Source organism: Lemur catta, chromosome 9 (assembly GCF_020740605.2).
Source record: "Lemur catta isolate mLemCat1 chromosome 9, mLemCat1.pri, whole genome shotgun sequence".
NCBI classification, from domain to species: Eukaryota; Metazoa; Chordata; class Mammalia; order Primates; family Lemuridae; genus Lemur; species Lemur catta.
This window is the reverse complement of record NC_059136.1, coordinates 46,092,750-46,381,107: the sequence shown is the minus strand read 5'-3', so window position 1 is coordinate 46,381,107 and position 288,358 is coordinate 46,092,750.

Sequence of the window (288,358 nt, the reverse complement as noted above, 5' to 3'; positions counted from 1 at the left end):
GGATGGCAGTTTGAGGGAAACTTTCTGTAGGGAAATAGATCCAGAATTTGACTCTTTTTCACATACACTACCCTACTATAATTCTGGTTCAAACTATCCTCATCTCTCACCTGGAACTTGATAATCATCTCCTAAATAACCTCTCTGCTTTTTCTTCATATAACACAGACTATCTTCAACTCAGAAGGCAAAGTTAGCTTTCAAAAAGTAAATCACATCATGCTATTGCCCTACTCAAAACTCAACATTCCCTCCCTATTTCACTTTTCCTGAAATCTGAAAACTGTTAAAATGATTGCAATACCCTGTGGAACCTGCTCCACTCCCCATAAACTCTCGGATCTTTCCTTTTCACTCACTCCACTCCAGTTGTATCAGCCCTATTACTGGTTCTCAAATACCAGAAATTTGTCTGCCTTAGGGTCTTTGGATCAGCTACTATCTCTGCCTTGAACACTCCTCCAGATATCAGCATTTTTAACTCCCTCATTTCTTTAAGATATTGGTTCAACTCTAATATTCTCAATGAGCCCTAATCTCCCTATTTAAGATTGCAGTATGTTCATCACATACTCATCTGTGGCATCCAAAATCCCTTTTCTTGTCCCTGTATTTTTCCTTTCTCTTCTCCTTTTTCTTTTCCTGCCCTTCTCTTTTCCATTTCTGTTCCTTTCCATTTTCTTTGCCTTTCCTTTCAATACCACTTCTCTTAACATACTAAGTACATGAAAATTGCAACTGTTTACCCTTTTTCTTCATTATCCTCAAGTTATAGGGTTTCTCAAAACATCTGCTTCAGGCATGTCAACTAGAATTCTTTTGGCTACAAGTGAAAAAAATATATATAGCTTAAGAAAAATGTCAACAGCTATTTTTAAAATCTTTGTTTCACATATCTGGACAATGCAGATTTAAGTAATTTTTTTTGCAAGTCAAATTGATTTAGTATGAATTGCTTTTTCTCAGTCTCTTTACTGGACTTTCTATTTTGGCATCTTTCTCAGGCTGCATGTGGAAAAATTTAGCTACAACACCTCTTATCTCATATACGTTTAGGTTCAAATAGAGAGGAGAAATGAAGCATGTTTTTCAGTACCTCTTGAAAATGTTCTGAGATTAATTATAATTAAACTACCTTAGGTCATATGGTCACCTCAAAGTCAATCATTGAGGCCAGGACAATAAAGTAGACAAACTGGCTTAAAGTATTCTTTTTGTCCCCTAATATGTCCTGGAACCCCATTCAGAGCACACTGGCTATGAGTAAGGTGCACATAATTTCAAAGAAAAACTGGAGAGTATGTGGTTGGTTCTCAGGCCCATTCCTGCTTGTCTGTGTTCTGTTCTGTATTGCAAGGGCTGGGCCATGCGAACAAGACTCAGTTGCCAGCTGGCTTCCAGTTAAGTCTGATTAATGGATGTCATCAGTGGGGGATTAGTAGGCAGGGAATGAGAGCCAAACATTGCTTTTCCTCTCTTTGCCTCTTAAAGACTCTCTGACAAAAAACAGGTGGCAAAGTCTCCAGAAGCCGTCAGTGATTCTTTCCAAAAAAAAATCAAGTGGAAATTGATAATGGCTGATGAGGGATATAGGCTCCAAAAATATCAGCAGTACAAGAATGGATTAAACAATAGCAGCAGTCATCATTAGTATAAGCAACAAGTACAATTATTAAATATGTGCTAGAATAACATCACCTCTTTGTTTTCCATCTAGTCTTAAAGTTCATAATAACTTCCTGTAGTTAGTAATATTTGCATTACATTTCCTTCCTATTTGTTCTCTCTCAGTCTTCAAACACTCATGTAACAAGCTCCTTTTTTTTTTTGAAATGCATAGCATATTTTCTCTTTTTATACCAGAACGGTGCAGAGGATATTCCTAGTTTTCAGCATAATGAATGTCTGGAGATTAACAATAAAACTTCTGCACTTTGTTTGCTTGAGAGAAAAATTGATATTGGAAGCATTTCTTCCTATTTCTCAGATTTTACAAATAAAACCATTGAAGGTTGAATTTCAAAGAACTTTTGGTATCTGTTTTTACCATCTGTCTTTTTCCAAGACTTGATGGAATAGATCTAATACTATAATATTGCATGACATGTTTAATTACAGGTTTTTAATATTATATTAGTGATAATGCCTGCATATAATTTTATATATCAAACTATTACTTTTTCGGTTGATAGAATATCAGAAAAACTGTTTGAGCATCTTTTATTTATATACTTTCCTATTCATGAGGCTTGCAAATAAAAGTAAACTTCTAGAGAGTCCGTTTGAACTGGGTATAGATAATAAAAGTAGAGAGATGGATTTATCAAGCTGTTGCAGGAGATTTCATATTATCCTTTAGCTATGATCAAGGTTTAATACTAACAGTATTTAGTCTATATGATTTTAAATTTCATGATATCCAAAATCTTTCATAATTAGCTTAAATATTTTGAGTGATTTATGAAACCATTGATCCTGTTTTATAATTATAAGAATAGAAACATAATGTTTTGCCTAAAAGATATAAAATTTAAAATATTCTATAGAATATTTTGTATATATAGATCACCTATTATTTCTAATACATATAGTAAATATTATTAGTAGTAACATTAAATCATTAGTAAGCAACAACAAAGTTGGCCGATTTGACCAGTAATGAAACAATGTTCTCTAACTAGATTGAGTTTATTGCTTGCATACACAGCAAAAGCAAGATAAGTACTTATAATTCCTGGCCATATCACTTGTCTCATGGGATGACACAGAAACAAAACAGGCCAGATGACATGGCAATGAAACACAAGCAGTTGAACTTGTGTTGTTAAGGAATTAATTCTTTGTTACAGCTAAGCTGTTTTATAGCCTGCAGCTGCATCCTAAAGTGGGCAAGGCAGTAAGTCTCCTACCTCATCAGAACTGGGGAGGTGATAAGAAACTGTGTTATGACAGCTGCCTGGGAAGAGAGGGAGGTGAGTGAGAAATGGCCTTGCAACAGCTCCTCACTAACCACCCATCTTCTCACATTTGGGGAGGATTACTGAGTGTTCTGCCAAGACTCATGTCAGCTGTGATTAAGTCTCTCTTAGATGGCGTACGTGGAGACATGCAACATCAACAGCACAACGCAGCAGAGCCATTCCCTTGCAAAAAATCACAAATGATGCTGAATACAGTAATATGTTCTATGATTATAACTAATCACACATAGGAAGATATAATGATACGCCTATGCATATCTCAGATTTCTCAGATGTTTGGTAAAGAAGTTATCCCATTCTAGTTTTTATTCATCCTTATTTACTTGGTTATGGGAGCACTAGCATCAGTTATGAGTTGCTGAGGTAAATTCTTCACCTTCCCTGTGAAGGAGTATTATTAGGTTCTACAAAGAGGTTTTTGGCCTTGAAATGCCCTTGATGCTAGCCTCAAAGAAGGGCTATGTCGATCTGTGCTGACCTGGGTTTTTAAAACTCAAGGACACTCCTGGGCCAATGTAAAACCTGTCTATATATTTATAGGTTTCAAAGAGATTGACCAGTAAGTGCTGGTGAATGTGATATCTTTATTTGATTTCTCTGTAGTTAAGTGTAACAGGCAACCTGTAAGACTCTGAGAAACTTTGTCCTTTGTTTTATACACACACACACACACACACACACACACACACACACACACACACACGGAAGTTCATACGTGAATCTATTTATACAGGATTTGGACCAAATTTTATCTCCTTTTAGATCTCTTCTCCTTCAAGAAAGCAGAGGGGGACTCTCCTCTCACTGAATTGCTATAAGTCATGTGCTTGTTTAGGGGTCAAAGTAGACAGAGCGCAGCTTTGTGCATATGTATGCTTTGATTTCAGCCCGTTATATCCGCTTAATTTTGCAAAACCATTTAAGGTAACCCCCCTGAGTGAGTTGAAGTTCAAGATCCAGTTAACATTTTTATGTTATTTTACTCTTTAAATATATATATTCCTACATGTTCTCAAGGAAAAACTGATCAAAAGTAGAAGTTAAGTATATCATTGATCAGAAAAAAATCATCATTTCTTTAATTTCACTGCTTTGACACAACATACAGTGGACCATTCTTAAAATATAGCACTATATGGGCCACCTCAATGAGTATATAGCAAACAGCCTAACGATTTGGGAATAAAGTTCACTATACAGCTTTCAAATATTCTGTCCTGAGAAAGCTATTTAGTCTGTAGATATCAATACGCCTTGTACCTTATGCCAGAGTTTGCCTTATACTGGGGTTTGCAAGAATAAAAATTTATGTTGCAAGGCCAGAGAAAAGTGTTCTGAAACCTAAAAATTCTACAGTTAAACTTCTTGAAGACAAAGGCTTTCAAATCTGTTAATGCACATAGATGATGGAAAGATTTAGCAGATGGAATACATTCTTTTTCAGAATAGGAGCTTTATTCTGAAAATGGGTAGAGGACTTCGGAGAACTCTCAAAATCTGTTTTCAGCCGCACTTTACATGGACAGAATATTCTGCATAAAGATGGCATTTCTCATTCATCTTTATTACTGCTATTGTCTCATGAGTTGTTTATGGCTAGAATTTATTTCCAGAATTTAATTAGGTATGTAAGAACTTAAGAACATTCGTCCTGTCTTTTTTATTTGCATGTTCAACACTAAGAGGTGGCACATTAGCTAATCACTGTGCCTTTTGAGCTTATAGTAAAAACAGTTAACATTTAGATGTAAGATTTCTCCCAAATGGGTTTTAATTTCCCAAGATGTGAAATCCAAAGTATGGGCATTAACTAACTAACACCCAGAAAAAAATAAAAACAAAAGCATTTCTTAATTTCTTCCTGCCATTTTTTCTTATCTATCTAATTTTCCCAAATAACACTAACATTCTATTATGGCTTTTAACTAGTAATACTTTTATGTCTCTCTAATTATTTATTCAAAATTATTGATTGCTTAATTAATTAATAAACAATTAATAAAAATATGCTATATTTCAAGCACTGTATGCTATGCTAGATACAAAATGATAGAAAAAGTCTTGCTCTTTTGTTTTGGAGTTATGAGTTAGTAGGGAGAAAGACAATACAAAGTTATATAAGTATAAAATTATAAATTGTGAAACAATAAAAAAAGTATTTTTTGTGAGAGAGTATGTTAGATTGAGGATTCATGGATTCAAAACTTCAATCTTTAGCTGTTAGATAGAGAAACAGCAACCAGCAAGGAGATATAGAAGAGGCAGACTGAAATGTTGTTGTCATGGATACCAAAATAAAAGAGGGTATCATGAAGGACACTATGCATACATCTTCCAAATAATGCATAAATTGCTTTTAAGATGAAGAATAAACATTAACTATCAAATTTAGCAACACGAACATCATCTTTTACTTTGAAATAAATATACTCATTTTGAATAACAAAATTCAGATTGGAGAGGACTAAAGAAAGAATGAATGACAACAAAATAAAAAAGTAATTTGTAGACAACTTTGTCAAGAATCTTCTTTTCTATAAAGGGAGGTAGAAATACAAAGCAATAGTTGCAGAAAGAGTCAGAGATCAAAAATATTTTTTAAAGATGGACTATATTGTCACATGTTTAAATATTAATTAAAATGGTTTAGCAAAGCTGGAAATGCAGTGCAATTATAATGTAAATCAAAATTAAGTATCACCTCATAGCTGTTAGAATGGCAATTATCAAAAAGATTATAGATAAGTGTTGGTGAGCTTATGGAGAAAAGGGAATATTTGTACACTGTTGGTGGGAATATAAATTAGTATAGCTATTATAGAAAACAGTATGAAAGTTTCTCAAAAAACATATATATATATATATATATACATATATAAACATATATATATATATATATATATGTTTAGAGAGAGAGAGAGAGAGAGAGATCATGGTAGAATTGGAAGAGCAAGAAAAGGGGGGACCAAGAGTACACTGGAATGAGTGTCCTTAAATATGAGGAAGGAAATTTGTAATAAGAGGAGGAAAAAGATACAGATAGGTTGTATAGATGTGGAATTGCTAAGATAAAAGAGTATTTTTAATGGATTCCACTTTCTCAATAAATTATGGAACACATAGTCAAATTCACCTAGGTCAGTATTTATTAGATGAATACACTGGAGAAAAGAAAGGAAGCTGAGGCTTTTTAGAGGCATTGATTATAATACTAGATTACTAAATCTAAACATGACAAAGAAGAAATGGTTGTGATTGATGGTGAAAAATTAAAGGTACCTAACCAGAGGTCTTAATGAAGTCAAAATATTTTGTTCAAGTGAATATTAACATAGGTAATTGTGGTGAGAATGTTTAATGCTTGATATTATGATTTCTAATTGGTTCCATTTTTGTGACGACATGTGTTAGTAGACTGGTGCTGAAAAGAGGAAGCGATTGCTGAATATGAGGAATTTCAGGAAATAAATGGATTATTCATATTAAATAGGGTAAAGACAAATTGGAATGTTGCCTGCTGATTTTCTGTAGCGAGTAAAATGTGGTAAAACCTATATGCTAGTACAGCGGGCCCACATACAATGTGTGGTGTTTAAAATTAGTTTGCCACTGCAACCCAAATACATTGAAGTTTGAGAATTGGTAGAAGTTATTAATGGAAAGTTAGAATCTTAGAAGAACAGAGTTTCTAGAGATTTTTATAATATGTTCAGTAATTTAACAGCATTAATCAACGAAATAGGTAATTAATAGTGCATATTTTCAAAAATCTGTTTTTGATCACGTAATATTTAATAGAGTATTTGGATGTCATTTTCATCAAAAGAATGTTTAAAAATGAAGAATTCATGTTCCAAAATAAATTTCCTTCATAAAAATAATTTAAATATATCTAACAAATATATATTGGCTCCAACTATGGGTGATTTTTCCTGTCATATGACATTTGGCAAAGTCTGGAGACATTTTTGTTTGTCATAACTTGAGGGACTGTTACTGGTATCTAGTAGGTAGAAGTCAGGAAAGCTGCTAAACATTCTACAATGAACAGAGCAGCTCCTGCAATAAAGAATTAGCTGGTAGAATACTATTCAGCTTTAAACAACAACAAAAAAGAAATCCAGTCATTTGTGACAACATGGATGAACTTCTTAACTTATGTTAAACGAAATAAATCAGGCACAGATAGACAAATACTGCATGATCCCACCTATATGTGGAATCTGAAAATGTTGAATTCATAGAAACAGAGGAAAATGTTGACTAATGGAGGAGACTGAGGAGACATTGGTCAAAGAATACAAAATCACAGTTAAACAGAAGGAATGTAAGTTTAAGAGATCTATTGTTCACGATGGTGACTATACTTAATAATATACTATATACTTGAAAATTTCTATGAGAATAGATTTAAAGAATTCTCACCACAAAAAAATAGGTATGTGAGGTAAATGCTTACATTAAGTAGCTTTATTTAGCCATTTCACAATGTATACACATACCAAAACATCACGTACACCATAAATACATATAATTTTACTTGCCAATTATAAAAATAAATAAAAGAAAAATAATTATATATCATTTTATTAATTTTTCTGGTAATTTATTTTATTTTATTTTATTTTAAAATGTTATTGTTTTGCAATAAATTGGAAATTAAAAAGGAAGGAAGAAAGAAAGAAAAGACATTCAAACCTAGTATTCCACCACAGACTTCGAGAAAATAGAGACACTAGTCTAGAAGATTCTGGGTCCAGAATGGAAGGCCATACATAGAGATGCATGAATAAATTTGCACCATAGGAGAAAGATTATGAGCTCCTGAAGAACAGCATCTAAGTGTTATATCTCTTCTAATCTTTAGAATTCATAAAATTGGAAATCATAGATGCTTGATTATATTAAACTGTATTTCCAGTTTTTTTTTCCTGCACTTTTAGGTCCCTTTGGAGCCATCAAATTGCCATTAGTAAGCATCACTATAATCCTTCATTAATCAATAAACTACTTATTTTATATTATACACAGAAGAACTCAATCAAATTAATGGTTAATTCAGACCCTGTAGATCATAAAACTTAGCTACATACAGTCCTTCTTGTAATGAAACTATTAATATACCAACATCAAGCTGACATTTTATAGTTTATGTTTCCTTGGAGTGAGGATATTCATTGATGTTTCATGCAACTTTATTTCCCTATCTGGAGGAAAAGAAAAACTCTTGTTTGACATCTGAGAGTTACTCATACACTAGGAATGGCCAGGCTTCCTCTTACTACCCAAGTGATGGAAAGTCAATGCCTGCTGGTATACTTATGCAAACACCTTAGGCATTAGACTAGCATACCAGCTGTTACACCTAACACTTATAGATTTCAGAGAAAATAAAGAACAAATTGTGAAGCAATTACAGTAAGCATGTATTTATTATAAATTATGAATACATAACTTTGCTTTTTGTTTTATTCTCTGCTGAACCTTAGCACCTTCTATCTCTTTATGCCACCAAGAAATTATGGGCAAATTTGAAAAGATGTTCTGTGTTTTTCTGCAGTTTGCTAAACAATATGTGCACATTGTGTTCAAATTTGCCAATTCATTTTCCTGTTTTATTTATGTTAATATATTGTAGATACATGTTAATTACTTTACTAGCAAGATCACAAAGCATTCTAACTTTGACAGGCAGGCAACAGAGCATAATGGGTAAACATTACAACTACTTAACAGAGAGGCAAGATGATAACATAAGTACATATATTTTACTTTTTTATCATGATAAACAAATATTGAGTGTCTACTGTTGCAAGCAATTGATAGAAACAAAAAATATATAGAAAGAGTTCCCATATTTCTGGAAATTAGTAAGGAGATGAAACATAAATTACTACAACAATAGAATGTACTTAGTTCATCTCTTATGAATAAGGCATACTTTGCTTTATTGATACCAATTTCAAAGAGACAGTGGTTATTTGACAAGATGTGGTCAGAGAAAATGATTAGGGTTTATTCAGAATATTGGCTTATAAGCAGAATTTTGATACATGAACAAAGGGTGTAGAGAGATTTACATTTCCTTCAATATATTTGGCACTTAGAGAATTGTTAAGTCTCCTGGCCACCCTTCTCTTTCACAGATGTAACCACACCATATTCTCTTCGCTTCCTTCCCAAGAAGGAGACATACTGTTCTACACTAATAAAATTCCAGTACCTAAAGATATATGGGCAATACATGAAAATATGGTGAAATATTTTTGACATGCTGCTGATCTCTCCTGTGGGAACAGTGACACATCCTTGATGGCTATATTAAATTTATGATACATATACACATACACAGTGGATAACAGACTTAAACCTAAGGTGTGAAACTGTAAGAATTCTAGAAGAAAATGTTGGAAAAACTCTTACAGACATTGGCCTAGGCAAAAAATTTAAGAATAATACCCCAAAGACAATCACAGCAACAACAGAAATAAATAAATGGAACCTGATCAAATTAAAAAGCTTCTGCACAGCCAAGGAAACTATCACAAGAGCAAACAACCTGCAGAATTGGACAAAATGTTCACATATTACACATCTGATAAAGAGCTGATAACCAGAATCTATATAGAACTCAGGAAAATCAGCAAGAAAAAAATCAACCCTGTCAGAAAGTGAGCAAAGGACATGAACAGAAACTGTCCAAAAGAAGATAGATTACTGGCCAACAAACATGAAAAAGTACTCAACATCTCTAATCATCAGGGAAATGCAAATCAAAACCACAATGAGATATCACTTATCTCAAGTGAGAATGGCCTTTATCAAAAAGTCCCCAAACAATAATGTTGGTGTGGATGCAGAGAGATAGGAACACTCATACACTGCTGGTGGGACTGCAAACTAGTACAACCTCTGTGGAAAGCAATATGGAGATACCTCAAAGAGCTACAAGTAGAACTACCATTTGATCAGCAATCCCATTACTGGGCATCTACTCAAAAGAACAAAAGACATTCTATAAAAAAGACAAATGTTTATAGTAGCACAATTCACAATTGCAAAGATGTGGAAACAACCCAAGTGCCCCTCAATACATGAATGGATTAATAAAATGTGGTATATGTATACCATGGAGTTCTACTCAGCCACAAAAAACAATGGTGATCTAGCACCTCTTGTATTATCATGGATAGAGCTGGAACCCATTCTACTAAGTGAAGTATCACAAGAATGAAAAGCACCACATGTACTCCCCGTCACATTGGTATTAACTGATCAACACTTAAGTGCACATTTGTAATAACATTCATCGGGTGTCGGGCAGATGGGAGGGGGAGGAAGGGATAGTTATATACACACCTAATGGGTGCAGTGTGCACCATTTGGGGGATGGACACACTTGAAGCTCTGACTCGGATGGGACAAAGGCAATATACATAACCTAAACATTTGTACCCGTATAATATGCTGAAATAAAAAAAAAAGAAAAGAAAAATAAGAAAAAAAAAGTCAGTGGAAAAAAGATGATGCTGAGGCAGACTTTCTTAAAAGAATTTGTAAAAAAACGAAAAGCCATTGCTTACAAGTATGCAGCAATGAAGAATTTGCAATTATAAAGAGTTAGCTTAATTTGACCCTTACTTGGGGAGTTTATAATATGCTTTTCTTTTAAGAGCCTCACTCTGTCACCTAGGCTGAAGTTCAGTGGTGCAATCTTAGCTCAGTGCAGCCTCCAATGCCTGTGTTTAAGTGATCCTTCCAACTCACCCTCTCGTGAGTAGCTGGGACTACAGGTGCTAACCAACTTGTCTGGCTAAACTAAAAAAAAAAAAAAAAAAAAAATGTAGAGATGAGGTCTTGCAATGCTGCCCAGGCTGGTCTCAAATATAACATACTTTGTATTCTTCTCCACCCTCATCCCTTCACATGAAGCCATTTGTTCTTAGGTTATTTTGTCTCTAGGTTTTATTCTTTTTCAAACTACTGACACAATATACAAGTTTTGATGCTAGAAGATTTGAAATTTTTTTATATACAGACATTAACACTGCATGAAAACTGCTGCCTAGATGACAGTGATACTAAGTTGACTTCAGGCAAGTTAAGTGTGAAAATAAATGTGTGTCTTGTGAAATGAAGTTTTACAATTAGCTTATATATCTGATAAAGTATGAATAGTCTTTTTTAAAACAATTCATAGCCTTTTACTCTTTTACATAAATTCTAATTTCCAGAATAACACCAAAGAGGTGCTAAGTAGAAAGAAACGCACTGAATCTATAGGGATTCATTTTCTAAGTGTTGCTGTTGAGTAAGATTGAATTTGTTTTCCCATATTGATGTGACAACCAGTGAATCTGAAGAGCTCTCTTGTTAACTCCAATAACAAGATTCTATGTAGATTCTTTGAGAATGTCTACATGGAGGATCATATAATTTGTAAATAATGACAACATGATTTCTTCCTTTCTCATCTTTGTACTTTTCTTTTCTCCCTCAATACACTAGTTAGAACATCTCATACAAGGTTAAATAGAAGTTGTGCTAACGTCATGCCTTCTTTCTAACTAAAAAGTATTGACTTCAGAATTTCTCTACTATTGCCTATTATATTTTTTGGGTGATTGTGATAGATGACTATCACAATAGAGAGAGAGTTCCAATTTGCTTTTTGTTTTACCAAGAGTGTATTTATGGAATATTTTTGCTGCATCTATTGAAATTATATGAAATTATATTACCTCCTTTAATACCTTATTTTTGAAAATTCTATTAACTGATTCTCAAATAGTATATCAACAATGCATTTCTGAGAAAAAACTAAGCTTTGTTATGGTGTATTATCATTTTATTTGGGGTGAATTTGATTTATTAATAATTTGTTTTGGGTTTAGTAATCAACTTAATGAGAGAGATTGTTCTGCAAAGTTTCTCTCACAGAGTCCTTACATGGATTAAGTATTAAAGTTGTGTGTCCTTATAAAAGTAATTTGAAAGTGGTCTTTTATTTTCCTGTTCCTGGAAAATATTAATGTAAGTTCAGAATTACATAAACATAAATGTTTTGTAGAACTAATGTATACATCCATTTGGGCTGGGTGCTTTCTTTATGGGAAGTTTTTAAAATAGTAATTTATTTCCTTTAATAGTTGTAAAATATTTCGTGTTTCCTTTTTCTTCTCAACTTAGTTTTAATAATTTCATGTCATGTGAATTTTTCCACTTCATCTTAAATTCTTGTTTATTAACAAAAAATGCCATAATATTTCCTTATTATCTGAATAACACTATAGCATTTATTCTTATATATTTTTTCTATTCCTAATATTGTTTGTTGTTTTCTCTAGGTTTTTATTTATTTTGTAAGATTGTTTTCTAATTACTCTTTTTAAGTTTTAAAAGAATATTATTTATACCTTGATTGTGTGTTTTTGATTCTTTATTGTATTATTCTTGTATCTTTTCATGTATTTTGCATGTATTATGCCTGTGTAATCTTACAATTTCTATTGATTAATTATAATTTCCTTAATTGTTACGCTTTAGTGTTTGAATAATGACAAGGTAGGCAATAAATTTCCCTTTAGGTATCTCTTTAGCTATGTCTCATAGATTGTTGCATATCATTGTCATTTGTGAGTTATATATATTTCTAATTTCTATCAAAATTTATTATTGACCTAAAATATGCTTTTAAATTTCCACACATATAGTATTACTCTAATTACCTTTTAATTATTGATTTTTAGTGTAATTTCATTATGATCAGAAAATGTGCCCACTTTGATACCAGTCTTTTAAACTTTGCTCAGGTATAATTTATGGCATAGATCAACCTTAATAAAAGTCTATGTATATTGAAATAAGTTATTTTCTCCATGTTAGTGTAAAAGGCCTCTAAACCTCACCTTGATAAAGTCTACCAGTTTTTATATTTTAATCTTCTTTGTCTTATGATAGCTTGTCAGATTGAACTATCAATTACTGAGAATCATATGTTTCAATTTCTTACTACAATGTTGTATGTGCTAATTTCTTTTTACACTTCTGCCAGTTTTTACCTTTGGAAAATCCTTATTTTGTATCTCTTTTAATATTGATCTCATTTTTATTTCTATTAAATTCTTCTGAAAATCCACTAAGATATATGCTAAATCTTCATATTCTATCATCCCTTGATCCTATCTTAATCCCTCTTTTGGATTGCTCATCTTTTTCACTATCTGGACTGCATTTTAGATATATCTTTTGAATCTATCTTCCAATTCATAATTTCTCTAACTTTTAGTTATCTGTATTTTTTAAACTGTGAAGTTTTCATTTTGTTTTTTTTCCGTGTACAATCTTGGCATCCTTTATTATTACTTCACTATATTTGGATTTTATTTATTTCTGTAAGTATAGTTATTTTATATTTAATCTCAAAGATTACAATATAGGATATCTTGGTGCATGTGATTCTGTTGTATGTTGGTTTTTCCTGTCTCTTACACTTAAAATTTTTATTTTTTTTTTATTTACTGAAATTCTCACTTTTTTAAGGATCTGTGTCTTTGTGGAAATTCATCGAAGTTTTCATTTGAAGGGATTTCTCTAGATGATTTGCCTATGTTTCTGTTGGTTGCCTAGTAACATCAGCACCCCATCCCATGACTACATTAATTAAGTTATTTTCTTGAGCTGTTTTGAACCACACAGGTAGCATAAATCCATGTGAGAATGACAGGCAGCTTACTTCAGTTCTCTAAAAAGACCACCTACTAACAGCCCATCATGCTATAGATTCCATAACATTCCTATTGATCCCTCTGTGCATTAGATTTATTTTTCATTTACCCTTTCTCTCAAGGTATAGCCTCCTGGGCCACTACCTTTATGCATGAATCCTTAATTTTGAAGATTTATTTCTCATCTCCTGTACTCTATACGGCAGTAAAAATGAAAGCTGTGAGTTACTATGATTTGACTCATACTCTCATGATAAAAGCTAATTTGGAGCCAGCTTACTTCCATGTCTCCTGTTTCACTAAATTTTGCCCCCTTCTAATGTCTTAATTTCATGACAGCCTAGTTATTCATTTAAATGTATCATGTGTGTACATGATCCAGCTTTTTAACTGATTTCTTCAAGTAAGTGATTTAGGTTATATAGCCCCCAGTACTACCAGGAACAAAGTCTTTGAGTGTGCATGTGTTAAATATCAACAGAGATTACATTTGCATACATATACTTGCCAAAAAACACTGGGCGCTATCAATATTTATACATTTGGATTAATAAAATATACCTTATTTTTTAAAAATATTAATCTGCATTGCATCATGAATATGAGGTTTGGAGCATCTTTTCAATTCGTTATTTAACATTCTTTTCCTTATATTCATTGCTTTCTGAGAGACTATCCCGTTTTCCTATCGGTTTCTCTTTTTATATTCAGTTTTGTGTTCAATTCATACATATTAGCAAGCTATTTAATAAAGGGTTAATAATGCTGAAATACAAAGTGCATAGGGTTTAAAAGATAAAGAGACGGGGTTGATGTATCTCTACTTCATTTGGCAACTATTATGGTTTCTGTAGAGATGCAATTTCACAAGATGGTGAGGCTTTCTCTTGGTGATATCATCATCCCTCCAAATGGCTAATTATCAACCACACTATCACTTAGAAAACTACACAAGGCTTTCCCCTACTGTCTGGGGGTAAAAATATATCCTGGCAATATATCCTGAATTTGCAGACAAATTTTTCATATGTAATTTGTCAGAGAGTAGACTAAGTAGCAACTCCGTGGAGCAAAGTACATCAGTCTAAACTGAACAATTGACAGATAATGGATTGACTTACAGTATAGAAAACATTCTTGCTCTAAGTCCCAGCTGGAATTTTCTCTGACTCTTCTTACACTCTTTTCTTCCCACTTGAATTCTCACCTTCCTTGCTTGCTTTTCTTCAGCACATGTCATTATTTATGTAATTCTGAGGTATAAGGAAAGCACTTGGTGAACACACATAAGGAGAGAAACACAGAGACATATGTTATCTGTGTATATTACATAATGATTTTTCCTTAAAAAATTAAATTATTTTTATACTGGATATGATGTGACTTAAAGAACTGATATCTATATGTGTAGCAGATCTATTTTGTTTTAACTACTAAGGTTTTATATTTTATTTTGAAATAAATACTATACATTTAAAAATTTCCTATATATTCAAAACAGAATTTATTTTCCTCCAAAGAAATATTTTCCCATATATTCTCCTGAAATATACTTTTTCTTCCATTAGATTATGCAGTGCAGTTAGATACTTTTTTTATTCTTCAAATCTCTACATAATTAAGCAAGAATAAAATAATTAAGCATATAAAATTTATTGAAACTAGTGTAAATTGATATACATAATTTATCAATTTGGGTTCAGTGAGACAAGTACAACTACTGTGAATGACAGAAAATAGAGAACTTTTTATAGGCATTAGCCATTATATAATCAAGAGAGCTGGTTAAATAGTTTATGTATTAATATAACAATTTTGGCTCTGTCTCTAAGAGTGAGCTTGAAGTTAAGAGGTACAAAGTTGAGACAGGAAGCTGGATATAAAATGCGGGTAACCAAGAATAAACTGTAACTCCGTCTCTCTTCTCTCATCACCTCCAGTCTTGATGATGCAGCAGACTTTCAGAATAAGTGGTCATTCTTCACCAAAGAGCTGCAGGGGCACCTGGCCCAGAATTTGGAGAAGCTGAAGGAGATCTGGGGACCCAGATCACTGCTGCTCCAGACACAAGGTGAGGGAGCAGATCAGATCAGCATCAACGTGTCTGCTGCAACAGTACCTGGCCTTACACTGACTTTCATAAGAAAAAAAAAAGGAGTCATTTACTCCAGTCTTCCAAATCCCTTGCAAATTTCTATTGTGACCAATTCTAATTCTACCACTAACCTCATTATCAGTCTAGAAGGAAAGACATCTCAGATCCTAGTGTGCCATATTATAGATATGCATATGCAGATAGGCATAAACTGTGGCCAAAAAGCACAAGCAACAAAAGCAAAAAAATACAAATGAATTTACATTAAACTAAAAAGCTTCTGCATAGCAGAAGAAACAATCAACTGAGTGAAAAGAAAACCTGCAGAATGGGAGAAAATATTTTGCCTCCGACAAGAGGTTAATATCCAGATTATATAAAGAGCTCAAACAACTCAATAGTAAATAATGATAACAATAATAATTCGATTAAAATGGGAAAATATCTAAATAGATGTTTCTCAAAGGAAGATAGACAAATGACCCACAGATACATGAAAAAATGCTCAATCTTAGTAATCATCAGGAAAATGCAACTCAAACCTGCAATGAGATATCATCTCACCCCAGTTAGAATGGCTGTTATCAAAAAGACAAAAAAAAAATAGTATTTCTGTAATTTAGAATGAAATCTTAGTTTTTATTCTTCGTGATGTTTCAAAAATACCCACCTTGAAATATTCCGATGTATGTAATAGAAGACTCTAGAGGTGGGATTAGGCTAGAAAACAAGGCAGATTCAGGTGATTAAAATTTATCTCAACCAGTAAATGAGCTCAGAAATTTTTAGAGATTAAGTCCAGGCTGCTATCCCCTGTATAACAGATGAGGGCTGACTGGATTGATTCTTATACCTTGACTATGTGAGAATTTGGAGTTTCTAGAAACTATTTTAAACAAATGAAATAGCTTGAAAACTACTAGTTTTACCAACAGGGATCCACTTCTAACATCCATTATGCTAATTATCAAATCTCCTGTTGTTGAGTCAAGATACAAATTGTGGAAGTGCTTGGAGTAACCACCTCTGGAGTGTCAACTTTCTGATTAAACTCTAGCTGACCACCCTGGGAGAATGAATTCCTAATTAGGTCAACTGGATTTCCTTAGGGTACAAACCGATGCACATACATTTATTTCAGATGGTGAACTGTAAAATATATTAATAAATTAAAGATATCATAAAATTATGTCCTTTAAAATAATAGATTTAGATAATCAGAACAGCCTTAGGAAATCCAGATTGGATTTCCATTCGATATGTTCACTGTGTATCCACCGGCTATATACACTTTACAAGTGGAGAATTGATTGATCTTAATTGTGCCTCCTAAATTAAATGCCAACTAGTATAAACCTAGAATAGTATAAACTTGGGATCTAATTTTCTGCCTTCTCTGATCTTCCCTTGTGTCAGTAGTTCTCAAAAACACAACAAAAAAGTTTAATGCCAAATATAAGACACTGTTTTTTATTTGACTTACCAAATTATGTCTTTACCAGGAGTTGACTTACCAATCGTGTTTTTCAAAAATAATTGCTTTATGTAAAAATAATGTAGCCAAAATTTTGAAGGCTTACTTATGATACGCACCATTCTATGAGCTTTTACATGATTAATTTATTCATTCCTCAAAATAACCCCATAAATCAGACAATGTTATCATTTTCTTTGTGCAAATAAGATTATCATTGTTCTGTGAAGTTAAGGCAGAGAGCTATTATGTAACTTGCCAAAAGTCAGACAGCTAGAACATTGATAAAATAGAATTAATGCTTAGGCATGTGGCTCTAGAGTCCATCCTCTCAGCTAGTACAATGAGTTGACTCTGTCCCAGTTTGTGCCAAGGTTGACTTCATGAACATACGACCTGTGCGATCACACAGGGTCCCATGCTTAGAGAGGAACTGCATTTGTTTTAATGCTCACAGGGCTTAGTTTATACCTAGTTAATTACCTCCATATCTGCCACCATGGTCACACTGTTCCTGAGTCTACTGTGAAGGACATGGAGGACGGTGGAAGGAGACTGGCTGACATCAACAGAAAAGTTACCTTGTCTATCTGCTTCATATGATCCTCCTCTGAACCAAAGTTATTTCTAGTTATTAATGCTGGATATCAAACTACCCCAAAACTCAATGGCATAGAACATCTATTTTATTATTTTAACTAATTACTTGTCTTTTCTCATTTCCTGATGTCTGGGGGCCAATCTTGGAAAAGTCAATGCATGGAGATGACTTTATAGCTAGGAGCTGATATAATCTGGAGGTATCTTTATTCATGTATCTGGTAGTTGATGCTAGATGTCCACTGGAACTTCACCTGAGGTTGTTTAAAAGAGCACTTATAAACGGCCTCTCCCTGTGCCCTGGCTTTCTCACAGTATAATACTCTCTGGCTTCAGAGTATTCAAACTTCTTACAAACTTCTGTCATAAGCAAGTGCTCCACGAATCCAGGCAAAAACTGCTGAACTTTCTTGTACCTAGTGACAGAAATCACTTGATATTACTTCTGCTGCACTCTATAGACTAGGCAGTGACTAGGCTGCCCAAATTCAAGGGAAGAAGACAAAGGTCCTCCTGCTTTTTAATAGAAGCATGGAAAAATTACACCACAGTGAGTATCTTAAATAACTTCTTATAAATTTAGGTAAAACAGGACTAATTATCCATGACATGTGTTGAAACCCTCCCATATAGTTATTATGGATCTTTTGCTATAAATGTATCTGTACAAAAATTGTGATGTAAAACATTGACTTTTACACAGGCTCACAGCTGACATTCAAAACTTAGCACAGTACTTAACACATAATGGGTTCTGAATAAATACTAACTTGTTGAAATATTGTCTGCATTATCATTATTGTATTGAACATCCATAAAAGATAATATGAGAAGAGTTATACTTTGCATACAGATAACAAAGGTAATTAGAAGATCAGAAAATATGAGATTGATTAGCAGAGATTTTTCTAGTAATAATACATTTTAATAAAATCACAGTAAATACAGAGTAATAGAGGAAATTGGTCCCTGAAAATATTACTGTGGAAATTGGAGTCAGGTGATGAGAAATTATGGATTTATTAAACAATTATTTGACTTCTTTACAAAAGGCAAAGGGAATTGACTTTTATTGGATGCAATTTAATTCTATTTTTAAGTGCAGGCAGATACAAACTATTTATAAAATTTTAAAGCATCATAATAAAAATGTTCATTATGGAAGTTGGAAAATTTGTATTTTCTATCTACTGCTTTAAATATAATAAATTAAATTAAAAAATTCACAAAACTGAATTTAAAACCCAGTTTCCTCAGGAATTCCTATGTATCCTTTTTAAAACATTTTAAATTATTCTTACTTATGTCAGGTTGGCAAATTCAGCAAACTCACCATCCATGTTTATGAAAGCAAAGGAAGGAATTGAGACAAGTCTCTCAATTACACATGCAACCTCATTGACCCCAATGTGATGCTCATTCCAGAAGCTACTATTGAGATATAGTGTTACAGTAATACTTCTAGACATCTTTATAGCATATCAGATACATAACAAATAGTCCCTAGATTACTCAACTCTCAATTTTACTTTTTATAAGGTGCTATATGTACTCTGAGAAATGAAGGGCAACTCAATTTTGTTTCCAAATATATATAAAATTCAAAGAAAAATACAAAGGTATTCTTCAGGCATCATTTTTTAAAATCAGAAGTTAGATGGAGAAACACATTAGTATGTAGTAATCAAATTAGAGAATTCAGAAAGCATTCACTTCATTCATTTGTTACATTCTTATGGATGGGTTATAATTTATAACATACACAGATCTAGGTGTTGTGGACACCAATAAGACCCAGCTCTGACTTTACAATATTCTGGGAAAACAAAGAAAAAAATCAATGCTTAGAATATACTAAGTGGTGGATGATGCAGTTTGGTAAAAATTCTAGACCACATAGGAAGGGCATCTTAACCAGACAGAGGGGTTCACAGAAAGCTTCCCAGAGGGGGACAACATTGAGCTGAGACACGATTAATGTACAAACGGACTTTCTTACTATAATAAATGATTCTATGTTTTATGGTTGAGAATTTTCTTTTGGGAAAAAAATTTTCAGAAAGATTTATAAATGACTGCAGAACATTTACTTATAGAACTACTGTAGATAATATATGTAACCACTGACATAGAAATTTTGAACAAAAATAAGATGCAAAATTTAACATATCACATTTTTTTCTTCTATTTAAATCAGGACTCTTTGACGAAGGCTTTCAACTGAGTAGTACATTTGATCCCCAACTCTATGCTTTTCTTGGTTCTATATGTCAAAAAGCTCATAGGGTATTGGATCAAAAGAGATTTGCATGGGAAGTTTTTAAAAATATAGATTTTCTTTTCTGCTTTTAATAGTGATGAATGGTAATTATACAAAATTTGTAACATGCCAATACAGTAGAAACAGAATAGAGGAAAATGCTGCTTAGTCTTTTCCCATCCGTGGTAATACTGGCTATCAGGTTGTATTTAGTTAAACATATATGCTGTATAATTAAAAAATTGTTTTAAAGTTTAAATGCCTGCACTCCCAACATTTTAGCAGGTATGTTTTATCTCACCAACTACTGGAGGAAAAAAATTACATTTCTCTTCATGCCTTAAGGCTGCATCAGCCTGTGAGTGCAGATAATGCCTCCTTCATCATAATATCCACATTCTCTTGGCAGGTTAGTCCTTCTATGCTGACACGGGTTATCAGGCCAATCTCAGAGGGTCTCCCAGTTTTTCTGGTCCTGGCTGCTCAGAGTGCCTCACACATTCATCTGTTCCAGCTTCCTTATGTGACACGCTCTATACAGTCTCTGCAGTAAATGCCACCAGAGATGCTGACTTTCTTCCATGGCAACAGCCATTGCTTTGTTTCTAGTTTGCACCTTTAGCATGGGCTGCCAATGAGTTCTACAGAGAAATGAAGTTATTACTTCTTTTCCCAGTCAGTGGCGAATCTTGTCATCTTAACCTCCATACAGCATTGTATATATGAGGTTCTTCATTAAACAAGGACATTTAGCTTCAGGGTGTATATATTCTTTCCATACATACGGAAAAAGGAAATACATTTTTCTATTTTTCCTTTCATCTAAGCTAGAAGTTCCTCTGAGTAAATGTTTTCCCCTCTTTCAGCCCCAGATGAAGCCAAGGAAAACTCCTTTGTAAATGTAGTTAAAAATGATGTGCATGCACATGAGAAAAAGAGAGAATGTTCCTCTCTCAAGCTAATCCCTGTTTAGGCTTAGCCTTAACAACATTCTAAGCACATAAAGAAACATTTTTAAAATAATGCAGGTATGTTATAATAGATATAAATGTGTAGAAAAGGATAGGAAACAAAGAAAAACCTTCCTAATGTTTTAAAATTTTAAACTCTCAGGAGCACTTTTATTAAACATCAAAAAGAAGAGATGACAAAGTATGTTGATTTTTAAAAAACAAGATATTACACCAAGATTTTTATACCATATGTGAAAAGTAAACATTGCTCTAGGTCTGAAAATTCAGGAAGTTCATTGTAAGTTCAGGTACACATAAAGAGATTAATAATAAGTACAATTTCCAAATTATTGCTAGTTGCTACATATTCATGTTTTATGAATTTCCATAATTATTTAAGGCATATCTCCACAATCCATCCACATTTGAAGGCTTATAATAAAGTTGGGTAAAAACAATCCCAGGAGTAAAAAATAGTTTCACAGAAAAAAATTAGTTCTTATTTTTGTAGATTAAATGGAAAGAAATCATAACAGAGAAACCTTTCAGTTATGGTGGAGATCAAAGCATAATAAAATTATGATTTTGCTTGAGACCTAATTAATTAAACCAAGGTTCTTTATTTAAACAAGTAGGTCATAAATTCAGCTTTGTCATGATTAAAAATAAGGTATTTTACATGCAGCATCTTGATGACTCAAGTAGTTTATTACATAACGTTTGTTTATTTAACTTTGTCCTATTTATCAGGGTGCTCTAAACCTGTGACTATGATGCTGATTCTCCATGCTCAGGCAAATAAGGATTGGAATTGGGAAAAGCCCCTCTCACCAAACATGGGATTGAAATGAGGTTGGCTTCTCTTACTATTATATCTAATGAACCACCAGTAGACATTGTCCTTCTGTCTTCACAGCTCTAAGCTCTGCTGAGTTAGAGCTCTCAATACGCAAAGGAATCTATCCAGCAAGGGACCCAAGATTGTTACCATTGTATTAGAAATTTACTACTTTAAGCTTATTAGGCCATTCATTGAGCAGCAAGAAAAAAAAAATTAAAAATAGAAAAGCTAGAATGTTGGCAGGCATATGACTCTAAATTTCAGCAAGAATAAGTAGGCAAAGATTTTAGTGGAGCTAAAATCCCACAGAGGTAGAATCTCCAAAGTCTTGGATCCCTTGCAAAAGGTTGGATCAATCTACAATGTAAAAAGCGCCAAAGTAGTTGAAATGGAACCAAAGGTAAAGGGGATATGGAAAAGTGTGGAAAAAATGAGTAATAAATAGATATAAGACCTGAAAATCAATTGCAGTAGTGAGGAAAGTAATACTGACTCATTTAATTCTATGTTGCACTATACATGTATTTGTATATATATGTATTATTTTTTACTTCTAATCTCTTGCTATCTTTTTGGTATGCTTGAATGGTGGTTAATTTTGCAACATGGTCTATAGATTACAGAATACTGAGGCAGAATTAAGAGACAATTTTAGGAAGAAGTGATGTCACACAGAGATTACAGTCTTTGAGTTCAATAAGAGATTTCCTAAGACTGGTTTCTCCACATTTTGGGGTAAAGTTTTCAATTACAGAAGAGATTGTCATGTTATGCAGAAACACTACTGCTGCTATTGTGATTATTGTGATATAAAAATTTGAGTATGGAATAAAGGCATATGCTGATGTTAGGTAGCCAATATGGTAGAATAATACATTTTCCATACTTTTTGGGTATATAAATCTTGAAAAACTCTGCAATTTTCAGAAATCTCTAGATTTTATTACCTTTTGCCTCCCTATGCTCGAGTCAGAAATGTACTTTCCCTTCCTTTCTTGCAGCCTCTTGCTCTAACCACCATTAGAGCAAGAGCCTCCATTCATTTATATGAACCATTTATACCAAGCTCAAAAGAAATGCAAGAAGTCAAAGAAGTAGGCGTGTAGTTGAATCTCCTGTGATGACTATGATGTCAATTCCAGTTGTCCGAAGTAGGCATGTCAGAGGTTTTAGGAAAAGTATCTGGTAGGCAGACTTGATTAAGTTAACAATGGTATCTGTGCCCAGTGATGACTGTACAGGTGTCTTCTTGGGCCATGTGCTCTAGACTGGACAATTCTCCTGACTGTGTAACTTCTTACTTTAGTCATCGGGATTTTGGGAAATTCTAAGAGTTACTAAATATCATTTCTTATATGTCTTTTCAGCAAAAATTAGTTATATTAATAGTTAGTCTCTCTTTTTCACAATCATGAACTCTGGTCAATGTAGGGTATATTTAGAAAACCTTTGATTTGAGCTATACAAATGTCCTCAAAGTGGCAGAGCACAGTGCTGTATCTCACACCTTGGATGAGGAAACGATAAACACTAAAATCAAAACAAAGGATTCCATTATCCCTAGCTCTTCTATAGTAGTGAGCACAAAATATACATTAATGTCTAACAAAATATCTTTCCTATGAATGTATTTATGAAATTAAAAAGGAGGTCTAATTTAAACCTAATCCCAAATTCCTCCATTTATTTTTATATAAAATGTGTAAATGCTAACATTTTGAGGGAAAAATGTTGGAAACAAATAAATGAAAAATAGTGTCTAAGAGCCCTATAAAGCCTGAATGGCAGTTTTTTCAAGACATGAAGTAATTTTAGATTTGAATGTCTGCTGTTGCAAAGCAAAAGCAGCTAAAAAAACAACTTAAAAGCAAAAAATTCCCTTCTTGTCAACAATAAGGAGGAGGAGGAGAAAGGGAAGGAGAAGGAGGTAGAGAAGGAGGAGGAGGAGAAGGAAGGGGAGGAGGTGGAGGAGGATGAAGGTACCTGTAACAATTCAACATAATTAGGTCTAGGGAGTATGATGGAAAAAGTTCTTCAAATTTGACAAAAAGAACCAAAATGAACAAGGAAAAAAATAGTGTGGACTTCAGGGGTTCCAGGGTCAGGACAGAAGTGCCAATTTGTGGGGTTTTCTCTGTGGGAAATGATGTGTGAAACGTTAGGTGTAGCTATAGAGAGGCATTCAGATAAAAATGCACCACTTTCCTGCTCTCCTGGGGACACAGTATAAACATTTTTCCAGTTGCTGGGTAACTGGCAGAGAGAAACAGTTTCCAGAAATTAAGATGTAGGTACTGGGCAAATTTTCACATACAGAGATTTCCTACAAGATTCAGAGCTGGGATATTCTCAGATCCTGAAATTGAGAGGTAAGGGGAAGAATCAACAAATAAGGGTGTGGCACTGCATTCTGGATTTGGAACAGATTGTAGGGTTGTGCTAGGATGTAAGGTTTTTCTGAGAAGACTTTTCTCCAGTTTCCTGCACCAAAGACAGCTCTTTCTAGCATGAATCCACCTCATGTCATTCAGTTATCTTAAGGAACACTAGACTTTAAAAATACATATCTAGAAATTTATACCTAAATATATGTTTTTTTAAAACTCATCACACCAGCTCCAAATGTCCAGGAAGATTGAATAGAAGATGAAGTGTTTGATTTTTAAAGAGTAAGTTGCCTCCCTCATCCATAAAATTAAAAAGTAGCATATTTTTTAAAAAGAAAGTTCTATTCTTCATGATTTTATATGATATTACAGAGAGATTTTAATTTGCTTTTAAAAATTTAAGTGTTTGATTCTTTAAAACTTCTCTAAAGACATGGAATTATATAGTAATGTAGAGAAATCTTTAAAGCAGTTTCATTTGAGATTTATATTCGTGTATGCAAGCATGTCTTAAAGTAAATCTTTCAGCAGGATTTTTAGCTTAGAATAGCAGTGAAGAAAAATGACTTTCTGAGTTAGTGAAGTTTCTTGTTACTCAGAAAGTAGCAAATTATTTTGGTATTGTGTATTAGGAAAAAAAGCCTAAACCCCTTCTCAAAATTATTCACTCAAGTAAAATCCAGAATTGGGTAGTTTCAAAATAGAGCTAGCAATCTTACAGAGGCTACCATTGAACATCATTTTAAATTTCTCTTTCAATTATTTATATCCTCACCGAGAACATATTTACTAAACTCTTGATCTCTGTGAGGCTCTGTCTTAAATATCAGAAGAAATCAGAAGTTAGTTCAATATTTCCCCTCCCCACCCAGGAGCAATAAAATGCAATAAAATGTGTGCATAAATAATATGCAATAAAATGTGTGCATAAATAATAATACACATTTGGGTGTGCAGAAGAGTTAAATATGTAGTGCTCCAGGGACTCAGAGAAGAGAGACAGAAAGTTTTACCTGATGTAGCAGAAGCATCATGAAAAAATCAATATTTGATCTGTACTGGAAAGTGATATATAGATACATGATAGATAAGAGAAAGACAAATAGCTGGGGAGGGCGTGGCTCACACCTGTATTCCTAGCACTTTGGGAGGCTAAGGTGGGAGGATCACTTAAGGCCAGGAGTTTGAGACCAGCCTGGGCAACAGAGTGAGACCTTCTCTTTACAAAAACAAAACAAAACAAAACAAAACAAAACAAAACAGAAAACATTAGCCAGGGATTGCAGCACACACCTGTAGTCCCAGCTACTCAGGAGGCTGAGACAGGAGGATCACTTAAGCCCAGGAGTTCAAGGTTGCAGTGAGCTATGTTTGTGGCACTGCTCTCCAACCAGGGTGACAGAGTGAGACCCTGTCTCAAAAAATAAATAAATAAATAAATAAATAAATAAATAAAAGTGTGTGTTCATCCATGAGGCAGAGAGAGAGAGAGAGAAAAACAGAAACAGACAGAGAAACTATTGAACAATTTAAAAATGATGAAAGATTAGGAAATACCCCCCAAATAACTGATATAATCTAGATCTTCCCTTACATTCCATCAGAATTGAAAGAGATTTTGGTTCAAGAAATCTGTGGGTTGAACTTGGAGTGGGAGAAAGACAGAGAAACAGAAAAAGACAATTTTATTATGAATTTACATAAAGAATACTTGAATATATGAATTTACAATAAGGAATATTTCTTTTTTTCTTCAGACAGGTACCCTACAGGATGATAAAGCTCTTCTCTTCTCTATAGTTGGAGAACTATATCATATCTATATACACAAACTTAAATAGCCTCTGTATTCAATTGTTTTGAGTGAAATAGTTTCTCCTCTTTCACTTCTTTTGTTCAAAATAGAAAGAATATCAAATATAGCTCATAAAAATATATTGCAGAGAAACAGACAAAAAGACTAGTATTAGAAAAATTTCAGACAATAATGAATCACATATGTAAGTGGAACCCTTCCTGTTGTATTAGTACCTCTCAATTGCATCCATGGATGCCAAGCAAGTATGTATTAACACATGTATCCACAAATATACCAAAAAATATACTATCAATGGAAGGATCATCTGAATACAAAACTTAATATAGTTTAAAATATTTTCACTGAATTTTAACATTTAAAAAGATAACTTATTTTCAATTTTAATCTTTCTATTGACATTTTATATTTTAAAGTCATTATAGTAAACTGATGTTTTCTAATGGTTATTGTGAAAGATAACACTGAAACATTTAGTTCATAATTAGTTCTTATACTGCCTTTTAAAAATGTATTTCCATCCAGGCAAATGACAATGATAAATAGTTAGATAAATTAGCAAAGAAATCTTGGCTTACTGTTTAAGAAAATAAACCTACTGTTTAAATATGAATTTAATCTACACACAGAACAAAAGCATTGTTACTTTACTGTATTTAGCTTGGATTCTATATATAGCAAACAAGCAAAATTGAAAGAAAAAGGAAACTAAATTACACAGGAGAATTAAGCATTATCATCATTGTGAATGGTTGTTTTAATATATTTAACAATAGATTTGAAAGAAAATATACGCTGTTTAATTGTAAAATTGAGTCAACTAAAACTTGGATAGAGGCTGTATTTCTCACTTAATTTTACTCTCCTGCATATGTTCTGCAGTGCATTTTTTAAATATTTTCAGTTGATCTAAGCTGCTCTTGACAGAAAGTTTTCCATTATTTGATTTATAATGTTTATTATACTCTCAAAAAGAAATGGAAAACTCCCTCCATAACACTCTCCATTCCATCAAATTTGATAGAAAGACAGAGATATGGTAGATATAGACAGATATTTTAATTTAAATTTATATATTATAAACATAAAGAACAATAAAATCATGATGAAATACTTTAAATCTCTTTAAATCTGCTTTATTTTCTTTATAGTTACTGTGGTTCTTAGTAGTTTAATTAGGAGCTGTTTTATAAAAGACACTCTACAACATAAAGAATCTAATATCCACCTATATTACAAACAAATCATATTTCTCAAAAAAGAATCTGCAAAAGTAAAATTGAGAACCTTTCTTTCATATAAAGGCTACATTCTTTGGATGGAAATTTGTTAATACATATAAAACTGTATAAGCACACGCATACAAACATTTGTTTCAATGTCTCAATCCCATTCCCCTCCTTTCCTTGCAGAAGTTGTTATCCCTAGGTAATCATTTATATTTTCATTTTGTTTGTGGATAAGGAAGGAGCACTAAATGCCAGGGTGAACAGTCTAAAGCATTTACTTAGGGGAACTTACTAACACAGTGCTACGGCTCATCTTCCCAGGGGACAGCGAGAGAAGGGGATATTCTGTCTAGGAATGTCTACAGTGAGGAGGATGTCAGGGTATGGAGTTTATTTGAGGGTTTAAGGAATTTGGCTCAAAACTGGGGCTAGTTTCTTTCAGAGGTTTGGGCAACAACCTAAACACCTTTATCAGTGCCTAGGAATGTTCAAGGGCCCAGCTTGCTTTCAAGTTTGCAGAGACAGCTGGCCCAGCCACAGAGCAGTCAAAACACTCTGTGTTTCTTATTCGGGACAAGAGAAAAAGTGGGGGTATCTAGAGACCCTATGCTTCATTATGTCTTTCAGGGATAGACTGTGCATTATAAATTCTGTTATACTTTCTCTGAAGTTTCTGTATTTTTTCTCTTTTGTACTAATTTAGCTAAGTACATTTTTAGCTAATTATTGAATATGTCATTCTATTACCTTCTAACATTTATTGTTATTGAAAAGAAGCAATTGTGAGTCTAATTACCATTCCTTTGATATATGCCATCTTTATCTATGTCTTTAATATTTTTGTCTTTCATATATGAAACTTTACTATAATATATCTAGAAAGAGGTTTTTTAAATATGTTTATTTAATCTTAAAACATGTCTTCTATTTGAGACATTGATGATCACCTTCCCTACTTTTTTTTTATTCTCTCCTTGTAGAATGTGTATTTGGTGTATGTCAGTTCCTTTTATTCCATATCCCAAGCCTCTTAACTACTTTGTAAAATATGAAGTATATGTTTATCTGTCTATGATGCATTTTGGTGATCTTTCTACTCACCAATTCTCTTTTTATCTGCATTTAATTACTTGTTTAATCATCAAACATCTTTTTATTTTATTAACAACCTTTTGATTATTTGTTTCAATTTCAAATTCATGCAATATTTTTGATGATTTCCTTTCATTGTTCTCACTACACATTTAATCTTTTAAAATATTATTTCAAGATTCTGTTTCAAAATTTTTTTATTCTTTCTAGTTCTTGTCATATTAGTTTCATTGTGTCTCATATGTTTCGTTCAGATCTCATACTCAGTTGTGATACAATGAGTGACCTCTGGAGCATAGGAACCTTGATTGCCAAGGCCAGAGTAGGTTATACTTCTGGATGTAGGAATTGAATCATCTCTTTTTCCTCTACCCAGGTGCATGGGCTATGATAAGTAATAAAATTTCTCCTGTTGAAACTGTGAGTTCTGTTAAGAAAAAATTTAAAAAAGAGGGGAATGAAATTCAGGCAGACAATAATAAAAATGTTTACTTAAAGGGAATTTTGTTTGATTTATAGAATCAGTTCTGTCTTCTTTTGATAACAACACTAATTTTCATTTGGGGATATTTTGTTCTCCACTACTAGTCCAGGCACAGATGGAGAACGCATGACCCATACTAAGCCAACCACTCTTCTGTCCACATAGGCTGGTTCAAGTGTGGCTCGTTGTCTAAGCCATTTTACACATAATAAATATCCGGACATCCTGGGAAATTTACTCTTTTCTGATGGATCCAAATTTAGAAGAATATAGGTAAAAGCAGAATCAATTATAAAATAAGAGAAGCTGATATACATGGAGAGGATGTGGTTCTGGGTCTAGAGATTGAACCCTGCACCAAGCCACATGGGAAACTAAACCTGTCTCTGTTCAGCTCCATGAGCCAGTAAAGTCTCCTTTGGCTTTAGCCAATTTGACTTGAGATTTTATTAATTGTAACAAAGGTAAGGAAGGGGATTATAAAATGCTCTCATCTACTATATTTTAATATATAAAGCCATTTTTATGGCCTAGACCAGCAGTCCCCAATCTTTTTGGGACCATGAACAGGTTTCATGGAAGACAATTTTTCCATGGACCAGGGCATGGGATGGTTTTGGAATGATTAAAATGCATTACATTTATTTTGCAGTCACAGATCCCTGCTAATGATAATCTGTATTTGCAGCTGTTCCACAGCTCATAAGGAGCACACAACTAGATCCCTCGCATGTACAGTTTACAGTAGGGTTCGTGCTCCTATGAGAATCTAATGCCACTGCTGATATGACAGGAGGCAGGGCTTATGCGATGACACAGGTAATGAGAAGTGGCTGTAAATACAGATGAAGCTTCCCTTGCTAGCTCACTGCTCACCTCCTATTGTGCAGCCTGGTTCCTAACAGGCCGTGGACCAGTACCAGCTTGTGGTCCTGGGGTTGGGGACTGCAGGCCTAGACTATCTTGGAGTCAGGGAATAATATTTTCTGACATTGTGATTTGGGACACATTATTTATTCCTGTTAACCTGAGATTCTTTACTTTAAATTGAAATAAAATAAAATTGCTTTAAGTACAGAAGGAGATGGTATATATTTAATGTCTGTTATATACTAACAAGATTTTAAAAACTGTCAACATTATTTTAAAGTTACAGATTACCTTCCGGCCGGGGAGCCGCTGTGGGCCCTGGCGCCTGCCGAGCTCTGAACGCTCTTCCCCGGTGCCTGCCACTGGCGGACGCGCGGTCGCCATCTCGGTTTCCACAGCTAAGCAGAAAGGAGCTTGGACTCGGGCGGGTCTCCGCGTGCCCTATCTCTTAAAGGGACAGACGCGGACCTGCACCGAGGCGAGGGGCCGCGAGCGTGAAATATTAAAGCGGGACTTTTTTGCTCTTTTCTTCCCCTACGGCATCTTTCCGGCCGGGGAGCCGCTGTGGGCCCTGGCGCCTACCGAGCTCTGAACACCCTCCCCCAGAGCCCGCAACCGGTCGCGCAGTCGCCATCTCAGTTCCCACAGCTAAGCGGAAGGAGCTTGGACTCGGGCGGGTCTCCGCGTGCCCGATCTCTTAAAGGGACAGACGCGGACCTGCACCGAGGCGAGGGGCCGCGAGCGTGAAATATTAAAGCGGGATTTTTTTTTATTTTTATCTCTCTCTTTCTTTCTTTCTTTCTCTCTTCTTTCTTCTTTTCTCTTTCTTCTTCTTGTTATTCGTATTGTTTCTCTTTTTTTTTTTTTCCTTTCTTTTTCTTTTCTCCTTTCCGGTGGCCCTCCAGCCCAGGAGCTACTGTATACTCCTGAGTGCTCCAGACCCCAGCTCTGATTCCTATCGGACCCTGAAAATTGCCCCCCAGTGCCAGGGATCTGTGGGTGGGCAGCAGCAATTGTGCGGGCCAAGGTCTAACTGCTGCAGAGCCATAGGGTGCCAGGAGGCTCCTCAGGAGGCTCCATCCCCTGATCCATAGACCCTCTCCAGGCCCCCTTCCCAGGTGTGAACACTGAGTGCTTCCCCAGACGCAAGAGTGTGGAGCCCGGACCTTGGGAACACTGGGACAGGGTAGACCTTTGCCCGTGGGAGCTGCAGCAGCTGGGGCACTGAGGGAGTGAGGGTACTGCCTCCTCCGCCGAGCCAGTGTTTTTCCTGTGGAAAGAGACAGAAACCACACATCCAGAGGAAGAACCAAAAGACAGGGGAAAAAGGAAAAAAAAAAAAAAAAAAGAGCGAGGGAGAAGAGGCTTTCTGCTTGCAAATAGTGTGAATCCTGCCTACTAACTGAAAGTCCACAACACAGTGATTTAACTTGCCAAACTGGTCTTAGGTCAAGCCAACCCTCTGGGGGTGGACCCTTCAGAAGCAGTCCCCCAACTGAGATAGAAAAAAACTCTAAACAACACACAACAGTCTCCCCCTCTAGACAAAGGAAGCAACATACCTAGACTGTTTCACAGCCTAAGAACAGAGTATAAGACGTGCTGTTAACTAGACTAAAGCTGTGAGAAAAGATCTAATGATAGAGCCAGATGGAAGGGCTCAGCGGAAAAATATGGGGAGCGCAAAAAACCAAATGGAAACCTCGCCCCCAAAGAGAAATACCAACTCTCCTCCAATTGGCACAAGCCAGTTTCAGAATACCAACATGTTACCAGAAGAATTTCAGTCTTGGGTTATAAATAAGCTGAATGTTATACAAGAAAAAATAGATATCCAACACAGAGAAACCATAAAAAAATTCCAGGATTTGGAAGAAAAATTCACTAAAGAAATAGAAATATTGAAGAAAAACCAAACTGAACTCCTAGAAATGAGGGATTTATTCAGGGAGCTACAAAACACAGTGGAAAGTCTCAAGAACAGGGTAGATCAAATAGAAAACAGAATCTCAGAGATCGAAGATAACTCTTTCCAATTAAATAAGACAGTCACAGAGATAGAGCAAAGAAATAAGAAAAAAGATCAGAGTCTTCAAGAAATGTGGGATTATGTGAAGAAACCTAACGTGAGAGTTATAGGCATCCCTGAAGGTGAAGAAGATAATAAGCAAGGGCTGGATAAACTATTTGAAGACATAATAGAAGAAAATTTCCCAGGCCTTGCTAAAACTCTAGATATACAGGTTCAAGAAGCTCAAAGAACCCCTGGTAGATTCATAGCAAATAGGAAAACACCACGCCATGTAGTCGTCAGACTGATCCACTAAAGAGACCCTTCTTTGAGCTGTAAGGAGAAAGAAACCAGTAACATACAAAGGGAGACCCATTAGAATTATGCCAGATTTCTCAACTGAAACTTTACAAGCAAGAAGAAGTTGGGGCCCCATTCTCACTCTTCTGAAACAGAATAATGCCCAGCCTAGAATCTTGCACCCAGCTAAGCTAAGCTTTCTATATGAAGGAGAAATTAAGACATTCTCAGATAAACAAGGACTGAGGGAATTCACCAAGACAAGACCACCCCTCCAAGAAACACTCAAAAGAGAGTTACACACGGATCATCACAACAAAGACCCACGAATGTAAAACCACCCAAGAGCTAAAGATCAAATTCTAGCCACCACAATGGCTCAAGAGAGAAAACATAACAATGAAGTTCTACCCAATAAGATAAACAGAAATCTGTCCCAATTATCAGTTCTCTCACTAAATGTCAATGGCCTGAATTCTCCACTCAAGAGACATAGACTGGGCCAATGGACAAAAAAACACAAACCAAGTATCTGCTGCCTTCAGGAAACTCACTTAACTGGCAAAGATGCATTTAGACTGAAAATAAAAAGATGGAAATTGATATTTCAAGCAAATGGTAGCCAAAAGAAAGCTGGTGTGGCAGTTTTAATTTCCAATAACTTAGTCTTTAAACCAACAAAAGTAATAAAAGACAAAGACAGTTACTACCTACTGGTGAAAGGCACAATTCAACAAGAAGACATAACCATACTTAATATATATGCACCCAATCTAGGTGCACCCAGATTCATAAAGCAAATCCTACTCGATCTAAACCAACTGATAGACAAAAACACTTTAATAGTTGGAGACTTTAACACCCCACTGACAGCACAGGACAGATCCTCCAAGCAGAAAATAAGCAAAGACATAGTAGACTTAAACAGAATGCTAGAACAAATGGGCCTGACTGACATCTACAGGACATTCTACCCGAAATCCACTGAATATACATTCTTCTCATCAGCTCACGGGACATTCTCTAAGATTGACCATATCCTAGGACATAAAGCAAGTCTTAAGAAAATTAAAAGAATAGAAATCATACCCTGCATCTTCTCAGATCACAATGGAATAAAAGTAATAATGAACCCTAACAGGAACTCTCATTCCTACTCAAAGTCATGGAAGCTAAACAACCTTCTCCTGAATAACAATTTTGTAAAGGAAGAAATCAAGTCAGAAATCAAAACATTCTTTGAATTAAATGACAAAGGTGACACAACTTATCAAAATCTATGGGATGCAGCTAATGCAGTCCTGAGAGGAAAATTCATTTCCATAAATGCCTATTTCAAAAAGACAGACAACTTACAAATAGACAACTTAATGAATAGACTCAAAGAGCTGGAGAAAGAAGAACAGACTGACCCCAAACCCAGCAGAAGGCGAGAAATTATTAAGATCAAATCAGAATTAAAAGAAAAGGACAACAAAAATACTATAAGGGAAATTAATAAAACAAAAAGTTGATATTTGAAAAGATAAATAAAATAGACACACCACTGGCTAGACTAACCAAGAGCAGAAAAGAAAAATCTTTAATAACTTGCATCAGGAACATGAAAGGAGAAATTACAACCGAAGCCACAGAGATACATGACATTATCTATGAATATTACAAAAATCTTTATGCACACAAATTGGAAAATGAGGAGGAAATGGACAAATTTTTAGAAACACACAGTCTTCCCAAGCTCAATCAGGAAGAAATAGAATTCCTGAATAGACCAATATCAAGAACTGAAATTGAAACAGCAATAAAAAACCTTCCCACAAAGAAAAGCCCTGGTCCAGATGGGTTCACACCTGAATTTTACCATACATACAAAGATGAACTGGTGCCCATCCTACATAAACTATTCTTCAATATTGAGAAGGATGGAATTCTCCCCAACACAGTCTACCAAGCCAATATAACATTGATACCAAAACCAGGAAAGGATGCAACAAAAAAAGAAAACTACAGATCAATTTCTCTCATGAACGTAGATGCAAAAATTCTCAATAAAATCCTAGCAAATTGTATCCAAGTGCTGATTAAAAAAATAACTCATCACGACCAAGTAGGCTTCATCCCAGAGATGCAGGGGTGGTTCCACATACGAAAATCTATAAATCTAATTAACCACATAAATAGAAGCAAAAATAAAGACCATATGATCCTCTCAATAGATGCAGAAAAAGCATTTGACAAAATTCAACACCCTTTTATGATAAAAACACTTAACAACATAGGCATAAATGGGACCTACCTAAAAATGATACAAGCCATATATGACAAACCCACAGCCAACATCATACTGAATGGGGAAAAACTGAAAGCATTCCCACTCAGAACTGGAACCAGACAAAGCTGCCCACTGTCCCCATTACTTTTCAACATAGTATTGGAAGTCCTTGCGAGAGTTATCAGACAAGAGAGCAGAATCAAAGATGTCCAAATGGGGACAGAAGAGATCAAACTCTCACTCTTCGCTGATGACATGATGTTGTATCTGGAAAACCCCAAGGACTCAACCAAGAGACTCCTGGAATTAATTAATGAATTCAGTAATGTCTCAGGTTACAAAGTCAATACACACAAATCAGAGGCATTCATATATGCCAGTACCATTCAATTGGAGAACCAAATTAAGGACTCAATACCTTTCAAAATAGCAACAAAGAAAATAAAATATCTAGGAATATATTTAACTAAAGAGGTAAAGGACCTCTATAAAGAGAACTATGAAACGCTAAGGAAGGAAATTGCAGAACACGTAAATAAGTGGAAATCCATACCATGCTCATGGATTGGAAGAATTAACATTGTTAAAATGTCTATACTACCCAAAGTAATCTATAGATTCAATGCAATTCCTATTAAATTACCAACATCATTTTTCACAGATTCAGAAAAAATAATTATACACTTTGTATGGAATCAGAGAAGACCCCGTATAGCAAAAGAAATCTTAAGCAATAAAAACAAAATGGGAGGTATTGATTTGCCAGACTTCAAACTATACTACAAAGCTGTGATTCTTAAAACTGCTTGGTATTGGCACAAGTGCAGGGACACAGACCAGTGGAACAGAACAGAAAACCCAAATATAAAACCATCCTCATATAACCATCTAATCTTTGACAAAATAGACAAAAACATACTCTGGGGACAAGAGTCCCTATTCAATAAATGGTGCTGGGAAAACTGGATAGCCACATGTAGAAGACTGAAACAGGACCCACAGATTTCACCTCTCACAAAAATCAAATCACGGTGGATAACAGATTTAAACCTTAAATGGGAAACGATTAGAATTCTAGAAGAAAATGTAGGAAAGACTCTCACAGACATTGGTCTAGGCAAAGAATTTATGAAGAAAACCCCTAAGGCAATCGCAGCAACAACAAAAATAAACGAATGGGACCTGATTAAATTAAAAAGCTTCTGCACAGCCAAAGAAACAGTCACCAAAATAAACAGACAGCCTACAGAATGGGAAAAAATTTTCGCATACTACACATCAGATAAAAGACTGATAACAAGAATCTATTTAGAACTCAGGAAAATCAGCAAGAAAAAATCAAACAATCCTATCAAAAAATGGGCAAAGGACATGAATAGAAATTTTTCAAAAGAAGACATAAGAATGGCCAAAAAACGTATCAAAAAATGCTCAGCATCCCTAATCATCAGGGAAATGCAAATCAAAACCACAATGAGATACCACTTAACTCCGGTGAGAATGGCCTTTATCAAAAAATCCCAAAACAACACATGTTGGCGTGGATGCGGAGAGACAGGAACACTTATACACTGCTGGTGGGAATGCAAACTAGTGCAACCCCTATGGAAAGCAATATGGAGATACCTTAAACAGATTCAAGTAGACCTACCATTTGATCCAGCAATCCCATTATTGGGCATATACCCAGAAGAACAAAAGTCATTCTTTAACAAAGACACCTGTACCCGAATGTTTATAGCAGCACAATTCACAATCACAAAGATGTGGAAACAACCCAAGTGCCCATCAATCCACGAATGGATTAGTAAACTGTGGTATATGTATACCATGGAGTACTACTCAGCTATAAGAAATAACGATGATACGACATCTCTTTGGTTCTCCTGGAGAGAGCTGGAACCCATTATACTAAGTGAAGTATCCAAAGAATGGAAAAACAAGCATCACATGTACTCACCAGAAAACTGGTTTCCCTGATCATCACCTAAATGTACATCAGGGAAGGATACCAATTGGATATCAGACTGGGATGAGGGGTGGGGGGAGGGGATGGGTGTATGCCTACATGACGAGTGCGTTGCACACCCTCTGGGGAATGATCATGCTTGAAGGTGCAGACCCGGGGAGGTGGGGGGGGAGGGGATGGATGTATGACTATATGATGAATGCCAGGCGCACTGTCTGGAGAATGAGAATGGACGCGCCTGGGACTCTGACTCGGGGGGATGAGCGGGACATGGACAATGTATATGACCTGAACTTATGTACCCCCCTGATGAGCTGAAATAAAAAAAAATAAATAAAGTTATAGATTACCAAATTGGAAGGTAAAATTTTACCTAAGCCATGTCTCACATTTTGCAGGAAAGTTATACAGGTCAAATAATTTATATGACATGATTTTTCCATGAGGAATTTTGTAGTTATAGTCTAGGTGAAATTTGAATCCAAGTCTCTTGAGTGAAAATTCAGTAACATTTCACCATTCTATTTGAATTTTTCTTTATTTACTTGTTTATATAATATGTACAGTTTTCTATTTTTGATTATCTATATGATATATTATCTGGCTTTGTAATTTCTAAATAAAGACGACCTGGAATACCTCAAGTTGATATTTATTATCATTCAGATACGTTTCCTTAACATAAAAAAATACTTCCTTTTTTTTTGTCCCAACATTCTCTGAAAATAATGAAAGAGAAGAGGAAAAAGTGTCAGGGAGAGAAATACAAGGAAATGAAAATTATTTTCATAAAGTATCATGTATATGCAATCGATGTTGGAATAAATAGTTCAAATAAAACTAATTTTGAAAAAATTATGGACATTATTTTTGTAATTGAGAAGGGAATTCTGCTGTGTGCGTCATTTGTGGAAATTCACAAAGCAAAGGCGGAAAAAACAAGTGTTCCGTCTTAATGGAGACAGAGGAGGAGAGTGACAGTGTTATGGCCTGCAGCCCTTTGTTTATGCATGCTTCCTTTGGTGATTTATGTTTTTCATAGCAAATGTCGGGTGTCACTGCTATCATATGAATATATAACAGGTGTCAGAACAAGGGAAATATTCTCTAACTGAAGAATAAAACAGAAAGCAATTAATAAGGAAGGGTAACTACTGTTCAAAGCAGGCTGTTCATGTCTCACTCTTAAAACCATCTCAAAGAGAATATAATGACTTCTAAACTCTTTTTTAAATATCTGCTGGATATTTTGCAGTCACAATTTAGTAGGTTCAGAACCCATTGGTATTCATCCCCCCTGCCAAGATTTAAACAAAAGGAAACTTGATATATAATAAATATATACATTTAGTTATATACATCTCTCTCCAAAATTATACATACATGCGTACACACACACAAAGGTACATGTCAGAGGAATGAAATAAAATTAAAGTTTTCTAACCTGAAATATAAAATGGATGATAGAAAATCCAACAAAGACCTTCAATAGATAGTAGAAATTACAGAAGTAGAGACAAAGATGGGATGGTAAAAGTTGTCAGTTTTATGCAATATTTAAAATTCAAAGTGTAAATGAGACCAACTTGGTACAATATATCTTCCTAAAAGAAAAGAGAACAAATTTCTTGGGAAGCCATATGCTAACAATTCTGCATTTTTTTTTATTTTGATATGTCTGCAACCATAATGCTTCACACAAATTAAGGATCCATATATCTGTTAATGTTCAGAGAACAAATGATTATCAAATTTAGAAAATAGGCAGAAATAAAGAAGATAATTTAATACTAAGAGAGAATAGTATGCAAGATAGAAACAATAGGAGTGCAATTTCTTGTCATCAGCTGATTTTGATAGTTTCAATAAAATGAACTTTACAACTTTGGAAAATTTACAAGGAAAGTATAATAAAATGAGAAATAAAAATATGTCATTTAGGAGAAAATACTTACAAAAGGCATGTCTGATAAAGGACTGTTAGCCAAAATATACCAAAAAAGCAAACAACCCAATTAAAAAACAAGAAAAAGGCCTGAACATACACCTCACAAAGAAAGATATACAGATGGCAAGTAAGCATATGAAAAGCTATTTAACATCATATGACATTAGGTAATTGCAAATTAAAACAACAATGGGCTATCATTACACACCTATTAGAAAGGCCAAAATTCAAAATACTGAAAACATCAAATCCTGGTAAGGATGTGGAGCAACAGACGCACAAAATGGTACAGTCACTTTGAAAGACAATTTGACAGTCTCTTACAAAACTGGGAATACTCTTACCACAAAACCCATCAATGGCCCTCCTTAGCATTTACCCAAAAGAGCTAAAAATTATGTCCCCACAAGTATCTGCATAGCGATGATTATAGCAGCTTATTCATAATTGCCAAACTTAGAAGCAACCAAGATGTCCCTCAGTAGGTGAGTGGATAAATATATGGTGGTACATTCACACAATAGCATACTTTTCAGTGCTAGAAGGAAGTGACCTGTTAATCCATGAAGAGACATGGAGGAAACTTCAGTGCATCGTGACAAATGAAAGAAGATAGTCTTAAAAGTCTACATACTGTATGATTCCAATGATATATCATTCTGGAAATGGCAAAACAATGGAGGCAGTGAAAAGATCAGTGGTTACCAGGGGTAGGGGGTAGGGGAAAGAAGGCTAGGCATACACAGAGGATTTCTAAGGCAGTGAAAGTATTTTGTATGATCCTGTGATGGTGGATGTATGGTCATAGTATATTTGTCAAAGCCCATAGAATGTATAACACCAAGAGCGAACTCTAATGTAAACTATGCACTTTGGGTGATGATGTGTCAATGTAGATTCATCCATTGTAACAAAAGTTCCACTGTGATGAGAGATGTCTATACAGTTGTGGTTGTGTGGAAACAGGAAGTAAATAATAACTTTGTATTCTTACTTCCCAAATTTTCTGGAAACTTAAAACTTCTAAAAAATAAAATTTATTAATTTAAAAAGTAATAAATAATAAAAAATTAATAAATAAGCCACTTATTTTGACAATTAGGACCTCCTCAAAGAACTCTGTAAAATATAGAAAGGCTGTGGGGAATAGAATACAATGGATTGAAAATTAAATTTACAATAGTGGTGATTCTTTTTCTGTGACTGTCCTCAACTCATCATTCACATTTTTGACGGTCCCTCAGATTTTTTGTTGCTAATGATGGTTTTTCTTAAAGTTCTATTTTGCACACAAAAAGCTAGCAACGATGGGAAGAAAGTAAATCACTCACAAATTGTTGGTAGAAAAGTAAAATGATACAGTCACCCAGGAAAGAGTATGGAAGTTTCTTGAAAAAACTAAACATGTACTTACCACAGAACCAAGAAAGTTCTTGGGCATTTAACCCATAGAAATAACAACTTGTTCTTTACACAAAAATCTGTACAAAAATGTTTATAGCAACTTTATTAATTATGGCCCCAAACCAAAGCAACACAAATGCCTTTCAATGAGTAAATGATGAAACAACCTATGGTATAGCCATATAATGAAATAGTATTCAGCAATGAAAAAGAATAAAATCTTGATATAGGCAACAATTTGGATGGATCCCAAGGGAATTATGCTGAGAGGAAAAAAGCCAATCTCAAAAGTTTGCATACTACTAATATATGATTCCTTTATACAGCATTTTTACAATAATAAAGTTATAGACATGATTAACAAACTAATAGTTGTCAGACATTGCAGGATTGTAGGAGAAAAGTATAGATATAAAAGGCAGCAGAAGGAATTCTTATAATGAAACAGTTCTGTATCTTGATCGGTGGTGGTCACACAAATCTAGAAATGCAATAAAACTGCATGGATCTAAAAACACACAAGGCCAGGCGTGGTGGCTCATGCCTGTAATTGTAGCACTCTGGGAGGCCGCAGAGGGAGAGTAGCTTGAGGTCAGGAGGTCGAAACCAGCCTGAGCAAGAGCGAGACCCCATCTCTACTAAAAATAGAAAGAAATTGGCTGGACAACTAAAAATATGTAGAAAAAATTAGCCAGGCATGGTGGCGTATACCTGTAGTCCCAGCTACCTGGGAGGCTGAGACAAAAGGATTGCTTGAGCCCAAGAGTTTGAGGTTACTGTGAACTAGGCTGATGCCACGGCACTCTAGCCCGGGTAACAGAGTGAGACTCTGTCTCTAAATAAATAAATAAATAAATAAACACACACACACACACACACACACACACACACACACACACGCATGCACGCACACACACACACACATGCACAAATGAATGCATGAAAAAGAAGTGAATTCTGAACAAGAGTAATGGAGTATATCAACCTCAATTAACTTGTTGTAATATTGCATTGTAGATATATGCAAGATATTACCATTGGGGAAAATTGGATAAAGGGAATATGGGATCTCCTTGTATTAATTCTTACAACTGCTTATGAATCTAAAAATATGTTAAAGTAAAAATTTATTTTTCATATTTATATTTATAACCTCTTAACAAATCTCTATATATATATGTCATTAGAGAATTTGTGTGCTGTGCTGTTTTTCTTCAGTTATGTTGTTGCATTTGTTTATTTTCCACTTTTCCCACATCCCTGTTGATTTTTCATCTTTCCAAAAGCTCTGAGATCAAAAAATATTTTCTCAGCACACAAATCAATCACTAATTTTAGATGCGAGAAGTGTTTCAATTTTCATTGTTCTGCATCCCTTCCTGTATCACTTACCTTCCATCTGGCAATATTTTTCTATGCCAGAAGAGTAATTTCTAAAATTTAATTTTGTATGAGGCTATTGGTGGTAAATTATCTCAGTTTTGACTTCATTCTTGAGTGATAATTTTAATGGTATGAAGTCTACAATGGAAAATATTTTTCAAATGTCTAAGACATCGTTTCAATTTCTCTACCTTCCAGTATTTCTATTACTTCAGCTACTTCAGCTGTCAATCTCAGTCCACTTTTTGTTCCTTCATGGACAACCTTTTTGGTGTCCTCTGTGCTCACTTTGTAGTTTTGCTCTTCTTTTTTTTTTTTAATCAGATTCAATATGATGCGCCTAGGTGTGTTTTTTTTTTTAATTTACACTCCTTTGACTTTAGTATAATGGAATTAATATATTCACACCTTTTACCAATTTTGAAAAATTCTGAACTTTTTGTCTTAAAATATTGTTTTTGCTGTATTGTCTTTTTTGTTATTTAGCCACTTCAATTCAACCTTGCAGACTTTATTTTTGTTAGGCTATAGAGTGGTTACAAATGACCCAAAATCTCAATGGTTTACAAGAACTGTTTTATCTTTCTTGTTAATATCAACCATTGGCTAGCTATGGCACTGCTCCACGTATCCTCTTCATTTTGGTATTCAGACTAAAGGAGCAGCCCCTATCTCGAGAGAATACTTTACTTATGTCAGAGGAAAGGAAAAATTGCAGGGCCATGTCTTGTCTCTTAAGACTTCTGGTTAGAAATGAGAAATGTTAATTCTGATCACATTAATTTTCTTAATGAATGATGTCTTCTGATGAGTAAACATGGATAAAAGCCAGCAAAAAATTGCATATTTATAGTTAAAATTTTAGTTTTGTAATATGTTACATATTTTTCCCTTGCTAGCTTACTAAAACCAAATAAATTCACTTATATTTTTGGGTAATAGAGGAATTAATATAGCAAAACAAACAACACACATGGGGTTACACCATTCATTGATACCCACTATTAAGTAGATACATAATATTCCATCTCTGAAGAAACTGGTAAAGCACCAGCTCTAGACCAGATCAAACTTGGACTTAACTACCAGTTTTGTATTACTAGAGTTATGATTGGGCAAGATTACTTCTTGGTTTTCATTTTCCTTAGTTGTGAATGGTAATAAAATTGCTCACCTTTCAGATATATTCTACTATAAACTACAAATGTATAGTGGACATTGACATCAGACTTTAAACCTGTAGGAGCAAAAATAGTGCTATCTTTTTTTTCATTCCTAACTTAATCTCTGAGTCTGAGCCTACTTTAAGCTGAACTGACAGAAACCAAAAAACAAAATACACAAATATAAAAACTAAACAAATATACGACAAAAAAAAAAGGAAAAAAAAGCTTAACTTCAATTCTTCACTTTGTAACCTCTACAGTTTACCAATATACTGACCCAGTACTAGAATTTTATACATGTCAAGCATCAAAAAGTGTTTGGATCTTATCCCTCCTGCCCACCCCTTACCATACTTTCAATGAAATAATCAATATCTTTAATATCTGAGTGTAAATGGTCTCAATGCATAAAACAAAAATCCCTGAATTTTCCTGTGTTTTATTCTGCCTAGATGTGCCATAGGTCTTTTTAAGATCTTATAACTTTATTGTTAGTAAAATTTCTAACTTTATAGTTAGAAATTGGATCTGTATTCTATTTATATTGAATGCCCAAATGCTTCTCTCTCTCTGTCAGTCTGTTTTTGTCTCTCTCTCTCTCTCTGTCTTTTTTTTTTTAAGTGTTTTTAGTATTCCAAGTCTAGAAAGTGGGAGAGGGATCTCTTTCTATTTGTTAGACACTCCCTGATTAATTCCTTTATTGAATTTTTTAAAAAGTCATTTTATTGGTGGAATTGTTAGGTATACAGGTATGGGGGAGAATGTAAAACTTATGCATATTGCCAAATTGTTTTCCAAAAAAGTTCTGTCAATTTTCACTTCCACTCACAATATGTGCTATAATGCATTTACAATTAAACTGTGCTGAATCCACTTAAGTACTATTCCTTTCATTTTTTATAATTACTTAAGTAATGATGCAATCTCATTTGTGAATTTTGAGAGATACAAAATTATATCAAATAAAATATAAAGCACTTGTGATTGTACCATTTTGATTGGTATTTTCTTTTAAATCTTGCATTATGTGTGAATGTATTTATCAGTGTGTGCATGTATAAAATATAAATATAAATTTTTTACATGTGATTTTCCTAGTATATGTTTTTTAGAAATTAATACCCTATGTACATATCTCTATTGTGCTTTTAAAAATAAAGGACCCTTTAATAAGCATGAATTTAGCAAGAACATTTTGTCGATCTGAGACTTTTACTTTCTACTCCAATGAAAAAATCAATTTGGCTAAACAGCTACTTAAATTCTTTTTTTATTATTTTTAAGTAAGTAATTTTAATTAGAAATACCACTAATGTAAGCCATCATAGGCACATTGATCTATTAAAAATGCATATGTCTATAAGCAAGAATAAATTTCTGAATGCATCAAAGAAGTATCTATGTGATTAATTTCAGATTTCAGATCTTTCCAGAGTTCACCAATAAAGATGGTTTACATTTCCACATTATTTTTAGTAAGTCAAAATGCCTAAACTATAACAAAAAAGAGAAACCAATAGGGAAGGCAAACTTGTCCAGATTGAATACTTTCCACCTTTGAATCTTTGAAGGAAACTCAAATCAAATATTTTTATAATTAATAAAATTTTGATTTTAAATTAAAAATAATGTTTTTGGTAAAAGCATAAAGCTAGATGTCAGGAGCTCTGGGATCTTTGCTCAGATCTGCTACTTGTTTTTCCCAAGATTAGAGGAGCTGTTTTTTATTTCAAGAAGTTTCATGGCTGCATCTCAGTTTCTACTATTTTCAAAACTCTGAAACAAACATTATGGGAAAATATTAATAATACCCCAAATTGTCTGCAACTTCAAAGAGAATTTGTATTTCATGCAAGGCCAATAGAAGTAAAGAAAAATGTGCAATGCTTTACTTAAGAAAAAAATATTTATTCTGACTTTAATACAGAGATAGTATGTTTTAGTTTTGAAAACCTTAATGTATCCCCTGGTGTAGATGCTATGAGTGTTTCAGCCTTATTCTCTCAGCACTCATCTCTGCCAACCAAAGACTGTGTACCAGAAACACCTGTGACTCTCTGCCTGCCAACTTTCTGCTACATGTGGCCTGAGCAAGTTAAAGCCTCCCGAGTAAACTTTAACTTGTGATGAACTTAGAGTTGATGAAAAAATATCCAACCTTACTTTAGACATAACAGAAAAATCAGAGACATTTCCCAGAGGTTCACAAAGGTCACTTGCTTGATAGTACACCCTCTGCTGGATGCTTTTACTTCCCAGTCTCACTCCTCCACTCCCTTCCCAGTGTTTCTGGGATGGCTGCCCCCAAAAATTATTTCTGCTTGAATCCTTGTTCCAAAGCTGGCTTCTGAGGAAACCCAACATAATTGATCTCCAATGTATTTTCAAAAACATATAGATATCTTGTTTACCATGCAGACTTTGAACACCCACATTTCAGCTCAATAAAATAATGGATATGAAATGAGGGAGATATGAAAGCTTTAATCAACCTTAGAATTTCATCAAATGAAAGTAACTCTACATCTCAAAATTTTATCACGTTAATAGTTGTAACATGACACAAATAAATAATTTCTAAAGTAATAAAAATATATATATATTTTATTTCCAAGTGCAAAACTGTATCTTTGGGTTAAGGTTCAAAACAACAGCAGTCTGGATGATGACACCTTCTGAAAGGTCTATTGTCAGGCAATATAGGTATTAATCTGGCCAAAAGATTTCCTCAAATATTGTCATGCTGTAATTTTCCTGACTAGGCCAATAAACAGAGAATTTATTTGAAATTGTGGGATACCTCTAATGTGTAGTTGTTATCTTTGCCCAATATGCTTCTAGGGATTCAACAGAAGTCATTGTGGGTTTTTTTTGTTGTTATTGTTGTTGCTGTTGTTAATCAGTTCTTTTGATGGAAATATTTTATACAGCAGATAATCCAAACAATTTTGCTCTGAGTCCCACTCACATGTGATTTGATCATTATATTTCTTGAGCAAGTTTGAAGGTATTAGTCAAAAGACATATTTAGAAGCTTTCTTAATAGTGCTTTTCTGGGCTTCTGTTTTATTTTATTTGGTAATATCTTGATAGCAGACAAATTCCTCAGTAACATATTTTCTTCTGTGTTTATATTGGTTGTAAGTTAAATAATTTCAAGGGTTTTATTAGTTTGCTGATAAGCAAACCTCAGAAAGATCTAACTTTGACCTCATCAATTCAATAGAGTTCCACTCTTGTTTTAGTTGAAAAGGTCAATGGAGGATTCTAGGAAACCTGTAGATACTGTCAACTCAATAAACATGATGATATCCTAACTGAGGAGGTGAGTTTTTTGATTCTTTGGTGATTGTTAAAATAAAGTCCCATTAAAGCAGAAAACCTTGTTTGTATCACTCAATACTGCCTCCCTATTAACTGAATGAGTGGATAAATGAATGGTTTTCTTATATAGAGGAGATGACCAATAAATAGTTCTGATATTTTTTTGTTTTCATTTTGTTTGTTTATTTGGTTGTATAAGCCCATAGTTTCATTTTAGACTGATTTGTTACATGTGGCTTATGTATACTTCAGCCTCATTTCCACTTTTGTATTTTACCAGTTTACAAGGTTTTAACTTTAAACTTTCTTCATGCTGTGATCTGAACTTTCTCTAAGTCAGACACATGCTGTGAACAAGTGAGTTCTTTATTTGCAAAAATCATGTTAAGATCTTTCTTCTTTGTATTACTTATCTATATTGCACGTTAATAGAATACACAATGTAAAAGTATGGTAGTTTGAGATTATCCCACAGATAATTTTTGGACAAAAATTTCTAAATCACTTATGAATTATGCCATGAAGAATAATGGTAGAACTTAAGAAAATATAGAAAACTTAGCCTTGAGGAAAGCTGTTACTCTATCTCATTATAAGCTTAAAATATTTTACTACCTTCTTCCAATCTTCCAGAACTTTTTAAAATAGGGTGTTTTTTTTTTTGTAGAAAAGGTGTTTTTTTAAAGAATTTACAGTGTAACATATTTTAATCATTTAATCATTTATTTCATTTACAGAGCCATTCATTGACTTTCAGATACAGTAAACTTCATCAAACTATATGCGTTGTATTTACAGTTTTAAAATAATATCTTTTCCTCTTACTAAACACTTGCTTTGTGAGTTTCATTTTGATTGTCTTTAAATGCAATGTGGCACTTCAGTTGGAAGTTCAAATAAATTGTTAAATGTCAAATTTCTGAGACTTAACCTGTGTTTTCTTGATAACATAAAAAAGTCACAAATGAATAATCTCGTGTACCTGTGAGCAGTGGCAATAGTGGATCTTTGCTCTGCTAACACTCTTAAGGATCTCAGTTGCTGCAGTGTGGGCCAGTGTGGCAGGTCTCTTGTCAGAGTAGGCTGATATAAACAGACTGAATCAAATAGGTTTTAGCTCCTGCTTCGGATTAATTGTAGGCTTAGGTAAGCATCATCTGACTGACAGCTCTCAAGCATAATGGATCATAAGGAAATCATTCCCTAGCATCTGTCTGTTTCTCTGAAAAACTGTTCATATACCAACTTGGAAAACTTATTAATCAAAATCTTATCTCCAAAAGCTTTAAGAGAGGAGACTTTGGCTGACATTTTAGATAGAAGAAAGAAAGGTGAGGAACTTTTGGGGTAGAGTTAGGTAAACTTATTTTGACAATAGTAAAAATTTGAATCAAATTCCTTTAATCTAAATTTTCTTAATTCATTTGATTTTGCATTTAATGGAGTCTGTTGAAGATGGGAAGAAAACAATTTTAGAAAGCTATATCATATGACATAGAAAATATATTTTAAGGAAAGCTACAGACCAGTCTTTGCATAAATTATGTATATTGTTAAAGATAAATCAGCATTTATTTTCTTCTATACTTTAGATAACAACAACAAAAAATAAGAGCTCAGGTAAAACAGTTTGACAATTTAGTTTACTTAATTTGCTCCAGTAAAAATGTTATCAACCATTCAGGTCTTAAAAAAAAATAATACTTTATGTAAAGAATATGAAATAGCCATTGACAGATGCAATAGGTTCTGCTTTCAGTACTGCAGATTAGGAAATAGATGTTATCAATGAGTTACTGAAACAATGGTCCTTCAATCATAGTCATTATAGGTGGCCAATTTTAATAAGTATGTTCCAAAATAAGCATTTTGGCCTCAGGCATATTTTTTAAGATAAGAATTATGCATAATTAGATTTAGTTTTAAATTTTGTTTATTTGGATTTGTCAAGATATATACCTTAAAGTAAGCTGAGGTCTTAAATTTTTAATCAACTATATTTGTTAAAACGAATAATTTCATGTAAATGAGCATGTCTTATGTGACATAATTCTTATATCAATAATCACTGCCACAGATTAGTTTCTTAAAAACATTAGTATTTTTCTCTCAAAATGTCTCAATATTAGAGGTGTACTCATATGAAAAATATTTTAAGGAGCTTGTGAAACTATAAAAACTGTAATAATTGGTATCTATAATGTCATCCATGTGTGTACTACCACTATTCTGTAATAATAAATGTGTATAAATTGGATTATTTATAAAAATATTGAAATTGAGAATATTTTTGTCATTTGAATTTCTTTCAATCATCAGAAACTAAAAATGGAGCTAATATCACTTGCTGACAGAATAAAGGGTCTTCGATTTGTTTTTTTTTAATTAAAAAGCAATCCTTATCATATAAAAGGCCAAAGATTTAAACTCCTAATTATAACTGTATGATATCTAAAAAGAGTTTTACAAACAAAATTTTTAGGGTGTCTGGAGTGAGGATTATTAAAAGAATTTAAATAGAAAGCAGAGATTAAAAGATCTTTTAATTTTCACAATTTACATAAAATATTACTATATATTAATATATCAATAGCAAACAAGGACATTTTTATAAAACATCTCCCTTAATCTTTCTCACCATAGCCCTCCCTGGCAAAAGATAAAACTACTCTCATTATCAGCTGTCCATTTCAATGGGCTTCTTTAGGAGGGAGGTAGTATGGTTGATATCCTTATATATAAGGTATTTATAAGACTATGTCATAGATACAGATTAAAATAATAGCATTGTATGTTTGATGACCTTTTATTGATCAACACATGCACACGAAACATGCATAAACACAGTCAGACAGATGGATATACTAGAGAGAGAGAATTGCTAATCTTGTAGAAACATGCAAATTGATATAATCATCCCAATCTCATATGTTAGGACACTGAGGCTCAAAGTTTAAGTAGTTTATCCTCAGACCTAGAAAAATAAAGAGCCACGTCTGTAAATGAAAAACTGACTTCAAAGCTTGCTTCATTTCACCAAATCTCACTTACGTAGCAGAGAGGTAGAAGACACATGCTCTTCAAACCTGCTTGCACTTTATGCATGTCTGTGTGTATGAATATGTGTGAATAACCAGGCCAACATTATCCGAGTACACAAGAAGTTCCATATTTTAATGCACTAATAGGAGGACACCAGCTTTTAGAAAGTTGAATGACTTATCTTTGATTTGTACAAACTCAAAAGGTATCTGTGGTGGACAGAATTGTCACCATGCCTTAATCCCCATAGATAACATATCATGCCAATGAACACATTAATTTATGTAGCAAAAGAGACTGTCATTGCAGATATAATTAAGTTTCCTAATCAGTTGACCTTAAAATAAATTATTCTTGATTATCTAGGTGGGCCTAATGTAATCATATGAGCCTTTGAAAAAAGAAGAGAAAATCAGAAGGTGGAATGGAAAAGAGTTGGCAGAAAAGGAAGTCAGACAGATTCAAAACATGACAATGACTCCTTGCTACTCTGTTGCAAACCTGAAGAGGAAGGGGGTCAAATGGAAAGCACAAGAAGAACTGAAGGTAACCTCTAATACCAAAGATTGTTCCCCACTGGCAGGCAGCAAAAAAAGCAAAGACCTCAGTCCTATACTGCATGGTAATACATTGTGTCAACAACTGGAGGAGCTTGGAAGCAGAAACTTTCCAGAGCTCCAGCAAGAAACTCAGTTGTGCTGAAACCTTGATTTTAGGTTTTATGATATCCTAATGAAAGGACCCGGTTGAGCCATTTTGTGCCCAAATTTCTGACTTGTGAAAACTATGAGATAATAAATGTGTGTTGTTTTAAGCCACTAAATTGTGTAGTAATTTTTCAAAGCATCAAGGGAAAGCTAATAAAATATCTTCTGGAAAAAAATGCCTTTTCAAATTTTGAAATCTCTTACTACAGAGCTAATATAGCTGTAGTGTAATAGTTATAATTAATACCTATGTAAATTATAGCATCATAAGTTCTTCTTGTTTTTTATTTGCAGTTCTTTGTTTTGCTTTTTCCTGTTGCATGACTATGAAAATTTGGTCTATGCTAGGTGAAAATGGTTTTCTGAAGGTCTTTTACATAAAAACATCATATTTTTTGCGAAAGTGTTTTACTTATAATTTCAACAGAATCATTCACATTAAGATTTATCACACTTTATCAAAGAAATAAAAGACAGTTATACTTTTAATTAATATTATTGAGATTGATTTTATTAAAGCTCTATTTCACAATTACCAGTTTCCTTTGGTTATTATTGATTAAAATACCCAATTGAAAATTTCCACAAACATTAAAATGTTTTGTGGTTGATAGAAACTGATCTGTTTAGAAACAGAAGTTGATTTTTAGGAAATGTCCTAATTAATTATTTCATGGATAATTGAAAAAGGAGCAGGAAAATAAAAGACAAAACTTGTATTTCCCAGTATAGCTTGGCACCCAATGTCTACCGAAACATTAACCTCTTAATCCTACTTTTCCTGTGCGTAAAATACATGTAACAATAGCCATCTTACAGAGTTGTTTTGAGAAATAGGAACACTATAAGTAACAGTATGAAAGATTCTCTTTAAATACCAAGAAATTCTATAGAATCAACCCCATATATGATGATGGTTTTATTTTTACTGCTCATTCTCAAGAAAGTAAATACAAAGAGCTCTTACTCTGTGCAAAAATCATTAGTTTCTTTAGGGGATGACTACTGTGAATCACTGGTATCCACTTCTCATTAAGTAATTTTTCAAAAATTCATGGGTGGAAATTATCCAGTGGAACTAATTCTATTCTTGATAATGAGAAATAAAATGTCTCAATATTTTGTTATATTTAGACATTCACTTTATATCCTTTTAAATACTCTAGATAAAAATTTTTTAATTAAAAAACGGGATTGGATTAAGGAGGTCTACCAGATACCTCTTTAATTGGTAATGATAAACCTCTTATTTTGTGGTGATAAGTTTCATTGAATTATTAATGTGAATTCTGCTCATATGGAATTCAGCAGTTAAAAAAAAACAGGAAATAATTTTTTTTAAGTTGGGGCAGTATAATCTACCTCCATCTCAGTACCCCCATATGCACAATAATTATAAAAATATGGCTAAATATTTAACCTGTCTATAATACAAAATAAGAAAAAATGAAAAACGTATTATATTTACTGCTGCCAAAGTAGATGGATTTTAGCTGCCAAGAGTTTTGAATGCTCTTCATTTTGCCAGTACAAAAAAAGTAGATTGGTTTGTTTTCTAATTTTAATTTTAGACTTTCTGACCCAAATCAACTGTGCTGAATTGGGATCAATTCATAGATCTATTTTGTTTTTACTCTGTTAATTGAATTGTGTCCAACAAAGTTTCAGACATATATTCTAACACTAGCTTTTAGGCTTCCTGTTATGTCCACAAATATAATAGTGAGATAATCATCTTGCAATTCTAAAAACAGGAAATACAATGATCAGACTCTTGTAACATCAAAGTGGTATCCTGTCTAACCCACATTAGAAATAATATATAGCTTTATTCAGCTCCTACTATGTCTCAAACACTGTAACATATAGTAGGGATTAGATAGCAAATAAAAAAATAGATATTGCCTTCAAGGAGCTCAGGTATATTAAAAACTAATTAGTAATAAAATGTCTTAAGCTCTTAAAGAGTACAGATGTGAGTAATAAATTCTCCCTGAAAAAAACTTTTGATTAGAAGTTTGTTCTTGAATGAAATATATTCAATGGACTTTACAGGATAAAAAAAAAAAAAAGCATTTGCCAAAGTACGAAGACCCCAAAGTGAATTTTATATGTGTGGAGCTCTATATCATTAAAATGTAAGTTTATCCTAAGAGAATGGGTAGAGATAGGTTTGTAAAAACTAACCTAGGTCAGATGCAAATATGACTTTTATTCACAACTTTGTAGTTGTGCACATAGAATATGAGTATCGTGGCATGATACTGGCTTTAGAAAAACATCAAACTACCAACAAGATGGAATGTAAATCCTAGAAGGCAGAGAGAGGCTTGAATAAGATAGATAATGTGATAAATGTTTTGTGGGCCCCTAAGTAAAAGATGATAAAAATATGAAAGAAGTCATCCTTGTAGCGGTGATTAGATTTGATGAAATTTACAACTCTTTGGGAGATGAAATGGATAACAGTAAAATATGGGAGATGAAAACAAGATGTGTGAAAGAAGGAGTTGTGAGTGTATCCCATTATTCTAAGCAGTTGAGTAGCAAAACAGAACTATGAGTGAAGTAAAAACTGCAAGAGGAGTAGGTTTGAAGAAAAATGATGAGCTCTGTTGTGAATATGAGGATTTAGAGAAAACTTTATGGTATATAGACAGATGGTGTATAGTAACCATTAAAAAAGTTACAAAGATAGCAGCAATAGTTTTAAGATAAAAGTTAACATGTATTTTTTCTTAGTAATGGAGTGAGAAATTGTTGTTGACAGGAGAGTCAGGTGAGAATAAATCTACCCCAGCTTAACTGGGCACGGTGGCTTACGCCTGAACCCTAGCACTCTGGGAGGCCGAGATGGGAGGATAGCTCAAGGTCAGGAGTTTGAGACCAGCTCTGAGCAAGAGCGAGACCCCATCTCTACTAAAAAATAGAAAGAAATTAGAGGACAACTAAAAATATGTAGAAAAAAAAAATTTAGCCTAGCCGGGCATGGTGGCACATGCCTGTAGTCCCAGCTACTGGGGAGGCTGAGGCAGAAGGACTGCTTGAGCCCAGGAGTTTGAGGTTGCTGCGAGCTAGGCTGATGCCACGGCACTCTAGCCTGGGCAACAGAGTGAGACTCTGTTTCAAAAAAATATATAAATAAAAATAAATCTACCCTAGCTCTTTTCATGGTGATAATGGATTTGATTATTATTATAGTGATAAGGATTGTCATAGAAGAAAAAATAAACTAAACTACAGTTCAACCAAGCTTTCTCAGTCTGCCTATTCAAATTCAATATATCTCAAACTGAATTTCTGATTCTGCCCCAAACCTCTTCTGCATGCTTATTTCCTCATTTCAGTTGATGGCAGCTGCTTCTTTCTTATTTCTCAGGCCAGCATTTTAGAGTAACTTTTTTACTCCCATTTTCCCCCTCATTCAATATCTAACCCATTAGTAAATCAAGTTGGCTCCACATTCAGTATATCTGCAATCAGACTACTTCTCACCACTCTCACTATTACCACCTTATTCAGAGCCACCGTTTTCCTCTCTGGACTATTGGAATGCCGTCTGTTTTATTACCTTTTGGCATAACAGACAAAGTGATGCTTTAATGGCAGGGTCAGTTCATCTCACTGATATGCTCTAAGATTTCCACTGAATTATCACTAGGGTGAAGACCAAGTCTTTACAGTGGTCTACAGAGCTCTATCTCTGATACCTGCCCCAACCCCCTCATCTCTCATTACATCTCTTTTCTCTCTTTTAGTCACACTTGGCTTCTTGCTGTCCTTTGTCACTCAAGGCATGTCTATTCCTGCTGCCATAACAAAATACCTTAGACTGGGTAATTTATAAATAATATAAATTTATTTCTCACAGTTCTGGCCGAGAAATCCAAGATCAAGGCATCAGCAGTTGCAGTGTCTGGTGAAGGCTTGCTCACTGCTCCATAGATGGCTTCTGGTTGCTGCATCCTCACATGGAGGAAGGGCAGAAGGGACAAAAGGAACTAACAGACTCCCTCAAGTCCTTTCATATGCGCACTAATCACCTCCTAATGGCCCCATCTCTTTTTTTTTTTCCATTTGTGTAAATATAAGGGGTATAAGTGTAAATTTGTTACATGGATAGATTACATATAAGCCCCATTTCTTAATACTGTTGCATTGAGGATTAAGTTTCAACATAAAATTTGAAGGGACAGAAACATTAAAAACATGGCACCATGCTTGCACTGTAGGGTATTTGCACTGGCTTCTTTGCCTGGAAAACTTTTTCACCAAATATCCACATGATTAACTCTTTCACCTCCTTACCCTTTGCTCACATGTCACTTTTCCAATGGACCCTATCTTAACCACCATTTAGTACTGCAAATTGACATTACCCTGGTATAGCCACTTTCAGTTTTGCTTAGTGTGGTTTATTTTTTCCACAACATCACTAACTATATAATTTATTTATGTTGTTTATAATTTATTGCCTATCACTCTCACCAGAAAACAAGTAGCTTCTCAATAAATACTTGTTAATGAATGCATACTGCTAGCTTCTCCAATCATTATCTTTGGTAATAATTATAATGCTCCAAGTTTCATCTTGTTAGTATGCATAGCATCAATATAACAACGGGTAAGTTTGGTATTATAAAGTAATTAAAGTATTTTTCTACTTGTTATTTCATTTTTATTCCACCTAAATAATTTATTCTTATTGTCACATAATGGACCAAAATTTTTCATTCCTTAAGCCTTGAACTCTGAAATTATTTTGTCTCACACAAACTTTATCTGTCATGGAATCATTTCCTATATGTCACCAAATATTTCCCTAATTTCTTCTCCTTCTTGACACATATTCAAATTTTAGATACCTTCCCTGTTGGCCATGTGACTTGCTTTGGTCATAAAGTGTGAGGGAAGTGGTGTATGTCACTTATGAATGGAAAACTTTATAATCCAGTGTTTAATTTGCCACATTATTTCATTTTGTTTGCCACAGGAGCAAGGAATAGCCAACAGTGGCTGCTCTATCAGCCTGGGTCCCAAGAGAAAATAATGTGAAAGAGAATCATAGCCAATGATATATAGTTTGATATATAATCAATATATATCATAATCCATATAGAGCTTAAATGAGAGAAAATATTAATGTTGAACTGCTAAGATTTCGTGTTTAATTATTACTTTAACCTAGGCTAGATAATAGTGATTGATATATGCTTTCATCTTGCCAATTACCTCCTTTCCACTTAATTGTCTCTTCAGTTTTTGGCTATATGTCTCTCTCTACTGAGTCTAAAACTTGCATTGGATGATTTAAACTGCATTTTTTAAGTGATAATTCATTTATTGGTTCATTCATGGTTTTATTCATTTACCCAACAGTTATTAACTTGTTACAGATAAAGTGGGAAAAATATCTCATATTACAGACAGTCATGTGGGGATACAAATATAAACCTAAAATTTAACTCTCTTAAATGTTACAAAGAATAAATGTGAAACATATAAAAACTATTAAACCATGAGTTGGCTTTGTCAAGGAGATCAGAGAATATTTTGTTGTGGAATTAAAGTAGAATTTGAGGAATGAATGAAGGATAAGCATTAACTAGAGAAGAGGGAAGGAAAACCATTAGGAAAGAAACAACGGTAAGCATAAGAAACTCAAAGTAGTCCAGTAAAAACAGGAAATGAAAAACAGATGAGCTGGGTTCAAAACGAGGTTGGAGATATAGGGAAAATCCAATGTTTGGAGACTTCTTGTAGTCTCTAGTGAGTATTAGCTTAATTTTAGAACAAAGAAAAACTATTGAAGGATTATCAACGGGGAAGAAACACAGGTTTGTAATTTTAAAATATCACTATGGCTGCATCAAGGAGAAGAGATGGTAATTTAGCAAGAGTGAATGAAGGTAGTCTAGTAAGTGGCTATGGCATTAATCCAGGTGGCTTAGACCAGGCTTGTGTTACAGACTTAAAGACAAACAAACAGATTTGATGAGTATCAGTGAGACACAATTTACTAGACTTAATGAGAAGTTGCCCAATGGAGTGAAGGAGATGGAATAGTTTCGGTTAATTCCCAGATTTCTAAGTTGTATAAATGAAGGAATTGTGCTGTACTTCATTGAGACAAGGAAAACTGGGGAAAGGATCACATTAGGAGGGAAAGATAATGAGCTCACAAGAATCTCACACACTTCTGAATTATTATTATTGTTCTTTTAAAAATATATACAGTTTTTAAAAATCAGTCTGAAAAGTCTTTATGATCAGGGCTATATGATTTATTTATTTACCCTAAAATATCTAGTGGGTCAATAAATTCTTTGGTAGTTTGCTATAATGTGAAAGGAAGAAACAAGCACACCAAAGAATAAATACTGCAAAATTTCTAAAAGAAATAAGTAGTAAATGTTTTAAAACTTGCTGAAATCCAGATTCAAACTAAGGAAAAGACAAAAAATAAAATAAAAAAAAAATAAAACTTGTGCAGGTAGTCGAACTAGACAGTGACATTTTTTTACCAGGATGAGATCACTATTAGCATTTGGTAAAGATAAAAGAATATATGTTATAATTGGAGGAGGAGCTAAACTTTCTACTTTCATTCTTGCATGCTCTTTTCTGCTAAACTGAGCAGTCACCATTCATAAGAATAATGTTTGTAATTTTTATAACAATATATTAATATATTTTCTCCTATTTGTTATGGGAGGAACACTATTTACTTTTAAAACAACCTGAGAACGACATTATTCCCTGGCTCTGGGGCTGAAGGCTGAGACTTAACCAATAATCATTTTTGTTGTTGTTTGTTTTGTTTTGTTTTGTTTTAAAATCACTACTCATCATGTGATGTTTGCCTTAAAACACTTATTTTGATAGTTTTTTTTCTTCCTATTTGATAAAATACCATGTATTTTGTTGAAACATATGGTAATAGATTATTTGAGTCTAAACATGGGCATCTGACAGATCTTCTTCCTTGCTGAGAAACAATTATTTCAGTATAGCTTGACAATATGGCTTTTTCCCAGAAATTCTACGCTTCATTTTTCCCCTGAAGTAAGCATGCTGTTAAGAAAATTTATTCACACATGATCCTTTATTCAACCTACAGTCATAACAATAAACTTTCTTTCTCCTAAATCCCTCTCAGATTTCCCCCTAGTGACAATAACAATATACTGCATCTACCAATTCAATATTGCTTAAAATTTTAAATATTTCAATTCATTTTTTGTGTAATCCCTACCTCCCAGTAGTTGAATGAATCTAGAGCTTATATTTTAGCTTACTACATAGATATCTTTCCATAATAAAAATATTTGCAGTTGGTCTCATCCAATTTTTGGTGCCAATGTTTGTATTTGTAGAGTGATTTTGATATATGTTTCTTCCAGCTTTCCTTGAGTTTTCTAACAAGTGATATGTTATTCCTCAAAATTTATTTAATAATATTTTCATTTAACACTCTATTCAATTAAAGAAAATTATATTTAAAAAGTTGATTTGGATTTATTTTTCAAATAAATTAAAAAGGATTTATTAAAATATTTTATGTACTATAAATAAAACATAAAAATCAAAGTTTCCATCATTCTTTCATATACTTTCTCATGCAACTTTAAGTCTCTCATATGTCATCCTGATACATTTTGTGTTGCTTACATTATGCTTCAATTAATAAATCTTTTTCCTCAATATATAATGCTTTACACATTTTAAATAAGTTTCTCTATATTCCTAAATTTATTCCCAAATATCAATTTAACACTTACAACAACATTTCCTTCTGTGACATTTAGTCCATGTACCAATTTGGTAGAAAACATCTACTTGCTCTAATGTGTTAAGAAACTATCCCATCCTATCACATTTGTCTGGCTTCTTCAGTGGAATGTTTCATCCACAAGTACAAAGGTTTTAACTATATTGATAAATATAGTAGGTTTCAGTGAATGCCTGTGAAACTAAACTGACTTATACACAGGATCTTGGAAGGTTGTGAAGATTAAAATATGCCAAAAATAAATTTAATCTAGAAATTTATGAATTGTAATTGTGAGTGGAATACAGGTTCTGGGAGTAAAGAAACAATGGTGGATCATGTTATTCACCACTCCATATAATTTAGAGTCTCCATGTTGATTGCTATAAATACATAATATTATAAAGCAATGTAGAAATATTCCTTATATTTTGCAGGATTTTCCTCCATGGCATTCATAGATTTATTATTATTAAATTAATAATAATAATTCTGGCAATGATTAATAAAATGGATCCTGGCTGGGCCAGAGGAGGAAGCCCTGATAGATAAATCTTCATTGCCATCTTTAATACCTGGAAGAGGTAGCAATAATCTTTTTTGTTTAATTTTTAATTATTATGGGTACATAATAGTCGTATGTATTTATGGGGTACATGTGATGTTTTGACACAGGCATACAACGTGATTTAATCAAATCAGGGTAATTGGGGTATCCATCACCTCAGGCATTTATCATTTCTTTGTGTATTATTTTAAAAATGCTATTTCAACTCATGTTGAGACATGATTTTAATAAAAGACACTAGAATTACAGTATTACTCATTTTTCCAAAATAAGTGGATTAGATGACAAAATTTTCCTTGTCTAGGCTGGGCTTAGCTAGGTAGATTTGTTTAAGTTGAAGTAGCTGCTGTGGCTTTATTTCTCACTGCATATTTCTGCATTTAGTATGGCCAAATATGTTCCTGCCAAACCCAAGCCCCTCCTGAGGACAGCAACTATAAAGCATGGGGTAGGGGGAGAAAGATATGAAGACATCGGAGAGTGAACAGAAATAGTCAGATTCTAGAGGGGAGTTTACAGCTTGGAAAAAGGAAATGGCACATGGTTAGTTTCTTAATTTACAGGTTTTAGCCAGAGGGCAAACTCTGTGAACTGAATACCACATAAGGCAACTAAAATTCTGATAGAAAATATTAAGTCATTCTGGAATGAAGAATTATAGAACAGAGATTGAGGTAACCACAGATGTTAGAAAATGAGATGGTATTCCACAAATGAGAGAAAACAGAGGGCGCAAAAGATTCTGCCTCCTCTGACTGACATCTGAACAAGTCAAGTATAGATGAACTTAAAATATGTCAGCTATGGACTAAAGCACAAAAGAGAGATTGGAATGCCACCCAAAAGGTAGAAAATGCAGCAAGAGTTCAACCAAGTTAATCTTCTGCCAATACAAAAACATTAACACACTTTGGAAAATTATAAGCAGAGTCTTTATACTTTAATATTTTATAGTATATAGGATAGAGTCCAAAAGTACTTGACATAAAACAAAGCCAGCAAGACTTTGCTCATATTCCAACTCTAAGAAGTTCCCAATGTTGGGGTGGAAAGGCTAGTAGGTGCTCATGGTGTGAGTGGAGAAAGATTTCTCATTCAGATTCTCAGATTCAGAGATTTATATAAAAGTAAAATTTATTAGAACAAGATATAGGTTCACAGAGTGTGATACATCACAGATGATGACCGGACCCATTGTCACAGCAGAAAGAGCAAAAGGAAGGATGCAAAAGGGTCCTGGTTATGATCTGCATCTTATTTTATAGTGCCCAGATTGGGACCTCCCTAGTGGCTCAGATGTCACCATGGAACCACTTTGGACAGTTGGGAGTTGCATTACTAAGCACGCGGGTTGTTCTAGGTCAATTTCTGGAACCCATGGCATGTGTGCAGCTTGGCCCCTGGGCTAGAGAGTACTCTGCATTCTTTTGCAGCTGGTGGGCTAAATAATGATTGGCAGATTTGTGGGGTATTCCCTTCTCCCGCAGGTATGGCAGTCACTTGAGAGAGATTAGGGTGGGGTAGTACCAATATCGGGGCTGGGGCCCACTCTTCTCCTTCTACCCAGGTTGGGCAATTGCACCAAGGCAACAGCACCCACTTTTGTCCCTAGGAGCCCCAGAATCCTTTGCCAACTACCTAACATTCTGACAGTGGTACCTCATAGCTACTCAGTTCCTCATTAACATCATCTGCTGGGGGGGGGCAATGGTTCATTTACTGTTTAATAAATGTTTATCCCTTATTTTCCTCTTCTTATCAGAGTAATCTTATTATTGGGGATTAATGGGAGCCTTCTTTTCAGGAGACCAATGGTCTCAGATTTGTCTTCACCTAAAAGATCCCAAGAGAGGCAAAATCTCCCACTAACACCAGGAAATGAGGACAGTACTGAGATTTTGTCTGCAAAGGTTAAGAGAACTAATCATAAGATAATTAACTCCCAATATTAACAGCAACTCATTTGGGAGTCTCTTCAAGTGAAAAATGCTCTCTTGGTTATTGCCTAGAATAAACCACTTAGCTATACTTTTATTTATTTATTTATTTATTTGGAGAGAAACTAGGAAAGGTTGAAGCAAATAATTTACAGTTGATTTAATCCGTAAGTTCATGAGCCTTTTTCTAATTTGAAGAAGAATGCAAAAAATCTGGTAGTATGGGTCTCTTCTGGCGCCTCGCGCTGCCTGCAGTCTCCAGTGTCACGCTCGACTTCCGTGACTGCTTCCCAGTTCCCCGTAAGCCGAGGCCCAGAGGCCCAAGGGACGCGGCCAATCACCGCTCTGCCGGCCGGACTTCCGCTCTGCACTCGCCTGGGAGGGCGCGCAGAGCTCTGTCTTCAAGCAGCGTCGCGGGGAGCAGAGGCTGATTACCCGTGTGAGCTTCGTTTTCTTCTGTGAGAAGTCTACATTCTCAAGGACCCAGGGTGTTTGGTTGGTCCTTTTTCTGCCACCCACTCTTACCTCACCGAACTGAGGGCTCTGTCACCAGCACTGCAGCCTGGCACACGTTCCTGCTCCACCCTGAGTCTTACATGACCACCACCTTGGCCCCTGCCCCTGCCTGGCGGGCCCCTCCTGCCTCCCCTCTTGTGATTGCTGAGCCACTCGCGTTGGGAGCACCACGTCGAGGAACGAGCACAGGCTTTTGAGCGAGACACTGCAGGTATGAGATTCCCGGTTCCATCGTGCCGAAGCAATGTAACCCGGGGCCGGTTACTAAACTTCCCAGACTGTCAGGGATACCAGGAAAGGATAGTCACGATCCCCTTGGTTTTCTTCAGACTTGTGAACATTTCCCATAACCTGATTAGACCGTTTGGGACATTTTTTCTTTGGACAACTAGGATATCTTAAGCCACTAGATGTAAAATATTTCAAAATTGGTATGTAATTTTCTTACTCTTCTCTTCTCTTCCTCTCCTCTCCTGTTCTTTTTGTCTTGCTCTGTTGCCTGGTCTAGAGTGCAGTGGCATCATCACAGCTCCTCGGGCCACCACGCCCAGCTAATTTTTCTATTTTTTGTAGAGATGGGTCTTGCTCTTGCTCTGGCTCATCTCAAACTCCTGGCCTTATCCTTCCGCCTTGGCCTCCTAAAGTGCTGTGATTACAACGTTAGCCACCACTACCAGCCTTGGTTTTTCTTTGTTTGTTTGTTTGTTTCTTTCTTTTTTTCTTTCTGGCCCTGTTTTTTCTTTTGATTTTAATTTTCTCACTGTATTAAATACTTTAAAGACTTAATTTGTGTAGATCACTTGGATATTACTTCTGATTTTTGATCTTCCATGATTGTCATACAAAATATTAAATCCAGGTTACAAGTTTAAGCATAAAAGTTCAGTAAAGGTATTACAGAAGAATTTAAATATATATTTATTTTTGAGTGAGGAAGACCATGTTTATGTATTTCTTTTAACTCTGAAGTCATAAAATACTGCCAGAAATTTGAGCATAAATTCAAGCACCAAAAATATTTGCAACAGTATAGAATAAATATTTCCTTTACGGGTTATGATTCATAACTATAGTTTCTGCAAGAAAAGAAGAGACAAATAAGCCAATAATACATGACCCAAGAGGATTAAAGTACACAAACACAAGACAGAAACATTGGCCAATCAATATTTGGGATCATATCCAAACATGCTAATAAAACATCAGGTTGGAGATGTGAAATTGTCATAAACAGATTTGTAAAACTTGAAAATACCCCTTGCTGGGGAATGGGAAGTGTGGCAGAAGGGCATTCTTGTTGGTAGAAGGGTGATCTGGTATAGCATTCTGGAAGAAATCAAGCTATACTTTTCCAAAGTTAAATTGGGTTTTGACAGTGTACCAGTAACATTTATGGGAAATTATTGTGTGTCTATATGAGTACTACCATCCTAGAAATCACAAGAATGTGTATCCAAACACCAGAAACTGGCTAAGAGTGGTACACACATTAAAAAAAAAAAAAGAAAAAGAAAAGAAAGATCTGGTAGTATGGAGAACCTCTGTCTTTAATCATTGGTTGCATGTTATCCTCTGACAAATTTGCATTTTTATGGTTTGGGGAATGGATAAGATTGATAGAAACAGCTCTGTAAGTAATAGAGAGATCTATATACTATTTAATTGTTTTTTCCCCAAAAGGAATAAGCTAGATCAGTATTTCCAAAAGATTATCTGTTTGATTCCAAAGCTTGGGTTTGAGGTACATAAATTTGTATTTTTAAAACAACAACCCAGGTGCTATGTACAGTCAAAGTTTAGGAAAAATTGGAATAAATCAACAAGTTTCTGTTTTTCAAGAATCAGAATAAACTTGAGAAACTTCTTTTTAAAGAATTCCCATAGGTGATATCCCAAAGATTTTGATTTAGTAGGTCTGAGGTAAAGCTTAGACATGCTTTTTAAAGTCTTGTATTCTGATGTGCATTTGGGGCTGAAAACTACTGAATTAGATCTTCTGGGAAAGACAATTGCAGCTGAATTCTGAACTTAGAAATGTACTGTTCAAAAGAAGCTGCCTCCAACCCTATAGTAACACAGAAGAATACATTTTAGGAAGGAATAATATGGTCATCACAGTTTCTGGCATCCAGGATGCTACCATAGGAACTGATAACATATATGGAATAAGAAAGTTTAGAATATTATCTGTAAATTTCGTCAGAGATTTTTTTTTTTCCTTTCAATTCCCAAGAAATCCCTAACCCTGCATCCTGAATCAAGAGCCTCAGAAAATCAAGTAAACTGTCATTGTGTCCCTTTTGGCCTCTGAATCTCTCTACTCTCATACCCTGTCCCTAAGAAAAGCATTTCTGAAGGAACTCAAAATTAATCTGAGAGTTAAAAAGATACACCTGTCTTAATCCTATCAATATACTGGTCAGAAAAGTTAATGGACTAAATAGAAGAAATATATTTATCCTTTAAATATGTTTACATTTAAATCTGGAAATATAACAATAAATAGCATGAAAAAGCACATATTTAGAAAATACTCAAAAATACTGAACCTGAAAAGACATTCTTTCTTTAAAATATGGTTTTCTAAAAGTTAAAAGTAGAACTAGCATAAATATATAAAACGAACTTACATCAACAATTTTAATAGATTGAGGGATGCAGTAAAATGGTAGTGGTTCAAAGAACATTTGAAAAAGAGAGAGTTATATATTCCAACAAGAAAGATATTTTTTAAATCATTAGAATAGCATTACTAGTATTGCATATAAAAATTAGTTAAAGTAACAAATAGTGATAAATTACAGCCCATGGCATTATCTATTCTACTGAACGGAAATAATTTTTATTGTCATATGACAAGATTTTTATTGCCTTTTATTTTCTATAAGTTAACCTCTACCTTTACAGAGTTGCAAAATAGTTTAATCAATAGTAAATAGAATGTCGAACACATACATATATACACCCCTAGAGCATCAGATAATTCTTGCTAGACAATGCCCACCATTATAATGGAAAGACACTCTGTGATCTATTTTGCCAATTTCCAATTTTTCAATTTTTTCCTTAAGTTTTCACCCTTTTAATTATAAATAATCCTAAAAACTTATTATATCCCCAAAAAGGATGTCCTTTATATAGGTGTACCAAAGTTTAATTAACATGTCAAATCTCCTTATACTGGTCAGCAAATGTAGAGACATTTGGTGGTAAGGAACTGCAACAAAAATTCATGTCTATCTGGAGATTTTATAAGGAATCTAGGATTGTGGATTACTGGCCTACAAGGAAATTACCTTTCTTACCACCTACGAGTCTTACTCCATAATTCATAGAATAGGTAACATGCCAATTTCCTGTGAGGGCTTTGGAGACATTGCCTCCATATAAAAAATATAGCACTTGATCCTTAATGGTGGGCTTATCATACTTGATTACATAAGTAGCATTCTCATATATAATATCTCTCATGACCATGGTTACATAATTTATTGTCCAGTTACATCCTGTAAAAGGAAGGACATACTTTAATTGAACTAATTTGAATAATATTTCCATGAAAATAAAGAAGTCTCAGTAGAAATGTTAATTTTTAAAATTTGAGTGGTCAATGAGAGTTATATAATGTTTAAAATGTTTTATTTCAGTTTGCAAAAGCAATAGTATAATTTGTGGGTTAAAGATAGAAAAGAAAGATAAATCACTTCATTTATGCATCAAAAATATATAATTAAAATAATGTCAACAAATTTACCAGAAAATAACTGTAATTATAGATCTCTAATCAGTTTATACAGTGCTTTGTAATTAATTTTGTCTGATATTGTTTTTCTAGTATTGATATAGCAAATACAGCTTTTGTTTGATTAGAGTTAGTAGGGTGTATTAATATTTTTTTCACTATTTTAAAGGTTATTTTTATGGAAACATAGTTGGGACATTTTTAAAATCTATTCAGACAGTTGGTGACTTTTGATTAATGTATTTAGCCTTTATTATATTTAGTATAATAAGCAGTATGTTTGGTTTTAATCTACCATCATGTCATTTGTTTTATAAATATCCCATCAGTTCTTTGTTCCCCCTTTTTGCATTTCTTTATACATAAAAGTATAAAACTTTTAGAAGAATACATAGAAAGGATAGTAAAAAAAAAATTGCCATCTAGGGCTTGGTGAAGAGTTCTAAGACATGACGATAAAAGTATGATCCATAAGAAAAAAATTTGCTAAACTGAACTTTGTTAAAATTAAAAGTTTTTCTGTATAAAAGATTTTGGTGAGAGTATGAAAACACAAAGCTACAGCATGGAAAAATATTTTAAACCATATATCTTACAAAAGACTTTTATCTATATATTTAAAGAACTCTCAAAATTCAATAGTAAAAAAAGAGACAATCCAGTTAGAAAATGGGTTAGAGACATGAAATAGGCTCCCAAGGGTATACACAGATGGAAAGTAAACACATTAAAAATATTTAACATCATTAGCCATCAAGGAAATTCAAATTAAGACCATGATCAGATATCACTGTACACGTATTAGAACCTGTGTATATGTATACATGTAATATACATAAATATATATATAGTATAAATATGAACCTGGAAAATATTATGTTAAGTGAAATAAACCAGGCACAAAAAACAAATACCACATAATCTCACTTATATGTGGAATTCAAAAAAGTGGAATTCATAGAGTCAGAGATTGCTGGTTACCAGGGACTACATGGGGGGGTGTTGGATTGGGAAGATGCCGGCTGGTCAAATAATACAAAATTTCAGTTAGATAAGAGAAATAAATTCAAGAGATTATACAACATGGTGACTATAGTTAATAACAATTATTGTCTTAATATAATTGACAACTGCTAAGAGAGTAGATTTTAAGTGTTTTTATCACAAAAAAGACAAGTATGTAAAGTAATGCATATGTTAATAGGCTTGATTTAGCCATTTTTCAATGTATACATATTCCCAGACATATTGTGCACTGTAAATATGTATAATTTTTATTTGTCAATTTTAAAAATAATGACAATAGCAAGTGCTGGTGAGGATGCAAAGAAACTAGATCATACATCCACATTGACAGAGGAATGCAAAATGATATAGCTGATCTGGAAAACTCTTTGTCAGTTTCTTAACAAACTATAAGAAAACGACACAAATAATTAAACATACATTTGCCTGTAGACTTAATAACCTTTTCCCTCATGAACTAGAACTTTTTGTTCAAATCCTAGCTGATTCTTATTTCTAAACTCTTCTATCTCAGGCATCATGTCCCATTATCCAGCAAACCTCCTATGTGCTTGCAAAGCGTCCTCTATCATCACATTCACAAAAAGGGCTATAGACTTTCAATTAATTTTTTTGTGTTTCCATAGCTTCTTAGGGGTAGGGACTGTGTATTTTTTCTTTCTCTAAGGACATTCAGAGTACCTTTAGGTATTTAATTTGCTCATTGAGCACCTGCTTGTATTCAATTTACAAATAAAATGCAAAATAAAATTTTATTACTTCTGGCATCTTCTCACCTATTCTAATAATAAACTGTAGAAAAATAGATATAAGCAATAACTAGGCCAATCTTAAAAGAGAGAGGTAATCTTTCCTCTGGGTCACTTCAATTTCCGCCTCCTGTGGTTCCTATTGTACTTTTGGTGCAAGAAGCAACGCAATTGCTCAGCATGAACTGGATGGAGTAAACAAATCTGCTGTACCTGTCTACACTGATCACTGTCATTGTGTCCTTTGAAAACACAGCATTAGACTAAAGGTTTTGTTTCATATAGTCACTGGATTATTTCACTCTCTCCTGCATTTCTTGTGTATATGTGTGTGTGTGTGTGTGTGTGTGTTTCTTTCTTTCTTTCTTTTTTTTGACAGTTGCTATGTATATAACTTCTCAAAAGCTCCAAGGATCTTCCATTGATGATTATGTTAGTGGCCCCAAATATTTAATAGTGATTAAAGGAAATTGATTCCTACTTTTATTTTTCTCTTTTTTCCTGAAAATAAAGTTAAATTTCAAGATTCCTTTTGATCATTCATCATTACATTTTATGGCTTAATCTTTTTCTTATGTGGACTTTTTTTTTATAGACAACACATTTTCTCTTCAGTAGCCTTTATTTTTCCAAATCAATGTTCTGCAAAAAAAGTACATATATATATATACATATATATATATGTTTTTAATCAGATACACTATGAAAGACAGTACCAACATTAATTTTTAAAAGATTTTCCAAGGTATAGAAAAAGATGTTTCATGTGGGTAAAAATTAAAAATTTTATTTTAAATAAAATGAACTCCAGAAATAGTGAATCATTTGGTACACTTGGAAGTTAAAATTTGGGTCTATGCTAATGAAATGCAGGTTGAGGCAACCATGAGCACATAGACAAGTGCACAATAAAAAGCTTTTTTATTCCCCCAGGCTATTGCAACATGAAAGCAAATGAAATATTTGAAAGAATAAGGCATATTATTATAGGAGTTCTATGTTTGTATTATAAGAATTAATTCTGTTTAATAAGATTAGTATTAAAGTATATGCTATATGCAACTGAGCTAGCTGGTTTAAAAGAAATGTTTTCTTGAATTCTAGGTTTACCTCTCAATCTTTTGAGCATTGTATAAAAAATAATACATTAAAATGGAAAAATAGCTTCTAAAGAGGGTTTGGTATGAAATAATGCAGTCTATTTTAGTAAAGATTTAGTGGCATATCAACTTACTAAATTTTTGTTAAATTTCATTTGAATGTATTGAAGAATGCTGAAAATGTCTTTGATTTTTTAATTTATTATTCTAAAAAACATGCTATGTGAGTTTTCACGTTAAAATCACAATCCCATTTTCATTTACTCTCTAGGGCCCTATTTGAGATCTTCCCTATAGTATGAACTGGAGACCGCTTCATAGTTTCCAAGTTTGTTTTTCATGCTGCTTTGCTTTCATTCTTACTTTACATGGGTTTTACTTTTCATACTTTCCTAAGATTCTATTTCTCTTATTTTCAAATATTTTTCTAAATTTCTAAAAATTTTTCTAAAATTTTAAAATAAATAATATAAGTAAATTTTATGCATATCAAAAATTCCTGCTGGTTTCCTAATAAGTGTAAATTGCTGATAACTGCACTATCATATAATGTTTATTTACTTAAATAAGAGTGTGTTGTCAAGGCAAACATTTAAAATACATTACACATTCTAGTTACTTCTTTTCAAAGTCAATTTTACCTCTATGCAGCCTAGTATAGATACTGAGAATGTGACGGCCAGAGTCAGGTAGAAAGGATCAAATTTATTTCTTTAATAAATGCTTAATGACTATTATGTCCCAGGAACTAGAGATCTAGCTATATACCAGAGTCCTTGCCCTTAGGGAGCTTGTATTCTAGTGTATACTAAATGCAAAATTTAGAGTTCACACACTGTTTAAAATTTTTCACTCCTCTAATTCTCAAGACATGTGATACCTTGGGTAATTAAGTTAGTTAATCAACTTCTCTGAACATCAAGTGCCATCACCTAAAAACTATGATAAAATTACTAGCTAACTCATAGTGTTATTATGCAAATACATGAACAATACAGGTAAAATGGTTATCAGAATAGCCAAAAAAATATTGTAATAGGCAAAAAGATCATCTAATATGATGGTGATCATTAATAAAATGTTAGCTATTTTCCCTGCTATGGCTCATGTATTGCTTAATGGTTTTACATAAAACATATCAGCATGAGAAAAGAAAAACATTTTTCTTTCTTTTTTCGTTTTTGTATAGTTTATAATGTGCAATGACTGGAAGTGTTTTCAGCAGTGAAAATGAAGTCCTTGGGAAACCCTACTGTGTATTAAAAAATATATTAAAAGTGAAATAATCTGCTTAACTTTCTAGAGCTAATTTTCCTAGACACGATAGTAAATTAATGATTACTGCATCTTTTCTTCAGAAGCATGGCATGTTCTGGGCATCATCAATTATCATGGGGTTGAAAGTTATTTAATAATACCTGACTAAACCCGTTATCAGCTCTACTGCATGACCCAAAAAACAACACGTTGTATTCTTGTATCAGTTAAATATGGTAGCCATATTATTCAAATATGTACTATAAGAGTTAGTGGCTTTGCATTTGGCTTTGAAATCAGTAAGTAAGGTATTAGAAAAAGTTTAATGTTGGAAATCAATTTCTGTTGATATGAATGATAAACTACATGTAACCTATGCATATGCTTTCTGAATTAACATAGCTTTTGCTCCATAAAAATTAACATTTGGATTATTGTAGTATGACAGATTACTTTAAAAAAATAACATGACCATTTATGTTTAAATAACCTTGTTTAATGAGCTAGTTTTAATTTTCAATGTCTTACATGCCACTTACAATAATAGGATTATATTAATTTTACAATAATTTTTAAAGACAGTAATCCAACACAATGAGACATCAGGATGAAAAATACTGAAAGTCTATAGCATAGTAATATCTAATAAATAGCTAATGAATGGGGATTAATTTATGAACCCCACTAGTAATACTGGAAGCAAAAATATGCTGATTTTATTTCATGTATTGCTAATTCTCTATTTGCCACTACATCCAGATCCTTTCTCCTCCCTTCTCAGAGGTGCTATGGGCTGAGCTTTTGGGATTTCACTTGTGTTTGGAGTAGGGAACAACTTGGCAGGAGACTAGTGAACAGAAAAAGAGAGAGGTCTGCATATATCCCTACTCCCTTTCTGTCCTGTTACCATATTTTCTGGAGGTACTGAGTCCCTCAAGATAGAAGGCTCTGGCTCTGACTCCAGTTTCCTTGTTACAGTTTTCTTAGATACAGGAGAGTCAATAGCTTCCTACTTTTCGTTAGCTTCTAGTTGCCTCAACATCTCTTTGTAGTTTCTTTAACCCTGTCTACACTACTGTAACCACCTTCTTCATTAAATTCTCTTTATTTTGCTTTTTTGAGTAGAAGTCCATTTTCTGCTAGGCTTGTTATTTCTAAACATTGCAAGGTGGTGTTGTTATTGTTATTTTGGAAAATAGTGGGGCCTTGTAGGTAAGTGCAGGAAGTCTGGAGCCATAATGTGTGCATTTGAATCCCAGCCCTGCCATGGGCAAATTACTTAACTACACTGTACCCTAGTTTCCTTACCTGTAAAATGAGCATCATAACTCTGTACCAGAGAGACAGAACCAATAGGATGGATGGATAGATAGATAGATTGATAGATGGATGAAATGGATGAAGGGTTATTTTTTAGGGGAATTAGCTCCGCAATTAAGGAAGCTAAGTCCTGTGATAGGCCATGTGCAAGCTGGAGATCCAGAAATGCTGATAGCTTGGCTCAGTCCAAGTCTGGAACACTCAGAACCAAGGAAGCCAAAGGTGCAACTCTCAGTCTAAGGCCAAAGACCTGAGAGCCTAGGAAGCCTCTGGTATAAGTCCCTTAATCCAAAGGTCAGAGAACCTGGAGTTCTGGTGTCCAAGGTCAGGAGAAAAAGGATAACCCAGCTCTAGGAGAGAGAGAGAAAATTCACTCTTCCACTGCCTTTTTTGTTCTGTTGGGCCCCTACCCCACTGGATATTACCTGCCCATATTGAGGACCTGTCTTCTTCACTAAGCCCACAGACTCACATGCCAATCTCCACTGGAAACACCCTCACAGACACACCAGAAATAATGTTTTACCAGCTACCTGTATCCCTTAATCCAATCAGGTTGATGCCATCACACTCTCTCACGGTATTGCTATGTAAAGATTCAATACGTCATCTTATGTAAATCACTTCAGTGCATACAGAATATATATGTGATAAAAATATTGTTAAATGAAGTAAAAGAAAAATTAATGATTTTTGACATGCTATAACTTTTTTTTCCTGAAAAGAAGTTATAGTACTGAAGTGTTAGTGCAAATAATTGATTTTTCTACAAGGTGGTTTATATACTCAATTTAAATCAGGTTATAGATTATTAAATGATAGCTTTTCCAGTACTTATATACCTTCTAAAGCATGTTTTCTATCTCTGATGATTTTGTATTCACATAGAATGATTGTATAATGTTTCCTGAATCCTCTACAAAGTCTTTTCAAAAATTATAACTTCTCAAATATGTCAGTTTTTGCAGTAGTCAGGGAGATAATATTTAGCATTTAAACAACCATATTCTCTGGTTTGATTTCCCCATAGCTGATGAATTTATGTTTCTTCTTACTTGTACTTAACGCTTCCATATTCCACTACCTAAGCAGGAAGATTTGTTTTTATCAGAAGCCTCATTTGCCGTATTATTTTTAAATTTCAAGATTCAGACATCAGACAGGACTGCATTTAGTCCTACCTGTGATGGAAGCAGAGGCAACAGGACTTATGGAAGACAAAATTACCACAAGAATCATATTACAATTGTACTGTTTTCTAAACACTATAGTGCAGTATCACTGCCAAGAATTAGTGTTATCATTATTAAAGGTAAAGAGACAAAGTGCGCCTTTCACATTATCAATAAACAGTACACATTCACCTTAAAAGGAAAGTGTATATGCAAATACACTGCAAATACACTGCATCATTCATGTGTTTTTTAAGGATATTGGCTTTAATTCATGCAACTTTAATCAACTATTGATGTTTCTGGGAATGGTTGACAGAAAATTTTTATATATATATTTATGTATAATATATGTAAATGTATTTTTTATATATATATGAACTGATTGGATTCATAAATCTTTACCATGTCATCTTGGGCCAATTACATTCCTCACTGAGGCCTATTTTCCTTGCTTATGCAATGAAGATAAGGATCCATCTTGTAATTACTAGAATTTGTGCTACAAAGAGTCAATTATATTCATTACTGCAACTGATGAGGGAAGAGAGTGAAGGAAGAGATAGTTGAAGAACATTTAGTTATTAAAACACACTATGTTTTCCTTTTCAACATCAAGGAACCTGCCTCTGGCCATGTCAAATTTCCTCCAAATGGTCAGCACTATTTTACAAATGCTGCTTAGTTTTCAAAAATAAGGTAAAATCACTCGGTCTCTGACTGAGGGTATTCCAGACATGTTTGTCATATAGACAATTGTCAGAAAAAACAGATGTTTGTCCAATGAGAAAATTTTCCTAAAAACAATTAATTTAGCCATTTCATTGTAGCAATAATTTAGTATTCACTTGAACTGGTTCCAATGGACTAAGTTTGATTCTCAACTCTACCATAACATTCTCTAACAAAAAATAATCTTTGCCAATATAAACCTCTCAATAAAATGTAAAATATTTTATTTTCATATGTAATAACCAATATTAATCATTCATAAAAATCACAAATCATATGTCAGATAAAAGTTGGCAGAACTTTCTACATGAAGTAAATTAGCTGACATTGTCTAATGATAGCTTCTCTTAAAAAAGCAATGACGATTATGTAGATATAATTCTTTTTATAAAAATTTAAGACCACCCTTGGGCAATAGGAAGACAGAAATGTAGTTCTAAACCATTAAGAATTATCAAAAAATATAATGCTTTTTCATAGCTAAGGCTCCAATATTGTAATATGACCCAATAGAACTTAAGAAACAGAACAGTGTTCTTCCTTCATGAGTCAACCAAAATATTCCTGCCCGATCCTGCCAAATTATAGTAAATGTATGGTTATAAGGAAGCTTATTATTGGATGTGGTAATAAAATGCATTCCAATTCACCTATAACATTCATTGAAACCCTTGGCTTGGCTGCAACTGCAAGTTTAAGAAAGTGATACAGATGGTTTAAAATGTTTAGCCCTGTCTAGGTTAAATCACAGCCTTTGTTTGTACATTTGCATTCTTTCTGAGATTCAGTACACCTTCTAGAAAGATGGAACTCTATTTCTGATGTTAAGTAAGTACCAATCTCAGTTATGGAATGAGAAAAAAATAATTCATGCTATTTGAGATAGCATGCTTTCAAATAGCATGAATTATTTTTACTTTATTTTACTTTATCAAAAGAAGTAATTTCACATGGGGTAAATTGCAGCTCACAAACAAGAACATTATTCATCAATCTGAAAATTTTTAGTTTACTGTTTTACTTAGTGCTATTCTTTTGTTCCATGAATTTTCTAACTTTCTTCCTATAACAAGTTCCTTGTACATATGGCTTCCCTTGCATGAAGTACTCTTTCTCTATCTTGATGTTAGGTAATCCCTAGCCATCCTACAACTTTTTGGGTGCATATGGATGTGTGTCTTTGAGAGCATAAATACATATTTAAAAATGAGTTTTTACTTCTTGTCAGAAAAAGGCAAAACCAAAAGCTTTCTAAAAAATTTCCAGTATTGGAAGGAATAAAAATAGTAACACATATCTGTAGAAGACATAAAAGATATTATAAAATAAACTTGTTAGCATTAATTAAACCATTAGGTTATTGAGAGAACATGAAGAAAAAAATTATCTAAAATGTAAGGTGCATTTATTGATTAGAAAGGGATAGACAATACTCTTGTCATTTACTCTATCTGACATTTTAATTAATAATTAAATACATTTTATTGATCAATACATTATAAGAAAGGAGGCAAATATTGAGTCCATCTCATATAAAAATATTTCTTTAAATATTTTCAGCAATGAGCAGATGTAATTTTTACTTTTTTACCCACATTTTCTTTTCTCTTCATTGAGTCATCTTTAATAAAATCCCAAGACCCATTTAGGATAAAATTCTAGTCAGGTAATTTAGTCAACATAAGCAGGAATCAAATAAGTTACAAGAATATGTTCCAGGAATACAAACATTGTTTTCTGCTCTCCACTGTCAAAATTTCTCCTGAAATATGTGGAATCAAATATATTGGGAAATAATATTTTAATTGAATGTGGAAGCTGTATTACAAATGTTGCACGTGAGTGTAAGAAATCAAGTAAAATATATGAAAAGTATAATTTGGAAATTAACATTTTTGAAAGGACTTTTCAACTTAATAAACATTAACAGAAATATGATATTTAAATATATTCTAGACACGCAGCACAAACACTGACACAGACGCACACCCACATGCACACAAAAAGTTGTAGGATGGCTAGAGGTTACCCAACATCGAGTTAGAGAAAGAGTACTTAATGCAAAGGAAGCCATGTGTACAAAGAACTTGTTATAGGAAGAAACTAGGAAAACTCATGGAACAAAAGATAGCACTAAGTAAAATAGTAAACTTAAAATTTTCAAATTGATGAATAATATAGAAAAATAGTACACCATAAATAGGTAGAGTTCTAGAACTATCTATTACTATGAAATATGTTAGACAGATTTATGGAATATATCCATTGCCTATGCAAACCATATGTGGACTGCCCAAGAGACACTATAGAAGAAGGAAGGACCAAATGACTTATTAAATTGTAAGTTTTATGTGGAAGCTCAGATAAAACAGAGGTAAGCATGTATCTAGAAAGAAAGTTCCTAAACTGAGAAAAAAAAAATTTTACGATGAAAATGTTATTTCCAGCGGGGAAAAAATAATTATTATCACCAGATTAGCCTAAGACTAGAGAATCTGAATAACTTTATGAATCATTGTGCTGAAAAAATTAAAACTCCTTGATTATGCATATAATCTACATTTAAAATATTTATGAGTGGTAGAAATATGAGAAACTATCAGACATAAAATGGGTGAAGGTATGGATCTACAGATGTAAGGAGAACACTACGACCAGCTTTGCCCACTGAATTCATTTGCTAATATGGTGAACAGAAGCACAGTGTTTCATATACACACTGGGAATAGGAAAGAGAAGAGTAGTATAGTTCTTTGAAATTTTCTGTTCATCTTTGTCTTTCATGACTTTACAATGATGTGTTTAGCTAAGATTATGTTTATCCTACTTGGAGTTTGTTGAGCGTCTTAGACTTGTAGATTAATGCTTTTTTATCAAATGTGGGAAGATTTTGGAAATTACTTCTTTTAAGTATATTTTATGTTCATTTCTTTCCTCTTTTCTGAGTATTCTCATTGTATGTATGTTGGTATGCTTAAGAGTTTCCCGCAGATCTCTTGGGGCTTTGTTAATATTTCTTCTTTTTTTTTTTTTTCCTGTTTTTCAAATTGGATAATCTCTTGGTCTAACTTCAAGTTTACTGATTCTTTCTTCTGCCAATTCAAATCTGCTTTTGAGTCACTGTAATAAATTTTTTATTTCATTCATTTTACTTTTAAATTCCAGAATTTCCATTTGGATGTTCCAAGTCTGTTTAGATTTCCTTTCAGCCAATTTAAATGATCTATTTTTCTATTATTGTTAATTAAAAATGTCTTCTCCCCTAGTACCTAGTATTGTTTTTTAATTTCAGTAATTGACATTGTGTATGAAAACCTGTAGACATTATTTGTACATCTGAATCATATTATTTTCTGTCAGAGTTCACATAATTTTGCTTCAGACAAGTAGTTAAGCTTGAGTCAGCTCACCATAATCCAATCCATAATTAAATTGATTTGTAGTTCAACATAGTATATATGAATATACTTCTATTTCTGGTTCAGTTTTATGCCTAATTTGTAGCACTTAGTAGTTTTCAACTGCAATGTTGGGGTATCCTGTGTACTGTTAGGCCACAGATTCCACAAGTCCTGATGTCAAACAAATTTAAGTTTGGTTATTGGCTCCTTACTTATAACCTATGAGATCTTATTTAAATATGCTGTTTATTTAAAAGTCAAATTATTATAACAATATCACCTTTTGAAGTTGTTGAATAGATTATATATCTTATATATATATGTGGAATTATGAGTAGGTTATATGCAAATAATACATTATTTTCTATGAGGGACTGGAGCATTTGTGGATTTTGGTATCTGTGAAATTTCTGAAACCAATGCCCCCATGAATACTGAGGGACAACTACTGTATATATATACATAAATCCACATATTTACTCACTGCATTTAATTATTGCAGAAACTCTGTGATGCTCACATCACAGTCTCATCTTACAAACAAGGAAGTTAAGTACCAGAGAGTCTGAATGACTTTCTCAAAGCGTAAACATGGTAGTTACACAGCCAGGCCTTCAGACCAAGAATTTCTTTCTCTTCTCACTATTTCTAAATATTTTCAATATAAACATATTGTCTCCATAATTTAATATATATGATATTAGGAAATCTCTTTTTGGTGTTTATGAAGTAGTAGAGAGCAAGCAAGCAGGCCCCTTTTTAAGTAGTAATGCATTTCTGCTGACCAAGAGCTAAGGTGAATTATCATGGGATGAAATATTGATTATGCATAAGCAAAATATTGAGCATGTATGTTTCTCCTATATAGAGAATATGAAATACATAGCTAAATTCTATCAGGTTGTATTCTTCTTTTGAAAGGAAACTATATTTTAGAAAAAAATAAGAGAACAAGCTTTTGAGTAACATGTTAATATTTTCAGATAAGTGGAAGATATGTCTTTGTCACTTAACATCAGGGAAATTGATTTAGTTAAGACTCTGTATTACAAAGGAAAACTTGAGATAAATTAGTTCAGGCAAAAGGAAAAATGTATTGGTAGGACTAGGGAATTCACATGACTGCTATACTGTTTAGTTGCGTGTCATGGCTAACTGGAGCTTCTAAAACTTTGCTCTATCTTTAATCTCTTCTTTCTGCTTGATTCTCTCACATCACCTTCTTCTGCATAATTGGAAATATGACAACCTGCAGTTTATATCTCATAGCCTTACCATAGAGAGTAAAAGACACTCTGCTTAGTGGAGCTTGAAAATTGTCAGCCTAATATTCTTATTTCCCAAGAGATAACCACCTTTATATCAAGCAGACATGGAGAAGAACTTGGGTCACCAAGCACAAATATGAGCACTTAGGTCCTAGGCCTGTCTATCAGAAAACTGACATTAATTATAGAACAGAAGCTCAGGTATACATAACAATTATAATTTCCTCTTAAAGAAGAGATAAAATGTTGGAGGTGGAGGGAGATTTTTGCAAACATAATACTGAAAAGTGGCCATGAAGACTGTGGAGACAATAGTGACTCCATCTTAGATGCTAATCCACCACATTGATTTCAGATTAACCCTAGTTTCATGAATGCTTCCCATTTCCTACTTTATTTACTATCCTTAGTGCGAGAACATATACTCACTATAAATTCTGTCTTTAGACAAAAGCAACCTTGATGTTATTGCATAAATTATAGGTTATAATGCACATAGTATCCTTGCCTTTTCTGGAGGGACACTTTTAATTATCTGTATAGACACCTTTCCTTACAGTATATAAGCCCTGGGTCTGGGGAGTAACAATGTGGAGACATGCCTGTCTTATGGCCACCCCCAACCACACTTCTATACATAAATTCCCCAATAAATCACCCTGTACTGACAAAGTGGATTTGTCCATCTTACAATTATATAGATTTATTCAAGACATGTTGGTTTTGAGGTTGGTTAGGGAGTGGATATTTGTGAGGAGACTGGAATAAGAAATGCATTATCTCCTAAGTCATGAGATAAGCTGATCACTCTTTAGAATTTCCTCACACACTTTTGGTCAGATCCCTAATACATACATACCACATAGCTCAATCAAATCAACATCACTCTCAACAGAAAAGTTATCATGATAGCAATTGAATTAAAGTTGTGTGATTAATTCTCCAAAAATATTAAAAATGAGAATTCAACCTGAATCATATTTGAAACACAAACACTAGAAGGCAATACATGCAGAAGGTGCAAATGCTCAACAAAGATGGAATTAAGTGTCTTGGTCTTACATGCAACAAAGCTAATACAAACAACTCAGGCTCTCAAATGAGTACTGAACTGAAGAGTCACTAGCTTTCCTATGTGTGTTGTCATTATGCCAAAACCTAAGAGTATGTCTGCCTCCTTATTCTTCTGTCTCTGTCGCCTTTTCTCACTCTTCTGTTTGCCTGCCAACATGTTCAAATAATGCTTATAACTGTCTTATTTCCCCATAAACTGAAACTGTAATAAGATACTGAAAAATACAGTTCTTTCTTTAGTAACGTGTTGGGTGGAGCAGGGTTTGATATTCTCATTCAGCCGTTTATAGCCAGAATTATGGAAGTCATTTTTGGCACTAAATTGAAGGCATGATGAATGGGGGAAATGGGCAAGCAAAACAGAAAGGCAATTTCTCCCATATGAAGACTTTGCTATTTTAGTCATAAATAGCCTAACTAAAATTATACCACATATTAAGGAAATGAAGAGTGAATTAGTGAAAAAGTTTGGTTTCAGTATTTCATTTTTTTCACCATTATTATCTTTTATTTGTTTCTGGAGTGATGACAGGTACTTGGCTTTATTTAAGCTATTAGAGAAGACAGAGTTCCTGCCCCAACAGTTTCCTATTGAAAGTGCACAAATTCAGGAAGTAAGACATGATTTGGTTTATATAGAGATGAGAACTTTTTTTTCCCCCTGAAGTGTGACATTTTACTACTAACTTTTGACTACTTAAGGGAGGGGATGATTGATGTCATCAAAAAAGTCTTCCAAGGATAAGTGAGTCATCCTTAGCAGAAATCCAATGTTATAAAGGAAAGAAGCTTACTTTTCTTATTATAATATAAAGTTATAGAGAGCATTATAATATTGGATGTACCTAATTGGCAAATATTAATTTTATGTTACTAGACAACAACATCAACAAAAAGTCTTCCAAAAGGGCATATCAAATCACTTTGGACAAAAGCCATATAATGGAAAAAGAAGAAAAGAAAAGGGAAATTTTTAAAATAACTTTTTATCAAATAAATAAAAACACAAAAGCTGCAAATGTTGGTCTAATAATCTTTTCATGAATTATGTTCTTTTAAAGACCAAAAGAAACTACTGTATTACCAATAATTTTTTCATTACATCATTTATAAAGGGAAAAAGAGAGAAAGATTTTCTTTGGCCTTTCTCCCACTGATGTCAAAGACTAAAAACCTAAGACAATGTTGTTATCATTCTTCTGGAGAATGGAATGAACACTCTAAAACTGGGCTTGCAAATTTGCCTGCAGTTAGTGGTCATCAATTGTATACATATTTGATAAATCATTTTTGGCATAGAGACAAAATAAACATTGATGTTTCCAAACCAATGCACAGACGAGAAATAAGGCCAGAAAAGACAGCTTCCAAACCTTTGCTATGGCACTTGAATTATGTTTTGAAGGATTTTTATCATCCTGCTTTAAAACTTTTGTGGGGGAAGACACATTTTCCTTTTCATAGATTACACATGAGGTTACCTGTCCTTTCAGTTACAGAGTCTAAGAAAATCCCAGAAAAGCCTTGTGAAAAGATGTTCCACTTTGGTCTAGTGCATTTTTCTTTGGCAAACTTTTGCAACTTGTCAGCATTACTAAGTATGACAGTCTCCAAAGCACTCACTGCCAGCAGGACAACAGGAAATACCCACAGTAATAAAAGAGCTTATAGTGTTCAAAAACTTATTTTCCAGGAGCAGAAAAGCTGATCTCCTTGACAGGCAAATGTAAAACACTTTATGGTTAAAAGAAACTATGCTTCACTTTTTGTCATAATTATTTCAAATAGCTGTAGTTTAAAGATATGCCACACATTCAAGGAAAATCAGCAAGCAGTTATAGTAAACCACATGTCTTTGTTTCTTTTGAGGATGAAAGCAAACCAAAGTGAAAAGACTGGGAAAGCTGATGACTAAAAATAAGTTTACATACATATTTGCTTGATAAAATAGAGTTTTTGTAGTTATAAATTACTGCTGTGTGCAGCCTCACTGTTAAAATATCATTATTGTTTTTTGTTCTTATTCCCTCCAGGGCATATTTAAGATAACCCATTTGCAGGTGTACATTTAAAAACTCTTTTTTTATTTCCTCTAATTTTCAAATTTATGGACATCTACAAGATGAATTTGAACAGCCAGAATAAATAAGAGTGCTCTTTTAAGTAAATTCAATAGTTACATCCAATAGAAAGAAGGCTCTGCCAGGAAAAGAAGCCCTTAATCTGTTTCCCAGCCAAAGGAAAACATCACCAGTAAAAACTATTCCCAGACCAACAAGAACAAAGTTCTTCATTCACAAAGTGAAGGAAGCCAAGGACAACCAGAATGTTTATTGAATCCAAGGAACAGCTTTGATTGCGAAATGTTTAATTTTTTTAAGTGTAACTAAAATTTACTTTGTACATAGTTGCAATTTATTGAAATGGGAAGAGATGCATATACTTACTATCTTTTCATGAAATTTCTTTTTGTGTACCCCCATATATACTGTTTTACTCTGTTTGGCATTACTATAATAGAATATCACAGACTGGGTAATTTATAAAGAAAAGAAATTTATTTCTCCCAGTTCTGGAGGCTCGGAGGTCTAACATCAAGGTGCCACCATCTTATGAGGGCCTTTGTGTTGCATAGTACCATGGTGTAAGGTGGAAGGGCAATAGATGGTAAGAGCAAGAGAAATGGAGCTGAGCACATTCTTTTATCAGGAACTGACTCCATGGTAACTAACCCACTCCTACGATAGCAACATTGATCTGTTCATGAGGGCAGAGCCCTCATGACCTAATCACCACTTAAAGGTCCCATCTCTCAACACTGTTGCATTGGAGATTAGGTTTCCAACACACGAACTTTGAGGGACCCATTTAAATCATAGTATTCTGCCCCTGGCTCCCAAAATTCATGTCCATTTCACAATGCAAAATACATTTATTCCATCCCCACAGTCCCAAAGTCTTAACTTGTTCTAGAACCACCAACTCATAAGTCCAAAGTTCAGATCTCATGTAAATCACGTATAGGTGAGATTCAAGGCACAATTCATCCTCAGGCAAATTCCCTCCATTTGTAAGCCTATGCAGTTAAACAAGTTACTGCTTCCAAAATACGATGATGGAACAGGCATCAGGTGGACATTCCCATTCCAAAAGGGAGAAACAGACAAGCAGAAAGGGGCATCTAATCCCAAATAAGACCAGAACCCAATAGGAATGAACAACATTAGTTCTTAAGACTCCAAAATCATCTTTTACTCCATGTGCCATTGCGTGGACGCACTGCAGTGAGGGTTGGGTACCCATGACCTAAGGGAGCTCTTATCCCATGGCTTTGCTGAGCTCAGTTTACACTTCAGCTCTCCTGTATTGGGTTCTTATGCCTGCAGCTTTCTCAGCCTGGCATTGCACACTGCTAGCTCTATAGTTCTGGTGTCTCAGTGGCAGTCCTACTTCCATGGCTCAACTAGGCATTGCCCTAGTAGGGTCTCTCTGCGGTGGCCTCCTTCTTGTGGCTCCACTAGGCATTTCCAAGGTAGATACTCTCTGCAGCAGCTCCAACTCTGTAGCAAGTTTCCTCCTGGGCCTCCAGGTTGTCCATGACATCCTTTGAAATCTAGGTGGAAGCTGCCATGCATGGCCCCACAGGTCTTGTATTCTGCATGCCTGCAGAATTAGAACCACATACCTTCTGGAGCAGCAGATGATCAGCACCTGGGTGACCTTGAGCCAAAGCTAGGCTAGCTGAGTAGCATTGTGCCAGAATGTGAAGAATGGAGACCTGAGGCAGCACCTGGCAACAAATGCTGAGGTCCCACTGGTGCCTCTTTGGAAATCTTGCCCTCAAAATTCTAGCATGGCTCAAAGATCTCAGAAATGCCTTTGGGATCAGTCTTCCATTGTCCAGATGAATAGCATCTGGTTTCCTTCTATTCATATTAATCTCCCTAGCAACTGATCATATGACCACACCCTTGGTTTATTCTTCTGAGGATACCTTTTCATTCCTTATGTAACCAGGATGGGAATTTCCAACATTTTTACATTGTGTTTCTCTTTTAATTATAAATTCTATCTCTAAACTATTTCTCTCTTTTTGCATCTTACCATATGCGATTAAAAGTTGCCACACAGTTCATTCAATATTTTGCTTAAAATTTTTTTCTGCCAGATATCCTAGTTTATCACTCTTAAATTCTGCCTTCTATAAAGCCTCTGTATATGGACACAGTTCAGCCAAGTTTCTTGCTGAAGGATGGTATTTACTCTAGTTTCTGATACTTGGTTCCTCATTTCCTTCTGAGACTTCATCAGAATAGCCCTACTGTCCATATTTCTATCAACATTCTGATCATGATGACTTAAGTATAAAAGTTTCAGACTTCCCCTACATTTCTTGTCTCCTGAGCACTCACCACAATTGCCCTTAATTCTCTATTTATGGCATCTAGGTGTTTTCTAGCCTGCTTCCTCATTTCTTTTTTGTTTTTAGATTTATAGTTTTATTATAATAAAAAATGGTTGTCACAGTAAGATCTATATACAAATACAGATTACATTTAAATTCATATAGAATATTTAAATTTTTAAGTTATATTTTTGAAATTAGAAGATGAAGTACAGCTTAAGTTTTACAATATAGATATATAAGACAAAAACAGAATTAACAGTAAAAATACAACTATCTGTTCTTGATATAATGTTAGAAAGCTACATCTTCTAAATCTGATTGTCCAAATCATTAAAATATGAATGATTCAGTGCCATTTTGCCAGAAATTCATTTAGTGGGATCATAGACTAACATTTTTGAGAGCAACTCTAAGGCATTTTTATCCATGTTTTTGGCATGGGATGCCAGGCTTCCTGGTTTCCATTTGGGAAACGTATTCTTATAGTCCTGTAAGGTTTCCACTTCTGGGCACACTTCATTCTTGGGAGTGCCCAAAGCTCTGAAAATCCTAAAGAGTTGATGAATTTCTGAATCCCAATTATTCCAATTTCTTCCTGCCTCTATCCCATGCCACTTCCATATTTATCAGGTGTTCATGATAGCAACAGCCCCACTTCTCAGTACCAATTTTCTGTCTTAATTCATTTTATGTTGCAGAAACTGAATACCACAGACCTGATAAATAATAAACAATAAAAGTGTATTTGGCTCAAGGTTCTGGGGTTGGGAAGTCCAGGATCAAGAGGCTGCATCTGGTGAGGCCTTCTTGCTGGGTCATAACATAGCAGAAGCTGTCACATGGCTAGAAATAAACAGCAAAATAAGGCCAAATTTACTTTTATAAATAACACACTCTTATGATAATGACATTAATTTATTATTGAGGGCAGGGCCCTCATGACCTCATCATCTCTTGAAGGTCCCACCTCCCAGTACTGTTGCATTGGGGATTAAGTTTTCAACACGTTGACATTTGGGGAACACATTCAAACCATAGCATTTACTTTATTGTTAAGATGGTTCTGAACTATTTATCAAATTCTTGCTTTTATGTTATTGTTTTTATCCATAAATTATGCCAAATTTTATGTGAATAACTTTAGAAACATATGACATTAAAATTCTTTGTTCTAAACCAAGATTTTTTTCCCCCACTTTTTTCCTAAAATTACCTCATGGCTATTAAAGGATATTCTCTCTCTCTTTCTTTCTCTCTTGTTAAATTTATTTATTTTTTTTAATTTTTTTTATTTCAGCATATTACAGGGGTACAAATATTTAGGTTATGTACATTGCCCTGGCCAAACCCAAGTCAGAGCTTCAAGCGTGTCCATCACCCAGACAGTGCACACTGTACCCATTAGGTGTGTATATACCAACCCCTTCCTCCCCCCTCCCATCTGCCCAACACCTGATGAATGTTATTACTATATGTACACTTAAGTGATGATCAGTTAATACCAATTTTATGGTGAGTACATGTGGGGCTTGCTTTTCCATTCTTGGGATACTTCACTTAGTAGAATGAGTTCCAGCTCTATCCAGGATAATACAAGAGGTGCTAGATCACCATTGTTTCTTATGGCTGAGTAGTACTCCATGGCATACATATACCACATTTTATTAATCCACTCATGTACCGATGGGCACTTGGGTTGTTTCCATATCTTTGCAGCTGTGAATTGTGCTGCTATAAACATGCCAGTGGAGATGTCTTTTTTATATAATGTCTTTTGTTCTTTTGGGTAGATAGATGCTCAGTAATGGAATTGCTGGATCAAATGGTAGTTCTACTTGTAGCTCTTTGAGGTATCTCCATATTGCTTTCCACAGAGGTTGTACTAGTTTGCAGTCCCACCAGCAGTGTATGAGTATTTCCATCTCTCTGCATCCACACCAACGTTTATTGTTTGGGGACTTTTTGATAAAGCGCATTCTCACTTGAGATAAGTGTTATCTCATTGTGGTTTTGATTTGCATTTCCCTGATGATTAGAGATGTTGAGCACTTTTTCATGTTTGTTAGCCATTATTCTATCTTCTTTTGGAAAGTTTCTGTTAATGTCCTTTGCCCACTTTCTGACAGGGTTATTTGATTTTTTTCTTGCTGATTTTCCTGAGTTCTATATAGATTCTAGTTATCAGTCCTTTATTGGATGTGTAATATGTTAATATTTTGTCCAATTCTGTAGGTTGTCTGTTCACTCTCGTGATAGTTTCCTTGGCTGTGCAGAAGCTTTTTAATTTGATCAGGTCCCATTTATTTATTTCAGATGTTGCTGTGATTGTCTTTGGTGTATTCATAAATTCTTTGCATAGGCCAATGTCTGTAAGAGTTTTTCCAACATTTTCTTCTAGAATTCTTACAGTTTCACACCTTAGGTTTAAGTCTGTTATACACCATGAGTTGATTTTTGTGAGAGGTGAAAGGTACGGATCCTGTTTCAGTCTTCTACATGTGGATATCCAGATTTCTCAGCACTGTTTATTGAATAAGGATTCTTTTCCCCGGTGTATGGTTTTGTTTGCTTTGCCAAAGATTAGATGGCTAAATGAGGATAGTTTTATATTTGGATTCTCAGGTCTCTCTCTTTGTCTCTCTCACTCACCCACTCTCTCCACACCCCTCTTCTCTCACACACACATACACACACACATACACATACACACACAAACACAAATGCCAGAGCACAACTGGAATTGTGTGTTCAGGGAAGAGTCATTAACCAATTAAAGTTTAACTATATTGGTTATGTGTTAGATGTTATGTGGGAGATAAGACTGAAAAAGACAATAAGAATCTGATTAAGAGCTTGAAATGCTATTCAAGAAATTTGGATTTGTCTCATAGGCAATGTAATGGCATTGCTGTGTTTGATTTATGTTTTCTTTTGGTTTTGGTTTTTGGTACGTAGATAGCATGATCAGATGTAAATTTTAACAAGATTGTATGGTAATAAATAAGCAGGAATGCAAAAAGTCTGAAGTTTTGGATAATAGTTAATAAATTATTTTACTGCAATAGACGAGTTAAAAATAATGAAATTCTGAGTTCAAGAAGTTAGAGAGAGGAAAGAGAATTGAGAGACATTTCAGAAATGGAATTGATGAGTTATTGGGATTTCCTAGAGGTAGAGGTTAAAGCAAAGAATATGACAATGTTTTTAACATGAGGGTTTGTTAGAGATATTACTCTATAATAATTGACATAGGAATTATGGAAACACAAAGTGGTGTAGAGAAAAATTAAAAATTCTGAGAATCCTAACTTGCTATACTGGGCATATTAAGAAAATGTCAAAGAATTGAAATCTCAGAGGTTTTGAATCACAAAGACTTGAGAATAGAATTAAATAGAAAGCCTAATGCACCCTTGTGAATCTACCCAGTTTGGGAATAACTTTATAGGATTAACCCCAATATATGTCATACTTCTCTTCACAGGAATATGATATAAACCATATATTTTAATTTAGCATAAAGAAAATGAAAATTTCACACCAGAATACCAGGAAGCAAAGAGCATTCAAAATGGGACAGAGAGCTCCAGGGTTAAAACAATAAATAGTCACTACTAATAGATAACAGTTAATAGACCATAGTATGTTATTTGTGTTTTGTTGCATAGAATGGTTGACTAAATTAATGCTTTATATTTTTATTTCATTGTGTTGCAGAGTGGCTTCTTTAGTCTTAAAAATGTTCAGACATCTGTTTCAATTATCTTTGGCTAAACACATGAGGAAAAAACTAATCAATGACTCTGCATGTGGATCATTATAAGGGTAAGTCAGAGTCAGCCTTTGTATATATGTGGTAGTGGTTGGTACGTTGTTACCTAATGGTTATAGCATTTGTTAATTATGGCAGGAATAACCAAAATCTAAAACTCTAACACCATTATTGCCAATATTCCCTATTCTAAAAACTCAAGAAAGATACATGCAAAATGGACAAGGCCAAAAACTGCATTAGAGCTTCTAGATTAAATTTTTCTGACCACCCAAGATAGTACCTATATGACTGTAGTGGCTCATTTTGAATAAACTGTGAGCCTATGCCTCTGGCATCTTTTTTCCCTGGGTTCACCTCTTGCTTATCCTCTGAAGTTTGAAGTTTATCTGCTTAAAGAAAAAAATATGATTTAGAACAAGTCTAAAAAACTGACTAACAGAAATAAATTGCCCTCTTTAGAAATCCCAAGACTCTGGCAAATGCATACAAAAATCTTTAACTTCCCTTACATGATTGAAAACTAGCTCTCAACCAACTCCCTGCCTTGCTAGGTTGCTCCTTCTCCCATTCCGGCATCATGATATGATAATATCCACAGCTTTGATTTTGAATATTTGTACTTCCTTTCTTTCTCTTTTATACAAATTGGGAGAGGGCTTGAGAAGAGTTTCAAGCTTCCTATTGTAATTGTAGTATGCCACCATTACCATATATTAATTTTAAAAGATTGAAAATTTAAAAAAAAATTGATGGACAAGCTAATAGAGTAACTTACCTGTGAATTTTAACATCATTCCTAGAACTCAGAAGATTGTTTTGAACATATGTAAACATTGGAAAGGGCCCTGATGTAAGATTCAGGAGCTCTAGCAAAATGTTTGAAACTGGGTTATGTTATGTGTTTGTAACCCAGATTTCTTTGGATTTTATATCTTTGCTATTACTGGACCCCAACCACCAGCAAAGTTCCCATTTTGAGGACTCTTCCAAGGAATTCTCACATGACTTCATAAAAATGTCTGAGTAGGAATAGTTAATTTCTCCACTTCTGGGTTCCCTATTGTTCTGTCACTAATACACCCTCATCATACCACTGAGAAATATGCTGTCTTGAGAACACTGTCACTGTATTTCTGCAAGGTACCTCTGTCTTTTGCCTTTACCTGTCACTTCTCATGATTTTCTACCAGAAAACATCTTGATTCAGTTATCCTTGCTTCCCAGTTTATCTCATTTTGGGCACCACCGATAATCCTACTATGATCTTGCAGCACCCATTTGTTCTGAAGATTCTCTTTCAAAGTGGTTCTAAGGCAGTGTATCTCGTTCTGTAATAACTATAGCAGTATCAGTGAAACCATCATTTTAATCCTGCACAAAATGTTTATGATTCTTTTCCTTCCTTTTGTTCACCATTCTCTTAAGGATGTGAGCTTGTGGGATATTGGACCAAGAAACAAATCTGAGCAAAACCCATCTGGCTCAGAATTATCCATGCATTACAATGATTAATGCATTCCTGCTACATCAAGTTTATCTACCTAACATTGTAGGTTTCTTAGCCTCTCAAGCCAAAAGACTTCTGATGAGATCTGTGTTTTACTTGAATTAGACATGGTTCAGGTTCAAGGTTCATTACATGTAAAGCAAGGGAACTAGACATCATAAGCCCTGGGGGTTTTATGTAAACATGGCTCTCTGTGGTCATCTGTTCCTATACTCTCTTCTGTATTTAATAATGTCTTTTTATCACTTATTTTTATCTTAGTTTCAAAAAAATTTAAAAATTTACAACTGTGTTTGAATTTCCCTAAACTATTTGTCATATTTTATGGTAAATTTAGTCAGGGTCATTTCATATTTTGAAGGTCTCAGAAGTGCTTTCCAGTAGGATTATATTCTGCATCTATTGTACATATATGTGTTGGAGGAATTATACTTTTCATGTACTAGGGTAACATTAATTACCATTTTCGTATAGTAAACTGACCTAAAAATAGAATCATCTTTAAAAATATATCATCTATCATAATAAAATATTATTAATCCATAGAAGCTTTCTCTAATTAGTATACTTCTATTTTAGAAATATATTTTTTAAATGTTTCATTAATGATATATGAAGTCAATCATTATTTCATCAAAACCAAATTTTGTAGGTTCTTTCAATTGATGCAAATTAAAATGGGCAAAAATATAAGCTTATTCTTAGCTATTATGGCAAAACTCTTAATCAGGTACATGCAATAAAATTAATTCTTCAAACTTTTGTTCTGCTAGCTCTTAATAATATAACCTCAAAAAAGGAGCAATTCATGTGGAAGAGTATAACATTATTAAATATGCTGTGACAGGCATGTAATTGATTATTTAATTTGTGTTCTGCAATTTTTGTTGATGTTAAAGGTTGCCTTTCACATTTTCTGATAGTGTTTGATTTTTATTAATATGCATGTACACACTAACATATCTCCGTGTAGATGTGGTTATGATTTTGCTAAAATTAATGAGATGTGGCTAAGTCAGGGATGTGGAAAGGTAGGGCAGGAATCAGGTATGGGACCTATTTACCGCAGTGAGACAAGTTTGCTAGAGCAATGGTCCTAGAAGTTTCTGATTCATGATGAACCAACTAAAGCTATGGATCTTCTCCACAGAAACATACACAAACCTGAACACACAACACAAGTAAAATATGTATTTTAAAATAGTCACAGATTTTCTATCCATAAAACAACAAAATTAGTTTAAAAATAAAAAATATTGACCTGAAATTAAACTTGAAATAAATGAAAATTTAATTTGCCATTATTTTATCATCTAGCTTCTTAAGGAATACTGCTTATGTATAGATAATGTTAAATTGGTAAATGAATTTGATTATATATAGCAGGGGAACAGGAAGATGAGAAGACTGAAAACAGATTCTTTCATGTGAGGGTGAAGAAACCCTCTCAAGGGAAGAACAATTACCAGGATATACATATTAATTATTCCTTTGATGGCTCTTATAAATTTAGCAGAGATATTATGAACAACTGACACCTCAGCACAAATTAATTTATGAGTCTAACATGCCTCATACATATGAAGACCATAAGGGGATTTACAGTATGGATTAATTTTGATCTGTAGAAAGAGCTCAAGGAACGTAATCAAGAATGGAAGGGATGAATAGAAAGAAAGTAGAAGAGTTGAGAATATCATGCATCCATTAGTTACTTGGTATAGAATCATGAGATAAAATGAATGAAAAAATGTAGAAAATAAATGGTGAGACTCTGAGTTAATAATTGTATTATATACTTCACATTTGCTAAGAGAGTAAATGTTAAGTATTTTCACCACACACACACACACACACACACACACACACACACACACACAGGTAACTGTGTGAGGTGATGGATGTATTAATTAACTTGATTGTGGTAATCATTTCACAGTGCATATATGTATCAAATCATCACATTGAACACCTTAAATATATATAATTTTTTAATCAATTATAGTTTAATAAAGTTGGAAAAAAAAGAAAATGAACAAAATTATGTTCTTTTCAATTGTGGTCAGCTTTTACTCTGAAATAGGCAGTATGTGTTCTAAACATCTGCCCAGCAATCATTAATGACTACAGAAAATAAAGAGAAATAAAGAGTAAATTTTTTATTGTAATGAATATAAAAGGACATTTCACGTACTTTTGGTCATGATCCTATACCAATCTATCTTTGTTGAACTAAACAAAACAAATTCACTGTTGTGATTTTTGTTTTATTACAACAGGCAATTTCTCAACATCACAATCAGATACCATAACTTTCAGATAAAACCAAGGCACTACTCACCGTGTTCTGATAGTTTATAAATTTTTGTGTCTGCTATGTTGATTAATTAGTCTACAGATTTCCAAAGTAAGCTACCCCATCCCTAGCCTGATATAATTAAATATAGTGATTATATCTATTTTGTGTAGTTAAAACGTGTCAGACATACCAATAAACTTTTAAATTGTCTAAAAAGAAAATAACAACAAAACATCTGCCACTTTAAAAGCTCTGCAGTCTGCCTAAGTTAATAGGTAATTAATTAACAAAAATTAATTAAGCAACTTATAAGCATTGAAAGTGCTTAGATAAACTTTAAGAAATATTCATTTCTGTATTTTTCTGTTCATTTGAACTGGACATAGAATATAATGTCCACTGCTTGAAAAGTTAGAAGATATAACATCTTACACAACAACAACAAAAAATTGCAAACTAATTAGGAAAACATAAGTAAATTTCCTATCTACAGTAAACAGAAAGTATAAAGAAAAATTACTGATTAGAAAATTAAATGTTTATTAATAAATGCAATAGAATATGTACAAATAAATTACAAAGAAATCTCCATCATATTAATGAACAACATAAAGCAAAATGGAAGTAAAATAGGCAATGATCAACTTAGCTAGGCTGTAGTCTCTTTATTTAATCAAATACTAATCTAGGTGTCACTGTGAGATATTTTGTACAGATGATTAAGGTCCACAATCAGTTGACTTAGTTGACTTAACTAAGGAAGATCATCCTAGATAAATAGGTGAGCCTAATTCAATCAGTTTAATGTCCTTAATTGTAAACTGAAGCTTTTCTGATGAAGATAAAGGTTCCACCTGTGCTTAGCAGCTTTGGCTCATACCTGAGTTCCAATTTTCCCTTCCTGATGACCTATTCTACAGATTTTGATCTTATCTTTCTAGTGTTCACTATCACATAAGCCAATTCCTTGAAATAAACATTGCTATATATATTTGTTACTGATTCTCTTTCTATGGCTGAGCACTGACTAATATAAAAGAAAAAATATGTTATAAAATTGGAATTTTAAAATGTTACTTTATCTCAATTCAATTCAATCCATAATTTATTAAAATAATAACAATTATAATTAGATTTTTAGAAACAATGTAGCAATTTATAGTTTTATATTGGAGATATAGGAAGCTGGAAACAACATCACTGCTACTATTAAAATTTTAAAAAATTTGGAAATATTTCAAATTATTTTTTTCCTGAAAAAAACTGGGAACTCCATTGATAGGGCACAGAATGAATTTAAAATCTTGATAGAGAGAGGTAACGGGAAGAAATTCTAGAAATAAGATTGCAGCATTTGCTAATTTGGGTCAGACTTGAGCCTAGTACTATGTAAGTTGATAAGAATTTTGAAGTGAAAATATTTGCCAAATGGCTAATACATGAACATGGGCTAGCATGAGATTGAAAGCCCTGGGCATAGGAGGAGAGATTCATACCTCCTATAGGCCTTTCAAACAAGAACTCTGTTAAGTACTCAAGGGAAAAATTGAGGCAAATCCTGAGAAAGTTCCTATCTGGGGAAGGGAAACTCAAGCCACTGCAAAAGTGTACCCAGAAACGTCTCCATTCTGGGAGGCCTTAATCTGTAGGGAGAATGCAACAAAACTGAAGGCACAAAGCTTGGTGAAGAGAACAAGACAAAAAAGCTCAAAACCTGAGAAAGGACCAAGACTGTATGCTAGGCCCAACATAATTAAAGAAGGAGGGACAGAAACATCTGTGAAAGTCACAGTGCCCGCCTCAGAGGTTTAATCAGAACATCATACCCCTCCTTCCTCCACTACCAATCTAAAAAGAGCTGACTAAAAGCAAAATTGGTACACAGTGTTGATGCTATAAGAGATATGTTCACTCTTGTGAGTAGTGGAAAGAAAAGCCAAGTATGGAAAAACAAAGCTCAGCAGAGATTAAAATTCAAATTCAATCTGATTCTTGACTAGTTTAAAATGAGGCCTCATACTGATGGCCTAGCTGAAGGAAAGTTCTTCTCACCCTCAAGCACAATAAATAAGTAAATAAATATCTCAGTGTCTACTATTCTATAAAACATGTTAGGTTTCTAATAAGAAATTACAAGAAATAAAAAAAAAATCAGTAAAAATCAGACTAAAGAACAAAGAAATTATTTGAACCAAACTCAGATATGACACGTTTCAATATCAGTAGAACATTTTAAATAACCTTAATTAATATCTTATAGGTTCCCATGGAAAAGATAGATAACATGAAAGATCAGATATAGGATATCAGCAAAGAGAGGGCAGCTATACAAATGAATCAATAAAAATGCTAGATATGAAAAGACACAATCACTGAGATTAAGAATTCTTTTGATGGGATTGTCAATAGGTGCTACACTACTGGAAAAGGAGCAGAGAATGTAAAGATAGGTCAATCAAAATTACTGAAAGTATTAATTACATGCAAAGAAAAGAAAACAAGGGGAGGGGGACCAAAATGCAAAATCTCTGGGACAATAGAAAATGGTATGACATATTCACACTTAGAAACCCAGAAGGAGAAGAGAGAAAAGTACAGAAGAAATAATGGTCAAGAATTTCCAAAATTAGTGAGAGAAATGAAAGAATAGATTCAAAAAAGTACAGAGAATCCAAGCAGGAAAAATATCAAACACATAGGCATGGCATATTCAAACAACTGAAAAGAAAAGACCAAGACAGAGAGCCTGGAAGGCAATAGAGAAAAAAGATATATTGCAGAGATGCTAGGATAAGAATTACAACAGATTTTTCATCAGAATTCATGAAATAAGATGACAATGGAATGGCATCTTTAACTTGCTCAAAGAAATAATTCTATATCCAGTAAACAGAATCTTAAAAATGAAGAGAAAACAAAGACACTTTCAGAAAACAAAAATAGAAGGATTCATTATCAGGAAACTTACTCTACAATACATGTTAATGTTGCTCAGGTGGAAGGAATATCAGATAATCACAAATTGAATATACATAAAAATATGAAGTTTCTTGGGAATGAAAGAAATAAAGGTAAATATATTTTTAATTTTTAATTTTTAATTGTTCTAAAAGATAAATTACTCTTAACTAAAAATTGTAAAAATGTATTGTGTGTTTATAACACATGTAAAAGGGAAATATATACCCATCAATGACACAAAGTGAAAGGGAGGAATTGGGAATATATTATTATACAATTCTTACATTACATATGGAGTCATATAATATTTAAAAATTATCTCAGATTATTTTAAAATGTATATTATAAACACAAATGTAATCATTCACATTTTAAAAGAGTTATAATAAACTAGTTAGTAGGAGATAAAATTGCATTAAAATTTTAATTAATCTCAGAGAACACAGGAAAATAACAAAAAAGAAACAGAATAAATGGAAGAAATAAAAAACAATAAGATGTTAAAGTTTTGTCTAGCCACATCAATAATTCCTCAATATTCAATATTAACACTCAGAATTAATATTTAAAACATGATTTAAAAGACTGAGTTTTTTTTCTTATTTCGGCATATTGTGGGGGTACAAAAGTTTAGGTTACGTTTATTGCCCTTGCCCCCCCTCCCCTGAGTCAGAGCTTCAAACGTGTCCATCCCCTAGACAGTGTGCATCGCACTCATTATGTATGTATACACCCATCCCCTCCCCCACCCACATCTGCCTGACACCCAATCAATGTTATTCCTAAATGTGCTCTTAGGTGATGATCAGTGAAACCAATTTGATGGTGAGTACATGTGAAGACTGAGATTTTTAAATCAGATAAAATTGCAAGATACAACCATATGTAGTCTATAAGTAACTCACTTTAAAGATAAAGATTCAGAGAAATTAAAAGTAAAATAATGGACAAAGATACAACAAGAAAACACTAATCAAATAAAGTTGAGGTGATTTATTTAATTCCAGATAAACCAGATTTCAAATGTAAGAATTTTATCAGAAATAGAGTGAAATTATATTATTATAGAGAGGTCAGGTCTCCAAGTATAAATAACAATCCTCATTCTGTTTGTATATAACACCTGAGTTTACAAATATATAGGAAAAAAAAAAAACCTTAGAAAGTAGATCTAAAAAAAAAATAGACAAATCTACAACACTCATCAACACTCATCACACTAATAGAAAAAGTAGTCAGAAAATCAGTAAGGATATAAGTAGCCTAACAACATTGTTATCCAACTTGACCTAATATAATTTTATAAAATATTCCACCCAACAACAGAGAACACATTGTTCTCAAGTGCCACTGTAATCAAGACAGTATGGTACTGGTGAAAGGACTGACACATAAATCAATAAAACAATCAGAAAAACAGAATAGAGAGCCACCAAATAACCAACCCAAATATAGCTAACTGATATTTTTTACAAAGATGTAAAGATGATTAAATGTAGAAAAATTATCTTTACCAAAAATGGTGCTAGAAATTCATTTGAAAGAGCAGTACTTTGACATATAACTCTGATATTTAAAAAACTCATAAGGGATCATAAATCTAAATATAAAATGTAAAACTCTATGACTTTTAGAATAAAACATGGGAAAATAATCTCCCTAAACTTGTATTTGGCAATGAGTTTTTGGATCAGATGTCAAAAATGTGAACCCAAAGAAACCAAAAAATGATAAAAATAGACCTCAAAAAATTAAAAACATTTGCTCTTCAAAAAAGTGCTGTTAAGACAATGAAAAGACAATGTATATACTGAGAGAACACTTTTGCAACTCTTGTATTCTATAAAAGAGTTTTATCCAGAATATAAAAATAACACATAAAACTCAACAATAAGAAAATAAAAAGGACAATTTTTTTTTTTTTTGAGACAGAGTCTCACTGTTTCTCAGGCTGGAATGCCATGGTGTCAGCCTAGTTCACAGCAACCTCAAACTTCTAGGCTCAAGCAATCCTACTGCCTCAGGCTCCCAAGTAGCTGGGACTACAGACACATGCCACTACAGCCTGGCTAATTTTTTCTATTATTAGTAGAGATGGTGTCTCACTCTTGCTCAGGCTGGTCTCCAACTCCTGAGCTCAAGCAATCCTCCTGCCTTGGCCTCCCAGACTGCTAGGATTGCAGGCGCAAGCCTTCAAGCCCAGCCTACATTTTAAAATTAAATTCCAAAAACCTGAAAGAACCTTTAATAGAAAGTATGTATATATGGCAAATAAAATAATATGAAAAGATGGTTAACATTAAGTAACTGTCCTTAGGTAGGTAGATGTCATTATGTAAATCTTAATTAAGACCATAAACTGATAAGTAAACACCTATTAAAATCATCAAAATTCTAATATAATGACAATATATTAATATGCTGATGAGGCTGCAGAACAATAAGAATACTTATTCTTTGATGGAAGAAATGCAAAACAGTAAAACCATTTTGGAACATCACAAGATTAAAATTATTCATACAGTTGCCATATTACCCAGCCATTTCATTCCTTATATTTACTCAAATGAATTGAAATTTTATGTTCACACAAAAGCCTGTATGCAAGTAGTCATAGCTGCTATTCATAATATACAAAAACTGCAAACAACTGTTAGGTGGATTGTGAGGGATTCCGGGTCTTCCAGGGATGAAAGTGGGTGCTGCTGTGATTCACCCCCCATATGCACTTTCAGAGAGGCTCGTGAGAGATCCACATGCACAGTAAGACTCACATCATATAATTACTGACCATCCAATCAAAGTGGTTCCATGATGATGTCTGAACAAAGGGGAGGTCCCAAACCAGAAACTATAAAACAAGACCCAGACCATAACCAACGTGTCTCTCTCTCTCTCTTTTTGCTATGGGTCTGGTCATCATCTGTGACATATGTATCTTGATCTGTAAACCTATATCTTGCTCTTGCTCTATAATTCTATCTTTCTTTCCTCAATAAACCTCATTTTCATGCTTGCCTTACTTTGGTGTGTCAAGTCATTCTTTGGCCACAAGCACACCAAGAACCGACATTTCAGACTGCCACCCAAAACAACCAAGCTAATCTCAAATAGGGGAATGGATAAACAACTTCGTACACCCATACAATGGCATATTACCTAGTAATAAAAAATATATATATGTTTATACAAATATATATATTTTTTTATTCATGCAACAGCTTGAATGAATTTTGAATGCATTTTGCTAAAAGAAAGATGATAGAGCCTTAGCTAATTACCAGTACAGGAAAATGAAAGCCAGGCTCCCATTTGATAATCTGGGGCAAACGTTGAAGTATATTTCACTCCTGAGCTCCCGCATAGGATTAGTCTCAGGCTAGGAATTTGCCTGAAATTGCATCCTTGTTCAGCTTTCCCCTCTCCTGTATCTGTCTCCGTTCATTCATTTATAGTGAAAGTACTTCTTTAATAAATCACACACATACAAATTGTTATCTCAGTATTTACTTCTGGGAAACTCAAACTAAGTCAATAAGATATAACTGAATTTAAACTCCCTTTAAAAGCTCGTACTATTATACTTAATGAATTTTTAAGCCTATAGAATATTGTTATTTTGATCTCATAACTTTAGTGTAACAAATAAGATGTTTTATGCAATGCACTTAGCATATTCTTTGGACAAAAACTATATATAAAAAATTTAGTAAATATGGACAAAAAAGTGATTTTTAAAATTTTAAAACAACTAAATCTGCTCCTAAATTAAATAATGCTAAGCATGGAATTGAAGACTCTTCAACCTTGTAAAAGGAAAATAAATTATAAATTTTGTGATTCTTTAGATATAGATTTATAGATTCCAAAGCAAGACATATCCTTTTTGACTCATGTGCTTCAATAGAAAGCTATGATCAAGACTAAAAAAAAATACATGAAGTTTAGTCAAGAACCTGTGAAAGGGTATTCACAAACTACTCATTTTTACTTAGTTTTATTTTTCTTAAATATTGCATTAAATAATCAAATTTATGTATATACTAATTTGAGGAATATTTAGATTGTATGATAGGGAGTATAATGCAATAATATATAAAATATATGGAATAATATGAAGAAAACTGTCATTCAGTTGTACAGCCTAACCCTCTGGCTACCTGATCAGACAAGCAGTAAACATCATTTGGTGCCACAGATTAAATGACACTTAACAAACTTTAGGAGATAATTATGGGTCTCAAAACTAGGCACAGTGTTTTTTCAGTGTGTATGCATGGGTAAAAATACAAATTCATGTGTTCAGACAGAGATTCTGATTTACTAGGTCTTGTGTGAAGCTGTGGTGCATACATTTTCTTTTAAGTGCCACAGCTGATTTTTATGCATTTTATTGATGTAAACCTAACTGCATTGCCAGTTTAATTCTTCAGTTGAGACTGTTTTTGTAGACTTTGAGAGAAGCCTTAAAGTCATCTGTGAGTTGAGAAAACTTTGTTTGGAAGTTTGAAGGGATAAAATCATGACATTGTTTTCAACCTAAAAATTCAAAACCCAAGTTATTGCAAACTTTGAGTGATTAACATGTTCTCACTTTTTTTTTTTTTTTTTTTACATTGGCTGGACTGCTATTTGTTTAAATTATTGTACCGTACATAGGGCCGTGAAGCACAGTTACTGCTTTTGGAAAAACATAATTTATCAACATTACATTAAAGTCCAGTACATTTACATGTACAATCAATTTTGTATACATGACTTTGTGGGGGAGAAGGAAAACTTCCCCTTCACCCCCAGAAGGTTTGCTTAAAGATCAACTCACAATAAGGCAGATTAATAAGAGAAAGATATTACAAATTTATTTGTCATGCATACAAGGAGAATTAGAATGATTACCCAATATTCCAGTGGGGTCCCGAAGTTTATATACCCTCATTTTAGAGGTGAAGGAGAGATGAGCAATATAGGTAATTCTGTTTAGGAGCAATAAATCATTACTAGGGAGAATGAATGGATACTTGAGAGAATGAATGGATGAGGAGAAACATTGATTTTTAAATGATTCTCTTTGGAAATTAAATTAATCTGAGAGTCAGGCATTATGTTTAAAATGGATTTGGCCAGGTCTGGTTACACTTTTGATCTTCTTTCCTGCAATATAATGAGATAACAGGGAGAGAAAGGAAAGGAAATTGTTCCGTTTGATGAATCTTTCTGGTTTTATGCAAATAAATGGAAAGCCTCTTCCAAATTGTATTGATCTCCAAGGGCCTTTAATTTAAAATATTCTTTATTTCAAGAAGTCGTATTTTGGGATGAAATTCCCTCAGCTCCTTCAACTTAATAATTTATACAATTAGAAAAAATAATTTCATTTATTTTTTATACATTCACTCATTCTTCTCTGTAATATATTATGTTCAAAGTACTAATTTGTGCCTTCTGAGTGGTTTATCCAACTAATATGAAATTTGTGGTGGGCTATTAATGCCGTTTTTTTCTGTTATGTTGATAACCAAAACAATATTTTAATATTACAAATTATAAATCGTTCACTTTCTAATAATGGAAACAATACCCTTAAAGCCTTTGTAGCTCCAAATGTAGTGGCTATAATCTTTGTAAGTTTGAAGCACTGGTGAAGAGGGTTTGGTGAAAAATTCAAAGCCAAGGCTAGGAAGGAAAACAAGCATGAGAGTTCCAGGCAGATTCTTTAAGAGGCTTTGTTTCCCAGAGAAAGAAAAATGTGTCAGGCAGAAATAGGACAGTTTCTGGGATTAAGAATAAAAGAAAATTAGGCAGAGAACTTCTGCATGGGAAAAAAGGGGGAATAAATGGACAATTATTAACAGACAACATAAATTTCTTTGCTGTTCTATTTTACTTGGCTCCTCACTGTCTCCATCAAATAATCTTTCTACTTTGCTGTATTTGCTAAAAGAAAACATTTCTTTGATGAAATTATTCTGACTTTCTGAGAGATTCATTATAACATGATCTGAACAGGACAGAGATTTTGAGGACAGAAATTTAGGACTTAATCTTTAGAATGGTCTCCATAGTCTAATGTGAGATAGAGGTTTTCAAGGTTTGTTTTGCTGAGTATTATTTTTTTCATTTCTCTCCTCTTTAACTTTTAATCTAAACTCATTGACTTTGTGGAAAGCTATAGAATTCTGTTCCCAATTGTTGATGATAACATAAATTGTTTTCAATGTAAGTATTTTTTAAGGTTTATTTTATTTTTAATGGGCATACCATAATTGTACATATTCATGGGGTATAGTGTGATGTTTGAATACATATATAGATTGTGTAATGATCAAGGCAGGATATTTAGCTTATCCATAACTTCAAACTTTTATCATTTATTTGTGGTGAAAACATTCAAAATACTCTCATCTATTTAATAATTATTTTGAAATTTATGATAAAAATATGGTTAACTATAGTCACCCTACTGTGCAATAGAACACTGTAATTATTCTTTCTACCTATTTGTAATTTTGTACCCCTTAACCAATCTCTTCCCTACCCTCCTACCCTGCTAGCCTCTGGTAATTGATATTCTACTCTGTACTTTTATGAGATCAGCTTTTAAAAATTCTACAAATTAATGAGATCATGCAATATTTGACTTTCTGTGCCTGGCTTATTTCACTCAACATAATGTCCTCCAGGTTCATCCATATTGCTGCAAATGACAGAATTTTGTTCTTTTTATGGCCAAATAGTATTCCAAACAAAGTCAAACAATCCATGACCCCAACTTTGCCCTATTGTATCCCACTGAGGTGCAATTATCTCAAAGTCTGCTTATACTCCTTGTGTTAGTTAGATATCAAGGGACCTCCAAGACTGTCCTAGGGACAAAAGTGGGTGCCTTGCCTTGGTGTTGCCTCAAGCAGTTGCCCACCTGGGAAAAAGAACAAGGGCAGGCCCCGATCTTGGTGCTGCCCCACCTTAATCCTGCCCCGAGTAACTATCACAGCTGGGTGAAGGGGAAACCCCTGATAATCTGTAAAGGAATGCAAGGAATCCCCAGCCCACAGGCCAGGCAGATAAGGTGTAATAGGATTTGGAAAGTGACCTAGAGTAATCTAAGGCTGATTATCATGTCATTAACTGTCCATCAAAGTGGTTCAGTGGTGACATCTGAACCATAAAGAGGGCCCAATCTTGACACTATAAAAGGAGACCCCAGACCACAATCAGAGCTCCTTTTGTTTTAACAGAGGGGTATGTTCATTCTGTGGCAAACTTATCTTCCTCTTACTCTGTAAACCCATCTTGTCCTTCCTCAATAAACATTGGTGTGTATGGTCATTCTTTGGCCAAGAGCAAGAACAAGAACCAAGAACAGACAAGATTACTGACCCTGAACCCCAACACTTGTTCTTGATTAAAAAGTGAAATTGGAAAGTATAGATAACAATCAGATATATCACTGAAGAGACAATCCTGTCTAGCATGTGCACTACTCATGAAGTGATATGATAGTTTTATGTATCAACTTGACTAGGCTCTAGTACTTAGTTATTTAATTAAACATTAATCTAGGTGCTGTCATGAAAGTATTTTGTAGATGTGGTTAACATCCGCAATCAATTGAAGGAGGTTACCATCAATAATGTAGATAGGACTCATCCAATCAATTAAAGGCCTTAAGAGCAAAAATTGAGATTTCCCGGAAAAGAAATTCTGCCTCTGTAGCATCAAATACTGCCTGAATTTTCCCACTGCTGGCCAGCCCTACAAATTTCCAACTTTTCAGCCCCTACAATCACATTAGCAAATTCTTTAAAATCTCTCTCTCCCCCTCTCTCTCTGTATATGTATGTGTGTGTGTATACAGTTGAACCTTGACTAACACGTATTTTTTTCTATAAATATATTGAAAAATGTGTCAGACATTTGTGACAATTTGAGAAAACTCACACAGATGAATGGCATAGCCCAGAAATATCAAAAAATTAAGAAAAAGTTAGGTATCTTATAAATGCATAACATATATGCAGATACTAGTCAATCATTTATTACATAAAAATATAAGTTACACTGAGTATGTCTGCCTCTCCTGCCTATCTTGCCTCTCCTACCTCTCTTGCCTCTTCTGCTCCCCTTCTCCCCTTCCATCACCTCCATCTCTCTCATATCTGCTGTCCCTGAGACATATAGGTAAGACTTCCAGTCAATAGTAAGTAGGTTGTTAGTAGTTAAGTTTTTGTGGAGTCAAAAGTTTTATGCAGATTTTTGACTCAGCAGGTAGTTGATGCTCAAGGGTCAACTGTATGTATGCATCCTATTGGTTTTATTTCTCTGGAATACCTTGGCTAATATAGATGACTACTTAAATATCAAATTATTATATATCTTGGCCATAAAGAAGTAGATGTATGAAAAAATCATGACGATATCTTGTTTCTTTCTCCTTTTTCTTAATGATGGCAAAATACAAATAATGTGAACAGAAAACCTTTTGTACTAGTCGCAATATACAATCACACGTGTGTGCTGGACATGCACATATACACATCCAAGTTTCTTTTCATAGTTTGACTCTATGTAATGTTATTGGTCATTGTGAACTCTCTGAACACAATTCAGTGCACTTTAATGTTTTGATCAATATAAGGAATAGAGCTGAGAATAGATCAACAGCTGACATTTTATTAGAAGGGCTCGAGGGAAGGTGATACCTAAGAGATGAAGAGATAGCTGGGGCTAAGATGTCCAAATAGCTTCTCTATGTATCTTTGGCAGTGAAGCATGGTACAAAATACTAGTTTTAGATGAAGGAATTCTCAGCACATTCAAAAGGACAGAAAAGTCAGAGTAGCATGGAAACATTTAGCAATACTAAATGTCATAATAGTGAGATGACAGAATAAGGAACAGAGTATAATAACATTGCCATTGTTATTTCATTTTAAAATTGGTATTAGCTTATATTTTTACTTTTAGACAGCAATCTTAGGCTTGAAAAGTAGCTAACAAAGTTAGGTTTTCTATTAATGTGCTTGACGTGAGTGTTCACCTAGATTTATCCTCTTTATTTGATTCTGTGCATAAAGAGCAAAAAACATGTGTTTCTTTTATTCTTTCTATCTGGGTTTAATATTCTCATCTTGTCTATAATATATTTTACTAGTTGTCATAGTGTGGTCAATGCATCCTTGTGAAATGTTTTTGAGTTTCCCAAGGTCAAAACTATTTTCATCACGATACTAAGATGTTATGTACTTTTTTCCACTGGGTTTACTGAAGGTATAAAAATATCTGATGATGGAAAGGGTAAAAATTGAGAGTGTTAGCAAACTATAGTAGTAGTCATTTTATTTTTCATTTCCACATGCTCACATGAAAAAAAAAATCCAGTGTACCTAAGAATGTCCTAATCAAGCAGTAAACTTAGTAATTATACTAAATCTCTATTCCTGTGATTGTGTCTTTTAAAATTCTGGGCAATGAAACATACATAAGAACACATAAAGTACTTCCACCTTGTATTGAAGTATGAGAGTCATCTTAAGGAGAATCATGTGTGCAATAGAGTTGCAAGCTGAAATAGCTGCTTCATTTGTAATGGGAAATCATTTTTACTCAAAAGGATGACTAACAAGCAATGGTTATTCAGACTTGAGTATTTGGCAGATATTGTCTCACAAAAGAATAAAGTAAGCCTGTCAATTTAAGGAAAACCATTGACAAAATTTATTTCCAATGATAAAATTTGATCTTTTAAGTGAAAGTTAGTTTGAGAGACTTGTACCTACCTCTTTGAGCTTGTCAATATTTAAATAATTTTCTGATGAAATTGGTGGTGAAATAAATAAAAGAAAATTTTCTATATTGTATATTAAAATGTGACATTTGGAAGTATTGCATAGATGTGAACGCTTATTTTTGAAATAATCTGAAATAATCAGCAATGACATTACAAAATGATACAGCTAAATAATCCATTGCAAGTGAAAGATGGACCAATGTATTTTAATATAACAGTTCCTTAATATAGTTGAGATTCCACTACCACTTGTTGGCATGGTATCAAATTTAAAATATTCACAATTATCTGAAAAGCCTATTAAAATACCTCTCATTTTTTCAGCCACATGGACATACACCCTCAATCTCTTTTCAACAAATTAAAACCTTTGTCAACTGCATATTTCTTCATATACTTTAACAAACACAATATATCAGGATATATTGAATGCAGAAGAAGACAAGAGAACCCAGTTGTCTTCTAATAAGGCAGATATAAAAAGTTTTGAAAAAAAAAACGCAAAGGAATTTCAGAGTTCTCACTATTTATTTTTACAATAGATGCTGGTGTGGATGCAGAGAGAAAGGAACACTTATACACTATTGGTGTGACTGAAAATTAGTACAACCTCTATTGAAAACAGTAAGGAGATTCCTCAAGGAACTAAAAGTAGACCTATCATTTGATCCAGTAATCCCACTACTGGGTATTTACCCAAAGGAAAAATAGTCATTTTATCAAAAAGACAATTGCACTAGAATGAATGCTTATTACAGCACAATTCACAATCGCAGAGATATGGAATCAACCTGAAAGCCCATCAATTTATAAGTGGATTAATAAAATGGGGGTATATGTACACCAAGGAGTACTACCCAGCCATAAAAAAGAAGGTAGAGCCCTCAACACTCCATCATCTCCTAAAGGCTATGCCTATTAATACTGTTGCATTGGGATCAAGTTTCAACATGAATTTTGAAAGCAACGAAAACACTGAAACCATAGCAAACCTGTATGGCCATTTGAATGGTTTGGCTTTTAGCATCCCATGCTATATAATTTTATAGCCAGCTTGGAACTTACTGAATTCCTAGTCTGCTTGCTTAGTTTACTTTAAAAAAAAGAAAAATCTTGACAAAAGATTTTTTAGGCATGACTAGAAGATTCCAAAGTGTTTAATGATAAAAACAGCATATTTTTCTTATTGATATTATCTGTCTTTAAGTTCTACTGATAAAATATCAAAACATTTTCTTCAAGGTAAACCTTTAGAATCATAAATCTAGAAAACTTTTAATATTTTTGAAGAAATATTAATGGAAATGATTCTAAGGCATTTTAAAAAGAATTTGCAGCCTTCTCACCTCAATGTCACTGTCTACTTATCTATAAATTGATTGCTTTCCATGAAGAAGATAAAATATTTCAGAACACTGAATACATTTGCTATTCACATTTAAATTTTGAACTGATTCTAATTAGTGCAACTGACCATGATCAGTCTGATATCTTGCCTTGTTATTCTTTTTGTCTCTGTTATGTAAACCACCTCAGCAACCGTAGTAGATCAACTAAGTAGGAAAACAGTCCAGAGTTTCATGACTTAGCATTATTTCAACCTTGTTATTGAAGGTATTCCCATTATAAATCATGAAAACAAGCTCTTTCTTTTCTTCATGTATCTTTTAGTTTTGAGGATATTAAAATATCTTGTTCAGGCATCTACTATCCATTTTGCATAATAAGAAAAACCATAGAGATGATGCTACACAAAATCACGTTGTATATTTGTTAGTCTTGAACCCCATCTCTAATGCAGAAATCTTAGATCTGTTGAACTTATTTATGTCACATATCAGCTGGAAAATATTCTTTCACTCAGATGGCATAAAGCCTATATAAAAATAGGCCCTCTTTCCCTTGATCAAGTTCATATGTCATTTTTGGTGACCAAAAGAGGTAAAGAAAAATCCATTCAAATAGTTACTTTCTAAAGCCTAGGTGGATAGACTAATATTTTATGTACTATGCTTTTTCCTAACCATGCCATGTATATTTAAAATATTTCCTACGTGGGTAAATTTAATTTCATTTACTTACAGGACATTTTCTACCAACCTAGAATTTCCCAACATTGATCATTATTAATCCAGAAATGACCAAGTAGAAGCATCACTAAAATGAAATCTTAAGCTTTTCAGTAATGTAATGTATACACTTTTTATAATTCCTTTTCTATAGTCTGTAGGAAAAAGAAATTTGTCTTATTCTAACCTCTAACCTGGGGACTATCGAGTTGGGCTAATAGCCATGTATGTCATTTCACCCACTCCTTTCCTAAAATAGCCCTTAATAAAATAATAACATTCAAATGAAAATAATTTCAACATATGGTTTACCATGACTGCAAAGCAGAACAATTCTAGAAGCTGTACAGAGAAACTTGGGTTGTTCAGATGAGAGCAGTGTGTGTTCACTAATTTGTATATTTAAGTCATGGATCCAAGATAGAATGTAAAAGACTTAGTTTGGACCCTCAAATATCTCCTTCTAATACTTCTACCATTAGTAAAGCCATTTTTATCATTTTATGAAACTGCCGTATTTGAAACATCCTGTAGTATCTAACTCTACATTTGTATATATTAATCAACCTCTCTTCCCTCTGCACCCTTCCCAGCTTCTGCCAAAATCTGTGAATACACATATCACTGTTTGCAACACAACATTAATAAAATGGCCCAAAGTTTTGTTGTTGTGTGCAGAATGATGGTGGTGAAAAGAAAGAAAGAGATGATGAACTAGAAAACATTTACAGTCAGTATTGCTCAAGTATTGCTCAGTGAGAGTTTCTAAGTCTCATTGACTGTGTTTTCTATTCCAATTCTAGCTGTTCACCCCACTCAAGAAAACAACCCAGGTCAGCCATATAAGGACAATGAAAGAGAAACAAGTTGGCCAATCCTTTGGGTTCTCAAGATTAAGAATTAAAAAAAAAAAAAAAAAAAAGGATATTCAGAAAGTGAACCATGGATGGAGATTTGTCCTGGACAATGTTCTGTAATCAGAGATTTTAGTAACTAATAACAATTTTTCCCTACTTAAAATTAGTTTTTATATTTTGCTGGAAATTTTGCCATGATTTTAAATGCTATATTTTATCTTAAACTAGCAATTTAGAGAAGAACTTTTAAAGGAAAACTTCATAACTAAATAATTGGCTGCATTTTTCTTAATTTTTGAAATTCAAGCATTTTAATCTCTATCTGACATGAAGGTAGAAAATACAATTTTCCTAGGATTATTGTCAAGAAAAAAGCTATTCCACTGATTGCAGTTTCTTACCCTCCCATTCTCTATCCCTCCACATTCACACTAATCTATAAGATGTTATTTGCCATTACCTGATTGAAGAAAATTTTTCTTCTCTGGCAAACTCAAGCTCATGAAACCCCCAAAGAAATAAACAGAACAGACAAAACCTCTCATAAAGACTGAATTGTCAGTTGTTCTTATAAATTCAAAGTTGACGGGGAAAAAATGATGTGATCATCTAACAATTATGTTTCAGGGAAGAAATTGGTGAAAGTCACATACCATTCAATCCTCCCAAGATATTATTCTGCATCTTGAAATATTTTCAAAGAGATTAAAATACAGTATGACCTTTACCAGAACACCCACATTTTAAGATGATCTCTCCATTTCTGATTCCTTCCCTGCAGATTAGTCTTTTCTTGCAGCTGCTAGACTGCAGCAGGCCTTTGGTTTGACACCATTTTTCCAAGTGGTAATTTATTATCTCAAAAACTTTGTACTTACATTTGACTAAATCTTAAACTTATCAGATGCTGAACAATTTCTGGGGAATATTATGCATGTCACCTTTAACCATTTTTTTAAGTACAGTGATTAAGCAGTACCACCAAAAAATAGGCACACTGACAAACTATCATTTTAAAAAAAACAAAGGTGCTGAATTGTGTGGCAGTAGACACAGTGAATGTCAGAAGGATGTGTATAAGAAACACTAGACAATTGATACAAATAATGGAGAGAGCTGGAACCCATTATATTAAGTGAAGTATCCAAAGAATGGAAAAACAAGCATCACATGTACTCACCAGAAAATTGGTTTCCCTGATCATCACCTAAATGCACATCGGGGAAGGATACCAATCGGATATCAGACTGAGACGGTGGGGGGGGGAAGGGAGGGGATGGGTGTATGCCTACATGATGAGTGCGTTGCGCACCGTCTGGGGAATGGTCATGCTTGAAGGTGCTGACTGGGGAGGTGGTGGGGGGGAGGAGATGGAGGCATGACTACAAGGTGAATGCCAGGTGCACTGTCTGGAGAATGGACACGCTTGAGGCTCTGACTCAGGGGGATGGGCGGGACATGGACAATGTATATAACCTGAGCTTTTGTACCCCCATGAAGAGCTGAAATAAAAAAAAAAAAAAAAAAAAAAAAACAAGAACCATTGTGATTAAAGCAATTCTTTCCCTAAAGAAAATCTCAGAGAAATTAGGTTCCTGCTTTACACATAAATAGAATGTATTATCTTATTTAGACTATATATTGGAATCTCCTGAGTATGAAAATGTAGAAAGGCTATTTTCTCATCTTCTCTCACTCAGGTGATGGCCCCAACCCACCTAGTTCCATTACTTTTCTATTATACTCTGAGAGTGGAATACTCAAACCATAGCCTACATAATCTCTAGAATGCTATAGCAAAGCAGGTAATTGTAAAATTACTGATTTCCAAGAACAATGAGTCAAAAGATATCTTTGCCTTGTTAAAACATAGAAAGCTGCTTGAGCTGTGTAGTAGTGGAAATAATGTCAGTAAAAATGTACCTGAGTATGTAAAGGAGATAATCAAAGTATGTTTCAAGCAAAGCATGCTTTACTACTTCAGTCTGGATTAAATCTCTTTTGTAAAATAACAGAGATTTTTAAATACACCTGTCCTCTTATGATTTACACTTCAACAAATGAAATTGTCAAACATCCTGAATTATTTGAGTTAGAATGACCAGATAATTTTGCGCTTAATTTTCCTCCATAGGAAAATTATTTACTTTTTATTTTTATTTTACCCTAGAGTTTTTCCCTTGTCCCTGTCTCAATGTGACTTGGTACTAGAAAAAAGGTTTATGGGAACAAAAAGAACACAAAAGCCTTTCTTCACATATTTTTCCATCACGGCAAGCTAAAGTTGTTTTTTTTAAAAGAGAAGACTCCTGTTTTTTATCCTTTTCAAAAAGTAGAAAAAAGCAAGATCAAAATTTATTTCTATGCCAGACTGTATTTGAGTTTCATATTATCAGTGGTAATGTAAAATGAAATCTCTAAATTGTTCTAGTTTTTCTTATTTGCTTCCTATTTACAGTCCACAATATCAATTGTTGGAACTTCTCAGCAAGTGTGTATGTTGTAAAGGTTTTACTATTTTCCAAGCCTCTGCATTGTAAGAGTTAGGTTTTAATTATTCATTGCCTGAGATGCCAAAGTGTGTTGCTGGGAGAGGTTATATAATCTTTTTTGATAGAGATATTTAGGAACAGGATGGAGACCTCCTTTCTTGTGTTAGTTTAAATGTAGCTGTGCCTAGAAGCAAGGAAAGACATACTGACCTCTGGAGATACATTTAAGCTCTATAATTTATGAAGTGGGTATACAGGATTTCAGAGTAATGTTTAGACATACCATCTGGTGGACCTTCACATACTTAGAAATTTATGAAATTTGCCGTATACAGCACACTTAAGGAATGTATTTCAGTGAATTGTAAACATCTTAGTTTCAATTTGTTAACTTGATTTAGCAATCAGGTAATATTCATTGAATGCCATAATTATGTATGCTATGCTAAAAAATGTCCCCACAAAAGAGAGATTAAGCTGTCAGCAGGGTTGATTACTTCTGAGGCCTGTGAAAGAGAACCTGTTCCATGACTGTCTCTTAGCTTCTGGTTGTTTGCAGACAAGTTTTGGCATCTTTCGGAAAAGTTTGCATCACCCTGATCTGCCTTCATTTTCATGTTGTGTTCTCTGTGTGTCTGTGTGTGTGTGTGTGTGTGTGTCCAACCTTTCACTTTTTACAAGGACACATTCATACTGGAGTAGGGCCCACCATAATGACTTCATCCTTTTTTTATTTTTTTTAAGATGGTAATTTTTTTCCCCAAAATATTGAGGGGGTTACAAATCTTTTAGGTTACATGGATCATATTTGTAATGCTTGAGTCCTGGCTATAGGTGTGCCCGTCACCCAAGTAGTGTTCACAGTACCCATTAGGTTGGTTTAATCCCTTTCCCCCCTCTCCCCTGCTTGATTTCCACTGGGTTTTACTTCTCTCTGTACACTTGTGTGCTCACTGGTTAGTTCCAATTTAATAGTGAGTTCATGCGGTGTTTGTTTTTCCATTCTTCCAATACTTCACTTAGGAGAATGGTCTCCAGTTGCATCCAGATTGCTGCAAAAGGTATTAATTCATCTTTTTTATTGCTGGGTAGTACTCCATGGCATACATACACCACATTTTATAAATCCACTCATGAATTGATGGGTACTTGGGTTGATTCCACATCTTTGCAATTGTGAATTGTGCTACAATAAATATTCGAGCGCAGGTGGCTTTTTGATAAAATGACTTATTTTCCTTTGGGTAAATACCCACTAGTGGGATTGCAGGAGCGAATCATAGGTCTACTTTTATTTCTTTTTGGAATCTCCATACTGTTTTCCACAGAGATTATACTAATTTGCAGTCCAACCAATAGTGTACAAGTGTTCCTTTCTGTCTGCATCCATGTCAGCATCTACTGTTTTTGGAGTTTTTAATAAAAGACATTCTAATAGGGGTGAGGTGATATCTCATTATGGTTTTAATTTGCATTTCCCAGATGATTAGTGACATTGAGCATTTTTTCATATGTTTCTTGGCCATTTGTCTTTCTTCTTTTGAGAAGTAACTGTTCATGTCTTTTGCCTAGTTTTTAATAGGGTTGTTTGTTCTTTTCTTGCTGATTTGCTTGAGTTGTTTGTAAATGCTGGTTATTATCCCTTTATTGAATGTGTAGCTTGTGAATATTTTCTTTCATTCCATAGGTTGTCTATTTGCTCTGTTGATGGTTTCCTGAGGTGTGCAGAAGCTTTTCAGTTTAATCAAACCGTATTTATTAATTTTTGTTGTTGCTGTGATTGCTGTTTTGCTCTTTTTCAGAAATTCTTTGCCTAGGCCACTACCAAGAAGATTTTTTCCAACATTTTCTTCTAGAATGCTTATGGTTTCATGCCTTAGGTATACGTCCTTTATCCCTCTTGAATGAATTTTTGTGAGTGGTGCAAGGTGGGCATCCTGTTCCATTCTTCTGCATATGGCTATCCAACTTTCCCAGCACCATTTATTGAATAGGTCTTCTTTTCTCCAGTGTACATTGTTGTCTTGTCAAACATCAGTTGGTTGTAGGTAGATCGTTTAATGTCTGGGTTCTCTGTTCTTCTCCATTGCTCAATGTCTCTATTTTTGTACCAATACCATGTTGTTTTGGTTACTATAGCTTTGTAGTATAGTTTGAAGTCTGGTAATATGATGCCTCCAGATTTGTTCTTTTGCTTAAGATTGCTTTGGCTATTTGGATTCTTTTCTGGTTCCAAATGAAGAATTGAATTATTGTTTTCTATATCTGTGAAGTGTGACTTTGGTAACTTGATTTGGATTGCATTGAATTTGTAAATCACTTTGAGTAGTGTGGACATTTTAACAATGTTGATTCTACCTATCCATATCATGATATATTTTTCCATTTGTTCGTATCCTCTGCAATTTCTTTTCACAGAGTTGTGTAGTTCTCCTAATTACTTCATCTTAACTTGATTGTCTGCAAAGGTCCTATTTCCATATAAGGTCACATTCCCAGGTACTGAGGGTTAAGACTTCACTATCTTTTTTAGGTACACAATTCAATCCATAACAGTGAGGAAGTTAGAAAGAAATATATCACCTTTCTCTGCTTCTAGGTTAGATGTATAAAGCCCTTCTAATCAGAACTCTGAGTAGCTACCACCACCATTGCATTCCAATTGCATGAGAGCAGTTTTTTGGCTAAATTTGCTTTGTTCATCCACTCTCCTCACACTCATCACCATCTTTCTCAGTATAGTGGTTAAGGAACTAGAGTTTTAATTAGGTGACATGTGCAGAGGGAAAGAGGAGTAGATAGGAGAACATTGCTTTGTGAAATATGTAATCCCCTTAAGTAGGAATTCCATTTGAGAAGGTTAGGAAGAATTCTCAGTGAAGGGGCAGGAAGAATTGACACCAAATTTCATTAGGTAAAACAAAAAAATGGCGAATGAGGGAACGGTGAATATAATGTGCATAGGCTTTTATGTCAAAAATCTTGCCTATGAAAAATAGGTAATATAGAGGGAGTCGTTATGGAAGGCCAAGGTTGATTAGTTAGTGTGTTTGTTTTAAATAGGAGAGAACTGAGTTAAAGGTAAGGATCTAATATAATGAGAGAAGTAGGAAAATATGTTAAAAAGACAGGATGTCGATACATGATAGAATGATTAGGTGGGATGAGATTTACAATGATGGAACTATTAATTGTAGACCTAAGTTCAAAGTTTTTTGCCCTGTATTATAGTTGGGGCTCTAAGGATTGCAAGTGACAGAAACTAAACAGAGTTTTTCATTACAAAATTATATTATTGTATTACAAAATTTATATTATTGTATTTTACACTCTTTTTGAATCAGACACTATTTCTCTCAGGTCTTTGAAATGTACCAGGATAATGTTTGAGAATCTGATCCTAGATGGTAAGTCAGGGGCTAAAAGAACAGAGTTTTTAGGACTCTAGATTTAGTTGTGATGATGACTTCCAGTTCTAGAAATTTTGTAACATAACAGAAAGGACTATAGAGCTCTTATTCAGAAATAAAGAGAGACTAAACTATCACTGTTAACTGTATTTTGTGTTTCTGGAATTCTATATCCTAAGTGTTTTCAATTTTTAAAACTACCTGAGTATCTGCTGTGTCTATCATAAAAAGTACAAAACTGGGCTAACATTTTTTACATTTATCAAGTTTTATCTCCTTTAAATTGTATTTTAATTTTACAAAACTCCTGCATCTCCATTATATGTTCCCATATGAAGTAGAATATGGAAATCAGTGTGCCCATACAGTCTTTGAAAGATATTTCACACAGAACTTACAACTGTGCTATAGTCTGCTCTGTGATCCCAGGATGCAATTCAAACAGTATCTTTTGGTTAATCTTAAGAGTCGGTTCTATTCCCATTGATGACTGACAGTGCAGTGTTGCTTATTAAATACGATGTTTTGAATTTCACTTCAGCTTTTGAATAACTATTTTTTTAACAGTTGACCAATCAGAACCCGAAAGAAAATTTCATAAAAACAAACATATTACTCTCCCTAGCTTGTTCTTCTAAAGTACCTCTGTGTTAGCTATCTTGACATTCATTTTAAAATTGCTATTATTATTATAGGTAGTATTAACTATGAGCCAGAAAATGTGAATTCACTCAGTAGAAGTGAATTCACTCAGCACTTTTATCTGGCAGCTAGGTATTTTTTGTATTAGAATGTAAGTATATGATTTCTTCAAAATGTGTTAATCATATTAATGTTTATCTTAGCATTCTTTTTTGATAAGATAGCCAATATACTCATTTTTTTAATATTTTCTCTCACTATTGCCTTTTATAATGATTAAATTTTAACCTATTTCTCTTTCTTAAATTTTCATGTTTATATGCAACATGGAGTCCTACAGATACTTATTTAGGAATTAATTAGTTATCATTAATTTGTTGTTATTTAGGGTATCACTAGAGCTTCATAACTTGGAAATGTTTGGGGAAATATATAAAGAAATTGATATTTTAAAATACTTTAATTTGGTTATCAAAAATATCTGAAAAAAATGAAAGTAATCTTTTCAGAGAAACACAAATAACTACAATAAATATATCAAAGATGAAATCATCTGTAGGCAACCAAAATTGAATTGCATTTTAACTAGCCACCATTCTTGAAATCGGCACTGCTTTTCACTTGCCCTACAAATTCTAGGTATGGTATTTTTGATTAAAAGTGGAATTTGGAATAACAAATTTTCAAGAACACTCTTTTGTAGTGTTTGAAGTTATCTATACTCTGACCATCATTAACACAACCAAAAAAATAATTTAAAAGAAATAAAACTAAATTTAAAAAATGTATGGTTTACTAAATATTTAACATAAGCATATATTTCTATGTTCTCAAATCTGTGTATTTATATGCATATTTATCTATGTATCTCTCTATGGTCTATTGTGGTGGTCAGCTTCTAAGATGGCTTCCAACAACACCCACATTCTAGAATTCTAGTATTATTTATAATCCATGCTCCTTAATGTGCACTGGACCTAATGCCTTACTTCTAATGAATTGAATATGGTAAAAGTAATGATCTGTCACCTCAAAGATTAGGCAACAAAAAGACTTTGGCTTCTCTGTCACTCACCTTGTTTACACTCTCACTTAAGTGCTCACTTGGATGGAAGCCAGACTCCATACTGTGACCTGCCCTATAAAAAGGCCCATGCAGCAAGGAACTGAGGAAGCCTTTGACTAATGCCCAATGTGAAACAGTTCAATAACCCCTGAGGATATTAATCCTGCCAACAACCACATGGGTGAGCTTGGAAGCAATTTTTTCCCTACTTCCAAACCTTCCAAGCTTGCTGAACCTTCAAAGAAAAATGCAGCCTTGGCCACTACTTTGATTACAGTTTTGTAAGAGACCCTAAACCAGAGGACCTGGCCAAGATGTGGCCAGCTTCCTGAGCAACAGAAACCATGAGTTAACAGATTGTTATTTTTAGCCACTACATTTTGAGATAATTTGTTAAGCAGCAAAAGCTAACAAATGCATCTAGGTATTTATCTACATCAGCACATAAAACAATATAAATTAGATTTGTTTGGGTATTTACTAGGGATCCCCCAGCTTAAAAATGTAGTGGTAAAAATCTTAGGTAAATGCCTTAAAAAGAACTCCAGTTATTTCTTTTTCTATTAATTATTTCATAAATAAGTTTAAATTCCAGAAATTAGAAAATGTATTTTTTTCAAACATGAACTGTGGAAAATACTGTAACCGAAGCCTGCAAACACTTTGTGATGACTCTTTCTTTCTTTCTGCTGGATCATCAATATCATAATTGTTTTTAAAACTCTGATATCGTAGGCTGAGTAGGCTACAATGTAAGCTATTTAACACATCTTTACATTTTCTTCATTTTTTTCAGTTGCTTCCTCCTGCTTCCCATTATGCAATGATATTCCCACTTCTTTTTTCATATTCTGCTTCTGATGTAGCAGCATGATGCTTTCCTTTTCAGTTATATCATATGTACTTATTTGTGTCTATGCTGACTTTGGAAAATTAATTCCTGAAGTTCAAAGCTGTATGGTTCAAAGATAGACTTTACAGAACGAAATAGAAAAGAAAATGCTGACATTCATTTCCCAATTCACACAGTGATTCAATGTTTCAAGAAAACTCATTTTATGGAATGCTTTTAAAGTAATAATATTTTATTTTAATTTTACTTGCTATTGATAATACTAATGGTAAAAATAATATTTAATGGCTTATAATAAAGCTTTCAAACATATTACCTTATTTTCTCCTAATTAAAAAACTTATATTAGCTGGTAGCATCCTCATTTGTCACATGAAGAAAATGATGCTGAGAGATGGTAATTAACTTCTATATTGTCTCAACGATAGTAAGCAATTATGTTGAAAGTGGAATTGATATAGTTTGAATTCAAAAGTCTGCTTTTTGTTGAGACTAAGAATATCGAGCCTAAACACCAATATCCAGAACTAAGTTATTGGCAATTCAAACTTACATAACTATGCTTTTCTTTTCTGCACTTTGATTTTTCTCATCAATAGAATAATCTATTAGACTAGGTAATTTCTAATGCTCTAAAAACTTTACTGTTTAAAAAGCATGATTCTACTCAGTTCATCATTCACACTTCATGACAAGCCTCATAACACTATGTAGAAATAATAGCCTGAAAATATTTATTTTATACAATAGCTTCTATTGGAAGGTAACTTAATATTTTCCAACCTAAGGTACTGAAGTTTGAATATACAGATGGTCCCTGACTTAGGATGGTTCCACTTAACAATTTTCGACTTTACAATGGTGTAAAATTGATAAGCATTCAGTAGAAACTATACTTTAAATTCTGAATTTTGATCTTCTCCTGGGCAAGACACTCTTTTGTGATGTTGGGCAGTGGCAATAAACTACAGACATGATCACAAGGGTAAACAACCAGTACCACACTCTACAGTGGACTATGTTACCAGATGATTTTGCCCAACTGTAGGCTAGTGTAAGTGTCCAGAACATGTTTAAGGTAGGCTGGACTCAGCTATGTGTTCAGCTGATTAGATGTATTAAATGAATTTTCCACGTAGTATTTTCACCTTGCAATGGGTTTATTGGGATGTATCCCCATTGTAAGCCGAGGAGCATCTGTAGTATGTTACATGGCTTACATCTCATATTTGGTAAGAAATCCACTCAGTTCTTATTTGTTGCTGTTCTTATAGGGTACTATCAAATAAATGGGACAAATAATCTATGTGTAATAGAAGATTCAATTTTAGGAAAAAAATTATTGAAGAAATTCTAGAATAAAGTCACATACTGAAAACAAAATAGAAAGCATTAAAGGAGACTTGAAGTTGATTTGCTGGTTATTTTTCTGTGCCTCTTATTCCCTCTTCTCTACTTTCATTCTCTCTTCCAGATAACTCATTCTCTTTTTAGCTGCAAAATCTAACTTTATCACATCATTGATTTTTTTTCTTTTAATTTATATGGTCTTCATTCAAACATTCAAATTACCTCTATTATTCCTTGAAATGTAATAATCATTGTTACTTTATTTTCTTTCTTTGATGACTCCAATGTATGAAGCTTTTGAGGATCTGATTTTGTTGTCATTCTTTGGCTTTCAACCATGGCAATTTGTTTTCTTGTGGATTGAATGAATTTGGGTCTTCAGTTGCCAATTTTACATGGAATTTTTGTCTTGTAGAAAATTGAAACTTGGAATAAAAATGAATCCTTTAGGGAGAATTTTGGTTTTGCTTTGGTGAAGTGTCTGGCTTTACTGAAGTGTCTGGCTTTGCTACTAGACAGGGGATTCCATAAACAAAAATTTTAGTCTGGATTTTTTAAAGCCATGCAAGTGTTATGGATTTTGTCTGCAAATCTGTTTAAGACTTTTATTAATTCTCAGGGGAGACATCTGTTTTTTCCCTTTGTGCTCAGCAGTAGTGAAGGGGAAATGGAGTAGGGATACATATGGGATGGTAATGGGTGTATAGGTTTATTTCTAGCTAGCCTTTAATTATTTCAGTATGATACTATCAAGCTCAGCCTTATACAGATTCACCCATTAAATTCCCTTCCATGAGTCTGTTCTTGTTTTCTTTGGGTTCCCCAAACTCCACATGGCCATGAACAGTGGTACTTAAATTCATGGAATTTGGTAAATGCACCCTCAGGATAAAAGCTGACTTCATTGCTTCATTGTTCAGCTCAATTTTCCAGTTGCCTCTCATGCTTCATTCAGATTTTGGCCTAAAAATTTCTTACTTCCACATCAGTTCAAAGAATAATATAAAACAATTATTAATAATATTTTATATATATTTTTTGCAATAGGAGTGTAAGTCCAGGTTCTTAGTTCATTGTGCCTTCAGAAGAGAAAGTTCATTATCGAATCTGTGGAACTGGTATTTATGTATGCTTAACCTGCCATCTTATAATTGGAAGTCCAAGTTATTCCTTTAAACAGTGTTATGTTACATGGACAATTTACTGTCAGTACTACTCCAAATTTATGATAATAAAAATATTTTTGTGGTTTTTAATAGTCATCTTTATTAATTTTATCCTGAATAAACACTTAAGGTATCCTAGATCAGAAATAGATTAGTTATTATTTACATAATAATTTATCTATATTTAGATGTAACTTAGCTATACTTACATATAGATATTTGGATAATAATAACCACGTCTGCCTCCCTTTTCTCCATTTCTTACCATTTGAGCAACATGATGAAAGTCAGATGGGAAAAATATCATGTATGAATGTCTAGACACTTCATACTAGAAGGTCAGGAGAAAAATGGATTCTCTCTCTCTTTCTGTGTGTGTGTGTGTGTGTGTGTGTGTGTGTGTGTGTGTGTGTGTGTACATATATATATATATATGAAAGAGGTAGCTACATCTGTTCCTCTCCTGAAAGAACAGGGAAAATCTCTTCAGCCTGGAGAGAAAATGGAAGGATCCTGGGTTCTCATACTAATAACTTATTGGAAAGTAAGTACATGTTGTCTAAGGCCAGAGAAGCCCAAGTGTCTGTCTCTGATCTCTAGAGCCTAGAGATGTGTCCAATATCCTAGGCCTCATTTCTCTTTGAAATGTAAACATATACCTTTAGATTAGGTAAATCTCTTTGAAGTTCAATCACTATCTGTGCAGTTATAAATTAACTTTTCAAGTCATGCTCTTAGATCAAGACTCCACATTTTTGGCGAAATTTATTCATAAAGCCTCAAATCTGCATTATACTAAAATTATTTTCTCTATACCCAATGACATTTTATCAGTTTATTGAAGAAATTATGTTTCTAAGATTTGAGGAAGGTAGTATAAATGTATTAATAAGCTTATTCTAATTAATCTGTACATTAAAAAGAATGGATATGACATTTTCCCTACCTCATAGAATTATCTGATTTGCTAAGTTTTTTATTATTATCATCATTTAAGGATTATTCTTTTGAAACTTCTATATAAGCATTACTAACTAGATGGACAACTGTTAATCTAATAAAATTTAGACGGTTACTCTAGTTTGAAGTAAGTATCAGGAAAAGCTCAAGTAAATTGAAAAGATGTATACCTTAAAGTTTAACATGGGCAAGACAATTACCTAGACTAAATCTTAGTCTTTTTATCTTTAAAAAAATAAGATAATAGGGCTACCATGAATAATATATACATTATATATTCTTTTGTAGAAAACCATCTCAAAGTACGTATTCAAAAAAGGAGCTATTTTTCTTAAACTTAAGAATTTATATAGTTGTGAAAAGAAAAAAATTGTTACACATTTATTATATCCAAGCAACAGCTTTAAAATTCTGACAGGGGGCAGAAGTTTGCCTAATAGTGCAGTAATTATACAAGCTAATCAGATATGACCATAGCAGAAACTTAAAACGTATAAAGAAAATTCCATTGATTAGAGGTAGTATGGAATGTTGGAAAGAATACAAAATTTAGTGTCAAACAACCTGAATTTGATTACCAGCTCTGCTACTTTGTGTACCTGAACAAGGTTTTCTCTTCTATGAAGGGTACTTTGTGACTGTTGTAGATACTATCATAGTCTGTTTGGGCTGCTGTAACAAAATAACAGACTGAGAAATTTGTAAGCTCTAGAATTTTGCCACTTACAGATCTGGAAGTTAAGAAGTCCAAGGCCAAGGTACCAGCAGATTTGGTGTTGGTAATGTCTCCCTCTCTGCCTCCTCGATGGCAAATTGTTGTATACTCACATGGTGGAAGGGGTGAATAATCTCCCTTTGGCCTCTTTTATGAGGGCACTAATCTTCTTCATGAGGGTGGAGCCTCCTAAGGGCCCCACCTCTTAATAATAATGCATTAGCAATTAGATTTCAATATATTTAATATGAATTTTGAGGGAGCACAAACATTCAGACCATAGCAGATACTTTATATGTATTCATTAACACATTAATACCATTAATGCATGGTTTTTAGTGAACTTACAATCAATGTTAGATTGTGATAGCTATAGGTACTTTATTTTAAAGGGTGCTTGAAGTATTTGAAGACAGAGATATATACTGTATACTGTAGGCCTTCTTTAGTTTGCATTTGGATTAACTGTGCTGGGTGATGGTTATTTTTTTCTAGGATCTGATCAGAATTGAGCCTTTTCTGAGGAAGCAGAAATGTACATTTGTATATTCAAACTGTTCACTCTTATTATAATTGAACATTTATGTTTTAGACATTAAAAGGCCCATGTATAAAATAGAAAATATACCTATATCTACTTGTCTATCTACATATACTTTAATAGTTGGTAAGTTGAAAACATGCAAAACCAATTTTAATTGTCTTTTATTTTCTTAAGGGTAACTCTGACTTGGTTTACATTAAATCAGGACAAATTTTTATAAATTATTTGTGAAATGAATAGAAGAAGTAGTGATGGATAACCAGACTAAGGATAAATCTTATCCAGAAGATATTAGTTCAATAACTGTGCACCATTTACTTTGTATATCTGGATTTGTATATTTCTACTGGGCAAATAAAACTTGAATTCATGTATTTTAAAAGATTATTTGATTTAGTTTCATTTTTAAGCTGTTTGATTTGTTAAATATGCCATTTAGAATATTTCACCACAATCTCAAAATAGTGAATTTTATCATTCCCCAGTGTTCATTCTCACACTGTATTACTATGCACACATATTTTAAATAGTTTTAATTAGAGTAAAGGTAACATTTTCTTACAACATTATTTTATTGTGTTATTATCTGTGAATATTATTCTGTAACATTGTTTCATGAAGTAAAAAGATTGTATGCATATGACAATATTGCCACAGTCTTATTAAAAGACATCTTCATACCTTAATACCTTTAAAGCATTCCATTCTGTTATCCCTTGTTTCATGATGATTCATCATTATGTTTCCATGTCATTCACATAATCCTACCATAAGACTATACTTCCTCTTGTGTCATTAATTGTTTCATAAAATAGTTTTTCTCCATATTGACAGTCACAGGTCAATTTTATTGATCCTACCTGAATTATTTAGTTTCTGTTCCTCTGAAAGAAAGGGCATAAGTGTTAAATATCTCATTAGGATTTTTCAGGTATTCACTCTGCATTTTAAATGACACAAAACAGCTACTAGGTCTTTTGGCAGATGCCATCCTATGAATACCCAGTTTTAAATTTCCACATCTGTTCTCGGTTGTTTCTAGTAGATCTGAAATATCTTTGAAAGGGATGGCATGTGAAAAGTACTTGGTGTGTTCTAGATGTTTCCCATTTAGTAATGCAGGGATGAGGTTCATCCTAACAAGGAAAAGGTGATATGACTTGGAATTTGAAAGGGGAGATGCTATATTCTTTATCTATTATACATTTGGAGTTAAATGAAAATATTGATTCAAATATACAAACAAGTATCTTCAAAGAATATAAGCGTATGAAACTCTTTGATATCAATACAAAATAAGTTTATTATGACTTAAAAATATATGAAAAATACAAGTGCTTTAGAATTACAATACCCTAGTGTTGTTTTCTTAATGCTAACAACTAATTAGAGAATGAGTTGGTATAATGAAAAATTATTATTTTCTGAACAATTATTATTTTTCTGGGAGCAGTTTTTTCACATTTTTTTTTTACTTTGTCAATGTTCTCTAGCCAAAGACAAGCATGAATGCACTTATAATTTAGCAAGATAGGCCTATTGCTTGTTGCAAAACTTGCCACACACCATGGTGAGCTATGGACATCTCAGTTAGAGGTTATTAGAAAGGACTTACAGATTTGGTCCTGTGAGAGACGATTTGGGCAGAAGGTTCAGAAAATGGGTTTTGCCCTTGACTGGATGCTGTCAGGAGGCAGGGGTGAACCTGTGATTGGGTGTCCTAATAAATATTATCTAGAATAGAGAAAGGCCAAAGGTGAAATGGATAAAGAAGTAACATTTACAGCCTGAGTCACTTTTACAGGCCAGGATAGAGGAATAGTTAGTGTTTTTGTGGTTTGTTTTCTTTGTGCTTAGATAAGTTTGTGGAGTGGTTTCATTTTTTATTTCACTTCTTCATGGTCTCAGAGTGGCCTTTTAAATATTGGTATTTTTTCAGATTATGTTTAATAGGGTAAAACCAAGCTTACCTAGATCCAGTCCAGCTCGTAACAATGCTGAGGTTTATTTGCATTGGGACAGTTTCTCTATCATCACGAGCTGCTTTTTTTCTTTTTCTACTTCCTCTCCTGTTGAAGCAGACTGAATAACTTGATAATGACCTCCAGGGACCAAGGGGAACCTATGCACTGGCACAAAGATCATCCCTCCCATAAAAGGGGCCAAGATTGAGGGGACTGGAAGTAAGAACATGTCACTCCAAGTCCTTTTAACTTCCATTGGCATGGATTAAAGAGCATTCCATACTGGAAGTAATATACAGCTTCCCTAAACATTTGCGACACTGTTCATGGTAGTGGACAAGGGAAAGGGAAGCCCTTGTACACTTGAAGTAATATTTTCCTATCCAATAGGAACAAAGAGTATCATTACTCACTGGGACTAAATAGAGCTATCCCCAGACCTTACTTATTGTCTCCATCAGGAGAGGGTCACAAGAGAACCCCAGAGCCTACTCCATTCTTCCCCCAAGACTCACGGTGTGGTCACCACTATGATCCTCATCCACCAAGATAATTTTCTTTCAGTTGTTAAGCTTTACATTAGTCACCACGAGAAGCCATAGGCCTTCGGATCACTTCTCATTTCCTGAGCTCTAATTCTAACAAGGTTCTATGTATGTGTATTCTCTCCATTTCTCTAACTCCTCTCTAACTCTTGAAACCATCCCACAGTATTGTCTATAATGCAGAGTCCACTACTAGCAAGATCCTTTATGCCTGCACTCTCTTTTAGGAATGCCTGCTTTATATGTCCCCTGTGCAGAAACCCATCTCTTCTGTGAAAGCACATCTCCTAATGCCCTATCTAGTGTTGGCTGGTTTTTGTCTGACACTTCTCAGAAAACCTGGCCTCAGGGTTGATTCTAATCCATTTGTATTCGTCTCCCTAAAAATCTCCAGCATTGAATCATGTGATCAGATATGTTACTTACTGATACCTCACTTCCATATTTACTCACTGGCTTTCCAACTATTCTTTTTGATTTCCAAAGTATAGTTTAGTCCCTAGCTCTTTGTCATTTTCTCCAACATTATTCCTGTCTCATTGTGAGTTATTTCAATATAGACAGAAATGATTCTGCTATAACCCTAGCTTCTCAGTTCCTTAAATTCTCTCATGGTTCTCTCTCAGCCATTAACTCCAATGTTATACCCTCCTAGACCTTGTCATTACCAATAATAACAAGTCCTCAATTTCTCTTTCTCATTCTCTAGAAATGAACTCATTTTCTGGCTCACTCCCTCTGATTATTAGCACAACCCCAGCAATCCGTAGGACCCTTCAGGATCTTACTCCATTATATGCTTTTATTCTTCAATGCTCCTCACACCTTTGATGTCTTTTTTAGCTCCTTATCAAAACTAAAAGGCAATCCTTATAATATTTCCTTGAATACACCTTTAACTCTTTGCCCCTTCTCTGCTCACATGAAAAAAGCAGGATCTCACTCAACTGCCTATTCATTGCCTTCATCTATATCAAGATAACCTGCACTTACACCTTTAAAAAATATTTAGAATCCAATTACTTTTCAGCACTTCCACTGCCATTACCCCAATCAAAGCCACCACCTTTTCTCACCTACATTATGACAGTGGACTTCTAATGTGTTTCCCTGTCCCCACACTTGCTTCTCTATCATGTGGGTTCATCACAGTAACAATGGCCATCCCTTTAAAAATAATTCTGATCATATCACTCATCTTCTTTTAAAAATATTAATATCTCTTTAATTCACTCAAAGTAATATGAAATATATTAAAATTATATACAACTAAAATGAACATTTTTGTTAGTTTGCCCTGGACAATTTCAGGTTGCCTATTTTCCTTATATAATTATTATTATTGCCCACTTTCATTCTCAAAAGGATCCTAGTTTATAAAATTAACTAAGGAGTTACCCTTCACTTAAAGCCCTATAAAATCTACCTTTCCTTCTTTTATTATGCCTCTGACTTCACCTCCTACTATCCTTCCATTTGCACACTTGCCTTTGATTCCCCTGGATCATTGTTAGTGACACACTTGCCCCCTTGAACAATGTAGCATGTTCTCACCTGAGATTTCTGGGGTGACTCTCCCCTCTTCCTAAAAATCTCTTAACCTAGATAATGAAATAACTTTTTCCCTCATTTTTTTCATTTTTTTTCAAATTTCCCTTTCCCAAGGAAGCACATCCTAACCACCCTATTGAAAACTGCAATATGCCTCTCCAACCCCCAGTGTTCCAATATCCCTTACCGTGTTTTATCTTTTTTCCCTGTATCATTCATTACCTTCTAACAATCTTTGAAATGTACTTAAAATAATCTGTCTGCTTCCATTAGAATATAAACTATAGGAAGGCAGAGATTTTGTCCATTTTATTTTCTTATGTATTTCAAGTATCTAAAACACACTAACAACAAAATAGTTGCTTAAAATACTTAATGAAATAAATAATACAAATTGTGATTTTTCCAGACTCAGAAGATGAAACCCAATAAATACTCAGTCTAACACATAAAAATAAAACCCGTCATACTTAGATACAAAGTATTTCAAAACATTATGGATAAAGAAACAAAGCTTAGAGAGAAGGAGAGACAATTACAATCAAATTTCATAAATAAGAATGATAGAATTTTCTACAGTCACATCTAAAGTATAAGAAAATTAAGAAAAGACTTAAAAATTTTATATGGACATCTCCAATATAATATTTTATTCCTAGACAACTACTCCAAGTTTAGAGATTGAATAAGGACATTGCTTGATGTACGAGGTGTTAAAAACACATTTTTTTATTCCTCTTTTCTTCCTTTCTTAAGAAGCTAGTTCAGAATGTATTTTGTTAAAGTAAGAGTAAACCAAGACAGAAGGCCAGGCAACAGAGGATCCATGAGAAATAACTGAAAAAATTAAAACTGAAGATCCAAAGACAGCAAATTTGAAACAGAGTGACAGAGCAACCAGCACAGGCTGGAGCTTGGAGGCTGGGGTTCTGATAGTCAATCAAGGCAAGGTGAAGTAGCAGTCTGCATTTGTGTAGAGAGCTGGAGCTGGTCTTCCTAAGAGGATTCTTGAGAGATTGTGTCATCTTTGGAAAGAGAACCAGCAAATTCTCTCCACCAGCCTGAGTAACAGAGGGAAAGCTTGACAACCTTACAAGACAATGACTTGAAAGCAAATGATCTGCTCATGAGAAATGGAAACCACAGGTCTTAGCCACATGTAGCAGTGGGTGCTGCCTATGACTGACATTGTATGTGAATATTCAGGATGATGAGTTACAACCAAACTGTTCTACAACCAGTTTGCTTTTGTCTCTAGAAACCTTGGAAGGAATATCCCCTGTAATATTTTGAAATAAAAAAATTTCATCTGCAAAGTCCTCTTTTTCCAAATATGCTCACATTCACAGGCTCAATGGATTGGGATGTGAACAGATATTATTGGTGGCCACCACTCAACAGACCACAGTCAGAGATTGGTGTGTGGGTTTCCTGGGAAAAGAAATAATGTGAATTCATTTACAGGTAAAACAAAGTAACTAGCGTGCTTTAAAATGAATTGACCAATTTAGAAAAATAGAGTAATATATGACTGTGTAAAAGGTCAGCTAGAAAGAGATGACAAAAGACTTTGAATATAAGACCATGAGTGCTGGAAGTTCCCTAGTAGGTAATGGGGAAGTATGGAGAGGTACTTAGGAGGGACACATCACATGAGTAGATTTTAGTTTTTAAGAAAATTATTAGATGTGAGGAGGGAAAGTAAATGAAAGGAATGAATGAAAGAAGACTAAATTTTCTAGCCAGGGGTTACAGACATGTGTGACTCAATTATAAAAATAAATAATTCAAGAGAATAAACTAGAAAAATAATATTAAAAGAGAAACAGATATAGGCTTAGAACAATATAAAAACAAATATTATAGATACAAAAGATTGTTATACATGGGGCTGTGACTATCATATTTGACAGGGCAGCCTGAAGATATTTTAATGTTTTTTTTTCCAAATAAAGAAAGAATAAATATGAATTAGGGGGTTGATGTTAATTTGATTAAATTATTTTTTAATGCTTTTCGATAAAAAAATTGGAGGTTACTAATGCAGAAGTTTTCAAAAATCCATGTTCCTTAGCTATCTGTCTCGGTTTATTTTTAGATGTTCCTAAAACAGCATTATGTAAGAGGTGAGGAAGACATAAAGAGGAATTGTTCTTCCTGAAATGGGATGTAAGAAATTAATAGCAGGTGCTCTGGCACATGAACAAACAGCCCCTGGAGGCCCAGTATGTATCAGCCTTTTTCCAAAAAGACTCACTTGCCTATTATAGAAGTCCTCCTAGGGAGTTAACAAATTTTCACTCCACGGGTTTTCTCTTATTCATGTCACTGGCATTTCTTTTTTTTAAATCTATTTTTAATTTATTTTCTTATGATAAAATGGAGAGGATTGACGGTCCCTGTGCTCAGTAGTAGCTCTTGTAGTGAAGTGAAAAGCTTTCTGTACTCCTAAATATCAAACGCTCTCCCACTACGGCATTGTTTATTACTAGATAAAAGTTTGTAGATTATCTTCCTAGCACAACATGGCAGGCCACTACTTATCCCATTCTTATTCTATGACCATACAAAGTATATTTTTCTTAAACAGAAATGTTGAAGTGTATATTAACATCCTCAAGGCTTTTTGCAAGCCATCAGCTTCATAACTCTATTTGTATCTTGAAAACGTATTTACCAGATGTTATTTATAAACTTAGCCATCATTACACTTTATGAGAATTATAAAGTAAGATAAATAACATGTTGAAATACATTATTACCATTCTTGTGGAATGTTTGGGATATATTTGAGGTTTCTCAATGGAGAAATTTAATTATATTTCCTCCAGTACTTTAACTGCTGCTGTTAACAATGTTGCCAGCATATCAGAGTAATATAAATATAACATTTTAGTTATTGTTATTAAGGTTTTAATATTGGCAAAGGTCAAAATCCATTTTGATATGCTAGCCATTGAAATGCTGCTAATTACTATGACTTTTGTATTGTCTTTAGAGATAAACAGGAACAGCAAATAATACACGTTTTTCTAAAATTCAAGAGCATACTTCAAGCACAATGGCCAATCCAAGTAGACTCAATTATTAGGATTTTGGCAGGAGCTTTAAATGTTGACAAACTTAACTGATTTGTCTAATTAAGCCCAGTTAGTTATTAGCTCTTTGCTTTTAGGAATTCTAGTACTTCCATAAAAAAAGAATAGAGAGAAGGAGAGGAGGAAAGAGAGAGAGAGAAAGAGAGATTGGTTTCCTGATTCTATTTCTTAGGCCAGAATTTTTCATTTTAAGTATTTCAGTGTTTCTTCACTTTGTTATATTTATGCTATATTAACAAAATATATCAGAATGAGTATGATGCTTCTTTCAGGAATTGAACAGAATTAATTTCAAGTATTATTTTTAAAACATTATTTTGATAAAATATGACCAACGATTCATTGTAAATTACATGTCCATGTGGCAGTAGAGTCTTCAGTGCGGAGAGTTTTATTTCAATAGGAAAAAATTAGTAAGGCTATCAGGACCACTCCCTGTGGATAGTGGGTCTTATAATTTACTGCTTTATTTTACATTTTATCTGAGTTTTCTATATTATAAAATGTATCAAATAATCTGATTCTTTTATAACAGTGCTATTGAAAAGCTGTGCTAAAGCAGTTATCGTCTGCACATTGTTTATGTTTTTCTTTGTTTTGTTTTATTTCGTAACTATTAGTACAGAAACAGAAATTAAATAATTAGAAACTATTATAGAAATTTGATAGAATAATTATATGTCTGTTGAATCTAAAAGAAATCTGGATTTTTATAAGTCTTTTAAAATTTATTTAGCAATTGATTTTTTTGCATTTTACAAAAGTATTGGTCCATGATGGATTGATGATTGTGGAAATAAATTTGGCCTTTTACCATAAACAGCTTAGGAAATACTGTTCTGGAAGATCTTTGAAATTTGAGCCAATATTGATAAGAACAATTCCCATTTCTTTCCCTCTGCTTGCTCTTTTGTTATAAGAAAATGCCTTAATATGCCAAGTTCCTCCAAAGAATAAAGGCACATGTTCTCTTCTTTTGAGCAGGGTACAACCAAAATGATATCAACAACACAAACTGAATTTCTGTATTGCTGACAGCTGTCTATAGAGGGAGTGATCAGAGACTGTATCTGGAAAATTGTTACACGCACAAAAATGATTAATTAGCCTCTTAGTTTCTCAGTTTCCAGTCTCATTTGCCTTTAAATCTATTCACCAAAAAACACTACCAGTTTCCCCCACCATACACACACACACACACACACACACACACACACACACATCTCTATCTTCACCTCTCCTTCCACCTCTTACCATGTACATCCTTTGCGTTGAACCTTTTTAAACTACTTTCAACTCCAAAATATGCCATGCCTTTCTTAACAACTGCATAGTTTGCCAATGTTTATTTGTGGCTCATGTACATGTCTATTGTGAGTACGCTGTGATCATTCTCCATGTCCTCTAGATGCTGAGATCTAGGTTCAAGAAATGGCTTTTCTCTAGGACGCTGTGTGTTCCATCACAGAAAAGATGAAATTACATAGTGCTTTGTATAACTTCTGCTTGTCATTTTCATCAACATTTCATTGCAACATCAAGTCACACAAGCCAGGGTTATTGGGTTAAGGAGGGGTCTCAAGAAAGAACTAGTAAGGGAAATATTTGCAACATGGATATTTATGAAGAATATTGCAATCTATCATGTAATCCTTTAAGATTGAATGCCATAACACTGTATGATTGCCTCTATTATAACATATGACTCTGTGATAGAAACATCTGTGTCTGTTTCTTTCCCACTAGCCTAAAGATGAATCCAAATTAGCACTGCCTATTCCAATAATTGGCATATATTTAGCGTTCAGAATATTTGTGCATGGAAAGAGAGAGGGACAAAGAAGGAAGGGAGGGAACAGAAAGAGTTGTAATACACTTAGAGAATTGAATCTAAGGACGAAGACAAGCTTGCAATAGTTTAGTCAATAGTTTAGTTATTGGTTATTTGGGGGTCAGATATGTAATTATCTGAAAACATATGTTTTGCTTAAATGGTAGTAGTTTATTAAGAGGCTCAAATCTCTTTGAGAACTAATAATCTTTTCCTTTGCTTTCTCTTCCACCCTCCTCTCGCCCCCAGCTCCCGCTTTTCGCAATGGGTAGTATAACGTAGTATTTAAAAGCATTGACACTTTGGAGTCACATGGCTCTTATTTTACAACAAATTATTTCTGTGAATGCCTTCGTTAGCTCCTTGACTCATTTTAACATCCCTAGTTTATCAGCAATGTACAGGCATATTGACTTCTTCATTTAACTTGGACGTGGTGGTTGTCAGTTTTATTGTTAATAGATCCCTTATCATATTATCCAAAACAGCCTTTCCAATACTTCTCCATTATATGTAACTCCTAATCTCTCTTTAATATTAAGACATTTGGCAGATAATTCTGCATACTATTTTCTTAAATGCTGTGGCTATTTCATTGAATTTCGTCAGTTTTTTTTTTCCTCTTCTCTGCACCTAAAATTGCTTCTTATGTCCTGGCTTTCTCTTTGATCCTTTCTGTTTCAAAGACATGTTGCTTTGATTTGAAAAGATGACTCCTCCACTTCGTCAACTGAAGCAACAATTTTTACTCCTGAACTTTCAAATTCAACCAGCTATTCTCTACCTTTAATTTTTATTGCTTCTGTTCTTCGTTGGACATATATACACACACTTCTTCATTTAAATAATGAACATACCAAACTCTCTCAAACTTTGCATCCCATACAATTAAGCCTTTCTTTTATCATATATACTGTGAAAGCACAATGTATGTGTACCTTCTCCATATTCAAAATACCCACTTAAGGATTTGGTCCTCCCTCATCTACTAGGTAAAATATTTTTTCTAGTTCTCTATAATATTAAGCAAATAGTCAAACTTTTATAATAATTATATGGCTTTATTTCAATCTCAAGCCTCTTTAAATTCTAGAGTGGAGCACTAAATTTCTTACCCTCCTTATATAAAACTTCATACAATGTTAATAATTGTAAAAATTATCATTTTTAAAAATTTTGGAAAACCTTTAAAAAATTATTTATAAAAGTTGGAAAAATGACTTAGTGACTTATGGTTCAGTAGTAACTCTGTGTTAACAGCTTTTCTTGTCCTTTAAGGATATATAATGATCATACTATTATCTCAGTATATGCTCATAATCTTATTCCTATACTTCTATGATGTTTCATGTACTGATAAAATGCTATAGGGCATTTATCATTTAAATATTGTTCATCATTCTGTTATTCCAGTATAACCTAGTAAACATAATAAGATATTCCTATATTTATTTCTCACATATCAAGCAAAAATAAATTTGTAAATATAATAAATACACAATATTTTGATATATTTAAGTATTGCCTATTTCAAATTTCAATTTTTCATTAGAATTGGGAAATAGTACAAATGTACTACTGAATAGGTTGAATAATTCTGAGTCTTTAGTAATTTTCTAAATTTCTTTTTTTCTATATATGTACCACTTGCATACAAAACACGCTGCACATACAGAAAGACAGTGGCAGAGACAGATTAATACATAGAGATTATTGATAGATGAATAGAATTGGATTGATGGATGAATAAATAAATGGATAGATATGCAATGAATAGTGGACATTTGTTGCTGCATACCCATATCCCATACATTTTTCTCTATGACAGTATCTTGATTTTACTTTGGAGAACCAAGTCACAGACTCTCTGTTTTAGACAGCTATTTGGATTTAGAATCATGCCAAGTTCCAAGGGAAAGCCCTGATTAGCTTAAGCCATCTTAGTAATTTTATTGTTGCTATTGTTCTTGATGTTTGTTAAGGTGATTGTTCCAAGGTTGGCAATGAAATAAAACTAACAGATGGTATTCCCCTAGCCTCAGTGATTGATTCAGGGAAAATAAGTTATTTCAATTGGAGGGAAGCCCAAAACTTCTTTTAGGCTTGCAGGCTTGATGCAGTGTTCTTCTCTTTGTGTGTGTGTGTGTGTGTGTGTGTGTGTGTGTGTGTGTGTGTCTATATCTCTTCCATCCATCCCAAGGAACTGTGAACAATAATCATCCAGCCACCAAGAGAACAGACAGGATAAAGATGAAGCCAACACAGAGAGGAAGATAGAGGTCAAAGAATCACTAACAAATGCATATGCAGCCTTAAAGAAATCAACAACTTCTGGGTCAAATAAAGTACTCTCTAGCTCTAGACTTTTCAGCCTGTAAGCCAATAAAAACCCTTTATTATTTAATTGAGTTTAATTAGAGTCTTCTGCTACTTGCTCTGACCAGTATTTTAAATGATATATGAATGAATAGGTAGGAAGTTATATAATTGGTAGGTAGATGGATAGATAGATAGATACATAGGTAAGTAGATACAGAGATACACAGTACAAATATCATGACACAGGATAAAGAAATAAGATGTATTTGTCCTTAGAGTAAAAAGGGATAGCTTACTGGAATTATGTATAATCTATGAAAAATCTATCCCATTTACTGGTTGCTAGAACACTTTAGTTTTCCAAATGTTGAAACCAACCAAGCTTTAATATACAACCATCTTTGTCATCAAATGAGTTCATGTGGATGACAGTTGGTGATCAATCTTCCAGTGCAATGTCTAAAGAAATACAATGGCCATATGTTAGTTGATCCAGTGGACTTGCATACAAATGGTTGCATTTATTCTGAAATTTTAATATTTATAAAGTAAAAATGAATTTAATGTTTTCTTTTTAATTTTGTAACCTCTAAAAGACAGCAAAAGGAATTGTTCAGTTCTTAGACTATCAACTCCTAGTCTCTTTCATTTGAATTGGAGCATTGTATGCCTAAATAAAATAGAATATCTAAAATTTTATTAAAAGTTTAAGCAATTTCTCAATATTTGAATAGGATTATTCATTTGCTGTTTTCTCTCAATATTATACAGGCACTATTTATGGTTTAGTAAAATGATTTATACAGATTTGAATCCTAACTCTGTCATTTAACCATTAGTAATCTTACACTAGCTATTAAATCTCTATAAATTCTGTATAAATGAGAACTTTATTGTTAACGAACATTGGGTGATATAAATAAATATATGTACATGTATGTGTAATATATATGCATATATATATAATTCAACATTATTATGTAAAGTAAGTTTAATTAATAAATAAAACATCAATGGTTATATACATTTGATTTAATATAACTACTCTGCCAAATTTTTGAATTCAATACATTTGAGGACCTATTGCTTTATTTCTACAAGTGATATTCCTAAAGTGGGCCCAGCAGCTTGCAAATAGAATTTATTGGTTAAAGTAAAACTTTATGATGGAATAAATAATTACTGGACTTGAATAAAATATTTAGTTTAGCCCCTGCTCAACTCGCAAATGACCTGTGTTACACTAGTCAAAGTGTGTAATCTTATGAAGTTTCATTTATCTCACTTATAAAATAAGAATAAGAAAATCTACCTCAGAGATCTTTGCAATAAATTATATTATATATGCTTTAGAAGCACTTTTGAATTTCAAAGACAGTTCATAAAAAGATTTTTACCAGGACCTATGTGTAACTGTAATAGAAGAGCATCCTAATTCAAGGACAAGTAACTTAAGTTTTCTATTTAGTAGCTATGCATATTAGTTTAAATTTGAATAGTATATTTCTTGTTAATATTTCCTACCATGTTCCTGTTGCTTCTACTGTTTCCTCATAGTAAAGGGATATACTTTAAACTAACAGAACTTTTGAGAACCTTTGAAATAGGAAAAATAAAGCTGCTTTTAATACCTACTAAGAGGGATTTAAGAAAGCATGTGTACACAAACTTTTTCATCTAAAAGATAAACCACAAATAATATTGTGTGAATTCCTTTAGAAAGATATAATTAGTGTTTTCAAAAGAACCTTCAGTAATCTGTTGCAATGTCAGTATATCCCATCATTGATAATCTCTGTAAGTATATGCCTAAGGAAACTTCTAGAATTAGATCAGAGCTAAAAGGTGTGAGAGGGGAAATATGAGTGCTACATTAAATCAGAAATACAGAAACATATAATAACAATATTCCTTTCTCCAATAGGATTCATTTGATACACACACACACACACACACACACACACGTTGGGGCTGTCAGAATGGGAGCTAGATAAAGAATCAAATAGCATTTAGAAATCAATTGGCTGTGGACTCTATAATTTTTAAATGTTTTCTTAACTTCAAATTCAGACCAATTTATTCAGTTCTCAAGTAGACATCTTCACGTACATATTGTAAAGACATTGAAACTCACGCTATCCAAAGCTAAACTCATCATTGTTTCTGGTCCGTTCGTTCTCCCCAGAGTTGCTACTCCTCCCCTTGATCTCTCTTGCAGTAAATATATCACCCAATTTTTTAAGACAAAAACATGAACATTAGTTTCTTTATTCTATCTCACTCCAACTTCACCAAGTTGTACTAATTCTGCCACCTAAATATTTCTCAGAGTTGCTGTCCACTTCTGTTACCTCCACTGCCATATCCATAAATCATATTTTTTTTTTATCGCTTACCTATTTTCCTGCAGTAGTCGTCTCTTCCTCGCTCTGGTTCTGTTCCTGTCAAATTGGTCATTCTAATATTTAAACCTTATCCCACCACCCACCTGCTCTCATTAGCTCCTGTTCTCTTTCCTCACATGGTTCATGAGGAGCTCCTGATCCACTTATCTCTCCAGCTTTTCTCACCCAACACTCATCAACCATACTTTTACTAAACTTCTTCAGTTTACTGACCCATCACCGGTCAACCTGCTCCATTCATCATTAGGGTCACTAGGCCTGTGCATCATTTCATCCTTGAAGCTTTCCCTGGTATCTCAAAATCTAGTTCAGGAACTACTTCTGCATAAGTAATATACCATGCTGTGTTACCATTTGATTGTTTATAATTTCCAACACCCCATGGCTGTATGAACATAAAGACCATACTGACTTCTTCAGATGGCATTATCATCACCCAGAGTTCTCGCCTAGAACATCACAGCATATTCTAACATTTGGAGACATGATTAAACATTATGGTTTTAGTAAATTTGATTTGATTGTCTAATCCTTCCTGTCTTCTGTTAACCAACTAGTATCACACAGTTTTCACATAGATTGTATTAAAACACACATTTACTGAATTCCTTATACCACAGAAGAAATGTAGTGACTTGAGTCTTAGAAAGCCTGACTCCTTGATACGATTTGGCTTCTAACACCTACATGTTTGGTTTCCAAAACAAAGTTGTATCTTACAGTAAACCTTAAGGGGAGGTAGAGACTGACCTGGGCATGGTTCCTGAACTCTACACCACAGTCGAAGCAGAAATTTTGTTTGAGAGGAACATGTGAAAGAAATCTTTCCTGAGAATTACTCTGAACTTATGATTCTGAGTCATGGTGCTATTTTATTTGAGATTTCTCACTAGGCAGCCTATTTTGTTACAAAAGAGTATTAGAAAAAGTCATTAAAACTTTGTTCGCTTCCCATCCATATAAGAAAACCCAAGAGCACTGACTGTTCAGAATAGGAATGAGAAACAAATTGAAGACAATAATTAGCATCAATTATTAAAATACTTTCATCTAAAGCAACATTTATTACCAGAAAAATCTCATTTATTATATTTAACAATTTGAATAAAGAGATCCCCAGGAAAGATACATAGGCATCATAAATAATTATATTATACTAATATTTATGAAATTTGAAATGAATTTTTGTTCTTTCCCTAAAAGGAAAAGCATATTAATAATTTGTCACTTTATTTTTATTATCTTTAAGAAAGATTGGCTGGGCATTAAGAGACATTGTAAGAACAGCTTTCAGGAAATAAGATATAAGAAAAATGATTATTAATCCAATATAGCCATAATCACTGTTACAGTTAAAATTTGCATTTAGTTTTTAAAAATCTTCAGAATTGGTATATAATTACCTAGGAGATTTGTTTTTTGAAATATATCCAAGATCTGAGAGGGTTAATAGTGACATTTTTAAAAAGGGATATCAGTTGTGCCTGTGTAAAGTATTGACAATTTCATTCTTGCATAGTTTTTCAGAATTTAAAAATACATAAATAAATAATAACTCTGCACCTTTTTTTATAGCATTACTCTGGAACAGAGGGGGTTCTTCTCTTAGGTAGGGGCTGTGATGATTATCAGAAGTGACAATATTTCTTGGAGTTTAAGGAGTTCAATTAAATATCACTGAATCTCCTCCCCAGAGTCTGGAACAAATTAAGATAGACGAGCTAATAATGAAGGATTTGATGCACATCTGCTGCCTATAGGCAGTGGTGACCAATAGCAGAGGATTCCTTTTCTAGCTTATGCAGCTGAAGAGCAAAGCAGAATGTCAGCTTTCTGCAGACAGACCAGGATCCAAAAGAAGGAAGAACTGAACTGAATTGAATTGATCAGTTTATTCCTTTCTCATTTACCAATCAAATGAATCACACCTCGTTTACAGAAGGATCACAAGTTCAAGACAAGATCCCTCCATATGGAATTTAACATTAAGAACGGGAAAGGAAATACCCTTCCCATGTGCAAAGAACATAAAATGCTTTAGAGAGAAAAGCTGAGCTGCTTAAGACTGAAAAGCAAATTTAATTGTGCAGATGTTTTTTCCAGTTGCTATAAATTTACCTCAGAATTATTTTGTATTCATTGACAAATTTGTTTGTTGGAATATAGCTACCTTTACTGAAAGCTCAGCCACTTGTACATGAAGCTGAATCAGAAGAACAAGGACAAGCAATTTGGAAAGGAAGGAAAGAGAGTTTGATGACAAAGGAGGAAAAATGGTAGGCCTTCTTGTCTCAAAATCCAAATTTCTTGAACTTAGGCAGAAATATAGAGCTTTTAAAGGGAGGCTTCAGGCAATTACTGTGGTTAACTATTCTAATCATCCCATCTCTGCCAAAGACAAAGTCTGAACTCTGCCCTGCCACCCACCTGGGGGGCTGGCACCACCTGGGAGTTTTAACAAAAGACTTCACTTCCCTCAGGAATGTAGGCCAGAACGTAGTTTCCAAAAAGAGTGGGGGAAGTTTTAAGGAGACAGAAAAGCTCTTTGCCATTTTTTTTTTCAAGGCCATTCCCTCTGTTACACTACCCTGCCTTAAGAAATAAGTATTTACTCTTTGGCTATATAAAAATGTATCTCTTGATTTATAATGGATGTGTCACCACACGTACTTATTTTTAAGACAAAAAAACTTGAATGATTTAACAATGAAATATGCCTTGAAATAGTTGAAAAATTTTCCTTTTTATCAAGAGTCCAAGATCAGGATAAATGTACTAGGATAAATAGGTCCAGATATGTACATGTAGGACACACTGTGGTCTCTGGGAATCAGTAACACTAAAGTCAAAATTGTCGCTAGAGTCAAAGTTATCTCGTCGAAGGGTTGTGGGAACTGAAGTATTAACACACTAACTTGTTTCTGTCATTGGTTGAGTGTTCTTGGGGTTATGACTTTTCTGGCTCTACTGCCCTACCTTGCTTAAAACCACAGGTCTTTCCTCCAGAAAAAGCCCTCAGATAGTTTGAAGTCAGGCTCATGTGTATTACTGTGACAAAATGGAAGGGAAATGTGTAGGGGACTGTGGGCTTCCCTATGAAGGTAAGTCAGAGTGGGACCCCAAAAAAGTGTAAGAAAAAAATCATTTTATAGCAAAGAGACATGAGATCTGAAGAATATAAAAATTAGAAATATTTTATCAAAGGTAAAAAGAAATTTAGTTTGGCTTGAATAATTGAGGAAAAAAGGGTGCCTAAAATTGATTTTTATTTTTTCTGAGTTGGTCCTCCAAATCTTAATACTCAATTCCGAAAGGATGACATAGCCATTGTTTCGCAAACCAGACTATAGAATAGGTGAAACCGCCCTTTACCAATCAACAAAGGAGTGCAGGTGAGAGCTGTGGTAAGGGTCTAAAAGCTCTGTGAAGGCACAGACCTAGTTAAAAATAATGATAATAATCCCATCACTGTCCCACTGTTTGCTTCTCTATAATTGCTACTCTGGAGTCACATAGCTGGTGGTCATAAAGATTCTTAATTTTCTCCGTAGATAACATCATCTTTTTGAAACCTAAAGGTAGTTTCTGAGATACCTTCCAGGCCCTCATTCCAGTGGATTGACTGACCCACCCAGCCCAGCAGCCCATACCAAGAAACTGACTCGACTGGAACTATAACCCCCAAAAAGGACCTGACTCAACACAAGAAGATGGTTTCTACATCCCTATAATTTTGCCCTGAACTTAACCCATTAGCAAATCCAATTGCCTAATCCTTTGCCCACCAAACTATCTATAAAAATCCCACCTCCCAAATTTTCAGGGAGGCGGATTAGAGAAATTCCTCCTGTCTCCCTGCTTAGCACTCTGTGGATTTAAACCTTTTCTGCATTGCAATCCTGACTGCCTCAGTGTGTTGGCTCTTCTCTCTGCAGGGGACAGTTCAACCGGTTAAGCAGCAACAGAGGTATTTTCTTTCTCACTCCCCTTAAAAAAATTAGATATCTACCACAGACACACACACACAGACACACACACACACACACACACACACACACACACACACACACACACACACACACACACACACACACACACAGGCACTGCTCCTCCCCACCCTGCTAATTCTTCTCTTCTCCAGATGGTGTAGTCTATACAGTATACAGTCTTATACTAACACATCTCACAAAAAGGAAAGCAAGGGTTGTAGTCATTTTTTCTTTTTAAATCTGCTTTGCTACCGGCTATGAAAGACTAACTCTGCTAAATATAATACTTAGCTGAGTGAAGTGATTATTATACACTGACAACAGAAGGTAACTCTGTGGCCAGTCTGTGCAAAAAGAGTCTTAAAACACATATATCTTCCAAATGGTATGTAACTGCAATTGTATTGCTTCAGGCAAATTACTTACAGACTTAAGACCAGACTAATTGACAGAATGTGCTGAACAATTAACTTTTGTTTTAAATTAAAACAACTTTCTTTTCATTTCAATCGATCATAAGGCATAAAACATGAAGTTAAGAAAAGCTGAAGGGTGTATTACAGGAAAAAAATTCAGTTTCACATAGACTAGTAATCAGGACAGCTGTGTGAATAATGAAATATGAAAAAGTCAACTTTCCCTACCTCCATATATTAAAGAAATTTTGGCCCGAGTTTATAAAAACTCTTAAATTCACACAAGAAAATTTAAATATGTTTTTAATTAAAAAATAATGTAGTTTCCTGATTATACTATATTTGTTCATTGCAAAGAAGTTACATAATATGGTAAGTTTTTTAAAAAGTGGATTAAATTTGCCCAATATCCACTAAACCCGGCAATTACTATTCTAAAATTTGGATTTCATTCTATATGAATATATTCAAAATTATATCCTTATTTTATTTTAAACAAATCATTTTTAACCAGTGTCTTCACACGTCCTTCTTTATTTAACGTGTTTATTTTCAGCTGATCACAACAGTAAGCATAACTTTAGTTAGTCTTTCGTTTCACAAACTAAAGATATTATTTCCTTTAGCCTTCTTTTGAAGAATCATTACCTTGAAAAATGAGTTTAGCACTTTTATTCATTCTACAATATCCCTTACATTCAATTCTGGATGGCATTTTCTTTATGCAAATATGTATCCTCTAGGAAACAATTTTGCAAAATGTTCCTTTCTAATTCTACTTGTTGGAGGGAAGATTTTGACCTGTGCATTTGTTTCTGATATGTGGACACATCAGAATCACTAGTGGGAAAGCAGATACGTGGAGGAATTAGGCACACCATGAGGGAATTGTCCATCGCTATTGGACACACACATGGATGTTAAGGACTAAAATAGGGCTCTAACTACATGGCACTCTTAAGTAAAAGCCTAAAGCCATAGGTCAAGGAAAGTGATCCTTAGGTTGCTTGTGAAGCATTTTCCTCCAGGGACTGATTTTACTCTTGAGGCAATATTTGGTATCATTATTCATGTCACTTGCTGCAAAATCGAATTACCCAGCCTTGTCAAAAGTTGAAAAAAAAATTTTTTTTATCAGATATAGTAAGTAAAGTCTCTCTGTTATCAAAAAGCTGGCATAGATATACTGATTCACTATAAAATATTTTCTGAACATGTGGCCAAAGTTAAATATTTATAAAAGCTATTTTTGTTTTACTGTTTTCCAAAAAGTAATTTTATGACAATATTCATAAGCAAAATTTATTTGAGTTGTAACACATTTGCTTTTAAAAATTAAGTATGTGGATTTTTATTTTGAAAAAAATAATGGACTTGGGATTTAGTTTAGCTCCAAAATTGCAACTGTCAGTTTCACTATGATTTCTGCCTTTTAGAAAGTCCAAAGGGAAAAAGACACTGTGGATGGATATTTTACTGCCCCCCAAATGTGAAGCAGTGTTAAAATTGATTCCTCCTGATCAGGATTAATTAAAGCCTTTAACAGCCCTGGTTTGATCTAGAATTCAGACAAAAGACCAAAATACCACATTGTGTAATGTGGTTTTTCTAACATACCCTGGGAAGTTCCTTTCTCCTAGAAAAAAAAAAGGGGGGGGGTAACAACTTGAGAAGGAGCAGAATGTTGTAGTGTTAAGAGAGTAGTACAAGCACTTGCAATTTACCCTTTTATTCTTGACTTGGTCACAGATGTGTGACTTTAGGAAAAATTGGATAGCTTTTCAATAATTTCCTTTCTGGTAATGTATTAAAATGCTTATCTGAATTCATAGAATCTGTACACCTTTTGCAAATTTTCCTACTTTCTTCAGCATACTGTACATTTCTCTCTCTCTGTCTCTCTCTCTACATATATATACATATATATGTAAATATGCGTGTGTGTGTATGTGTATCTATTTAAAGTCATCAGGAGATCTTGGGCTTCATTAGCCTAAACGAAATCAACAGCTTCTTACAGCCATATAAATTAATCATGTCTACTAACCCTGGTTATTAATAAAAGTCTATTATATTTTATAAAATAGAGAAAAAAACAAAGGAAATATTAATTAAATGTGTAGCTAATATCCATGACAACCAAGAACAATTTTTTACATTTGTCTCTGAAAGCTTCCAAAAAATGATATTTAAATGCTTTATACAATGTAGATCACCCAGGAATAACTATTCTCACATCTGATTTAGATGATAGGACAATTTTCTATGTTAATAAGAAATGCAGGTCTGTCTCACATCTTGAGAAAGTACCATTTTCTTCTTAAATTGTATGCACAGTTTTCTTATAAAATGTAGTTATCATGCTAGAACATTATGGAATAAAAACAACTTCATACTTGTGTATTCAGACTTGAACAAAATTAGTTGATCATCTCACAAATATATATTCTCCACTTTGATATGATGATTACCAGAAAAGCCAACCAAATCTCTCCCACACTGTTAAGGTTCCCTCTTTCTCATAACTTGCAGTTGTCCCCCAGTGATGTTCTTAACTGAGAAAAGATCCACTAGAGGTACTGATAGACAACAGCTCTTCTCCATCCAGGCCTCTATCCTACTCCCCTACCAATAGGGAGCTCTTGCTCCATGCTCCTTAGACATCCACTGGATCTGCAGCAGCCCTGTAATTGTTTAAATGACCTAGTATTTTGAGAATGCCAGTATGCACTGCCTCCAACCTATGACTATGTCCCTTAGAAAAGCTATTTTACCTGCTTTCTACCATACACACATGCAGAAGTCCTCCTCCCGTTTTGCTTTAGAGTTGGTCCCTTCTTTGCACTTATTTCTTAGAACCTGTTTATCTGGGAAAATTGTTTTGTGGGCTTTCTATAATAGTTCCTCTGCTTCCCTATCCACACTGGAGACAGAATAGTCAGGGCTAAATCTATGACTCCAAAAACTTTTTTTTGTTGTTGTTGCTATTTGAACAATCAATAACATAAACTGTTGACTTAACCTCTGACCTCCCTTTCCGATGCATAAATACCCACCTTCTGAAAAGCAGGTGCCCAAAGGTACTTTGCCTATTTACTAGTAAATTCATATTGGTCTATGTATTATAACATTTAACACAACTAATGGAATTGTGCTACAGCTTTTTAAAGGTCTCAGCATTTGACAAAAGACTTACATTGTAATCTCAATTCTGATGCCAACTCATTATACAACCTTAGGTGACTGGCTTTAATATTTCTGAGAATCAATTCTTCATATATAAAATGAGGGCTTTACTCTTCAGTTTCCTGTGAGTTTCAAATTATTATAGGTTAAACAATTTTTCCATACAATATTTGAGGTTAAAAATTATATGCTTAAAGTATAATGTAAACGTTCAGAGCTTTGATTTTAACTCAATGTAAGAAAAATATTGACCACACAAATAATTGAAAACGCCTTTTATGGTTAATTTTAGATGTCAACTTTACTGGATTAAGGAATACCTAGAGGGCTGGTAAAGCATTATTTCTGGGTCTATTCTTGAGGGTGTTTGCAGAGGAGATTAACAGTTGAGTCAGTGGACTGAGTGAGAAAGATCTGCCTGCAATGTGGGCAGGAACCATCCAATGGGCTGGGGCCCCAAATAAAACAGAAAAATTGAGAAAAGGTGAATTTTTCTCTCTGTCTCTCCTGGACCCAGGACACCTTTCTTCTCATGCCCTCGAACATCAGAACTTCAGGCTCCCTGGCCTTTCAACTTTGGGACTTACATACCAGCAGTCCCCCAGGTTCTCAGGTCTTAGGATTTGGACTGAGAGTTACACTTTGGGCTTCCCTCATTCTGAGGTTTCCACACTTGGATAGAGCCATACTCCTGGCATCCCAGGGTCTCCAGCTTGCAGGCAACCTGTCATGGGACTTCTCAGCCTTCATACTCATGTGAGCCAACACTCCTAATAAGTCCCTTCCCATCTATCTATCTATCTATCTATCTATCTATCTATCTATCTATCTATCCATCCATCCATCCAATTGGTTTTGTCTCTCTGGAGAACCCTGACTAGTATAAGGTCCATCCTTATTGAAAAGCCAATAGGCTATATTAGACTGTTTTGTTAGGATAAAAAAATAAGCCAGAAAAATCTTCAAATAAGTGTAATATACATTCCTATAACAACTGCAGCATTATATTGTATGTATATACCACATTTTCTTTATCCATTCAACTGTTGTTAGACATCTAGTTTGATTCCATATCTTGGCTATTATGAATAGTGCTGTCATATATATAGGGGTGCAGATGTCTCTTCAATATACTGATTTGCTTTCCTTTGGATAAATGCCCAGTAGTGGCATCTGATTGCTGGATCATATAGGAACTGTATAACTTTACTTTTAGTTTTTTGAGTAAACATCAAACTGTTTTCCTGAATTACTATACTAGTTTACAATCCCATGAACAATGTACAAGAATTCCCTTTTCTCTGCATCCTCACCAGCATTTGCTGGTTTTTGTCTGTTTGAGGATAGCCATCCTAACTCGGATGAAATGGTACCCAGTTTTGTTTTTGATTTTCATTTCCCTAATGATTAATGATGCTGAGCATTTATTTTCATATGTCTGTTGGTCATTTATTTGTATGTCTTCTTTTGAGAAATGTCTGTTCAGATCATTGGCCTGTATTTTTAAATTGGATTGCTTGGTTTTTTGCTGTTGAGATGTTTGAGTTTCTTATATATTCTAGATTTTAATACTCAGACGAATAGTTTGCAAATATTTTCTCCCATACTTTAGGTTATCTGTTCACTCTGTTGATTGTTTCCTGTGCTGTACAGAAGCTTTTTTAGCTTGATATAACCTCATTTGTTTACTTTTGCATTTGTTGCCTCTGCTTTGGGACTCTTATTTATAAAATCTTTTCCCAGGCTAATGTCCTGAAGTGTTTTCCCTATGTTTTCTTCTAGTAGTTTTAGAGTTTAGAGTCTTATATATGGGCCATTGATTCATTTTAACTTCATTTTTTGTATAGGGTGAGAGATAAGTGTGTAGTTTCATTCTTCTGCATATGCATAACTACTTTTCCCAGCTCTATTTATTGATGAGACAGTCCTTACCCCCAGTGAAGACTCTTGGCAAATTTCTGATAGTACAAATTAAAGTATAAAGTATCCAGAGATGCAGCTTTCCAAATTGTGGAACAAGGACCTTCAAAAATTTACTTCTCTAGAGAAGTAAGGAAAACACTTCCACATACTGTCAAATTCAACTTTTTCTGCACTCTGAAAATTAACTAAAGGCTTGCAGAAATTCATGAATTGTTTATTCAAGAAAATAGCCAAATCTCTGTATGAAAAGCAATTGTGCTGCTGACGACTTTCTTCCCCAACTCCATGGTAGCCTTAAAAGCCAAAAGTCTAACTAGAAGCCTCATAGCCATTGGGAGAGGCTAAACTGATGGATTTCAAGTTATCCAAAAGTCCCATCCCCAGAGAACCTGCACTATTTGAACTGTCTGGTAGCTTGCTGAAAATCTCCATTCTCAGAGTTTGTCGCTATTTCACCTAATTCAAAGTTCACTCTGTGTGAACAGCCCTATCCATGGGGCATTTGTCAAAAATAATCAACAACAATTGCTTAAGATCACAGCTTAGTTGGCAGTACCAGTTGGGGTTAGTAAAAGGCTGAATAAAAAACTTAACAGAAAAATATTGAGGAATGTGATGCCCACAAGGGCTTTGAAAAGCTCCAACATTTATCTAGAATCATAGAAGAACATGCATATATGCAGGAAAGATCTGAAAAGTCCCAAAGTTCTCACATGTGCCTGATATTGAGGTTCTTTGCAAGCAGGAAATGATGCCAAAGGCAAGCATAGACTGCCAGCCAGAGTGTTAGAGGTTTAAACTAACACATCCATTTAAAGCCCCTCAGCCAAGGCTGGGAAAAGTAAAATTTAAGGGACTTAAGGAAATCTCCAATTATTGGATGACAGTTAAGTTACCAAGGAGAGAATTCCATGGCCATGTATGACAGAGAATTCCGACTTTACAGAATTATTCTAGGAAAGTCAATTAAAAAAAAAAAAACGGCAGCAATAACAACAAATAGCAATAACAATAAACCCTGGTGGGTGGGAAAGGACTCTGGTTTCCACAGTTGCCAATTTATATTATTTAAAATGTATAGTTTTCAACAGAACATTAAGAGACATGCAAGAAACAGGACAGTATGGCCCATACACAGAAGATAAAGCAGGCAATTGAGCCCGTATCGGAGGAAGCCTAAATATTTGTGTTATTAGACAGACTGTAAATTAGGCATTATAAATGGGAAACAATATCTAGTTAATCAGAGAAAAATATGAGAACAATATTTCACCAAACAAAAATATTAATAAAGAAAAATATAAATGATTTCTTAAAAAGACCCTAATAGAAATGCTAGAGTTAATGTCCAATAACTGAAATGAAAAGTTTGTTAGAGGAGTCCATTGACACATTTGAAATGGCAGAAGAAAGAATCAGCAAACTTGAACACAGGTCAATTAAGATTATCTAGTCTGAGGACCCAAAAGGAAAATAAAAATAAAAAATAAATATAAACAAAGACTTATAAGTATAACAACACCAAGCATAACAACATATGCATATAGGGTGTCCTGGAAGAAGAAATAAAGACCAAAAATTTCCCATATTTTATTACATGCATTAACTTGCACAACCATGAAGCAAGCTTAAAAAACACCAGACAGAAAATTAAAAGAGATCCATACCTAGGCACACATTATTATCAGATTGTCCAAAGCCAAAGGAAAAAAAGAAAAGAAAAAAGAAAACGAAAAATCTTGCAATCAAAAATAGAGAAAAGGCTTAACATAATGTCCTCTAAGTTCATAAATGTCACAAGTGGCAGGATTTCCTTTTATTTTAAGGCTGAATAGTATTTCATTGTGTGTGTATGTGTGTGTATACATATATATGTGTATATACACATACACATATATATCATATTTTCTTTATTCATTCGTCTTTTCAGGAACACTTAGGATAATGCTGTGATAAACATGGGAGTGCAGATGCCTCTCTGATTTCATTTCCTTTGGATATATACCGAGAAGTGGGAATGCTAGATCATATTATAGTTCAATTTTTAATTTTATGGGGAACCTCCATACTGTTTTTCCTTATGGCTGTACTAATTCACATTCGCACCAACAGTGTCCAAGGGTTCTTTTTTCTCCACATCTTTATTAACACTTGTTATCTTTTGTCTTTGTGACAATAGCCATTCTAACAGGTGTGAGATGTTACATGATCTCACCCACATGTGGACTCTAAAGCAGCTGATTTTGAAGAGCTAGAGAGTGGAATTGTAGACACCTGGGGCTACGATAGTTGAGGGATGGAGGGTGATATTGGTCAAAGGATACAAAATTTCAGTTAATTAGGAGAAATAAGTTTGAGAGATCTATTGTACAACATGGTAACTATAGCTAATAAGAATATATTGTGTTCTTAAAAAATGCCAAAAGAATGGATGTTAAATGTTCTCACAACAAAGATGTTATTATGTGGGGTAATGTATATGTTAATTAGGTTCATTTAGTCATTCCACAATGAATATATATGTAATTCAAAATATTATGTTGTACATGATACATACAATTTTATCTGCCAGTTTAAAAAAATGATTAAAATCATAGAGACGCAACTCACCAAATACCCACGATCCTCAGTATGTTTAAAAGCTGCCTTCTCATCAGAAACAGTGTAGTTCAGAAGGCAGTGGGATGGCATATTCAAAGTGATGAAAGGAAAAGAATGTGAGCCAAGAATTCTATGTTCAGATAAACTGTTCTTTAAAAACAAAGAAGAATTGTGATATTCTGAGATAAACCAAAACTGAGAGATTTATTGCTAGCAGACCTACCTTAGAAGAAATACTAAAATGAGTCCATCAGACTGAAAAGAAGGAACACTTAGAGTGTAGTTTGGATACACATGAAGAAACAAAGATCACTGGTAAATGTAAATATATTGATAAATACAAAAGAAGAATGAATGTATTTTTATTTGTAACACTTTCTTTCTATTTGATTTAAAAGGCAGCTGCATAGAGCAATATTTATAAAACCAACTCAATGAACTCATAATGTATATATATGTAACTGGTATGACAAAACTAGTACAAGTAGTGAAGGGGTACAAAGCCATATTATAGCAAGGTTTTTGTATACTATTTAAATTAACTTAGTATTAATCTAAAATCTATGGTTTTACATTATATATAATTATAAGCCCCAAGGCAATCACTAATAAAATATAGCAAATTGTATATGCACTAAATAACAAGAGAGTTAAAGTGTTGTACTATTAAATATCTACTTAACACAAACAAAATAAAGTAATGGAAGAACAGAGATCAAAAGAGACATAAGATACAGAGAAAAAAAGGGAAAATTGCAGACATAAATCTTATGTTATCAGTAACTAAACAGACAAAAGATAGATATTGGAAAAATGGAAAAAAAACACTTCCAATACAAAGTGATAAATAGGTTTAAAGTAAAATGTTGGAAAAGTTATACCATGAAAAGAGCATCCAAAAGAGAGCTAGAATGGCTATATTAGTTTCAGACAAAATGCACTTTCACAAAAATTGTTACTAGAGATGACAAGCTTGTATTATAGTGATAAAAGTGTCAATAAATTAATTATAGTTATATATGGATTCATGATATCATATTTGTGGTCAAGATACATTGTTTCTAACACTATTACTTGCTTGATCAGAATTTTTAAAAGTCTTATTGTGAATTTTGATGTAAAAGGTGTTCTAATTATGCATTTATTTTATTCCCCTATATTTCTTTATGGCACCTGAAGCAAGTGCCATAACAAGATTCTAGAAGAGTATCAAGTATGTCTTTCTTTGAAAAGGGATAAGGTTGATTTTAGTAAAGAAGTATCATGGAGTATTACTCAGCTATAAGAAATAACGGTGATACGCCATCTCTTTGGTTCTCCTGGAGAGAGTTGGAACCCATTATATTAAGTGAAGTATCCCAAGAATGGAAAAGCAAGCATCACATGTACTCACCAGAAAATTGGTTTCCCTGATCATCACCTAAATGCACACTGGGGAACGATACCAGCTGGATATCAGACTGAGGCGGGGGGTTGGAGGGAGGGGATGGGTGTATGCCTACATGATGAGTGTGTTGCTCACCGTCTGGGGAATGGTCATGCTTGAAGGTGCTGACTTGGGGAAGTAGCGGGTGGGGGGAGGGGATGGAGGTATGACTACATGGTGGGTGCCTGGCGCACTGTCTGGGGAATGGACATGCTTGGGGCTCTGGCTCGGGGGGATGGACGGGACATGGGCAATGTACATAACCTGAGCTTTTGTACCCCCATGATAAGCTGAAATACAAAAAAAAAAAAAAAAAAAAAGAAGTTTGGAAAGAAGAACTGCATGATATGTCAACTATAGGCAAAATCTTCATAATAAATTTTTATCAAATTGAACCATACATAATTGCCATTTTTAGATCCAAGATACTTAAATATGTGAAATTTCATATGGGTCAATATTAATAAGAAAGAGTAAGTATAAAAATAATATCTCTGGAGAATCTTTGTATATCCCAAGGGATACATATCCACAGCACTTGTAGAATGATGTCCTATATCATGTCACACTTAACTCAATGCATTTTAAATATTTATTTGTGTCTTTTGTCTAACTAGGCTCATGACTTCTTTAAAGTAATGGGCCATGCCTTATTTATTCTTTAATCCCAAAATACAGAACAGAATAACAACATTAGAGATGTTAAATGAATGATTAAATAAATACATGAAAAATTCACATTCCCTTTATTTTTGTCATTTTACATTTATGAAGTCCCTTGAACAGCATTCTCCAACATCATCTTGCATGGTCTCTACTCAAGCTACATTTGCCTTCTTTCATAATCTAAAATACACTTAGATATCTCTCAGCTCAGTATCTCCATAAATGTTCCTTTTTTCTTCCTTGAATATTTTTCCTTGACTAACTTCTACTTATGATTAAAATCATTATTCATATTTTACCTTTTCAGAAACGTTTAATCTGACCCACTCCTCCAACATCAATAAGGTTCTCATTCTCATGTGTCCCACATAGCATATGATTGAGATATATACACACACACACACACACACACACACATATTTAAATAGTATAGAGAAAGTGATCTTCACCAATCCAATAATGAAATCAAGTGTTTCCCTAAAATATAGTTCCTTAATTTATTTCTATTTTTTCTTAATATAGCTATCATTCATTGGTATTTTAATATAAATCAATCTCTCTCTCTGCCTTTTCTTCTCTGTATCTTATGTCTTTTTTGATCCTCTATTCTTCCGTTACTTGATTTTGTTTGTGTTAAGTAGATATTTAATAGTACAACACTTTAATTCTCTTGTTATTTATTTCATCGTACAGTTTGCTGTATTTTATTAGTGATTGCCTTGGGGCTTATAATTATATATAATGTAAAACCATAGATTTTGGATTAATACTAAGTTAATTTAAATAGTATACAAAAACCTTGCTATAATATGGCTTTGTACCCCTTCGCTCCTTGTACTAGTTTTGTCATGCCAGTTACATATATATACATTATGAGTTCATTGAGTCAGGGATTTGGAAGCAAAGTAGGAAAATTAACAAAGTAAAATTTTAATTTCCAAAGCACTTAGTTTAAGTACACATAAACACATACACATATATATGCACACAACCAAGAAATAGTTTAAAAGTTTAATATTCACTCAATACTCTATATCACTCACTAATATGAAGCAATAGTCATGTATTACTGATTCTTATTTAGCATTTAATTTACATTAACATTTTATATATAGTAATGTCTCACTGAAACTTCTAGTGGGTCATTATTTGTCCATTAATTTGAACCATTGAGAAAAGAGAATTTATGTGTCAAGGTTATAAGATGCTAAAATATGGCATTTAATTATCCTGTAGCTGAATAGAAAAGTTGAGAAAGAACATAATATGGGACTAGTGGACCAGCAAAAATGCAAAGTGCCATTCAATACTGAAGTAATTGGGCAGAACAGTGGAAGAGACCACACAATAAATGATTAGTTCATTAATTTTAAAATTAAAGTGCAAGATAAGGTGGTCACTATCATAGGGTTATTAAGGTAAAACAAGCTAATCAGCACATTTCAAGTGTAAAGTTGTCAGCTAATCATCTAATGATTACCAATTTCTGAATAGTACAAGAGAAAGCAATTTATTCTCACTTTATCAATCAAGCCATGCAATCATATGTTTTACTGAAGAAAAAAAAAATCACCTTAATTTATTTTTATCTTTTCTTAATGTAATTTAACAATCACGCATTGGTAGGCAAACTATAAGAAAATGGTAATCTTTATTTCACCTGCATAAGCATCAGAAAAATGACTTTCTTTATCAAAATAATGTAAAATGTCAAAGTCTTTCAAGCTTTACTACACTGACTTAGTGATTGTTGATGTGAACCACAGACTCATTTATATCCTTAATCCCTTACAAAAAGTTTTCCTAGTAGAAACCTTAAAAACCAATTATATTATATAATACCATATTAACATAAAAGCTGCTTGTAGAGTACTAAATCTGCAAATGAGAGGGAAATTATAAAGAGAAAGAAATCATTTTTTTTTAAAATCACAAAAACAGAGCTGGAAAATTTCTTCACAATAAATACCTTAAATTAAATAACAAATGAGAAAAAGAGCCCAGAGAAGTAAAGGTCCCACATCATATTTGTTCAGTTTACCTAACTAAAAGGTGAAAAAAAGAACATTTAATGAATGCTAATGTCCATGTAAGTGAAATAATTGTGTATAAAAGCAAAATTGATAGGTAGACAGGTAAATAAATAGGTAGGAAGATAGAATTCTGATACTGGACATGATGAAATATCAAGGACTAGATTTTCTCTCTCACCATAAAAAAACTAGAAAACTGTGAAGATACATGAACCAACAGTTTTCCAACAATTATTAATAAGAGATATCACAGGATTGTGATTCATGAGAAAAGGGAAACAAATAAAATGAGCCATACAATTGCTCTAGCTTTCTTCCTGGATTCAATTTCTGGAATGCATAAGAAGAGAGGAGGAAACTGAAAAAACAATAGTACTATTGATGAATCAAGTAGGCTGAGGCAGATGGAAATTATGTGTCAGTGCATTAGAGGAGAGGCAGTATGCAATAAAAGAACTCTAGTGTATCCTCTGACGTCTTTGTTGAATACTAAGAAGTAGGTGCATAGGGTGAAACTCCACAAATCTGAGCTGGAATCATCAGAGATCTGGGAACTAAATGATTCCCAGAGTAACCACAGGGCTGGAAACTGTTTGAATTTCAATTGTCTAGGGTGGACAGTCCTCAATGATCATGTGGGCATTCATTAGAGACCCCCAGAAAGGCCGCACCTTAATATTTGGGCTCAACTGTACTTACAGTAAAGGGTATTCTACACACACCTTAACAGAACTTCAAAAACAAGCCTCTGAGGATAAAACTGGACCAAAGTAAACTTATTACTTGCCAGAACAAACCTCAGTTTTCTTTAAAGGCAGATAACAAAACCCAGACACAAAACATAAAAGTTAAAATTTCCAAGTTTCAAGAAACAGTAAAATGTGATAAATACCAAGAAGAAAAATCAATCAATAGAAAGAGACTCAGAAATAATATCTAGAGATACAAAAACAGATCTTATAACAATGTGTCACTTTTTAAAGCAAAACAGGAACATAATTTGCAGACAAATGAAAATATAAAATGTAAACTAGAATAATTTTAGTGGTGAAAAGTACAATAAATAAAGGGTAGAATTAACTGTATAGCATTATAGGAGTTTAATCACTATAGAATAAAAGATCAATAAACTTGAATACATTGGTAAAAACTAAATGAAGTGAAACAGACAGAAAATCACTAGAAAAAAAAAATAAGAGTCTCAGTGACTTACTTACAAAGAGCAGCTAGCTAGCAGTTTAACATAAGTGTAACTGTAGTCCAAAAAGCAGTGTAGGGTGGTGGTGGGGAGAGCACAGAAAAAATATTTGAAAAAATAATTGAAAATGTCTAAATTTAATGAAAATTATAAACCCACAGATTCGGTGTTTCAAATTCCCATTAGAGTAATCACAAAGAAAATGAAACAATGAACATTGTAGTTCAAATCCTATGAGATAGAAATAAAGAAAAGATCTTTAAAATAGCTGGAGAAAATGACTCATCAAATACAAAAAAAGCATAGTCATTTAAAGATTTTTCATTAGAAACTATGAGAGGTGAAAGACAGTCACATGGCAACTTTAATATGTTGAAAAACTTAATGCTGACTTATAATTTTATACCAAAACCAAAACTTTTCTTAAACAATGACAAATAAAAGTATTTTCTTTCAAAATAAAAATGTCAAAAAATTCTTCATGATCAACACTTATGTGCACAAGTAGTAGTAACATTCATCAGATGTCAGGCAGGTGGGAGGAGGGAGGAAGGGTGGGTATATTTGCACCTAATGGGTGTGGTGCACACCATCTGGGGGATGGACACACTTGGCACTCTGACTCGGGTGGGGAAAAGCAATATATGTAACCTAAACATTTGTACCTCCATAATAAGCCAAAATAAAAAAAAATTAAAAAACTTTAAACTTTTGCCCACCTCCCCCCAAAAAATTCATCATTAGCAGACCAGTACCACAAGAAATGTTAAAGGAAGTTCTTCAAGAAGATAGGTAATACCAGATGGAAACTTAGATATACATAAGAAATGAAGAATTCTGGATGGAAACAATTTACTTCAAAGACATTTGATTATCTGAAGCCCAAATATTAACAATGTTTTATGGAATTCAAAGTATATATAAAGGTATACTGTATGGAAACAGTAGCACAAATCTAGGCAGGGGCGGTATATGGGTACAAAGTTCTTATACTGTTTGTGAAGTGATATGATAGTATTTGAACATAGAATGCAATAAGTGAAAGATAAAATTTATTTTTCTTAGGCCAATCACTAAAAAATAAATGCATAAATCAATAAAACATATATTATAAAAATAGTGGAAATAATTTGGTATCTTATAATTTATTCAAAAGGCAAGAAAGAAGAAAAGAGGAATAATGAAAAAATGGGACATAAAAACCAAATAAATTGGTAGGCCTAAACCTAAACAATGGCATTATTACATACAATGGTATAAACTCCTCAATTAAACTACAGATGTTTTTCAATAAGATAATATGGCAAAATGCAAGTATATGCTGTCTGCAACAACAACAACAAAATATATATATATATATATATATATATATATATATATACATGTAACTAATAGGTTAAAAGTAAAAGAATGGGAAAAAAAGATATATATGCCATGCAAACACTAATCATAACACTGGAGTTATCATTATCAGTCAGTATAGACTCAGGAACTTAACTATGTCATTTACTTTTTCTAGTTTATTTGCACAGATATGTTCAATTAGTCTGATTTTTAAAAAATTTTGTCAGTAGTTATTTTCCCTTTTTAATTTATTTTATATTTGCATATCTGTGTTTTCTTCTTATTTTTTATTCTATTAACTAAAGTATGTCCAAATTCTTAAATTTTTTAAGAACCACAGTGTGGAGTTAGTGACTTTTTCTATTAATTTTCTGATTTTTTTATCATTACTTTCTGCTTTTGTCTTTAGTATTTCCTTGTTTGCTCTTTAATTTAGTTTGTTGATAACTTTCTGTATTTTTGAGTTGGAAATTTATTTTATTTATATCCTTATTGCTCATTTCATATAGGTGTTTAAGTGTCGCGCCGCACTCGCCTGCAAGGACGACGCAACAAACTGGAGTTCTTCCAACAGCAGTTTAATGAGGCATCTAGTCTAGTTACATGGCGAGAGACCCCGAACAGGAAGGACAGTGGGCTTATATACCATTGCAGGTAGTCGTGGCGGGAAGTGATTGGTAGAAGGCCCTGACAAGGCTCCCAGCAATGATTCTATTGGCTATGTGCTCACCCGTAATCAGAGACCGCTCCCAACAGCTCCCCCTTTTGTTTTGCAACACAAGCTTTGGGGACTCCAACCTCAAGGTCCGGATCCAGGGGGTGGAGTCCCTGAAGCAGGTGCAAAGGCCACCGTCTCCCGTGCAATGAGCAGAGACTCTGGGAGGTGCAACGGCTGGTAAGGGGGTGACACGCCACAATCTGGTGCAATGGGGAAACCCCTCAGAGTGCATGGGCCATGTCACGCTGTGCGAGAGGGGAGGCGGTCTTGACCTTCGGAGCGTAACATTTGTAGCCAGATGCCAGGGGATTGACCACACTCGAGGGCGGCTAGGGCTTGGGTAACCACCACTCGGTCCCTGCGGCGCTGTGCACGAACGCGCAGGAACCCCCAGATCACGAAACCTGCTCCCAGGATCCCCATGAACCCTAGGGACCCCAGGCCAGCCCAGTCCCGAAGTCCTCGGACTATTGACTGAAATGTAGGAAAGAGACCATTGGTCACTGTCAAGTCCAGGCGTGTGGAGTTAATGTGGGTGATCTCCAATTGCAACTGCCGGGTCAAGGCGGTAAATTGACTAGACCAGTGTCCTGTCAACATAGCAGATAATTGACGAGACTTGTTGGCCGCGGCGGAAGCATTATCAAACGGTACCGCGGTAATGCATAGTCCTGTGAAACGCCATTCGCAGCCCAGCTGTGCCAGCTGCCATAAGGCATCTATTTGCTCCTGGACCAAGTCCACACGTTGGTTCAGTATCATGATACCACCCTTCAGGTGCGCGTTGACGGTGGATTGTGTGTCCAGAGCTGTAGCCACAGATGCCGATAGGTTGTTCAGCGTCTGTGCTGTCTGAACAGAGCCTACCGCTGCAGCCGTAGCGGCTGCCAGTGCGGCAGTCACTGCCAATGTGGAAATTACAGCTGCAGTAACGCCAGAATCTCTTCGCTGTCGGAAAAGGGTCAAGAAGCTAGGAGCCTCCACCGGCCAAGGAATATGCCGAGGCATACGGGCAACAATTGCCATGGACTGGCTGGAGGCATTCCAGCAACGGGCATAGGAGCAGTTTGCCGTGGAGCAATTGAGAACACCAGGACCAGAGGAAGTAGCAGTGATCCAGATAAAAGGGGGCCAGAGGCAAACAGGTGTGGAGGGGAAAGACAGATTACGCTGCTGAATAGCGTGGACCGACGTCTCAAATGTTGAGGAGGAGTTCCATGTAAGATTGGCAAGGCCCAAAGAGGCATTAGTAGCGAACAGCCGGGGGAAGATCTGGGCATCATGGGTCACCGGCATCGGTCTCGGGAACACCGACAGGATGGCCCAGCGCCGGTCCGTCGTCACCGATGCGGCCAGCAGCAGAAAGGTCAGGAGCAGCAGCATCCCCGGCAGCGGACGCCCCATCATCTGCATCCTCCACATCCGCCAACCGCTGCACTCGCCGCGTTAAGCGTGCCGGGACCCACACTGGATCAGGAGTGTCCTGCGGGAAAACACAGACAGCTCCCCTGGACCGGCTCACAACCGGATCCGGGCCTTTCCATTTGTTAAGCAGGACATCCTTCCACAAGACCTGCTCTGATAAAGGGGAACCGGGGTTGGCGTGGCGGTCCGCAGCAGAGCGCCCCTGATCATCCAGCAAAAGAAAATTTAAAGTGAACAAGGTGAGAGAGAGCACAGGCTTAGGGATACGTAAGCCCAAAGGGCTCGTCCCCGTCTCCCCCTTTTGTTTTTTGAGATAGGCCTTTAAGGTGCCATGGGCACGCTCTATGATACCCTGGGCCTGGGGGTTATAGACCTGAATGGGAAAATTAAGCTGATTATTCTGCCAACGACCCTGTCCTAAGAGCATATCGGCATCCCAGGCAGGCTGGCCCTGCTGCGCGTTCTGCCGAGCTTGATTAATACAGGCTTCTTGATATATGGATTTCCAATCTAAATATTGCCCCATGGATAGACAGGCCCACGCGGTACCAGCCCAATCACTGGGGGTCATGGCATGCGCACTTAGCCGTTCCAGTAGGCCACGGGTGTAAGCGGCATTGCACCCATAAGCCTTGACAGCTTCAGCCAAAGCTTTTAGTTGCTTGTAATCTAGGTGTTCGTGAAAGCGATGTTGATTAGCGTCCTCAAAGACGGGGAAAGCAAACTCCCTCTGTATCTTCTTTCTAGCTCGGGGAGGCACAAACGAGGTTCCGTCCTCCATATTTAGAGGGGCGGGTCCCGCAACAGGAAAAGGAGGGGCAGTGGCGTACGGGGGCGGGCGATTACGCTCTGCCTCATATCTAGCCGCCACCTCCTCCAGCTCCGCCTTCTCCTGCGGAGACAGCCCCTCCTCCGCCTCGCGAGAACGCGAACGGGAAGAAGAGCGAGACAATGAAGAAGAACAGGAAGAAGAAGGACGAGAGGAAGAAGAGGAAGCCGACATGTGGAGGGAGGCCATTTTGAGAGCCACCTCCTCCATGTCCCTTTCAGGCGGCGGGCGTCCCCGCCGTTCCTGTTTACCTGCGGACTTACGTTTCCTTTTCGGCCTTTTCCTCGGCCGCCCCGGCCGAGCCGGACCCACTTTGCCTCTCTCAGACATACTATCTTGATAATCACTGAGTACTTGCTGACCTTCCCGGACCGGACCGCTGCAACGGTCGTCCTCTAAACAGGAGCGCACCAGTGCCCACACAGGGAGAACACACTCCCAAAGGGGACCAGACTCTCAGGCACGGCGAAGGTCCTGCTCTAGCTTATCCCAACTCGGAATCGTTAAAGACCCCAAGTGGAGAAACCATGGGGCCACCCGGTCCACGTCCTGCACAAAATGGCGCAGGACACGGTCAGGGATAACTAGGAGAGTTCCCCATGGGGTAGGTCACAAGCACCCGGTGCCGGCGTCAGAAGAGGGCAGGGGTCCAAAATAAAGCCGCCCCAGCTGCTGTGGTTCTGAACTCACCTCCAAAGAGGTCGTCTCCGCCGGTGCGAGAAGTTCCCGGGTTTCGGCACCACTTGTCGCGCCGCACTCGCCTGCAAGGACGACGCAACAAACTGGAGTTCTTCCAACAGCAGTTTAATGAGGCATCTAGTCTAGTTACATGGCGAGAGACCCCGAACAGGAAGGACAGTGGGCTTATATACCATTGCAGGTAGTCGTGGCGGGAAGTGATTGGTAGAGGGCCCTGACAAGGCTCCCAGCAATGATTCTATTGGCTATGTGCTCACCCGTAATCAGAGACCGCTCCCAACATTTAAGGTTATGGATTTTTCTCTGTTCACTTTGTTAAATGCATCTCATAGATTTTTATATACAGTGCTTGCATTATTATAATTTTTCAGGAAATCTTCAATTTCTATAGGCATTCTTTCTTTTAGCCAAGTGATGTATAATACAATTCTTGTTTTTTATTCAATTTCCAAATTGAAATTATGTTTTTTAAAAATATTTCTTATATAATTTCTTTTTTGCAGTCAGATAATATTTTTGGTAAATATGTTACTTTATGGAACTTAATGGTATTTTCTTTATGTACCCACATATAACAAATTTTAATGAATATTTCAATTGTGCTTGATAAAAATTATATTCTCTATTATTTGGATGTAGTATTCAATAAAATGTGTAAGAATTACATTATTCTATACGCTGTTTCAATCTTACATATTGTTTTGTATTTTTGTATACTTGATCTGTCTTGCACTGATAGACTGTGCACTTGTACTGTATTGCACTGGTTTGTTAATATATACTATTTTTAAATGTGTTTATTTCTTCTTGTATGTTCTGTCATTATATATGTCATGTATGAGTGTGTATATATATGCTTTATATATTTAACTCATGCATGCTGTGTTATTTGCAGCTATTATATTTTGAATTGTGACTATAAGCATTATCAAGTTTTCTTTGTATAATTTGAGTTTTTTGGCTAAAACTCTGCCTGAACTATTATTAGCATCACAACCCTGTTTTATTATTATTTTCTATTTGCCTAGTACAACTTTGCACAACCATGCATTTTTTAGCCATCTAAATTTTTGCTTTATTTGCTCGTTATATGCAGCATAGAGTGTGTATTGCTTTGTAATCAACAAATTTTTAACATTCTAATTGTGAAATTCATACCATGCATGTATATTGACATGATGAAGAAGTTTGGTCTCAACATTTTCATACTATTTTATAACTACTATGTGCTATGTTGTGTTTACCATGTTTCTTTCTCTTGTTGGTGTGTTTTGATTTTTGTTAGTTTTTTTTTTTAGAATTTAGAAAGATTTGTATTTTTTGCTCTAGTGTTACCTTTTTATTTATACTCTTTTTGGTATGGTACTTATATAAATATTTACTCTCTCGTCTGTCAGTTTTAAATGGTAACTTTGACCCTACCTGTTACCTCTACTATAGTTAATTAGCTCATTTCATATTCTCTATATGTTCTCCCTTCTCTGTTTTTTGTTACATCTATTCTTCTTCATCAGAACATATAGCATTTCCAATTACTCATCCATTCATGTATTGATCCTTGTTTTGACTTTACTTATACAATTAAATATATTAAATACTTACCATAAGTCCTTTTGCTGAAATTTCTGAGGTTATCTGTTGTTTGGGTAAAGCTGAACCTCTCTTAGATTCTTCAGAAGGAGTTCATGTTATAGTTTTCCCTAAAATTTTATATATTAAAAAGTGTTTCTCTAAATAACCCCATTAAAAAGTGGGCAAAGGACATGAACAGACATTTTTTAAAAGAAGATATACAAATGGCCCATAAACATATGAAAAAATGCTCAACATCAGTAACCATCAGGGAAATGCAAATTAAAACCACAATGAGATACCACCTTACCCCTGTCAGAAAGGCCATCATTAAAGTCAAAAAACAATAGATGTTGGCATAGATGCTGTAAAAAGGTAAGGTATACACTGTTGGTGGGAATGTAAATTAGGATAACCTCTGTGGAAAACAGTATGGACATTCCTCTAAGAACTAAAAGTATACCTACCATTCAATCCAGCAATCTTACTACTCGATATCTACAGAAAGGAGAAGTCATTATGTCAAAAAGACACATACACCTGAACGTTCATAGCAGCACAATGCACAATTGCAAAGATATGAAATCAACCTAAGTGCCTATGAGTAGATTATAAAAATGTGCTATATATATATATATATGTATATATATATACACACACACACACACCCCATGGTGTATTACTCAGCCATTAAAAAAAGAATGAAATAATGTCTTTCACATCAACTTGGATGGAACTGAAAGACATTATCCTAAGTAAAGTATCTGAGGAATGAAAAAACAAATACCCATGGAGTCACTTTTAAGTGGGAGCCAAACAATGGGTATACATGGTCATATAGAGTGGTATGATGGACTTTGGAGACTCAAAAGAGGGAGGGTAGGAAGGGAATGAGGGATCAGAAATTACCTATGGGGCACAGTGTATACAAATTAGGTGATGGAGACTCTAAAAGCCCTAACTTCTCCACTATACAATTTATACGTATATCAAAAAACCATTTGTACCCTCTAACTCTATTCAAATAATGAATGAGTAAATAAATAAAAACTTTTTCTATAGGTATGACACTTCAAGAACATCTTGGTTGGAAGTACAATCTGTCCCATGCATTTTCACTCAAGTTTCCTGAACATGCTGTTCTGCTTTTGTCTTCCTTTGTATGTTCCTCTTGAAAATCTCAGGCCAGCCTAATTTTTTTCACTCATATAGATAATTTTATGATATTTTTGTCAAGCTATTTATCATGGTATGTCTTGGAGTTGATCTTTTAGGCCAGTATTCCAAGGTGATACACACACACACATACAAACAGGCACATACACATCTCTTATTTTTGGCATATTTTGTGAGAGTACAATGTAATTGTTAGTTATACTCATTGTTTTACTTTTCTTCTCCAGAAACTCCAATTATCATAGGTGGGACTTCTTTTTCTGTCTTCCTTTCCAATCACTTTGATTTCTTTTATTTTACTTTTATCTTTATTTCGGTTCTATTTTCTTTGTTGTTGTCTTATAATTTTTTAAGGTTTCTACTAAATTTTCATTTGTCTATTCTTCTATTCTGGAACATGTTATAGTCTATTTTTTATTTCTGAGATGGTTTGGTATTTTTCATTTCTTCTGATTGATCACAATTCTCTCTGAAGTGTTTTTGTTTGGTCTATTTACCCTATATTTTTAAATGCTTTATCCTATTTTTATATTTCTAAATGTTTGTTTTGGGATATTTAATTCAGTTTCGATTATTTTATGACATTCAATTTTGTTTTGATTCTTGGTTTGTGTGTGTGTGAGGGAGGTCTCATCAGTTGAAATGTTTTGATTTGAATTTTAAGGACTTTTGATTTAGTATATTTGAATGATTTGGATTGTTCTTTTTCTGTTTCTAGAAGTTTGTTGACACTGGTTCTAGTTCAAGTGCACCCTCTTCTGTCAGTATAGTGAAGTACATAGTGAAGTATAAATTTGATTGATCAGTGAGTGATGTGGGCTATCTTGTTTCTTTTACTTCTGTAAGATTTTTCATTTTTCCTTGTTATTTTGTTATTTCCCTTCACTGTCACGTATGCATGGGTTACTACCACTTCCCTATTTAACTGACTTTTCTCAATGCTTCCTAGAGATTCTCACCATTTTCCTCACATATTCTCAATCTCCTACCTTGTCAAGAGAGTTGTGAAGGATCAATTTCTAGACCTATGTCTGTGATTGTTCAACACTAAATTCAACACTAAGTTTGTAGTACTCTCTGCCTTGAGGTATTTTTAAAAACAAGATCATGTGTGTTTTCCTCCTAATCATTTTCTGTCTATATATATGTCTTTCTTTATCTGTATCTCAACCTCTACCTCTCTTTATCTTTCTTTGCATTTATTTCTGTATCTCTTGCTCCCAGAAGATACATGGGTAAAGATTCTGGTTACTTCCATTATCCTCCAGACCCAGGAACTGTAGAAATGTATTCTTTATGGAAAATCCAAGTCAATATAAAGTTTATGATTTATTAATAGTGTAAAATGACTAAATAAGTTCTTATATACTTTAGACATTTGCAATTACACATATTTACATTTTCAAAATGTTTTCTCATAAATTACTTTATTAAATTGTCATAATATTACATTTTATTAGTAAGAAAATTAAAACTAGCCAGTGACTTGGCTAAATCCCAGCAATAACAGAGATAGACTTAATTTGGGCCTTTTAAACATAAATCTATTTCACTTTCCACTATACTAAGGCTCTCTGAGTGTAGATATCTAATTGAACAAATGATTTTTTTGAGTAAATACTAACATTTAAGATACAAATTTTAACCTCATTAATGGTGACTTCCACCTAGTTCACATTGGTTACTAGACTTTTTCTGACTTCACCAGATGGGTCAGCATCCCTCTTAAATTCTTTACATATGCAAAAGTAAACAGAAATTTATTTTTATTAAGGTTTATTGAAAAAATGTGAGTGACTTCAAGGTCCTCAGGAAATAAAATTTTATTGGATTTTAACCAGTGAATATAATATTAAGAAATATAAAATACCTACCATAACTTTGTAAAATAGGCATTATAATGATTTGCTTACTTGAAAAAAAAAACATTTAATTTGTCTGAAGTTCAAACTAGCATGCCTGCCTGACTATAATTTTTATTTATTCATTCCAAATATAACATTGAAAAGTGTCCTCTCTTGGCACTTACTAGCCTTAGGGTTTGTGCTTTTATGTATAATTTATTGTCAGCGTGTGGCTTCTTTTCCTTTGCAGCTGAAAAATGAATTGAAATAAAATAATGATTTGCTTTTACTGCCAGACAAGATGCTAGATGTCCTGTTTGCCAAATTTACAGTTTATAAGTAGCAGTATGCCTCTAATAAAAAGTTGAACAAAAATATAAAATAAAGATGAAAGTGTCAAAATGCTTACCTTTTACCATGAAATTATTAGCTTTTATCATGGCCAATCAAAGAACACATCACTTGTGCCTCCATAATGGCAAACAAATGTTTTAACAAGCAGTAAAGTCATGTAGGAAATGTACGTTTCAAAAATTAAGCATTCAAGTAGGGTACGTTTCTGGTCAAAACATTGTTCACGGCCAGGTGCAGTGGCTCACGCCTGTAATCCTAACACTCTGAGAGGCCGAGGCAGGAGGATTGCTTGAGCTCAGGAGTTCAAGACCAGCCTGAGCAAGAGTGAGACCCCGTCTCTACTAAAAATAGAAAAATTAGCTGGGAGTCATGGCACATGCCTGTAGTCTCAGCTACTTGGGAGGCTGAGCCAAGAATATTGCTTGAGCCTAGGAGTTTGAGGTTGCAGTGAACTATGATAACACAACTGCACTCTACCCAGGGCAAGAGAGCGACACTCTGTCTTAAAAAAAAGAAAAGGAAAAGGAAAAGAAAAAAAATTTGTTCATCATGAAATTGTCCAAGGGAGTTCAATAGATGTGCTTACTGTTTTTTTTCTATATTGCATGTAATAATAATAAAAATACAATTAATTTGATATTTTTGTCAATTAAAATTTCCTTCAGTTAGATATGAAATCCTTACATCTGACTTTTATGGAAAAGAGGGAGGAAATTACCCTTGGGTGATTTCTAGGTCAGTGGGTAAATTGTAGAAAGAGAAAAAAAAAATGGTCCAACCATTATTTTAATCTGAGCAAGTATTTGAACCATCAGTAAGTTGAATATATAAAGTAGAATTACTATTTCAAACAGATTAGTGATTAAACACAGAATGCTCAATCATTTGAATTGATGGACCCAAGACCTTATAGTTTTTGAGCTAATATGAAAACTCCATGTCTATTGTTCTGTCTCTCTGTTATTTGTCAGTGTTATATAATTAGAATGTCTAAGAATTACTCTTTTGAGGGACAAGTCTGTTATAAAGTGATTTTGATTTTTAAACCATACCCTGAACTCAGGTAGAATGATATCCCACTGGGCATCACTGAACTGCAGTGGTGGAATCTCATGGACATTTTATCTTATGCACTCCACTGAATTCCAACACTTGAAGGTAGGGGATGACTATGGACTCCAGATGTAGGCTGGTTCCAGGTTTTCTGACCAAGAAACCGTGTTAGTCCACTTTGCATTACTATAAAGAAATTCCTGAGGCTAGGTTATTTATAAATAAAAAAAAGGTTTCTTTGGCTCACAGCTCTGCAGACTGTACAGGCATGGCACCAGCATTTTCTGGGCTTCAGGGAGCTTACAATGAAGGCAGAAGGCAAAGAGGGAGCAAGTATGTCATATGGCAAGAGAAGAAACAAGAGAAAAGGAGGTGGAGCCAGACTCTTTTAATCAACCAGCTTTCCAGTGAACTAATAATGCAAGAACTTACTCATTATCATGGGAGGGTACCAAACCATCCATGAAGGGATCAGCCCCTGTGACACAAACACCTCCCACTTAGCCCCACCTCCAACACTGGGGATGGAATTTCAACATGAGATTTGGAGGGGACAAGTATTCAAACTATATTAGAAAACTAAGGAAATGCTTTGTTCTATGGTCTAAAAGATTTTCAGCGTGTGGGTGAGGAACAGAACGATGTTCTGCAACAGAGCCAGACTGGGTCTCTTTGAGTCCGCCATGTAGAGGTTGGACTGACCAGCCAAGGACCAACAAAGGATTGCCAAATGTGGTCAAACTGGTGCACGGAGATATCTTATTAAAATATAGAGAGGAAAAAAAAAAGTTTGAAGAGGAAAAAGAAAGACAAGACAGCCAGGAGAAAACAGGAAGCCACAAAGATAGCTAAGATGAAGATTCCACCCAGTGAGATATTCTTGTCAGAAAGTGACAAATATTCCAAGTTTGATGGAATATCAAACACATGACAAAGAAGGCAAATAACTGAGCAAAGGACAAGCCAAGAAGCTGAAGAAGCACAGGAAAAGCTCCGTAAGGAGTATGTGCTGATGGTTCAAAATGGAAGCTTCAAGTGAGGAGGCATGGGGTTGACTTTTTAAAGTAAGTCATCCTTGCACTGAAGGATTTCTCTCTGCTCCAGTGGCCACAACACCCTGATGCTCTGATCATGTTTATAATTCTCTTCAGGTCCTAAATTAAGAATTGTGTTCATGTAAATTAATGCCATCATCAGCTCTGAGACATTAACAATAATTTTTTCTAAACAGTGGGAAAAAAGCAAATTTGACTATATATTTATAAATCTAATAATTTATATGATTGAAGCCTTTTTGAATGAAAAACTCATGTGTTGTATCCCTACATATACAATTTTTAGATTAGAATATTGCCTCAGAAGAGCATGGCCTTTGCTGTGTTTGCTATTGTAGTCTTAGTCCCGAGGACAGTGCCTGGCACGTGGTTGGAATTCAATAAATATTTATTGTATTGGAAAGAATATCTTAAAGTCAATATTTTTTAGCAAAATAATTGGTTTAAATTATAGAAAATGACTGTATCTCAAACATGTCGTACATTTGGGATTCTAACATTGCTTTGTGTGATAAAATAGCTTTTTCAAACAAATGTGTCTCTCAAAAGAAAATATTTGGACATAGACTTGACAAATGGTTATTGCAATGAACAAATTTTAGAACTAACATGTTGAAATAAATTAAAAACAATCTAAATGCCCTTGCATAGATCAACTACTGGGGCCAGAAAGGGGTGGCTTTGTGAGCTTAAAATCTATTAAATCAGGAAAACCTTTTTAACACATGATAATTTCAGAAAATCTCTGAAAGAAGTATGCATAATAAACCTAAATGTAGACAGGCATTTCTGACTCTTGAAATACCAATCAAAATGCTATAGTGTATTTCTTTAAACTTTTTTTAAACACAATTGGGGGTACTAGTTGAATTTTTTTCTGAAGATGTATATATGTTGTTGGTTCAGTAGGACACTTTGACTTTGATTTTGGGTGCTTGTGGTAGTGTGATCTTTGTATGATTTCTTAGGTACTACACAGGGTCAATGGTATTTGTGATTTCCTTGGTGGCTTAGAGTAGAGTTATTAGTTGAAACTATGATGAAGTTTTTCTGGGGACTTGAATGCCAGCTGAGCCAGTCTTCAGACTCCAGTGGTGGCATTAGTGGACCGAGTGTGCCTGATTTTATGCCCCAGAGCCCCTTATGCTGGCAGCAGTGTTAGGGTGTCCTATAGGGCCAGTTGTTGGGCCTTCGGGTGGCTTGCTCGAAAGCTAAGAGCTTGGAACAGAGAGCCAGATGCGTGGCTGTGTTCTCAGGCCTCTGAGCAGCTGACCTGATATGGGAGGTTGCAGGAGCAGTTGTGGAGCCACCCACTAGGACACAAGTGTCAGTGATACTGGTAGCAGCAATGGATTGTTCAGGCTAGTCCCAAGTCCCAAAGCTGCCCGTAATAGGGTGGTGGGTATTGTTCTAAGTGTGCTTAGAAGAGCGTAGTCTCCCCTGTCCCTTGCTGGCCAGGTGGCAGCTGCAGCCATGTTGCCTTGAACTTGGTCAGAGGACAGAGTGTGGCCCAGCATTAATCTCTCAAAATTGTACTGGCTGTGGGCTTGCAATCAAAGAAAGTGGGGCCCCTTTCAGGCAAGTGCCTTGGGCAATAAACAGTGGGAAGTGCAGTCTGCTAGCATCTCAGTCTCACAGGAGCCCATAGCAGAATGGTAGGAATTGTCCCAGGTGTGTGTAGGAGAGCTTGGGCTGCCCTGTCCCTCCTCAGCTGGATGGGGGTTGCAGGTTCATCAGCTGGAATTCAGCCCAAGGATGGGGCACTACCCAACTTGAAACTCCCAAAATGATACCTTGTGCCTGTAATCAGAGAAGAGGGGCCCATCAGACAAACAGCATGAGCAAGATGCTGGGGGGAGAGCCATCCACTTGCCTCTTGGTCTCACAGCAGGGCAGCAGCTAGGTGGGGCACAGCACTTGGGAATTGGTTCACAAAATATGGTGGATGCTCACAAGGGAGTAATATCTTGTACACTATGGAAGCATGTGAATAATTATTAGAAGCATAGATTCTAAAGTCAGAAAAACCCAATGTTGTAAGCAGCCTCCAAGATGGCTAACAATGACCCCTACACCCTGATGTTCATGAGATTGTGTCATCTCCTCCCTGTGAATATGGGCTAGACAACTTGTCTTGCTTTTCATGAATAGAATGTGGCAGAAGTGATGAGATGTCACTTCCAAGCTTGGGTTGTTAAAAGACAGTGGCTTCTGTCTTGTGGGCTCTCTCTCACTTCTTCCGAATCACTCCCTCCAAGGGAAGCCAGCTGCCACATCAGTAAGCTTGGAACAGACCTTCTGAAGCCTGACAAACACCATGTGGGTGAGCATAGAAGCAGATTCTCACCCAGGTGAGCCTTGAGGTTATGGTAGTCCTGCTGACACTTTGATTGCTGTTTTTTCAGATATCCTGAGCCAGAACCACTCACCAAAGCCACCGCTAGATTCTCGAGCCACAAAGCTGAGACAGAATAAATGTTTGTACTTTCCAGTCACTACTTTTACAGTATTTATTATATAGCCATAAAAAAATATATACTTGACTTTAAATCCTAATTCTTTCTTTACTAGCTGGATGTCCTTAGGCATGTTACTTAGCAGTTCTTTCACCTTCAGCTTCTTTATCTGTAAAATATGCATGAAATAGAATCATGCACTAGATATAAATAAACACACACAATTAAATGTTTCATTCATTAATAAAGTTATGGAATACTATTTGCTGGCCATAGTAAATCATAACATATTAAATTATAAAAGACAAAGTAATATGTATATAAGTAAGTGGCACATATTAAATGATAAAAGACAGAGTTAATGTAATATATACTTAGGTAAATGGTACAAAATGTTAACACTAAATCTGAGTAAAGGGAATAGGGTTGCTTTCTGTACTATTTTTATTTTTAACACTGTGTAAGCTTGAAAAGATTTCAAAATTTTCAAAATAAAGTGTTTTTAAAGTATGTACAGTATAATTGCTACTTTAAAACAATGCATTATATAGAAAAAATTGAAAAGCAACATACAAAAATATTAACAATTTAAAAACTATTAAAATAATGCTTATCTCTGAATGGAGTGATTATAAACTATAGATAAGTTTATTTTTATAAATGTTTCCAAAATTTTGTACATTATTTAATAAGCAATAATGTTAAAATGCCATTTTAAATATGTTTAAGCTAATTTGTAACTCATGTTAGTTAAGGGTACAACAACATGTAGAAAGAAAAATTAAATGGCATAGATATGTACTGAGTAGGAAGTGCAAGATGGGAGTTCAACTAGAAAGATGAATTTGAAAAGACAATGCATTCAAAAAGCAAACTATTTCACGTATGTTTATAAAATGTTTTTAAAAGCATTTTAATATAACTTTTAGAAATAAATTATGCTTCAGTGTTGTTATTTGATTTTTTTAAAGTTATATTTAGGAAAAAATAGAACCAAAAAATACCTTAATCTCGACATTGCTTCCATATGCAGATAATATGCAGGGAAAGACACAGATTATAGTTTCCTTTTTCTATGAGTATAATACACTTTTATCTTGGCAAAGTCATAGGAACCAAAAATGTTCTTCAGTTCTTGAAATCAAAGATTAGTTTGGTTTCATCCCTTCGGTTTGAACTGCAAATTTCTGTCACAGCCACATATGTTTATTTTTCCAGTGCATCTCCTGGGTCATTTATGACCCTCAATCTGTACCTACAGCTCTCATTCATTCTCTATGTTAAGATCAGAAAAAGCATTTAGCATCATTTTGGATAAAAGCACCTATTTTTCCTCTTTTATTCTGATTCATATATGTCCTTGTCTATAAACTCATATGTCTGTTAAAAACCCAATAATGAATGTTATAGGCAAGTGAAAAGACATTTCAACTCTTGTAAGTATTACCTAATTTTGGGCCATCTTTTATGAAAATTATTTAAACATGGTGCATTTCTGAAATATGCTAAAAAGCACTGGAATACAAAAACCTAGGTATTTGCTTTGTTGGATTACTTCTTAGGTTATTATTATGTGTATGTGTCTGTTTACCTAGGTGAACCAATTTTCTTATAATTTCATTGGAAGAATATTTACTCTATATTTTAGCAATTCTAGAAAATATTTGCAAGAGGAAAAACCCAGAATACCATGAGTGGCATACCTAGATCAATAAACATATCTTTGCTCCTTATCTTCACCACTTCTCAAGGAGCATACATTTTTATTGTGACTTTGGGCTTCAGGTTTCAACTCTCAATGAACTGATGATTCCTTGTATGTCTTCCTGGTTTCCTTTTTCAGTCTCAAAGGCTTAGCTCTAGAATAACAGCATAGTGTAATAACTAACAGTTGAGAATTTGAAAGCAGATATCCTAGATGCAAATCTTATCTAAGTTACTTAATCTTTTTTTATCTTACTTTCTTCTATGTTAATTGGGAAGATAATAATAGTACTATTTCATAGAATTGTGGGATGTAAATTACTTTAAACCTGTAGCTTCATTAGAACAGTGCCTGGTATATAGTAGTCACGAAAGTATTAGCTATAATTAGTATTATATTATTAATTATGAAACTTAACCTCTTCTACATGATTTTATCCTTTTATTTCTAAGGAATTTTTATTTGATTCCATTATCTATTGCTGCATGACAAAGTAGCAGACAAGCTATTGCATTCTTATGTCATCAGTTTCTTGTTTATTTTTGTGACTAGCTACTTGTACACATTCATGTTTCTCCAATCTGTTTCAAAAAAAGAAACACATCCACATTTTCTCCAGCCATCAGCCTATTTCTCCTCTCTTTCTCTCTCTCTTGCCCTCACAACCAAACTTCTTTAAAGAATGGCTTAAGAACTTCTACCAACAATATCCTGAAATAGTTAAAGATACAGAGAACCATTATACCCCAAAAGAAGGACAGTGGTAGGACCTGGGACACTCTGTTGCCCTCTTAGCTGAAAACCTATTATATCATTTTCTTTACTTGTCACCGTTTCCTCTGGTGCTCTGATTAAAGTTGTTTTTTCTCACCATAAAATCTTAGCTACTTTCCTTCTCTCACTCATCTGCAAGATGAGCTCTCAGAAGAATCGTATCCATTCCCTTAACCTCAACGAATTGATATGTCAATGACTTTCAAATTAAAACTTCCACCTCAGGTGCCTCTTCTGGGCTTCAAATCTCCACATGGTATTTAGAACCTCCTGGGTATAACAGATGTTTCAACATAATACATCCAAAAATTATTTCAGCTATTCAAGCACTCCATCACCAAATCTGATTCTTTTTCTACACAATCTGTCTCAATGCTTGGTAATATCAGGGATCTTCCTAATTATCATGAAACATTATATATATATGTATATATATAAATCTATAATTAATAACGTAAAATATAATATGACTCAGTTTACTAATCCTCATCAGGCTTTCTATTTCTTTATATTTAGGGAAAACTAAACTAAAAAATGTGTGAGACCTCTATAGAGAGAATTATAAAACTTTATTGAAGGACTTTTAAAAATCTCAAAAAATAAAGATGTATATCATGTTCATGAATTGGACAGCTTTTATCAGTAGCAATTAGATTCCATTTCTCTCCAAGTTAAGTTATAGATTCAATACAGTTATTAAAATCCCCATTTTAGGGGAAAAAAGATTCAGTTTAAGGAATAAATATTATAAATTGACTGAAGTCCTCTGTGTACTCCCTCCTGTATTGTATTACCCTTCCTAAAGCCAGAACTAACCATTACCCTAAAATTGATATTTATACTTGTCATAACTGTCTTAATATTTTACTAAATGGATATATATTCCTAAACTACATAATATATTATTTATTAATTTTAAATTCTATGAAGTGTCTACATCACATGTATCCTTCTATAAATTGCTATTTTCATTCAATACTAAAGATTTTAGATTTATACCTGGTAATACATTTAGCTCTAGTTTACATTTGTTGAAAGTTATATAATAACTCATATTTGAAAAACCTCAATCTATCCTTCTGTTGCTGGACATTTAGGTGTATTCCAGCTTATTTTTTATTATAAGTTCAGCTGCTATGAAATTTTCATATATGTTTATTTCTATACATTGTGGAACTTTACGTGGACCATAAATCTAAAAGTGAAATGTTGTTCCATAAAATATTCCATTATCAACTGTGTTAGGCCTTGCCAAGTTCATCTAAGAATTATGTATAACAATCTTTACTTTTATCAACCGTGGAAGAGTGGTCAGATTGTTCTCTTTCAATGCCACCATTTGATATTGCTTGATATTTTAACCTATCCAGTCCAATGTGTATGAAATATTATCTCATTAAAATTTTATTTTGCACATCTGTTATTGATAATGATCTCAAACATCTTTCATATAATTAATGACCCTTTGGATTTCTGCCCTTGTTAATTATCTATTCATATTTTACTTTTATTTTTTAGTGAATTTTTTTCTTTTCTTCCACCATAAAAGTGTGTTGTTTATTTTATTGAGAATACGATCTCCATTAGGATCCAAATATTTTAGAATTTCTATCTGATTCTTTTTCAAATCTTTGTTAAATTATTTTATTAACATACTATATATGTCTTAAGTTTGTCATTTAATATTTTTTTAAAGATTCTAAACATACTGAATTTACGGTTTATAACAGAGGTTAGAAAACTGTAACTTATGAATCAAATTCACCCTTACATCCATTTTTGTAAAATGAAGTTTTACTGGAACAGCTCTATGTCTATTGCTTGTGTATTATCTTGGGGTGGTTCTGTATTGTAGTGGCAGAATTGAGGAGTTATGACAGAGACCCTGTGGACTATAAAGCCAAAGATATTTACTGTTTATCCCTTAGCAAAAGAGTTTTCTGTTCCCTGGTTATATGGCAGTATATTTTATTATCTGAATTTCTCCAGGGCCTAATGTTGGTATTGGTTGTTTTTTCCCGTTCTTGCTCATGGTGGCTTGTTTTTTGCATGTGTAGTAATGTCAAATTTCAAATTTCTGAGCTCAGGGTTGGTGAGGTTTTTAGGGAGAATTTTGAGAAGTCTTAGAGCAAGGCTTTTCCTTTCAATAATTATTTGCTTTTTCATTTTCTAAACAACCCGAAGAACTATTAAAAAGTGACTTCTATTAATTTGTTGGTGCAGTAAGGCAGATGATTTATAACCTACCATTCTGTAATTGGTAAGCCTTAGACTGTAACATTTGTGATCAGGGGCTTCTCATTTCCAAAAGCATAGTGTGTTCGTTTCTGTTCATTATTTGTTAGTTAAATCTTGATTATCATATAGATATCTGAAATGCTTCCAGCTTATCATAGTGCTGCTGCTAAGCTTGCAAAGTTTTCACCTTCCCTCTTTATTGCTGTCCGCTGGAGATAGGCCTATTTTCTTGCACACTCAACTATGCATTTGAAAGGATGCTTAATATATTTTATTGAGAATGTATGAATCTTTTGTATTAGACAACTTTTCAGGGTATTTTCTCTACTGCACTGCCAGAAATTAAAGTCATGGCCCAAGTTTTGAAGCCAGATATCTGGGAATCATATCAGATCCCCTCTCTTTAATCTCTATGTAATTAATCAGTGTTATTATAATTTCCTCTCCTAAGTATCATCCAATTTTTTTTTCTGTTCCACCTTTACTCATCATCAACCCTTGTCTGAATTATTGTCTCCTAAGTAATCTCTCTCTATTCAGTAGCATGTCTTTCTTTCAGATGCATCCCATTATTGCAGGCAGAATGAACTTTTGAAATAGCAAACCCTTTAACGTTTCTTCTTGTTCTTAGAGGTTGTTCCACTCTTTAGCTCAGTGTATGTATCATTTCCAGGCTCTCCATCTCAACATACTCTGGTCAGACTTAGCTCTCCCCTTTGGGACAAGCCATTTTTGCTTTGCCTCAAGCTTTTACAAAATGTATTTTCTCTGTTTAGAAGACTCTGAGGCATGTATCATCTGAGCAACCCCTTATCACTGTTCATGTTTGAGCCCAGGTATCATTTTCTACCGGCAACTGACCATGATGGGTACTTGATATCCTCATAGTTGTCTTGTGCCTCTTCTCTTGCTCCTCCAACCTAAACAATCACAACAATGTATTTTAGTATGTATCATTTAGTTGCAGATTACTGTCTATACTCACAAATTTAAGTGAGGGAAGAGATTGAGCAAAGCATATCACTATGGGAAAATGTCCCTCCATGCAATTAGAGGCTCAAAGTCAAATTGAAATGCTTGAATCACATCATTATTGAGATCAATTAAAAAACACATGTCAATAGGCAAAAGGAAAAAAGATGGATAATTTAACACGTGTGCAATAGGAATACAATAATCCTACATTGTTCATAAAAGTCCCATCTCTCTCTCTCTGCTACATCAGCCTTTTCATTAATGGTGAGGTTATGAGGATGAGAAGTGAGATTGCAGCACAGGGTTCACAGATGGAACGTGCCTTCGGCCAATGACGCATACCTACTCTATCAGAGAGATGCAGGAACATGCACACCTGACCACAGCAGCAACACTTGCCAATTAGTCTGATGAACAGCTATGGGGTTTTTTTTGTTTGTTTTGGTTTGGTTTTTTCTCTTGTTTTGTTTTAGTTTTTTTTTTTTTTTTTTTTTGTGTGTGTGTGTGTGTTTGGTGCAGAGAAGAAATGGGATCAGAATGGATGTTGCCAATGTGCAACCAGATAAGATCTCATGAATATTAAGTGTTTCTATGTATTTAGCATATCCTCAATATTTAGTGCCCATTGTACACTTAGTCTCACATATATTTAGCACATTATTAATATCTAGTACCCTGGTACCCTATGGATTTTAAGTATCTCTTGGTCCTTTGTTCCTTACATCTCTTTGTGTTTATGTTTAAAATGTACATGTTCTACTTGCTATGTATTTTATATGTAACATTCCCTGTGGATTTGTCTACCTCTAACAATCTTTTTGCTTGGGAGCTACTCATCTATACTTAAAAATTTTTAAATATGTTATCTATATTTTACAAACCCTAAGATCATTGACCTATAAATATTGGATATTCTTTAATTCCAATGTAAATTACCCAGTTTCTACACAGCACCTGGATTCCTTGCGGTGGGCTGACAGAAAAAAGCATCCTTTCCCATTTGACATGAATACATGAGTCTTTCATAAGATTTATTTTCTCTCCTAAGGCTTTCCCATTCAAATCCTAATCTTTATTTATCCAGGTCTTTGTCTTTTGTACCAAAAAAATGTAGGCAACCAATTTTTTGTTATAAATATGAGCATATAGTAAAAGCAGCCCTAGAACTGATTTTGTCTTGGCTTCTGTGTTTAATTATTATTATCAGTGGTCCCTAGCCTCATCCTCAGGTGTTTTACTTGAATAAAGCTAATAATATATACTTCACTGTTTAAATACTTTTATTTTCTCATCTATCTGACAAACTCCTATCTCCTTCTTGCCTTCAAGATTTAGTTCAAGTTAACTTACCATAAAAACACTTTCCCAAGTTTAAGTAACTCCTCTTAGTGTTTCATATCAAGATACGCATATCACTTTTATATAATTTATTAACAAAGTCTAGTAGTATTTTATTTATTATTTTTCCTCAACTGTATACTAAAATATTTGAGAGCAGGATGTATACCTTGGATATATCTTCAGTGCAATATGTAGTAAGTATATAAAACTATTCCAGCACTCAAATTTTGTCAAATTTTTATCAAATCATTGAATTACAAAATAAATAATGAGAATTTAAGGAACATTTATTTCTTAATGAGACAGTATTCCAAATGAATCACTAATTGGTGAACTTAGTGGTTCCTGGTATGTACTTCATATAAATGAGTATGTTTAATGATGAAGTTATTTTTGTAGGCTTATAATGGGGTTTAATTTGCAGCTAATGTACTACACTGCATTTTATGTATTTTATGTATTATGAAGACTATTTATCTTTGGGACCAAGAGGAAAAGTAACTGCAGAATAACATAATCCTCATAAGAACTGTAGCAATTTTTTTAAATGGTAAAATGATGCATCAGAATTGAGCAATAACCTGTTACAACACAGAAGAGAAGCAACATCTAAAGGGCTGAGGTGCTGGGCCTTTCTCCTTAGCACAAATTCTTTATATAGGTCTGCACTGTATTCTCTGTGTCTTTGGTCACATTCCTCACTCATAAAAACTGCATAATGGAGAGCAATACTTTAATCAAACTGGATAAAACACTCTACAAAACTGGAATAATAATACAGGCCACCCACCAACTTCACAGAAATATCCTGAGGAATAAAGAGATCATGTTTCCCTGGTTTTATGACATCCCTGGATGAAAACAGCTATAAAAGTATAAAGCCCTGGAAGAAATTCTGCTGCATTCTGAGTGACAGGTAATGCCCATGCAAGAAGAATATCGTTTTGTGTGCTAACTGAAGTAAAGAACATTCTGAGAAGTCAGATGTGTAAAGTAAAAGGAACACCAAGGAAATGAAGGCAACTGAGGGGAGGGGGACCTACCCAAAGATCTATAATAGATATTATTTAAATATCCTTTTTTTTGCCTTCAATTAAATTGTTATGTAAGAACTAAAATTCATTATAATTTGTTTTGGATGAGTGTGTTTTAATAAGGAAGAATAGTGTCCCTTTTCTCTGAATCATCCTTTACAAGGATTCTGATGAAATAACTATGCCGTATGAAGAAATGCTATTTTCAGCGGGGTGCGGTGGCTCATGCCTTTAATCCTAGTACTCTGGGAGGCTGAGGCAGGAGGATTTCTTGAGGTCAGGAGTTTAAGACCAGCCTGAGCAAGAGTGAGACCTGTCTCTACTAAAGATAGAAAAATTAGCTGGGGATTGTGGGGCGCGCATATAGTCTCAGCTACTCAGGAGGCTGAAGCAGGAGGATCACTTGAGCCAAGGAGTCTGAGGCTGCAGTGAGCAATGATGATGCCACTGTACTCTTTCCAGGGCAACAGCGAGACCCTGCCTCAAAAAAAAAAAAAAAAGAAAAAAGAAAAAAAGAAAGAAGAAAGAAAAGAAAAAAAAAGCTATTTTCTTCACAGTATGATGTAAGATCATAAATGAAATATCAAAATCTGTATTGTTCCTTCTAGTTTCCCTGTTCATAGAGCATGTCCTTCCATGTATAGATAGATAAAAGGAAAAGACATCATAAAGTAACTCAGAATTTCTTAAATTTTGTTCCCTGAAACATTATTAGCTTGAGATGCTCCATGAAAAATAGTAAGACTCTAAGACGTAAGTAAACAAATTTAATGTAATTTATCTTATTATTCCATGAAATATTTTTTATAAAATAGTTAATATTTAAGATATTAATTTCTAAGAACTGCTTTTTCTAGAACATGCATTTGCAAATAATGAAAATTTATTAATATTATAGGTATGATAGCAATGTTATGCGTGCAAAGGGCAAAACTTCAAATATCATGAAAATTTAGGAGCCCAGGCACTGCTACTCAAGAAAGAAAAAACTGAGGTGGTAAAATTAGATATAGAACAAAGTCTTATGTAGGAAAAAAATTACAAATGTTTATATTCTGTGTGCTGGAAAAGAGTAGAAATGTACATTTTTCTAACTAATTTGTTTAATCTATGCTGTAGTTGATATGAAAGATTTTCAGATAAATCTTATTCTTACCTTTGCATTTGAATACAGGAAGAATAACAAAATGTTTGGCTGAAAATAATGTAGAAATAATTATTTCATACTGAATATATTATTAAAACTTAATAATAAAGTGCACACACAGACACACATATATAATAAGATAATATATAACAAGATACAGATACCTGCAGATACACAGGTATGATATAGCGTATACACAAACATATATACAGATGTAATAACATAACATATATGCATTTAAGATAATACACACAAACTTGATATATAGAAATGCATTTCATTTTCTCACTATAAAATTAACAATTTTATTTAAAAATTGACATATTTTCTTGAATATGCATATGTGAACTATTCAAAGAAAAATTCAATAGTATAAAAATATTAGAGTGCTTTGATTATGTTTGAACTATTTTTTTCTGTCAAAAATATGACTGATTCATAGAAAAGCACTCAAAATAATACAAAGGAAAAACAAATTGGGAAGTATTTCATAAATCACTTCTCAAACTTTAAAAACCAGGTAGAGTGAAATTCAGTAGTACTGAACACTCAATAACTGCAGAGGTGGGGAGTATATTTTAAAATCAGAAACATAACAAACCTCAGCTATCACCTAAAATGTTGATGCTCAGATAATATTAGAAGGAAACTGTCTGGGTTAGGAAGTTGGTTAATACCCTAACTATCCAATGATTACTAAGAAACATGGCATAAATTAATTTGGCTCCCAGAATGCTGGAAAAAAAAAAAAGACAGCATATCACTGGTGCAGGAGTGAAAGTTCTGTGTTCTAATCCTCACATACTCACTTCACACATCCTCTGAGGTTTCTTATCATACACTGGGACTGTCTTTTCTGTCTTATAAGGCTACTGAGAGATTTAAACGATCAAAAGCCCTTGTCTTAGGGTTCAGAGATCCAGGTTTTAGGTATAACTCTTAAAACTCAAAGCTTCATTTTATTTTTCTGTAACACAGAGATAAAAACACCTCTTTCAAACAGTTACGAGATCTAACAATGAAACATGGGGATTGAATACTCTTAACTTTAAGATCAAATCCAAACATATATTATAGTTCTATTACTAGCCACAATTTTAAACAAAATCTTACATGAAACCTCAAGATTAAAAACAGATCAAAGCAGAGCTAGCTGAAGCTATATTCCTGTGACTTTTCTCCAGTCCCCCAGTCTGTCTCTTTACCAGGAAGTTTCCTAAATCACTGAAATTCCCAAGAAAAACAGTGTGGAAACAAGCTCTCTATAACTACTTAAAAAAAATTTCATGATAACCCATCATTGAAGAATATAACTACTTTTGGAAGCAGCCTATTATATGTACATTTATTCATGAAGACCTAAAACTAAAATCTTGCAAATATATATTGCCATTTGTTTTTATAATCTAGGAAACTGAAACTTGAAAAAAATTAAAAACTTCTCCAAGATTGTATAGCCAATGTGTGGTAGAGCTAAGGATCAAATTCATGTCTAGGCATCTATCACAATATCATCCTGCCTTTCAGAACTGTGTATAACTGATCTAGTATCTCCTGGAGTAATAAATCCTTAAGAAACAGATTTCATAATAAACTAAAATAATAAATCATTTCATTGATGTTGATTTGAATAGGCATAGAAAGCTTAATATGTATATTTCTATCCTGCTTGCTTAAATATAGTTTTCTTTTTATAACTTATGAATTAAATATCATTCCAGTACATTAACATTATCTTCCATCTTATTTCAATTCATCAGCCCTCCCTCTGATTCATCAAGAGTTATACAATTTCTACAGTTGGAAACAATGCTTTAATTCAAACCCATTATTCTACACTGAAACAACGCAGCTATAATTGAGCTAGCTTGATTATTTTGATCTCCAATCCTTAACCTAGGGCCAGTACCTGAGGAGGCATGTTTGGGACTGCAGACTCCTTTGACACCCACACTTTCTCAAATCAACACTTCAATTTGCATCCTTGAGACTGATGAAGTGTCTGAGGCTCCTTCATTAAGTAGATTTGTATACTTCACATTCCTACTCTTCTTTTGATATTATGTCTCCACGGGCAAATTGTCAGCCCTTGCATCATGTATTCCTATATTATTAAGTATAATCTTCGGCTTTATCATCATCCAAGATCTTGGAATACAGAGTTGACAATTAGGTTTATTAGTCTTTATGTTGCTTACAATTAAAAAAAGAAATTCATCTCATCTACCTTAATTTCTAGTCCTAATTATTGTTTCCATATATGTTATAGAGTCTTGTTCTATCTAGATCTTCTTCCAGTATCTATCACTCTGATGCTTTCATGGATCAGGAGGCATTAGCCTCACATATGCTTTGATATCCTTTGGTTATCTGTTGAGACACCGTGATCATGGAGCTAGGGTCTAAATTGCAGGTGAAATGGTCACCCTTTTTGGTGTTCCACTTCAAGTACCAAATTTTTTATGCATTATAATTATACTTGGTTGTATGTATCAGAAAGCTGAATTGCACACCATAACCATACACAGCTTTATTTTTCTCATATAAACAAAGTCCAGGATGATCCAGTTACTAAAGGATGTGATCAAGGAATCCCTCTATCTTTCGGTTCTATTTTCATTAGTGTCTATTTTTCTGTCTAGCATGTAATGGGAAGGTTTTCATTCTGGTCTGGTAATCCTTATGGGAAAAAATGTGGCAACAATCTTATTTTCTGTCAAAGTTTTTGTTTTGGATTCACGTGTAAGGTTAGATTGATGTATCATAAACTTGCTTTTCCTGAACCCTTTTCTTTAAATTATTTCAAGCTAGAATCGATCAACAATAAAGTTATATAATATTTGGAAGTGAAAGTGAAAGAGCAGCTATAAATTTATAAAGATTTTATAGATTAGAAGGGGTGAGAACAGACAAATTGGTGCCATTTTATTCGTGCTCTTCCCAGCTCAGCGTCTACATTTCCTTCCCAACTGCCATCCTGGACACAGCAAACTCAGATCTTCATTTCACTGAACATTTACAGAGGTAAAACCAGAAAAGCCAACAACTTTGTGTAGACTTTGCTCCAACCCTGTATCTCAGTCTTGTTCCAGAAGCCGCATGAGCATAGTTTCCAAATTTCCATGTCAGGTCAAGTTCATTCCTCTATACCAGGGCTTATGAATGTTCTACCTTGTATGCCTTAATTCTTATTTTCAAACATTTACTTTTATAAATTCTCACACAATTGTGTATAGTTTAATCCCTATAATAAACTCACAGTAATTTGGCTCCCTAGTGGTATCAAAAGTGGAATTGGTATGAAGACCCTGGAAAGCTTTTAGTTTATACACCAAAAGCATTTCAAGATTGCAAAAGTTTATTAATTTATGTTGACTTAAACCAGGGTGATATGTATGGGAATGTACCCTATGCAGATTGATAAGGAGATGAATATAATGTTGGATTTTGTCACAGCTGTTCATCACCTTATATGAACAGGTTAATCAAATATGCTAGATTCAATTTACCAGCTTAAGCAGCTATGAGTAACTCTAAAGCATCATTCAGTTGGTTGATTGAAACCTAGGCTCTAAAGTAGCCTATAGTGTATCGAGTAAAATGCCACAATTTCCTTGGTGTGCCTTAGAGGAACATATTCAAAGGCTTAGGAATACTGGAGTGCTAGAGTGAATTCTTATCTCAGCATAATTCACAATTGCAAAGATGTTGGGAATTAATCTAAGTGCCTATCAGTTGATGAGTGGATAAAGAAAATGTGATTACACACACACACACACACACATAACACACACCATGGAGTACTGCTCAGCCATAAAAAGGGACAAAATAATGTCTTTTGCAACAATTTGAATGGAACTGGAGACCTTTATCCTAAGTGAAGTACCTCAAGAATGGGAAAACAAACACCACATGTTCTCAGTAATACGTAGGAGCTAAACCATGGGTAAACACAGGCAAAAAGAGATGTAAAGGACCTTGGAAACCAGGAAGAGGAGATGAGGGTTAAAAACTTACCTATCAGGGATAATGAACACAATTCTGGTGATGGGCATAGTAAAAGCCCTGACTTCAGCATTATACAATGTATCCATGTAACAAAAACATCTGTACCCCCTTAGTACTTTGAAATAAAGAAATATATATAACCAAAAGAAAAAAAATCAAAACAAATATCCAGAGTTCTTTGAGTAAAGAGAAGGCGAGATCCCCTCAAAAATAGATCCTGGTGCACTGTTAAGCATTATACCCTAATTCATTTTCCTAATTGTCCCCAAAAAGACCTGTGGGCATTTACCAGGGTGAATGTTCACTGGGGAAGGGAAAATTACCAAAATTTTCAGGGGTATCTGAATATTTGCCATAGTGGAATTTAGCTTAGAAACATAGAGAATTTAGTGAATTCATGAACATACTATAGTTATTTTTACCAATTCAGGAAGTCCTTTTTGGAACAAACATACTCAGCAACTGACAGATTCCCCACATTGGCTCACTAGTCCATGGAGTGAGGACCATTATGATAGAAGATTTTTTTCTTTTTAAAAAATTAATTTTGTTTTAATTTGCAAATAATTATTGTACAGACTTCTGGGATACAATGTGATCTTTTGATGTAGTATACAATGTCAAATGATTAAATCAAGCTAATTAACATATCTGTAATTTTACTTGTTATTTCTATAGTAAGACATTTGAAATTTACTCTTTGTCATTTTGAAATATATATTATTATTGAATATTGTCACCCTGATGTGCAATAGATCTCAAAACGTATTCTTCCTGTCTGTCTGAAGCTTTATACTCTTTGACTAACTTCCCATTCTCTCCCTCCCCCATTCCTGCCCAGCCTCTTTTCTTTACTTCTATGAGTTCAACTTTTTCAGATTCCACATATAAGTAAGATCATGTTGTTGTATTTGTCTTTCTATGCCTGCCTTATTTCACTTAGCATAATGTCTTTCAGGTTTATCTATGTTGTCACAAATGACAGAATTTCCTTCTTGTGAAAGACTAAATAGTATTCCATTGTGTATATACCATATTGTCTGTATCCATTCATCCATTGATGGATGCTTAGGTTGATTCCATATCTTGACTCATCAATTATGCTGCGATGGACATGGAAATGTAAATATTGATTTCAATTCCTTTTGATATATACTGAGAAGTGGGATTGCTAGATCATATGGTAGTTCTAGTTTTAGTTTCTTGAAAAATATTCATATTATTTTCTATAATGCCTGTACTAGTGTACATTCCTATCAATAATGTACAAGAGTTCCATTTCTCCACATCCTCACCAGGACTTGTTATTTTTCATCTTAAAGCCATTATAATAGGTGTGTGTGATATCTCATTGTGGTTTTAATTTGCATTTTCCTAATTAGTGATGCTGAGTATTTTTTCAAGTACTTGTTGACCATTTGTATGTTCTATTTGAGAAATGTCTGTTCAAGTTCTTTGGCAATTTTTTAACAGGTTTTTAGTTTTCTTGCTATTGGGTTGTTTGAGTTTCTTATATATTTTTTATATTAACTGCATATCAGATGCATGGTTTGCACATATTTTCTTCTATTCTGTGGGTTGTTGCTTTACGGTAATTTTTTTATTTGCTGTGCAGAAATGTAACAAAGTTAAGAGGATTAAAATTATATCAATTTTTTTCAGATAGCATACACTATAAATCAATAACAGCAGCAATCTTGGAAAATGTACAAGTATTTGGAAGTTGAACAACCTCCTCCTAAACAAGCATTGTGTCATAAAATAAATCAAAAAGAAAATCAGAAAATATCTTGAGACCAAAAAAAAAAAAAAAAGGAAACACAACATACCAAACTTATGGGATGCAGCAAAAGCAGTCCTAGGAGGGAAAATCATAACAGTAAATACTTATATCCAAAAGAAAAAGGTTTCAAATAAGATAAGCAATGTAATGTTATACCTCAAGAACCAGAAGAAGAAGAACATACTAAGCCCAAAGTGGGGAGAGAGAAGGAAATAACAAATATCAAAGAAGAAATAAATAAAATAGAGACTGGAAAATAATAGGAAAAATTAATTAAATTAAGAGTCAGTTTATTAAAAAGATAAACAAAATTGGCAAATCCTTGGCTAGACTAACTTGGAAAAGGGGTAAAATGTATAAATAAATAAAATCAGAATAGGAAGAGATACATTACAACTGATACCACAGAAATACAAAGGGTCATAAAAACTACTATGCATAATCATATGTCAACAAATTGAATAATCGAGAAGAAATGGATAAATTCCTAGACACATACAACCTACCAAAGCTGAATCATGAAGAAACAGAAAATCTGAACAGAGCAATGAGTAAGGAAATTCAATCAGTAATAATAACTTTCCCATCAAAAAAAGTCCAGGACCTGATGGCTTACTGCTGACTTCTACCAAACATTTAAAGAAGAACTAATACCAAAGTTTCTCAAAGTCTTGAGAAAGATCCAAATGGAGAGTATAGTTCCAAACTCATTTTATGAATACCTCACTTCCCTATTATCAAAGCCAGAAAAAGATACTACAAGAAAAAAAATTATAGGCCAATGTCCCTGATGAACATAGATGTGATCGCTTTCACCAAAATACCAGCAAATTAAATTCAGCAACACAATTAAAGAATGATTCACCATGATCAAGTGGGATTTATCAACAGGATGCAAGGATGGTTTAATGTACACAAATCAGTAAGTGTGATACACCACATTAATGTAATGAAGGATAAAACCATATGATAATCTTAATAGATGCAGAAAAAGCATATAAAAAATTAACATCTTTTCATGATAAATACTTTCAACAGATCAGGTACGAATGGAGTGTATCTCAACACAATAAAGGCCCTATATGACAAACCCATAGCTAGCATCATATTCAATAGTGAAAAGTTGAAAGCTTTTCTTCTAAGATCAAGGACTAGACAAGTGTGCCCATCTCTTTTTAACATAGTACTGGAATTCCTAGCCCAAGCAATTAGACAAAAAGAAGGAAAAAAAGGCATCTAAATTGGAAAGGAAGAAGTTAAATTTTCTCTATTTGCTATGACATGATCTTATACATATAAGAAACTCAAATGACTCCAACCTAAATGCTCTTATAATTGAGAAATAGATTCAGTAAATTTGCAGGATATAAAATTTACATATACAAAAATCAATAGCATTTCCATATATTAATAACATACTATCCAAAAAGGAAATTAAAAATGGTTGCTCCTGAAGACCAAATAGCTAATAAATGTCAAAACTGGAATTCAAGCCCAAATAATCTAGGAGACTAAATTTAAAAGCCAAATTTGTAGATAATGTCTCAGTGATAGGAGTGTTACATATTTTTTTTTAAAAAAAGTTTTTGTAGAACTTTTCTTTAACATGGTATCTACATATTAAATTAAAAAAATATTATAAACTAAATTTTTAAAAAATGATATAACATTTGATACTGGAGAACTCTGAACACCAGCCTAAGATTGTGAGATCTGGGACTATGTTTTCCGTGAACAAAGAAATCATTAAAGATTTGTGCTGGCTAAAGAGTTTTTTGACAGAGGACTGATTTACAGACATTTGTCTGTTTCATCTTGGATTGATGTTAATAATAAGTAGGAAAAGTCTGGAAAACGAAATACAGAAGAAATATTAGGAGGGTATAGAAATAGACTTATAAGATGTAGTAGGTTTGCCTTTTGGTGTGACAAAAGGAATTACTGGTATAGGAATCCATGTCTGTCTGATCACAAAGCGTGTACCCTTAAATACAATCATGACACCACACAATATGGTGGAAAGAATGGGAATTTGCGAAAGACAGTGAAATATGGAATTCAATAATATTATGTTGGTGATGTGCTTTGTAGTTCAAAAATTTGTTACATTTTTAAACTTATTAAATGATAATGTCAATAGCAAAAATAAGGAACAGTTTTTAATAGTTTTATTTGGGTGAATACAGGCAGAAAGAGGAAATTATAAATTCAGTTAAGAACATATTAAATAATTGATATAATTTTGATATCCAAACATAGATGTCCATTGGTAACAATAAGTTTTTGAAATGAAACTGAGGATCATAACAATAATTAAAAATTTGCATTACAAAAATCACTTACAAAGAAGTAGCTGTTGAATATTTGAAGCCAGTGAGATTGTCTGAGGAAATTACTTCTGTGTGAAAAGCTTAAAAAGAGGAAGAGGAGAAAATATGAAGTAAAGCAACGCCTGAAATGGAAAGAAAAAGAGAACAGCAAAAACAACAAAAAAGATTGGAGGAAGTGGAAGAGAAGTCACAGGTGGGTCATTACTCCCTTAATAAGAAACATAACTACATAGCTGGAGCTTAATGAAGTGATGAACATGTGTTATGCAGAATTATAACACTTCCAACGTGTCCCGAAGTGTTCACACCAGAAAATATAATCCCCAGAGCAATAGCAAATTGTTATTTTGGATCAATCACCGTAAGAGGAAAGTATATTTACTTTATATCAGTTTCTTTTTTACAATCTGTGAATACAGGGATGAATACTAATGGATTTTTGAACTAGATTATATTATAATCGAGTGAGGGATGAGGAATATGGAATTGAATATCAACAATATTTTCTATCAGTACCTAGAGAGAGCTAAGTGAGATAGCATATTTCTTTGTCAAGAGCAAAAATCACCTTCCTTACTCTGTAATATCTAGTATAGACTTTCTGCATGTGGTTGTTCAATATATAGTTGCTGAATTTAATCAGTGATGTAGTGCATGGCAGTATCAATAAAATAATTTAGAGATTCAAAATTGTGGCATCCACTTCCCTGAATACACTCCAGAAAAGAAGGGAAGTTTGTATTACGGCTATTTGGTTCATTTCTGAAATTTGAGATCCCATTGTTGACACAATATGTACTACTTAGCCATAAAGCAGTGGGTTTACCCTTTTTTCATCTCCTTGCTCTTTGTGTTATCACTTGGCAGGATGCAGCCCCAGGAGCAGTTTTCTATAACCACTTACAATTCAATTTTACTTTATCAACAAAAATTTTTGAATCTCAAGGCAGAGTTTTGTATTATGCAGTCTAACAAATGACCTCAATTTTTAAGTTTATTGCCAACTTGTAACCACAGACTCAGGATGACTATTCATCATCCTTTCTTATGATGAGTGAGTTTTCTGAATGCAGTTATCAGCATATGGCAGATCCTATATGACTGCTTCAAGGACTTTTGTAGAGACTTGCATATGATTGAGAATTCATGAGCTGCTTCACATTTGCGTCTCTTCTCTGGATGCATGCATTTAGCAAATGATGCAGTGAGCTTTCAAGGGCTGGGTTGGAATCGCTTATTTTTCCACATTTTTCATTTTATGAAAAGCTTAAATGTCAAAAGAAATGTTCTCTATCATATAATCAAATTTGATTAGGGTGAAACACTTTTCTGGTAATGAGTATATTTAATTTTCCCAAGGAAAGATAGATTCTTCCCCAATAAAACTAATTAGAAATTTACATTTGTTATTTCTTTAGCTTCTAGAAGATTCACAGTTTATGTCTTTTTAGGGGCATTGTCCTCCTGGATTATAAATTTATGGCTAATTTCCTAGATTTCTTTTCTTTTTTTTTTCATTTTAACATTCATAAGGGCACAGGTGATAATTAAAACATTTTGGTATCACTAAAAGCAACTAAGAGACAATGTCCGTCTTGGTAGAGATGTAGTATATCAATAATGTTAAATGAAATAGATATTTTAAAAACTTTGAAAATACATTCTGTATACAGTAAACAGTTTTTGTATAATACTATACCAGAGTAAGAATTATTATTTTCCTCTAGAGCATTTCATGTCTTCTGTAAATTCTGATACTGTCATTATGCAAAAGACAGTTTTTATCATATATCCAAGTATGTATCATATATGCAATAAACACATAAGTAAAAACATATTGAACAGAATATTAGTTTCAAATATCTATATTTTACAGTCAAATTTTAATACAAGGAATACATTTCTATTCTGTTTTTGTAATGTAGAGAAAATATAGGCATGAATTTGGAAAGAAATGTCTAGTCACAGATTAGAAACATTTAATTTCAGCTTTATAGTAAGTTTCAATACTACAGAACTTTTTAGTATGCATGAGAAACTGTTTGTACTGCACAGGGGCTAGAGCTATGCTTTTGGAGGCTCGAGAGGAAATTGGGCCCCAAATAGATTATTTAAGTTTCAGGAGTTTTGTTCCAACCAGGGCATAGCTTTTCAAATAAACAGTAGGGTTTTATAACCCTAAGTGTGAAGCTTTAACAGCTCTGTGCCTAATGAGCTTCTGTATGGGTGACCTAAATACAGAAAGTGGTTTGGAAGATTGAGTGGGTTATGACTTTCTTTGCAACTAGACACTAAACCATGTTACCAATACCCAGTGGTCTCATAGTAACTGTTTTTAGTAGTTGGTAAAGTATTTCCATGGTCATTCAAATTTTAAAATTTTGTCTTATTTTATAGATAATTATTTTTGATGAATAAGGTATCAAGTTATCAGCATATTCAAAAATCTGTATAGTATGCTAAAATACATATATACACAATCATGTGAGTATAGCCATGAAACATCTCTCAAAAAAACAAAACAAAACAAAACTCTAATAGGAGTGATTGCTTCAGAGGAAGAGAATTTCGAGCTTGAAGAAATGTTTAGGAAGATTTAAATGTTGCCATCTACTCTCATGTAATTTTCAAATTATGTACACAGTGCATTCCTAAAACATATAAATATAGTTTTACTGTGAATTCTGTCTACTCTTTCTCCTTGTCTTACAGGGCATGCACTTCATCTAAATAGAATCTGAAATGCGTTTTCCTATTTAAAATTCATCAGCATGATTTGTTCTACTTTTATTTGTTAATTCTCTTGACAGTTTTAATTATGTCAAATACAACTACCTAATGCTAAAAATAATATCATAGTTTCGCGAAGTGCTTTATATGCTAAAAGCTCAAAAAACTTTCACACCTATAATGCCACATTCCTTATGATAACCCCTTTAGGGAATGAACCATATTATTGCCTATGAACAGTTTAACACTCTGAGAATAATAAAAATGCCAATTAGGTTTTAATTGTGTAATTGACTGTGAGAAAGCAAATCACACTTCTTTTTTTAATGGTACCTATACAAAATGAAGCAAGTGAAAATTTAACTAGTTAGAAAGCTAGATTATTTTGATTAATCAAGATGCATATGTAACAAATAGTAACATTTCCAAGTCAGTGAACCCTATCCTGTCAATCATTGTATTTTTCCTCAAGGAAAAAAAATAGTGGCAGAGCTAATAGGAGACTGAAGGGTCATTAAGGAGAAAAACAATTCTGTGCTTAGGAATGATTGAAGTATAGACTAGGATAACTATGCTCCTTATCTCATGTGATATTTCCATCCTTTGACCATAAAACACTTAACTGTGTGTTTTGTTTTTATTTGTCAATTTACCTGCACCTCATTGTTAATACTTTATTTGTTATATATCCTTGGCTATGTATATACTTTTGTAAAATAAATAGTTGTATTTCGTGTGTATATGCTTTTTGATTTAGATAAATGTATTTGCTATTAACTCTTAAAACTCTCATTTTACAACACAGTTTATTAATTTCTATGTTGCTCTACACCAACTATTAATAGTTCTTTGTTTCTGTTGGCTGAACAGTATTCAATAGTGTGTATCTACTACATTTCATTTGTTCATCTCCCTAATGATGAACACAAAGGTTGCTTTCAGCTCATTTTTAGTATATGTAATAAAGAATATTCCCATACAAACTTCTGGATTTACATGAGTTGGTATATATATCTAGAAGTAGAATACAGAAATGATGGTGTATATGAATATTTAGTTTTGTAGGTATTATACAAGCATATTATTGCATTATACAATTTTCTATTTGTTCCCAATCTGATGGTTCTAAAAATGTGTCTGGATTTCTGAATTTGCAATTATCTGATACTAATGTGTTAACCATCTCTTTGTATTATAATAGCCAATTAGACTTTTCTTTCTGTGAGTTGACTATCCAAATTTCTTTCCTAATTTCCAATTAGGTATCAGTATATTTCTTGTTGATTTATAAGAATTCTTGTATATTCTAGATATCACCACATATATAAGGTAAATATTACTTACATGTTAAAATATTTCTGAAGTTAAAATGTATTTTGTGTGCATGAACTTGGCCATAGCTGTTCATATAGAAATTGCTTTTATATCAAAGTAATATTAAATGGGTGTTTTTAATATTTGTATATTAAAAATTCTAAAGGATAAAAATGCAGTCCCATAATTTATTTAATATATTTTTTTCTATCTTGGATATCCATAAACTAATAATGCTTCTAAAAAATCAGTTTTCTTAAAGTTGATAGAACATTGTTCCAGCCTGAGCAAGAGCGAGACCCCGTCTCTACTAAAAAAAATAGAAAGAAATTATCTGGCCAACTAAAATATATATAGCAAAAATTAGCCGGGCATGGTGGCGCATGCCTGTAGTCCCAGCTACTCGGGAGGCTGAGGCAGTAGGATCGCTTAAGCCCAGGAGGTTGAGGTTGCTGTGAGCTAGGCTGATGCCACGGCACTCACTCTAGCCCGGGCAAAAAAGCGAGACACTGTCTCAAAAAAAAAAAAAAAAAGAACATTGTTTTACCTAATGCTTTTAGCTAATGGAAGTTTCTTTTCAAAGTTTAACATTTGTCACTTAGTTGGTATTTTGTTTTATCATTCAACAAAAATTCTTAATTTCAAGGGAATCGATGTAATATTTCATTGTCTTTTATATGTTTTGAAGTATTTTTTATGTATTCAGCTGTAAATTTTAGGTTATAGATATGTTCTCCTCTTAAACTTTCCTTTTCTATTAGTTTTATAATTTCACCTATCTAATTTACATCCAATTCACCTTTATGGTGCAAAGTAGAAATACAGCTTTATATTTTTAAATGAACTGTTTGTACAGATATATAGGCAATGAGACATTATTAAATGTACTATATATTGAACATTCCTTCCCATTGAAAAATTGTTTTACACTTACTATTTATAATAAAATGTGTTACTAACCTCTACATTCTGTTTTATTGATCTGTGTTCCATTTCCTGCAAATCTATTTTAATGTTGTTTTCAAAACTACTTTACTTTAATATCTCATTGGATAATTTTCCCCCTTAACTCTTAATTTATAGACCTAGTCTTAGTTATCAGTTTTCATTCATTTCCACAAAATTTAGGACATATTTATTTCATTTTATAAAATATATTGCAGGAATTTGGATTAGGATCGCACTAAAATTACATTAAAAATTGTTGCCCTCATCTATGACATTTACAAATTATATATTTATTACAATTTTATCATATCTTCTTTCAAGTTATTTCATATAGATCATAGTAAAAGTTAATATTTTGCTGCTTTTGGAAATGGTATCTTATTTTATATTTTATTTTTTAGCTGTGAATTTATGAGATTTAAAAAAAATTATTAGGGTTTGCAAGTTGATCTTTTCAGTAAAATTGCCTTAATACAATATTAGTTTAATTAGATTATGTGTTGATTCTGTTTGATATTCTGTATTTTAATTATGTCAACTATAATTAAACAGTTTTATTCCTTCCCCTGTAATCCTTAGGCCTTTTTAAAAATATTATTTTGACAATAATATTCACAATCATGTTGTTTAATAACAGTAAAGAGGCAGTTTTTTTAAAACATTTTTTCATCCAAATTAAAAAGAACATGGCTGAACTTTCTTTATTAAGTGTAATGTTTGATGTAAATTTTTGATAGCTAGTTCATCACATTGAGGAGTTTACTTGTTCTTAGTTCTCATTTTTAATAACAAATAGATAATGAATATTTTCAGATTTTTTTTCTTTTGAGATACAATAAAATTTCTTGTTTGATCAATGAATATGTCTAATTATATTGCTGGAATTTTTAATGTTATTATTAGGAAATACAGCATACATACAAATATATATAGCGCATATATTTTCTATACTTCTTTCTTTTTTTTTTTGGAAACAGAGTCTCACTCTTTTGTCCCAGTTAGAGTGCAGTGCTGTCATCATAGCTCACAGCAGCCTCAAACTCCTGGGCTCAAGCCATCCTACTGCCTTGGCATCCTGAGTAGCTGGGACTACTGGTGCTCACCACAATGCCAGGCTAATTTTTCTATTTTTGGTAGAGATGGAGTCTTAGGGGTCTTACTCTTTCTTGCTCAGGCTGGTCTCAAACTCCTGCCCTCAAGCAATCCTCCCACCTCAGCCTTCCAGAGTGCTGGGATTACAGGCATGACCCCCCATGCCTGGCCTATAGCACATATTTAAAGTTTAAAAATGACAAAACAGGTCCTGCTTCCAATGATGACATAGTAGCTTTTATTCAACAAACCCTCTTATAGATAAGAAATATTAACTCTGGACCTAATAATATATAATGAAAACTGGCACTGAAAATCAGAAAACAGAAGAGGCCAGAAACTGAAGTGTATTTTACCCTTGAAAGAAGAGAATGATGGGAAATAGCTATATGTATTTCCTTTTTTTTTGTTTTCAGTTTTTTTTTCCAAAAACAATTATAAGATGCTAGTGTTGTTTTGTTTTGTTTTTTGTTACATCGATAAATTGTATCATTCTGAAGTCAGGGCTTTGAGTGTACCGGTCACCAGAATAGTATATATTGTACCCTATCATTAGATATTCAATAAGGGCACTCTCCAGTCTATTCGGTATAAGGTAGCTAGAATTTAGACAGAAGTCTTTTTGGCTTAAATATTATAGTATGAAGTTGAAGTTTACATGAGTGACTGGAAACTGAGAGGGGTGAGTCCTGAAATATACATATAAACTCCAAACAAATCTTTGTTTGCCTCTTGATTTAGTATTTGCAAGCAAAATTCCAAGGAACCCATCAATAAGCAACAGCTGGAAGCCTGAAAGGTTGCACCAGAGATTTTAGTCCCCACCGTCCAATAAGATGTCCCAATCTGAAGAACACAGAGAATAATAATAACAACAATAAACAACACCCATAATTCAGAAGATAATATAAAGCAATCTAACTTTTGTGATTGCAGTGTGAGACAGAAAGAAGAGCTAAAGTGAGGCAGGAGGCATTCCTTAATAAGCAATTACAAATATTTACCATATTTGATAAAAATTGTAAAATTACAGATATAAGAATACAGGTAATACAAGAAAATGACATCTAAATACAGCAGTTATATTGCTCATAACCAAAGATAAAATAAAAATTTTGAAAGCTCCAGAGAAAATGGCACATTACATAAAGGACAACAATAATATGCATATAGCTAACTTTTCATTAAAAATAATGGATACCAGAAGACAATGAAGTAGCAATGAAGTTTTGATTTTTTAAAATCACTATCAACTCAAAATTCTACATAACTGAACCTATTAATATATTTCAAAAGTAAAAGAAAAAAATTTAAGATTAAAAATGAAAGCATTTATTGTCAATAAACATGAACTTCAAAAAATGCAAACGAAAGTTGTTCTGGATAAAGGAAAATGACCTCAGAAGGAAATTTAGATATGCAGAAAAGAAGGAAGAATATCAAAGATGTTAAATGTAAAATATTGTATATATTCTTAATGTTCTTTGAAATTTTGTTGAAAGAACAATTTGTAGTATAATAACATGAAATTTATTATGAATGTAGACATATGGGATAACAATAGCACAAAAGATGGATGAAAATAGAACAGTATTGTTGCAAAGTTGTAACATTTTATATAAATTCATCTAGTTTTAACTCTAAATAAAATGTGAAAAATTAAAGATACATATTGTTATCATAATAGCATCCATTAATATAATAATGCAAAAACAAAGTTTGGAAGATTGGATATGAAAGTTAGACCCAATGCTTTCTAAAAGATAAACTTTATTTTTTTTTAATTTTTTCATACACTTTTTTATTTTTTATTTTTTATTTTTGTAGAGACAGTGTCACCCTCTGTTGCCCAGGCTGGTCTTATACTCCTTGCCTCAATAATCCTCCTGCTTCAGCCTCCCAAAGTGCTAGGATTATAGACATGAGCTACCATGCCTGGCCCAAACTTTATATATAAAAACATAGATCTGTTGAAAGTAAAAGAATGGAAAAATATACTCCATGCAAGCAATTCCCATAAGTATGGGAACACCACAGAAGCTTTAGTCTCATTTTGTCATTCTTCCTGACTTCTTTCTTGCTTTTCTCTCTGTTCTCAATTTTTCTTGCCATTTTGCCTTTCTTCCCAAATAATTCATAACAAAGTTTTTAGGTTAAGCCACATATCATATGAAGCTATGTCTCTAGGCTGAGGCTGGGAGAGGGACCAGTAACTCAGTAGGAGTTTCCAAAACTCAAGCAGGATGAGGAGGGTCTCCACGGGAGTGGGCAACACTGAGCAAGCATGTGCTGGAGCAGGTTGAGTGGGGTATTCATGTAGCGTGGTGGCAAAAATCCCACAGCAACTTTTTGTTGCCAAGCAAAGTGAGGATGTGCTCCAAGTATTGATGGGTGGTCACAGCAAGAACATGACTTATTATCTTCAAGTATTACCAAAAATCAAACAAATCCCCATATGAATGGGACACAGAAAAGAGGAGCATATACTCTTTAGTTAGTGAGAACCAGAGAGAGAATTTTTCCTGACTGCAGCATTATCGCTAAGAATAAAATGAGAGTGCCAAGATGGTGGGTTCTGATAAGAATTTTTCAAAATTTACAATTTTTCAAGATCCTGGGAATCTCTACATTAATAAGATTTTTACATCGTGCAGATTTCTTTTTAACTTTTTAAAGAAAAAAATATGAAGCAGATTTACAAACAATGAATCTCCCCACTGCATAGAGGACAGCAAGAGATCCTCACTATGCCAACCACCAGGAATAGGAGTCCAGACATTTCTGCTCACTCCACCTTGGGCTTCAGTGTTACCAATGTCAGAGTCCAGGGAGACAGAATACACTCACACACAATTAATTATACGAACCAGGTTTATTCCTTACATATAGGCAGTAAGGGACAAAAGAAAGCTGGGATCCATTGTGAGCCAGTCACCCAGGGCTCAAGAAAGCTGCCCTGGGCAAAGGGAGTCTTGACTGTGTGTGTCCCAACTGCACCACAGCTGAGGGACCCCCAAAGGCAGCCTGCCCTGAGTTATATAGCTCAGGGGCAATGTGACTTATTAGACCAAAGCTTTGAAGGACATCCTGCTTCCAGGGGAGAGAACAAAGCCTGGGTGTCTAGGGCAGTTCCTCCCTAACTTGAGATGTTACATTCCCTAGCAGAGACTGGAGTAAGGTCCGGGCTGTTTCAGGCAGTCCTTCCCTCTCTCAGGATATTGCATTCCCAGTACATTCATAGTTAACTTCGAGAACTACGAGAAAGAAAAAAGAGAGAACTAAGTTAGCCTAGGGCCACGCAGAGAACTGTCCTGCAAAAGTGTTTTCTCTTTTTCCCTAAAGCCAAATATTTCGTGTGTTTAAGATACACAATTTGTCTAATTCTTAGGTACATCTCACAGTTTTGTGTGGCAGCTGGAGATTACCTTCATAAAACTATATGCATAAGATTCACTTTTTATTCATCTGCATATACATCCATTATCCACACACAGAGAGTCAATGTACATTAATGAAGTACTTACTCTAGATAAGTCACCATGATGGGTAACAAAGAATGCGAATATTACAATTATTTTCCCTTGACATACTATCTTTGAGAACTTTCATGGTATCAATGATAAATATAATATTTGGGGGCTCTGAATACCCATTCAGTGCTGCTTGATGATACAGGGCCCTAAAATGAAATTAAAGGTTAAGGTGGTTACTATCAATTTGGTTTTGTGCTGCTCTTGTTGTCATCCTTGATCACTTTATAGCAAACAATTGCCTATATCTGGTATCATTAGTTTTACTTCTTCCATTCTTTCTCAAATCAGACATTCAGTTCTATCAATCTATTGAAAGATCTTTGTCAAGGTTGCCAAGAGACTACCATGTTGTTATACCCCTGGTAAATTCTGAACTATCATCTTGTCTAAGCCATCAGCAACTTTTGACATTGCTCTCGTGTGACTTACAGGTCACTATTCTCTCTTGGTTACTGTTTGGTAATTTTGTATTTTTTGGTTTTTTGTTTTGTTTTTGCTACATCCTTCTCATCTCCACACTCTCTATGTGTGGGGCACTTCAGATGTCTTTTCTCCCTGGATGATCTCATTAAGTCTAATGGAATTAAACAATATCTAAAATTATGATTCACAAATTTACGTTTCTAGCTCACACAGCTCACATGAGCATCTAGTGTTTATGGTCAGTTGCCTATTTAATACCACTCTTTAGATATCTTGTAAGCATTTCAAATGGAATATGTCCTAAACAAACTCATACTTGTCTCTCCTAAAACCACCCCTCTCAATTGTAGGAAATATTAACGCCAACCTTCAAGTTGCTCAAGCTAACAACCTCAGATTCATTCTTAATTCCTCTCTTCTCACATTGACATTCAATATCAAAGTATCCTATTAATTATACCTTCAAAATACATCCAAAACCACTTCTTCTCACTACACTACTACCATACCAACTACCTTAGTTCAACATATTATCTTTCCTCTGCAATGAGCTTTTGAAGTGGCCTCAGTGCACTTCAACCAGTCTCTTAACAACAAAACAAACATAAATTTTTAAAGACATAAATAAGATCATAGCAGTCTTCTGTTTACCATCTTTCAATGGTTCCCCATCTCTTTCATTCAAAGGAAATAAGCAAAGTCCTTAAATGAATTACAAGGATCTATGTTTTCTGACCCTCAAATACTTTTCTAACTTCATCTATTACTAGTATCCCCCATGCTTCACTGACCTTCATTCAGTCAAGCAAATATGTCAAGCATTCTCTTTCTTTAAGGTCCTAGTGCCTGGTCCACTCTCTGCCTAGATGCAGATTTCCAATGGTTTGCTCCTTTGTTTCCTCCAGATCTTTGCTCAAAAACCACCTAATCAGTGATACTATTTTTGGTCACTCTATATAATGTAGCACATCCCAATACTTCAATTCCTGTCCAAGCACTTTCTTCCCTCAGTTCTCTGATTTTTTGTTTTGTTTTGTTTGAGGCTTATAACCCATATCACTTCCTGACATCTATGTCTTTACATGTTTATTTGCCTAATATTTGCCCCCATCTCCAATAGAATATAACTTCAATATCTTTGATTCTTATTTTTGTTCACTGCAGTAATTTTATTTCCTTGAACAACACTATTATAAGTACTGTCATAGAGTACATACCCAATAAATATTTAATGAATGAATGAAAAGAAAGAATTTGCACCATTAATACTGTTGCTTCGGGCTGCATTTGCCTCTATGGCTATTTGTCATTGTAACTGCTTCCTTGGCCATTTCTGGTACTCACGTTTCCTGTGGTTCCATGAGGAATGGCCACTCTCTTCTAGATCAGTGTGGCTCTTAAAGCAGGGAAGAAGGGCGTTTCTAAAAAATATTAGAACAACCTCCCTAGGTAGACCCTAGAAAAAAACATGATCTGAGTGATCCTACCCAGTACCAGCTACAAATATATGCCTTGGAATTTGATATTTCAAGATATAGTATAGGATTTTTAATATTAGTTACTTTTGATAAAATATTTAGCTTCCCATTTCTCCCTTAAAGCCTTGGAGGGAACTTCAAACTGTGCAATTATTGGTGGATAATAACTTGATATCATTTAATTCCCTCATTACATTACATTCAGGTCTCACCTGTGGAACTATGCTGAATCAAAATACTTTCCATAAAGAGGTAACTGAGATAAAATAATGAAATGAGATGTGTGATAATAGATCTTAATAAGATGCTATAGACATGCAGAAGAGACAGGGCTTAATTCTGGGTAGGGAGATTTGATAGTTCTCATAACAGTAGTGACTTTTGAACTTAACTTCGAAAAAGGGTTAAATATTTTATAGGTAAAAATAGGGGAGAAACATTTTCCAGGCCATGAAAACAGCATGAGTAAAGGCAAAGAGGAGTAAAGTGGTTGGTACATTTAGGAAATATTGATTGATCCAAGGTGATTAGACCATAGGGTACATGAGATAATTTGAGTTGGTAAGATAGATTGGAAGTTAAATTAAAAGGGTCGATTGTGAAATATTGACCAACAAGAAATACAGAAAACTGTCCTTCAAATGTGTGAGAATAATTGAATAGACGATCCCTTTATAGGAAATAACTCTCTATGACAGTTACTCGTGAATTTTAATACTCCCAGATGATACTTGTGGTTTTTTTGGTCTAGGTTTTTTTCTCTTAGATTGCCAAATCATATTTTTCTCACTCACTACTGCTTTACCCCTGATTACTCTATTTTTATCTTGCCTTTCAGTTTCATATTTGTCATACCACTGGGCTTTGAAATCTCTCAACTTTCTACTCTGGACTGACCAGATTTTCAGCTCTCTCTCCACTACCTCTCTCTAAATTCAACAAAATTATCCCTGTCTTTAACATTGCACAGATAACAAAGAATCCAAGGGATTTTTAAATTATTCTGTAAACAGTAGTTATCTTATAAAGTAGATGAAGATATTTTATAGTCTTTCCAAGGCTGAATTATCATTTCCTTAAATCTGTAACATGTGAATATCTCTCTTTACACTTACAACTGTGAGAACTATAATGTGTATACTGTTGTTAGAAGAGATAGTTAATTTCCTTTAAAAACCAATTTAACTAACCATGTATTCCAAAAGTTTGGAGAGGATTCAAATTCATGAGCTAAAGGTTAAAACAGGATGAAGAACTTGGTCTTTTATTCTATCAGATCTTCATCCCTGCAGCGTGTGTCGGCTGTTTCATCACATGGAACGAAAAGGCTTTGATACCCCTACAAACAGAAAGGTTTAATACCAACATATTGAGGAGACATAGATATTTCTAGAAATTAAAGATTAATTTTGCCAAAGGACACATACTGGTTTCAATATTAATCTTTCTAGATGACAAATTTTAAAAAGATAGGTCTAATGCATTGATGTCACACCCTAAATTAAAATAATAAAGTGCTGTATTTATTTAAGGTATTGCTTAGAATGGACACTATTAGTCTCCCCATGCAAACTCTTAACTAAAATTGCAATTTACTGTATTTCTGCTGATGGAAGTGATGGAGGAAAGCATCTATCCTTAACCTCCTCTGAATGTTGGCTACAAATGTCTCACAGCTGTCCTCTTACTCAGAAAATTATCCTTTACTGATGAGACAGTTGACCACATTTGCTTAGCATAGCTCCTCTCCCTGCCTTGACTTACTTCCCCCAGACCCTTTCTTTTGAGAGCACTCACTTATTAAATGATATACACCTCCTCAGATGACCTACCATCCTGAGTTGTTTGGGTTTTTACCATTTTTAACTCTGAAAGTCCTGGGACAACTAAGATGGCTGGTCATCCCTGACCTCGGCTTAGCTTCATGGAAAACTGAGAGAATACTCTTAGAAATGTTCTTAGATAAACTTGTAGGTAAAATGAAGATAATTTTCTTGATAATATAATAGTTTTACTCCTATTGCCACCACAATGTATCTTCAAATATAAAGGTGTATACTCCTGAAATTACTGAGAAGAGAAAGGTCAGATCCATTCTATAGCAAAACTGACGAAACCTTATTTTCTCCATCTATCCGTTTTATTAAATTCCATTTCCTGCCTGATCCTGTGCCTCACAGTAGGTAAACAAATATAAGAAAGAAATAGTCAATGAGGCATTCACACAGGGAAAAAAAATTTTTATATATATATGTATGTATGTATGTGTGTATATATACACACACACACACACACACACACATATATATATATATATATAAAAACAAGAAGACTATGAATCAAAGTGTATCAAAGGCAACAATATAAAATGACCAAGGAAACACAGAACAGGTTATTGACCAATTTAACGAGGAGGGATTTGAGCAAGTGTTTGTGTGGAAGGGTGGGGCACAAGATTGGCAGGAGGGTAAGTGAAGTAAAACAGAAATATGTGAAAAAACATGGCACATTTAGGAAAAATAAATATTTAAGTACTTTTAATACAAGATTTGTCCAAGGTAGTCTATGGAGATGAGCTAAACATGAATCAGCATGTTTGAAAATTGTATGTCATATGGTAGAATTTTAACCTTATAAGTACCAAAAAACACAAACAAATTTTAAAAACAATGAAGATGCATAACTAGATTTGTGATAGAGATTCTTCATCCTTAAAGCAGAGGCGCAGGTGTACTGGTGGAGATAGAAGAATATTTGAAGGTGATAGGCCAGTTAGAGCATTATGTGATATAAAAATGTGTCATAAGTCAATGGATGAAATCAATCACATTCAGGAGAATTTAAGAGAGATGCAAATAGCATATGATACCAAAAAACTGGAAGATATGATGCAATTTATAAATAATTATTGAATAAACTAGCAGATTAAAAGGCAAAATGTACAAAAATACTGTTAGGAGTAAGATCTAATGTTGGGCAGCACAATAGGGCAATTATAGTTAACAAAAATTTACTGTATATTTCAAAATAGCTATAAGAATAGATTTGGAATGTTTCCAACACAAAGAAATGAGAAATGTTTGACATGATAGAGATCCCAATTACACAAATTTGATCAATACACATTATATGTTTGTATCAATATGTCACATGTACTGTACCCCAATGGAGTACAGTACATTATGTATACATAAAAGTTAAAAAGAAAAAAAGTAAAATGGAAAGTGGGTGACCAACAATATAAGCCAATTTGGCAGATGGTCATGTCATTAATGATAGCAGATCAAGTAGAAGGGTCTGTATTAATCTATATTGTACAGAAATAGAAGAAAAGAAGAAGAGACAGTGAAGAAACAGAATTGAGATTTTTTTGAGGTTCTCTTGGTCAAGTTTCATAACCATGGGACCAAATTTATAAAGAACATGCTGGATTTTGCTTAAGATCATCAAAATCTATCTATTTTTGATACAGACTATTTTGAACATAAATATGTAGAACTTACATAGTAGATGAATACTCAAATAAATAAGGCTATGTCAGTTTTTTGAATTTTACCTCCATCACAAATAATCTCTGACATTGGTTAAATTACTTGGTTAAACTCAGCTTTGTCATCTATAAAGTGGGTAAAATATTTAACATGAGGTCATTGAAAGGAGTAAGAATGTCACATGTAAAATCCCTAGCCAGTATGTCTAGCACAAAGTAAGTACTCATTAGGTAATATTTATTTTTTATGCTAGAAAAGACATTGAAAGATTTCTTAGTCAGTTCTTATTCATATTTCCTGGAACATAGCTAAATCATAGTGGGAGGCTAAAATGTTCTCTACTGGAGGAATCTCAAAAACCAATATTTCACAAGAATGTTATTGGGAAAATGGTCTTCATTATATTCCCAGATTGCAACCTTCCCCATCACCAAGCAAAAACTGTTTCAGTGAACACTCAATTAATCACAACTCAGTTTCTTCAAAATGTGAATTCCAAGTTTTAGTCTTTTCTTGTTTCTTTATCTTTGCCATTGTATTATTTTACAAACATAAATGCCTCATTATTTCTACTATTCCTCAAAGACTTCATCCCCAGGATCACAGTTCTATGTTCTCTGACTTCTCTTGTTCTTTTCTCTTTTAACAAAAGTCTGTGAACCTTTGTAGCTATAGCTTATCATATTTCCTTTCACACAATCCTTGCCAATTGGCTCCAAAAACATTTTGTTATGGCATTCAGACACCAGGCTTTGCTGTGTCTCATAAATTCTTTGTGCAATATATCTTGTTTTAATAATTCCTTCTCAAGAATATATTTTCATGTCTAAATGGAATTCCTAAAACTTAAAAACTCAGTCATTATCAGAGAAAGAAAGGTGTTTATACTATATGAATCTGCTTCTTTAGGACTATCATTATTATTAATATTTGTAAGGAAGCAAATTAGTTTCCTTTGCTGAAGACAGACTCATGAAATGTCTATGTCAGTGTTATCAATCCTGCTTGAATAGGATACCTCCTTTTAAAAAGCAAATATACTGTAATTCTAACTCTATTCTTCTAAAATTAAGTTAATATGTAATATAGCCTGCTCATACACATAATTTTTAAAACAGTAATAATGTCCACTGTAATATAATTGAAAAAAATGGCACATAAGTTATAATTAAACTATATGAACTTTAATATATAAATATTCAGACACCCCACTGATAGACAAAATAAAGGGGCCACATGTTGGTACATATCTATGCATTATGGGAAGGAATATTAGAAGCAATTTCAGTTAAAAAATGTTGATATTAGAATAAGAAGTGTTATTTCAATAAGCTAATAATGGACCAGACTTTCTTGTGTGTGGTAAAATAAAGAGAAAAAAAATAGTTTTAAATGAGGTAGAAATAAAATGTTAGCGCAAATTGAGGATTTTCAAAGAGGAGAAAATAAAAAAACATAATGTCCTTGTTGATAAGAATAGTGTCTACATAATTCTGTATGTTATGGCATAGCATGAAAATGCTACAGAAAACAAATCTCCCGTCTTGACTTACCACAACCTGACAAGATATACATTCAGAGTCTAGAAATTAAAAGTAAAATCCAAAAGATATTATATTTTAATTAGTGAAGAGTAATATGAGATAAATTGGAAAGTAAAAGAAAGTAAGAAGCTATACAAAGTGAAATCCTCTGGATACATTACCAGAGAATTAAACAAAAAGGTACCCTCAAATAAATACATATTTCAATATGTAATATTCACACCATATCTTTTTAATCATTGTTACAATTTTCAAATATATAGGGTATTAATAAAGTTTTTTTACCATTATTTACATTTCTTATGTCCCTTACTTATTTAATAGTAATTTGTTCAAACCTATTAAAGTTGTGGTTTATATTTAAATGGGATGCAATGGGCAATTACATGACTAATAAGATATTCAAAAGTCATGTTAAAATTAAGAGAAATTAAGACCATGTGAATAATTCCAATAGTACTCATGCAACAATTATAGCAACAAAAATGCTCTTATATATTTCAAAAGTATTCTCTACAAGAGAGTTAGCATGACCGTAATAGCTCTAAGGTATCTTTATTTAGCTTGCTCCTTAGGTTTATGCCAATATAACATGGAGACTTTTCCTAAAAGAATAGAGACAATGTGGATGAATCTATTATAAAGAGGCAAGGAAATATGTGGTTTTCTTAAATAATACAAGTGAGGTTCAAACCCAGAACTTCCACTTACAAAATCTATGATACTGAAACAAGTTGATAGTTTTCATTGATATTCTGTTCTAGGGTGAGCGATTACCCTGGTTTGCCTGGCATTTTTCTGGTTTTAGCACTGGACATCTCGTGTCACAGGAAACTCTTTAGTATCAGGCAAGCCAGGATGAATTGTTGGTTGCCTTAATTTCACCACTGGCAAAGCAGAATATCCTCAAAGATTTTTATGAAGTTAGATCATAAGTGAGAAAGTATTTGAACATCATTTAAAAGAGCTGGCATATACATAGTAAAGCTTTCTAAATTATAGATATTAGCCTTTTTCTAAATAGACAGTGGGATAAAATAACCTAGAAAGTGAATATATTCTTTTATTTTAAAGATAAAATCTCTACTTATAATACATTTTGCTGCAAAATGAGTACCTTAACAGTAGCCTAACAACACAATCAACAAAACAATAACCACAATAACAAGTCATAATTAATGAGTATTCTTGTACATATTATAAATTCCATTACGGGTTTGAATATTTCATCTTACTTTTATAATTTTCTTATGTTTTCATATTGAAAATAGATATGTTAATAATTGTTAAAGGTCACATGGTTAGAAAATGGCAGAAATAGGACAGAAACTTTCAAATTGGTCTGACTCCCAGTTCTTTGCTATTAAGCATCCACCTCTATGGTCTCTTTTAACTAAAGAAGAAATAGCAGGCATTATAATGAAGGTCAAATTTCTTAGACTATAGTTCTAAAATGTTCGGTTTCCACATTACACTAAATTATACATTAATATTACTTGTACACTTTTCTGATGAGCTTGAAAAAGAAAGCAAGCTAGATACTGGTATAGAATCATCATACAGGATATGAAAGGATTCAATGGTTCTTAAATAATATTACATATCAATTAAATTCATGTGCCTTAGTTACATTCCACCAGCAGCAAAGTCTCTCACAGTCAGCTGAGTGTGTTTAATTTATTTGGGTTTAATCCCAGGCTACAAGAACAGGGAAGTGGAAAGTGAGACAGGGAAAAGAAGGCAGCCAATAAAGTATGGCTTGTTAAATCCATTATCATGTTTCAACTGGAGCTTTACTTTGCTGGGGAATTGAAGGAATCAGTGCAGAACATGTACCTTAGAGTTATCTAGCCAAAGGGTGAGGGAGCTGGAGTATTATATTAATACACCAACTACCTTCATTCAGTAGCAGAAGGTAGCTCTTAGTGGGCATTTATTCTTTAGTACTTTATGTCCAGGGCAGGCTTCAGCCACCAGAGAGAGCCCTCAGACAGTTGAAATAAGGTCAGAATACACTAAAAGATACAACCCAAGGAGATATGGCAGGCAACAAGTGTCTGCTACACCATGGTAGTCTACTTATCTTTTCTTAATGGTGCTTCTATTTGGACATATTTAATTCTATTATATTATCTGATTTGTCAGATATACTAAACATTTTAATATTTCATGTCCTTTCTGAAACTGTACAGTCTTCATTAAATCCCTTCATTTCTTTGTCTAATTGGAGGACTCATTTTCTAAAAAGACTGGCTTAAATACAACCTTTTCTATCCCTTCTCTCTGGTTCCTCTGAGATAAATTATTTACTTTCTCATGTGCGTTCTGTTAGTATGTTATCCATAAGCCTTTCTATTTAATCAAAAAAATTAATAGCACTTATCTGTGCTGCTAAAGATACCTAGAAGATGCCTACTAACTTTTATCTCTATAAGAAATTTCAAAATACTATTTTTATACTTTTTGGATTTCTAGTTACCTACCATACAACCCAGTACATACAATGAACTCAATAAAAGTTGTATTATAACAAAACATAATCATCTTAAAACTTTCATATCACAAATGTTGGCCAAGTATTTAGAGCACTAACATAACTTTCTACTCAAAAAACAGTTAATGTAACATTTCACTAGTTCAAAAATATTTGCTTGAGATTAAGTTCAGAACAGCTTACCCTTATTCCTAATAGATACAAATAAGCACTCACATAATACATCTATAATTTAATCCTCAGTTTATCATATATGCACATATAATATCTATTTTATATTTAATATGTATAATATATGCTTATATATCTATTATATAGATTTATGTATTTTTTCTTTAAGTTGATTTTCTAATATTCCAATTAGGGCAGAGAAGTTTCAGAGTTTTTCTTTGAACTTTGAATAAATAAATTTCTTTGAACCCAGAATAAATATTTTTGAAAATCTTAGGGAAACCTAGGAAAATATGTTTAAGAATCTGAGATTATTTTCCCATAACTATCAAAAAATTTTCCATAGCATATCAAAGTTGCATCACATAAAGGATTCTTATGCTAACTTAATTTACTAGTGATTTTCCTTAAATCTCAAAGGTAATCAAATCAAAGTAAATCAGTGTGATTTTGCCCTTCATTAAGCAAATAATTTTCTCAAATAAATCACTAATCTGGAAATAAAGCTACCATTAACTTCTATTAATATCTGAAAAACTATCTTTCAAGCTGAAAATTCTTGGTATTTCAGAGTTTATATCTAGAGGTGCAGTTGCTAGGGATAGGTTAATGTTTATCTTCTAAGTATACTCATGAGAAATAGAACCTATGACAGAGAACAGGAAGTATCATGTTTTGCTCTAATATAATTGTCATACAAATAGGTTTTAGTTAAAATAAAGGATGGTGGCATTCATAAACAAAGAGATCTAAATTGCCACCACATTTTCATTTTACAAATAAAGAAAATGATGCCCTAAGAAGAGTATTTCTTCTAATATTCACAAGCTAGAAAGAAATGAATTAGATTCTTCTGGTCTCCTAATCACATGTATTTCATGAAAGGACAATAAATAACCTCCTTCTCCCCCTTCTCTCATTTCAACCAATTGAGAAAGCAGGCACAAGTGATGACAAGCACCAGTCAAAATATGGTATAATGGATGTAACCCACTGATCCAATGGCGGACCCTTCTTCCATGGGGAAGTGAGGATAGGGGAGAGGAAAGTATTACTCATACTGTTACTCTAGGACACTGCTTCTCAAACATTTGGTCTTACAACTCTTTTAGATGCATAAAATTATCAGTTACCTAAATAGTTTTTATTTATGCAGATGAAATTCATTGAAACCATACGGGAAATTTAAATCTGAGAAACATTTAAAACATTTATCAATTCATTAAAATAATAATAAACATATAACATGTTACAATAAAAATATACTTTTACAAAAATATCTGTATTTTCCAAAACAAAAACATATTAAGAGTAAAACAAAATATTGTTTTATATTTTCCCAAATCTCTTTAATGTTTTATTTAATAGAAGGCAGCTAGATCCTTATATCTGCTACAGTATTCAATCTGTTGCAATACCATATGTCAGATAGTGTCTGGAAATCTCTATTTTTTTTTTAAGAGAATGGGAGTTTAGAAAAAGGAAAATAACAACTTAATATTTCAAAAATAATTTTGAAATTATAGACCCTGTGAAATGGGTTCAAGTATCTCCTGATGTCTCTGGACTGAACTTGGAGAGCCAATATATTAGTGGAAATCCCTCCACATAGAAACTGGAGGCCAAGGAAGTCCAAACTTCCATAAACACATAGAAAAGTATTGTAGAAAAGGCTGTATTCTGGACTAAAAGAAAAAAGATTCATAAGCTGAATATTTTTTATGTGAATCCCATAAACTTTCTGAGGCTCAGCTTCCTTAGAATGGTTGTAATATGAATACATAAAAGGCTTGTTTTAAAATTCAAATGATATCAAAACTCTTTATGAACTATAAATTTCCTATAAGCATTATTTTGTCATCACTCAATTTTTCAACCTGTTGTGGACCTTTTTAGTTTTCCTGCAACAAACTTTTTGTAGATTCTATAAAATCTATTTCCTGTTATTTCCACACCTGTGTCATGTATTTACAAATTATTTCCACTTCTTCTACATTATCCTTGATATTACAGAAAATGACTATAATGGATGAGACACTAATTTAATAATAGAAAGTTTGCTTTCCTTTTCTTGAACTAAGCAAGTTTCTTTCCATATTCATGCTATATATTCAATACATATTTTTAACTAGACAATTTTGTAATGAACATCCTGACATTTGCTTTAAACTAAGGTTGTTAAAAGCCTGGGTTTCTTTTCTCTTGCAAGCTGCAGGTATATTTTATAATCAGGAAAATCCCCAAGAACTCTTTCTGTTTTGAAATCAAACAATTGGAAGTAAGAGTGAACCTGATTACATATAATTCATCTAATTCTTATCTACTTCACTAATCATAAGAGAAATTTCCCAAAGAACAGAATGATCTTTGCCTCAAAATGTTATCGAGAGAGCAAGCAATTTAAGTACTGAAAACAAACCTATAGGCTGATTATAACAATAGGCCAATAATGAGAGTCATTAAGGCAATTTCAAGAGTGTTAAGAAACAGAAACAAGATTGCAAAGAGTGAAGTGTAAATGGAAAGCACCAAAAGTGCTGAATGTAAATTACTGTACCAGAAAATATATAAGTGTGCTAAGCAAATGAAGCACTGAAGACTTTCCCAGGGCTAGGGGATATCTGAATATGTTCATGAAATAAGTGATGGTAAAAATTGAAGGAAACAGGCACAGGAGTAATTAATGGGCATATATTATAAAGGATCTAAGTACAGATAAAAGGGTTAGCTTTGGAAAGCTACTTCAGCAGTGAAAAGAAAGATGGAAATAATTCATTTATTTAATCAGAATTTATTTAGTGTTTGCCTATAGTCATAGCTCTTTCTAGGCTTTTGGAGAATAGTACTGATCACAGCCAAAACTCCCTGCCCTTGGGGTTTCCATTCTAGTTGGCAAAAGTAATCATTTAGTTATTCAAAGTAATCCTTCAGTCAACTGGATGATAAAGAAAAAGAGAGAGAGAGAAGAAGAGAGGCAAGAAGAAGGAGGCAGGGACAGAGGAAGGGCAAGGGGGGAGAGAGGGAGGAAGGGAGTAGGAAAGAAGGAAAGAAAAGAGGCAGGGAGGGAGGAAGGAAGAAAGAGAGAGGACAAAGTAACAAATATTATAGAGATTAATAAAGGAAATGGAGATCCAGTATTAAATAAGGTAGTCAGGACAGTCAAGAAACGACAAGAAATTTGAATCAAGACCTGAATGAAGACAAAGGTTAGCTATGTGAATCTCTGATAGAAAAGAATTTCACGCAGAGGAAATGGCCAGTGCAAATGTTCTAAGGTGGGATGGTAGCTAAGGTATTACAGCAAAAGCAGTGTGAGAGCCTAGCAAGGAAGAGAGTGGTAGAGGATGGAGAGCAGGATGGTAATGAGTGTTGAGTTCATGAAGGGTATTGTCGGCCGTTTTCAGATTTTTGGCATTCACCCTGGGTGAAATGGGTAGCTATTAGAGAGATCTGAACAGATTAGTTACATGAAAACAATGATTTTATCTGGTGTGTTGAGAAGAGATTGCAAGAGAGCAAGGACAAGCTGGGATGCCAATTCAGAAGCTGTTACAATAACGCAAGTGAGAGACTGTGGTTTAGACCCAAATGGTAGCCATGGGAATGGTCAGAGTGGTAAGATTCTGAATATATTTTCATTCTAAAACTCACAGGATTTGCTGAAAATTTTGATGTGAGGTATGAAAGAAGTAGAGGAATCAGGAATGAATTGTGAGCCTGAGGGAACTTGTAAAGAGGAAGAAAAAGATGGAATGAGTTCAAGTGAGAAGGAATTATACTTAACAGTAAAATATCTTTGAGGTCATATTCCAAAACAGAAGGTGTCAGGCACTTTTAAGACAGTAGAATGTTTTGAAACAGCTGCTGTGCAGAACTTGATATGAAAATGGAATAAAAAATTTCCCCACTGCTTTCTGAGCCCTCTCAACCTCCTCAACCACTTTAAGGAGCATAAGGATGTGATGAGTCCCCTGACTGAAACCTCAGAATTACTTTGCACTCCACAATTCTAGGTTAACTATATTCAATACTTCTAAAGTTTCTTCTGTCCACTTCTTCATGAAACACATATGAAGCTACTTCTCTTCATTGACACAAACTAACCCCAATCCCTAGATTGCTGGCTTTGCCTTCTGCCTCAAAGCAGAAACTAGTTTCTCATGGAGATCATCATCATCATCATCATCATCATCATCATCATCATCATCATCGTCATTTTAATGATATCAACTCTCTTCCAGAACTTCCTTAACAAGTCTGGGAATAAATATCTTTGAGAAAACACACTGGTTTTCACAAAATAATTAAAACAGTCAATAATTCTTGCTGAAATAAATGATTAGTATTTACTTGTCTATGTGCTATTTAATAGGAACTCATGGTTTCACCATATTATACAAGATTTTTAGCCTCCCAGAGTGGTAGATGAGTGTCTGTGGTCATCATTATGCATTAACTTTACTGGGAATTTGGCTGTAGTTACTACTATTTGTGTAGCTAATTCATCTTACTTCTATTGTGAGATATAAGGCACAGTAAGACAAATTGTGTGAAAGTAGACATATTAAGACAAAAGAAGATTTTCTCTTAGAGAGTCATGGACAGTGTCACTTATCAGTCATCATCTGTGACTTCTTATCTTTTACTTGGTAGACTGAGAGAAGATCAGGCAGGAAAGATGGACTTTATATATTTTTATTGAAATTTAATGTGAAGAGGCTGGGTGCTGTTCATGCCTATAATCCTAGCACTTTGGGAGGTCAAGGCAGGAGGATTACTTAAGGCCAGGAATTTGAGAGCAGCCTAGGCAACATAGTGAGACCCCATTTCTACATTTTTTTTTTTTTAATGAGCTAGGTATGGTGGGAAGCACCTGTTTTCCTAGCTACTTGAAAGGTTGAGGTGGGAGGATCACTTGAGCCCAGAAGTTTGAGGTTACAGTGAGCTGTAATCATACCACTGCACTCCAGCCTGGGCGACAGAGCAAAACTCTTTCTCACAAAACTAAAATAAAAAGTAAAAATAAAGAAATTTAATGTGGGCCAGGTGCAGTGGCTCATGCCTGTAATCCTAGCATTCTGGGAGGCTGAGGCGAGAGGATCGCTTGAGGTCAGGAGTTCGAGACCAAACTGAGCAAGAGCGAGACCCCGTCTCTACTAAAAAGTAGAAAGAAATTATCCGGATGACTAAAAATATATATAGAAAAAATTAGCCGGGCATGGTGGCACACATGCCTGTAGTCCCAGCTACTCGGGAAGCTGAGGCAGAAGGATTGCTTAAGCCCAGGAGTTTGAGGTTGCTATGAGATAGGCTGACTCCATGACACTCACTCTAGCCCGGGCAACAGAGCAAGACTCTGTCTCTAAAAAAAAAAAAAAAAAGAAAAGAAAAAAAAAGAAATTTAATGTGAAGAAATAAATTGGATCTTCCAGTTTCTAGACTAATTTCAAAATCTATGCATCTCCTCTTTTAAAACAATTGACCTCAGAATTAAAAGAAATCTTCAGTAATACTTTAAGACTTGTATGTTTTCGTAAGTTAATCAGAAATTAATACTCATAGTTTATGAAATTATGAATTTTAATGCTAAAGGACCTTTGCAATTAACTTTTTAATTCCGATTATATGATGTATTTATCTATGTGTTCATTTAATCCCCCAAAACTTGAGTATCTATTATATTTTATTTACTGTGTGAGACATTTGAATGAATTATATGAGAAGCACAAGCTTTACCTTCTAGAATTGGTCAGAGAGCAATAAATTGGTACCAGAACAAAACATAAAACTACAACATCTGGAAGATTCAGGTAACCTGAAAGGGATTGAGTGGTCAAGGAAGGATTTTGAGAGGAAGAAACTGCTGAAATCTGAAGAATATTAAAGAATTAGCAAGCTGAAATTGTGAAGCAAACAAAGCCCAGTATATGTTAGAGTCTAGACATGAGATTCTGCAAGTCAAACAGTTTCTAATGAACCTGAGAGAATTTCCACATATGTTTCAAGAAAGACAGTTGGCAAAGGTTAGCAAAGATTGGCTGGAGAAATAAGCAGACACTAGTTTATAAAACCGATTTTAAACTAAACTCCTTAGTTTAGTTTGCCTCTTGTGGAGGCAAAATAAAACCACTTAAAAATTTTAAACACATTAATTGCATTTTGATTTTAAAAAATGTTTTATCCTCATTTGTTAGTTTGTTTTTAAGTTGTGAGCTGTTTAATACACAATGTGGACTGTGGGTTTTGGCTTCCTTTTATTTTTAGTACCTTTGCTTCTCTTCACCTTGTTTTTTAATAAACCAGTACACATACAATTCAATCTCATTTGTTCTGTTTTCCAAACACCTTCCTATACCTTCCTCCCCCTCCAGAGGAATAATTTTTTAAAAAATTATTAAATTTAAAATAAAATAAAATTTATTAAATTAGTGATGCACATACATACTCTTTAACCTATGTTTTTATAGATTTATTTCATATGTATACACCACTAATAACATTTAGTACTACTTTGTAGCTGTAAAATCTTTAGATAAATGCTATCAGTCTTCATATATATTCTGAAATTACCTTATTTTATCCTTTTCTTCTTAATTTATTGTCTTTAAAATAGTTTTTTATTCTGAATACTGATATATTTTTTGTCATTTCTATCAGGTTTTGTTTTTTTTTTACATACTTGATTCAGTTTGCGGTTCTTTTTGTGAATAATGTTATTTTTTGGTTTTGTGTAATTGATAATGCCGTTATTTCGAACTGACTCTTGAAGAATTTACAGATTATCACTGCAGAAAACTTGTTTAGATTGACAGTTACTATCTCTGAGCACTGAAATACTATCCCACTGTCTTCTGTGTAGTTGCTAGTGAGAAGTCAGCTGTTAATCTATTGTCACTAAATAATCAGTCTTTTTATTTTGTGGCACTTTCAAGATTTTTCTGCATTTTTTGTTCTGCATTGTATCTTGCAAAGTGTCCACATACAGCTTTTTAAAAATTTATCTTATTCAGGATCCTTCAAAATTTGGACACATATTTTTGAAAAAATGTTCAACCATCATCACTTGAAATATTGTCTTCCTTCATTCATTCTCTTATTTATTTCTATAACCTATAAATTCTCTTTTATATTTTCTATCTCTTTATTTTTTGTACTTTTTTCTGGTTAGCTTTTTCAAATATATTTTGTAATCAACAAGATCTCTTCCTTTATCTAGTCTACTCTTTAACTTACCCATTGAGTACATTTATTGCAATAATCATACTTTTTATTCCCAGGACTTTTGTTTTTGTCACATAACTGACCATATGTTGTGCATTCAGTTCTGGTTTTTTTTTGTTATTTTTTCTGTTCCTTCATCAATTTTTAACATCTTAAATATAATATTTATAAGTACTTTTAGATTATTATTTCTAGATCGGGCGTATAGCTTATTCTTAAATATTATGAATTCCTCAATGTTGTTCCATTTTCTCACACTACGTAATTTTTTTTCCTTGTCATAAGCATATCTGGAATGTGTGAATATGTGTTGTTGGGGGTTATAGGCTGCAGTTGGTCTTCAGAAAGTAATTAACACTCATCATTAACATCTTCCATTCTAAAGTCTATGTTTATTTCACCCTAAGTTACAATCTAAGTCATCATCAGTGATTTATCTGGTAATACAATCCACAAGGGATCTGACACCATACCCTGGCCTCCACCATATCTTTTTTGCTGTATCTCTTCATGTAAATTCACAATTCAGCAAGGAAGTAGCAAGAGTCACCCAAGTGGATCACCTGGGATCCAGATTTATTTTTCCCACACTACATCCTATGATCAGGGTCCATTATTCACCAAGATGTTGATAGCTCTCTTGCAGAGCCCACAGTTGTGATGTGGGGAAGCTCAAAATACCAGTTGGGAGTCATGATAAGGGAATCAATTCTTCCATTTATGCCTTTGTTCCTGGATCAATGTATTCTTTTTGGTTATAGAAGCAGTCAATGAAATCTTCCAAAAAAAAAAAAAAAAGTCCCCAACCAGATAAGTTCACTCCTGAATTTTATCAAACATACAAAGAAAAACTCATACCTATATTGGAGAAATTATTCCAAAACATAGAGAAGGATAGTATCCCCCCAAACTCATTCTACGAAGCCAATATCACCTTGATACCAAAGCCAGGAAAGGATGTAGCAAAAAAAAAAAAAAAAAAAAACAGATAAATATCCCTCATGAATATAGATGCAAAAATCCTCAATAAAATTTTAGCAAACCGAATCCAACAGCACATCAAAAAAATAGTTCACCACGACCAGGTGGGCTTTATCCCAGAGATGCAAGGCTGGTTCAACATATGCAAATCTATAAATGTAATTCACCACATAAATAAAAGCAAGAACAAAGACCATATGATTCTCTCAATAGATGCATAAAAAGCATTTTATAAAATCCAGCACACTATTATGATTAAAACTCTCAACAAAATAGGCATAGATGGGACATTTCTTAAAATTGTTAAGGCCATATATGAGAAACCCACAGCCGATATATTAAATGGGGAAAAATTGAAAGTATTCCCTCTTAGAACTGGAACCAGATAAGGCTGCTCACTATCCTCACTTCTATTCAACATAATGCTGGAAGTCTTTGCCAGAGCAGTCAGACAAGGAAAGGGAATTAAGTCAGAATTCTGTCCGACTGGGGGCAGAAGAGGTCAAACTCTCACTCTTTCCTGATGATATGCCATTATATCTAGAAAATCTCAAGTATTCAGCCAAGAGACTCCTGGAATTGATAAACAAATTCAGTAAAGTCTCAGGATAGAAAATTAATGCACACAAATCAGTGGCATTCATATTCGCCAATAACAGTCAAGCCAAAAATCAAATCAAAGATGCATCACCTTTCACAATAGCATCAAAGAAATTTAAATATTTAGGAATATATTTAATGAGGATGTGAAAGACATTTATAGGGAGAACTACGAATCACTGAGAAAAGAATCTATAGACGATGTACAGAAATGGAAATCCCTACCACGCTCATGGATTGGTAGAATGAATATTGTTAAAATGTCTATTCTACCTAAAGTTATCTACAGAATTAAAGCAATCCCTGTCAAAATTCTACCATCATTCTTTACAGATTTAGAAAAATAATTCTGCGCTTCATCTGGAAGCATAGAAGACCTCGTATAGCCAAATCAATCTTAAGCAAAAAGAAAAAATTGGGAGGCATCAATCTGCCAGACTTCAATCTTTACTGTAAGGCTATAGTAACCAAAACAGCATGGTACTGGCACAAGAACAGATATATAGACCTTTGGAATAGGACGGAGATCCCAGATCTAAACCCTTCCTTATATTGTCATCTAATCTTCGACAAAGCAGACAAAAGTATACATTGGGGAAAAGAATCTCTATTCAATAATTGGTGCTGGGAAAACTGGATAGCCACACATGCAGAAGATTGAAACTGGATCCCTACCTCTCACCTCTCACAAAAATCAATTCACGTTGGATAACAGACTTAAACCTAAGGCATGAAACCTTAAGAATTATGGAAGAAAATGTGGAGAATACTCTTTTAGACATCATCCTAGGTAAGGAATTTATGAAGAAGACTCCCAAAGCAATCACAGCAGCAACAAAAATAAACAAATGGGACCTGAACAAATTAAAAAGCTTCTGCACAGCCAAGGAAACTGTTCTTAGAGTGAATAGACAACCTACAGAATGGGAGAAAATATTTGTTTTCTACATATCCAATAAAGGGTTGATAACAAGAATCTACATAGAAATTAGAAAAATCAACAAGAAAAAAATCAAACAACCCCATCAATAAATGGGCAAAGGACATGAATAGAAACTTTTCGAAAGAAGACAGAATAATGGCCAGCAAACGTATAAAAAAGTGCACAACATTTCTAATCATTAGGGAAATGCAAATCAAAACTACAATGAAATATCACCTAACTCCAGTGAGAATGGCCTCTATCAAAAAGTACCAAAATAACAAATGCTGGTGTGGATGTGGAGAGATTGGAGCACTCTTACACTGCTGGTGGGACTGCAAATTAGTACAACCCCTGTGGAAAGTAATTTGGAGATACCTCAAAGGGGTAAAAATAGAAATACCATTCAATCCAGCAATCCCACTACTAAGCATCTATCCAAAGGAAAAAAAGACATTCTATAATAAAGATACCTGCATTTGAATGTTTATAGCAGCACAATTTATAATTGCAAAGATGTGGAAACAACCCAGATGCCCATCAATCCATGAGTGTATTAATAAAATTTGGTACATGTATACCATGGAATACTACTCAACTACAAAAAACAATGGTGATCTAGTACCTCTTATATTATCCTGGATAGAGATTGAGCCCACCCTTCAAAGTGAGGTATCACAAGGATGGAAAAATACGCACCACGTGTAGTCCCCATTAAACTGGTACTAATTGATCAACACTAAGGTGCTCACATGGTAGTAATACTCACTGGGTGCCAGTCAGGGAGGGGGGTTGGGGGGTGGGGGCAGGAGCAGGTGGGGTGAGTTAACCCACAGCTAATGGAGATGGGGCTCACTGTGGGGGAAGGACATGCTTGTGGCCCTGGCTTGAGCAAGGCAAATGCATTTCATGTAACCAAAATGTACCCCCATAATATCCTGAAATAAAATAATAATAATAAAAATAAATAAGTAAATAAAATCATCTAACTTTCCACCTTAGGAAACTAGAAAAAAAGGACCAAATTAAATCCAAAATAAGAAGAAAAAAAGAAATAGTAAAAATTAAAGCAGAAATCAGTGAAATTGAAAACAAGAGAAGCAGAGAGAAAATAAATGAATTCAAAAGCTAGTTTGTTGAAAAGGTCAGTAAAATTGATAGGCCTCTAGCTAAGATAACTAACAAAAAGAAGAGAATACACAAATTACTAATATCTAAAATGAAAGAGAAGATGCCATTACAGATTCCATGCTCGTTAAAAGAATAATCAAAAATAATATCAATAAATCAATGCTGACAAACTTGGTAACCTAGATGAAATGGACCAGTTCCTTGAAAGACACAGCATGCCAAATAACACCAGAAGAAACAGACAATATGAGCATGTAGTATTTATTAAAGGAAGTGAATCAATAGTAATGTTCCAAAAGATAAAACATCAGGCCCAGATGGGCTCACTGGTAAATTCTACCAATCGTTTAAGAAAAAATCATACCAATTCTCTATAATTTCTTTCAGAAAATAGAGCAGAAGGAATACTTTCTAACTCATTCTATGAGGCCAGCATCACCCTAATACCAAAATCAGACAAACATTATAAGTAAAAATACCTATAGACCAATATCTCTCATAAACATGGATGTAAAATCCTCAAAAAATATTAGCAAATTTAGTCCAATAATATATAAGAAATATTATATTCTATGATCAAGTGGGATTTATAATTAGATATGCAAGGATAGATCAACATTCAAAAATCAATTAATGTAATCATTAACATCAGCAGACTAAAGAAGGAAAACCACATAACTGTATGGTGCAGATGCAGAAAAAAACATTTGACAAAATTCAACAGCCATTCATGATATAAACTGTCAATAAGCTAGAAATGAGGGGAAACTTCCTCAGATTGATAAAGACATTCTACAAAAATCCTGTAGCTAACATTATAGTAACACTTAATGGTGAGAAACTAGAAGCTTTCCCAGTAAGGTCAGGAACAAGGCAAAGATATCTCCTCTCACCAATATTTTCACCATCATTTTAGAAATCCTAGCTAATGCAATAAGACAAGAAAATAAAATGAAAGGTATATGGATTAGGAAGGGAAAAAACCTCTTTGTTTGCAGATGACATGATCTTCTTTGTAGGAAAATCCAAAAGAACTTATAAAAAACTTCTCAGAACTAATAAGCAATTATAGGAAGGTTGCAGAATACAAGGTTAATATTAAAAAGTCCATCACTTTTCTATATACCATCAGTAAAAAAGTGGAATTTGACTTTAAAAAATCAAATTCACTTTGAAAAAATGGGGGAAACTATTTTCAAAGCAGTATCTGATAAAGGACGTTTATCCAAAATATACAAAGAACTATTGAAACCAAACAATAAATGAAAAAACATGATTAAGAAATGGGCCAAAGCTAAAACAATCAAATTTGAAGAAGCAAAGTATAGAATGATGGTTACCAGAGGCTGAGAGTGTTGTTGGGAATGGGGAGATGATAGTTAAAGAGTACAAAGAGCCTCAATTAGACAACAAAGAATAGGTCATTTGAGATATATTGCACAATGTAGTGAATATAGTAAATGATGTGTTGTACATTTCAGAATCCCTAAGAGAGTAAATTTCAAAATTTCTCACCACAAAAAATGAGTATTTGAGGTGATGGATATGTTAATCAGGTTGATTTAAATATTACGCATTGTATTCATAAATCATAACATCACTTTGTACCCCATAAATATATACAACCATAATTTGTCAATTTACAATTAAAAATAAAAATGTATATTAATAAATAGTGGGAGTAAAATTGTCAATCTTACATAAGAGATAAGAGTTTTTAACGTTAAATAAAATATCATATGAACAAAAAATGGACCAAAGACCTTAACAGATATCTCATCAAAAAAGATATACAGATGGCAAATAAACATATGAAAAGATGTTACACAGCATATGTCATCAGAGAAGTACAAATTAAAACAGTAATAAGATACTACTGCACACCTATTAGAATGACCAAAATCCATAATAGTTACTACACCAAATGCTGGTGAAAATGTGGAGCAACAGGAACTCCAACACATTGCTGATATAAAATGATCCAGCTACTTTGGAAGACAGTTTGACAGTTTCTTATGGAACTAAACATATTCTTACCATATGATCCAGTAATCATGCTCCTTGGTATTTAGCCAAATGGGTTGCAAACTAATGTTCACACAAAAACCTGAACATGGATATTTATAGTAGCTTTATTCATAAGTGCTGAAACTTGAAAGCAACTAAGATGTCCTTCAGTAGGTGCATGGGTAAATATATGGTGGTACAGACAATCGCATATTATTCAGTGCTATAAGGAAATCAGCTATAAAGCCATGAAAAGACATAAAGGAACTTGAAGGCATCTTACTAGGTGCAAAAAAGTAGTCTGGGTAGACCAGCACTGCCCATTATAGGATGATAATTCCAACTGTATGACATTCTAGAAAAGGTAAATATATGGAGACAGTAAAATGATCAGTGGTTCCCAAGGATCATGGGGAAGGAGTGATGAGTAGGCAAAGGAGAAAGGATTTTTAGGTAGTGAGAATATCCTCTATGATGCTATACTGGTAGATACATGCCATTATGTATTTGTTGGAATGTACGCCACCACAAATGAACTCTGATATAAACAATGGACTTTGAGTGATAATGATGTGTCGTTGTAGGTTCATAAATTGTAACAAACATACTAATGTGATGGGGGGTTGTTGATAATGAAGGAGGCTGTGCACATGTAGGGGCAGGGGATATATTGGATATCTCTGCACCTTCTTCTCAATTTTGCTATGATCCTAAAACCACTTTAAAAAATAAAGTCATTATTATTATTATTTTTTAAAGTGATTCTCTACAACTGAGGCAGATCCTGAGATACTTAGAGTTGGAAGCCATCTGCTCCCATACTCCCTGCAGTGGACACAAATCCTTCCTAGAGGGGAGATCTAGGTGAAACCTCTCCATATAACTACACATTTTTCACTAAATGGGAAGCTATACCAGAGTAAGAACAAACATGCCACATGAATATCATAAGCATAATATTTAGTGAAAAAGTTACTCACCTCATCCAAAAAAAGACTATAAATTAAAGGATTCCAAATACATGCATTTCAAAAACAGACATAATCAATCATTAGTGTTGGAAGTCAAAGCATACTGTTTATCTTCAGATGACAAAAGGCCAGGAGGAGATCCTCTGGTGTGCGGTTCTATTTCTGTATCTGAACACAGGTTATACAGCTGTATTCCTTTCATTATCTCTACCTTTTTCTCTGTGTACTTAATACTCCAAAGAGAAATTTTTTAAAAAGTATGAAAATATGGCTGTGAAAAGGATGGTAGAAACAGAACAGTAATTGTCAGATATTTTATTTAAAAGGTATCCTAAATATATTTCATTGAATACTGAACATACTTCATTGTTCTAAATGTCATTGTTCTAAAGTTTCTTAATGAGAATCATGATGTATCATTTAAGGGTTGGTCATAAATTCCAAAGACCACACATAGTGACTTAAATAAAAAATGTATTTCCATCTTATGCAGTAACTTAGACATAGGAAGTTCAGGCGTATAAAACATCATGTTGCACACCCTTAACATATATATATATTATTATAAAAGAAGTTCAAGGTGGCATGTTAGCTTTGCTTTCCAAAGTACTCATGTATGCAGCTCATTCCAGGTGATTACTTCCAGTTTCTAAGGTATGGATAATGTCCTCATTGTATGTGATAATGCCCAAGAAACTATAACAATAATAATAATACCCTATTTTCAGCAGTAGGACTGAGGGAAAAAAATGAAGAAAAGGGAAAAATTTCATGAAGCAATGGCCATTTAAGGAAAGTTCCAGGAAATTGCCACCAGACTATTTCTATTCTTGCCATTGGCCCCAAATTTGTAGCATGTTAATCACTGGGATCAAAGAAGTTTGGAAAGTGAAAGATTTACTTTGATCCATCATATGCCCATCTAAAAACTGAGAATTATTTTTCTCTGCAAGAAGGAGGAAACAGCTATTGGGTTCAACCATCAATCTCTATCACACAAGAAAAACTGTTAATAATTTTTACGTACTAGCTTTAAAAGTAATAACAGTAAGCTTTAAAATATCACATTCACCCTAAGGAATTTTAGAAAAGAGTTAGGATAAATTATTATTGCATTACTTAGGAAAAAATCACCAAAGTCAAAGTGAGATAAGACACTATGTAACTAAGACAAAGCAGTATGTCGCTGATGAATTGTTATTAATTTTTTTATAAAAACACTGTCACCAGCTGACTGCAAACACTTGTTAATAGTGCCAAAGTTTCAGGAAACACAAACTCATAGGTAGAAGAAACTAAATGTTCTCACAGATACTACATTTCATTATCTTAATCATATTGAGTGGTACCAAAGAAAGTATGTTTCCTTTATAATTTGATAAGGTGAAAAAGTCATGTTCTCTGAAAATTGCTCCTGATTTAACTCATTCTAAGAAAAATATTCTGAGATGCGGGAAAATGTTTTACATTTCTGAGTTAAATTATAGCCATATGCATTGCACACATCCAAGAAATGTAAATATGATGTAATGAAATATATTCCAAAAATGCAATAAATCATTTACATTTCCATAAAATAAGTTTTAAATATTTACCACAATTCTATGTATTCTTTTAACTACAATGTTATCTTCATTTCTTCAGAGCTAGACTCTTGAAAAAGATGACATACATTACTATTTCTGGTATTACTATCATTCCTTGTTTCTGACTTTGCAGTCTCGTGTCTTTCCTTCTAATGCACTGAAGCAGCTCTCACAAATTCACCATTAGTAACCAAATCTGATACTTTTTCAGCTGTTATTACACAGGATAACTATGTAATATTTGATACCATTGACCATTCCTTCTGCTCATTTGTTCTTGATATCCCCCCTAAATGTGTTCATATAATCCCCATTTCATTTGATCCCCACCTTTTCAGATGCTCAGACTGAAATCCTTGAGATCATTCCAGATTGTGTTTTCTCTTGCACGGTACTTGTAAGCCTTCAGGAAATCGCATTGGTTCCACCTTCAAATTTCACTACTTTCACTTTAACTACTCTGGTCCGTACGACATCTCTCACTTGGATTTTTGCAAGGGCATTCAATCTGGTTTCTTCATTCCTTTAATTCTGATACTCAACATTCTAAGTAATTCTTTAAAAACATAAGTCAGATCATGCCACTCCTCTTCTCAAAAGCCTGTCATGGTTCCCAAATCTACTCTGAGTCTAAGCCAAAGTCTGTACATTGACCTACAAGGCCCTGCAACTTCTGTCCCTTGCTCCTATTATCTCCCTAACCTTACCCCTAAACACCCTTACCCCTTTATAGTGGGCCAACAAGTCTACTTGCTATTTTTCAAACATTGTTTCAGATAAGTGTATTAGAAAACGTATTTTGAAAGGAAATCCTGAGACATGCTACAAAATGATGAACCTTGAAGACATTATGCTAAGACAAATACTCTATGATTCTATTTAGATGAGCTACTCTATGATTCTACTTAGATGAGGTACCTAGAGTAGTCAAATTCATAGGGACAGGGAGGAATGGAGAGTTGTTGTTTAATGGGGATAGTTTCCGTTTTGCAAGAAGAAAATTTCTGGGGATTAGATGCACAATGATATGAATGTCCTTAATACTACTAAACTGCATACTTAAAAATGGTCAAAGTGATAAATTTTATGTTATTTATATTTTACCAAAATTAGAAACATTGTATGCAGAAGAAAAATAAAACATATTTTGATTGCCTAGGAGAAGGAAAACTTATTGACCAGCCAAACCACAGTGGCTTTAGAAATGACCAGAACATATCTTCAGTGCTATTGGTAGTCTTTTTTTCAACACTCTTCCTTTGTCCATTTTGGCTCCATTTTCTCAGACTACTTTTCTCTGCTAGATAGAAAACATAACCTTCTTGCAGTTCCTAGACTGAGACCTTTGCAACTTTAGCACTAATGTGAAAAATTCAAGGAAGACTTTTAACTAGCCTGACTTGAAGAACAGTAAGAAACTGAATACAGGAAACAACTTTTGTGCAAATTCCAACTCTGACATTTATTAACCATGTGACTTGGGAAAGTTACTTAATTCTTTTGGGCCTTATTATCATAGTAGTAAAGTGGGGATAATAGTGACTATCCAATATGATTGTCATGGGGATAAATGAGTTAAAAGCATAAAATATTTAGAAACTCTATTAATCATCTGTGCTTAGGACAGCATGATTTTTTCACCCCTACTAGAACTACATTTGGAGTGAGAGGGGAGTAGTTCCCCAAATTAAGAGGGTTTCAATGCCCCCAAATAGGAAAAAAATACATGAAAATGAAAACATATTGACTACTATTATGAGAAAAATACTAGATATGATATATATATAATATGTCAACATTGATGTCCTGAGGTCTCATATGACCATAGTCTAACATGAATCACATACTGTATTGTGCTATTTTCAAATTTTTAAAGCTTAAAAGCAAAAAAGGGTTGGTTTATTTGTTATATTGATAATAAGAGCAATTGTTGCAAAAGTTTAACTTTATGAGCATCTTTAAATGGGAACAAAATGAAATTAGTAAATAATAAATAATTGTGCAAATGAAAATGTTACTCAAGTGAGCACATTATAATCTATTACCACAGAGTCTTGGAAAGATTGAACCCAAGGAGGAAGATTACTTGAAAAATGTCTGTTCAAATACTTCAATATGTCAGCATAGCACAAAGGAAGACGGGAATTGATGATTCTTCAGTTGTCAAAATTTATAGTTAGCTGATAAGAATGATTCAGGAGCTCTTGTTTTTCCAGCAGTCCAAGTATATTTGTACTAACCAAAATAAGGTGCAATACTAAGAATAATATTTGGGCTCATGAGGCTCTGCCATTTGCCAAAAATATTTCATTCTAGCTTTAGAATTCAAATACTTATTGCTATTATGTAGTGTCTATTACATAAAGTGTTCTTGAATATATAACAGCATGTTTAAATATAAGATTGGTTGAATTTGACTCAATTTGTGGTTCCACAATCAAAAGCTTTTCACCAAGGGATTGTATATGGTTAGAATCTGAAGTAGCCAGATATCACCAAGAGATTTAATCCAAATATTGTACATGGAATTGTGGTTTCTTAGCATATACCAAGACATGTGGTTTGATACTGTTTGAAAAGAATATATAGATTTCAGATTGTTTTAAAGTTCATAAAGAAGTTGATTATGGCTTCACTGGATTCTCTTATGCTGAGTACAGAAAATAAACACAGGAAAAGTAGAGTTATGAGTTTATTAGAAATATGCACTAGCTGAAAGCTAAGCTATTTTCTGACATGACAGAAAGGAGTTCTGTGTGTTTTCAGTAATACCATGTGTATGTGTATGTATGTGTAGTGTACATGTGTGAATGTGCTTTCATACCTGCTTGAATATGTACTTAAAATCTCAAAGGTGCTAATGGCATCTACTGAGTTAGCCATAAATATCAGTATGTCAACTCCTTTTGGCTCACTGTACATATTTTCAAGATGATTGCAATTAGATATTCACTCTGGAGTATAATAGATTTCAGTGTGAATGTTAAAAGCTTAATAATAATAACAGAAACCTTGTGTTGATTATTTCTCTGGGTATTACATATATCTAATCAAAATAACAGTGACAAATATTAAATAAGTTATTAGTATATTTTTATTTCTGTAGAAACTTGACTCATCTCTATTTCCTCTACTGAACTGTAAGCTCCACAGGATGCAGGATCAATATTGGTTTGTTCCCTGTTTTACCCTGATCTTAGATCACAATCTCTGCCTCAGTAAATATCTGGTAATTGCCCCTCCATGATATAATTAATTAATTTATGATTCAGAAAGTTTAATAGCTTAATCATGGATCTATGGTTAGTAAGTGAAGGATTTGAGATTCAAATTCAGATAAATTTGAACCTAGAATTAATATCTCCCCTTCACCTGCACAAACATTAAAAAAATTACTGTGGTTATATGAATATATATATAAATTTAACAATTTTATCATTTCAAAGTGTAATTCACTAGCATTTAGTACATTTAGAATGTTGTATAAGTATCAACACTATCTAGTTCCAGAACATTTTTATCACATGAAAGTAATAATGCCAAATTCCCCCTCCTCCATGCCTCTGACAGCAACTAATTTGCTCTCTATCTCAATAAATGTTTCTATTCTGGCTCACTTCACTCAGCATGGCACTCATAACATCCATTCATTTAGCAGCGCTAATCCATATTAAATTTATTTTAAGAGTTAAATAATATTTCATTGCAAGGATATACCACGTTTAATATAACCACTCATTAGCTGATGGACATTTGGCTTGATTCTACCTTTAAGTCATTGTGAATACTGTAGTGACAGACATTATTGTGCAAGTTTTGTGTGAACACTGTTTTCAGTTCTGTTGGATATATACCTAGGAGCAGGATTTCTGGGTCATATGGTAATTCTATGTTTAATATATTGAGGGACCACAAAACTGTTTTCAACAGTGGCTGTATAATTTTTGTTCCCATCAGTAAAGTACAAGGTTTTCAATTTCTCCCCTCCCCCAACATTTATTCTCTATTTTTTTTATCATACCTATCCTAACGGCTATAAAGTGGTATCTCATTATGGATTTGGTTTGCATTTCCCTAATGACTAATAAAATTTAGCATTTTTACATGTTTGTTAGACATTTGTATATCTTCTTTGGAGAAATGTCTATTCAAGTCGTTTGCCCATTTTTGAATTGGGTGTCTTTTTGTTTTCCTTTTAAGGGTAAGAGTTCTTTCGTAATATAGAAATGAGCCCTGTATCATATTTATAATATGCAAATGTATTCTCCCATCCTCTGTGTTGCCTTTTCTCTCTCTTTTTAAGTTTCCTTTTCTTTTTTAAAATGCTCTTTCACCAGAATCAGTCTCTCTGTTAATAGTGTCCTTTGATGCACAAAAGTTTTTATTTTTGTTAAAGTGAAATTTCTATATTTTTTCTTATCTTACTCATGCTTTTTGTGTCATATAAGAATCCACTGGAAAACTCAAAGTCATGAAGATTTACCTCTATGGTTTCTCCTAGGTTTCTTTTTTTAATCTATTAAATTTGTGTTTATTCATTCATAATTAATTTTGTGCATGGTGTGAGATGAGTGTCCAACTTCATCCTTTTGCATGTGGCTATCCAACTGTCCCAGCACCATTTGTTTAAGAGATTTCTTTATCCCATTGACTGGTTTTGGTACCCTTGTCAAAAATCAATTGACAGTAGATATGTGGATTTATTACTGGATTTTTATTTCTCTTCCATAGAACAATATGTCTACTTATATGCTGATATCACACTCTTTTGATTACTGAAGACTTGTAAAAAGTTTCAAAATCAGGAAGTACATGTCTTCCAAATTTGTTCTTCCTTTTCAAGATTGTTGAGCTGTTAGGGCCGTCATGAAATTCCACCAGAAGATTAAAATCAGCTTTTCCATTTCTCCCCATCTACACAAAAAACCTGTAAGTTAGGGAAAGTTTATATAAGGAAGTGAGACTCAAGCTAAAATAGATTGAGAGAGAAGGTTGAGAAAATAATTTTCTGGGCAGAGTCTATCAACTCATGCAAAATCCCTGGGCAGGGATCTGAGTAACTGAAAGGAGATCGGTCTCTCTCCACTTTAGAAACAAAGTTGAAGGTTGATGTGAAATGCGGATGGAGAGATACACATAGTCCAGGTGATGCATGGTGAATATGCCAAGACACAGGCTCACTTAAGATGTTTATTCTTCATGCAAAACTCAATGGCAATCTCTGGAAGGTTGTAACTGTGTAACAGAGGGTCAAAATTAATCCTCAGTTTTATAGAGATCATTCTTGTGACAGCCTGGAAGACAGAATAGAAGATGAGAATGTAAGCAGTGAAGTCAACTAGGATTCTATTACATCATTTCAAATAGAAGATGGTGTTAGCCTGTACTTGCATGATGATGGTAATGATGATTCGAAGTAATATTTTAAGGATATTTAAGACAAATAATGCACAACAATTATGACTTGTAAATGGGGAGTGAGGAGGTAAGGGAGGCATCAAGTAAAAATGTGAAATTAAAAAAAAAAGAATCTCTCAAAGAGCTCAGAGTGGAGGCCTGAACTGGATATAAAAAACTAGGAGCCATTAAAATATAGATCATGATTGAAATAATGGATTTGTGTAAATTTGACTGGGGAAAGAATATGAACTACGAAGAGCTTTGAAATATGTTTGTTTTTAATGCTTCATTACAATTAGAGAAAAATGAACTACCAAGTGTGACTGACAAGGAATAGCTAAGCAAATAGAAATAAAGCTACTAGAAAAATATAATATAATGGAGGCCCATGGAAGACTGGATTACTAAATACTATTAGGAATTAAGCTAGACAAATTCTTAAAACCATTCTTTGGATTTAGCACCATAGAAAGGAGTACTAATGCTAGAGAAAGCTATTTCATGAAGGAGTGGTAGAAGAACTACTAACCTTCAATAGATTGAAAAGCATGTGAAATAAGGAAAACAATGTGAAGAGTTTTTGGCTGTTAATGGGAAAATCAGCCATTATGTATGAGTAAGAAAATGATATGGAATCAAGGAGGATTTTGAGAGCTTGGAGAAATTTGAACATGTTTCCATATTCATGAAAAGGATTCAAATGAGAACATGTAGAATAAAAATTTCCCCAAGAATCTGGAGGAGTTATGTCTAAAACACAGTAGAGAAATTATATTTAGACAGGATAAAGAAAATTTACTATGTTATGTAACAGTCAAAAAACTAATTATAGGTAAGATTTTCATACCATTATAGTTTTTTTAAACTATGTGCAAGGCATTTTTATTTTTACTTTTATTTCAAAATATTACAGGGTACAAATGTTTTTGGCTACATGTATCGATTTTGTGCTTAAATCAGGGTTGTAAGTATGCCCATAACCCACATAGTGCTCATTGTACCTGTTAGGTAGGTTTTTGCCCATCCCCTGCTCCCCACTCCCCTGTGCTGGATTTCCACTGAATTTTACTTCCCTCTGTGCACAGTGTGCTCATCAGTTAGTTCCAAATTAATAGTGAGTACATGTGGTGTTTTTTTTCCATTCTTTAGATGATTCACTTGGGATAATAGTTTCCAGTTCTATCGAAATTGTGTAAGAGGCCTAAATTCATCCTTTTTTGTTGCTGAGTAGTAATCCATGGTGTGTGTGTGTGTGTGTGTGTGTGTGTGTGTGTGTAATCCATTCATGAATTGATGGGCGCTTGGGTTGATTCCACATCTTTGCAATTGTGAATTGTACTGCAGTGAACATTGAGTACAAGTGTCTTTTTGATAAAACAACTTCCTTTCCTTTGGGTAAATACCTAGTAGTGAGATTGCTGAATTGAATGGTAGGTCTACTTTTAGTTCTTTGAGGACTCTCCATACTGTTTTCCATAGAGGTTATACTAATTTGCAGTCTCACCAACAGTGTATAAGTGTTCCTTTCTCTATTGACACCAGTATCTACTATTTTTGGACTTTCTAATAAAAGCCATTCTAAATGGGGCAATGTATTATCTTATTGAAGTTTCAATTTGCATTTCCTTGATAATTAGTGATGTTGAGCATTTTTTATGTGTTTATTGGGCATTTGTGTATCTTCTTTTGAAAAGCTTCTGTTCATGTCTTTTTCCTACTTTTTAATGGGGTTGTTTGTTTTTTTCTTGCTGATTTGCTTGAGTTCTTTGTAGATTCTGGTTATTAGGCCTTTATGGGCTTCATACCTTGTGAATATTTTCTCCCATTCTGTAGGTTGTCTATTTGCTCTGTTGGTTGTGTCCTTAGCTGCACAGAAGCTTTTTAATTTAATCAAGTCCCATTTATTTATTTTTGTTGTGGCTGTGATTGCATAAATTCTTTGCTTAGGCCGATATCTAGAAGAGTCCTTCCAACATTTTATTCTGGCATTCTAAGGTTTCATGGCTTGCATTTAAGTCATTCATCCATCTTGAATTAATTTTTGTGCTTGGTGAGAGATACGGATCCTGCTTCATTCTTCTGCATGTGGCGATCCAATTTTCCCAGCACCATTTATTGAATAGGGTTTCTTTACCCCAGTGTATATTGCTGTCTGCTTAAAGATCAGTTGGCTGTAAGTGGTGATTCTGTATCTGAGTTCTCTGTTCTGTTCCATTGATTTATGTCTCTACTTTTGTGTCAATACCATGCTGTTTTGGTTTTTATAGCTTTGTAGAATGATTTGAAGTCTGGTAATGTGATGCCTCCAGATTTGTTCATTTTCTTAAGATTGCTTTGGCTATTTGGGTTCTTCTCTGAATCCAAATAAAGCAAGGAATTATTTTTGCTAGATCTGTGAAATATGACATTGGTATTTTGATGGGGATTGCACTAAATCTGTAAGTCACTTTGGATAGTATAGACATTTTAACAATGTTTATTGTGCCAGATCATGAGAATAATATGTTTTTCCATTTGTTTGTGTTGTCCAAAATTTCTTTCCTCAGTGTTTTGTAGTTCTCTTTGTAGAAATCTTTCATCTCCTTGATTAAGTATATTTCTAGGTATTTTATTTTCTTTGTAGCTATTGTGAATGGTATTGAGTCTTTGATTTGACTCTTATTCAGGTTGACTCTTATTGGTGTATAGGAATGCTACTGATTTTGTACATTTATTTTTAACCTGAGACTTTGCTGAATTTATTTATTAATTCCAGGAGTATCTTTGTGGAGTCTTTGGGATTTTTAGATATAAGATCATACCCTCAGCAAAAAGTGATAGTTTGACTTCATCTTTTCTGATTTCCATGCCCTTTATTTCTTTCTCTTGCCTGATTTCTTTGGCTAGGATTTGCAGCACTATGTTGAATAGAAATGGTGACAGTGGGCACCCTTTTCTTGTTCCAGTTCTTAGTGGGAATGCTTTCAACTTTTCCGCATTCCCCAACTTTCCCCCCACCCCCAAGCCATTGCCTGTGGGTTTGTCTTATATGGCTTTTATAATCTTGAGATATGTTTCTTCTATTCCTAGTTAAGGGTTTTTATCTTGAAAAGGTGCTGAATTTGTCAAATGCTTTTTCTGCATCTATTGAGATGATCAAATGGTCTTTCCTTTTGCTTCTGTTTATGTAGTTAATTACATTTATTGATTTACATATGTTGAACCATCTTTGTATCTCTGGGATGAAGCCCATTTGATTATGGCAGATTTTTTTTTTTTTTTTGATGTGCTGTTGAAATAGTTTTGCTATATTTGCATGTATATTCAAAAGGTATATTGGTCTGTAGTTTTCTTTTTTATTGTGTTTTTTCCTGGCTTTGGTATCAAAGTGATTTTGGCTTCATAGAATGTGTTAGGGAGGTTTCCCTCCTTCTCAATGTTATGTAATAATTGCTGTAGTATGGATACCAGCTCTTTTTTGTTGATCTAGTAAAATATGGCTGTAAAACCATTTGGTTCAGGGATTTTTTTTGCTGTTGTTAGAAGAATTTTTTTAATTACTGCTTCAATCTCATTGCTTGTTATTGGTCTGTTAGGAGTTCTATTTCTTCCTGATTGAGTCTTGGGAGTTTGTGTGTTTTCAGGAATTTGTCCATTGACCCACCAATATCATAATTTTGTAGTGGTAAGTAGAGAATGATAAGTTCAATTTTTTCTGGGAAGTAAAATTAAAAATTATTTGCTGGGTGTTGAAAGAGCTAAAATATGGTGAAAAGGTTCCAAGATATGTCCCAATCTCTGGGAAATCACTGGAAGTAGATGAGTCAAGGTTGTGTTCATGCAATCTGACACAATAGAATCACACTGATAAGAGACTTTCCCACTTATAAACTACTTTTACATATGTCATAGAAATTATCCCAACAGATGTTTTAGTTTAGAGCCCTCCATTTGTCATGATGTTTTTTCCTTAGCCATACGCCTCAGATAAATTCTTATCTTTGTGGATAACAAATCTCTAAAATACTGAGAGTATCATACATGAGTGTTTTCCCCTGAATATCCTTCCTATTCTTCTCTTATATGGAGTGTGTTCTCTCAGTTTCTTTGCCTCTCTCTGACCATTTTCAAAGGCTTCTTACTTCTCAATCTTTAGGAATTTATTTTTAAGAAAGAGGGAATCTTTTCCTTGCCTTCCTTATATGTTTAATTCACCAATAATATTCTCTATGATGAATATTATATTCCTTTCTAAAGTTTTATTTTTGTTTTTGTTTTGTAACAGAAGCCCTTCCTAGTCCTCCAAGCTTGAAGAGATCTCAAAAAAACTAGAAGTTAGTGTAATATCTGAGATGAGTGGCCCCCAAAGAGAAATCTAGCCCATTCTAATGCAAATTAAATCTATCTATCTCCATATCTATATCTACATCTATTTTTTTTTTCATTTTGGCTTGGGTAATTCAAATAAATTGGGTTTGCATTTTGCATATTAACTATAGAGCTAAATATCTTATATAGGAATAAATCAGTATTTGATTTATACTGTGTTATTCTTAAAATCCAGAGTGGAGGGATTGTAAAATTTTTTAGAAGACCTGACTTTTATGATGTTGAAATCCCAAGTGTAGAAACTACATTCAGTTCTTATTAATTACTCTCAAGATATAACTAAAGTGGTTATTTTTCCTAGGAAATAAATTACTTTATTAATAATATGTCAATATTATAGTATTTTGTTAATACATCAAAAATATTTCAAGGTGATAATATAAAAACCACCTTGAAGTACAATTTTAAACAACAAATATGTATATAAGGAGGCCATACAAATAAATAGAAACAAATGTTATGAATTACTCATTATAATGTTACTTTTTGAAAGTATTTTTCATATGTTAACTCAAAGTTTAATATAATATTCCATGTTTGTAGGGAGAATAGAGGATTCTCTTCCATAAGTGTATAAAGTGTTATAAGCATCTATTAATAGAACCTTTTAGTGTTTAAAAGATGTTCTGATAAATATTAAATTATATGTGTGGCAGGATTTCCTTAATATTAGGGTAATATGATAATAAATTATGTAGCACCTATTTATGAGATTTTAATTCCTAAAATTATGTAATATGGTATATTAATTATGTTTCTAGAATTTAAAAAAGGTGAGAAAATAATTCCTATACATGAGATTAAGAACTTTGGTCAGTAAGTTAATATTTTGCATCTATTATGATGAGATATTAATAATTCTGGAACCAATAATTCTAGTCTCATATACTCCATTCCATAGCGCATAACTAGGTATAACAGTATAGTGTCAGATTTTCCTTTCTCCTCCAGAAATGAATTTACTCCCTCATCAAGCAATTAATTCAACACACATCAGAACAATTTACTCTATACTGCATACTATGTTGAATGTTGTTATGCAAAGTGAACTTAGGCATAGTTCATGTCCTCAAAATCTCACAGTCTAATAAATTACATCTATTTCTTGTAGATCCATTGTCCTCTGTGTCATAGACAGAGGAAAATGATCTCAAAACTCAAATGGAATTTCTTTACCATTTAGTTGCCTTAAAGTTACTTAGTACTTACATTCTTCTTCAAAATAATCATGTCAAGAGTCACTATTTCCCATCATAGTAAATAAGAGAAGTGAGTACTGAAGTGCTTAAGAAAAATACCAAAGGGCAAAATACCAGAATTAGGAAAGATCCAGAATTACAAAACAGGTCTTTATAGTAAAAATGACATCATCAAATGCCACCAAATGTTAGCTGCCTGTAAACATTAGGAACATGTGTTACAAAACCTTCTATTGGTATCACTCCTCTATTTCTCTCTAAAACGACCCTACCCCTTTCAAAGCTCCTAGCCTAAAACTACTACTAATTAATTCCAAATCCCTGCCCCAGTTCTCATTATCATACACATACTTGCTCCAGGCAGGGAGCAAAGTCAGCTGCACGTAAGTCTTCATAAAATAAACGCAATTTAGTATTGCATTTCAGAAACCCAAAGACCTGAGGGCTAACTTTGGTTTAGATGCTGTTCTCTCCACAGCAAAGTATCTGCGATCACAAAAGACCAGCAACTGTTATAAAAACATTTAAAATATCAATACACTGTCCCCTTAAAATACACATAACCCTAAAATGCCCTATCTCCACTTGTAGCCAAGGAGATTACAAACCATGGAGATGGGATTGAATTTGCCTTGCACAGTCTGTTTACATAGGAAAAATTTATTCAAGACCTGGAACTGCTCTTGGCACCTGAACGAGAGGCAGAGACATTTCCCCCGTGTTCTGATCATGTACGGCATTTCACACATGGATGCTCATCCAAAATCACACAATGTGCCAGATCTCTCAGAATCCCTTGGAATTCTTTAAACCCTATGTGTGTATACATGATAAGTCCAGAGAGTTGGAATAGAGAAAGTCCTTTTATGCAGAGTAGTAAATCCACACCGGGCTGAGTGAAATGTTTTATCAGCTGGGATTTTCCTGTACAATCTTTCCCACCTTTTATATAGCAATACAGATTCAGAAAACTCAAGAATGTTAATATCTGGGCAAAACATCTGCAATGTAGGTGTAAAATTAATATTGGGTATGGCAAAAGAAAATAGAGTGGGGAACATCTGCTAAGCCTAAGCATCATTTGTTTTCAAAAATCATGTTTTCAGTATGATGACTCCTTGTACAGTTTGAAAAATAACTCTGGAAGTTTTTTAATACCCATAAGATAAAAGTTATAATTGAGATAAAACAATAATATCTGGTAAATACATTATAGTATTGTTTTGCCAGTGCATTTGTTTAAACAGTCTTTGTGCCCAAACATTATAGGGATTAGATGTTCTCTCAGGTAGACTAATAAAATGCACATATTAATTCAAAACATATTACATATAAAATGTATTAAATATGTTCCTCATCTCTGAAGGAACAGGCTAAATTTAATCCTGTCTGCATCTGTGCGTGTGTTGCTCTGCAGTTGTTCTATAAACCTAAGAGGTAATCTGCTGCTCATCTGTAATCGTGAACACCTCATTCATAGGGGTTTGCGTTATGCATAGGTGTCGCCTGAAGGCATTCCACACAAACAGAAGGCACCTCCCATGAAAACATTTTATCCTTTAAAGTACAACAGGACAAAATAATATGGGGAATTTTAACTGTAAAAGCTACAAAAATCTTCACAAACTGTCAGCAGTTATGCCCTCACTGATGTATTCATTGCCTTCCTTTCCATGTTCACCTGGGTTAACATAAGCACTTAGTTCAAAACATCCGAAAGTAGCTGTTGGATGGCACTTTCCATTAAAAATGTTACAGGAAATAAGAAGTAATTATGTGCTGTCTCATTCACCGTAACAGCTGCTATAAAATGTTAGTACAAGCTGATTGAGAACTGTTCACCTCTAAGAATTCACCTAATTAAATGTATTCTTTCGGAATACACTTTTTGGGGGCAAACACTTGGTTCCTATATGAGCACTTAAGTGTTGATCAGTTAAAACCAACTTCACAGTAGGTACATGAAATGCTTGTTTTTCCATTCTTGTGATACTTCACTTAGTAGAATGGGTTCCAGCTGTAGCCAGGATAATACAACAGGTGCTCACACCTGATGGGTGTGGTGCACACTGTCTGGGGGATGGACACACCTGAAGCTCTGGTTTGAGTGGGGCAAAGGCAATATACATAACCTAAACATTTGTACCTCCATAATATGCTGAAATAAAAAAAATTATAAAAATACAGAACTTTGGAGCACAAAAAAAAAAAAACTTGGTTCCTTAAAATCATTGGTACACTTCACAATAGCAAAGAGGACTAAAACTGATCAAATATAAATGAACTTAGATAAACAAATAGCACTCATTGATTGAGATTAAAGAGTGTGTGTTATTGGACATCAGAAATATATACAATCAGTGATTATAGTGGTAAATTTAGGAATCTTTCTTTTGTCAAAGAAATGCAGCATAACAGATTACTTTTTTATTGAATTTCAAAAGTTGGTTTTGTGACTGAGGACACTAATACTTAGTCTTCTTATTACAATCCCTCTAGTATAGATTCTACTCCTAGAATTTTGCTTATTTATCATGAAACTTGATCTGATTCTCTTCATCAACTAGTTTTCAGCATGTTTTCCATCTGGGCTTTTAATCTGGGTAATGAATTAGTTTCATTTTTCTAGACTCTGCCCAAGCTTTATTCATTGTCCTATCTAGTTTATCTAGACCAGTTATTCTCAATTAAGGGCAATTTTCCTCTCCAAGGGGCATTTGGCAATGTCTGGATATAATTTTGGTTGCTACCCTGGAAGAGTGTTACTGGCATCTGGCACACGGAGGCCACAGATGCTTTTAAATATCCTACAATGGATAAAACAACCCTTAACACAACAAAAAATTATCCAGCAAAAAAATACTAAGTGTCAAAGTTATAAAAACCAGATCTTAAATTTCTCCATTTCCCTTCTAAAATGGTTGGTAACTAAGAGTATGTTTATAATAAAAATGTAAGAAGGGAACAATATTGCACATTCTATTCAGATAGAATAGAATTAAAACCCAGCATACTGTGGAAAGTCAAATTTTATAAGAAGGTATATTTTTGTTAATTTAAATTTTATTGACATTTACATGCATAGAGAAAAGTACATACCATAACTATTCAACTGAAAAAGTTTTAAAATGAACACATTTAGGTAACTAGCACTCAAGTGAAGAAACAGAATGTTACCAGGACCAGAGGAATGTACTTCTGACTTTGAATATTCAACCCTAGACTCACTTCTGACTTCTAGACTTATATATTCAACTGCCTCTTGACACAATGTCTTTCCCCCAATTTTAACGGAAAGTTGGAGAGGAAATGTATGTTTCTTTAACACCATCTTAAGTCAGAAAACTTTTTTTAGTAAGGTTGAGGATTAATTAGAAAGAAAGAGGGCAACAACAGGAAAACATCAAGGTAAAACACTATTGAACCAATATTTTTTTTCACTTTTTTTAAAATTTCAGCTTATTATGGGGGTACAAAAGTTCAGGTTATGTATATTGCCTATATCTCCCCATCCCCCTGAGTCAGAGCTTCTAAGTGTGTCCATTCCCCAGACAGTGCGCATCGCACTCATTATGTAGGTATATACCCATCCCCTCCCTCCACCCCCCACATCTGTCCGATACCCAATTGGTGTCATTCCCAAATGTGCACTTAGGTGATGATCAGGGAACCAATTTGCTGGTGAATACATGTGGTGCTTATTTTTCCATTCTTGGGATACTTCACTTAATAGAATGGGTTCCAACTCTCTCCAGGAGAACAAACGAGATTCTGTATCACCATTATTTCTTATAGCTGAGTAATACTCCATGGTATACATATACCACATTTTACTAATCCACTCATGAATTGATGAACCAATATTATTTTAAAACATAACCACACTGATATGTATTTAATGTATTTATAGTTTTTGTATCACCATAAATTATACTGTAGTATAATGGCATATTGTACTGATTTAATCCTGATGTATCAAAGCATTTGTGCACTTATCATTTTAATAAATAAGAGATTTCTCTGTAAAAAAAAAGGCTGTATTGATTCCCATTTTCCTCTGCAATATACAAGCTATTCTATCATTACATCATTACATCCATAATACTTCTGCATGCAAACCATGCCCAATTATATGTATTGAATTTCGATGATATAGGTAAGAAATATTCAGGCCATAGATAATATATAATCCATTTTTTAAAAACAAATACAAAGCACATATAGGCATAAATAAAGAGATGATTACCTAAGTATATAGAAAGTTATGAGAAAATACATACCAACTTACTGAAATCAATCCATGAAGTAATGAGAGGGAAAAGAAGGAAAGTAAGTGGTGTGAGAGAAGGCAGTCTTAGCACTTTCAAAACTAACTGAATAAATGTAAGTAAAATGTTAAAAATAATAATTCAGTAAAAGTTGTTCTGTAGCAAGAAAGAGATATCCCAATAGAAACTGAATGAAGCTTACAAAGGAAGACCTGGAAATATTTCAGAACTCTCTCCTTAGACCTACTGGTTAACCAGTTAAAGGTTGTTACAAGTTCCTTAGAGAAGAGAATAGGAGGCTGATACCATAAACAACACTCTACCCTACATATTTAGTTGTACGTTAGTATGCATGTTATGCATATATGTAGTGCATTCTTATTGAAAATATGTTTTATAAAATGTATTAAGTTGCAACTTTGTGGTTTTAGCTCACTGAGATCAAAGAAATGGCATTTCAGCTCTTTTAATCCATTATTCTAGTAGGATTCATATAGGCATACAAATATGGGAAGAGATCATTGTAGGTCAGTATTCCCTACAGTGTATTTATACCAAATACTAACTGGAAGTTGGAAAAAGTGTTCTTTGGTCAGATCTGTTTGGAAACATTGGGTTAAGCAAAATTAAGCAGATTGCTTTACTGTAGAGCAGGGGTCCCCAACCTATGGTGAGTTGTATAATTATTTCATTTTTATATTATAATGTAATAATAATAGAAATAAAGTGCACAATACATGGAAGGCACTTGAATCATCCCAATACCATACCCCCACTTCCCTGGTCCATGGAAAAATTGTCTTCCATGAAAATAGTCCCTGGTGCCAAAAAGGTTGCTGACCACTGCTATACAGCTCTAGTAGGCAATATGTAATAAAAGTACTTAAGGGAATATAAATGGAAACTTTCTGGTCCTATTTTAAAGAAGTAGATAAGAGGAGATGTCCCTTGTACTGACCTAACAAGAATTTCAAGGCATGGAACCAAGTTGCAAAGGCGTTGATGTGTGGCTTGCTGAAAAGCAGTAGCATCGCCTTATAGGGTGGTATAAGTTGTTTCTAGGTATTTACAAGACTAGAGGATATAGATAGCAGCCAGTTAGTTTGCTCTTCTGGCTCCTCTAACATGGCAAATACTTTAAATCCATGTGAGCTTCCAAGACCACTGACCTGGATGTGCCAACTGGAGAAATCAAGGGAGTCAAGAGAAATCTATTTCTTCCCTACAGCCCTCTCCTATTTGGCCTTTTCTTGCTTATTAATTGCTTCTGGAGGAAACCAAAATAAAAACAAGAGATTTGCGGGCTTGCCAAAGACTTTTCAGAGATTTAAATGACAAATCTCCGAGATTTTATGGATTACTTATTTCAAAGAAATAGAGAATGTATGCAGCATTTTACATACTTTTTAACAATTGAATTGGTTTATTGACCACAAAACTCAAGCAGTTGGTAGAGTACACATTGTGAAATAATGCCGAAATATAGTCAAAGAATGTATAAAAGAGTATTGCAGGAACTCAGGAGACTAATATTAAGCAGTGTTAAAATAGTAGGAAAAAAATATGTGGAAGCTAATCTTCTTCATAGGACATATCAACTATTAATAGAAAGGGAGATATAGGAATAGAGTTCATATGTTGGTTTGGAAAGTGCTAGACCAGTAAAATAGTTCCTTCTGTTTTAATATATGTCATTTATATAAAACTACAGGATATTTCTATATTTCTGTTCTTTTTTTTTCTTTTTTGAATGATTTTACCCCTCACATTATGATTCTGCTTTTGAACTTAGCCCTAATGTGGTCAGATAAAACTTATAATTTTTATTTGCAAGGTAGTTAGACATCAATTAAAGCATCATACAGTATGACCATGTTCACTGATTATTGTCACTGATTTTGTATTATTTGAGATCACTCTATTAACTCAAATGTCAAATCTGCCATTCATATTTAAACATTGATTTCAGTCCTTTAGCACATATTCTAGAATCATGCTTTTGCTATGTATAAAAAACACCTACCCAAAAGAATGGTCATTTTAATTGACTTAAGCATTAGTAAAGTCTATTTATAGGTGGGGGGATGGAGGTTTGCTGAGATATGGCATTGGTGACAGGTTAAAGTAAAATGGCAGAATGTTTTCTAGAAGTTGCTGATTATACAAACAGTCTGCATGATTGCTAAAACCTACAGAGAACAAATTAAATATTTTTACAGCTGTATATTTTTGGCCATGGAATCTTAAATACACAAAGATGGTGATTAGATCTCAATATGTGTTAATCACTCTAAATATGAGTATAGTAAGGCTGAGACCTCAACTCCACCTCAGGCTTTCACTATTTAGAATGGGAACTCATGCACAATGGAACTTGAGGGCCTTAGCTAATTAGCACAGATCAGTCCTTGAAAATCAATATAATGAGTCCTTCTACAACGTCTTTACTTAAAATAGAAACTGAATCGCATGAAGAAAATGATTTGGGCTATTAGGGTGTCTAATCAGATCAGAATCCCTGAGATAAAGCATTCTTACAGAGATCTTCTAGAAGCAGAAGGCACACATTGCAGATAACCGTCTGATTACCTCAATGTCTTTTGCCTATTAAAGAAGAATGATTTAGACTTCACGGAGACACAAACTATTAATATTATGGGAGAGATATGCATATTTATACAGCTGCTACATATCAAGATCAAACTCAAATCCCTATCAACATGAATACTTTTCAACATTTGTATAACTTTCATGGTACTATTTCCATTGAGTTAATTGTTTCCCTTGTCTTTTGCTGAGTATACAGTAATAAGTCCCTAATTTTCCCGACCTCATTCATCGAGCCTAGTTGATTAGACAAATATGATAACACTCTTTAAATAAATACATAATGACAAAGTGTGGTAAGTGACAGTAAAGAAATGTATAAGGGCCAGGCATGGTGGATCATGCCTGTAATCCTAGCACTTTGGGAGGCCAATGCAGAAGGATTGCTTGAGACTGCCATTCAAGACCCTATGTCTACAAAAAAATAAATTAGCCAGGTGTGGTGGCATGCACCTTGTAGTCCCAGCTAGTAGAGAGACTGAGAGGCAGGGGAATCACTTGAGCCCAGGAGTTTGAGGTTGCAGTGAGCTATGATGACACCATTGTGCTCTAGCTCGGGCAACAGAACAAGACCTGACTCTCAAAAAAAAAAAAAAAAAAAGGAAGGAAAGAAGTGTATAGGGAATATTAGGTGAATAATTAAATAGAAATTGCTTCTACTTTGTGTGATTTTGGTCAACTTCCCAGAAGTGGTAATATTTAAACAGAAATATAAAATATTAAGGAATAATGGATGTTTCAGAGAGACAAGCATGTTACAAATCTTTGCATTGAGAAAAACCCTGGACATTTGAAAAATACAAAGCAAGTGTTTGGAGATTGGTGAGGTAGAAATATGTTATGAGATGTTGAAGACTAATGTAGGAGTGAAATCATGCAGGCCATGTCCAAAATGTTGCATTTTAGGCTTAGTGGAAGGAGAGCATTATGAATGAGTTTTAAGACTGGGAGTGACATGATTCAGTTAAAATTTCTAAAAGAATCGAAATTTCCTTGGGTGCTTTGGGTATATTGGAAGATTGAAAGGTCAAAAAAAATTCATAAAAACAAACATCCCAATAAAAAGTGGGCAAAATGTCATCTGAGAGGAAATAAGTCACCAAAGAATATACTATGGCAAATAAACACATGAAAAGATGCTCAACAAAATTTGTAAAATAAAAATAAAAATTAAAACCGCAATGAGATACAATTACACACCTATTAGAACTGCTAAAATTCTCCAAAATATCTGACAATATCAAACTTAGATAAGCATGTAGAGCAAAGGAATCTCCCATTCCGTGGTGCTAGGAATGCTGGAATACAAAATTGTATGTCACTTTGGAAGACAGGCAGATGTGCTTTTTTTCCCCCTAATGTATAGACTTACTGTACAGCGCACAATAATCATACATATACATATTTTTCTAAATAAATTGAAAAGGTATGTTCTCACAAAAGCCTGTAAATGAAAGTTTATAGCACCTTTATTCATAATCACTAGAACTGGAAGCAACCAAGATGTCTTTCAACAGAGGAATAAATAAACCAATTGCACATCCACAGAATTCAATACCATTCAACTATAAAAAGGAACAAGCTGTTGATTCACTGAACAACATGAATTTATCTTAAGTGTGTCTTGTTCAGTGAAACAAATCATACCCCAAAGGTTATATGTTTGCATGATTCATTTTAAATGACAGTCTATAAAATGCAAAGCTGTAGGATGGAAACAGATCAGTGGTTGCCAAAATTGAGTGGGGCTGGGGAGGCTAACTGGTTAAGTACAAATGGAAAAACTCATAGGAATTTTTAGAGTGATGGCCCTGTTCTATATGGTACTGAGGTGGTAAATACATAAGTGAATACGTTTATCAAAACCCAAAGAAGTGTACATCACGAAAATGGATTTTAATATATGCAAACTAACACACATGTGCACACACACACATACTCACAGGATTCGATGTAGAATGTGACAGTTGAATCTGACTGTGTTAAATTGTATGACACAACTTCACTGAAATTGTGGACTGGAGAGGAGCTAACCTAAGTAACCCTGGAAAAGAATATTTTGATGAAGAACTATTAAGATAAAGACAAAGGAAACTGTTCACGAGCAATGTGAAGATTAATTCTAAGAGCTCTAGCAATAGTATATTTGGAAAGGTTTTATATACTCCAATGGTGAAAATGCATCATATTTCAAAAGTACATATATCCCATTTCAAAATCATTGAATTGGCCAAGCAAAAGTAGATTTGTCCTTGTAACAGAGCTAACTATATAGTAGGCACATAAAATTTGTGCAGTGGTGTGCTTAAATTTATCATCCAGGTTGAGATCTGAGAGGCTGATGCTATCTATATTCAAGTAAACTGTGAGGTAATGAGGAAATTAATCTACCAACACTGCCTTAGGCATAAATATCAGAATTTGATAGACTTCTGTTAATTCAAGCATTAATACACAGAGAAAAAGCCATCACTATGATTATAAAGATATCTTGTGACTTAAAAACAAAAATTATCCTATGACTTCAAATTAAAAGAAAATGTTGGATAAATATTTATAAAAAAAGAACATTCTAGAGTATATCTGCATTATATAATAACAAAAATAAAGAAGGAAGGGAGGGAGGGAAAAATAAAATAACCACAAGTTGATAAACCAAGTGAATCGCATAAAATAAATGCTATGAAATGAAAGATGAGATAAAAAGTGCTGAGAAAAAATATTACAGAATTTATAACCTATATTAAAAGCAAGAATGAGAAGTTTTAAAATATAGAAATTGAATTAGAAAACTAAAACCAGACTTAAAAATGTCCCCAGAAAGAGAGACAAAGGGAAACAGAACTATTTTAAAACAACAAAGGAAATGACAGATATTGAGGGGAAAAAAGACAGTCAGACCAAATAATAGGTTGTCTAAGAAGGAACCAGATCAATAGATTTTAAAAATGCGTTAGAAGTCATCACTGGGAGAAAGGACATTAACACTTTTCAGGTTACCCACTAAACTGTGTATGACAAGGCAAACTTGTAGCAATTTATTAATATATTCTTACCAACAACTGGATATTTTTTTATTTTTATTTTTTTTAACTTTTTAACCTTTGTTTAAATACCATTGATAAACAGGAATTATATATGTTTAAGGCATATAACTTGATATTCTAGTATGTGTATACGCTGTGAAATGATCACCACAATAAAGCTACAGTAACATATCTATTACCTCACATATTTTCTGTTTTTCTTTCTTAAACTTTTTATTTCTATATCTAAACTACATTGACAAGGAACATGGCATATTATATTCATGCCTTTATTAATATAATGAATATTTATGCTGATTTATAAAATAATAATAGCAATGGTGATATTATCAATAATAGCTGAATGTTTAAAATGTGCCAGGCACTGCATTACCTTATTTGATCTTTCTAACAAACCTAAGAAGTTGATACTATTAATGTGATTATTCTTACATTATATGTGAGCCATTAATATTTCAAGAGATCAAGTAACTTGTCCATAGTTAAATGGCTAACTTGCAGTGAATCTGCAATTCAAACTTGTCTCTTCTTAAATCAGAGCTCTGAAATTCTAATCTATACTGCTTTTTGCATTAACTCTTTAAATATTAGGGACATCAAACCAGTATACTGGAAGTCTTTCTTTTATTAATACACAGGAGTCCTTTTTTTCATTTTGGATATAAGTTCTACATCAGATATATGAGTTGTAAATTAATTGATCACTCTGTGGCTTGTATTTTCACTCTCCTAATAGTATGTTTTGATTAACAGAAGTTTTACAATTTATTTTACTTTATCAGCTTTTCCTCCTTATGTTTTTTGTGAGCTGCTTAAAATGTTTTTTCCTGATCCAAAGAAGTTGTGAGGATATTTTTATATCTTCTTCAGCAGCTTTACGTTTTTGTCTTTCACATTTATATGCATAATCTATGTGTGATACCTTGACTCGGCATCATTCACTGAAAAAATTGTTGTATTACCACTGCTCTGCAGTGCCGCCTTTATCATAAAGTAAGTTCTCATATAGCTGTTAGGCAACCAAAAGACTTGGTGAATTTTAAATGCATTCTGACAAGTAAAAGAATCCAGCCTGAATAAGGTACATAGTGTATAATTCCAATTATATGACTATCTTGAAAAGGAAAATTTATCAAAATAGTAAAAAGATTAGTGGTTGCTAGAGGTTCCAGGGAATGAGGTGCATAGGTGAAGGACAGAAGATATTTTAGGACAGTGAAATTATTCTGTAGGATACTGTAATTATAAATATGAGAAATTAAGCATTGCTAGAGCTATAGAACTTTAAAGCACAAAGAGTGAACCTTAATGTATGAAAATTAAAAAAATATACACATATATACAGAGAGAGATAGAACATTAGGGGATCACAAGATGAACTTCAGAATAAGACAAAAGAGGCCAGGAGCAGGGCACATGCCTGTAATCCTAGCAGGTTGGGAGGCTGAGGACCACTTGAGGCCAGGAGTTCAAGATTAGCCTGGGCAATAATAGTGAGATCCTATCTCTACAAAAAAAAAAAAAAAAAAAATAGCCAGATGTGGTGGTGCACCACTGGTACTACCAGCTACTTGTGAGGCTGAGGTGGGAGGATGCTTGAGCCCAGGACTTTGAGGTTGCAATGAGCTATGGTGATGCTACTGCACTCTAGCCCTTGTAATGGAGCAAGACCTTGTCAAAAAAATAAATACAGAATAAGACAAAAGAATCTAGATGTATTACAAATGTGTGAAACAATCTCACTGAAGGATGTGATTATCTTTCACATTTATATATATAATCTATGTGTGCTGACCTAAGTAACGTTTTAGAAATGAGTGGGGTCTATAAGAATAAAGCAAAAGGAATTGTACATAAACATTTTACTCTAGTTCATAAAATATTTTATCAAGGAGTATTAAATAATTCTGAAAACACAATAAATGTGCACTTAAATTGAAAAATTAAGTAAATGAGCAACTGATGGCGAGAAACAGGTTTCTCACTATTGCAATAGAAGGTTACATATAAGCAAGGGGAAGAATCTAGAATGATCCTTAGGGTAATGACTTGGAGTTTGATGCATCAGTAAAAAGTCATATTTAGCTTAACATAGGTAAAGATGATTTCATGTGGAAATATTTATAGAGATGGGTATATACATAGGTCAGTATATGCATATATATCTTCTTGCTTGTTTTAGAATATTTAAATTACAATTTTACCCCTTTCTCACTTATATACCATTTTTATTATGGTATATAATTCTATTCTTAATTCTATTTCAATTTTAATATCCATAATGCATTATTATTATTGCATTATTAGTTAATGTTAATTTATATTTACCCAGATATTTAACTTTTCTATTGCTTTTCATTCCCTCCTTCCTCTCCAAGCTTAGATACAGACTCTTCCAGACTATTACTACAAGACAAACCTTGAGCCCTGCCATAAGCACACCTACCTAATGGAGATAAGAATCTAAGGACAGCCTTGATTCTTTTTTTCTTTTCCTGAAGCAGATATGAGAATATATATTATGTATCATAAACTCCAACTTCTAAAAAATGTATGTATCAGATTCTCATTAAGTGAGCTATCCAGCCAGCAAAGAGAGAGTTTAAAGATTGATGCCCCAATACTTCTTTAAGAGTATAAAAACATTGACAGTTTTTTTTTTTTTTTGTAGATGTATTGGGTCTAGAAAATAGAGACAAAAATTGTAATGTAATTTTTATTACCGCATAAACTCACTGAGAGAAGAAATTTTACTTTATTCATTTGTGTAAATCACTGATGCTAAACACAAAATAAATGATGACAATACCAGTAGATACAGCATACTCTTAATTTAATTAATGTTTAGGTACAAGGAAAAGCTCTCATTCAAATATCAACTTCGTTGTTGTTGTTATTGGTGGTGGCGATTCTAAATAATATACCTGTGACTAGATAAAATTACTGATTCCCAAAGTCATAGTTGTTCTTGCTTAACCCAACATTCCCAATCTATTTAATCACAAGTATTCACTGTGTCAAGAAGAAGCTGGCTACAGAGTAGAACAAAGACATCCATTGAGTTGTTAAAGAGATTTTTAGCTCATATCAGACACAATAGTCTAAAGGCACAGAACTTTTGATTTGCAATAACTAGGCACTTTAGAGAAAGAAAAGTTTGCTTTGAATTTCAAAAACGGCTTGGCTTGGCTTGACTCCAGGCAGCTCATGAGACTGAACCTAGATTTCCTGATGATGAGGTTATTCACAAACAGAGAAGAACATAAAATAGAGTATGGAATCAGTTTTTCAGCTTTTTTTTTAATTTCAGGATATTATGAGGGGACAAACATTTTGGTTACATTTTATGACTTTGCCTCACCCAAGCAAGGATTAAAGACATGCCCTTCCCCTCTACAATGCTCACTGAGTCCATTAGTTGTAAGTTTACCCCCACAACCCTCTAATCCCTGGAAAATATTACTACCGTGTGAGCACCATAGTTTTGATCAGTTAGTACCAATTTCATGGCAAGTACATGTGGAGCTTATTTTTCTGTTCTTGTGATACCTCACTTTGGAGGATGGGCTCAAGCTCTATCCAGGAAAATATAAGAGGTGCTAGATCACTATGGTTTCTTATAATTGAGTAATTTTTCTTTGTATATGTACACCAAATTTTAATAATCCACCCATGAATCAAAGAGCACTTGGGTTGTTTCCACATCCTTGCAATAGTGAATTGTACTGCCATAAACATTCAAGTGCAGATGTCTTTATAATAGAATGTCTTTTGCTCTTTTGGGTAGATGCCTAATAGTGGTATTGCTATCAAATGGTATTTCTGTTTTTAGCTCTTTGAGGTATCTCCAAATTCTTTTCCACAGAGATTGCACTAATTTGTGGTCCCACCAGCAGTGTAAGAGTGTTCCTGTCTCTCCACATCCTTGCCAGCATTTATTGCTTTGGGACTTTTTGATAGAGGCCAATCTCACTGGGGTTAGGTGATATCTCCTTATGGTTTTGATGTGCATTTCTCCAATGATTAGAGATGTTTAGCATTTTTTATGTGTTTCCTGGCCATTATTCTGTCTTCTTTTGAAAAGTTTCTGTTCATGTCCTTTGCTCATTTATTGATGGTGTTGTTTGATTTTTTTCTTGTTGATTTTTTAAAGTTCTAGGTAGATTCTTGTTATCAGCCCTTTATCGGATGTGTAGAGAGCAAATATTTTTTCCCATTCTGTAGACTGTCTATATGCTCTAATGATAGTTTCCTTGGTTGTGCAGAAGCTTTTTAATTTGATCAGAACCCATTTATTTATTTTTCTTGCTGCTGTGATTGCTTTGGGAGTCTTCTTCAAAAATTCTCTGCCTAGGCTGATGTCTGAAAGGGTCTTCCCAACATCTTCTTCTAGAATTCTTAAGGTTTCATGCCTTAGGTTTAAGTCTGTTATCCATCTTGAATTGATTTTTGTGAGAGGAGGGAGGTGGGGATCCAGTTTCAATCTTTTTCATGTAGCTATACAGTTTTCCCAGCACCCTTTATTGAGAAGAGATTCTTTTCCCCAGTGTATATTTTTGTCTGCTTTGTCAAGATTAGATTATCATATGCAGATGGTTTCATCTCTGGATTCTCAGTCCTGTTCCAAAGGTATATATCTCTGTTCTTGTGCCAGTACCATGCTATTTTAGTTACTACAGCCTTGTAGTACAACTTGAAGTCTGGTAGACTGATACCTCCCAGTTTGTTCTTTTTACTTAAGATTGCTTTCACTATATGAAGTCTTCTCTATTTCCATACAAAGCATAGAATTATTTTTTTCTAGATCTGTAAAGAATGATGATGGTACTTTGATAGGTATTGCATTAATTCTGTACATCACTTTAGGTAGTATGGACATTATATCGATATTGATTCTATCAATCCATGAGCAAGGTAGATTTTTCCATGTGTTTACATCTTCTACAATTTTTTTTCTTAGTATTTCATAGTTATCCCTGTATATGTCTCTCACATCTTTCGTTAAATACATTCCTAGATATTTAATTTTCTTTGAGGCTCTTGTAAAAGGTATTGCATTTTTCATTTGAATTTCGGCTTGACTATTATTGGCATATATGAATGCCTCTGATTTGTGTGTATTAATTTTGTATCCTGAGACTTTACTGAATTCATTTATCAATTCTAGGAGTCTCTTGGTTGAATCCTTGGGATTTTCTAGATATAATATCATATCATCAGCAAAGAGCAAGAGTTTGATCTCATCTGCCCCCATTTGGACACCCTTAATTCCCCTCTCTTGTCTAATCTCTCTAGCAAGGACTTCCAGCACTATGTTGAATAGAAATGGAGATAGTGGGCAACCTTGTCTGGTTCTGGTTCTAAGTGGGAATGGTTTCAATTTTTCCCCATTCAGTACGATATTGCATGTGGGTTGAACATAAATAGACTTGACAATTTTAAGGTATGACCATCTAAGCCTATTTTGTTAAGAGTTTTTTTCATAAAGGTGTGCTGGACTTTGTCACATGCTTTTTCTGCATCTATTGAGAGATTCATATGGTGTTTGTTCTTGCTTTTATTTATGTGGAGAATTGCATTTATAGATTTGCATATGTTGAACCAGCCTTGCATCCTTGGAACAAAGCCCACCTGGTCACGGTGAATTATTTTTTTGATATGCTGCTGAATTCAATTTGCTAAAATTTTATTGAGGATTTTTGCATCTATATGCATGAGGGATATTGGTCTGTAGTTTTCTTTTTTTTTGTTGTGTCCTTTCCTGGCTTTGGTATCAAGGTGATATTGGCTTCATAGAATGAGTTAGGAAGGATACCATCTTTCTCAATGTTGTGTAATAGTTTCTGTAGTATACGTATAAGTTCTTCTTTGTATGTTTGGTAAAACTCTGAAGTGTACTCATCTGGTCCGGGACCTTTCCGTTTTGGAAGGTTTTTAATTGTGGCTTCCATTTCTGTGTTTGAAATTGGTCTATTCAGAAATTCTATTACCTCCTGGGTGAACTTAGGGGGTTGTATGTTTCCAGGAATTTGTCCATTTCCTCCTCCTCATGTATTTTTGGGGCATATAGGTTTTTATAGTAATCGAAAATAATGTTTTGTATTTCCATGGTGCCTATAGCCACCTCTCCTTTTTCATTTCTAATTGAGTGTATTAGAGTCCTTTCCCTTCGAATTCTTGTCAGTCTAGCAAGAGGGCTGTCAATTTTGCTTATCCTTCCAAAAAAAACAGTTTTTGGTTTTGTTGATCTTCCTTGTAGTTCTCTTGTTCTCAATTTCATTTAGTTGTGATCTGATGTTAGTTATTTTGTTTTTCTTCTACTAGGTTTGGAATTGAATTGCTCTTCCTTTTCCAATTCCTTGAGACTGTTTATTAGATTGTCAATTTTTGAACTTTCTGTTTTTTGCATGTGAGCATTTAATGCTGTTAGTTTTCCTCTCAGGTATGCTTTTGCTGTATCCCACAGGTTTTGATAACTTGTGTCTCCATTATCATTTAGTTTGAAGAAACTCTTGATTTCCCTCTGTATTTCCTCCTTGACCCAAGTTCTTCAATAATAGATTGTTTAGTTTCCATGACTTTGTGAGGTGGTGAGTATTTCTGTTGGAATTGAACTCTAATTTTATACCACTATGATCAGATAAGATACACGGTATAGTTTCCATTTTTTTTAAATTTGTTGAGGTCTTATTTGTGGCCTAGTAAGTGATCAGTTCTGGAGAAAGTTCCATGGACTGATGAGAAGAATGTATATTCAGCTTTATTTGGGTGGAAAGTTCTGTAGAGGTCTGTCAGACCCTTTTGTTATAGAGCTCTGTTTAAGTCCATTATTTCTTTGCTTATTTTCTGTTTGGAAGATCTGCCCAGTTCATTCAGTGGGGTGTTGAAGTCCCCTTCTACTATGGTGTTATTGTTTATCATGCTATTAGGTCAGACAAGGTTTGCTTTATGTAACTGGGTGCTCTTGAGTTGGGTGAGTAAATATTAAGAATTGTTAATTATTCTTGTTGGATCTTCTCTTTTGCCATTATATAGTGGCCATCTTTGTCCTTTTTTACTTTTGCTATTTTAAAGCTTATGTTATCTGAAATAAGTATAGCTACCCCTGGTTTCTTTTGACTTCCATGTGCCTGGATGATTGTTTTCCATCCCTTGACCTTGAGCCTGAAGGCATCTTTGTGGGTTAGATGCATTTCTTGTAGACAGCAGATACTAGGCTTGTGGATTTTTATCCACTCTGCCAGTCTATGTCTCTTGAGAGGACAGTTTAAGCCATTCACATTTATTGAGAGGATTGAAATTTGAGGTAGATTTCCATTCATATTGTTGGGGCAAATCCTGTTGCTCTATTTTATTCCTTGAGCCATTATGGAGTCCAGATTCTCTAGCCTTTAACTCTTGGATGATTTTACTTTGGACAGTGTCTATTGCACTGTTCAGTGTGTAATGCAGGTCTGAGTACTTCCTGTAGGGCTGGTCTGGCCTTCGCAAATTCCATCGGTGATTGCTTGTCTAGAAAGGACTTTATTTCTCCCTCATAGGTGAAACTTAATTTTTCCTGATAAAGAATTCTAGATTGGCCATTATTCTCTTTTAGAAGCTTAAGAATATGCACCTAGTCCCTTCTGGCTTGTAAAGTTTCAGTTGAGAAATCTGCAGTTAGTCTGATAGGTTTTTCTCTGTAGTTTATTTGTTGCTTTGGCCTCACTGCTCGAAGAATTGCTTGTTTCATGTTTATTTTGGTCAGCCTAATAACTAAGTGACATGGTGATTGCCTTGTCACATTAAGTCTCCCAGGAGTTCTATGTGCTTCTTGTATCTGGATATCAAGATTTCTGGCCAGGCCAGGCATATTTTCCTCCAGTATTCCATGAAATAAGTTTTCCAGCCCTTGTGTATTTTTTCTTCTCCCTCTGGAATGCCAATGATTCTTATATTTGGCTTCTTTACATAATCCCACATTTCTTGTATGTTTTAGTCTTGTCTCTTGTTTCTGTATTCTTTTTCTTCATCCAATTTGTTTAGCACATAGGCATTATCTTCAAGCTCTGAGATTCTTTCCTCTGCTTGATCCATTCTATTCTTGAGGCTTTCCACAGTGTTTTGAAGTTCCTTGAATGCCTCCTTCATTGCCAAGATTTCTGTTTGGTTTTTCCATAGTATTTCAATTTCTTTAGAGAACTTTTCATTCATTTCCTGTATTGTTCTTGTGGTTTCTTTATGTTAGGATTCTATTTTCTCTTCAATCTCATTGAGTTTTCTTATAATCGATGTTCAGAATTCTTCCTCTGTCAGTTTAATCATATCGTGTAAGGTGGTATCTATTGCTAGAAATCAAATATTTTCTTTTGGAGGTGACTCTTCTCTCTGATCTTTCATGTTTCCTGTGTTCTTTCACTGATTCTTTCTTAAAAGGCTACTTTGTCAAGGACTGGGGGTGCTGGGACTGGTTTATTGTTGAGCCTAAGAATACTGAGTTATAGAAATGCCCCCTGTATTTTTGGAGACAAGATTTGATTTCAGAAGTCAAATAAGGCTTTGCCTTAAAGAAAAAAATAAGCATGTTAGTTCGCATATCAAAAAGCTGTCTCACCTCAGGAGGGCATCTCATTGGTCAGTAACAGCTGCATTTGAAAGTGACAGCTGTAATCTGGGCCTATGGTTCTCACCTGTTTTGAAAGACAAGGTAGGCCTCACCTAGAGCCGTAGGTTGCCAGAGCTGATCAACAAAGGCTGGAGATGAGAGCTGATCAAATAGATATGGTAATGCCCAAGCCGGGCCCAGACAGAACCATGCAGTTAAAGTAATTAGCACAAAGCACAGCTCATGTTGACTTCTGGGATCATCTCTGTCTCCAAAAGCACAATTACCGGAGCCAAGATGTCTCTGTTTTTTGCTAAATTAATAGCCTTATCATAAAACTTAGAAGTTTACCCTAAGAAGATTTTGTAACTCATTGTTCACCTAGATAGAGTTAAAGGATCTGTAGTAGCCTTTTAGAAGACTTTGACCCTAAACCAAACTGCCTGTTATTATGTAAATCCCATTGCCCTTGGCAACGGGAGCATGTATCTGCCCTATAAGTACCCATGTAAAAAGTTCAGTCTTTGTTATATCTCCGAGGGAGGGATATAATCATCCGGATACCCTCCTTGTCTGTCTTCATAAACCTTTACTTTATAAACTATATCTTTGGCTCTACATATTATTATTTTTTTATTTCTGTTTCCTACTATTTTTTCATCCTTTGCCACGACCCCTGCCTGAGAGGCCCGACTGGAAAAAAACCTCTTTGCGGGGAGCGTAGCTAACTCCCCGTACTTTATGGACTTAATTCTGAGTCCCCGAAGGGATGTTCCTTGACAATGCTGGGGAGATGTGCTCTGGTCGTCTATTGTCTTAGAGGTATTTTAGTCTGTTGTGTTATCTCTGACCTGTTGTCTTCACCTCCTGCTACAGGAGATTGGTGAGTTTGACTCCCTTGCTTAGACTCCCAGGAGTTGGATCACTCTTGTGTGTATGTGACTCCACTGCCATCCACTAGTTTGAGATGGAAGACACTGTGTTGGGCTCTGAGGTTACCCTTTCTTTTGTTGCTTGTAGTTTGCATGGAGGAGTTGGTTATCAAGGTATTCCAATACCTTTGTATTTAGCTCTAAACCCCGGAATGGGATATACACATGCCTCAGTCTTTGGGGAATGTCATGCCACTCCCAAGGGTTACTTGAGCCCTGTTACCACTTTAGGTGGGGTGAGAAGAGCAATAGGTACCTGCGAGCCTAGGAATGTATACTTCAGAGTTGGCTTGATCTGCAGCTAGGGGAGAGCTGCTAATATGTTATTCAGGGCTCTTTCACCACACTTGCGAAGCAGCTCCTGATGGGGGTCATCAATTGGTGCAATTGCTAAGGACTCTGATCAAGATTTTCCTCCCCAGAGCACAAGCCTCAAAGCTGGCAATAGCCTGGGTGCCAAGGGCAAGGCCTTGTGTTATGATCTTATCAGATGATCAAAACCAACTCATTTTGTACCAAGGCAACAATCTGTCCCCTTTGGTTAGTTCTAAGGTCTCACAGATTCAAGCCAGTCACACAGGGAAAGCAACATTTTCTCCTTTCTTCCTGCCTTCAAGGGCTGAGTCTGTCCTGTTGGGCTGGGGGAGGGGTGTTGGCTGAGACTGCCACAAGACCCAGCCAGGAAAATGTCTTCTCTCCTTTCTCCCCTCCTCCAAGGGCAGGATCTGCCCTGCCAGAGGGGAAGATAAGCCACCGGACTAGGGGATGGGCACTTCCTGGGGCCACCGGGCATCTCAGCCTAGGAAGTGGCTGCTCTCGTTACTCCGCCCCTCCAAGGATGGGGTTTGCCTAGTTGGTACGAAGCATCAAGTACTGCCAGGGGCAGACACTGAGTTGAGGACATTCACTGAAGCCCCCTGCCCTCACAGGTGCAGACACTGAGTACAGGACTCTTACCGAAGGCCCCTCCCATCACCGGTGTAGACACTCAGTACAGTCCACACCATGAAGGCCACTGGCCTCACAAGTGCAGACACTGGGTACAGGAGACTCACTGATGGCCGCTGCCTCATAGGTACAGACACTGAGTACAGGACCCTCACTGAAGGCCCCTGAACTCACAGGTGCAGACAATCAATGCAGGCCACACCCTAAGGACTGTCAGGATAGAGGTCTGCCTTGTCAGGTGACAGGGATACAGGCAGAAATGGCCATTTTCCCAGAGACAGGGACCACCCGTTGCCTTGCCGAGAAGTATAATATTGAGTCACAACAGTAGTAAATGAAGTGGGAACAAAGACAAAACTAGGTAGGCAGTGTCCCCATAACACTGGCCATAAAATGACTAAATGAGAATACATGGAACCAGATGACATTGTCCAGTTATAATGATGTTACTTGAGCTTTACTGAACAGATTCCACCAAAGGAAAAGAGAAGAATTAGGGAAAGAAAACTAAAAATATTATTTATCCCATACAGACTGAGTTAACTTGGAAGTAACCAAATTACTTTTAATAGGCAAGTTTAATTTTATTTTGCTATGGAGTAGAAATTGAGGTTCAAGAGCTAAGTGAGTAATTCTAACAGAGAAATAAATATAATTACATCTTTGTATATTTGAGTATTAAGAATTATAAATCTGCTGAAAACCTGAAAGGTGGAGTCATCAATAACTTACTGTCTGCACTAGGCACATCATACATGAAAATATCCTTCAGTTTCTACACTGAAACATATAGTAGAACATGTCTATTTCTCTTTCAATTGACTTTCAAATTCAGGATAGCCTTGCCTAACTTCAGTGAGAAAAATAAAATGAGTAATTTGTTTTGTTCTTTTTTTTCTCCAATATTGCAGAATATAGTTATTTATAAAGAAACTGCCTGAAAATTATTTTCTGAATTTCTTTAACCTACATTGTGTACTCTGTGCTTAAATTTTATTTATTTTTTTTAATTTTCTGTTCTTTGGTTAAACAAACTGTTAGACAATATTATTAGATTTACCAAATTTGAATAATAATCTTAAAGAAAAGAATAAACACACACAACCAACGTACCAATCAATTCAAATTTCTTTGTCACTTTCACAACTAAGCAGTGAACATTGAATCAGTAGTAAGTTTAGGTTTCTCAGATCATTCCTCATCTTTGATTATATGTCATATTCTCTTTTCTGGTTCCTGCAATGAAGATTTTACCATTTGTATGCCCACTTTCTTCATGCATCAATCTGATTTTTATTTTTCACTTCTACTGATTTTGATTAAAATTTACACTACATTAAATTACATCTAATGCTTGAAAGACTAAAACATGTTTCATATAATTTGCTTTCAATAATTCCCATGCTAAAAAGTCAAAATAAGTTTACAATAAAAACCAAAATGAACACTTGAGGACTGTGTTCAAATGAACTCCTTTCTAAACCAATTTAAAAATATTTTTTTAAAAATAACAATATAAACTGGTTTCCCTGATCATCACCTAAATGTACATCGGGGAAGGATACCAATTGGATATCAGACTGGGATGGGGGGGTGGGGGGAGGGGATGGGTGTATGCCTACATGACGAGTGCGTTGCGCACCCTCTGGGGAATGGTCATGCTTGAGGGTGCAGACCCGGGGAGGTGGGGGGGGAGGGGATCGAGGTATGAATACATGGTGAGTGCCAGGCGCACTGTCTGGAGAGTGGGAGCGGACGCGCTTGGGACTCTGACTCGGGGGGATGGGCGGGACAGGGACAATGTATATGACCTGAACTTATGTACCCCCATGATCAGCTGAAATAAAAAAAAAAAAAAATAACAATATAAATTAAAAAATAAAATTTCTTATACTTTCATTGGATGGAGATAATCAGTCAGCTTATTATTGCTTCATTTAGTTCCTTTGCTATACAGTGTTCTAAATGCTTTCTACAAGGTTATCTCTTAATTTATTTTCTTCATTTTGTTTTTTACAAATTCAAGAAGGTTTTTAATATGGCTACTTCTTATTTAGATTCCAATTATAAAAACTCCTCAGAGCTAGATTACATCCTCTAGTTACGAAGCATTTTGGTAATCCAAACTGAGGCAGATATATAGCTTTGGGTAAATGGAACTGGAAAATACTCTTCTATTTAATTATCTTTTTTAAATACACCTTTGGCCAGCCACATCTATAGGAGAAAAGAATGATAACAAGTCAAGGTAGAATATTTTTCAGAAGCCTGTGTTTTTGAGGCTCCAGGTTCCTGACTTTGGGAGGATCCATATTCTTTGGATGTTATTAAATATGGTTAAAATTTTGTTTTCACAATTGAGATGGCTGGAGGAAAAAAAAAGCTATCCTACCTGTACCTTGAGATACACTTAAAGATTACAGAATTACCTACCCAAAAAATTGTTCAAAAGGAAATTTTGAAGTTTCTCCAGTGTCTGAATAGCAGATGATTAAGACCTCAACATCCACTTCTTATAGAACAGCATCACCAGTACCTGGTAACAGAACTTGGTGAGTACTTTTAATAAAAAGGTAAAGAAGAATATCAGAGAGTGTCAAATTGAGAGGTGAATGAGAGGGCAGAAAAAAGGTCTATACTACTTTTTAATCAATTTAAAAGAGCAAGACAAAAGAGATAGAGTGCTGGGGTGTAGAGGCCCAAGGGATGTGTGTGTGTGTGTGTGTGTGTGTACGTGTGTGTGTGTGTACGTGTGTGTGTTGGGGGGCATTCTCACTTCAGGGCCATGGAAAGCCTGCTACTGCTCTTGGAAAGTTGCAGCCCTAAAGGATTTTTTAACTTGAACATTTAAAGATTTTCTTAATGTAGGCACACAGTTTTTTGTCCAATATGATTCAGACAAATTTTGTTAGCTTCTGGTCTATTTGCTTTTAGTGTCTGTCATGTTCTAGTACATACACCCAAGGTTATTTCTTAGACCTTCTCAGTCTCCCAGTCTTGATCTCTTTTTATTCCTTCTCTTTGAGGTTAATAGCAACTACCTTGAGCATTTTGGAACAACAATTGAGAAGAACACACCCTGAACTTGATCTTTTTCTTGATTCCTTTTAGTGCTTTATTCAGCTGACATGGTTTACTTTGCATTGTTTCACAAGGCCTCCTAAAATTACCTTTTTAATATTTAGAGTCTAGAAAACGTTTGTTTCTCCAACCGTATGGAACTCAAATGTCTGAGACCTTTCATTTCTGTTTATAAACTGGCTAATTCTTTCCCAAGCTAAGTTCTTGCCAAATGTAGCTGGTAACAACCAACATACACTCTTAAGATTCTGCTATTTTTCCTTATCTAGCATTAACAGATCAGTATCCTTATAATCTATCTCCCAAATTACTACAAGCAACAGTTGGGCCATGTTTTTTCTGCTATTAAATGGATTGCAATTTTCTCAGAATCTGATATCAATATTCTTGCTGTTGTGAGATAACACACTATTTCAAAGTAATAATTTCTATATTTGTCATCAAAATTAATGCCACCTTAAAATCCCAATGACTTGTCATAAACAAAGTACATACATATATGTGTGAGAAGATATAAATACAGCCATATGTACACATATATGTATACATAGATGTATGCCATAGACTCTTATAAAGTTTATATATACATGCACACAATATTTCTTAACGAATACAAAGTCCAATATGATGTTTGTGATTGAATGACTCTCCTGGATAGCTCTCCTCCAAAATATAATTTCAGAGGTTTGTGCTTTTTCATCTTTTCCTGCCACCATCCACTAGGTAGTCAAACTCCTGAGCTGGATCCTTTGCAACTGGCCAGCTCATGGGCAAAAAAGAAGCACAGAAAATTGTGTGGAGGTTTTAGAGATAGAATTAAAAAATATATAAATCACTATTAACCATATTATATTGACTAGAACTGTTTACATAACTCAATTGGTGGAAGATGTCTGGTAAATGTGGTTTTCATGTGGGCACAGGAGGAAAATAAAATAATGCATTTAACACATAGCATTGTCTCTGATATATAGAAATATACATTTATATATATGTAAATACATTTGACTATAAAACGTTTAAACATTCTCTAGTTCTTGCCTCAAAATGGCATAAAAATCTACCCTTTTATCTTTGTCTGGCAAATTCTACTGCAAAGCTAAACTAATTACTACTTTGAATTAATGTGAATTGCCTTCTTTATAGGAAAATTAGAAGAAAAAAACCATAATCATGATTTCATTGATTCATATAATTTTTACTGGAAAATCTAAAGAGCAATTAAAGTGTGAAATTAGTAAAACATAAGATGAGATCATAGCTTTAAAAATGAAAGTAATTAATTTCAAGGATTGTCCACTTTGAATTTATGGTTTGTTTATTTTTTTTCACATTTTGTTCTATCTATAGAACTGATTTGTACCAGCTCCTTTCGCAGTTAAATTCCCACTGTCAACGTTTATTTCCGAAAAACTAATTAGTATATCACCGTATCAACAGGAACTAATTTCCAAAATGTTTAATACAAAAAGTTTTCTGTTTATCCTGGGAGTAGCATAATGTTTTTATTCAGGTATATACTAAAGAAAGAATCTTTAAGAATCCTGAATCATTGTGCTTGTAATGAATGAGGCTGACTATACCTTCTGTATACCTTTGGTTTATAGAAGTGTGGTGGGGATAGAGGACCAAATGCATTTCTAAAGGCTTTGTATCACACATTTTTGCATATACCTAAAAATATAATAAAGTGTACCAGCATGCCTCCAAAAAAGTAAAATTTATAAAATGATATAAAGTTTGAACATGCTTAATTGTGCCAACATTTTGATCTTTTTTCTGTCATGAAATGATAGACTCTCTCATGCTTGAATCTCTTCTTTCATTGAATACCTGGAGTCTCTTTGAAAGAACTCATCTTGTTCAGCCAGGCCCATCTAGGATAATCTTCCTTTTAATTAACTCACAGTCCATCTGATCCCAAGCCCTAGGAAAATTTAGATTAGATTGATGAGTTATAGAGCTAAGGCTCAACAGAGAATAAAGTAAAAACAGAAGAGGATGGATAGATGCAGAAAAATTAATATGAGAAGGAATTAAAAGTATAATAGATCAGAGGGCAGTGTAACAGGTGCTCTTTTTTGAGATAATTAATTTTTTGTTGGCAGAGGAGGATGTGATCTAAAAATTAATTTAATAATACATTTGTAAAACAAATATTTGTTGACTATGACTACATGTCATATAGTTATTGACACAGTATATATATATAGCAGTGAACCAAATAGACTAAAACCATTAAATTCATGGGGCTTACATTACAAATCTGAGTCAAACAAGAGAGGAAGATGGAAAAAGCTGGAATTTTCCTGGTTGTATTAGTCGTGGATGGAGAAGTAGTTGCCATGTTAAATAAGGTAGTCAGGTAAAGCCTCATTGAGAAGACAATATTAGAGCAAAAGACTTGAAGCAAATGAGGTAACAAGCCATGAGCAGAGAACTTGTACCACCGTACAGTTCACTGTCAAATTTTCAACTTTTATTCTAAATAAGATGGAAACCTATTGGTATATTCTGAGCAAAGAAGTGACATGGTTTCAATTTATTATAAAAGGATTAATAAGTATGCTTGTTGAGAGTCAGTTCTAGAGTATTAAAGATGCAATCAGTTAAACCATCTGGAAGGCTTTCTCACTCATCCAGGCAAGAGATGGTGACTTGAATGAGAAATAACGGAGTAGATAAGCTGTGAACAAATTTTGGATGTATTTCGAAGGTAGATCTAATATAATTTGTCACTCTATTACTCAAAGTCATACAATGATATACTGGAAGTGAGAGTTGTTCCAAGATCTTTGATTAAACAAACAGAAAGATGGACATGTCTTTACTAAGATGCAGAAACCTGTAAGAGGAACATGTTTGGGAAAGATAGGTAAAACAAGGAAAGGAACTCATTTTGGGTCATGTTAACTTTAGATTTCTAGTAGACTTCATGTGAAAATATCAAGTAGGAAGATTAATGTAGGAAATTTTATATATCCATATACAAAATCACATAATATCAATGTAATATTACTATAATATATTATATTATAAAATATATTTCTATATCAATATATTATGGTGTGTGTATATATAAATATATTTATATTCATATTTATATATACATATATATATATAGAGAGAGAGAGAACAGGAAAGTAGTCTGAACCAAAAAATCAAATTGGGGTCCTCAGCATACATATTATAATTAAAGTTAAAAGGCTAATGAAATCACCCAGTTGGGAATGTACATAGAAAACATCTAAGATCTGAGCTCTGGGGCACTCCAGTGTGTAGAGGTGAAGGATTAGTTAGAAAGTAACTCTCTTAAGGAGATTTACAATGAAGGAGTGAGGAGCTCCAGCAATAGCTAGAAGGCTACATGGGGTCAATTGAAATGTTTCTTTTGTTTGGTTGGGAAAAGAAACATCATATTTGTATACTGATGGGAATGATCTAATAATGACAGGGGAGAGAGGATGGGGAAGCTAGAGGAAAAAGCTGAAATGATGTCTTTAGTATGCAAAAAAAAAGATAGGATTTAAGGATTTGGCTTTAGATAAAAACATAATTAATCATAATAACAGCAGGAGTATATGGATACAATGATAATAATAATAGCTGAACATGTGGGCATCCTTGCAGGTAAGTGGGTAGATGGCATGTGGGGGTTTGTGGAAATAATGCTGTTTAGCAAGAGTATGTTTTAGACAAGGTTTTCCAGAAGCAGCCCTGAGGTGCAAGTGTCTAATTAAGGAAGTGTTCCCAGCAGAAAGCTGTTGGGAGTTGGAAAAGAGGAAAGAGAAGCAGCAGCCGTGCAAGTGTGCAATGCTAGCAAAGTTCCTAAGAGTAGCTTTATGATGAACCCATAGTGGAATGCTAGAGGGTACATTTTATTTCAGAATTTGTGATGGTGGAAGCATAATGTGTCTGCTGTTTATGCTGCTGTTGTTATTTTCTTTCTGTTTTTTTCTGTTGGCAAGCAAGTTTGCATGGCTTTTTAATTTTTAGCAGTGTTAGCAATATCCAGGTCTAGCACTTAGTAGCTCTGTACATGTCCAGAAGCAGGGCACACGCCATCCTCTAGGCTAGTGTGGACTGTTAATAGAGCAATGTGACTTCGCAGACGCAGGGACAGCTTTCCAGTCCTGAAAAAGCAGCAGCTCACTCATGCTGCCATGGAGCTCTGAGTCTCCCTGTATCACTGTAAAATGAAGCTAAACTTAGGGGCTGCTTCTCTAGCCCACTCAGTGGTTCTACAAGACTTGACCATTTGTTTAAAAAAAAAAAAAATCCCTTCTTTTTTATCTTGGCTAAAATGTATTCAAATTCGCTAACAATGACATCCCCAACCCCTGGACCATGGACTGGTACAGGTCTGTGGCCTGTTAGGAACCAGGATGCACAGCAGGAGGTGAGGGCGCTAGCAGTGAGCAAAGCTTCATCTGGTTTTACAGCCACTCCCCAATGCTCACATCACCCCATAAGCTCCACCTCCTGTCAGATCAGCAGTAGCATTAAATTCTCATAGGAGCACAAACCCTACTATAAACTGCGCATCGGAGGGATCTAGGTTACGTGTTCCTTATGAGAATCTAATGCTTGATGATCTGAGGTGGAGCTGAGGCGGTTATGCTAGTGCTGGGGAGAGGCTGCAAATACAGATTATCATTAGCAGAGAGGTTTGACTACACAATAAATGTAATGCACTTGAATCATTCTGAAATAATACCCCCTCCACCCTGTCCATGGAAAAATTGTGTTTCATGAAACCAGTCCCTGGTGCCAAAAAGGCTGGGGATTGCCGCTCTAACAGACATAATAATTTGTATTAGGATCTGCTCTGGTGATTAATGGTGCCTTCATTCACTCTTAAAAATATTTTAGTTTGGAGGGGAAATTATATCATCAAAAAAAACCATATTCCTCAGATTCTTCAGTATATACTTGTTAATTGGGTATCTTAATTGAACAAGTTGGGAAGATTATAAAAGTGAAAGACTAGAATTTAGAATATACCAGGGTCTCAAAATTTGGAGCTAGAAGGGAGGGCAACTAACTGGTTAGACAATGGGGCTTGAGTAACCAACCAAGATTCCAGATTAAACTTGAAGTGACAACTCTGTTAGAAAGAAACGAGAAGAGCAAAGATAGAGGGAGACACTTCCTTAACTAGGACCAGACCTGACCTCATCAATAATGGGACAAAATTATAGTAGGAGTCCCCAGGTGTGATGGATGAAGACACCAAATCATTTATGATACATTCCTGCCAAAATGTTCAACTTGATTTCAATTATAAAGAAATAATCAGACAAATCCAAATTGAGGGACATTTAGCAAAACAAATATCCTGGCCTCTTCAAAAATGACAGTTTGATGAAATATTTAGAACAGAAATAAAAAGCCTGGGGAAATATTTTAGATCAAAGGAACAAATGAAACACACTAACTAATAAAAGGTATGATTATTGTATCACAGATACACACAGTATCACAGATATAAAGGACATTATTGAGATAAATGTGGAAATTTGAGTATAGAGTCTATAATAGATAATAGGATGGTATAAATGTTAAATTTCCAGAATATAATGTAAATATTCTAATTGTGTTTTCTTTTTAGGAAACACATGCCAAACTATCTGAGGGTAAGAAATCCTGATGTCTGCAACTAACTCTCAAATGTTTCAGACACTCATACACCCACACACAATGAGATGAAAGTTATTTTAAAATAAGGGATATAAGTGAAGAGTATATGTGGTTCATTATACCATTTTTACAATATTTTTAAGTGTTAAAATGTTCCAAAATAAAATGCTGAAAAAATTAGATAATGCAAAAGGGTAGCAACTGTGAAAAATTAGAATCACTAATTATATTGTCCTTTGTAAATCAATAAAAATATAGAAAAGTCACAAATAACTAGATTATATGTCTACCAGGAAACACAACCTATCACCTTGCATTTTATGCAAAGCAACACCTAAAAAGCACTGCATCTTTGGTTTTCAAATATCAACCTAACTGGCAAAAGTTGTTGTAAAACAAAGTGATAATTTCAAAATTACTTTTTTGTATCAATATGAACTGGACAAGACAAGAAAAAAATAATAATTCACCTGGTATAACTTTATCAAGCAGATATGATTTCTGTTCACTCACGTGAGCACTAAGAAATAGTTACCTTATGCTTCCAAAATTCATATTGTTGAGAAACAATATTTAAAACATATCTATGCTTGCAATCGGTTTCAGTGCACAAGTTTTCATTTTACCATATTCTAAATATATTATGTATATTGCAAATTTATATTTATAATAGCAAAGTATTAATATTGTTATTGATGCATTCATATTAATAGATAAATGATTATTTAAATATTAATAAATATTATTGCTATACCATTATGTACATCATCTATCTTAAACAAATATTCTTTACACCTTTCTCATAACAGAAAACAGAGTATGAGGAAATTCTACTTGTTCTCATTTTAGTTATTCTGAAATTGAGCCCTAAATTTCATTATAAATTCTTTGTTTTCAAAAATTATAAGCATTTAAAAATAGATCTAAATTGAATATTAAAATTTATGAAAAGTCCCATAATAGGAGGCATAGTGTGTTTATATGTGATATTTTTCATTACTTTGTTTAAAAGTCAAAATGATACTCACTTATTGCATGAAAAGGTTACTTGTATTTTTTCTTAAGCTAGGAACACAATAGGTTTGAAGTCCTTAAGGGAATCTTAAGCCTATGAAGAAACTAGAGATATTTCTATGGTAACAAGCTTTAGCTTCAGGGAAAGTTGTAAATCACAGTCTTTTGTGTAGAAAGATAGATTTGGATTTTTGCGCCACACAGCTGTCAGGTTACCCGACAGGCTGATTTTCTAAAGTTTACCCTTTTGACAGTATCAATTATTTTACCCTTTCTATTTCTCTCAGACTTTTTATATTTCTATCATTTCTTATTATTTCTTTTAACAGTAAGCCATTCTATAGGATATTTATTTTTTTAACTAGCATCTATTGTGTAAAATTAACATTTTCTCTCCACATTTTTCTTCAACCTACAACTGTCATTGATTCTGAATTGTTTCAAAAAATAACAGAACTCTCATTTAAATTGGGTAAATTTTTGATGACCTCCTGAACATTAGATGTTGCAGATGTTCAAATAGGAGCAAGAAAAAAATGTAACCTCGAAGTTACTTTATTAGTTTGCTTTGTGAAATAAATTAAACAATGTATACCAAGCTCACTATGGAAATGACTACATTGTTTTTTGAAGTAATAATACAGAAAGCCTCATTTATAATTCATTGACGTTAATTCTGATTTTGATATCACTGATATCTTTTTGCATTGACCATGACTAAAAAATGATTAACATGTATCTAAAGTTTGTTGAAAAGGTCTCAAGGAGTATATAACAAACACCAGAGAATCTGACATAAAAATCACAGTCAGAAGTTAAAATATCTAAAACATTAAATTATTATTATGTCTAGTTTCAATGATAATTTATGTTCCAAAATATCTAAGCACTTATTAAATTCTAGATCTATTTTTTTAATTGCTAAAAGCCTTCCCCACAGATGATCTTCAAACCATAAAAACATCCTCATTTTTAAATTATGGCTAACACAGTAATAAGACAAATTAGAAATATAATCAAGAACAAAACTAAAATATAGAAAATTTAAACAATGAAAAGTATAGGACAGCTGGCTTGTAAACATTACATAAATGTTTGATTCAAATGTGAGTATTCAATAATTAATGATAATGAGGTTAATCTAGAAACAGGAAAAGCCAATGAGTGAAAGTATGCTAAAACAAAACAACAGAAAAACTTAAAGAAAAGGTGGTTAAGGCAGAGGCAGAACAAATAAAGACAAAAAGTGAAAGAAGAATCTGTTTCTCATTTAGTTCCAAGTGTGCTTAGAATAAAAATGCTCCCTGTAATATCTTTCCAATAATTGTTTATCATATGAACCAGGTCTTAAAATTGCTATTATCCCCCCTTCTTATTATGAAACACAGAAATAAGGAAATGCCTTTCTTAATTTTTCTGTCCTCCACTGCTCTTAGAAGAAGACCCAGGATTATTAACAAGGCCAACATGGCCTTGCTTCCATTGAACTTTACTTAGCTTCATCTCTGGCCTCAGCTTCACTCAGATTCTCTTGTTTTCTGTGCTCTAACAGTGATGGTTCAAGTTCACCTCCTGAATCACACCATATAATTGTTGACTTAGAGACTTTGCACATGTCACCTCTGACTTGCTTTCCCTCTGTCCCTCACCTCACATAGTCCAGTTAACTTCTTTTCCTGAAGGTAATATTTTTTGACCCTCAAGTAGTTAAAGATTCTTACAGCAAACTAAACTTTCCCTCATAACTTTTCAATTTCAATTTTATGCCACTTGTGTGATTCTACAAGATTCTAAAAATCTAACATGCTCTAAGATTGAACATATATACCTAAATGATGCACATATATATGTTAAGTCTTAAAGAATACATATGTGTGTGTTTATGTACGTGTATTCCTCTTTAAATAATATGACAAGAACAGGGACCATTCTGTTTATTGTTAACATTGTGGCCTTAATGTCTAACCCAGTGAGTCTCCAGTTCTCAAATCTGTATCTAATGTCTTCTCCACCAGTACCTCTCAGATTTGACTAAAAAGTAGCAACAACAAAAAAATAACAAAAAAACCTACAACTTGAATCGTATGTTTAGATTTCCTTTCAAATATGCCTTCATTATTCTCTTTCTATTAAATGTATACATAAACTTTACTTTTGTTATGATATTGACATAATAATGCAAAATGATCTTGTACAGAGAGGATTCAACTCCGCATAACAGAAAACACTGTAGCTATTTTGAGTAGAAATGGATTTAGCTCGGGGAATCTAATGTTTAAAAATGTTGATAGGGTTGGAAAACAGCAGGTTCCAGTGTCAGCCTTTAGATCTGTTAAATTAAATAAGCAGGAGGCCATTAGCCTGAGGCTAGCTCTGTACTTTGAGCTTCCAGGTAACAAACTGCTACCTAAGTTGGTATGTAAACAAACCAAAACCTAACTAGGAGTATAGGTTTTATAACAAATAGCTGGATTTCAGCCAATCACAGGCAGCCAACTAATCAGACCATGCCCAAATAAGGCAAAGGTCTAGCTGTAGCCAATCAGTTGACTTCTCTACTTTGCGTTCATATTCCGCCTTTATAGTTTACTACTCCTGCAGCTGAGTGGAGCTCTCTGAACCTTTTCTGGTTCTGAGTACTGCCCAAATTATGAATCATTGTTTGTGGCTTAAGTAAACTCTGTTCTATTTGTCTGAAGTTTTGTTGTTGTTTTTGTTTTGTTTTGTTTTTTTTAACAGTTCTTATCCAAGAGCAGATGGAGATAGGGAACTGTTATTTCTGCCACAGTCAGATCACTGCTTATCCGTGTACTGGTTCCAGAGTTACACCAGCTAATCAGAACAACTAACCATGGTCTGATGATCAGATGTCACCCTGCTACCTTGGATTGCAGGCGCTCTGCACCTGCAAGATGTACTAGGTCTGCCACCTCTCTTCCCCCTGAATTCAGTTCCTCATTCAGATTTTGCACAAGGCCTTTGAAACCTTCATTAAGGAAATCTGGGAAATGTAGATGTAGCCAACATTGTTCCAACCTCTGCAGCACAGGAAAGGCACTCGAGTAGCAGACTGTAGCAGACCCTGAGCAATCCAAGACATCCTTGCTTTGAGCTTCTTTGGACAGCAAAAATACAAATTGCCAATTGTACAACTTGTACACCTTCTTTTCTAAATAAAGATAAAATTTTGAAAACAGGTTAATTATGTTTTACACAGTCCAAGAAAAGAAATTTTGCTATTACTTGATTAATACAGAGAGACACTTATATTTTCCACTTTGCTTCTTCATTTCTAACCTTTGGCTTATCAAACACAAGAAATATTATTCTTTCCCTCTGTCACTCTAAAGATAAATCTAATCTCAGTTATGTGATTGTTTAAGGGGAAAGCATTTTGTCCTTAATTACACAGACTTAAATTCTCTTATATTTTATAAATATAAAAATATTTAGCAATTCCTTTCTTCCTTTATCCTTTTTTTTTTCATTATTTCTTTCGTCCTTTCTTTCTTCAAAAAATATTGACAGATTTCTATGAGTCAAGACCCATGCTAGGGACTAGAAATTTAAAAATGAAAAAGACCAGCACAATTCTATTTTTCTGCAATTAGTCTAACTGGGAGGACAAATTTTTAAAAGTATGTAACAGTGAGACTGGTGTTACAGATAAAGAAAGTGCAACATAAGTATCAGTCAGATTTCTGTCAACAAAGCAAGGTCCATGCCAACTAATGCAATTGTGGAAATTTAATGTGGTGAATTGTTCACAAACAGTGGAAAACCACAGAAAAGGCAAAAATGGGACAGTGAGTTAACCAAAGATGAACCGCAGCAGGAAATTGCTATTACCCTTAGAGTTGGAGGGACTAATGGACTAACAGGAATTTTAAAAGCCCATGAGTAGGGCCACCTGGTGGGAATGGTAGTCTTCCAGGAGACGTGTTCACTGGCAGAAACAGAATAAATCCCCTTTTCCCATCCCCCAGATTTCCACTAGAGTTTCTACTGACAAAACCCAACTGGAAGATTTTGGAAAAAGAAAAGAGAAAAATATAATTTCAAGAGTGAGATCTTTGAAATCCCCAATAAAGCAAGAGAAAGACAGAAAGTAGTTCTAAGAAGAACGATGCAGGAACACATGATATCATGAGAGCCTGTGACTGGTCAAGGGGTAACCAGGGGAAATTTGGGCAAAGAATGTCTCAGGCAGAGAGAACACTATGTCTAAATTCTTGAGAGCAGGGAGGAAAAAGTACTGTTTTCTCTTTCTATTTTTTTAAATTACATTTCAAAGAATCAAAATGCACTGTAAATTAAAAAATTTTAATTTACAGTGTATTTACAGTTAACTTTCTTATTAACACATACTTATATCCATTTAGTGATAGTAACACTGAAATTATTTTCTTATCAGCCTCTAATCATTCAAGAAGAAAAAAGAGAGAAAAAAGGAGAAATAAGAAGAAAAAAGAAAATGAACCTCTCCTCAAATTTCTCTAAGGTATATATTTAACCTATATATGTGTATAGAACAGACAGATTTCTTTGACCTCTTTATGTGTCGGTAAATCTTTACTGATGCGTGATAATCATTTCCAAATAGTCTCTGATGTTTTCTTCATGGCATCTAAATCTTTGTCAATAATTTTTTATTATTTCCCTCAGGGAATAAATACAAGCTAATTAAAACTCAGTAATGAATTCTATTGATTTTTTTTTACTACAGTCTTTTTTTTACATGACATGGCAAACATATGCAGTGAAGAATAGAGAAAAATGGCTTTCATAATAAATAATAAAGCTTATAAAAGTAAACTATAACAGCAACCATTCTCTACTGAAGAACCACAAATCCTAGTCTCCAGAGAGAGTGATAGTTACATACATGGCTTTAGCACCATTTCCCAAAGGTTTTTCAGTTGTCATTCACGGATTATAGGTCTTTAGATCTGTAACATGAAACTAGGAATAATAAGTATGCCTTAATATGTGGTTAGAGGATGCAGAGGCAATCAGCACATCTCCCAAGAACTCTATCAAAGTCACTCAATTGCTCTTTCTCCTCTAAAAGAGAAAGCTGCAAAAAAGCACTTAGCCTCTCTCCTAACACTGAAAAAGAGTATTTATATAGATGTCACCTTTACGAGCTTTAAAGGATATCAGAATATGGGTGAATTGAAGATTGTTCCCAACATCACCAAAGAAATATTTCTTCGTAGAAATTTCAGCATGACTGCAAAAATATATATGACAATGAACATAAACTCTGAACTGAAAATTGAGTCCACTTATTGAAAAAAATAGAATATATGACCTTTGGATTAAAAGAAAACCATTTAATATTTGTGCCCAGTGTTGGCAAGAGTATATAAAACTGGTACTTAGGCATTATTAGTGAAAGTTTAAACTAGAAGAAACTTAAAAAAATAAACAAGCAAAACAAGAAAATGTGTAGGGAACTAGAAACATAATTATAACATTTACCCTAAAAATTGGTCCTAAGGAAATTTTAAAAATAAAAAAAAAAAAATTCATGAAAAATAACTGAGGTGAGGAGAGCTAATTTCATAATTTTTTTAGTTATATTGTTGCTGTTATTGTTTTTACTTCTGTAATGAAGTGTAACAGACATACATAAAAATTCACAAATCATAAGCGTACAGCTTGATGACTTTTTGTAAATATGCATACTCATGTAACCACCAGCCATTAAGATGAGGAAACCTTTTCATCATGCCAAAGGCTCCCTCATTTCCTTTGCCGGTCAGTAACCCATCCTCAGGTTCACACCATGAGGCACTGGATTTTAATTTGTACTTCCCACGTTGACTAATTTTTTTTATTTGCATTACCAAAGATTGATTTTGTCTGTTCTCAAACTTCTTATAAATTTAGTTTGTTTATTAATTTTTCACTCAATATTATATCACATACAAAAATATCCTTGTTGAATATTTTGATTTTTGATTTTGTAATCTGTTAAAAATAACTGTATGCCCCACAGAGTGGAATGCTTATTACAATTAAAAAGAACAAACCTAGTGCATTTAAACCAAACATGAATGAAACATACAGACATGATATGGAGTGAAAAAAAATGAATATTGCCAGTCTTTTAATGTTAACCTATCCTTATGGGTTCACACGATGAGGCATTGGATTTTAATTTGTACTTCCTACGGTAACTAATGGTTTTGTGCATCTTTTTATGTGTTTTTGGTCATCTTAATCTTCTTTTGTGAAGTGTCTAAGTCTTTCACCCGTTTTAACTGGGTGATTTGTCTTATTATTGAGTTTTAATATTTCTTTATAAATTCTGAAAAAAGCTTTTACATACATATGTATGGGGGATATTTTCTCCCTCTGTAGCATGTCTATTTATTTGTGTTCCTAGTGGTGTTTTTTGAAGTGCAGAAATTTTGAATTTTAGTAAAATCCAATTTATAATTACTTTTATTTTGGGGCTTGAGCTTTGGTATCCTGATAAGGAAAGTTTTGCCTACCCTAAATTTGCAAAGATTTTCTTCTATGTGTTCTTACTTTTAGGTTTATAATCCATTTTAAGTTCTATTTTGTGAATTGTGTGAGATAAGGGGAAAGTATTTTTTGAAAAAATACAGATATCTAGTTAATCAACTGTCATGTGTTGGGAAGAATTTCACTTTTTTAATTAAATCACTTTGGCACCTTTGTTAAAAATATATTGAAAGTATATGTATAGTCTATATCTGTATTCTGTGTTCTGCTCCACTACTATGTTTGTCTACATAAATGCTTTTCAAAACATCAGTGATTTTAAAAGTATAGGGGCTTTATTAGTGCTCCCCCAGAAAATCTGTGAAGCCCATTATGTCTTTATACTAATATTAAAAATTATTTGCCTTTCTCCATGTTGACATGGAATGTTGATGATGCAGAAGCACTGGTGACTATAACTAGTCATGCCTTAGCTCAGCTCAAATTGAGGGAATAGCATGAAACTCTATTAATATTTATTGCATTGTCACCATCATATACTCCCAGAAAAAAAAAGCTCAACCTTATAATAAACATACATACACACACACATACACACATAAAATATATTCTATGTGATGAAATGGGAAGTACACATAAATCAATTCTGCTTCGTACAAAGATATGACGATTGTCTGAAAGAAAAGTACTCATGTGATAGTTGAAGTTCACAGCTGACCTTGTCACTTTTTTCATGGAACATTACTTTTACTTGCAAAGCTAACAGATAGCCTACAGACAAACTATGGTTATTTAGATCTGGGTATTTGGTAGCATTTTCTCCAAAATGAGTGAATAAGCCCGTTACTTCAATAAAACAACTGACAATATTTGTGGGCAACAATAAATTTCAAGCTTTCAAATGAAAATTAGAATGTTAAAAAACTTGTTGCTACCATCATGAGTTTGACAGTGTCTCAATAAGAAAACTCTCTGATGAAATAGTGATATCAATAAATATAATTTTTAATGTAAAATGAAATTGGTTAACATTTGGAAAATTTACATAACTCAACTAACTATATTTACCAAATGAACAGTGCATGTATTTTACAAGATTTAAAGATTCTTTTGATGACAGAACACAACACAAAGACACTTGAATAGACAAAAGGTAAAACTCTTTGTTACTTACAGCTCCAAATGCAAGAAGGCTGCCAGGCAAGACCACACAGGACCCAGGGAAAGGGTAACAGCAAACTGGAGTTGTAGGCGGCAATTTATGTATAGTAAATGCTTTGGGATTAGCTACGTTTCTCAGGCGTTCGTTGGTTTGGCTACTTTGTATAATTTCTTAGACTTTATGGCACAGGAGCTCTTTCTAGTTGTCTGGTATCTAGCCCCCAGATGACTTGGGCAAGTGCATAGTGACTGACTTACAGTGTGAGAGCCCAATAAGGAATATGGTTGAGGTGTGGACTTAAACAGCTGAGCAAGGGGACTTGGCCCACTGCTAAATCAGGGCCTCAAGCAAAACTGGGACAAGGCAATGTTATAAAAAAAAAAAGGTATGATATTACAGCATGATGCTACAAAATATGCACGGATGAAAGATCAATTCAAAATAAAAATGTGAATCCATGTTTAGATTTTAACAGAGTATAAAAAGTCCTTTGATATGGCTTTAGAGTATACATTGTAACTAATCTTTCAGAAATGTGCACTTTTCTAGATTTGATGAAATATCACAAATAATATCTTTCATCATATGAAAAGGCTTAAAATACCTTAAAATAACAACTTTTCTGCCAACTAAATAGCTGTATGAGGCTTGATGTTTTTCATATAATTCAGTCAAAACAACATATTTCAATAGATTGAAGACAGAACAGATATGGTTTTTCTATTAAGCCAGACATTAAAGAGTTTTTCAAATAATGTAAAGCAATGCTACTTTTTTCATTATATTTTGTTTGGTAAAATATAGTTTTTTAAAAACAAAAATTTTAACCTGTAGTGGATCTGTTACTTTTATTTTTAAAAATAGACATATACAATTTTTAAATTTTTGAGTTTTAATTTATAATTTGGTAAGTATCAATATATATTCAGCAAAAAGTAAGCTCGCTGGGGTTCTCAATACTTTTTAAAAGTGCAAAGGAGTCCTTAGACCAGAATGTTTGAAAATCCTTGATTACTGTAGCTTTACAGTAATTCTTGAAATCAGATAGTGTGAATTCTCTAACTTACATTTACTGTTTCAAAATTGTTTTGGTTATTTTAGATCCGTTGCATTTTCTTTTTAAATTTTCAACCCAACATTTCAGTTTCTACAGGAAAATCAAGTACTTGGGTTTGATTACAGTTAGAATTATATTGAATTCATACATCAATTTTATAAGAATTGATATTTTAAAATATTGATTCTTCCATCTCTTAAATATGACATATCTCTCCATGTATTTATATTTTCTTTCATTTCCTCCTGCATTATTTTGTAGCTTTTAGTTTATAGGTATTGTACAATTTGTTTAAAAAGTATAAGTGTTTCAAGTTTTGAATGCTAATGTAAATGCTACTGCTATTATATATGAAAGTACAGTTTACTTTTTATAATTTGTATTTTTTGTATCTTGAATGAAATTCTTAGTTCTAATAATATAATTGTAGATTCCTGAGGATTTTCTCTGTAGATTATTATGTTGTCTGCAAATAAAGACACGTATCCTTATTACTTTCTTATTAAGGCTTTTATTTCTTTTGCATTTTTTAAAATTGCTCTAGCTAGGACCCCCAATAAGATGCCAAATGAAAGTGATCAGACAAGATTTCTTTGGGTTTTTTGTAGATTTTAGGGAGACTATCTTATTGTATATGCCTTATCTATAATGTTAGAGATAGATTTTTCATAGATGCCATTTATCACATTGAGATGTTCACTTTTATTCTAAATTTGTATATGCATTTCTTTTATACCAATGTGCATGGTGCATATCTTCATTTATCGAGATGATCATATGGTATTAATATTTATCTTTCCATTTGTCATTACATTTGAATTTAAATGTTTAAACCAACATTGTATCACTGAGATAACACCACTTGACTATGGTACTGTCCTTTAATATGTGAGTGAATTTCATTTTTCAAATTTTCATTAAAGGCATTTGCATCTATCTTTATAAGGAAGATTGGTCTGTAGTTACTGTTGTCATAGTTGCCATTTATATGGTTTTCTGGTTTGGATATTATAAAAAAAGTTTGGGTGTGTTCCTTACTCCTCTATTTTTTAAAGGGTTTGTATAATACTATTATTTCTTTTTAAGTGTTGGAGTTTACTAGTAAAATTATATCTGGCATTTAATTTACGGGAAGTTTTTAATTTTAATTAAATGTCTTGAAAATATATCACTACTCATGTTTATGTTAATTATTGCATTGATTTTGGCAATTGATGTCTTTTTAAGCCAGTAGTCCCCAACCTTTTTCAGACCAGAGACCTGTTTCAGGGAAGATAGTTTTTCCCAGGACTGGGTGAGGGGGAGGTGAAGCTCAGGTGGGGATGCCAGGGATGGGGAGAGGCTGTAGATACAGATCAAGCTCCGGCCCACTGCCCCTCACCTCCTGCTGTGCGCACTGGGGGTAGGGGGCCCATTCCTAAGTTTCATGGAAGACAATTTTTCCACAGAGGTGAGGGTAGGGGTGGCAGAGCTCTGTGGCCTGGTCCCTAACAAGCCAGGTACTGGTACTGCTCCACATCCTGGAATTTGGGGACACAGTTTTAAGCAACTTGTCCATTTCATCTCAGTTGGCATAACATTTTTATAATAGTCCTTTATTATCCCTTTAATTCAGGTTGATTCTCCAGTGTGATCTCTAATTTCATTTGTGATACTGCTTGTTTTATTTTATCTATTATTTGTTTTTATCAGCTAGACATTTATTAATTTTGTCTTAAGAAAACATTTTTGTTTCACACATTTGTATTATTTTGAATCTTTTTTATGTTATTGATTTGTATACATTACTATATCTTTTCTTCTGCTTACTTTGAATTTAATTTGCTCTTCTTTTTCAAATTTCTTAAAATGGCTGCTTAGGTGATTGATTTGAGATGTTTCCTTTTTTAGTATAAGCAACTAAAGTAAAAATTTTTCTTCTACATCTTATTTCAGCTACATCCCACAAATCTTGATAGATTGTGTTTTTATTCTCTTTCAGGAAAAAAAATATACATTTGAATTTAACTTGTGATTTCTTCTTTGCTATTTAAAAGTATATATAATTTTTAATTTCCTCTGATACTTGCTCTTTGGTACATGGAATATTTTTAAATGTATCACTTAATTCCCACATGTTCAGTGATTTTCCTGTATTCTGTTGTTGTGGGGTAATTATACATATCATCCAGGTGATCATGTTGTTGTCCAGTTTTCTATATCTTTGCTGACTTTCTTACTAGTAGCTCTATCAGTTGCTGAGTGTTGAAATTAACTACATTTATGAATTTTCCTATTTTTCCTTTCCATTCTACATAGTTTTGCTTCATGTACTTAAAGACTCTGTTATTCAATAACCTTTTAAGATCCTTATGTCTTCCTGTTAGATTGTTTCATCATTTTATAATATTCCTCATTGTTCCAGTAATTTTCTCTGTTCCAAAGTCTACTTTACCATATAAAAACACAGCCTGTCCTGTGTTTTTTTAATTATGTAATATTTGCTTGGTTTATCTTTTTCCATTTTTTACTTCTACCAAATTCATTGAATTTAAAGTGAGCTTTTCACAAACAGCATATGATTGAGTCATGTTTGTGTGTTTTTTAATCCACCTTGTCAATATCTGTCTTATGATTTATATGGAAAGTAATTATTTTATTGATATGTTAGTTCTTCAGTCTACCATTTTTTTTATTTCAGCTTATTATGGGGGTACAAAAGTTCAGGTTATATATATTGCCCATGTTCCCCCCATCCCCCCGAGTCAGGTAATAGGTATCCTATTACCTTGAGTAATAGGATAGTCACATGGCACCAGAGTAGCAATCTGAATATTACTCACTAATTAGAAACAAAAGAATATACCTTTACAATGGGGGGGAGGGGTGGGAGAGTGGCATTTACCACCTTAATCAAGAGTTCAAACTTCACATCTTCAATATGAGAATGTCTTCACAGTGTATCTCTCTTGAGGTGATGTTCTGTGGAGTTCACACAACCACATAAAGTGTTTTTGACAAATGCATATCTGAATCTAATAAAACCTATAGACCTAGCTTTGTTATATTTATAAAAACTTCAGACAACAGAGGAAAACTTAAAGGAAATATGAACAATCACATCCAGAATGTGAGATATAAGACAACTGGCCTAAAGTCTTCATAATGTCAATGAAATAGAAAGAAAAAAAAAAGGTCCTGTTCTGAATTTAAAAATGATACAGAGATATTACAGTCAAATACAATGTATGAACCTTGATTAGATCTTGGATAACACAAAGGAAGAAAGGAAGGAAGGAATAAAGGCAGCTACAAGATGTTTTAGAGATATATTAACTATTAAAAATAATATAACCAAAATTCCCACTAGCATCACTTTTTCTTTTCCAATCATGATTAAATACATTGGCTCTTTACTGTGGAAAGAGCATTGGTTTGGATTCACGGGACCTTGATTCTAGTCCTGGTTATGCCTACAAATGATTTAGGGAAAAGCATTTACTCTACCCATCAGCTTTATAAGCTAAGTTATATTGAATGATCTCCACTGAACCTGAAACTTCTACATTCCTTGATATTTCCTTCAGGAGAACCTTTGGAAGTCTTTTCTTTGACTCTCAATTCTGGTCTCAAACTTCAAATGACAAATTTGCTGAGTGATCGTATAAGTTTTCTATTACTGTGTGACAAAGTAACACAAACGGAATGGATAAATCAACAGAAATTTATTACCTCAAAAGCTCTGTAGGTCATAAATTAGGGTACAGTATGACTGGATTCTTTGTTCAGGGTCTCAGTGGACCGAAATCAAGATGTTTGCTGGAGTTGCAGTTCTCATCTTGGCTCAGGACTCTCTTCCAAGTTCACAGGTTGTTGGTAGAATTTCTTTCTTTGCTACTCCAGGAATGAGGTCCCCATTCTCCTTCTAGCTGTTGGCTGGAATCAGCTCCCAGCTCCTAATGCTGCCTCCGCTTCTTTACCATGTGGCCATCGTAGGCAATTCACAACATGAATGATTGTTTTCTCCCAAGCCACCTGCAGCACATCACTGATTACCTCCTGCTACTAGTCTGTAGAAAACTGTTCTTTTAAATAACTTGTGTGACTAGCACAGGCCCACCTAAATAATTGCTTTATAATAAGGTCAACTAATTTGGGACCTTAATTATATCTGCAAAAATCCCTTTTAATCTGTAACATATCTTAATCATGGGAGTGAAATTCATCATATTCAAAAATCTTGGAGATTATATATGGCATGTTCACCAGGAGGCAGTAAATCTTGAGATCCATCCTAGATTTTTCTACTACATGGCTATCTCAAATACATTACATAAGAAAATAAATGCCTTTAATTGTTATAAGTTTATAGAAAGTATTTTTCAATATACATAAATATCTATGGAAATTATTAAAAACATTGAGTCAAATATATTTCTTATTTTGGAGGGTAAAAACATTAGCTCAGTTTCTCTTAAGGCTTAAAACAGCCATATCAGAATAGAAGTTAATTTTAGATGAAGATGAATTAATATATCAGATCAATAAAGTGAGTTATGTAAAAAGCTTGCAAAAGCATATTTTATCATACGTTAAGAGCAATGAGAATGTTATACCAAGTAAAAAGAGTTAAGATCAAAGAAAAATAAATACATTTTTAAAATTTTTAAAAACTTTTCAAAAGAATTCATAAATATGAAAGATCAATAGAGGCAAACACATTCCATGTCTTTAAAGATAATTTAAAGGATTAAAGGCACTCTTAAGATTTAAACACACACCTTCAAAAAATCTTGTGAATATTTTAAATGCTGCAAGCATTTAAACAGAGCATTTACTCAATGCAGTGCATCATAAAATAAGCCAATAGGAGTGAGGAAAAAACAGGGTGAATCCTGGTGCACATCTTTGAAAACCTGCTTTGCAAGTGAAATCCGTTCAATTATTAGCTTGCTTTTAAACACTGGAATTATTCCACATTTTCCAAAATAGAATTAACACTGGGTTTAATAAATGCCTTGTTGAAGTCTAGATGCAGCATGCCTGTGCACTTCAGTGATCTTGAATAGCAACACTTTCCATAAGGAAAATGACACTATCTGGATATGCTTTGCCATTATTTGCAGCAACTCAATGCCTTTTGATCCTCAGCTCAAATTTTATTTTAAAACCCACTACAAACAGGTATCACACATGAGACCCTACCCACTTTGAGGCCAGCATGGATTTAATCATTTTTAACACAGAAATATGGGTTTGGGTGTGCATAATGACAGTGAAGTAGCAAAAATGCTGAAAAAAGACTCTGAGATAGTGGCTAGCCAATTGACCAGTATGTAAATGAACTTTATCCTCTGCAAAATACATCCAGTAGTGTGTCTTTTCAGAAAACAGCCCTGTGCAAGTCTGGGGTTTTCTGATGCATAAAGATGTGCTCTAAAAATGCCAGGAAGGTAGAACACTCTTTGTGGTTGTCAATGGAATGTCCTGTTAGTAACCCCTGTGGAAATCACAAAGCTCCCAAGCACATTGAGTCACGAAGGTCACCTGCATAAATCTGTCTACATTCATGAGTTGCTACTGTTAACTGCCACCGCATTGAGCTCACTGTACACCCCATGCTGCTGAAATGGCAGACCTCATTGGATAAAATCCCAGCTCCTACATTCACATTTCTTCTTATTTATCTTTAAGGCAGTACAGTATCTATTCAGAAACATGCCCTTGAGCATCTGCATATCTGGAATGACATTCATTAATCCTAAGCTTTCAGAGAGACATCTATTATTGGCTTGTACATGTTTCAAAGGCAAAATACTGGTCATAGCTCCTACTGTAGAGATATGACATAGCATATTCTTGGTCTCTTGCAACAATGGCAAATTGAAATAGCTAGGCAAAGAATTACAGTTCCAAACACTGACAACCAAAGATGATAATTTTACATATCAAAATAATAGTAGCTATACTATATTGTGGTATATGTTTATATATTTATAGCTTAAAATTTCTCATAAGCATTATTTCATTTTTAAAACATAATGGGTAAGATATTAATTTTCCCATTTTATAGATAAGAAAAAACATTCAGAAATGTTAGGATACTCTATCAAGTCACACAATCAGGATTTGGATTTAAAATCTGGCCCAAATGCAATGCCCTTTCAATTTTAGTTCTGTGATTTTCAAAATTAAAGATATGTGATTTTTAATTCATCACTTAAGTATGTTTTTTAAAAAAATCATTTCTCTGCTATTGAATTCTGTCCTTTTCCTTTTCTAGATATATTAGATATTTTAATTGTATAATTATTAAATGCATGTAACCCATCTGTGAATATCATTTCCTACTGCATTAACCTATGTTACAGCTATAATGTATCAACTGATTTGTAATCTGTGATTGAAAAATCAATCATAATATAATGTCTAAATATTAACATTTTTTCAAATATATGTCATATTATAAATTAATATCATGTAAGGAGTTCGGATTTCATTTCTGATAAGTCTAGCCTAAAAAACAAAATCATTACATCAAGAAAAAATACAAGTTAAAAAAAAATCCCATAATGTTAAGGGAAGCAAAAAAAGAAGTAAAAGTCAAAGAGAGAGGAAAAAACAAAATGAAATACAATATGTAAATGAAGGATGCTTCTAAATAAGGGAATAAATTAAACCAAAGAGCATATTAAAAGACATAATGACTACTAGATCTAGCAGTCGGTCGCACAGTAGGGTGACTATAGTTAACAACAATTCATTGTATATTTTAAAATAACTGAGTGGAATTGGAATGTTTTTAACACAAAGAAATGACAAATGCTTGAGAATGATGGATACTACAACTACCCTGATTTGATCATTACACACTGTATACCTGTATCAAAATATCACCTGTACCCAATAAATCTGTATAACTATTATATATCTATAAAAATTAAAAATAAAATTTTTTGAAAAATAAAAAGAAATAATGAAAATTAAATCATTGACTTAAAAAAAAAAACCCTGAATCGCAGATCAATTAGCTTAATATTATATAATTGCTAAAATAATGGGATTTTGAGCTAGAGAGACTTATGTCAAGTCCTAACTTGTCTTTATTGTAGCTGTGGCTTTAGGCAAGTAATTTAAATCTTCAGAGCTTCTGTTCTCTCATATATAAGCATCAGATTGTACTTAGATGGAATTATATGATGTTTATAAATGACTTAGCCAAGTTTTTGACATATTAAGTGTTTAATACATGTTTGTGCTCATAATTATTATGACAGTGACAATATTTAAATTATTACAAGCTTGTACAAAATATTAACTTAAATAAGTATGTGAAGTAATGCATATGTTCATTTGCTTTATTTAGCCATTCCACAATGTATACATATGTTATATATGTTATATATCATAAACATATATCATTTTTGTCAATTAAAAACATTTAAAAATAGTAAACATTTGTCTATTTTATATTAAAATTTTTAATGTTGAATATCCTGCAAGCATTCTGGCAGTAAAACAAAAACAAAAATAAAAGCACCATGTAATGGAAACTCAATAAGAAGTATACTTTAGGTATGAAAAATATTCAATATGTCTCTTTTTTTGAGAATACAAAAAGGTCACTTTATACACAATTTGACAAGGTGTTTTAAAGTAATATGAAATTTGATTCAATAAATAAATGACATATTCATTTATAAAAAACATAAAATGAAGTACATAACTGATAAAAATATACATAAAATTCCACACAGATTCAAACCACAAAGACATTTAAAGAAGATACAAGAGATTCTTTGTATAATCTTGATGTGAAACAAAAAAATAGACTAGACTACATATTAAAACTTCTTGTGGCAAAAGATACCATGAGCACATGGAAAAGATAAAAAATAGGACAAATATTGCATATAACAAAGGGATCTATCATTACATGTAAAGTCTTTATAGGTCATTAGACAAGAAAAGGACAAAAGAAACATGTAGGCAATTAAGAAATGAAGAAATGCAAAAGATAAGTCTACTTATTAATCTTTATAATAATTAAATAAAATATAAAGTAAAATGAGATTGTTCAATCACCTCAGATTATAAAAATTTAAACATTATTTTAATGATCAATGATGTTATAAAAAATAGGTAGTTTAGATGATACATTTTTTTCCTTTAAAATAGACTTCATTTTTTAGGATAGAAAGTAAAGAAAATTCCCACAAACCCCCTGACCCCCACACTCGTGGCCTCTCCAACTAGCAGCACTTACTGCAATTGATGCACCTATAATGACACATTACCGAAATCCATAGTACACACTAGGGTTCACTATTGGTGTTTACATTCTATGAGTTTTAACAAATGCTTCATGACATGTACCCATCATAATAGTTTCATACAGAATAGTTTCAGTGCCCTAAAAATTCTCTGGGCTTCACTGATTCATCCCTCCCTCTCCCTTAATCCATGGCAACCGCTGATCTTTTTACTGTTTCCATTGTTTTGCCCTTTCCAGAATATTATGTAGTATGGAATCATACAGTACTTACTTTGCATGAATTGATGAACTCTATTGTGCAGATATGCCAGTCTGTACAATAGCATTTGGAAACCAATGTGATTACCATTCAACAAATTAGATATAGTTCTGCTATGGAAAGGAGTTTTCACTCTAATGGAAATATTTGGCACATATATAGACAATTATAGTAAAATCTGGCAAATGATATTGTATTGGTGTGGCACAGATGGAATGGGACTTCAGACATATAGCCCAATTTAAGAGTTTAGAAAAGATTTCCTGAAGGACTTGTTTACCAAATTGGTACTTAAGGGATGAGTAATAGCTAAACAAGTGAAGGAAGGTGGTCCTAGTGCTTCAAACAGAGGGATTGTTTATCACAAAAATGCAGAGACATTAAATAGCATATTTTACAAGTAACTATAAACAGTAAATGTACAATACAAAATAAAATGTTAATCAGGTACTGGTTGGTGGAAGATTAAATTGTAAAAGTGTAGTCCCTGGTTTAGAGAGAGCTTTAGGCAACTTGCTAAGGCATCTGGATATTATTATAAATGAACAGGACATTGAAAACTTTTAGATGAATGAAATAGTCACGTATGCAATGTAGAGGATAAATATGAAGGTAAAAGGAATAGTGGCTAGGAGTTAATAATCAGTTGTTTTAGTCGAGGTGAAATATTATGAGGGTAGGAATTAACCCTTCAGTAATAATATCTAGTATTTATTAATCACTCTTCAGGCTCTATATGTATTATCTCAATCTTAGAGCAACTATTTTGGGTATCATTCTATTATCTCTACTTTACAGATAAAAGAACCAAGGACATTGTTATGAATTAAATTGTGTCCCTCTAAAATTCCTATGTTGAAGTCCAAACCCTGTATGTCAGAATGTGACTATATTTAGAGGTCGGGGTCTTTAAAGAGGTAATCAAGGTAAAGTGAGGTCATATGGGTAGGCCCTAATTCAATATGACTATTGTGCTTATAAGAAAAGGAGATTAGGACACAGACAACATACAGGCCTTGAGGACACAGCAGGAAAGCAGCCATTTGCAAGCCAAGGAGAAAGACCTCAGAATGAAACCAACCCTGCCAACACCTTAATCTGGGACATCTAGTCTCCAGAACTGTAAGAAAATACATTTCTGTGGTTTGGGCCACTCAGTCAGTGGTATTTTGTTATGGCAGCCTGAGTAAACTAATATAGATATTTTAAGGTCCAAGAACTCATAGGTGGCAGATGAGGATTTAAACAAAAGCAGTCTAACTCCAGAGTTTGAATTACTTTTCAAGCAGACATGTCTATCAGGAGGTTAGATAAGATTTAAGGCCACAAAAAATTCAGATATTTATGGTCAATATGTAAATCTTCTGAGACAATCTTAGCTAATGCCATGCGTGTGAGTAAGCTCTCTGAGATGTGAGTGGAGAAGAACAGAAGGGTCACAGAAGAATCAGAAGGAACATTTTCTTTAAGGGCAGGAGGAGTAAAATCCATGAGCAAAATACAGAAGAATAATAAAGAGAGAAGTATACAGAATTTAAAAAAAAAAAAAAAGAAACTGACATCACAAAAGCCAAAGAAGTGACTGATATTTAAGAAGTACTTTCTCCACTGAAGACACAAATGGTGTTTCTTCCCACCAAACCGATGGCACGAATCACTGCCAAAGCAGCACAGGGGAGTTCCCACAGGGGAGTGCCCCAAACTGACATGAGTTGGGGCCAGTTGGGATTCCAAAGAAAGAAGCCCTAAACACCACTGCCCAAGGTATTTATTAGGGAAACTTACTTACAAAGTGCTGCAGCATGTCCTTGCAGTGGACAGAGAGAGCAAAGGTGTGTTCTACCTAGGTGGGCCCGCAGCCAGGGCATCAATGTATGGAGTTTATTTGAGCTTTTAAGGAATTTGTCTCAGGGAGGGGGCCAGTTTCTTTCAGTGTTTCCAGCAACAACCTAGCTTTTATCAATTCTTGGGAATGTCAATGCCCTGGTTTGCGTTCAAGCTTGTTGGGAATAATCTGCAGCTGCCAGGTGACAGAGCAGGCAAGACACTTTGTGATTTCAGCTCACGATACAGAAGAAAAGTGGGGAAAACTGGGGGACCCTACAGATGGCCAATGGGTATGTGAAAATGTGCACAGCATTGTTAATTATTCGAAAAATGCAAATAGAAACTGTGATGAAATATGTGGGAGCTAAATATTAAAAAAAAAATTGATTTCATGGAGACAGAGTAGAATGACAGTAACCAGAGTCTGGGAAGGGTTGGGGGGTAGGATAAAGTGGGGGTAGTTAATGGATGCAAAAATATAATTAGATAGTTAGAATGAACAATATTTGATAGCACAACAAAGTACTTGGTCTGTGGTGTTTTATTATGTAAATAAGTCAAATGCTCAATCATACAATAGACAATGTTTAATACCTACTGTATACCAGGAAATGTTTCCATTGGTTATATTGAGAGCAGTTTTGGTGCTGTAGTGTTGGGAATTATATGGGAAGGGTAAATAGGAGACACAGCAAGTGCAAACTTATACATTTGACCTGAGGATGAGAGAAGAAATGATGGGAATGGGAAAAAGAGGGGTACAGCTTCAGTCAAAAGGAATGAAAATATGAGTTTTATTTAGACATTTAAATTCATTATCTATATTTTCATCAGGAAAATATAAGACAAACTTGGGGCTGCTGATAAGGGTGGGAGAATTATCACATACCAACATATATGTGAAAATTGGAATTAGGAATGGATGAGAAATCTGAGAGAGAGAGAGAGAGAGAGAAAGAGAGCAAAAGAGATGTAGCAAACTAAGAGATAGATCTTATATTAGGCATGAAGAGATTTAAAAGAAAGTCAAGAAACTACTAGTTAGCCATAGAACTGCTAGGGTTCTTTTTAAGAGGAAGTTAAAAGAAAGACCTGTGAATATGTAGATGACAAAGTATAAGATTTTTTAATCATTAATACTACAAAAGCTTTTTATAATCATTAAAGAAAGTTACTGTAATGATAGCTGTACCTGTACTCCCCAACACTTCTGTTAGTTTGCCTTCTTTCCCGTTTACATTGTTGATTCCTTCAGGATTCAACCAATATATTAGACTGTGTGAAGTACACATAGGAAGAGCACAATAATATTTCCCAGTGTGATACAATAAAAAAGTAGGAACAGAATTGCAGAAATTTGAACACAAAGTACAATCACAAATTCTGCATCTGCAGGAAAGAATGTTAGGGTACAAAATAGACATTTTAAAAGTTTCACGGTAAACAGAATTCTATATGTAATCCTTACACTATTTCAAATGTTTGGGAGGGGATAAGCTGAGCCATAAAGAGATTAGTACTCACATAAAAACATATTTTTTAATTTTAAGAATGGCATATACTCATTAATTAGAATGGTAGTCAAAAGCCTGGCTACCTTAAGGTGGGTAGAGAGAATATAACATGGTTGCCTGACGTGATATCTGCCTTCACGGAAGTTAGGCAGGGGTGAGCTCGCAGAAAAATTTCTGAAATGGATGAATGGATCTTCAGGCCTCCCACTTACCCTCCCAGTTATGGCATTATGATTCCACACCAAACAATTACAAATGTATTGGAATGTGGCTCAGAATAATGTTGCTCCATGTGATGCACCACACTATATTTTGTGATTTTTGCTCAATCTCATAGTTATTGCATATGCAACATGGTCATTTGGTGACATAAAAATGTTTTCCATTCACAAACAAAAGATGTTAATATAATTCAATTGTGAGACAAATGCCTTTTAACGAGGAAATAGATAACAAAAATACTGGAACATTTTACAGTTACAACTGAAATAGATAATGGTACATTTTACAGTTGGTTCTGTAAAGATATTTTAAATCTCATTAGATTATTATAAATTATAATTTGTTTTCCTCATCCTGCTCCACTTTACCAAATTTTAGAATAATTATGCAGAAATTTAAAAGAAAACTGTTTATGTTCATGCATTTTGGTCATAAAGGGAATCCCTTTGACTACATTTGAAATTTCAACTGTTTGTTCAACCACTAAAATCCATTATATATGCCAACAATAACATCTTCAAAATTTCACAGCATAAAGTCATTTTCAAATTCTCCACAATGGAGTTTAACAATCTGCTGAACATTGCCAAGTGATATAAAAACAAACAAGACTTTTGATTTCCTTGGCATAAAACTATGTTGTAAAAATATTTAAATATGCTACATATATATTAGACAATATATTCAAAACCAAGAATTCAGAATGTTACTTTGTTATTATTTGTGGGACAAATATTATCCTTTTTTAGACCATATGTATTACGTACTCTATCTTTTAAGCTCTTTTACTAGCACATAATTCAATATTTATCAATGTTTCTGATGAGAAACACTATTAATGATGAATATTACTATTATATCTTTCTGCTCAATACATCCAGAAATTCTCATAAATTAGGAAAAATTTAGATCATAGCCATCAAACAAAAGTACTTCAACATAAATGTATTGCAACTTATTACAATACAACAGTGTTTCATTTGATAAAGTTTATAACATACACTAGCATTATAATACATTTATTGGGTAGATTGTGCAAGTATCTCTGTACTTATTTCAGAAGATTAAGTGAATTCTTCAGTGTCACAGAACAAAAGTAACAAAAGTATTAAATCAGATCTTTTGACAATACTGGCCTCTCAAAGTCATAACATGTAACCAAAATGTTTGTACCCCCATAATATTCTTAAATAAAAAAGAAGTTCCCATATTAAAAAAAGAACTCATCATATGAATTTTATGTTATATTTGTTTTACCACAATAAAAAAATCAGCTTTAATAGAAAAAAAGAATTAATTTGATTTGTTTGTTTTGAATTTAAAAAAAAAAAAAAGAAAAAAAATACTGGCCTCTTTTCACTATGCTACTCCAGAAACAAAGATACTTTATTCTATATTTGAGTTAATGTTTTAGGAAAAGTCCTTAGTACTTTCTTGAAATTAATTGAGTAAACAAAGTGCATCAGTGATAGGTATTTTTTAAAAAAGAAAAAGAATTATTGTTATTTTAAACTCTGGCTTGCCAGATTTCTATAATAATTTTTTTATACCAACTTTTAATGCCTACCTGCAGACACAGAGTATACATTAGTACAGCATCATTGTGTACCATTGTTCTCGTGTATAGAATAATAAAGAAACAGTTTGACTTGACTCAGCAGGTTAAGCAATGAGCTGGAAACTTCAGGCTCTGTGAATTCTAATATCTGGTACCTTAGTGACTCTTGATAGCTAAAATATAAGAATTTAACTGGTTAAGTCACATCTGTAGTTAAATCGAATCCATTTAGCTTAGAAAAAAGAGGCTATATTTGGGGTAATAATTTTATTTGAATGTTCTTCCTCCCTCTTATATTCTCTAGACAACAACTAACCTACTAATGACCTAAGAATCCCCTGTTGAGAGACAACTACAGTTAAAATTCCCTGATAGGGATGAGATATAAATAAGGGTTATGTGTGACAAAACTGTTTCTGTCTCCAGCAGATGGCCCATAGTAACAGTGCACTGGTGAGCTGATTGATTCCTGTAATAAATAATTTTGGAAAACAAATGCTTTCTCTTCATGCAGCGGATTCTAAAACCATTCCTGTAAGCAAAGTTGAGATAATGTGCTCTTTGTGTTCTTACTCCCTTCTCACAGCTGCTACAGAGCAAGCAACCACCCTTTCCATTCTCTGCAACCACAACAAGAAAAGAAGCTCTCTTCTAAACCTCCAATTAAAATCACTCACGAATGTGTAAGGGAATTTATATGAAAATATAAAAGGAGAGAATAACCCTTAGGGAAGGAAAATTGAGGCAATATTTCAGATCCTCACATTTGGGGAAAGAACAGGGAGGGAAGACTACTGGAGCTAAAATTATGCAGCTAGATCTCAATGATTCTTCAAGAAAGCAACAGAGAGAAACAGGAGCCAGAGAAATTAAGGCTAAAATGAATAAAGGTATAAGCAGTCAACTGAAAACCCAATAAGGATCTCCATTTTTCTCTCCTCACTCAAGTCCAAACAAATAGGTCTGGCTTTAATAACTCAACATTTCACAGTGGGGAGGATGTGGATGAGTTCGTAATATTCATCTCCCATTGAAATTACCTTAATTTAACGATATCATGCAAATTTAAAGGAATGATAACTTTTATTTTCAATCTATGAAAACCAAATGTATATACATCTTTTTTTATTTTCCAGATTTCATATCTATCTCATGCATTTATACCAAGTCTAACACTCTTTTAGAATATGCAAAGCCTTAGTCTGATATGAAGGTTTCATAATATAAATAAATAAATAAATAAATAAACGAGAACATGAGAAGTCTCAGTGTATGACCAACTAAAAAATATTCATTAAGAGGTTGTCTTGCCTATATTCAAGAAAACATATTTAGTCATTATTTCTCTCACCTGATTCACTTTTCTTTTTTGCCTTTCTTCCTTCCTTTTTTTTTCATTCAACAAATATTTCCTGTTTGCCTATGTGTCAGTGTCTTACATTTGAATATAAGATGTCAAACGTACCTTTATATTCTTCTGCAGTTAACAGTTTCATTCAAGGGAATTTAGGAGCAAACCAAGAACAATGATGTCTTGGTCCATTCAGGATTCTCTAACAAAAATACTGTAGACTGGGTAGCTTATAAACGTTATTCCTCCCAGTTCTGGAGGCTGGGAAGTCCATGATCACGGTGCCAGCAGATTTGGTGTCTGGTAAGGGCTTGCTTCCTGCTTCATAGATGGTCTTCTTTTTGCTATGTCATCACATGGCTAAAAAGAAAAGGAAGTTCTCCAGGGTTTTTTTATAAGGCACTAATCCCATTATGAGGACTCGATCCTCATGACCCCCCTTACTTTCCAAATGCCTCACCTCCTAATACTATCCATTGGCAATTAGAATTTTAACATGTGAGTCTTGTGGGAACACAATCTATAGCAAATAATTAGGCTTTGTGTCTTTCTACCCGTGTTGATGGACACTTAGGACAGAAGAAAGATGGAAGAATCTCTGCTAGATTACTTAATGTTAAACAAACAGACAAACAAACAAAACCTCCCACCCCACCCATAGCAAAAGAAGTACCAGTACCATTCTGGGCTCTCTGTCTCTTTCTAGGCAAAAGAGACAAATTATGAGACATGAGTGCTCATGATGATGCTATATTTTGAAATGCTTGCCAAAATATTTTACATACCAACGTTTGTATAGTCATGACATGGGAAAGGGTAGACTCAAATCTAGATTATCAGCACGAGCTCTAGACCTACTCTATACAATGGTGGCCTTGACATTTCTATCTTAGTAGGAGTCGTTCTAATCCTCCTCTGTGTACTCTGAACCTTCTAAAATAACAGATGGTTCTAGGTTAGGATAACCAATTACTATTCTCTAGGCACTATTTCACATCGAAATTTTCTTAATATTTTATCTATTGCCAGCATGTATCATGACCTGAGAACTTTTACAGAGAAATTATTACGTATGTAGACTCTGACTTATACAAATAACATTCTAATTTTTTCTTCGCATTCAACAATTCAGACATGCCAAAATATTTTCACATATCTCTTGAGCTATAAGGAGAAGAGTCATAAATTTGGTGATACGAAATATGAGGGGAGAAGAAGAGACTGTGAGGACAAATTATCGGCCTCCATATATTTCTCTAATACGTTTAACACAGGGCTAGGCAGTGAAACTTCGCTAGTTCTCTAAATAAATATAGTCTTTACTCATATAATGTCTAACTAGTGGGGGAGATGGGCATATAAAGTTTAAATATAGCAAAGAATATTGTTAAAAATTATTTAAATGCCAAAGGAAGGAAAAATGATCCTATCCAAATAATAATAGTAAAAATAATAATACCTACTTTATGTTGAAATTTCTCTGAGGAAAGAGTAATTAAGTTGATATCTTAAAGACCTTGATTATCTTAAAGATTCTTAGTTCAGTAACAATTAGCTAGTGGTAATTACTGGCTGAAGGGAAGATACAAGAGTTGAGGAGGATTCATTCATCCTGGAGGGAAAGGCTTATGCAAATTTTCCAATAGGTGAAAGAGGTTAGTGCATCAGAGAAACTGAAAGTACATTCTTATAGTTGAACAAGTAGAGGAGTAGAGTGAACTGAATATGAATAGGGAAGCAGGAGCCAAATTACACAGTTATGTAACCATGTTAATGAATGACATTTTAAAAATTTCAAACACTAGGAAAAGTCTTTGATACTAATAATATACAATATATATTTTTAAAATAACATTCTGGCTGTCATGTAGACATTGAATTAAAGTGTGCTACATTTTTTCTTCCCAGCCAACATAAGATAACATTTTCTCCCTGTGAGTGTGCTACAGAAAAAAAAAATAACAATTTCAGCCACTTGTTTCTTAAACCAGAGTAAATTTATTACCTTGCCAAAAAAATATTTAAAAAAAGCAAAAACCATAGTGTTATAGCAGGAAAACCACATACACGAGCCAAAGATAAGAACAGTGGTTCTCAGCTCAGGCAATTTTGCCACTCATGGGACATTTGGTAATATCTAGAGATATTTTTGTTTGTCATACCTTGGGAGAAGAAGGTTGCTAATGGCTACTGGGTAGAAGCCAAAGATTTTGCTAAGCATCTTAAAATGTGCACTGTATAGCTCTTCACAACAAAGAATTTTCCAGCCAGAAATGTCAATAATACTGAGGTTAAGAAACTGTGCTGTTGATCATCGGGCCCATCACTGGTCTATGGGTATCTTCTCATGCACGCTGTCTTCAATAAACATTTCCTGGTTATCAACTGACCAGGGTTAATCCAAGGTTGAGGACACCTTGGATTCTTCTAAGGTGAAATAGATATGGATCTATAATGCAAAGTAATTTTCTGCTTGAATCAGTTATATTGTTTCTGCCAAAATAAAACTCTGATAGTCAAAATGGTCAATGATGAGTACCAGCATATAATATAACCAATTCTCATTTTTGTGCAAAACGAGACTGGATGGCCAGAGGAGAGTGAGGCCAGGTATTTTTTCTTCTCTCTTCCTTTCTGCTAAAGGACATTTCTCCTGTCCTCATATAACTATTGTTTCAGGGGTTTGGTAACCATTTCTTCTTGCCCCTTCAGGTCTATGGATAGTAATGGTTAACCATCAATGTTAAATACCAGAATTTGCATTATCTGTGGTAGGCTGGTGAGTCTAGAGTGTTGTGAAAAATTGACATTGCTAACCAATGCAGAATTGCAGTACAAATCATCTGGTAAAATATAATCTAATATTTACCCAGTGATCATTAAGGTAAAGGTTTTAGCAGAATAAGTTCAACTAGTATTGACAGTCAGCTTTAGTTTGAAGACCAATATTAAACAAAATGCTGTCATTCCTACATTTCTATATGGAAAAGAGAAATACCAGTTCTGACTCTGGTGTACTCTGACAGCCATCAAATCCTGGCTTTATTTTCCAGTAAGGAAAAAAAAAAAAACTGAGACTATAGGGAGCCCAACTTATACTATGTTCAATAACCTAAATTATAACAATGTGTGCATGCCCTCATACAGATGATACTTCTCCTAGTTAAGTAGAAACAAGACTCGTTTTCTCTATCTTTGCCTATGTCTAATAATTTTCCAAGATAGAAATTATCAAGAATGATAATAATGATGGCAATTCAAATACACACATAATGTTTCAGATCATAATGAATTGAGCACAATTTTTAAGCCATTCCTTTAATGGAAGAATGAGTTTTTGAACAATACATTTTTCTTTAGCACTTAAATCAATCTGAGAAGTGGTGAAAACTAAAAAATTTTGATTAATGTTTTACCATTCTCTATAATTCAATGGTTAAAAACACATATTTGGAATCAACTAGACTAAAATATTAAACTCTTTGCTTTCCAAATGGCAGTTAGGAAGTGCCAGGTCAATTAACTCACTTCTTTCCACTCACAATTTTCTCATCAATAGAATGAAGATAAATGTGGCTATCTCACGGATATAAGAATTGTATGAGATAATGTGTGTAAAATCCTCAGAACAGTTACTGGGACAAATAAATAGCTCAAACAATGGTAATGATCATTATTGTCATTTTCTGTTTCTATGTGGGTTTCTACTCCTTGCCAGCGATCAACTGATTACTTCTTTCTCCAGATATGGCACTTTGCTCACAGTGAAAAAGGCAGTTTGCCTCAGGCTTTCACTTTCCCTGGGTCTTGGCAATGTAGAGCAAAGCTAAAACCAATGATGCATTTAAAAAGCTTTCCACAGAAACCTTCCTCAAAGTTTCTTTAGGGCTACAGATTCTAGAGACTTCAAAATTTTTCCAATTTGTCTTTATCTACTTTATGTTTTCAGTTTGAAAATATGTATTAAGCCCCATGATTCAGAAAATTCTAACTAAAGTGGTAATAAATTGATTTTTAAAGGCATAAACCAACAAAAGATAGAGAAAAGGAGAAAGGAACAATAAAATTTAACTAAGTCCAGCTAGAAAGTGGATGGATAAATAATAACTCAATAACTCGTTAATCAAATCAGAGGAAGGTGATTCCCTATGTAGCAGTGATGAAAGCCAAGAGGCAATTTATATCAAGTCTCCGAAAGGCTCAGAAATTGGTGGAACCAAGTCCCTTGGAAGTGATGGTAAAGGGGGAACCAAAAAACATGTGGGGTGGTTAAAAGTCTGTTTATAAAGTAATTAGACCAGTATTTCCTCACCAACTCTGCATAGCTATTGACTGCTAGTCTTCTAGCATGATATAAAACCAGCAGTTCAGTCTTTAGAAATCGTAAAACAAAATTTCCCCAGGCTTCAGAAGTTGGAAAATTAAACTGAAAACAAGAGGATTAAGTTTTTCTACTGAATATGGAGGCTTCTAAATTTCTTCCTCCATTAATCTTTTGAAACACTGGCAGTTATATCCCCTAAGAAAAAGATGGATGCAGTCTTCTGTGGGTAATCTGACCAGTAAAACACGACATCACTGAATGCTGAGTTGAGAAAAGTTGTAGAGTCCACCATACATTTACAATAGACATGAATAATTTCAAACACAAATATAATAGTAAAAATATAGTAAAATAATTAGGAATTGGTGAGTTTTGAGTATTTGTATGTGTTTCTATTATAATTTACTTAAGTGTAAACTAATGTAATTTAAAATCTTTTATATAATGACTATTTTCACAGCTTGCTCTCAAAACATCTACAAATTTAACAATCTTAAGTCAGTACGAGCTGGCACAACACTGTTTATGTCCATAACAACAGCGGTTTTGTAGTAGTCATGTTAAATGTTCTGCTACATTGTCCAAAATATAAATTCTAATTAAGTCTCTAGGAAAATTAGATTAATAATTTTCTAAAGGGAATTTTTTTATATATTGAGCTTATTTTCACCCAAAGAAATGAACATCCTGCACGAGGCAGGCTAAAAGAGAATCAGAAAAATCACATTAATTTCAATAATTTGACTTACTTCAAAAAATATACAAAATTAGCCAAGCTGAATACATTCAAATCATAATACAGAGAATTTTTTCCTTTAAAGGAAAGCCCTTCTTCAGATACTTGATGACTTCTATGGGTACACTTGGTACTTCAGAGATAATGAAAGTAATATATTTTCTTCATTTGCTAAGTAACTGCCACAACTAAAATAATGTATCCTTTTTTTTCTTTATCAAGGTATATATTAACCAAATTAATACATTAAATGATCTATTTGAGGAGACCTTCCTTTGCATTAAACTACTATATATTCTTACCTTAAAATATTTTTTAAATATTTGATCATGAAATGTAGGCAATGAAAAACACTTGTGAATTGAGCATTTTTAAAAGGAAAATAAGCATTAACTCATAGTGACATACAGGCTGGCTAGTGGACAACAATAATATGAAACATTAAATACCAGACTGTCTGGTTTACAATTGGACCTTGACCACACAAGTAGACGCCAGGGGTGAGAAACTATGTTATCAGGGTAGTAAAAAATAGTAATAAATATAGCTATCATTTATTGAGTACATTGGCTAGGCATTGTGTCAAGTGCTATATATGCATTTTTTCATTTAATCTTCCCAACAGCCATCAGAAACAAATCCATTTTACTAAGGAAGATATTGAGATTCATAAAAACTAAGCAATTTGCCCAAGATCAGACAGCTATAAATGGATATAACTGGGATTTTTATTAACATGACCAAAGTCCACCAAGTTTTTTGTGTTCTATGTTTACATTAATACTCTGCATCATATATTTTCCTTTTGTAAACATAATACTTCATCCGAAATCCCCTGATACATACCTTAAATACAGATGACTTCCACTCATGCTGTTCACTCTACTTGGAATGTCTCCACCACTTGTCTCTCCTCAAAGTCAGTCAAAAATTTCCCTGCAAATTCCCTTTATCTGGGAAATGCCCCTTGATCACCAGCGAAACTATAATCTCTCCCATGTTTGCACAACTTACATGCATTTATAACATACAATCATGTGTTTATCAATTTTATCTGTCAGTGATTGTTGAAGTGTAGCACTTGAACACACAGCATCATCATCATCTCAGTACTTGTTGGAAATGCAAATTTTTAGATTCCACTCCAACCCCCTAAATTAGAAATTTGGTGGTGCGGGGAGCAAACTGAGTATTAATAAACCATCCAAGTGATTCTGATGTATGATAAAGTATAAGAACTACTGCACTATAAAATATAGAAAATTATTCTTTCCTACCTATATAATATACATATATGTATATTAGTGTACATTTATGATATTATCATATTCTTAGATTAATATTCTGTTATGATTAAATTGGTAGATTATATCTGTGCAGTAGGAAAAAGGTCTTACTTTCAAGAGGGGATCTTGCAGAGTTAAACATCATAGGAAGGTACCACTTCTGAAATAGGAAAAGAGACTAGCGGGGTAGGTCATACAAAGGAAAAAGTATCTAAGAATACTGGTCCTAATTGGCAGAATATCAAGATGTCAGGAAAAGTGGCCTTTGTTGCCTCACTGAGGCAGGACAAAACCTAGTCACCAAGCAACACACTGGTTCCCTAACTTGGCTAGATAAGAAAATTTTCTGACATCGTATTATAATAGAAATGCCTTACCTCCAGGAAATTCAGATTTGATAAGATTGGCATCTCACTTTGCAACATGTGCCACCGGTGATTTTGATGTGATTTGAGAACCACAAGTAAGGATGGGTAATGAGCTGCAGAGAGCAGCCATATGGAATGCTACAACTAAAATTGCAACTTACCATTTATCTCTAGTAGGTTATCCATTACCCTTCCATAACAGATTGTTTAGAAAAAACAACCTGATTTGACCTACCATTAAGGGAAATATGTTTCTACACTTAGGGCAACTCTGTAAGTTATCATGGTGGTGATTAGGGAGCAAGCTCCATAAGGCAAAAGAACCTTGGGATGATGGAAGACTGAGTTAAGAGTGTTGGATGATTTTTATAAAAGGTGGTGACAAATTACAGTCTTTCTCCCCCTGAATGGATTATGGACTTCTTGAAAACTAAAACTATAATTTCATGTTGTTGTTGTTGGTTTGATCCAAATTTCAGTATTTACCACAAAATCTTTTATGCATTAGAGAGAATGTAAAGATAACTAACAAGTATTAAGGGCATATCATGTGCAGGCACTTTTTATATGCTTTAAACACATCATTTTATTTACTCCTCCAAGTTTCTCTTTTAGTTTCATTATATGTAAAAGGAGCTGAAGTTCAGAGAAGCTATAACAACCCAATAGTAAGCAGCAAAACTAGATTTTAAATCTCATAGTCTATGGTGTTAAACATTGTAGCCCATGGTTTTTCTATGACACTTGCTTGAATCTTATTTATTTTTTGAAAATTATTGATATTTATATAATAATCCTAAATCATTAATAGGCAAAGCAATGACATGGTACAGCATGCACAATTGAACTCTCCTAAGAAATTTGCTTTCTCCTGAAGTATAGCTATAAGCCCAATGAGGCTATCCTCTTCTCCACTTTCCTAATAAATCCCCATCCATATGTATATTATTAGGTTTGGCTGCTAGTAAACCCAATAAATAAATAAGTGGCTTATGCACCATGCAAGTGTATTTTCCTCTATTTTGCATGTCACAGTCTGAGAAAGTGGTGCATTGCACTGTTATACTCCATATGGGTCCTGTCAAGGATCTAGGCAACTTCCATGGCCCCCAGGGATGGCATTCCTCATAATTCAAAATGGTTCTAAGCTGTAGGCATTAGTTTAGAGAAAGGGAGAAAGAAGAAAGCAAAGGAAGCCTTCTGGGTGTTAATGTATAAGAAGCTTCCTCTACTGTCTCTTTTTCCTGAATTTAGTCATATGACCACATGTGCATATGATGCAAGAAAAGCTAGGAAATGAAGTTGTCATTCTATTATGGTTATATTTCCTGCTAAAATTCTGTTAATGGAAGAGGAGATAACACATATTGGCGGTGACCATTAGCCTATACAACATTA